Here is a 233,446-nt window from a genome sequence, read left to right as displayed (position 1 = left end):
AACATGAAAATTAAAATCCTGCAATGCGAAAAGCCATCTAGTCACCCAAGCATTCTTCCCCTTCCTTTCCCTCTTCCATCTCAGGGGCGCATGATCTGGCACTAGCCTGAACTTACGGCCTAGCAGGTAGTACCTCAGGCTGTCAATCACCCATTTGATGGCCAAGCACTCTTTCTCCACGATGGCAAAGTTCTTCTCACAGGAGGAGAGTTTCCTACTCAGGTATAGAACTGGGTGTTCAGCGCCATCTATCTCCTTGGACCTCACAGCTCCTAAACTGAGTTTAGAGGCATCCGTTTGGAGCAAAAACTCCTTAGTGAAATCTGGTGAGACCAAGACTGGCTGTCTGCACAGGACGAGCTTCAACCCCTTGAACGCCATCTCAGCTTCAGAGGACCACTTGACCATTGTTTATTTGCGGCTTTATTTCGCCCCTTATGACAGTGTAGCCCAAGTATTTTGCCTCTTCTTAACCGATTGCGCACTTCTTTGTGTTTTTGGTAAACCTTGCCTTCCTCAGTGCATTCAGTACCGCCTGGACCTTCTGCAGGTGACTTCTTCACTCCGGGCGGAAAATCATGATGTCGTCCAAATACGCAGCGGCATACTTCTTGTGAAGGGCTAGGTTCAGGTTCATAACCCTCTGGAAGGTGGCTGGGGCTCCTTGTAGACCGAAAGTCATTCTGGTATAATGGAAGCATCCATCAGGTATAGAAAAAGCCATCTTCTCCTTGGCTCTTGGGGACAGGAGGATCTGCCAGTACCCCTTCGTTAGGTCCGGGAGGTGATGTATCTGGCTGACCCTAGCCTCTTAATGAGCTCCTCCACCTAGGGCATTGGATACACATCAAACTTTGACACCTCATTCAGCTTCCTGTAATCGTTACAAAAGCGCCACTCTCCATTGGGCTTCGGCACGAGGACAATAGGGCTGGACCAACCACTCTTTGACTCCTCGATAACGCCCGAACTCAACATCCTCCTCACCTTGGAGATAACCTCTCGGCAGGCTTCGGGAATCCGCTACGGCTTCTGATTCACCCTCACATGTGGTTCAGTCAGGATTTTGTGATTTTGTGCTCCACAACCTGCATACAATATGGTAGCTCCGTGAACAGGTTCTGCTAAAGCAGCTCACGGCACTGTTGTTTCTGGGCCGGTGACAGTGTCTCTGCTACTGTGACATCCTTGACCTTGGCTTCAGGACTGGCCCCTAGGCATGGGGCTTCTACCTGATCCCTCTCTTGCCATGGTTTCAGCAGGTTGATGTGGTACACTTGGTATGGCTTCCTTCTTCCTGGTAGTTAGTTTTTATCATCACTCTTGAAACAGGATAGTCCTTGGCGTCCCAGTGGATGCACCAGACAACCACGTTTCTCCCTGGGACCACCTGGTGGGGGATCGTGGCCCTTATCAGGGTTACCAAGCTCCCTGAGTCTAACAGCCCTGACACCAGCACTCTCTTTATGGTCAGAGGACATGACTGTGGTCAGGATAAGCATAGTAGGAGCAGCGCCTCCATAGGCTGCAGTCCATCTCTTCGGAGGACAATGGGCAGCTATATGTCCTGGACCGTGACATCTCCAGCAATGTAAGTCTCTCCCCATGGCCTTTAACAACCCCTCAGCGACCCCTTGAGATCTAGGACTCTCCCGGTGGTGGCTCTACTACCGCTCTTTTGGGGCTCATGTTCCCGCTGGGTACCCCAGTATGGGGATGCACCACCCCCTGGTTTCCTTTGGGACCTCTTGACCACCTGAAACCGTTCCACTAGGCCCACTAGTTCATCACCATTTCGGTGATCTCCCTGGGCAACCCAGGTCTGCATCGGCCTAGGAAGTGAGTACACAAATCTGCCCATGACCATCCGCTCAACCATCTGGGCTGGAGTGGAGGATGCTGGCTGCAGCCATTTTTGCACCAGATGCAGAAGGTCAAACATCTGGGACCGAGGCGGTTTATCCCCACAATAATAATAATAATAATAATAATCTTTATTTATATAGCGCCAACATATTCCACAGCGCTTTACAGTTTAACAGTTTCAAACACAACAGTCATGGGTAACAATGTTAACAATACAGTAATAAAGCAAAATAAGACGACCCTGCTCGTGAGAGCTTTCAATCTACAATGAGGTGGGGAGATACAAAGTACAGGTGTGTATTTACAATGATGTATTTACAATGATGGTCCAGCCATCTTCAGGGGGTGGGGGGTAGGTGGGTATAGTGAATGGGCTACACACACACAAACATAAAATGAGTTTGATCAGGGAACGTGATAGGCCGCTCTGAACAAAGGAGTTTTGAGCGAGCGCCTAAAACTACGCAAGTTGTGGATGGTTCTAATATCTTGGGGTAGAGCATTCCAGAGGATTGGCGCAGCACGGGAGAAGTCTTGGAGTCGGGAGTGGGAGGTACGGATTAGTGCAGAGGTTAGTCGAAAGTCGTTTGCAGAGCGCAGTGGTCGGCTAGGCCGATAGACAGAAATGAGGGAGGAGATGTAAGGGGGTGCCGCACTGTGGAGAGCTTTGTGGGTGAGAGCAAGTACTTTGAATTGTATCCTGTAATGAATGGGCAGCCAGTGTAATGACTGGCGAAGAGCGAACACGTCCGAGTAATGATTAGCCAGATGGACAACCCTGGCTGGCGCATTAAGGATAGACTGGAGAGGGGAAAGTCGCGTGAGGGGGAGGCCAATTAATAGAGCGTTACAGTAGTCCAGACGGGAGTGGATTAGGGCGACAGTGAGAGTTTTTGTTGTCTCTATGGTGAGAAAAGGGCGGATTCTAGAGATGTTCTTTAGGTGTAAGCGGCACGAGCGGGCAAGGGATTGTATGTGGGAGGTGAAGGAGAGATCGGAGTCAAACAAAACACCCAGACAGCGCGCCTGCTGCCGGGGTGTTATTATGGTGCCACCCACGGAGAGGGAAATGTCAGATTTAGGGAGGTTAGTAGAAGGTGGGAGCAGAAGAAGTTCAGTTTTGGAGAGGTTGAGTTTCAGATAGAGAGCGGACATGATGTCAGAGATTGCGGATAGACAGTCAGTGGCGTTCTGTAGTACAGCAGGGTTTAGGTCAGGGGATGACGTATATAGTTGTGTGTCATCAGCATAAAGATGGTACTCAAAGCCAAATCTGCTGATGGTCTGTCCAATTGGGGCCATGTAGAGGGAGAAGAGAAGGGGGCCAAGGACTGAGCCCTGAGGTACCGCGACAGTGAGAGGAAGAGGAGATGCAGTGGAGCCAGAGAACAGAACACTGAAGGAGCGTTCAGAAAGATAGGAAGAGAACCAGGAGAGAGCAGTGTCCGTAATGCCTAGTGACTGGAGCCTAGAGAGTAGGAGAGGGTGGTCAACCGTGTCGAAAGCTGCAGAAAGATCGAGGAGAATGAGCAGAGAGTGGTCACCGTTACATTTTGCTGTCAGAAGGTCATTGGTCACCTTGATGAGTGCAGTTTCTGTCGAATGTAGGGGGTGGAACCCGGACTGTGAAGGGTCTAGGAGGGAATGAGTGGAGAGGTAACGGGTAAGGCGGGAGTAGACTAGGCGCTCCAGGAGTTTTGAGATGAAGGGGAGATTGGAGACCGGTCTGTAGTTGTTTGTGCATGATGTGTCAAGGGTGGTTTTTTTAGTAATGGAGTAATGATAGAGTGTTTGAAGGAGGAGGGAAAAATGCCAGAGGAAAGGGAGAGATTAAAAATTGTAGTTAGGTGAGTTGTGATGACTGGAGAGAGAGACTGGAGGAGGTGTTAGGGAATGGGGTCGGTGGTGCATGTAGTCGGACGAGAAGAGGAGAGGAGCTTGGAGACTTCTTCTGTGATGGGATCGAATGTGGAGAGTGAGCCAGGGGAGATGCAGGGAGGAATGGGAGTCATTGCACTTGGTGTCTGGGAGCGGATTTCCTGACGGATATTGTCTATTTTCTCTATAAAGTGGGAGGCCAGGTCGTCAGCACAAATGTCTGTGATAGGGTCTTGTGCTTTTGGCCTGAGGAGAGAGTGAAAGGTGTTAAAAAGTTTCTTGGGGTATGTTGGATAGTGAGGAGATCAGGGTGGTGTAGTAGGACTGTTTGGCGAGGTGAAGGGCAGAGTTATAGGTCCTTAACATAAATTTGAAGTGTACGAAGTCTTCTGGGGTGCGAGTTTTCCTCCATAAGCGTTCAGCACTCCTAGAGCATCGCTGGAGAAATCGGGTTTGCGATGTGAGCTGTTGTGAATTCTGCTTTTGGGCTCCCTCCGGTGGTTGTAGGTGGTAATGCAGTTGCCCCTGAGTTGCAGTCCTGGTCAGGTGTATCTGCTGATTGCGGTTCTGACTGGGGTATTTAGGCGTGCAGGATTCATTAGTCCTTGCCAGTTGTCCATGGTTGTTGGGAGGTTTTGGTCCTGGTTTGGTTCCTTCTGCCTTCTGCCAAATTAGCAAAGATAAGTGTCTGGTTTTGTTTCTTTGGCACACATGCTGTGTGCTTAATAATTCTGTGCTATTCAGTGTTTAATCCAACAAGACTGAGAAAATACTGACACAATCTAAGCTGGACAAAAAACACTGAATAGCACAGAATTATTAAGCACACAGCATGTGTGCCAAAGAAACAAAACCAGACACTTATCTTTGCTGATTTGGCAGAAGACAGAAGGAACCAAACCAGGACCAAAACCTCCCAACAACCATGGACAACTGGCAAGGACTAATGAATCCTGCATGCCTAAATACCCCAGTCAGAACCGCAATCAGCAGATACACCTGACCAGGACTGCAACTCAGGGGCAACTGCATTACCACCTACAACCACCGGAGGGAGCCCAAAAGCAGAATTCACAACAGTGAGCCAGGGCTGTTTCACTCTGTGTTTGGAGGTTCTGAGGGTGAGGGGAGCTACTTGGTCTAGGGTGCTTCTAAGAGTGTCATTGTAGTGACGTACAGCCAGATCAGGACAGGAAAAAGAAGAGATTGGGGACAGTGATGAGTGTAAGGAGTCTGAAAGTGTATGAGGGTTAATGGCTTGTAGATTTCTGAATGTGTGGTAGGTAGGAGAGTGCTGGGGTGGGCGAGGAATTGTGAGGGTGAAGGAGAGAATGTTGTGGTCAGAGAGGGGAAGTGGTGAGTTATCTGGTAAGAGATTGAACAGAGCCGGACAAAGACCAGGTCCAGGGTGTTACCGTCTTTGTGTGTTTCAGAGGTTGAGAGCTGTGAGAGGCCTAGGGAAGTGGTTAGTGATAGAAGCTGGGATGCAGATGTGGAAGTGGGGCTGTTAATGGGGATGTTGAAGTCTCCCAGGATAAGGGTTGGTAGTTCTGAGGACATGAAGTGCAGCAGCCAGGCTGAGAAGTGGTCAAGGAAGTGGGTGGGTGAGCCTGGGGGCCGATATATGACCGCTACTCTGAGGGAGAGGGGACGGAAGAGCCTGATGGTGTGGACCTCAAAAGAAGGGAATGAAAGTGAAGGAACTGGGGGTATAACCTGGAACGTGCATTGGGGGGACAAGAGTATGCCGACTCCACCACCAGGTCTGTTTGTGGGTCTTGGACAATATGCCCAGTGGTGAAACCTTTGCGCTCTCACTGACAAAGTCACTCCCGCGCGTGCCAAAATTTCCATTTTTAACTTGGCATACTCTTGCGTGTCCTGTAAAGTCAGATCATAATAGGCCTTCTGGGGCTCATCAGTCGAATAGGGGGCCAGCATCTCTGCCCACTGTTCTTGTGATTTCTTCTCATGCTCCACCACCCGCTCGAACACAGTCAAAAACGCCTCCACATCATCACCAGGGGTCATTTTATGCATTGCTCGCCTTACTGTCTTCTGGACGTACATGTCGTCACCTGGACTTGGGGTAGGGGCTGCCGGCCTTCCATGAACCGCCTCTGCAAGCATGTCAGTCTACTTCTGGTGCTGCTTGTGCTGCTGCATCTGCTGTATAAGCAGCTTGCTTGTTTCTTGCGGCGCCATCTGCTGCTGCTGTTATTGTTGTTGATGCTGCAATTGCTGTGCTGCTGTGCTTGTAGTAGATGTTTTAGCAGGTCTTCCATCTTGCCTGACATCACACGCTGGTTTGTGGCCATCCCATTTATTCACTGGAACGCAGCCCACATTTCTAACACCACCTGTGGTAGAGTGGCTCAATCGGTTTCACACAGAGGTAGACACGGGTACACTGCAGCTTTAAGAACTTCCTTTGGATTATTATAGGTAACATAAACCAAGGGTGGATAGTAAAGAAAACGCAGCCCACTGGGCAAAACAGGAAACAAAACAAAATGGTGGCAGAACAAACAAAGTCCTTCTGTGAGCGGGGTCCCTCCCGCTCGTGGCTGATAGAACACACATGGTTCAGATTCTGTAGTCCTTGTTCCACTCTCCTGCAGTGCTCCTCTCCAGGCCCACACACTGAACACTGAAAGTTCTTTCCTTCAGCCATTTAAGCTAGGACCATGTGACTCCCCAACAACGTGACTGATCCCATGACTGTGACCTCACCAAGGTCCTATCAGGACACAGTGGTGCTAGCTCCGTAGGAGCAGATATGGGGGGCACTCTCCCACCTGTTCTATGAATGTCCCTCTAAAAACCAGCCCATAACATAACTTAACCCTCGCAACACTTACTGTGCTGGAGGAAGTACAACTCTGGATTTTATAACACTGATGCCATTAGGCGTAGTGAAACATATCGCCTCTCTATTATATTACCAGTGACTCTGTCACAACATATAGATAAGTCTATTACTCTGGGCTTACTGAAAATAGATGTCTGGTTAATTAAGATAAAATGCTGTGTTGTCACAGTGGGAGTCTGCTGTATCCATGGGGATGCCAAAGACTACCCTGTGGCCCGAGTGATCATAGACACACAGTGGCACCAAGTCTCATGAAGTAGGCATAGTCAAGGACCTTTTGCACCCTGTTATATTAGGGCAGGACTTTGCATTGTTTTGGGACTTATGGGGAAAAGGGAGGACCCCTGGTTACCAGGACGACAGGCAGGTCGCTCATAAAGAAACCTTGTCACAGGTCGCAGTCTAGCAATTTTCCTTTTGTGTGGTTGTTGGCGATGAGGATGAGTCAAAATACCCGATACCTGTATTTTGCCGTGAATATGGAGTTACTTTATCGGGTCCCAAAAACTGAGAAGGGAGGCAATAGAGCAGTTACTGGTGCCAAAGACATACAGACGCAAAGTGCTAGATGCTCATGCACATGTTTTAGGTGGTTATCTAGGGGTAAAAAAATCCCAGGAATGTATCTTCTAGATGTTCTATTGGCTCGGGTGTCACAGAGAAATCGTGAATTATTGTAGGTCCTGTCCTACCTTCCCAGTGGCTCATTTCTGTAGCCCCTAAGTACCATTGCCTATCATTAAGGCTAGTTTCACATTAGCGTTTATCCGGGCTGCGGAGGGATGCGGACTTCCTCCGTGAAGCACTGCCCACTGCTGCACCTCTTTATTCAGCTCCGCCTGTGGCTGCATTCGGCATGCGCACCCTATCTTTAACATTGGGTACGCAGGCCATGCCGCTGTATGCGGATGCCGCCGCATGCGTCGTTTTGACGGTGCGGCTTCTGTACGAAAATGCAACATGTTGCGTTCTGCGCAGGTCGTCGCACCGTCAAAACGACACATGCGGCGGCATCCACATACAGCGGCATGGCCTGCGTACCCAATGTTAAAGATAGGGTGCGCACGCCGCATGCAGCCGTGGGCGGAGCTGAACGAAGAGGCGCTGCAGTGGGCGGGGCTTCACGGAGGAAGTGCGCATCCCTCCTCAGCCGGGATAAACGCTAGTGTGAAACTAGCCTTAGCTGCCATTTGACAGCGTAGCCATGGATCTGGTGGGACCCCTGGTCAAGTCCGGCAGAGGACATCAGTATATCCTGGTGGCACTGGACTATGCTATACTTTGTGCTGGAAAAGGCTTTTTTTTGTTTCCTGAGTGGTTTATGCAGTCTTAATAAACCAGCCTGGACATTTTAATGAAACCATTTTCCTGTGCCTATATCACTCGCAGCTGAGTGAGTAAAACCTTACATTATACAGACCAAACACACACATCACTCCAGGTTCTTCTCCTCACATTACTCATATGTCAGGGGTAATGTGATTACATGTGATGCTCTATCACCATTGTGGATGTAATGTAGAGACAGGAGGCCCCATTTGCTCATCAAAATCATTAGGTCTAATGTTGAGGTTCAGCCAGGAGGCTAATCCAAATTGTTTGGCCTAAAACTGTGTTTCAGTGAGGAATCAGGAGGCCCCATTTGCTCTTGAGTGTTCAGACACACTATTTAAGAAAATAAATAATGATTGTTCATTTAGTGACAGCTGTGGGCCTAAGGTTCTGAAACAGCAAGTTAAAACAGGGAAAGCGTACATACAATATGAGTGGGAAAAAGTGAGGTTGTGGTAGAAGGGGGAATAAACTTGGCGTTTGACGTGTATGTGGGTTAGGTGTTAATGAAAGCTCAACTGAACAAACACCGTCTCATCCTATCCAAAGACCACTGACAACATCTATTACTGGACGGGCTACTCGACTCCCTTTATTTGGCAGCCGCAGGATTTCTAGATGAGGGTCATAAAGAGCATGTGCTCCAGTGAATGGCAAGAGCTGCATCAAGTGGCCTCTCCTCCTCTTCCTCTACCTTATCACACACAGTACAATCTTTAGAGGTTGCACCTGGGCCATTCTGCAGAGCTGTTCACACATTCTATCTCATGGGCATCAGAGGTCTGCTCCAAAGATTTAAATAATTCAGAGGGGGAAAGCATCTGCACCAATGGCCACAATTTGTTCATGTTGGATCCGGGGCCTGAAGAAATAAGGTCCAAGCAAAATCCAGACCCCTGTCACCAGATGTTAACCACCGGGGCGGATGTGATCCTGATGAGACTCATTTACCAGAGGCGCATGCAGACTGTACGATGGTGTCAGGGCAGGAAGAGGAGGAGGGTGACTCTCAAGGTGAGGAGCGGGAGAGAACAGAGCATGACGATGATGTAGTAGATCCCACTTGATGTGAACCCAGAGGCATGCAGCTCAACAGAAGAGGTGGAGGAGGAGGAAGATGAGGAGGTTACTTTGCGGATTGGCGCACAGACATGTTGTGATGCAACCATGACAAGCACTGCATCCTCAGCTACAACTGTGGCTACGGCCAGCATCTGTCACAAGTCTGCAGTTCTAAGCGGCGGGAAGTGTTGCCTAGCCTGGGCCTTCTTTGAGACCACAAAGGATGATCCAACTTATGTTATCTACCAAATTTGCAAGAAAAACTCAGTAGAGGCAAAAATTGCAATAATTTGACTACTTCATCCATGAACCTACACATGCACGATCAACATGCCTAAGTCTACGAATCTCACTGCACTAAAATGCAAACTACCGGGCCTGGCCAACCACCAGCCATCCAATCAACCTCATCTGCTGCTTCTTCCTCCTCTGTCACCATGCCAAGTTTTTCCCACAGGTCTCTGGCTCCTAAATGCTGCCTTTCTGCCTGGTGGATACAAACGCTTTCCGAAATTTGATATCCATCACAGTCCCCCAGTACCAGTTGCGTAGTTGCCATTAGTTCTCTAAGAAAGCTTTGCTTGTGCTACACTGGGGTTCCCCCTCTTTACTTCCCTTGTGGTCCATAGGTCATTGATATAGGTATAGGTACTTTTTACTACTTACCAATGCTTTCTTTGATGCTGTTGTCCTATTCATACTGTTCCTATGATTAATTACCATGTGTTATACCTTGTATACAATGCATTTGTCAGATTTACCAACTACTAAGGGCTTATTTTGTTTTGGGGGTAATATATTTATATCATATATTTACTAATGGTCTGGTAATCAAGACAACGGAAGTTATAAATTTTTGATAATTCTGCCAGCGTCCCTACGTCCCACGCTTGTAAATTGTACATATGCACCGTGGTTTTATCCACTGTCCTACCTGTTTTTTGTATCGAATTTCAATAAAGTTTTTCTATAGTCTTATATAACTTTGGGCCTGATGATCATCTTTTTTTCTTGTCTGTTATGCTATTTATGATATTGACTATCGACCCATGATTTTGGTCCATTATTTGGGGCACTATAATGAATAATATAAATGATCAAAAATACTTTTGATTACTGAAAATGATGCCAGTGTAATTGTTGAGCTACCTTTACACCAGCATATCGCAGACAACATCACCTGTTCCCTGAAAAAATCTATGTGTGCCAGCGTGCATTTCACCACTGACACCTGGACGAGTAAACATGGGCAAGGGCGTTACATCTCTCTGACTGGGCACTGGATGACTCTTGTGGCTTTTGGGGGCAGGCAGTCATGGGACTGCTCCACAAGTCTTGGAATCCCCAATGATTACAGGACAAACCTCTGTATCTAACACTTCTTCCACTGCTTCTGCTTCCTCCATGTCCTCTAGGGCCTCCACCTGTGCCCTCAACCACTCCTTTAGGCCAGGTTCACATTTGCATTTGGGGGCTTTGTAGAGGGCTGCGTACGTCCTCCATTAAGCCCTGCCTACTTCCGCATACTTCTGCATGCGTCCTGCGTACCTATCTTTAACATTGGGTACGCAAGACATGCAGATGTATGTGGATGCGTCGTTTTGACGCACCCGTTGTCCGTACAAAACACAACTTGTTGCGTTCCCGTGCTGTCGGCGGGTGCGTCAAAACAATACATCCGCATGTCTTGCATACCCAATGTTAAAGATAGGTACGCAGGATGCATGCAGAAGGCGGAAGTAGGCGGGGCTTAACGAAGGACGTACGTAGCCCTCTGCAAAGCTCCCGATCGCAAATGTGAACTTAGCCTTAATGAGACACGCGTTCCAACGGTGCAGAGAGAATCCCCCCCGCCTTCATACTACGCCGCCCGGCTCACCACTATCAGGCAATGTTTAAATTAATATGCCTTGGAGATCGCAGTCACACAGCTTGAGTTGTGAACAGATATCCAGGCTGAGTTAGAGCAATGACTGTCTCCATCGAACCTAAGGTGGTGGCCCTACATCGGGGAAACTTCACACACGTGCCTTGCGTGGCTCACATCCTCAACCTGGTGGTACAGCAATATTTCCAACACTGTCCCAACCTAGGTGCCGCTGCTGCAGAAAGCATGGTCGCCATGTGCTCACTTCCGACGATCGCACCCCGCTCATCGACTTGCATCGCTGCAGAAGTCTTTCAGCATGTCGATTAACCAAGTGATTAGGGATGCGCCAACATGGTTGAATTCCACTCTGCACATGTTGCAGCGACTGTGGCAGCAGCGACAAGCCCTGCTGCAGTATGTCCTTTTGCATAGCCTGGGCCAACATAGTACAGATGTGGTGCAAATCACATTTGCGGAGTGGGCACAGATGAAGGACCACTGCACCCATCTTCCCAGTTTCGAATTGGCTACTAAGATGGTTAGTGCTGACGATGCCGCCATCAGCATCACTATTCAGGTCATCTACATGGTGGAGCACATTTTGAATAGTCTGTGTGAGGAGGTGGCGATCCCAGAGGAAGAGGTGGAAGCAGAGGAAGATGCGGAAGGGATAACAATATCTCGAAGTTCCGAACTGTCAATGTACAGGCAGGTGCCATGGGAGGGTGGATTACAGCAATCGAGGTGGGCTCATGGTACCAGGCACGAGGAACAAAGTGAGGGGAAGAGGTGATGGACGAGCAACAGTCAGTGGATGAAGAGGATAATGATCCCTTCTCTGCTGTCCATAGTTGATGGAAGGGGATGGAGGAAGCAACCTTGAGTGTTACCTCGCCACCAACAGACCATGGACTTGGACCTAATGGAAGCGTTCGACACATGAGCGTCTTCTTGCTACACTATCGTCAACATGATGCCCGTATTCTTACGGTTATAAATAGTGCTGACTACTGGGTTGCCACTCTGTTAGATCCACTTAACAAGAGATACTAACCCCGGCTATTAAATATACTACATTTCTTTCTCTTTCCTTCACACTTAGGCTACTTTCACACATCAGGTTTTTTCCATCAGGCTGGATCCGGCGTCGGGCCGTAAATTTAAAAAACTGATGAAACGGACCCATTTTTCCACCGGATCCGACTAGCAGAACCGGCAAAAAAAGGATCCATTTCATCAGTTTTTCATCCATTTTGTGCTTTTTTTTAACCGTTTTACGATGGATCCGGTTTTTAAAAACGCCCATGGGAGGCTCCCAAAAGTGATTGGCTACTGAAAACCTATATATGCAGTGTTCCTACAGCCCATCTTTGACAGGTTGTAGAGGAGCAAGTTGCGAAGATGGAAGGCGTGATGGCAAACATTCTGAAGATTTCTGTGGATTTCACTTTTGAGGCAATTGTTCTGGAGAAGGAGAGAGAGAGAGCAGTGCATCATGCCTCTGCACCGACGACGTTTGTGGATCCACCTCATCACAGCACAGAGAATGACGCGTGGGGTGTATTCTACACTATACATGGAGCTACGAGGAAACCCTGAGAAATTTTTCTCATATGTTCGGATGCAAATGGAGAACTTTGATTTACGAATTGGACACCTCATCAGAAGAAGTGACACATATTGCCTCTTCTCAGTTTCACCGGCGGAGCGTCTGATGGTGTCTCTTAGGTACGCCATTTTTATTGTATCTCCTCCTGTTAAAGCACACTTATAACCGTAATGTTATTGGCAGTTTTTAATATTTATTTTTATTGTATCTCCTACTGTTAAAGCACACTTATAACTGTAATGTTGTTGCTGGTATTTTTTAATAATTATTTTTATTTTATCTCCTACTGTTAAAGCTGAAAAGTAACTGTAATGTTATTGCTGGTATTTTGTACTAATTTTTCCCTTTTTTTCACAGATTCCTTGCAACTAGAGAATCCCTTTCGTCACTCCATTTCCAGTTCAGACTTGGGATTTCCACCATATCCGGAATTGTGAAGCACACCTGCCATGCATTGTGGGACTCTTTACATGGCGAGTCTATACCACATCCCACAACGGAGAGTTGGCTGGAAATAGCTGAAAAATTCCAACAAATCTGTCAGTTTCCCAATTGCTTGGGTGCAGTGGATGGGAAACATCCGTATTGTCAAACCTGCTGGATCTGGATCGTAATATTTTAACTATAAAAAATATTTCCCCATTGTGCTTATGGCCATCGCTGACACTGAAACAAAAAATTGACAAATTTATAGCGGTCGATATTAGGGCCTATGGCTGCTCCAATGATTCACAAGTTTTTAAATTGTCTGCAATGGGGCATCATCTCTATGGAAACAATCCGTATGAGAAAAATTAAGAGGACACTCACCAGTCTTCAAAAAGTCAATTCTTTATTGATACCAACTCCAGATAAAATTCATGGCCGGGGGAGCAGGAGCCGAAGCTCGTGTGAGCAGGGGAAGACGATCGTCTTCCCCTGCTCACACAAGCTTCGGCTCCTGCTCCCCCGGCCATGAATTTTATCTGGAGTTGGTATCAATAAAGAATTGACTTTTTGAAGACTGGGGAGTGCCTTCTTAATTTTTCTCATACGGATTGTGCAGATGGATGTTTTTTCCAGAGGAGCACCTAAGGTCCTTTGTAAGCGGTTATTCAGTTCATGAGCTATTGCACCATACCCTGATCATAGTCTTGGAAGAACCTCAGTACGAGGGACAGTGCCGCTCTTGGTCTTTTTTCCCCTTTCTTTTTTTGGCATCTCTATGGAAACACCTTCCAATTTCCACCCCCAAGACCGCTGCCTGAAATCTCTGGGCCACCAATGCCATTTGTATGTGTTGGAGATGAAGCCTTCCAACTTTCGGAACACCTGCTGAAACCATACTCCAGTAAAGGATTGACTACAATTAAAAGAATGTTTAATTACCGCCTCACACCAGCACGAAGAATGGTGGAGTGAGCTTTTGGGATTCTAACAGCCAAATGACGAGTTCTGTTGACCACTATCAACCTGAAGACTGACACAGTGGACGAGGTGGTGAAAGCTTGTGTGGTCCTGCACAATTTTGTTATATGCAAGAAACAGATTTCCATTGATGACCACTCTGAAGAAACCACCTTGCATGATTATCAGAACATTACTTATAGAAGTTCTGTGTCAGTTTCCAGAATGAGGGACAAATTTGCTGAATACTTTATTTCACCTCAAGGAAGAGTAGACTGGCAGGATGAGAGAGTTTGAAAAATTTGTCTTGGACCTTCTTTGCCCAAAGTATTGTACTTTTTTTACCCAAAGTATTGTACCTGTTTAGGTTTTACCCAAAGTATTTGACCTTGCTTTACCCTAAGTATTGTACCTTGTTTTAACCAAAGTAGTGTACCTGGTTTGGTTTTTCCCAAAGTATTTTACCTTCTGTACCCAAAGTATTTTACCTTTTTTACCCAAAGTAGTGTACCTGGTTGGGTTTTACCCAAAGTATTTGACCTTGTTTTACCCTCATTATTGTACCTTGTTTTAACCTAAGTATTTAAGCTTATAATTTAATAAATGAAAGACAACATTTTTAAACCAAAAAACTGTTTTTTTTTATTAACAAATTTTTAACAAACAAAATCTTTTTAAATTTAGATGGTGTGGGGTGGAGATAATACTGATGGAGCTGTCAGATTGGGACAGTTCGACATTGAGAGTGTGGAGAGAGGAATGTGGTGGTGGTGGTGGTAACGGATCAGTAGGTAAAACAGGTGAAGCGGTGGAGAAAGAAAGAGAATGGGTGGACAGAAACCGGGAGTAGTGTTGGGAATTTGGAAGGTGTGAGGGGTGGAGTGGTGGTATTGGGAGGCAGAAGAGGTGGTGGGTGGAGAAGAGGGTTGTGTTTGGGGCATGATGGGTGTTGAAGGAGACTGGTGGTAGTGGGCAGGGAGTAGAGGTTAGGCAGGGAGTGGAGGCGCAGATGATGTGGTTGGGAACTGGTATGGGGCAGGATGCTGGTAATGTATAGGAGGGGGAGGTGCGACAGTGGCTGGAGGGGGCAGTTGCGGGAGGAACTACAGGGGCGGGTGGAGGGGCTTGGGAGCTAACATGCGCTAGAGCAAACTAGCACGCTTGCATTGCATGCATCTGCTGATCAGCTGTTAATAGCCTCTGTGTCTGTACTGTTACATACTTAGGCAGTTAACTGGTTCATGCAGCTTTACATGAACACCCGAGCCTTACACTATGGCTGGTCCAAATAACTAAAGCAATTGTTACCATCCACCTCTTGTGTCTCCCCTTTTCCTCATAGATTGTAAGCTTGCGAGCAGCAGGGCCCTCATTCCTCCTGGTATCTGTTTTGAACTGTGATTTCTGTTATGCTGTAATGTCTGTTGTCTGTATAAGTCCCCTCTATAAGTTGTAAAGCGCTGCGGAATATGTTGGCGCTATATAAATAAAATTATTATTATTATTATTATTATTATCAGGATATAGCTTGTCCATGCACTTGAGTACTGACTGGAAAAAGGTGTGGTTTGGCGATTTACTTGCATCTGAATGCATCCTATCCAGGCGTGTGTGCAACTCAAGAATACTGTTGCTGAGCAAATGAAATACTGCAGTCATTTGCTCAGACAACAGTTAGAGACAGTTCTGGAAGGCTGCATTCAGATGCAAGAACTCGGGCGCATAGCTCTTTTCTTGACCCCTCTGGTGCTGCCGCCCAGAACCCACAGGTGTTCTAGAGGTGGCAGCAGTGTCAGAGGGGTGGGGTAAAGTAAAAGCTATATCCTCACCAGCAGCTTCATGTAACGCAGTCGGCCACGATTCTTCAATGCTGGTGGATGGGACAGGGGTATCAAATGTGAGGGAAGGCTGGGAAGGTGCAGATGGGCCGGGACTGTCGAAGTGTCCATCAGTGGCGGACTCCTGAGGGATCGCCCCAGAAGGGTTCAACTCTGCAGACTCCCGAGTGCTGCAGACGGTGCTGTGGAACAAAGAAAAAAATATAATTAATATATTGATATTGCTTGGCCCTGGCTGAAACCCCAAAAAAGTGTTAGACATGTAAATATTTTTTTTAAATGAGGTGGGTAATGTTTACTTTCTTCTCACCATTGTCGACCGGAGGAACAACAGGGCTCGAGCATATTTGTATTTCCTCCTGCGTCCTCCTGATCCACTCGGGGCCTGCATTTCCTTGTTGAACCCCTGATTGACCGCCACCAGTTGACAACTCTCTCGCCTGAAAAGTGAAAGCACAAATTGGTTAGTATACAACACATTACATTCAGCAACATAACTGAACTGTGAATACTTACGCGTTTGATTCTGGGCCCGAACATCGAGGTCCTCCCAGTTGTCCACAAGTTGTTGACATGCTCCCAGAGTCGACAGGTCACAACAATATTGGCATGGTGGTGGTCCCCCATATTCCACAGCGGCTCCCGCTCTCAGATTAGATCGATGAGGTCGATGTTTAGCCCGGCCTCCTCACCGTCCGAGTCAGAAGCACGCTGTGAAGCCTGATAAAAAATAAAAAAAACAAAGACATTGGACTCAAAACAACAACATAAAGTTAAAAAAAAAAAAAAACAACAGGTACTTACGCCGTGGTGACCGCCATTATGTGCTTGGATGTAGGCTTATGTGTTGTGTATACTGTGATGTCTGTAATGATCTATTTTTATGTGTAGTGTGTACTGTGATGTCTGTGATGATGTGGTTCTGCGATGCACGTAAGAAACTTACCAATTGCGAGCCCGCTCCGAGTATCTCTCCACCCCGTTAGTCTACTTCTGGAAGCACCTCTTCTACTGCAGCTTCCTGTTATACAAAAATGGTATATTAATAATATATACATATATATTACGTGAACATCACCAAAAAGAAAAAAACAAAACAAAAACACTTACCTCACAGCGCTGACGAAGCGGGGGAGGGCTCCCAGAAGAAAACATAGCTACTACTGGCTGCTGGCAAGCTGTGGCTGTCTGGCTGCTGGCACACTGTGGCTGGCTGCTGGAACACTGTGGCTGTCTAGCTGCTGGCCGGTGGCAGGTTCAGCTCTGGTGGCAGGTCTTTTCTTGGTGGCTGGCTGGTAAATGGATGAGTGAAGGCCTCACTGGCAGTGTTTATATCTTTCCTGGGGGCTGACCAATTGTATCGGAGCATGCTCAGTTAAAAAAAAAAATGGAATCCAGATCCGTCATTTTCCAGAAGCGCTGTCCGTTTTTTCACCGCAGACAAAAAGCTTTACTATCTACGTTTTTTCCATACGCCAGAAAAACAATTTTCGCGTGATCCGGAGAAAACCGGATGCAATGTGAGGCCATCCGGCACAATCCGGGCGCTAATACAAGTCTATGAGAAAAAAACTGATCCGGCAGCAGCTTTCGTCGGTTCCTTTTTTTTCAAAATTCACCGTATTGAGCCTGACGGCTAAAACCTGATGTGTGAAAGTAGCCTTACTCTCATCATGCTGACATACACTCTTAACAGTTTTGGCTCCATTACTCCTCACTCTCCTTCGCTATCCCCAAACCCCAACACCCACTAACCAAGTAATAATCTCTCCTTCCCTCTTGCCTCCCCACCTGACCTCCTCCGCTGACTTGCTCCTCAACCTCAGATCTCCTAATAAAACACAAAACAAGCCGCCCACTCTCCTCCCACCTGCTCTGTCTCTCTCTGCTTCTTCTCACTGCTGGCGACATATCTCCCAATCCTGGACCGCCACATCTCATACCTCCCATTATTACCCCCCTCTATCGCTCCCAAACCAATATAAACACCCGAAATCTTTCTCACCTCAAACCCGTGCCTCTGACGCCCACCACCCTGCTCCCTCTCTCTGGATCACTCTAGAATGCCCTCTCTGTCTGCAATAAACTCCACGTGATTCACAACCTCTTTACCTCATAATCTTTCCTTCCTGTGCCTCAACGAAAACATGGCTGACATCCTCTGACACAGCCTCTCCTGCTGCGCTATGTTACAGCGGCCTCCACTTAACCCTCACTCCTTGCCCTGGCAACAGACATGGTGGAGGAGTGGGCCTTCTCCTTTCTCCTAACTGCACCTCTAACCCAATTCCGCCTCTTCCCTCCCTTATCCTCCCCTCTTTTGAAGTCCACTCTGTCCGCATTTACTCTCCCTCTAACCTCTAAATGGCCGTCATATACCAAACTCCGGGCCCAACCACTGCCTTTATTGACCAATTCTCCACCTGGCTTCTCTCTGCTGACATTCCCACCAACATCATGGGTGACTTCAACATCCCCATTGACACCCACCAGTCAGCAGCCTCCAAACTCCTGTCCCTTACTTCATCTTTTGGACTTACTCAGTGGTGCTCCTCAGCCACCCACACAGATGGACACACATGAGACCTGGTCTTCACCCTTTTCTGCTCCCTATCTAACTTCACAACATCCTCTCTCCCTGTATCTGACCAACATCTACTCACTTTCTCATCACTGTCCTTCACACCTGTCACCCATGTCCAGCAACATGTGCACCCCTGTAGAAACCTCACACATCTAGACACTCGCACACTCTGACTCTATTCACACTCTTGCATCAGACATCGACTCGGTCACCCCTGTCTTGCAAAGCAGAGTGCGACGAATCAATAGACAACCCTGGCACAATAACGTCACTAAAAAGCTTTGGCAAGTATCCAGAATTGCAGAACAGCGTTGGAAGAAAACGCATTTGCAAGATGATTTCACTGCACTCAAACAAGCAACACTCGCATACAAATCAGCTCTCACCTCTGCTAAACAGGCCTACTTTACATCCCTTGTATCTTCCTTATTCCACAACCCCAAACAGTTGTTCAACACTTTTAACTCCCTCCTCTGCCCAGCACTGCCCTAATCTCTGCCGAGGACTTTGCCACACACTTCAAAAATAAGATAGACCAAACAAGGCAAGTCTTTGTTGTCCGACCACCACAACCCCTTTGTATGCCAGACCAATGCCCTAACCCCATAACTTCCCTCTCCAAAATCACTGAAGGACAGCTTGTGCATCTTCTCTCCAAATCACACCTCACCACTTGTGCACTTGACCCCATCCCACCTCCTCCCCAACATCACCACTACACTAGTCCCATCCCTAACCCATCTCTTCAATCTATCACTAACTTCTGGTACCTTCCCCTCTGCTTTCAAACATGCCACAATCAAACCTATGCTCAAAAAGCCATCCCTTGACCTGAGCGCTATGTCCAGCTATCGCCCCATATCTTTGCTCCCATTTACTTCCAAACTCCTTGAGCAGCACGTCCGCGCTGAACTTTCCTCTCACCTTGCATCTAACTCGCTCTTCAACAACCTACAATCTGGCTTCCGTCCCCACCATTCAACTGAGACTGCCCTGACCAAACTTACGAATGACTTACAGCCAAAGCTAACAGACAATTCTCTATACTCCCTTCCTTCTAGACCTGTCCTCTGCCTTCGACACAGTTGACCACTGCCTTCTACTACAGATTCTCTCTTCCTTTGGTGTCAAAGACCTTGCCATATCCTGGATCTCCTCATACCTTACCAACCGCACATTTAGCGTTTCCTACTCCCATACTACCTCTTTATTTCGCCCCCCTCTGTTGGTGTCCCTCAAGGCTCTGTCCTAGGACCCCTTCTCTTCTCAATCTATACCCTTGGCCTGGGACAACTCATAAAGTCCAATGGCTTCCAGTACCATCTACAGTGGGGCAAAAAAGTATTTAGTCATTCAGCAATAGTGCAAGTTCCAACACTTAAAAAGATGAGAAGCGTCTGTAATTTACATCATAGGTAGACCTCAACTATGGGAGACAAACTGAGGGAAAAAAATCCAGAAAATCACATTGTCTGTTTTTTTATCATTTTATTTGCATATTATGGTGGAAAATAAGTATTTGGTCAGAAACAAACAATCAAGATTTCTGGCTCTCACAGACCTGTAACTTCTTCTTTAAGAGTCTCCTCTTTCCTCCACTCATTACCTGTAGTAATGGCACCTGTTTACATAGTTACATAGTTATTAAGGTTGAAGGAAGACTTTAAGTCCATCTAGTTCAACCCATAGCCTAACCTAACATGCCCTAACATGTTGATCCAGAGGAAGGCAAAAAAAACCATGTGGCAAAGAGTAACTCCACCATGGGGAAAAAAATTCCTTCCCGACTCCACATACGGCAATCAGACTAGTTCCCTGGATCAACGCCTTATCAAGGAATCTAGTGTATATACCCTGTAACATTATACTTTTCCAGAAAGGTATCCAGTCCCCTCTTAAACTCTTAAATTGAAGCAATGAGTCACTCATTACAACATCATACGGCAGAGAGTTCCATAGTCTCACTGCTCTTACAGTAAAGAATCCGCGTCTGTTATTATGCTTAAACCTTCTTTCCTCCAGACGTAGAGGATGCCCCCTTGTCCCTGTCTCAGGTCTATGATTAAAAAGATCATCAGAAAGGTCTTTGTACTGTCCCCTCATATATTTATACATTAACATAAGATCACCCCTTAGTCTTCGTTTTTCCAAACTAAATAGCCCCAAGTGTAATAACCTATCTTGGTATTGCAGACCCCCCAGTCCTCTAATAACCTTGGTCGCTCTTCTCTGCACCCGCTCCAGTTCAGCTATGTCTTTCTTATACACCGGAGACCAGAACTGTGCACAGTATTCTAAGTGTGGTCGAACTAGTGACTTGTATAGAGGTAAAATTATGTTCTCCTCATGAGCATCTATGCCTCTTTTACTGCATCCCATTATTTTATTTGCCTTTGTAGCAGCTGCCTGACACTGGCCACTGAATATGAGTTTGTCATCCACCCATATACCCAGGTCTTTTTCATTGACGGTTTTGCCCAGAGTTTTAGAATTAAGCACATAGTTATACATCTTATTACTTCTACCCAAGTGCATGACCTTACATTTATCCCCATTAAAGCTCATTTGCCATTTATCAGCCCAAGCTTCTAGTTTACATAAATCATCCTGTAATATAAAATTGTCCTCCCCTGTATTGATTACCCTGCAGAGTTTAGTGTCATCTGCAAATATTGAAATTCTACTCTGTATGCCCCCTACAAGGTCATTAATAAGTATGTTAAAAAGAAGAGGGCCCAATACTGACCCCTGTGGTACCCCACTGCTAACCGCAACCCAGTCCGAGTGTGCTCCATTAATAACCACCCTTTGTTTCCTATCCCTGAGCCAGCTCTCAACCCACTTACACATATTTTCCCCTATCCCCATTACTCTCATTTTATGTAACAACCTTTTGTGTGGCACCGTATCAAAAGCTTTGGAAAAGTCCATATACACTACGTCCACTGGGTTCCCTTGGTCCAGTCCGGAACTTACCTCTTCATAGAAGCTGATCAAATTAGTCTGACATGAACGGTCCCTAGTAAACCCGTGCTGATACTGGGTCATAAGGTTATTCCTCTTCAGATACTCCAGTATAGTATCCCTTAGAATGCCCTCCAGGATTTTACCCACAGTAGAGGTTAAGCTTACTGGCCTATAATTACCTGTTTAAACTTGTTATCAGTATAAAAAGACACCTGTGCACACCCTCAAACAGTCTGACTCCAAACTCCACTATGGTGAAAACCAAAGAGCTGTCAAAGGACACCAGAAACAAAATTGTAGCCCTGCACCAGGCTGGGAAGACTGAATCTGCAATAGCCAACCAGCTTGGAGTGAAGAAATCAACAGTGGGAGCAATAATTAGAAAATGGAAGACATTCAAGACCACTGATAATCTCCCTCGATCTGGGGCTCCACGCAAAATCCCACCCCGTGGGGTCAGAATGATCACAAGAACGGTGAGCAAAAATCCCAGAACCACGCGGGGGGACCTAGTGAATGAACTGCAGAGAGCTGGGACCAATGTAACAAGGCCTACCATAAGTAACACACTACGCCACCATGGACTCAGATCCTGCAGTGCCAGACGTGTCCCACTGCTTAAGCCAGTACATGTCCGGGCCCATCTGAAGTTTGCTAGAGAGCATTTGGATGATCCAGAGGAGTTTTGGGAGAATGTCCTATGGTCTGATGAAACCAAACTGGGACTGTTTGGTAGAAACACAACTTGTCGTGTTTGGAGGAAAAAGAATACTGAGTTGCATCCATCAAACACCATACCTACTGTAAAGCATGGTGGTGGAAACATCATGCTTTGGGGCTGTTTCTCTGCAAAGGGGCCAGGACGACTGATCCGGGTACATGAAAGAATGAATGGGGCCATGTATCGTGAGATTTTGAGTGCAAACCTCCTTCCATCAGCAAGGGCATTGAAGATGAAACGTGGCTGGGTCTTTCAACATGACAATGATCCAAAGCACACCGCCAGGGCAACGAAGGAGTGGCTTCGTAAGAAGCATTTCAAGGTCCTGGAGTGGCCTAGCCAGTCTCCAGATCTCAACCCTATAGAAAACCATTGGAGGGAGTTGAAAGTCCGTGTTGCCAAGCGAAAAGCCAAAAACATCACTGCTCTAGAGGAGATCTGCATGGAGGAATGGGCCAACATACCAACAACAGTGTGTGGCAACCTTGTGAAGACTTACAGAAAACGTTTGACCTCTGTCATTGCCAACAAAGGATATATTACAAAGTATTGAGATGAAATTTTGTTTCTGACCAAATACTTATTTTCCACCATAATATGCAAATAAAATGATAAAAAAACAGACAATGTGATTTTCTGTTTTTTTTCCCCTCAGTTTGTCTCCCATAGTTGAGGTCTACCTATGATGTAAATTACAGACACCTCTCATCTTTTTAAGTGGTGGAACTTGCACTATTGCTGACTGACTAAATACTTTTTTGCCCCACTGTATATGCTGATGACACTCAGATCTACCTCTCTGGCCCAGATGTCACCTCTCTGCTCTCCAAAATCCCAGAGTGTCTACCAGACATATCCTCCTCCTTCTCCTCTCGCTTCCTCAAACTCAGTATGGACAAATCTGACCTAATTATCTTTCCTCCATCTCGCATACCCTCCCTACCTGATCTACTTATCACAATAAATGAATTCACACTTTCCCCTGTCCCAGTAATCCGCTGCCTCGGAGTAAGGGTATGTGCACACGTTCAGGATTTCTTGCAGAAATTTCCTGAAGAAAACCGGAAATTTTCTGCAAGAAATCCGCATTTTTTTTTTTGCGTTTTTTTTCCGTTTTTTTCGCGTTTTTTTAGCATTCTGCAAGCGTAATTAGCTTGCAGAATGCTAAAGTTTTCCAAGCGATCTGTAGCATCGCTTGGAAAACTGACTGACAAGTTGGTCACACTTGTCAAACATACTGTTTGACAAGTGTGACCAACTTTTTACTATAGATGCAGCTTATGCAGCATCTATAGTAAAAGATAGAATGTTTAAAAATAATAAAAAAAATAAAAAAATGCTTATACTCACCCAGACATCTCATAAGCGGCGTCCGTTCGTCTTCCTATAGCTGGTCTGTGCGCACAGGGCCTTCCGTGACGTCACGGTCACGTGAGCGGTCACATGACCGCTCACGACCAATCACAGGACAGTGACGTCATCGGCAAGGTCCTTCGCCGCACACCAGCTACAGGAACCGAACGGCAGCGTGCAGCGGTGAGGCGGGAACACTGCGCGGGACATCGAGGGTGAGTATAGGACTATTTTTTATTTTATTTCTTATTTTTTGACCAGTTATATGGTGCCCAGTGCGTGGAGGAGAGTCTCCTCTCCTCCACCCTGGGTACCAACCGCACATAATCTGCTTACTTCCCGCATGGTGTGCACAGCCCCGTGCGGGAAGTAAGCAGATCAATGGACTCCTAGGTGTGCGGAATCCCTGCAATTCCGCATTTTTAATGAACATGTTGCTTTTTTTTCCGCTATGCGATTTTTTCGCGGAAAAAATCGCAACATTTGCACAAAAAATGCGGAATACCTTGTAAATAATAGGAGGCATATGTTAGCGTTTTTTTCGCGTTTTTATCACGTTTTTATAGCGAAAAAACGCGAAAAAAACGCTAAAAATCCTGAACATGTGCACATGGCCTAACCCTTGACTCTACCCTGTCCTTCAATCCGCACATCCAAGCTCTCGCCACCTCCTGTCACCTCCAGCTCAAAAATATTTCCAGTATCCGTCCTTTCCTCAAACCTCACTCTACCAAAGTGCTTGTGCATGCCCTAATCATCTCCTGCCTCGTCTATTGCAACATTCTCCTCTGTGGCCTACCTTCTAATACTCTCGCACCCCTCCAGTCCGTCCTTAACTCTGCTGCCCGACTAATTAATCTCTCCACTACACTCCTGCTTCCCCTCTTTGCAAATCTCTTCACTGGCTCCCAATTTCCCAGCATATCCAGTTTAAACTACTAACACTCACCTACAAAGCCAGCCATAACCTTTCTCCTCCGTATATTTCCGAACTGATCTCTCAGTATCTTCCCTCACGTAATCTCTGGTCCTCCCAAGACCTCCTTCTCTCCTTCCAGGCTTATTCGTTCCTGACCCAATCGCCTCCAAGACTTCTCCCGAATATCCCCCATCATCTGGAATTCTGTGCCCCAACACGTCCGGTTATCCACCACACTTGGATCCTTCAAGCAGAATCTGAAAACCCATCTCTTCAAAAAAGCTTACAACCTGTAACAACCACACAGCCACCTCAACACCATTGGAGCTACTGCAACCCCTGACCTACTGTCTCCTCCCCATAATCCTGTAAAATGTAAGCTCGCAAAGGCAGGGTCCTCTTCCCTCTGTATCAGTCTGTCATTGTTGGTTTTGTTTACTGTAAGTTATATTTGTATTTTGATGTAACCCCGTATAATGTACCGCACCATGGAATTAATGGTGGTATATAAATATATAATAATAATTTTGCTAGATGCTTTCCCTCCTTGGAAGGGGACACCCGCTTGCTGGAGTATCGAAACACGCTTGTAGACAATCTTGAGAGTGGTTTTCCCCAAGAGAGCAGTGATGCACACATTGAGCATTGCAACAAAATCCCTCCCCGTAACCAGGGCACAAAAAAACTGATAAGCGTTAAATAACCACAAGAAAGAATCCAGTATACTGTGCCAAGTAAAAGATACATTTTTTTTTAAAGTAGGCTAAACAAAGTTTAGACATATATAATACAAAGTAAATAAAAAAATCAATGTCAAAATTCAGGTCACTACTTTAACCAATAATGGGGAAATATTCCAACACCAACCTGACCAAGAAACCCTATGTATGTAGTGCTTGGTATATTCATATCACATGGTCCCATAGACTATACTATATCAGCTGTGAACTACCTGCTCACGAGACCAAATTGACATCTATTAGCCGATAACACTTTAGGGTGGTCCGTTATGTGTGGTTGTCCCCAAGCGCCCCAGCGCGCGTTTCGTCCCTTTGTCAGGAGGCGTTCGCATCTGGTCATTTGCCTGTAGTGTAAGGTGTGTTAGAGGCCTATTATACTGTTTCTACCATGTGGAATTTGATGCCACTTTATTGGTATGTGACAATAATTTGTTGAAATGTGGAGCTTAAAAGTTGGGTCTCCATCTGGTGCGCTACCTGTAGAAGTAGGACTCCCAGACCTGCAGGGCTGCACTTACTTTCACTCAATTACCAGTGTTAGTATCCTTACATTTTTCTACCAATAGTAACATAGTAACATAGTTAGTAAGGCCGAAAAAAGACATTTGTCCATCCAGTTCAGCCTATATTCCATCATAATAAATCCCCAGATCTACGTCCTTCTACAGAACCTAATAATTGTATGATACAATATTGTTCTGCTCCAGGAAGACATCCAGGCCTCTTTTGAACCCCTCGACTGAGTTCGCCATCACCAACTCCTCAGGCAGGAATTCCAGATCCTCACTGCCATAACCGTAAAGAATCCTCTTCTATGTTGGTGGAAAAACCTTCTCTCCTTCAGACGCAAAGAATGCCCCCTTGTGCCCGTCACCTTCCTTGGTATAAACAGATCCTCAGCGAGATATTTGTATTGTCCCCTTATATACTTATACAGGGTTATTAGATCGCCCCTCAGTCGTCTTTTTTCTAGACTAAATAATCCTAATTTTGCTAATCTATCTGGGTATTGTAGTTCTCCCATCCCCTTTATTAATTTTGTTGCCCTCCTTTGTACTCTCTCTAGTTCCATTATATCCTTCCTGAGCACCGGTGCCCAAAACTGGACACAGTACTCCATGTGCGGTCTAACTAGGGATTTGTACAGAGGCAGTATAATGCTCTCATCATGTGTATCCAGACCTCTTTTAATGCACCCCATGATCCTGTTTGCCTTGGCAGCTGCTGCCTGGCACTTGCTGCTCCAGGTAAGTTTATCATTAACTAGGATCCCCAAGTCCTTCTCCCTGTCAGATTTACCCAGTGGTTTCCCGTTCAGTGTGTAATGGTGATATTGATTCCTTCTTCCCATGTGTATAACCTTACATTTATCATTGTTAAACCTCATCTGCCACCTTTCAGCCCAAGTTTCCAACTTATCCAGATCCATCTGTAGCAGAATACTATCTTCTCTTGTACTAACTGCTTTACATAGTTTTGTATCATCTGCAGATATCAATATTTTACTGTGTAAACCTTCTACCAGATCATTAATGAATATGTTGAAGAGAACAGGTCCCAATACCGACCCCTGCGGTACCCCACTGGTCACAGCGACCCAGTTAGAGACTATACCATTTATAACCACCCTCTGCTTTCTATCACTAAGCCAGTTACTAACCCATTTACACACATTTTCCCCCAGACCAAGCATTCTCATTTTGTGTACCAACCTCTTGTGCGGCACAGAATAAAACACTTTGGAAAAATCGAGATATACCACGTCCAATGACTCACCGTGGTCCAGCCTATAGCTTACCTCTTCATAAAAACTGATTAGATTGGTTTGACAGGAGCGATTTCTCATAAACCCATGCTGATATGGAGTTAAACAGTTATTCTCATTGAGATAATCCAGAATAACATCCCTCAGAAACCCTTCAAATATTTTACCAACAATAGAGGTTAGACTTACTGGCCTATAATTTCCAGGTTCACTTTTAGAGCCCTTTTTGAATATTGGCACCACATTTGCTATGCGCCAGTCCTGCGGAACAGACCCCGTCGCTATAGAGTCCCTAAAAATAAGAAATAATGGTTTAACTATTACATTACTTAGTTCTCTTAGTACTCGTGGGTGTATGCCATCCGGACCCGGAGATTTATCTATTTTAATCTTATTTAGCCGGTTTCGCACCTCTTCTTGGGTTAGATTGGTGACTAGTGTTGAGCATTCCGATACCGCAAGTATCGGGTATCGGCCGATATTTGCTGTATCGGAATTCCGATACCGAGATCCGATACTTTTGTGGTATCGGGTATCGGTATCGAAACAACATTAATGTGTAAAATACAACATTAATGTGTAAAATAAAGAATTAAAATAAAAAATATTGCTATACTCACCTCTCCGACGCAGCCTGGACCTCACCGAGAGAACCGGGAGCCTTCTTTGCTTAAAATGCGCGCTTTTCCTTCCTTCCGTGACGTCACGGCTTCTGATTGGTCGCGTGCCGCCCATGTGGCCGCGACGCGACCAATCACAGCAAGCCGTGACGTAATTTTCAGGTCCTTCTAGGCATTCAGTATTTTAAAATTACGTTCCGGCTTTGTGATTGGTCGCGTCGCGGTCACATGGGCGACGCGACCAATCACAAGCCGTGACGTCACGGGAGGCAGGAAACGCGCGCATTTTTAAAATTATGTCGCGGCTTGTGATTGGTTGCGTGCCGCCCATGTGACCGCGACGCGACCAATCACAGCAAGCCGTGACGTAATTTCAGGTCCTGAATGCAGAAATAGGCATCAGGACCTGAAATTACGTCACGGCTTGCTGTGATTGGTCGCGTCGCGGTCACATGGGCGGCACGCAACCAATCACAAGCCGTGACGTAATTTTAAAAATGCGCGCGTCTCCTGCCTCCCGTGACATCACGGCTTGTGATTGGTCGCGTCGCCCATGTGACCGCGACGCGACCAATCACAAAGCCGGAACGTAATTTTAAAATACTGAATGCCTAGAAGGACCTGAAAATTACGTCACGGCTTGCTGTGATTGGTCGCGTCGCGGCCACATGGGCGGCACGCGACCAATCAGAAGCCGTGACGTCACGGAAGGAAGGAAAAGCGCGCATTTTAAGCAAAGAAGGCTCCCGGTTCCCTCGGTGAGGTCCAGGCTGCGTCGGAGAGGTGAGTAAAGCAATATTTTTTATTTGAATTCTTTATTTTACACATTAATATGGTTCCCAGGGCCTGAAGGAGAGTTTCCTCTCCTTCAGACCCTGGGAACCATCAGGAATACCGTCCGATACATGAGTCCCATTGACTTGTATTGGTATCGGGTATCGGTATCGGATTAGATCCGATACTTTGCAGGTATCGGCCGATACTTTCCGATACCGATACTTTCAAGTATCGGACGGTATCGCTCAACACTATTGGTGACCCTTAATATAAGGTTTTCATTGTTTCTTGGGATTTCACCTAGCATTTCATTTTCCACCATGAATACCGTAGTACTCTATGAAAATTACGTTTGTGCCACCTGAGTGTGCCTGGGAAAAATTTTTTTGACATGTTACGTGAGATCTCAAGGCACCCAGCAAAGAAGGGTAAGGCTAGATTCACATTTGCGGTGGAGTCCGCAGCGTCTCGTCCGCAACCGCAAATGCATGGCAAAACGCATGCAAACGCATGATAACGCTGCATTTTTTATCCACATCAACTTACGCAAAGCGGATTAAAACCGCAATGTTTGCACACTTTTGCACGTGTTTGCATTTTTTTTGCGCATGCGTTTGATAGGAAAAATTTTTTCAAGGAGAATTTCCTTGAAGCAAGCCACGCCAAATGGACGTGGCTCATGGGATTTCTCTATATAAACCCTTGTACAGATGAAATCCTTACATTTTGTTCCTGTGTCAAGATGGATCTTCACATGGAGAGTTTCTATCGGAATCTGGATTTGGATGTCAACTTGTTTCTTTTCTTTGCATGTGCTTGTGAACAAGAACGGAAAAGAGAAAAAAAGAGAAGACGGCATCAGCGCTTTTGGCAGCACCAGATTCTTGAACTCCGACAGAGCCGTGGAGCCTACCACTCCTTATTCAGTGAGCTCCGTGAAAACCCAGATAAATATTTTGAGTACACGAGGATGTGTAAAGACAGCTTTATGGAATTGCTGGACCGTGTACAAGGAGCCATCAGCAGGCAGGACACCGAGCTCCGTAGAGCGATTCCAGCTGAGGAACATCTGCTGGTGACACTAAGGTACGTAATATTTAAACATTAACACCTGTCATAATTATTATTGTTCTGCAATGTTCTTAATATTTTTCCCTTTTTTTTGTTTTGCTAAAATACTGTCCTAAATAATATTGTTATAAAAGCCATGTTCTTTCTCTTTTTTTTTTCTTTCTCTGTTTTGCAAAACCCCAGTCATAAATATTATTGTTCTGATTTATTTTTTTCTTTCTCTTTTCGGCAGATTCCTGGCTACCGGAGAGAGCCTATCATCGCTCCATTTCCAGTTCTGATTAGGAATTTCAACATTATCTGGGATTGTCGCAGACACCTGCCGGGCTTTGTGGGATGTTCTCCGTGCAGAATTTATCCCCCTACCCACCACGGAAATCTGGCAGCAAACTGCAGAAAAGTTTTTGGAAGTTTGTAATTTCCCCAACTGTTTGGGAGCAGTGGATGGAAAACATCCGGATTGCCCAACCGGCTGGAACTGGATACGAGTACTTTAATTATAAAAATATTTTTCCATAGTGCTCATGGCGATTGCAGCTGCGGACTGTAGGTTTGTTGCCGTGGACATTGGATCTTTTGGCCGTGGTAATGACCCCCAGACATTTAAAAACTCGGACATGGGCTAACGGTTGTATGGGAATCATTTTAATTTCCCCCTGCCACAACCTCTTCCCAACACTGAAGGCCCATCAATGCCATTTGTTGTAGTTGGAGGTGAGGCCTTTCAGGTGTGTGGAAAACTGAAACCATACTCCAGTCAGGACTTGAACCACACAAAAAGGATTTTTAATTACAGACTCACCAGGGCACGAAGAACTGTTGAGTGTGCCTTTGGTATCCTTGTCTCAAAATGGCGCATTTTAGGAACAGCCATTAATCTGAAAATTGAGACAGTGGATGAGGTGATCAAGGCATGTGTGGTTCTGCACAACTATATAATAGCTAAAGAGTGACCCAACATTGAACTTGATGAACCTGTTTGTAACCCAATTTCCAGATTACCATCATCACCCTCTCAGGACAACAGTTGAAGTTGCCCAAATGAGGGATACATTTGTGTCCTACTTTGTTTCTGAGAGTGGATGTCTGTCCTGGCAAGATTGAAAAAATGAATGACGCGCATTTTGTTGTGATATTAGGTGCAGGCTGAACCTGGACAAAGTCCAGATAACATAACAGGAAAAGAGTAACAGCCGCACTCAAAAAGGTTCTTTGCTTTTGCAAATTAGTGCTCAAATTTATTTACAGTACACCACAGAAAAGGATAACTGACACGAGAATGCATTCTCGTGTCACTTATCCTTTTCTGTGGTGTACTGTAAATAAATTTGAGCACTAATTTGCAAAAGCAAAGAACCTTTTTGAGTGCAGTTGTTACTCTTTTCCTGTCCTGGCAAGATGACATGGTTTAGTGTTCTTGTAATGTTATGTACCTGTAATAATTAAAATGTACTTTAATGTTTGCTGACAATAAAACACCTTTAGGCCTCCTTCACACTTGCATTTTTCAGCTTCCGTCACAATCCGTCGTTTTTTGTGAATGCAGGATCCTGCAAAAAAATTTGCAGGATCCTGCATTTTCCCATAGACTTGTATTAGCGACAGATTGTGACGGATGGCCATCCGTTTCATCCGTCGTTCACTGGATCTGTCGGAAAATAGCGGTCCGTCTTGTGGAGAAAACGTTCCTCTGAACGTTTTTTGTGCACGTCGGAAAATCGGTCAGCGACACACCCTGTGCTGCCCGTCGTCGGGTACAATGAAAGGCTATGGACGCAGGATCCGTCGCTGACCGTCACACACAGGAATCCAGCGACGTATCACGTTTTTCCCCTCTGAGCACACCCGGAAAGATTTTCAAGTCCGGGAAAAAAAAAATCTCTCTCTCTCATACGTCGACATGTCATTTTACTGCACAACGACATACAGCAGGCGACGCAAGTGTCAAGTGTGAAAGAAGCCTTACTTAAACACCTGTTCCAAGTGCCCTCTATATTAGATTTTTTTTTTTTTAAGTTTAATAAGGTGATCACTGGTTCACAACTACAGTTTTTATGTAATTCACTCGCTGTAACATGCAGATTGCTTGAGACAGGGATTGGATTGTAACCAAATTGGGTTATGTAACCCATGCTTTACACTACACCCCTACTCTCTGAGGTCAGTGCTATGGTAGGTGACAGACGCAGTCTGTTAACGCTGCCATTAACCCCTATTATTGGGCGCATCTTCCAAAATGGCGGGCGCATGGGCAGTGCGCCCCCCGAATCTGCCGGCCGGCAGATTCGTTCCATGTACATTTTGATCACTGTGATAAAACCTATCACAGTGATCAAAATAAAAAAATAGTAAATGAATCCCCCCTTTATCACCCCCATAGGTAGGGACAATAATGAAATGAAGAAAATATATTTACTTTTATTTTTCCTCTAGGGTTAGGGTTAGAACTAGGGTTAGGGTTAGAACTAGGACTAGGGTTAGGGCTAGGGTTAGAATTAGGGTTAGGGTAAGGCTATGTGCACACGTATTCTGGTCCTCTGCAGATTTTTCCACAGCGGATTTGATAAATCCGCAGTGCAAAACCGCTGCGGATTTACCGCGGTTTTTCTGCGGATTTCACTGCGGTTTTACAACTGCGGTTTTCTATAGGAGTAGCTGTAAAACCGCTGCGGAATCCGCAGAAAGAAATGACATGCTGTGGAATGTAAACCGCTGCATTTCTGCGCAGTTTTTTCCGCAGCATGTGCACAGAGTTTTTTTGTTTCCCCTAGGTTTACATTGAACTGTAAACTCATGGGAAACTGCTGTGGACCCACAGCTGCGGATCCGCAGCGTTCTCCGCAGCTTGTGAACATACCCTTAGAATTAGGCTATGTGCACACGGTGCGGATTTGGCTGCGGATCCGCAGCAGATTGGCCGCTGCGGATTCGTAGCAGTTTTCCATCAGGTTTACAGTACCATGTAAACCTATGGAAAACCAAATCCGCTGTGCCCATGGTGCGGAAAATACCGCGCGGAAACGCTGCATTGTATTTTCCGCAGCATGTCAATTCTTTGTGCGGATTCCGCAGCGTTTTACACCTGTTCCTCAATAGGAATCCGCAGGTGAAATCCGCAGATTTTTCAAAAATGGTGCGGAAAAACTCACACGAATCCGCAAAGTGGGCACATAGCCTTAGGGTTGGAATTAGAGTTAGGGTTGGAATTAGGGCTAGGGTTGGAAATAGGGTTAAGATTAGGCTTGTGGTTAGGGTTAGGGTTAGGGGTGTGTTGGGCTTAGGGTTGTGGTTAGGGTTGGGTTAGGGTTAGAGTTAGGGTTAGGGGTGTGTTGGGGTTAGGGTTGTGGTTAGGGGTGTGTTGGGGTTAGGGTTGTGATTAGGGTTATGGCTAGAGTTGGGATTAGGGTTAGGAGTGTGTTGGGGTTAGTGCTGGAGTTAGAATTGAGGGGTTTCCACTGTTTAGGCACATCAGGGGTCTCTAAACGCAACATGGCGCCACCATTGATTCCAGCCAATCTTGCGTTCAAAAAGTCAAATGGTGCTCCCTCCCTTCCAAGCCCCGACGTGCGCCCAAACAGTGGTTTACCCCCACATATGGGGTACCAGCGTACTCAGGACAAACTGGGCAACAACTGTTGGGGTCCAATTTCCCCTGTTACCCTTGCAAAAATAAAAAATTACTTGCTAAAACATAATTTTTGAGGAAAGAACAATTATTTTTTATTTTCACGGCTCTGCGTTGTAAACTTCTGTGAAGCACTTGGGGGTTCAAAGTGCTCACCACATATCTAGATAAGTTCCTTGGGGGGTCTACTTTCCAAAATGGGGTCACTTGTGCGGGGTTTCTACTGTTTAGGCACATCAGGGGCTCTGCAAATGCAACGTGACGCCCACAGATCATTCCATCAAAGTCTGCATTTCAAAACGTCACTACTTCCCTTCCGAGCCCGACGTGTGCACAGTGGTTTACCCCCACATATGGGGTTCCAGCATACTCAGAACAAACTGGGCAACAACTATTGAGGTCCAATTTCTCCTGTTACCCTTGCGAAAATAAAAAATTGCTTGCTAAAACATCATTTTTGAGGAAAGAAAATTTATTTTTTATTTTCACGGCTCTGCTTTGTAAACTTCTGTGAAGCACTTGGGGGTTCAAAGTGCTCACCACATATCTAGATAATTTCCTTGGGGGGTCTAATTTCCAAAATGGTGTCACTCGTGGGGGGTTTCAGTGTTTAGGCACATCAGGGGCTCTCCAAATGCAACATGGCGTCTCCGATCTCAATTCCAGTCAATTTTGCATTGAAAAGTCAAATGGCTCTCCTTCGCTTCCGAGCTCTGTCATTCGCCCAAACAGTGGTTTACCCCCACATATGGGGTATCGGTGTACTCAGGACAAATTGTACAACTTTTGGGGTCCATTTTCCCGTTACCCTTGGTAAAATAAAACAAATTGGAGCTGAAGTAAATGTTTTTTGAAAAAAAGTAAAATTTTCATTTTTATTTAAACATTCAAAAAATTCCTGTGAAACACCTGAAGGGTTAATAAACTTCTTGAATGTGGTTTTGAGCACCTTGAGGGGTGCAGTTTTTAGAATGGTGTCACACTTGTGTATTTTCTATCATATAGACCCCTAAAAATGACTTCAAATGAGATGTGGTCCCTAAAAAAAAATGGTATTGTAAAAATGAGAAATTGCTGGTCAACTTTTAACCCCTATAACTCCCTAATATTCCAGAATGCTCTAGATAAGCAAAAAAATTCAAAAGTTTTGCCAAATTTCCGTTTTTTTTTTTCACAAATAAACACAGGTAATATCAAAGAAATGTTACCACTATCATGAAGTACAATATGTCACGAGAAAACATTGTCAGAATCACCGGGATCCGTTGAAGCGTTCCAGAGTTATAACCTCATAAAGGGACAGTGGTCAGAATTGTAAAAATTGGCACGGTCATTAACGTGCAAACCACCCTAGGGGGTAAAGGGGTTAAAATGCAAACCACCCTCGGAGGTTAAGGGGTTAAATAAGTTTATTAACCCTTCAAGTACTTCACAGGAATTAATGGAATATGGATGGAAAAAAATAACATTTAACATTTTTTAACAAAAATGTTATTGTAGAGCCAAAATTGTTTTATTTTCACAAGGGTAACAGGAGAAAATGGACTGCAAAATTTGTTTAGCAATTTCTCCTGAGTACGCTGATACCCAATATGTGGAGCAAAACTATGCATGCATGGCAGAGATTGGAAGGGAAGGAGCTCCATTTGACTTTTAGAATGTAAAATTTGCTGGAATAATTAGCAGATGCCATGTCGGGTTTGGAGAACCTCTGATATGCCTAAACAGTGGAAACCCTCATGTGGCACCATTTTGGAAACTTGACCCCTTAGGGAACTTATCTAGGTGCTTCACAGAAATTTATAATAATGAACCGTGAATACAAGATCACATTTTCCCCATAAAAATGTTATTTTTACCTCAAATATTGCATTTTTACAAAGGTAACATGAGAAAATTTGTTATGCTATTTCTTCTGAATATGCTGATCCCCCAATATGTGGGGGAGAACTACTGTTTTGGCGCACGAAAGGAAGGAGAGACTTTTTTGTACTTAGACTTTAATGGAATGGTCTGCGAGCATTATGTCGCATTTGGAGAACCCCTGATTAGAGATGGGTGAAGACGAACAGTAAAGTTCAGCATCCGTACCAAACACCTACAGTTTGGGCACGGACACTGAACACGAACTTCACCAGGAGTCCATGTTAATGTTCGGGTTCAGCTGCCCGAACACCGGGTGTTTGTCATGCTGTCATGTGCAGGGACAAGATGATGTTTTCAGAGGTACCATGGTTTTTGATATTTGTCTTTTTGATCACGTTTTATTTCAATTTTTGTTCAGCGGTATGATGATTAAGCATTGTTTTATGGTGTTCACTAAATGGGTTAACTAGTGAGACAGTTTTACAGTTCGGGTCATTCTGGAGGTGGCGATACCAAATATGTGTACTTTTGTTAATTTTTATTTTTTTTCCATAAAAATATGTATTTATGGGTACAATATATAAAGTTGTGTCAAAACTTATTTGTCCCCTTCCTGATTTCCTATTCTTTTGCATGTTTGTCACACTTAAATGTTTCAGATTACCAAATAAATTTAAATCTTAGACGAAGATAACACAAATAAACGCAAAATGCAGTTTTTAAATACTGGTCATTAATATTTTGGGAAAAAGAAAACCAAAGCTACAAGGCCTTGTTTGAAATAGTGATTGCCCCTGTGGAGACACAGCATTGTATCTTAATTTACCAGATGACTATCATCAGCAAGCTAAAAAGAATAGACTGTTTTCTATATGTTGACTTTTCAATTTATGTGTTTCTTTCTGGTTAGTTAAGAAAACAGACTTTTGCTTATGTAAGCCTGTAACATTGACTTGTAAGTTGACATTTTATATACCATATTGTGCTCTTATCCATTGATGACTAGTGATGTTTACTGATATGCTAATTATACATTGTCCATGCCAGCCAGTTCATTCCAAACAGAGGAGGAAAATCTATGAAAATAGATTACATAATCAAACAATGAGACTTGGTCATCACCATTCTTCCCCTTATCTGTGATGCTGGATTGAAGGACAATTGTTAACCCCTTCACGACATGCGCCATACTAGTACGGCGCATTTCGTGTCTCCCCCTTTGATGTGGGCTCTGGCGCTGAGCTCACATCAAAGTCGTGACATGTCAGCTGTTTTGTACAGCTGACATGTGCGCGCAATAGCGGCAGGTGGAATAGCGATCCACCTGCTGCTATTAACTAGTTTAATGCCGCTGTCAAACGCTGACAGCGGCATTTAACTACCGCTTTCGGCCGCGCGGCCGGAAATGCTCGCATCGCCGACCCCCGTCACATTTGAGAGATGATCTTGGTGCAATTAACTGGGACAATATCCTGAGACATAAAAATACACAAAGAAAATGGGAGACGTTTATTAGCATCCTGGATAGGACCTGTGCACAGTATATACCGTATGGGAGTAAACATACTAGAAATAGGAGGAAACCAATATGGCTAAATAGAGCTGTAAGGGGCGCAATAAGGGACAAAAAGAAAGCATTTAGAGAATTAAAGGAAGTAGGTAGTGAGGAGGCATTAAATAAATACAGAAAATTACATAAATTCTGTAAAAAGCAAATCAAGGCAGCAAAGATTGAGACAGAGAGACTCATTGCTAGAGAGAGCAAAAATAACCCCAAAATATTCTACATAAATAGTAAGAAACTAAAAAATGAAAGTGTTGGCCCCCTTAAAAATAGTCTGGGGGAAATGGTGGATGAGGATGAGGAAAAAGCCAATATGCTAAATGATTTTCATCAGTATTTACACAAGAAAATCCCATGGCGACAATATGATCAGTGATAACAAAAATTCCCCATTAAGTGTCACCTGCTTAATCCAGCAGGAAGTACGGCGGCGTCTAAAAATCACTAAAATTGACAAATCTCCGGGCCCGGATGGGATCCACCCCCGAGTACTGTAGGAACTAAGTACAGTCATTGATAGACCATTATTTTTAATATTTAAAGAGTCCATAATAACAGGGTCTGTACCACAGGACTGGCGTATAGGAAATGTGGGGCCAATATTCAAAAAGGGGCAAAAACTGAACTCGGTAATTATAGGCCAGTAAGCTTAACCTCTACTGTGGGTAAAATCCTGGAGGGCATTCTAAGGGATGCTATACTGGAGTATCTGAGGAGGAATAACCTTATGACCCAGTATCAGCACGGGTTTACTAGGGACCGTTCATGTCAGACTAACCTGATCAGCTTCTATGAAGAGGTAAGTTCCGGACTGGACCAAGGGAACCCAGTGGATGTAGTGTATATGGACTTTTCAAAAGCTTTTGATACGGTGCCACACAAAAGGTTGTTACATAAAATGAGAATAATGGGGATAGGGGAAAATATGTGTAAGTGGGTTGAGAGCTGGCTCAGGGATAGGAAACAAAGGGTGGTTATTAATGGAGCACACTCGGACTGGGTCGCGGTTAGTAGTGGGGTGCCACAGGGGTCAGTATTTGGCCCTCTTCTTTTTAACATTTATTAATGACCTTGTAGGGGGCATTCAGAGTAGAATTTCAATATTTGCAGATGACACTAAACTCTGCAGGGTAATCAATACAGAGGAGGACAATTTTATATTACAGAATGATTTATGTAAACTAGAAGCTTGGGCTGATAAATGGCAAATGAGCTTTAATGGGGATAAATGTAAGGTCATGCACTTGGGTAGAAGTAATAAGATGTATAACTATGTGCTTAATTCTAAAACTCTGGGCAAAACCGTCAATGAAAAAGACCTGGGTGTATGGGTGGATGACAGACTCATATTCAGTGGCCAGTGTCAGGCAGCTGCTACAAAGGCAAATAAAATAATGGGATGTATTAAAAGAGGCATAGATGCTCATGAGGAGAACATAATTTTACCTCTATACAAGTCACTAGTGCGACCACACTTAGAATACTGTGCACAGTTCTGGTCTCCGGTGTATAAGAAAGACGTAGCTGAACTAGAGCGGGTGCAGAGAAGAGCGACCAAGGTTATTAGAGGACGGGGGGGTCTGCAATACCAAGATAGGTTATTACACTTGGGGCTATTTAGTTTGGAAAAACGAAGACTAAGGGGTGATCTTATTTTAATGTATAAATATATGAGGGGACAGTACAAAGACCTTTCTGATGATCTTTTTATTCATAGACCGGTGACAGGGACAAGGGGGCATCCTCTACGTCTGGAGGAAAGAAGGTTTAAGCATAATAACAGACGCGGATTCTTTACTGTAAGAGCAGTGAGACTATGGAACTCTCTGCCGTATGATGTTGTAATGAGTAGTGTTGAGCGATACCGTCCGATACTTGAAAGTATCGGTAAGTATCGGAAAGTATCGGCCGATACCGGCAAAGTATCGGATCCAATCCGATACCGATACCCGATACCAATACAAGTCAATGGGACTCAAGTATCGGACGGTATTCCTGATGGTTCCCAGGGTCTGAAGGAGAGGAAACTCTCCTTCAGGCCCTGGGATCCATATAAATGTGTAAAAGAAAGAATTAAAATAAAAAATATCGCTATACTCACCTGTCCGACGCAGCCTGGACCTCAGCGAGGGAACCGGCAGCGTTGTTTGTTTAAAATTCGCGCTTTTACTTGGTTACGTGAAGTCCCGGCTTGTGATTGGTCAGGGCGGCCATGTTGCCGGGACGCGGACCAATCACAGCAAGCCGTGACGAAATTACGTCACGGCTTGCTGTGATTGGTCCGCGTCCCGGCAACATGGCCGCCATTAACCAATCACAAGCCGGGACGTCACGGGAGGCTGGACACGCGCCCATTTTAAAAAGCGCGCGTGTCCAGCCTCCAGTGACGTCCCGGCTTATGATTGGTCACGGCGCCATGTTGCCGGGACGCGGACCAATCACAGCAAGCCGTGACGAAATTACGTCACGGCTTGCTGTGATTGGTCCGCGTCCCGGCAACATGGCCGCCATTAACCAATCACAAGCCGTGACGTCACGGGAGGCTGGACACGCGCGCTTTTTAAAATGGGCGCGTGTCCAGCCTCCCGGCTTGTGATTGGTTGATCGCGGCGCAACCAATCACAAGCCGGGACGTCACGGGAGGCTGGACACGCGCCCATTTTAAAATGCGCGCGTGTCCAGCCTCCCGTGACTTCACGGCTTGTGATTGGTTGCGTCTCCCATGTGACTGCGACGCAACCAATCACAAAGCCGGGACGTAATTTTAAAATCCTTAAGGACCTGAAATTACGTCACGGCTTGCTGTGATTGGTTGCGTCCCGGTCACATGGGCGGCACGCAACCAATCACAAGCCGGGACTCACGTAAAGGAAAGAAAAGCGCGAATTTTAAACAAAGAACGCTGCCGCTTCCCTCGGTAAGGTGCAGGCTGCGTCGGAGAGGTGAGTATAGCAATATTTTTTATTTTAATTCTCTCTTTTACACATTTTTACATTAATGTTGTTTCGATACCGATACCCGATATCACAAAAATATCGGATCTCGGTATCGGAATTCCGATACAGCAAGTATCGGCCGATACCCGATACTTGCAGTATCGGAATTCTCAACACTAGTAATGAGTGATTCATTACTTACATTTAAGAGGGGACTGGATGCCTTTCTGGAAAAGTATAATGTTACAGGGTATATATACTAGATTCCTTGATAGGGCGTTGATCCAGGGAACTAGTCTGATTGCCGTATGTGGAGTCGGGAAGGAATTTTTTTCCCCAAGGTGGAGCTTACTCTTTGCCACATGGGTTTTTTTTTGCCTTCCTCTGGATCCACATGTTAGGGCATGTTAGGTTAGGCTATGGGTTGAACTAGATGGACTTAAAGTCTTCCTTCAACCTTAATAACTATGTAACTATGTAACTATGTAACATAATTGGGGGTCAGCGATGCGTCGGCATGACAACCTGAGGTCTCCTTGAGACCTCCATGGTTGTTGATGCCGGCTTGCTTTGGTCGGTGCTCATAGGAAGCCTGTAATTCAGCTACATAGCAGCGATCTGATGATGATCCCATGGAGGCTATTGAAGCATGGCAAAAGTAAAAAAAAAAAAATGTTTTAAAAAAATAAAAATTTTTTAAAAGTTTAAATCACCCCCCTTTTGCCCCATTCAAAATAAAACAATAAAATAATCAAACATACACATATTTGGTATCGCCGTGTTCAGAATCGCCCGATCTCTCAAATAAAAGGATTAACCTGATCGCTAAACGGCGTAGCGAGAAAAAAATTCAAAACGCCAGAATTATGTTTTTTTGGTCGCTGCGACATTGCATTAAAGGGAACCTATCTCCCCCAAAATCGAAGATGAGCTAAGGCCACCGGCATCAGGGGCTTATCTAGAGCATTCTGGAATATTAGGGAGTTATAAGGGTTAAAAGTTGGCCAGCAATTTCTAATTTTTACAACACCATTTTTTTTAGGGACTACATCACATTTGAAGTCACTTTAAGGGGTCTATATGATAGAAAATACCCAAGTGTGACACCATTCTAAAAACTGCACCCTTCAAGGTGCTCAAAACCTCATTCAAGAAGTTTATTAACCCTTCAGGTATTTTACAGGAATTTTTGGAATGTTTAAAAAAAATGAACATTTAACTTTTTTTTCACAAAAAATTGATTTAGCTCCTATTTGTTTTATTTTACCAAGGGTAACAGGAGAAGTTGGACCCCAAAAGTACAATTTGTTCTGAGTATGCCGATACCCCATATGTGGGGGTATAACACTGTTTGGGCACATGGCAGAGCTCAGAAGGGAAGGAGCTCCATTTGACTCTTCAATGCAAAATTGACTGGAATTGAGATAGGACGTCATGTCACGTTTGGAAAGCCCCTGATGTGCCTAAACATTGAAACCTCCCACAAGTGACACCATTTTGGAAAGTAGACCGCCTAAGGAACTTATCTAGATGTGTGGTGAGCACTTTGACCCACCAAGTGCTTCACAGAAGTTTATAATGTAGAGCTGGGTAAAAATAAAAAATCATATTTTTTCACAAAAATGATCTTTTCGGCCCCCATTTTTTATTTTACCAAGGGTATCAGAAGGGTATCAGAAGAAATTGGACACGAAAATTTGTTGTGCAATTTGTCCTGAGTACGCTGATACCCCATATGTGGGGTAAACCACTGTTTGGGTGCATGGCAGAGCTCGGAAGGGAAGGAGCGCCATTTGAATTTTCAATGCAAAATTTACTGGAATTAAGATGGGACGCCATGTCGCATTTGGAGAGCCCCTGATGTGCCTAAACATTATACCCCCCACAAGTGACACCATTTTGGAAAGTAGACCCCCTAAGGAACTTATCTAGATGTGTGGTGAGCTCTTTGACGCACCAAGTGCTTCACTACAGTTTATAATGCAGAGCCATGAAAATAAAATTTATTTATTTTTTCCACAAAAATAATTTTTTAGCCCCCAGTTTTGTATTTTCCCAAAGTTAACAGGAGAAATTGGACCCCATAAGCTGTTGTCCAATTTGTCCTGAGTACGCTGATACCCCATATATGGGAGAAAACTACTGTTTGGGCGCATGGCAGAGCTCGGAAGGGAAGGAGCGCCGTTTGGAATGCAGACTTAGATGGAATGGTCTGCAGGCGTCACATTGCATTTACAGAACCCATGAAGGACCGAAACAGTAGAAACCCCCCACAAGTGACCCCATATTGGAAACTAGACCCCCAAGGAACTTATCTAGATGTGTTGTGAGAACTTTGAATGGTCTGCAGGCGTCACATTACGTTTGCAGAGCCCCTGATGTACCTAACAATAGAAACTAGACCCCCCAAGGAACTTATCTAGATGTGTTGTGAGAACTTTGAATGGTCTGCAGGCGTCACATTACGTTTGCAGAGCCCCTGATGTACCTAAACAGTAGAAACTAGACCCCCCAAGGAACTTATCTAGATGTGTTGTGAGAACTTTGAACCCCCAAGTGTTTCACTGCAGTTTATAACGCAGAGCCATGAAAATAAAAATAATTTTTTTTTCCTCAAAAAATTTTTTTTAGCCCCCAATTTTGTAGTTTCCCAAGGGTAACAGGAGAAATTGGACACCAAAAGTTGTCCAATTTGTTCTGAGTATGCTGATACCCCATATGTTAGTGTAAACCCCTGTTTTGGAGCATGGGAGAGCTCGGAAGGGAAGGAGCACTGTTTTACTTTTTCAAAGCAGAATTGGCTGGAATTGAGATTGGATGCTATGTCGCGTTTGGAGAGCCCCTGATGTGCCTAATCAGTGGAAACCCCCCAATTCTAACTGAAACCCTAACCCGGACATACCCCTAACCCTAATCCCAACCACACCCCTAACCCCAACACACTCCTAACCCTAATCCCAACCATAACCCTGACACACCCCTAACCCTGACACACCCCTAACCCTAATTTCAATCTTAAATGTAACCCTACCCCTAACTTTAGCCCCAACCCTAACCCGAACTTTAGCCCTAATCTTAACTTTAGCACCAACCCTAACCCTTACTTTAGCCCCAACCCTAACCCTAACTTTAGCCCTAACCCTAACTGTAGCCCCAACCCTAACCCTAACTGTAGTCCCAAACCTAACCCTAACTGTAGCCCTAATCCTAACTTTAGCCCCAACCCTAACCATAACTTTAGCCCCAACCCTAACCCTAATGGGAAAATGGAAATAAATACATTTTTTTAATTTTATTATATTTCTCTAACTAAGGGGGTGATGAATGGGGGTTTGATTTACTTTTTAGGGTGTTTTTTTAGCGGATTTTTAGGATTGGTACTTGTCACACACTAAAGACTTTTTATTGCAAAAAATAGTTTTTGCGTCTCCATATTTTGAGAGCTGTAATTTTTCATATTTTGGTACACAGAGTCATGTGAGGTCTTGTTTTTTGTGGGACAAGTTGACGTTTTTATTGGTACTATTTTCGGGCATGTGACATTTTTTGATCGCTTTTTATTCCGATTTTTGTGAGGCAGAATGAACAAAAATAAGCAATTTGTGAATTTCCTTTGGGGGGGGCGTTTATACCGTTCCACGTTTGATAAAATTGATAAAGCAGTTTTATTCTTCGGGTCAGTACGATTACAGCGATACCTCATTTATATCATTTTTTATGTTTTGGCACTTTTATGCGATAAAATCTATTTTATATAAAAAATAATTTTTGCATCGCTTTATTCTGAGGACTATAACTTTTTTATTTTTTTTTCTGATGATGCTGTATGATGGCTCGTTTTTTGCAGGACAAGATGACATTTTGAGCGGTACCATGTTTATTTATATCCTTTTTTTGATCGCGTGTTATTCCACTTTTTGTTCGGCGGTATGATAATAAAGCATTGTTTATTGCCTTGTTGTTGTTTTTTTACGGTGATCACTGAAGGGGTTAACTAGCGGGACAGGTTTATAGGTCGGATCGTTAAGGACACGGCGATACTAAATATATATATATTTTTTTATTATTTAGGAATTTTTTGTGATGTGGAAAGGTGCTGACCTTTTGATTGTCTTGCAGCGTCTCTGCTTTTTGTTTTTGCTCATTTGAGTGGATACACCATATTCATCTATATCAGATTTATTGAATTTCGTCCTCCGTGGTCAATATGGTGATTGATTATTCTTCATTAGACATAGAATACAAAATCTTAGGCACTGACCACATAGTAAAGAGAGTGGTATACGGCTAATTGCCAAAGCCAGTCATTGCAATAGCTATGGATATACTCCCATCAAATGGTAAACATTCTAAAAATTAGAGTGATGCATGCAAATTGAATTTATCAAAAATATTTTTATTATAATACACCAAATACAAAAAATGTGCAATACATATTACTGGAAAATTTGGCCAGTGACAGAATTTGAAAAAAGGGAAAAACAGGTGCAGTAAAAAGTGCAACACCACTAGACAGTGCGATGATAGATCCAATACATATATCAATAAAGTGACAGTGCAAAAAATGGATCAAAAACATCCAGTGTTGTCATGTGAGCAATAAATGTTGTATAGCCTCCAGTGAGTATGTTTTTAATATAAACCATAGCTGAACATCAGACCACAGTCAATAATTACAATAAGTGAATCCTCTTACTCATGACTATAGAGGGTGCCACACGCTCCGCCCCGATGCGCGTTTCGCGTGGGCTTCTTCCGGGGGCCTACTGCTACCATTTATACTTTTTCCTCTTACTCTTGCCTAGTGGTGTTGCACTTTTTGCTGTACCTGTTTTTCCCTTTTTTTCAAATTCTGCCAAGTGGGCAAATTTGCCAGTAATATTTATTGCTAATTTTTTGCATTTGGTGTATTATAATAAAAATATTTGTGATAAATTCAATTTGGATGCATTACTTCATTAGACATGTTGTTGGAAAATGTTGAAAATGAAAACTGATTTTTGATAAATGGAATATAAAAGGAAGTTTTCTATATTCAACGTTGCTTGGCAGTTTGAGGGAATGACATTTGGCATTATTCACACAAGGTGCAGCGGCATGTAAAGCGGGGTTTGCAGGCACCCATAGGTGAGGGTCGCATGTATCAGACACTTGCTACAATAATCCATATGGTATCTCCTTCTCTCGTATGTAAGTGATTGCTTGATTGAGAACAGGTGTGGTAGGAATCAGGCTCGGTGTGGTAGGGAATTTTAACTCCGCTTCCCAAAGATGGTAAACCAAAGTTAATATATGTTCTAAGGAGCTGGGGGTCAATAACTTTTTCACAGAGGTAACTGTAGGTTTGGATTTCCTTTTCCCTTAATAATAAAGACCTTCATTTAAAAACTACATTTTGTGTTTTCTTGTGTTATCTTTGTTTAATTTTTAAATGTATTTGATCTAAAACATTTAAGTGTGACAAACATGCAAAAGAATAGGAAATCAGGAAGGGAGCAAAAACTTTTTCACATAAATGTATAGACATTTTCTTATTATTTTGTGATTTTTTTTTTTTTTATATTTTTAAAATTTTTCTCTTTTTTACTTAGTCTTCCTATGGTACTTACGCTTTTTGTAGGAGCATTGCTATGCTTTACAAATGATGAAGCTGACGACTATGTCACTAATGGCAATGTCCCTCTCTGAATTACAGCATCTGCTTCTTCACATAGGCATCTGGAGGACCGTATCCCTTCAGAGCATCCAGTTTATCACCTGAATGAACAAGCATGAACGAGGACAGAAATGAGATTACCAGAAGAGTATTAGACCTCACCTTGGAGATCCTCTACCTGCTGAGCGGAGAGGTAAACTATGTTTCTATCATCTCTCTGTTGTGTCTATACTTGGTCTTCTATATGTTCATGCAGATACCGTATAGATATATGTATATCACAAGTTTAGATCTACATAGAAGACTGGTAACAAGGAGAACACATGCCCCATCTAATATATCCTTATTAAAGAAATATGGGTATCCCAGGTTTATGGTCTCAAAGTGGATTTTCCCATCACTCATGACATCACCTGAGAGTGGGATCTGCCCTATCATTTGACAGGAAGCCAAGAGCACAAACTAAAAAGGCACCTCTAATTTCCTCCTCCAATGTGGATTCCTGTTCTTCGGATGGAGGAGCCTTGAGCACTCATCCGAAGCAGCTGTGAATCATGGCACTCACTTAGGGCATTCTATAGCAACCTCTAATAAAATTGTAGTGGTTAAATTGGCCCAGTTGGGCCCTGGAATATTATCAGCTTGGAGAAATCTAGATTTCATATCTCTAGTCCCTACTACCTCATCTTTGATCTTGCATGGGGTCTGCCACCTCATATTTGGTCCTCTTTGGCCTGCTTTGTTGCTTGGGACCTGTGGCCTTATGTTTATCGTTTGGCCTGTGGTCTCCTCTCTGATGTTTGGCTTGCATGGGGTTTGTCTTGGGACCCCTTTTTTGGTAATTGGCTTTCCATCTCCGGTCTTTTTTTTCCTACTGCCTCTGCATCGTGGTGTGGCTTGTTGTGACCTGTGGCCTTGTATTATCTTCTGTGGTAAGAATAAACTGTAAAGTTGCTTAGTTAACCAGATGACATGGCTTTGTAAGTTTCTTTTTAACTCTACTGCCTCAAAACATGATTTTTTGTAAGTGTTGCTTTATACTTTAAAACTTCATTGCCCTTTTGTTTGTGGCCCAATGCCGATTAGCCTGGCAAAGGATTAATTCTAGATGTTAACAAGGGTGTGTTGTGCTTCTGTAAAAAGAAGGACTGGACCGGCGGTACCTCTCTTGTGCCAGGTCCGGAAATGTCAGGGCTGTCTCCTCTGTTGTCCGGGGGAAAGCTAATAGACCCGGACCGACCTTGGCACGACAGAGCAGGGGGCGTGATGACTAGGGGGAATCCTGAGCGCGCGTGTAAGCAGACAGACTTGGTGGGAAGAAGCAGCGCGCGGCAGGGACAAGTGAGTGCTCCGACTCCTGAGTACTGGAATAGTGCAGGCCCACGCTCATGCTTCCCTGCAGTAACTCACAAACACTGTGACCTTGCTAACGCCCCCGGGACCTTTCAGCGACTCATGGAGAGGTGTCTAGGCTATTCAAATTTTGAGGCCACTCTCATCTATCTGGACGATATTATTGTGTATGTCCCCACGTTTGAGGAACATCTGCAAAGGCTGGAACAGGTGTTGAGTCGTCTTCGGAAACATGGTCTGAATTGAATCCTCAGAAGTGTCATCTGTTTCGCACTCAGATTGAGTATCTGGGACACGTCGTCTCGGCCAAAGGCGTGAGACCGGCCTGTGAAAAGGTCGCAGTGGTACAGGAATGGCCCTCTCCCAAGACTATGAAAAATATTCGGGCGTTCCTGGGGCTTACCGTGTATTTTTGGCGATTTGTAAAGAACTTCACTCGCATTGTGAACCCATTGCTGGAGCTGCTGAAAGGGGTGCCATCTGGTGCGAAGAACAAGATTATTCAGTGGGGAGATCACCAGGAGGAGGCGTTTTGTACATTGATGATAGCTCTGACTGAAGCACCGGTGCTGGCCTATGCAGAGTTCTCGGTACCATTTAGTTTCACACCGATGGAAGTCTGCATGGGCTCGGAGCTGTGTTATCGCAGATTTAGGGCGGAAAAGAGCGAGTGATTGCCTACATGACCGGTCCCTCTATGACACTAAGCAAAATCCAGACAACTACAGTTCATTCAAGCTGGAGCTACTGGCATTAGTTTGGGCCATGACTGAGAAGTTTGCGGAATACTTGTCCGGGTCTGAAGACCTGGTACGCACCAACAACAACCCTTTGGCTCACTTGGGAAACTCTATGCTAGGGGCCCTGGAGCAGTGCTGGGTGGCTTGGATGACGAAGTATCGATATAGAATTGCCTACAAGAGGGGGGCTCAAATGAGACAGTGGGTAACCCTAAAACAACTACCCAGTCAGAGAGAAAGAGACGCCTTGTCCCAGGGGACTCTGTAGATCCTTCGAAAGTGGGAAAGGCTCCACCTCAAAGATGGACTGCTATACCGGAAGATTCAGCTGCAATGGGAATTGGGTGTTACCTGGCAAGTAGTGTGTAAGGTTCTCAGTATTTTTGCTATATTTGCTGTTGTTTTCTGTTATTGAAACCTAACTTTTCCGTCGCCATTTTGCTCTGTCCTGTTGTAGCTACTTTGCCCTGAGTCAGTATGGAGTTTCTAGCTTCCTTGTTTCCGCCCTGTTCTCTGTCTCTTGCCTTTATAAGCAGCCTCAGCTGTTCAATCAGTGCTTCTGAATCATGTCTGCAGTCAGCCTGTGACCTGCTCCTGGAAGTCCTGGACTTGGTATTTGTGGACACTGGAACTCTGCTGCATGCTAATCTACATTTGCAAGGGAAGTAACACAGAGAGAGACTCTGAACCAGTTTGTTCTTCATGTTGAACTTAACGTTTACTCTGACCTGTCGTATCATCTGCCATGTCTCCTGCCTGTGTACCTGCAATTGTGTAAAGCCTTTCTTCCTGTGGCATACTTGTATGCAGTAATACAAGCAAGTCCTAACTAAACCTGTGTCTCCTGTGTCTTCCTCGCACCCAAGCACAAGACTCTAAACAGACTATGTACAATACATCACAAGATTCAGAAGCCAACTTTAGTGTCTGCTGGGTCTGAGGACGCCGAGTCTGCTGTGGACCGTGTATCCTTTATAATTCTTTGATGACAGTGGATGTGACTTCTCACAACCATTTCAGGTGAGCGCATTCCCTTCTTTCCAGCCAGGTGTGTTACCACGGGTAAACACTATTGTGCGCCCTTGTTTCTCTTCCAGCATTTCTGCCTTAGAGGATCTGGGAAGATATTTAATTTATACCTTCTGTGATGACAGTGGTTGTGACTTCTCACAACCATTTCAGGTGAGCGCATTCCCTTCTTTCCAGCCAGGTGTGTTACCACGGGTAAACACTATTGTGTGCTTTTTTTTTCCTTTTCTAGCACTTCTGCCTTAAAGGATCTGGGAAGATGGAGGCTCGCTTAAAGGACTTGTGTGGAATTACCGATACAATAATTGCGGATATACAGGCTTTAAAGACCAGCTTTGCAAGTCTGCAGGATCTTAACAACCACAATCTGCAAGTTTTCGGACAAAATACTCAGGATTTACGAGCCAGGATTGAGGCGCTGGAGGAACGAGTCCGGGCACCGCCCCTACCTCCGGGTTCTGGGATTCCCAAGTTACCCCCTTTTCATTTTGGTGGTGAACGTGAAAAATTCAGGGGGTTTATTAACCAATGCAAACTTTTTTTTTCTGCACATGCCTCGCAATTTACCTCGGAACGGTCCAAAGTGCTTACTATAATCATGCTGCTCTCCAACAAAGCTCTGATGTGGGCAAACCCCCTGATTGAGACTGATGATGAATGTTTGAATAATCTGGATGCTTTCATTTCAGCCATGGGGCAGGTGTTTGATGACCCTAACCGAGGTGCGACAGCTGAAGCAGCCATGTTAACTTTGCGCCAAGGTAAGCGCTCAGTAGTTGAATATGCCTTGGATTTCAAGAGATGGGCCCTCGATACCACTTGGGACAGTTCTGCCAAAAAATCTATCTTCCGGAAAGGGTTGTCTCCCATGATTAAAGATGAACTTGCTCGTGCTGACCCTCCCACTGCGTTAGGTGACTTTATTAACTACTGCATCCGTATTGATGCCCGTCTTACTGAACACAGACAGGAGAGATGGTCTGAAAGTAATCGCATTAACCATTTCCTACCTTCCTCTCCAGCTAGGGAACCTCTGAGCAAGATCACACGGGAACCAGAACCTGAACCCATGCAGGTAGACTCTTTACAGAGACAGGTTAGTGACGCACGCAAAGAACATCGCTTAAAGGAAAATCTATGTTTCTATTGCGGTAAGTCAGGGCACTTCATTATAAACTGCCCCAGCCATTCCCGTAAGACTACTGCAGCAGTCATTCACTGTGAGTGTTGTGAAAGGAGATCAGTCATGTCTGAACTTCAGGCTCCAGAAAGATCTGCAGCGATAGATGCTGATTTCTCGGACTTAAACTCTGTTATTTCGGATTCTGATGACTGTGTAAATGCGGCAGTTTTTCAAGTTTCCTCAGCAGTGTCTCAGCTGAGCTGTAAGAACAAGTCTCATTGCTTTCTTTCCATCAAGCTCTGGGTTGACTCGGTCTGGGTGTCTAGCTCTGGTATGATTGACTCAGGGGCAAGCTTTAATTTTATGGACATCTCCTTTGCCCAGAAACATGGGATACGTTCAGTGAAGAAGGCTACTCCTTTACAGATGGAGACTGTGGATGGTTCCCTGCTAACCTCTGGACCAGTGGATCAGGAAACAGCCTTTGAAGGTCCTTATGGGTAAGAATCATCAGGAGAGGCTGTCTTTTATGCTCATCTCTTCTCCCCACTTCCCCATTATTCTAGGGCTACCATGGCTGCAGGCTCAGAACCCTACAATTAACTGGGAGACCAAGGAGCTGCATTTTCCAGAGAAACAGATGGGTCCAGAAGTTTCAGCTTGTTCGGTTCCTAAGAGACCCACGTCAGTCTCTGAACTACCAGCCATATACCAGGAGTATGCGGATGTATGTGACAAAAGGAACGCTGACCAGCTTCCCCCTCACCGTCCATACGATTGTCCAATTGAATTATTGCCCGGAGAAGAAATACCCTTTGGTAAGATCTACCCTCTGGCAGGGCCCGAATTAAAGGCGTTGAAGGACTATATTGACGAAAATCTAGCCAAGGGCTTCATACGCCACTCTTCATCTCCTGGAGGTGCACCCATCTTCTTTGTGAAGAAAAAAGATGGATCTCTTAGACCCTGCATAGATTATCCGGAACTCAATAAGGTTACTATTAGAAACCGTTATCCATTGCCATTGATTCCTGAGTTATTGGAGAGAGTATGGCATGCCAAGATTTTTTCTAAACTGGATCTCCGTGGGGCCTATAATTTGGTCCGTATTAGACCTGGGGATGAATGGAAGACTGCATTCAGGTCACGCTACGGACACTTTGAATATCTAGTTATGCCTTTCGGTCTGTGCAACGCCCCAGCCACTTTCCAACACTTGGTGAATGACATTTTCAGGGATCTTATGGATACATTCGTGGTGATTTATCTGGATGATATTCTGATTTTTTCTAACTCCACAGAGGAACATCATGGACACGTAAGAATGGTCTTAGAACGCTTAAGACAAAACCATCTTTACATTAAACTTGAGAAGTGTGAATTCCATCGGACCGAAATTCAATTTCTGGGGTATGTAATGTCTACACAAGGAATCAGTATGGGTGGAAGCAAGACCCAAGCCATCAAGAATTGGCCAGTTCCTAAGAATGTGAAGGAAGTGCAGCGCTTCATCGGGTTTGCCAACTTCTACAGACGTTTTATTAGGAATTTTTCTGAGGTAGTATCACCTGTCACACAACTTACCCGGAAAGCGTCTAGCTTCACTTGGACCCCTCAAGCTCAAGAAGCATTTTCCAGTCTGAAGGATAAATTTACCACAGCTCCTATCCTAGTGCATCCCAACCCTGAACTTGCCTTTATAATAGAAGTGGATGCCTCAGACTGTGCCATCGGAGCTATTCTCTCTCAGAGAACAGGTGAGAAGAATGTCCTGCATCCCTGTGCTTTCTTTTCCCAGCGGTTATCTGCGGCTGAGAGGAACTATGATGTAGGCAATAGAGAATTGCTAGCTATTATTGCCGCATTCAAAGAATGGAGACACCTTCTTCAGGGAGCTGCACAGCAAATAGTCGTCCTAACTGACCACCGCAACCTTGAATTTATAAGGTCGGCTAAGTGCCTGACTCCTCGCCAGGCTCGTTAGAATCTTTTCCTAAACCAATTTAATTTCATAATCTCTTATAGGCCCAGATCGCACAATGGAAAGGCTGATGCACTCTCTAGGATCCATTCAACAGAGACCCGTCCACCTACTCCTCCTACGACTATTCTTCCTGATTCTAGATTCCTGGGAGTGATTCATAATCAAGACCTACTCAAGGACATCAAGGAAGTATACCATTCGGATTCTTTGCTGGCACAACCTCCTAGAGAAGTAAGTCTTGTTTATAAGAGTGGTGTGTGGTTTCAGGGGCAACGCCTGTATATACCTGAAACGGTCAGATTAAGAGTAATGCAACTCATCCACGATTCTAAGACAGCTGGGCATAGAGGAGTTCTAAAGACACAGGAATTTCTTTCACGTTTCTTTTGGTGGCCCACTTTCAGAAAGGACGTTCTAAACTATGTCACTTCATGTGAAGTTTGTGCGAGATGCAAGACACCACGTTCCTCGCCAACGGGTCTATTGCAACCCCTACCCACCCCTTCCCGTCCATGGGGATCCATTTCCATGGATTTCATTGTGGAGTTGCCAACCTCGCAAGGGAAAAACACCATTCTAGTGGTTGTGGATCGGTTAACAAAGGCGGCTCATTTTATTCCCTTCGTCGGCTTACCCACTGCTAAACAAACATCAGATTTAATGATTCAAAATGTGTATGGAGTACCAGATGAGGTCATTTCTGATCGAGGAGTGCAATTCACTTCAAGGTTTTGACATTAAAGTAAACCTTTCTTCTGCTTTTCATCCCCAGACTAATGGACAAACAGAACGGACTAATCAGACCCTGGAGCAGTATCTCCGCTGCTTTATCTGCCATCTACAGGATGATTGGGTGGATTTACTTCCACTGGCCGAGTTCTCCTATAATAACTCTCAGAGCGCTCCCACTAAGCAGTCTCCTTTTTACGCCAATTTAGGTTATCATCCTAACATTCTGCCTCAATTTTCCATAGATACGCCATTGCCAGCTGTGGCTGAAAGAATCACGTCTTTACAACGCAATATTGATCTTCTAAAGGAAAATCTGCAATTGGCTCAGGAAAGGTATAAAAGAGCAGCAGATAAGTTTTGCAAACCTGCACCAGCTTTCAAGGTAGGAGACTTGGTCTGGCTATCAACTAAAAAGCTTAAATTGAGAATCCCATCATCCAAATTGGGACATAAGTACATTGGACCCTATAAGATCAGTAGGATTGTACAGTGGTGTTCAAAAGTCCTGCATAGGCATAGGATTAATTGATTTTTCAAGTTTTAAACGTTTTCTGTCGAATATCTTCGATGCTAATATGACATATTATATATGGTTTTGTTCAGAATACAATTTTGCATTCTCTCCCTGTAATATTTTTAGCTTTTGAAGCAGTTTTGCCTGAAATTATTGCAACAATATAGGAACTGAAAGCACAACTAAATATCCAGATCCAAAATTAGCCAATCACAGATGAGGTTCTTGTGACCAATCATAACCTGGATATGGCAGCCAATCACATTGCATTACATTGCATCACATCTGCTGCTTTGTTTGTTTGTTTTATCTGTTGGTCTATCTAGTGAATCATACTGTAGAGTTTTATGATGGGAGCCTTCAGATTTTTGTCAGCGGAGGATCATGTGCGAGTTGTGGTGCTACATGAAGAGGGTTATACTGGCCCCCAGATCGCAAGGAAGGACGGCTGTAATCAGAGTACAGTCATAAGAATTTTGCAGAAACATAAGCAGCTTGGAATTACCCAGGACAGGCCCAGATCTGGTCGGCCCAGAAAGTCAACTAAAAGGGAGGATGGGGCTGTATGGCAGCCAATGGTGTTGGAAGGCTTCATATTGTGGAGGGTATGGTTAATGCAAAAAAATACATAGACATCCTTAATAAGAAAATGCTGCCTTCTGCTCAACACCTCTTTTCAGGGGATTACATCTTCCAGGATGATAATGCTCCTTGTCACAGAGCTAAGACTGTAACGGAATGGTAAAAAAAGAACAAGGTGGCTACTATTGACTGGTCAGCTCAGTCCCCGGACCTCAATCCAATTGAAAATTTGTGGCACAAGGTATCATTAGAGATATCTAGAAAACAGCCAAGGACCAAGAGTGAGTTGATTGAGGCTCTGATACAGGCCTGGAACCACATCATCACTCGTGAACATCTGCAGAAGCTTGTTCACTCAATGCCACAGAGACGCAAGCTGGTGCTCAAGAGCAAAGGCTGGCCAATAAAGTATTAGAAGCTAAAGATGCACTAAAAAAGCCCTTTTCAGGACTCTGAATTAAATAAAAAATAATAAATCTTAAAAAGTAAAATTTAACTCTGTGTTACCTTGCATTGGAAGTTAATGAACTTGGAAACCTGTTCTCCATTCTACACACTGTACTGGTGTAGGTATGGTTATGCTGTAAAAAAATGTATCAAAAATGCGCATGCCATAACAATTTATACACTTGGTACATTCAAAAATGAGTATGGCATACAATGAGGGATTACAAAAACATATATGTTCCACCAGTTTCACTGTAGAGATGCAGAAGTATGAAACATATAGTTTTCTTCACGCCTATGCAGGACTTTTGAACACCATTGTAAGTGCCGTTGCTTGTCGTCTTCAACTGCCCGGAACTATGAAAATTCTCCCTGTCTTTCACGTTTCCTTACTAAAGGCAGCAGTACCCAATACATTCCCTGGACGTTCTTCTCCCCATCCTGATCCGGTACTGATTGATGGTCAGGAGGAATTTGTGGTTGAGAAGATTCTGGATTCCAGATTATATAGGAATCGGCTACAATATCTGATTAAATAGCAGGGTTACCCAGTTGAGGATAACTCATGGGAACCGGTTAATAACATTAATGCTCCTCGCTTACTCCGCCAGTTCCATCAGAGGTACCCAGACAAGCCTGGTCTGAGGTCATCCAGAGGCTGTCCCTAAGGGGGGAGTAATGTAAGGTTCTCAGTATTTTTGCTATATTTGCTGTTGTTTTCTGTTATTGAAACCTAACTTTTCCGTCGCCATTTTGCTCTGTCCTGTTGTAGCTACTTTGCCCTGAGTCAGTATGGAGTTTCTAGCTTCTATGTTTCCGCCCTGTTCTCTGTCTCTTGCCTTTATAAGCAGCCTCAGCTGTTCAATCAGTGCTTCTGAATCATGTCTGCAGTCAGCCTGTGACCTGCTCCTGGAAGTCCTGGACTTGGTATTTGTGGACACTGGAACTCTGCTGCATGCTAATCTACATTTGCAAGGGAAATAACACAGAGACTCTGAACCAGTTTGTGCTTCATGTTGAACTTAACGTTTATTCTGACCTGCCGTGTCATCTGCCATGTCTCCTGCCTGTGTACATGCAATTGTGTAAAGCCTTTCTTCCTGTGGCATACTTGTATGCAGTAAGTAATACAAGCAAGTCATAACTAAACCTGTGTCTACTGTGTCTTCCTCGCACCCAAGCACAAGACTCTAAACAGACTATGTACAATACATCACATAGTGATTCCTGAGACGCTGCTTCATAAGGTGGCCACGGAGGCACACGAAAGAGGAGCTCATTTTGGTGAAGAGAAGACCTTTCAGTGGCTACAGAAGCTAGTCTACCATGCTCGACTAAAAGCTGTGGTAGAAGAAGCATGTCGGCAATGCAGAAGCTGTAAGTTGGCTAAACCTGAAGATCGAACTCCCACGCAGACCATCGTGACTTCTGCCCCCCTGGAAGTGTTAATGATTAGTGATGCGCGAACGTGCTCACAACTGCTCGTTACTCGCCCAAGTATCACTATGCTCGGTGTATTCGGCGAGCACCGAGCATTTCCATGATTATTCGGCAGTACCTGGTGTCTCCACCCAGCATTTTTAGCGGACTTTAGAGACCCAATCACGATGCAGGGATTGTCTGCCATGCCATGAAATGCCGCAGCCATCTTTGTTGTGGTCATGCAGTGATTGGCTTGGCCGCACAGCATCATCCCGAGTATAAGAGACCTGGCGCCGAACTGCTAGCCGCATTCTGCTCCGGATTCAGCGACAGTAGGGAGAGCTGCTGCCGAGATAGGGTCAGAATCGTGGTTTTTAGAGTTAGTGTAGGTCTGCAACTCTTAAAACCACAACTCCTGAGAAACCAACAGTCCTTTTTAGGGCTAATTCGTGGGTCCCAATATTGCAGCGCTAGGTAGGCAGGGCATGGCATATCCACATCAGTGCAAAGGCCTGCAGGCACTGTATGTGCGTCCATTGCTCCCACTGCATCCCTCCCAAAGCTCCATAACTGTCTGCTGCAGCTTCTTTACTATGTACCTAGTTGCATTTTTTTTCCCAAAAATTCACCACCCCCCCAAAAAAAAAAAAAAAAAAAAAATGCAACTAGGTACAGTATATAGTAAAGAAGCTGCAGCAGCAGACAGTTATGGAGCTTTGGGAGGGGTGCAGTGGGAGCAACAACAAACAAATATACAGTGTGTTCTGTCAGACTGAGGCTTGTTTAAAAATCATAGTTTGTCAGGCATACATAGCATAACTGTGTGTGCTAGCCTTGTGCCACTTTTTTTGTGTGTGTGTTTTAAATTCACCAAAAAAGGCCTCATATATCTGCGTGCTCCAAGTTTTTTCATTTTAGGCCTTTTTGCCACTGTTTTTGCTGTCTGTTACTCTAATTATATACAGCACTATTTGGCATTTCTAAAAACAGGCCACATATTTGCCAGTGTGGTATTTCCGTGACAGCCCTCATATATCTGCGTGCTCCAAGTTTGGTCATTGTAGGCCAGAGGACCACTTTTTTTTGCTGTCTGTTACTCTAATTATATACAGGACTATTTGGCATTTTTTTAAAAAAACAGGCCACATATTTGCCAGTGTGGTATTTCCGTGACAGCCCTCGTATATCTGCGTGCTCCAAGTTTGGGCATTGTAGGCCGGTGGACCACTTTTTTTGCTGTCTGTTACTGAAATTATATACCGCACTATTTAGCATTAAAAAATATAAAAAAGGACACATATTTGGCAGTGTGTTATCCCTGTCAGACGTCTGATGCATTTGTGGCCTACAAAATGTGGAATTCAGGCCTACATTCAGCTTTATTTGCTGTCTGTTACCCTAGTTTGGTACACTATTTTAGTTTAAAAAATTAACAAATACAGGCCACATATCGAACAGTGTGGTATCTCGTTAAAAATACTTCTCTTTCAAGTTGTTATGGCTGCTTCATGACTGTTAAATGTTCCAACTACTACTACCTCCATCATCATCTTCTGCCTAGAGGCAGTCACTGCGCACATAGAAAGTCTGAGGAGCAGAGTGTGAACGCTTGGGCGGTGCTGTACTCTGTCTCTGTATTACGAAGGCTTATGCTCCCGCCAATAAAAGCTATACTGCCAGAAAGCGAGGAGCCATGTTCACAGTGACCGCCAGAGAGCGAGGCACCATGCGCTCCATGACCGTGAGTACAGTGCATGTTCGCAGTAGAGAGAGACAGTTCATGCTGTGTTCAGCTTTGTTATTAATAATTATTAATAATTAAAGGGCACAGAGGAATGACAGAGGACATTGGTATGGTCAGCAAGGTACTCCCTCAGCATTTTCCCTAACAAAGTCCCCCAGTGAGAGTCCCCCACGCCTCAGGGCCAGAGCCATAGGAGGGTCTGAGAAAACTCTCCCCGAACTTTGTCAGTGTTCCACTGCCTCTGCTGGATTGGAGTTGTGTCTCTCTCACCTGTACTCCTTGCTTGGCCAACGAACTGTGACCTCTTCGGCCAGCATTTTTAGATTTGAATTTTTTTAATAATTCAGCAAGAAGGGCCCTATGGTCCTCCAACATTGTAGTACACCTGTCTGCCTCTGGAATAAGAGAAATAAAGTTCTCCTTGTAGCATGGGTTTAGAAATGTCACCAATCAGTATTCCCTGTCACCCAAAATTTTGAGAACGTGAGGGTGATGGGAAAGGCAGCGGAACATAAACTCAGCCATGCGTGCAACACTACTAACAGTCGATACTTCTGTGTCATCACCAAGAGGACAACTGACCATCCTCTCCTCCTCCTTCTTGTCCTCAGGCCTCCACAACTTTCAACAAACCTCAGTAATATCATTGTAAATACATCATTGTAAATACATTCCCCTGTAGTTTTTATCTCCCCCACTTCATTGTAGATTGTAAGTTGTCACGAGCAGGATGATTTTTTGGGGGGTTTAAATATTGTTATCGTTGTTACTTAGTGTAGATTGTAAGCTGTCATGAGCAGGGTTGTTTTATTTCTGTTTAATTATTGTATTATTGTTATCATTGTTACTTAGGACTGTTGTGTTTGAAACTAAATATGTTGACGCTAGATAAATAACTATAAATATTAATATTAGAACACAGAGAAGCAGGATGGAGATGTTAATTATGGCATCATTGCCTCTCACCATCTCGGTGAATTCCTCAAAGTTTTGAAGGATGGTACATATATCTGACATCCATTTCCACTCCTGAGATCTTATGTGTGAAGTCAGAACTGAATACCAACAGCCTTGTTGATGCTGGTAGTCAACAACTGCCCTCTTCTGCTCACAAATCCTTTCCAAAATATGCAGTGTAGAGTTCCAATTCATGGGGAGGAAATCACACACCAGTCGGTGAGCCAGAAGCTGCAAGCGCTGCAGAAGGACGGCAAGGATGGATGAAGCTCTAGCTGACTTTCTAAAATGGGTACGCAGAGCCTCGTGCTTTTCCTAGCAGATCTGGCACCTCCGTGTTGCTTTTCAGAAAACGTTGAACCATGAGGTTAAGCACATGGGCCAGGCATGGAACGTGTGTGAGCTCGCCTCGACACAGAGCTTCTACCAGGTTCCAGCCATTGTCACACATGACCATGCCTGGCTTTAGGTTCAATGGTGTCAGCCACAGATCTGCCTGCTCTGTCAGAGCTGTCCACAACTCTTCATCATTGTGCGGTTTGTCACCTAAGCATATTAGCTTCAGCACAGCCTGTTGCCGCTTGCGTGAGGCAGTGCTGCAGGGCTTCCAGCTTGTGACTGATGTGTTACTTGCGGAGATGGAGGCCGAGGAGGATGCGAAGGAGGAGGAGGAGGAGGTGTAGGAGCTGTAGACTGTGGTGGGAACCCAGATTGACGTAGGGCCCGTAATACTCAGGGTTGGGAGGACGTGCATCATCCCAAGGTTGGACTGGGTCCCGACTTCCACTATGTTAACCCAATGTGCCGTTACTGAGATGTACCGTCCCTGACCACAAGCACTTGTCCACGTGTCTGTGGTTAGGTGGACTTTCCCAATAACAGCATTGTGGAGGACACGGGTAATGTCGTGGGACACATGCCTGTGTAATGCCGGGACGGTACAAATAGTTCCGCATGTTCGGGGCCTCGTGGTGATCCTCTACTCTGCCCTCTCTTTCAAGACACATATCCAAGCCCTTGCCTCCTCCTGTCCACTGCAACTCAAAAACATTTCCAGGATCCGTACATTCCAAGAAACTACAAAAATATTTGCGCACGCCCTCATGATCTCCCGCCTACACTATTGCAACCTTCTACTGTCACGGGAAACCTAGGTGTCACGGGAGACCTAGGTAGGCAAGAGCTAATAACCCGGGCCCCTGCAATTTCCCTCAACTCTGGGAAACCCTGACTGACCCTCTCCCAGAGTTTACACTGATGGTGTGCATGTCTGGGCCTCCATCCTCACCCTGTCTCCTGTTACAACCTCTGGCTGAAACCACCACCCACCACCCAGTGAAGAGACCACTAACCAATACCCACAGTTAGCACAGACAAGGATAACGGAAAATATACACCACGCCGCAGTCACACAGGAATACACAATAAGTGCACAGGGCAAAACAAATACAAATATAGGAAGGAGGAAAATATGACAAAGGGAAATATACACCACCAGATACGATACTCCTTTTCCTAGACCACCACTCCAGACCGAGATAACCAAGCACAAGACAGAAGCTATAATCGGCGACGCCCAATGTTCAGAAGAACAATTTAAAGGCAGTGGGCGTGACCCAGCTTCCAATCCGAGCACCAGCTAAATTAACCCCGGACCAGCTAGATAAAATCTAGCCGACGCCACTGAGCGCATAGTGGACAAAAGCGGAATTACCGCTGTCTGTCGAACACCCTAGTATGAACAGCGTCCGACATGACAGTACCCCGCCTTCTACGAGGGACCTCAGGGCCCTCACGACTTATAGGACCCGGCTTGTCCGGATGACGGCGGTGAAACATACTGACCAGCCGATCCGCATGAATGTCCGAGGCTGGTACCCAAGACCTCTCCTCCGGCCCATAACCACGCCAGTGTACCAAGTACTGTAAGGTGCGGCGCACTACATGAGAGTCAACCACCTTGGAGACTTCAAATTCCAAATTACCATCCACCAAGACTGGAGAAGGCATCGGTGTCGCGTCCACAAGACCCACCATCTTTTTTAGCAACAATCTGTGGAACACGTTGTGTATCTTATACACCGTAGGAAGCTCCAATCGGTAAGCTACTGGGTTAATGACAGTGGTGACCTTAAATGGACCAATAAACCTAGGACCCAATTTAAGGGATGGTATTTTGAGTCTTATGTTTTTTGTGGATAATTACACCCAGTCATCCACACTCAGGTCCGGACCTGGCACACGCCTTCTGTCAACCACACGTTTGTACCTAGCACCCACGCTCAACAAGCGCTGTTTAACTCTCCTCCAGACTGATGACAGTTGTGCTCCTAACTGGTCTTCCTCCGGGACGCCGGAAGAGCCCCCCTGACTCAAAGTACAAAATTGAGGATGTAGCCCGTAAACACAAAAAAACGGAGACTCCCCAGAAGACTCCTGGCGGTGATTATTGATGGCAAACTCAGCCAAAGGAAGGAACGTCGACCACTCCTCCTGGTTATCAGAAACAAAGCAGTGTAAGTACTGCTCCAAATTTTGGTTCATACACTCGGTCTGACCATTCGACTGAGGATGAAACGCCGAAGAACGAGACAACTTGATCCCCAGCCGTGAGCAAAACGCTTTCCAAAATTTTGCCACAAACTGAGTACCTCTATCGGAAACGATGTCAGACGGAACCCCATGAAGTCTGACCACCTCCTGCACAAATACCTGAGCCAGAGTCTTAGCGTTAGGCAACGAAGGCACAGACACAAAGTGCGACATTTTTGAGAACCGATCAACAATTACCAAAATGACCGTGTTCCCAGCTGAGGAGGGCAAGTCAGTGATAAAATCCATGGAGATCTCCGTCCATGGCTTACTAGGTACCTCGAGAGGAAGTAGTGTGCCAACAGGACGGGACCGGGGCGTCTTAGCCCTAGCGCACGTGGTGCAAGCTGACACGTATGAGACCACGTCCTGTCGGATTTTGGGCCACCAAAACCGACGTGACACCAACTCCAAAGTACTCCTGACCCCTGGGTGGCCAGCCAGGACAGCATCATGATGCTCCGCCAAAACCTTTAAACAGAGATGAAGCGGTACAAACGATTTGTTGATGGGAAGCTCAGATGGTATCTCCTCCTGAGCCTCGGCAATCTCAGCCTCAACCTAGGTTGTGAGAGCCGAAACCACAACACCCTTTTGGAGGATGGGTACCGGATCTTCCCGAGGTTCTCCCTCCGGAAAACACCTGGACAGAGCATCCGCCTTAGTGTTTTTAGACCCACGTCTGTAAGTAACAACAAAGTTGAACCGCGTGAAAAACAATGCCCAGCGAGCCTGCCTGGGAGATAGACGCTTGGCAGACTCCAAATAAAGCAAATTCTTATGGTCGGTAATTACAGTAACCTGATGAACCGACTCCTCCAAGAAGTGTCGCCATTCCTCAAAGGCCAACTTGATTGCCAACAACTCCCTGTTGCCGATATCGTAGTTACATTCGGCAGACGATAGTTTCTTGGAGAAATAGGCGCAAGGACGCAAATCGCTCAAGGATGAGCCTTGTGACAACACCGCCCCCACACCAACCTCAGACGCATCGAATTCCACAACAAAAGGTTTCGATACGTCTGGCTGCACAAGAATGGGGGCCGAAACAAAACTGTTCTTAAGAAACGCAAATGCGCGCACAGCGGCCTCAGGCCAAACGGAGAAATTGGTACCCTTTTTAGTCATGTCTGTTAGCGGTTTAGCAATGATAGAAAAATCCTTGATAAACTTCCTATAGTAGTTAGAAAACCCAAGGAACCGCTGAAGTGCTTTTAGGTTATCTGTTGTGAATTCTGCTTTTGGGCTCCCTCCGGTGGTTGTAGGTGGTAATGCAGTTGCCCCTGAGTTGCAGTCCTGGTCAGGTGTATCTGCTGATTGCAGTTCTGACCGGGGTATTTAGGCGTGCAGGATTCATTAGTCCTTGCCAGTTGTCCATGGTTGTTGGGAGGTTTTGGTCCTGGTTTGGTTCCTTCTGCCTTCTGCCAAATCAGCAAAGATAAGTGTCTGGTTTTGTTTCTGTGGCACACATGCTGTGTGCTTAATAATTCTGTGCTATTCAGTGTTTTTTGTCCAGCTTAGATTGTGTCAGATTGTGTCAGTCTTGTTGGATTCTCTGGAGTGGCAGATATACATTCCATGTCTTTAGTTAGATGTGGAACTTTTTGTATTATCTGCTGTGGATATTTTTGGAAGGGTTTTAATACTGACCGCTTAGTAATCTGTCCTATCTTTCCCTATTTAGCTAGAGTGGCCTCTTTTGCTGAATCCTGTTTTCTGCCTGCGTGTGTCTTTCCTCTCCTACTCACAATCAATATTCGTGGGGGGCTGCCTATCCTTTGGGGTTCTGCTCTGAGGCAAGGTAGTATTCCTATTTCTATCTATAGGGGTATTTAGTCCTCCGGCTGTGTCGAGGTGTCTAGGGTTTGTTAGGCACACCCCACGGCTACTTCTAGTTGCGGTGTTAGTTCAGGTTTTGCGGTCAGTACAGTTTCCACCTACTCCAGAGAAAGTTCATGCGGCTCCAAAGTCACCGGATCATAACAGTACAACTGGCCCACTACGAGTTAAATGCATCTCAGAAGAAGGGAAGAAAGGTGTTGAGTAGTGTTGAGCATTCCAATACCGCAAGTATCGGGTATCGGCCGATACTTGCGGGTATCGGAATTCCGATACCGAGATCCGATACTTTTGTGATATCGGGAATCGGTATCGGGATTAATAGCAATGTGTAAAATATAGAATTAAAATAAAAAATATTGCTATACTCACCTCTCCGACGCAGCCTGCACCGCACCGAGGGAACCGGCAGCCTTCTTTGCTTAAAATGCGCGCGTTTACTGCCTTCCGTGACGTCACGGCTTCTGATTGGTCGCGTGCCGCCCATGTGACCGCAACGCGACCAATCACAACAAGCCGTGACGTAATTTCAGGTCCTGAATGCCTAATTCTAGGCATTCAGGATTTGAAAATTACGTCACTTCTTCTGATTGGTCGCGTGCCGCCCATGTGACCGCGACGCGACCAATCACAACAAGCCGTGACGTAATTTCAGGTCCTGAATGCCTAATTCTAGGCATTCAGGATTTGAAAATTACGTCACGGCTTCTGATTGGTCGCGTGCCGCCCATGTGACCGCGACACGACCAATCACAACAAGCCGTGACGTAATTTCAGGTCCTGAATGCCTAATTCTAGGCATTCAGGATTTGAAAATTACGTCACGGCTTGTGATTGGTCGCGTACCGCCCATGTGACCGCGACGCGACCAATCCCAAGCCGTGACGTAATTTTCAAATCCTGAATGCCTAGAATTAGGCATTCAGGACCTGAAAATTACGTCACGGCTTGTTGTGATTGGTCGCGTCGCCGTCACATGGGCGGCACGCGACCAATCAGAAGCCGTGACGTCACGGAAGGCAGTAAACGCGCGCATTTTAAGCAAAGAAGGCTGCCGGTTCCCTCGGTAAGGTGCAGGCTGCGTCGGAGAGGTGAGTATATCAATATTTTTTATTTTAATTCTTTATTTTACACAGTAATATGGATCCCAGGGCCTGAACGAGATTTTCCTGTCCTTCAGACCCTGGGAACCATCAGGGATACCGTCCGATACTTGAGTCCCATTGACTTGTATTGGTATCGGGTATCGGTATCGGATTAGATCTGATACTTTGCCGGTATCGGCCGATACTTTCCGATACTGATACTTTCAAGTATCGGACGGTATCGCTCAACACTAGTGTTGAGTCATTTTTTTTCTGCAGTTTGCTTTGCCTTTTCTTCCCTCTTTTTCTCTGGGTGGCTAAGGAGTCTTGTGTTAGCATGGATGTTCAGGAATTAGCTTCTCGTGTAGACCAGCTTGCTGCTAGAGTACAGGGAATTTCTGATTATATTGTTCAGACTCCTGTTTTAGAGCTGAAGATTCCTACTCCTGATTTGTTTTTTGGTGACAGGTCCAAATTTTTGAGTTTTAAAAACAACTGTAAACTGTTTTTTGCTTTGAGACCTCGATCCTCTGGGGATTCTATTCAGCAGGTTAAAATGGTCATTTCCCTGCTGCGTGGTGATCCACAGGATTGGGCATTTTCCCTGGAATCTGGGAATCCGGCTTTGCTTAATGTAGATTCCTTTTTTCAGGCTTTAGGACTATTATATGATGAACCTAATTCTGCGGATCAAGCGGAGAAGACCTTGTTGGCCCTATCTCAGGGTCAAGAGGAGGCAGAATTGTATTGTCAGAAATTTAGAAAATGGTCTGTGTTGACTAAATGGAATGATGATGCTTTGGCTGCAATTTTCAGAAAGGGTCTTTCTGAATCCGTTAAAGATGTTATGGTGGGGTTTCCCACGCCTGTTGGTCTGAGTGATTCTATGTCTTCTGCCATTCAGATTGATCGGCGCTTGCGGGAGCGCAGAACTGTGCGCGCTGTGGCGTTGTCCTCAGAGCAGAGTCCTGAGCCAATGCAGTGTGATAGGATTCTGTCTAGGACAGAACGACAAGGACTCAGACGTCAGAATAGGTTGTGTTATTATTGTGGCAACGCTTCTCATGTCATTTCAGTCTGCCCTAAACGGACAAAGAGGATCGCTAGTTCATTTACCATCAGTACTGTACAACCTAAATTTCTGTTATCGGTGTCCTTGATCTGCTCATTGTCATCATTTTCTGTCTTGGCGTTTGTGGATTCAGGCGCCGCTTTGAACTTAATGGACCTTGAGTTTGCAAGGCGTTATGGTTTCCCCTTGCAGCCCTTGCAGAACCTTATTCCTTTAAGGGGCATTGATGCTACACCTTTGGCTAAAAATAAGCCCCAGTTTTGGACACAGGTGACCATGCGCATGGCGCCAGCCCATCAGGAAGATTGTCGATTTCTGGTATTGCATAATTTACATGATGCTATCGTGTTGGGTTTTCCGTGGTTGCAGGTACATAATCCTGTGTTGGATTGGAAGTCTATGTCTGTGACTAGTTCAGGATGTATTCGATGAGCCCAAGTCCAGTTCTCTTCCACCGCACAGGGACTGTGATTGTGCTATTGATTTGATTCCAGGCTGTAAGTTTCCTAAGGGCCGACTCTTCAACCTGTCTGTGCCTGAACATACCGCTATGCGGAGTTATGTTAAGGAGCCTTTGGAGAAAGGGCATATTCGGCCATCTTCTTCACCGATGGGAGCGGGATTTTTTTTTTGTTGCTAAGAAGGATGGCTCCTTGAGACCCTGTATTGATTATCGCCTCTTGAATAAGATCACGGTCAAGTTTCAATACCCTTTACCTTTGCTTTCCGATTTGTTTGCTAGGATTAAGGGGGCTAGTTGGTTTACGAAGATTGACCTTCGGGGGGCGTATAATCTTGTTCGTATTAAGCAGCGTGATGAATGGAAAACTGCGTTCAATATGCCCGAAGGCCATTTTGAATACCTTGTGATGCCGTTCGGGATCACTAATGCTCCATCTGTTTTTCAATCTTTCATGCATGATATCTTCCGGACTTACAGTGGGGCAAAAAAGTATTTAGTCAGTCAGCAATAGTGCAAGTTCCACCACTTAAAAAGATGAGAGGCGTCTGTAATTTACATCATAGGTAGACCTCAACTATGGGAGACAAACTGAGAAAAAAAAATACAGAAAATCACATTGTCTGTTTTTTTATCATTTTATTTGCATATTCTGGTGGAAAATAAGTATTTGGTCAGAAACAAACAATCAAGATTTCTGGCTCTCACAGACCTGTAACTTCTTCTTTAAGAGTCTCCTCTCTCCTCCACTCATTACCTGTAGTAATGGCACCTGTTTAAACTTGTTATCAGTATAAAAAGACACCTGTGCACACCCTCAAACAGTCTGACTCCAAACTCCACTATGGTGAAGACCAAAGAGCTGTCAAAGGACACCAGAAACAAAATTGTAGCCCTGCACCAGGCTGGGAAGACTGAATCTGCAACAGCCAACCAGCTTGGAGTGAAGAAATCAACAGTGGGAGCAATAATTAGAAAATGGAAGACATTCAAGACCACTGAAAATCTCCCTCGATCTGGGGCTCCACGCAAAATCCCACCCCGTGGGGTCAGAATGATCACAAGAATGGTGAGCAAAAATCCCAGAACCACGCGGGGGGACCTAGTGAATGAACTGCAGAGAGCTGGGACCAATGTAACAAGGCCTACCATAAGTAACACACTACGCCACCATGGACTCAGATCCTGCAGTGCCAGACGTGTCCCACTGCTTAAGCCAGTACATGTCCGGGCCCGTCTGAAGTTTGCTAGAGAGCATTTGGATGATCCAGAGGAGTTTTGGGAGAATGTCCTATGGTCTGATGAAACCAAACTGGAACTGTTTGGTAGAAACACAACTTGTCGTGTTTGGAGGAAAGAGAATACTGAGTTGCATCCATCAAACACCATACCTACTGTAAAGCATGGTGGTGGAAACATCATGCTTTGGGGCTGTTTCTCTGCAAAGGGGCCAGGACGACTGATCCGGGTACATGAAAGAATGAATGGGGCCATGTATCGTGAGATTTTGAGTGCAAACCTCCTTCCATCAGCAAGGGCATTGAAGATGAAACGTGGCTGGGTCTTTCAACATGACAACGATCCAAAGCACACCACCAGGGCAACAAAGGAGTGGCTTCGTAAGAAGCATTTCAAGGTCCTGGAGTGGCCTAGCCAGTCTCCAGATCTCAACCCTATAGAAAACCTTTGGAGGGAGTTGAAAGTCCGTGTTGCCAAGCGAAAAGCCAAAAACATCACTGCTCTAGAGGAGATCTGCATGGAGGAATGGGCCAACATACCAACAACAGTGTGTGGCAACCTTGTGAAGACTTACAGAAAACGTTTGACCTTTGTCATTGCCAACAAAGGATGTATTACAAAGTATTGAGATGAAATTTTGTTTCTGACCAAATACTTATTTTCCACCAGAATATGCAAATAGAATGATAAAAAAAACAGACAATGTGATTTTCTGTATTTTTTTTTCTCAGTTTTTCTCCCATAGTTGAGGTCTACCTATGATGTAAATTACAGACGCCTCTCATCTTTTTAAGTGGTGGAACTTGCACTATTGCTGACTGACTAAATACTTTTTTGCCCCACTGTATATTGATAAATTCTTGATTGTATATTTGGACGATATTTTGATTTTTTCTGATGATTGGGAGTCTCATGTGGAACAGGTCAGGATGGTATTTCAGATCCTTCGTGACAATGCTTTGTTTGTGAAGGGGTCTAAGTGTCTCTTTGGGGTGCAGAAGGTTTCTTTTTTGGGTTTTATTTTTTCTCCTTCATCTATTGAGATGGATCCGGTTAAGGTTCAGGCCATTCATGATTGGATTCAACCCATGTCCGTAAAGAGCCTTCAGAAATTTTTGGGTTTTGCAAATTTTTATCGCCGTTTCATTGCTAACTTTTCCAGCGTGGTTAAACCCTTGACCGATTTGACGAAAAAAGGCGCTGATGTGGCGAATTGGTCCTCTGCGGCTGTTTCTGCCTTTCAGGAGCTTAAACGTCGATTTACTTCTGCTCCGGTATTGCGACAACAGGATGTTTCCCTTCCGTTTCAGGTTGAGATTGACGCTTCTGAGATTGGCGCAGGGGCCGTTTTGTCCCAGAGGGATGGGCCGTTTTGTCCCAGAGGGATCATGTTGGTTCCTTGACGAAACCGTGTGCATTCTTTTACCATAAATTTTCGCCTGCTGAACGCAATTATGGTGTCGGCAATCGGGAGTTGTTGGCTATGAAGTGGGCATTTGAGGAGTGGCGACTTGAGGGAGCTAAGCACCGTATTGTGGTCTTGACCGATCATAAGAATTTGATTTACCTCGAGTCTGCCAAGCGGCTGAATCCTTGAGAGGCTCGATGGTCCTTGTTTTTTTCCCGTTTTGATTTTGTGGTCTCGTATCTTCCGGGTTCCAAGAATATTAAGGCTGATGCCCTTTCTAGGAGTTTTTTGCCTGATTCTCCTGAGGTCCTTGAAAGAAGGGGTGGTTCTTTCTGCTATTTTCCCTGATTTACGACGGGTTCTTCAGGAATTTCAGGCTGATAGACCTGATCGTTGTCCAGTGGGGAAACTGTTTGTTCCTGACAGATGGACTAGTAGAGTGATTTCTGAGGTTCACTGTTCTGTGTTGGCTGGTCATCCTGGTATTTTTGGTACCAGAGACTTGGTTGGTAGGTCCTTTTGGTGGCCTTCTTTATCACGTGATGTGCGTTCTTTTGTGCAGTCCTGTGGGACTTGTGCGCGGGCCAAGCATTGTTGTTCCCGTGCTAGTGGGTTGCTTTTGCCATTGCCGGTCCCTGAGAGGCCCTGGACGCATATTTCTATGGATTTTATTTCTGATATTCTGGTTTCCCAGAGGATGTCGGTTATCTGGGTTGTTTGTGACTGGTTTTCTAAGATGGTTCATTTGGTGCCTTTGCCTAAATTGCCTTCGTTTGCATGGTATTCTGGAGAATATTGTATCTGACAGAGGTTCCCAGTTTGTTTCTAGGTTTTGGCGGGCCTTTTGTGCTAGGCTGGACATTGATTTATCTTTTTCCTCTGCATTTCATCCTCAGACAAATGGCCAAACCGAGCGAACTAATCAGACCTTGGAGACTTATTTGAGATGCTTTGTGTCTGCTGATCAGGATGATTGGGTGGCCTTTTTGCCATTGGCCGAGTTTGCCCTTAATAATCGGGCTAGTTCGGAAACTTTGGTTTCACTTTTTTTTTTGTAATTTTGGCTTTCATCCTCGTTTTTCTTGTTGGCAGGTTGAGCCTTGTGACTGTCCTGGTGTGGATTCGGTGGTTGACAGGTTGCAGCAGATTTGGGCTCATGTGGTGGACAATTTGGTGTTGTCTCAGGAGGAGGCTCAACGTTTTGCTAACCGTCGTCGGTGTGTTGGTTCCCGGCTTCAGGTTGGGGATCTGGTCTGGTTGTCTTCCCTGTTATTATCCTCAGTGGCTTAGGATCACAAATCTAACCAGCTAAGTAGAAGATAATAGGACGAGCTCTGGGGATGTGGTAACTGGACTGACCGCAAACCTGATCCTAACCGCAAACACTATAGGCAGCCGTGGAACGTTTCCTGAAATCCTAGACGTCTCTTCACGGCCTGAGAAACTGACTACCCCTAAAGAGAAAGTAAAGACCTCACTTGCCTCAGAGAAATAACCCCAGAGATATAGAAGCCCCCCACAAATAATAACGGTGAGTTAAGAGAAAAAGACAAACGCAGAGATGAAACAGGTTGAGCAAATGAGGCCCGCTAACGCTAGATAGCAGAAAATAGCAAGGGATCTGTGCGGTCAGTAAAAAAACCCTATGCAAAAATATCCACGCAGAGAATGCGAGAACCCCCACACCAACTAACGATGTGGGGGGAGCCACTCAGCACCCCAGAGCTCCAGCAAGCAAGGAAATCACATATTAGCAAGCTGGACAAAACTAATCATATACTAGGAAACATCTTGAACACAGATGAGCAAAAATAAGCAAACAAAACTTAGCTTCTCTTGAGAGACTGATAACGGATGTAGACAGGAGCAATCAGAATAGCACTGAATACAACGACAACAGGCAAGGAATGAAGGACCAGGTGGATTAAATAGGAAACCTGACTAGCAGATGACGAGACAGCTGATCCCAGCCAGAAGCCTGCAAAATAACAAAAAGAGCCACCAGGGGGAGCCCAAAGAGAGAACTCACACAGTACCACTCACGACCACAGGAGGGAGCCCGGAAACAGAGTTCACAACAGTACCCCCCCCTTGAGGAAGGGTCACCGAACCCTCACCAGAACCCCCAGGGCAATCAGGGTGAGCCACATGGAAGGCACAAACCAAATCGGCCGCATGAACATCAGAGGCGACAACCCAGGAATTATCCTCCTGACCATAGCCCTTCCACTTAACCAAATACTGAAGCCTCCGTCTTGAAATACGAGAATCCAAGATCTTCTCCACCACGTATTCCAATTCTCCCTCAACCAGCACCGGAGCAGGAGGCTCAACAGAAGGAACCACAGGCACCACATACCTCCGCAACAAAGACCTATGGAACACATTATGGATGGTAAACGATGCCGGGAGGTCCAAACGAAATGACACAGGGTTGAGGATTTCCAAAATTTTATAAGGACCGATAAGACGAGGTTTAAACTTAGGAGAAGAAACCTTCATAGGAACATAACGAGAAGACAACCACACCAAATCCCCAACACAAAGTCGGGGACCCACACAGCGATGACGGTTAGCAAAGCACTGAGCCTTCTCTTGTGACAACGTCAAATTGTCCACCACATGGTTCCAAATCTGCTGCAACCTATCCACCACAGAATCCACCCCAGGACAGTCAGAAGACTCAACCTGACCCGAGGAAAAACGAGGATGAAAACCAGAATTACAAAAAAAAAGGCGAAACCAAAGTAGCCGAACTAGCCCGATTATTAAGGGCAAACTCGGCCAATGGCAAAAAAGTCACCCAATCATCCTGGTCAGCAGAAACAAAACATCTCAAATAAGTTTCCAAGGACTGGGTAGTTCGCTCGGTTTGGCCATTCGTCTGAGGATGGAAGGCCGACGAAAAAGACAAATCAATGCCCATCTTAGCACAAAAGGACCGCCAAAATCTGGACACAAACTGGGATCCTCTGTCAGACACAATGTTTTCAGGGATGCCGTGCAGACGAACCACATTCTGAAAAAATAACGGAACCAAATCGGAGGAAGAAGGCAACTTAGGCAAGGGCACCAAATGGACCATTTTAGAAAAACGATCACAAACCACCCAGATGACAGACATTCTCTGAGAGACCGGAAGATCCGAAATAAAATCCATGGAAATATGCGTCCAAGGCCTCTTAGGAACCGGCAAAGGCAAAAGCAAACCACTGGCACGAGAACAGCAAGGCTTAGCCCGAGCACAAATCCCACAGGACTGCACAAAGGAACGCACATCCCGCGACAAGGAAGGCCACCAGAAGGATCTAGCCACCAAATCTCTGGTACCAAAAATCCCAGGATGACCCACCAACACTGAAGAATGGACCTCGGAAATAACTCTGCTGGTCCATCTATCTGGGACAAACAGTCTCTCTGATGGACAACGGTCAGGTCTATCCGCCTGAAATTCCTGTAACACCCGTCGCAAATCTGGCGAAATGGCAGACAAAATTACCCCCTCTTTGAGGATACCAGCCGGCTCAGAAACTCCAGGGGAGTCAGGCACAAAACTCCTAGAAAGAGCATCAGCCTTCACGTTCTTCGAACCAGGAAGGTACGAGACCACGAAATCGAAACGTGAGAAAAACAACGACCAACGAGCCTGTCTAGGATTCAACCGCTTGGCCGACTCAAGATAAATCAAATTTTTATGATCAGTCAAGACCACCACACGATGCTTAGCTCCCTCTAGCCAGTGTCGCCACTCCTCAAATGCCCACTTCATTGCCAACAACTCCCGATTACCAACATCATAATTTCGCTCAGCCGGCGAAAATTTTCTTGAAAAGAAGGCACATGGCTTCATCACAGAGCAATCAGAGCTTCTCTGTGACAAAACAGCCCCTGCTCCAATTTCAGAAGCATCGACCTCGACCTGGAAGGGAAGAGAGATATCTGGCTGACATAAAACTGGAGCCGAAGAAAACCGGCGCTTCAGCTCCTGAAAGGCCTCAACGGCCGCAGGAGACCAGTTAGTCACATCAGAACCCTTCTTGGTCAAATCCGTCAAAGGTTTAACCACACCAGAAAAATTAGCAATGAAGCGACGGTAAAAATTAGCAAAACCCAAGAACTTCTGAAGACTCTTAACCGATGTAGGTTGAGTCCAATCATGAATAGCCTGGACCTTGACTGGGTCCATCTCAATAGAAGAAGGAGAAAAAATAAAGCCCAAAAAGGAAACTTTCTGGACTCCGAAGAGACATTTGGAACCCTTCACAAATAAGGCATTGGCACGCAGGACCTGAAATACCATCCTGACCTGCTTCACATGGGATTCCCAATCATCTGAAAAGACCAAAATATCATCCAGATACACAATCATAAATTTATCCAGATATTCTCGGAAGATATCGTGCATGGAGGACTGAAACACAGAAGGGGCATTAGAAAGTCCAAAAGGCATCACCAAGTACTCAAAATGGCCTTCGGGCGTATTAAATGCTGTTTTCCATTCATCGCCCTGTTTTATACGCACAAGATTATACGCACCGCGAAGATCTATCTTGGTGAACCAACTAGACCCCCTAATCCGAGCAAACAGATCAGACAACAATGGTAAGGGATACTGGAATTTGACCGTGATTTTATTTAGAAGGCGATAATCTATACAGGGTCTCAACGAACCATCCTTCTTGGCCAAAAAAAAGAATCCCGCACCAAGAGGGGACGAGGAGGGGCGATTATGTCCCTTCTCCAAAGACTCTTTTACATAGCTCCGCATAGCGGCATGTTCTGGTACAGACAAATTAAACAGTCGTCCCTTAGGGAACTTACTACCAGGAATCAAATTTATAGCACAATCACAATCCCTATGAGGAGGTAGGGCACTGGATTTGGGCTCATCAAATACATCCTGGTAGTCCGACAAAAACTCAGGGACTTCAGAAGGAGTAGAGGAAGCAATTGATACCAATGGAGCATCGCCATGAATTCCCTGGCAACCCCAACTCAACACAGACATTGCTTTCCAATCCAGGACTGGATTATGAGCCTGCAACCATGGCAGACCCAACACGATAACGTCATGCAAATTATATAACACAAGAAAGCGAATCACCTCCTGATGTGCAGGAGTCATACACATGGTCACCTGAGTCCAGTATTGAGGTTTATTCTTGGCCAATGGTGTAGCATCAATTCCCTTCAATGGAATAGGGAACTGTAATGGCTCAAGAATAAAACCACAGCGCTTGGCAAATGACAAATCCATCAGATTCAGCGCGGCACCTGAATCTACAAAAGCCATAACTGAGTAGGATGACAGAGAGCAAATCAAAGTAACAGACAAAATGAATTTAGGCTGTACAGTACCAATGGTGACAGATTTAGCGAAGTTTTTTGTACACTTAGAGCATGCTGAGATAACATGAGCTGAATCACCACAGTAAAAGCACAACCCATTCTGACGTCTATGATTTTGCCGTTCAATTCTGGTCAGAGTCCTATCACATTGCATAGACTCAGGTTTCTGTTCAGAAAACACCGCCAGATGGTGCGCAGGTTTGCGCTCCCGCAAACGCCGATCAATCTGAATGGCCAAAGCCATTGACTCATTCAGACTCGCAGGCGTGGGGAACCCCACCATAACATTCTTAATGGCTTCAGAAAGACCTTCTCTGAAATTTGCAGCCAGGGCACACTCATTCCATTGAGTAAGCACTGACCATTTCCGAAATTTTTGACAATACACCTCAGCTTCCTCCTGACCCTGAGAGAGAGCCAGCAAGGCCTTTTCTGCCTGGTTCTCAAGATTAGGTTCCTCATAAAGCAATCCAAGCGCCAGAAAAAACGCATCCACATTCAGCAATGCAGGATCTCCTGGCGCCAGGGAGAAAGCCCAATCTTGAGGGTCGCCACGTAACAGGGAGATAACAATTCTAACTTGCTGAGCGGAATCACCAGAGGAACGAGGTCTCAAAGAAAGAAATAATTTACAATTATTCTTAAAATTCAGAAAACTAGATCTATCTCCAGAAAACAACTCAGGAATAGGTACCTTTGGCTCAGACATAGGACTGTGAACAATAAAATCCTGAATGCTTTGCACCCTTTCAGCAAGCTGATCCACACTAGAAGTCAGACTCTGAATATCCATGTCTGCAGCTGAACTCAAAGCCACCCAGAGATTAAAGGGAACCTGTCACCACGTTTTTGGAAGATGGGATAAAAATAGCGTTAAATAGGGGCAGAGGTGGGCGTTACATTAGTGTGTGTGTTATGCGTTTATTACCCACCTAAGTTGCCGAAATAACTTTGCAAAGTCTCCGTTTTCGCCTGTCAATCAGGCTGGTCAGGTCGCATGGGCGTTGTCTTCCCCCAGATTTGGCGTAGTTTTCCGTTGGTGGCGTAGTGGTGTGCGCATGCCCAAAGTCCGGAATCCTCTTCCAGGGGATTTAAAATAGCGCGGTGTTCGTTATTGCATTGGTGATCGGTGGGCGCGGCCATCTTCCTTTGGCCGCGCGTGCGCAGAAGCGGCGCTCTGCTGGCCGCGGCTTCAGGAAAATGGCCGCCGCGATATCCATCTGCGCACGCGCGGCATCCCGCGGCCATTTTCCTGAAGCCGCGGCCAGCAGAGCGCCGCTTCTGCGCACGCGCGGCCAAAGGAAGATGGCCGCGCCCACCGATCACCAATGCAATAACGAACACCGCGCTATTTTAAATCCCCTGGAAGAGGATTCCGGACTTTGGGCATGCGCACACCACTACGCCACCAACGGAAAACTACGCCAAATCTGGGTGAAGACACCACGCCCATGTGACCTGACCAGCCTGATTGACAGGCGAAAACGGAGACTTTGCAAAGTTATTTCGGCAACTTAGGTGGGTAATAAACGCATAACACACACACTAATGTAACGCCCACCTCTGCCCCTATTTAACGCTATTTTTATCCCATCTTCCAAAAACGTGGTGACAGGTTCCCTTTAAGGGGATGAGAGAAACTGGACAGACTGCAGCAAAGGGAGAGGGGAAAAAAAAAAAAATTGTACTCAGGACTTCTCTTATCCCACTTCTGCGATGCATTAAACACTTTTTGGCCTGTTGTACTGTTATGATCCTCAGTGGCTTAGGATCACAAATCTAACCAGCTAAGTAGAAGATAATAGGACGAGCTCTGGGGATGTGGTAACTGGACTGACCGCAAACCTGATCCTAACCGCAAACACTATAGGCAGCCGTGGAACGTTTCCTGAAATCCTAGACGTCTCTTCACGGCCTGAGAAACTGACTACCCCTAAAGAGAAAGTAAAGACCTCACTTGCCTCAGAGAAATAACCCCAGAGATATAGAAGCCCCCCACAAATAATAACGGTGAGTTAAGAGGAAAAGACAAACGCAGAGATGAAACAGGTTGAGCAAATGAGGCCCGCTAACGCTAGATAGCAGAAAATAGCAAGGGATCTGTGCGGTCAGTAAAAAACCCTACGCAAAAATATCCACGCAGAGAATGCGAGAACCCCCACACCAACTAACGATGTGGGGGGAGCCACTCAGCACCCCAGAGCACCAGCAAGCAAGGAAATCACATATTAGCAAGCTGGACAAAACTAATCATATACTAGGAAACATCTTGAACACAGATGAGCAAAAATAAGCAAACAAAACTTAGCTTCTCTTGAGAGACTGATAACGGATGTAGACAGGAGCAATCAGAATAGCACTGAATACAACGACAACAGGCAAGGAATGAAGGACCAGGTGGATTAAATAGGAAACCTGACTAGCAGATGACGAGACAGCTGATCCCAGCCAGAAACCTGCAAAATAACAAAAAGAGCCACCAGGGGGAGCCCAAAGAGAGAACTCACACAGTACCACTCACGACCACAGGAGGGAGCCCGGAAACAGAGTTCACAACACTTCCCGTCATGTTCCTATGAAGGTTTCTTCTCCTAAGTTTAAGCCTCGGTTTATTGGTCCTTATAGGATTTCTGGGATTATTAATCCGGTGTCTTTTCGATTGGCTCTTCCGGGCTCTTTTGCTATCCATAATGTCTTCCATAGATCTTTATTGCGGAAATATGTGGCACCCGTTGTTCCCTCTGTTGATCCTCCGGCCCCTGTGTTGGTAGAGTTGGGAGTTGGAGTATGTGGTTGAGAAGATTTTGGATTCTCGTTTTTCGAGGCGGAGACTTCAGTATCTTGTCAAATGGAAGGGTTATGGCCAGGAGGATAATTCTTGGGTTTTTGCCTCTGATGTCCATGCTGCTGATTTGGTTTATGCTTTTCATCTGGCTCGTCCTGATCGGCCTGGGGGCTCTGGTGAGGGTTCGGTGACCCCTCCTCAAGGGGGGGGTACTGTTGTGAATTCTGCTTTTGGGCTCCCTCCGGTGGTTGTAGGTGGTAATGCAGTTGCCCCTGAGTTGCAGTCCTGGTCAGGTGTATCTGCTGATTGCAGTTCTGACTGGGGTATTTAGGCGTGCAGGATTCATTAGTCCTTGCCAGTTGTCCATGGTTGTTAGGAGGCTTTGGTCCTGGTTTGGTTCCTTCTGCCTTCTGCCAAATCAGCAAAGATAAGTGTCTGGTTTTGTTTCTGTGGCACACATGCTGTGTGCTTAATAATTCTGTGCAATTCAGTGTTTTTTGTCCAGCTTAGATTGTGTCAGTATTTTCTCAGTCTTGTTGGATTCTCTGGAGTGGCAGATATACATTCCATGTCTTTAGTTAGATTGTGGAACTTTTTGTATTATCTGCTGTGGATATTTTTGGAAGGGTTTTAATACTGACCGCTTAGTATTCTGTCCTATCTTTCCCTATGTAGCTAGAGTGGCCTCTTTTGCTGAATCCTGTTTTCTGACTGCGTGTGTCTTTCCTCTCCTACTCACAGTCAATACTCGTGGGGGGCTGCCTATCCTTTTGGGTTCTGCTCTGAGGCAAGGTAGTATTCCTATTTCTATCTATAGGGGTATTTAGTCCTCCGGCTGTGTCGAGGTGTCTAGTGTTTGTTAGGCACACCCCACGGCTACTTCTAGTTGCGGTGTTAGTTCAGGTTTTGCGGTCAGTACAGTTTCCACCTACTCCAGAGAAAGTTCATGCGGCTCCAAAGTCACCGGATCATAACAGTTATCAGGCCGTTCCCAACGCAACACCGCTTGCACCTTAGTGGCGTCCATTTTAAACCCAGAAGCAGACACACTATAACCCAAGAAAGGCAACTCCTGAACTGAAAATACACATTTCTCAAGTTTTGCATAGAGCTTATTCTCTCTGAGAAGCTGTAACACCTGCCTGACATGATCTAAATGAGTATCACGGTTGCTAGAATATATGAGAATGTCATCCAGGTATACAATAACGAATTTCCCCAAAACATGTGAGAACACATCATTTATGAAATGTTGGAACACTGCTGGTGCGTTTGTCAACCCAAATGGCATCACCAAATTTTCAAAATGACCCTCAGGTGTATTAAAAGCCGTCTTCCACTCATCACCTTGACGGACTCCTATGAGGTTTTACGCCCCCCTGAGGTCAAGCTTGGTAAACCACTTAGCACTTGCCACCTGGTTGAACAAATCTGGTATCAGTGGCATAGGGTATGGATCACGAACCGTAATCTGGTTCAACTCCCTGAAATCCAGACACGGGCGTAGTCCGCCATCTTTCTTCTTAACGAAGAAGAACCCCGCTGCCACAGGCGAGGATGAAGGCCTGATGTGCCCTTTGCTCAAACTGTCAGCAATGTAATCCTTTAACGCTTGTCTCTCCGGACCGGAGATGTTAAACATCTTTCTTTAGGCAATTTGGCCTCTGGTTTAAACCTGATAGTACAGTCATAGGAGCGATGTGGTGGCAACTCTGAACAACCCTTCTCAGAGAACACATCCGCAAAATCCAGAAGTGACTCAGGAACGCTTGAAGTCACAGCAGACACACATGTGGCCAGGCAATTCTCCTGGCAGAATTCGCTCCACTGAATTATGTCCTGAGTTTCCCAATCAATAACCGGGTTGTGCATAGACAACCATGGAAAACCCCAAACCACCTGTGCAGGAAGATTCCTGAGCACCTTACATGTAACCTGCTCGAAATGTAGAACCCCAATGTGGAGTTTCACCTCAGCCACAAACTCAGTAATCTCCCCCTGTGAGAGAGGAGCTGCATTGATGGTGACCACGCAGATGGGATGAGGCAGTTTTTCGATCCTAAAACCTGCTGTGCGTGCAAACTCCTCATCAATGAGATTTGTGGCAGAACCGCTATCCACAAAAACAGTGATTGGCAGCTCTCTGCCAGCGATGATAACTTTGGCAGGGAGCATGCATTGAGAAACCAACATGGAGGATATGCATAAGCTCAGATTGGCCTCCTCCACACCCTCTGAGCTTAGAAGTTTTCCGCCGTTGCGTTTTTCTTAGACAGCAGAGGACAAATGTTAACAAAATGACCAGTTTTACCACAGTAAAAACAGGCTCTCTGCTTCTTGAGCACAGGGGCTCGACGCTTAACATGTGTCACCCCTGCGATTTTCATAGGCTCCGTGGGCTCACCTGCAGCAACCTCACGTGAACCTACACCTTCTCCCATAGGTGGCGTCTCATGCTCCCTCTGACGCAAACGGCGATCAATGCGGACAACAAGACTCATAGCGGAATCTAGAGAAGCAGGAGTGTCGTACATCAGGATGGCTTTTTTAACCCTTCCAGAAACCCCATGAATAAACTGACTCCGCAGCGCGGGATCATTCCGCTGTGTGTCGACCACCCAGCTGCGAAATTCAGAACAGTAATCTCTGCAACACGCTCCCCCTGTCAAATAGCGCGTATCTTAGATTCTGCTAGAGCCATTCTGTCAGGATCATTGTAAATGTGTCCAAGACCAGAAAAAAAAACTCTCCACTGAGTTAAATGCAGCAGAATCAGAAGGCAAAGAAAACGCCCATGCTTGAGGATCCCCATTTAGTAATGACAACACCAGGCCCACACTGAGCCTCATTACCTGAGGAGATCGGGCGCATACGAAAATAAAGTTTGCAAACTTCACGAAAAGTAACAAATTTACTGCGTTCCCCAGCAAACCTTTCAGGCAAAGGAAACTTAGGCTCAGCAACTCTACCTGCCGCTGCAGCTTGCACATTAGATACTGCTAGTCCCTGTTGCTGCACTGCCCCCCTCAACTCAGTGACCTGTAGGGATAGCGCCTCCAACTGACGGGTTACGGAAGTCATGGGATCCATGGAATTCAAATAATGTTGGCCAATTATAATGTCATGGGAAACCTAGGTGTCACGGGAGACCTAGGTAGGCAAGAGCTAATAACCCGGGCCCCTGCAATTTCCCTCAACTCTGGGAAACCCTGACTGACCCTCTCCCAGAGTTTACACTGATGGTGTGCATGTCTGGGCCTCCATCCTCACCCTGTCTCCTGTTACAACCTCTGGCTGAAACCACCACCCACCACCCAGTGAAGAGACCACTAACCAATACCCACAGTTAGCACAGACAAGGATAACGGAAAATATACACCACGCCGCAGTCACACAGGAATACACAATAAGTGCACAGGGCAAAACAAATACAAATATAGGAAGGAGGAAAATATGACAAAGGGAAATATACACCACCAGATACGATACTCCTTTTCCTAGACCACCACTCCAGACCGAGATAACCAAGCACAAGACAGAAGCTATAATCAGCGACGCCCAATGTTCAGAAGAACAATTTAAAGGCTGTGGGCGTGACCCAGCTTCCAATCCGAGCACCAGCTAAATTAACCCCAGACCAGCTAGATAAAATCTAGCCGACGCCACTGAGCGCATAGTGGACAAAAGCGGAATTACCGCTGTCTGTCGAACGCCCTAGTTTGAACAGCGTCCGACATGACATCTACTCTCTGGCCTCTCCTCTAGCACTCTTGTACCACTCCAATCTATCCTAAAGTCTGATGCCCGAGTAATCCAACTGTCCCTCTGTTATTCCCCAGCCTCTCCTCTCTGCCAGGCCCTTCAGTGCCTTCCAATTGCCCAGAGGCTACAGTTCAAAACCCTAACTAGGGCAGACAAAGCCTTCCACAACCTGTCTCCATACATCTGCAACATGGTCTCCCAATGTCCGACTGGGTCATGGCTTCTTCTACGCTAACCCAGTGTGCTGTCAGCGAGATGTACCATCCCTGCCCACATGCACTTGTCCAAGTGTCCATGTTTAGGTGCACTTTCCCTGTAACAGCATTGTAGAGGGCCCGAGTAATGTTGTGGGACAGGTGCTTGCTTGTGTAATGTCGTGACGGCAGACTGGGAAAATTGTGGTAGCTTGGTAACGAGTACCTTGTGATGGTCACCGGCATCAGGTTGCGGAAAGCTTACGTCTCCCACGGGCCTAAAATGCCACTTTTCGAGCGCAAGCAGACGAGAAATGTGTGAATTTAGTACTGTGGCATTGGCTGCTTATTTCCGCTTGCGTTCCAAAGACTGGGGTATGGACAACTGAATGCTGCGCTGGGACAAGGACGTGGACGTGCTTGTTGATGGTGCTTGTTGAGTTTGTGTGCAACTGCAGATACAGGGCAAGAAGCATCTTTGCATGCACCAAGGACAGGTGATTGGCTTGCATGCACAACATCGGAAGAAGCAGTGGTATCACCCGCAGACACTGTTCATGGAGCCTTGTGTTCAGCCAACAAAGTTGGGTGCTTTGCTGCCATGTGCCTGATCGTGCTTGTGGTGGTTAGGATGGGAGTTTTGCTACCCCTGCTGATGCGGGCATGGCCGTTGGTTCTAATGGCCTTTTGGGGGTTATCGGCAGAGTCTTTAAAAAACAACCAGGGCGTTACAGGGACATTCAGTGTCTCCCTCTCCCACACCACCTCCTCACCTCGACCACAGTCTTTCGGTGTTCCCCAAGGCTCAGTTCTAGGACCCCTACTCTTGTCCATCCACACCTTCGACCTGGGACAGCTGATGTAATGGCATGGTTTGCAATATCATCAGTATGCCGATGACACGCAGATCTACCTATCTGTACCTGACATTACCTCCGTACTCCTTATGCTCGCTTTCAAAAAGTGGACATGGACCAAACAGAATACATCATCTTTCAACCATCTCACGCTAAATAGACATGAGAGCTGTGTATGCATCATTCGGTACTACTTTAGTAAGAGGGAAAGTTTGCCCAAGAGAAAATGATTTTCCAGACATGCACTTTTTTTGCAGCTGTGATCTTCATCTTCTTGGTGTTGATGTGGTAAATTTCAAAGTCGTCATCAATACCTTCATCGTCCATATCTTGTAAGGAGGAAATCTGGTGTTTCTCAGGGTCGTGGTTATCTACGTTTAGTGGCATTCCTTTAACAGTGTTCGTTACACTAGAACAAATAATTTTCGACTGTGACATTTGGATATTATTGGTAATATGTATGGGTGAAGATGAAGAAGCTTGTGCCACGTGTGTGTTTATAGTTACGGACGGTGCTTTCCTTTTTAACCCCTTTCTGCCAGCTGACGGAATAGTACGTCAGCTGGCAGATCCCCTGCTTTAAGGTGGGCTCCGGCGGTGAGCTCACCTTAAAGCCGCGACATGTCAGCTGTTTTGTACAGCTGACGTGTGCGCACAATGAGCGCGAGCGGAATCGCGATACGCCCGCACCCATTAACTAGTTAAATGCCGCCGTCAAGCACTGACAGCGGCATTTAACTAGCGCTCCCGGCCGCGCGGTCGGAGGTGCTCTCACTGCTGACCCCCGTCACCTGATCGGGGGTCAGCGGTGCATTGCCATAACAACCAGAGGTCTCCTTGAGACCTCTATGGTTGTTGATGGTCGATTGCTTTGACCGCCACCCTGTGGTCGGTGCTCAAAGTACACCTGCCTTTCTGCTACATAGAGGTGATCTGTATTTCACCTCTATGTAGCAGAGCCGATCGTGTAGTGCATGCTTCTAGCCTCCTATGGAAGCTATTGAAGCATGCCAAAATTAAAAAAAAAAGTGTTTAAAAATATAGAAAAAAAAATATATAAAAGTTCAAATCACCCCCCTTTCGCTCCAATCAAAATAAAACAATTAAAAAAAAATTAAACATACACATATTTGGTATCGCCGCGTTCAGAATCGCCCGATCTATCAATAAAAACAAAGGATTAACCTGACCGCTAAATGGCATAGCGAAAAAAAAAATCAAAATGCCAAAATTACGGTTTTTTGGTCGCCGCGACATTGCATTAAAATGCAATAACGGGCGATCAAAAGAATGTATCTACACCAAAATGGTATCATTAAAAACGCCAGCTTGGCACGCAAAAAATAAGCCCTCAACCGACCCCAGATCATGAAAATTGGGAACGCTACAGGTATCGGAAAATCGCACAATTTTTTTTTAGCAAACTTTGGAATTTTTTTTCACCACTTAGATAAAAAATAACCTAGACATGTTTGGTGTCTATGAACTCGTAATGACCTGGAGAATCATAATGGCAGGTCAGTTATAGCATTTGGTGAACCTAGCAAAAAAGCCAAACAAAAAACAAGTGTGAGATTGCACTTTTTTTTGCAATTTCTTCACACTTGGAATTTTTTTCCCATTTTCTGTTACATGGCATGGTAAAACCAATCATTCAAAAGTACATCTCGTCCCACAAAAAATAAGCCCTCACATGGCCATATTGACGGAAAAATAAAAAAGTTATGGCTCTGGGAAAGAGGGGAGCGAAAAACGAAAAAAGCTCCGGGGGTGAAGGGGTTAAACTTAGTTTTTCACAAATTTCATCCAAAGTATATAGACCAACAATTACATATGGCGTACTACCAAAAAATCACGGATACCCAAAAAGAAGAGGAGTACCAACCAAATATAAAATATAAAATATTTTATTGATAATACTTAAAAACAAAATAATAAAGGGTTTACATAGTACAAGAAAAAATGGGGACAAGGCAGAGTAGCCCCAAAGCAATCCATATAAAGATTAATCAAATGCAGACATAAAAGGAGTCATACCCAGTAGGTGAAAGAGATATATAATATATATTTTTTTAGTTTTTCACAAGCATCCATCAGTTTGTTTGGTTTTCCTCCAACACTGATCTGCTTTCTATAATTCAGCATCTCACGAACATGTTGCACTTTGCCTTTTAGACAGACACGTGCGTCTTTGGTTTGGCAACATATTTTTGCCAGGCATTTTATAGGCCGAGTCAAACACGCGCATTTGTTACACCGATCTTCTGACGGGCATGAAACACATTCTGGTAATTGGTGGTGGCTAAACGACTAATCATTGTCGGCTGTATCCTGGATCTCATACCTCCCATAGCCACCACTGTTATTAATCATGTACGTTCCCATTCCTGTCATCACCATGGCCCTTTTCCTGATCACTTCATCCAACGATTCGTCCGCCATATTTTTACTAAAAACCTGCATCTTCCCAGCAGCAACTGTGTAGGAAAACACTTTACAGTTTTGCAAGGTGTTTATGATGGCCGTATACAAATTTTGTTTAAAAAAATTGCCCCCCCCATGGGGAAATGTTTGTCATCCCATGCACTTAGGGTCGGTTGAGGGCTTATTTTTTACGTTCCAAGCTGACATTTTTATTGATACCACTTTTGTCCAGATACGTTCTTTTGATCGCCCATTATTACATTTTAATGCAATGTCGCGGTGACCAAAAAAACGTAATTCTGGCGTTTCTAATTTTTTCTCTCTACGCTGTTTAGTGATCAGGTTTATGTTTTTTTATTGATAGATCGGGCGATTCTGAACGCGGCGATATCAAATATGTGTAGGTTTGATTTTTTTTAATTGTTTTATTTTGAATGGGGCAAAAGGGGGGTGATTTAAACTTTTATATTTTTTTAATTTTTTCACATTTTTTTAAACTTTTTTTTTACTTTTGCCATGCTTCAATAGCCTCCATGGGAGACTAGAAGCTGGCACAACTCGATCAGCTCTGCTACATAGCAGCGATCGTCAGATTATTATTATTATTATTCATTTTTATAGCGCCATTTATTCCATGGCGCTGTACATGTGAAATACGGGGCAAATATAGACAAATACATTAGACATGAGCAAAAAAAACAAGGCACACGGGTACATAAGGAGGGAGGACCCTGCCCGCGAGGGCTCACAATCTGCAGGGGATGATACACTAGGAGAGGGCAGAGCTGGTTGTGCGGCGGTTCAGTAGGTTCAGGATCATGCTGCTATGTAGCTGAATTGCAGGCTTGCTATGAGTGCCGACCACAGGTTGGCGCTCACAGCAAACCGGCATCCGTAACCATAGAGGGCTACTGTAAAATTTTGTGTGTCTTATACAAATTATTGTATATAAGAACAGGAGGGGCGCACACTATATCTTGCTGGATGGTGCTCAGAGGAAAAAAGTACTCAATATATATATATATAACCTCTGGCACTCAAAAAACAAAACAATTCTTATAACTTTGAATAGATGGATTTATTCACTACCGGTCATATTAAACAGACAATCTCCAACGTTTCGGCTAATTTTAAGCCTTTTTCACGGAAGTCTAAAGGCCCCGTCTCACTAAGCGATTTACCAACGATCACGACCAGCGATACGACCTGGCCGTGATCGTTGGTAAGTCGTTGTGTGGTCGCTGGGGAGCTGTCACACAGACAGCTCTCTCCAGCGACCAACGATCAGGGGAACGACTTCGGCATCGTTGAAACTGTCTTCAACGATGCCGAAGTCCCCCTGCAGCACCCGGGTAACCAGGGTAAACATCGGGTTACTAAGCGCAGGGCCGCGCTTAGTAACCCGATGTTTACCCTGGTTACCAAAAAAAACAAACAGTACATACTCGCCTTTCGGTGTCCAGGTCCCTTGCCGTCTGCTTCCTGCTCTGACTGAGATCCGGCCGTACAGTGAGAGCAGATCACAGCAGTGACGTCACCGCTGTGCTCTCACTGTACGGCGGCTCAGTCAGTGAGAGCAGGAAGCAGACGGCAAGGGACCTGGACACCGAAAGGCGAGTATGTACTGTTTGTTTTTTTTGGTAACCAGGGTAAACATCGGGTTACTAAGCGCGGCCCTGCGCTTAGTAACCCGATGTTTACCCTGGTTACCAGTGAAGACATCGCTGGATCGGTGTCACACACACCGATTCAGCGATGTCAGCGGGGCCTCAACGACCAAAAAAAGGTCCAGGCCATTCCGACACGACCAGCGATCTCGCAGCAGGGGCCTGATCGCTGGTACGTGTCACACATAGCGAGATCGCTATGGAGGTCGCTGTTGCGTCACAAAACTTGTGACTCAGCAGCGATCTCGCTAGCGATCTCGCTATGTGAGACGGGGCCTTAAGATAATCAATAAACAATGAACAATCATTCATTAAACAATATAACATACAGGACAATTTATCTCATTATCTGTATACAAAAAATATCATGTCATGCCATATGATAGTGAAGAATCCTGAGGAGAAAAATCACCAGAAATAAGTGAGTAAATAACAGTAATATCAAAGGAAAGTGAAAAAAATATGAATAAGGCAGGCATATACCATATGCACCTCATGGAGGCTACGGAAACCCCACTGTGAGAAGGAAAACAGAACAAGACAAAACCAAAGAAGCCACGTGCAGTTATTAATAGCTGTATACAATAAAGCAACCAGGTGAATACCATACACTGTGGTCCATAGAATACCTGAATCCTGAGTAAGTGTGCAAACAGCCTAAGGGGAATCAGCCAATCCTATCATAACGGGCAGAAAACACGCTCTAGTAAGAGGTGGACAGGGTGGTGATGAGAAATATGATACCAGAAACATAAATACCTTAATCCATATATGTCCTCAGGAGACCGGTGTGTGTGCAGGCAGGTAGTGAGAGATCGTGCCGTAAAGCAGGTATAAATGCTGTGAGAGCCGATATGTCACATCCGGTCCCAGCAACCGCTGTATGTGAGGCAAACTAGAAAGCGAAAGCTAGCGCATGCGCAGAGCCGGTAACAGGGAACAGACTGCCGTAGGTATTACTAAGTCAGGTGAAATAATACAAATAGCCAACGGCTATGAAAAAGCGCTACATACAAAAGGAGACTACCAATATAATGAAAGGCGGCTCACTGGAGAGCTCTATAAGAGAAAAATGCTGTAAGAACCAATATGTCGCTACCGATCACAGCAAGCGCTATATGTAAGGCAAACTAAAAAGCGAAAGCTAGCGCATGCGCAGAGCCGCTTAAAAAACAATGGTAACTAGGTGTCACTAGAACAAGGCACTATAGAAAATAAGTATAGCTTATAATATTAGGTCACAATAAACCTAAACAGATATGCTATAGGTACCGACCTGGACCAAGGATAAAGGGAAAGAAGGAAAACACCCATGCATCAGTGTGATGGAAAACCCAGGCTAGAGGAAATCAGAGAAAAGAAAAAATATATTAAGAAAAACCAAACAAGGAAAAAGAAAAGGGGAAGGAACAACATCGAAATATTGATGTAATACAACCAGTATTAGTAACAATTACTACAATTATTACATTATAAATGTATCATAATGAAGCCACATATATGAACACCGATATATGATTTAAGGAACGTGTCCTCAAGTAAGAAGACAGATCAGGTAGAGGAATATTCGAATCAAGAAGTCATCTAGAAAAAATCAGAAACATGATTATACTAGAATACAACACAAGACTATAAGTCTAAAAATAAACTTCAATAGGGAAGTACCTCATATTCCCTATTCATACCTAGGGGATAGAGAGTGTGAAGTGTAAAAATCCAAAAGGATTCTCTCTCTTTCAATTATTATATTTTTTAATTATATCAGCGGGACACTCAATATCTCAAATGAGGTTTCAAGTTCTCGAGAGTATTCCTCCACTGAGACGGGGTGGGAACAGAGTCGCAAAATTGAAAGAGAGAGATCGTTGCTGCGTGTCAAACTCAACGAGATCGCTATCCAGGAGGCTGCAACGTCACGGATTGTTGTCGTTCTCGTTGCAAAGTTGCTGAGTCTGACGGTACCTTAAGTCTGTAAAGCCCCCGTCACACTAAGCGAGGTCGCTAGTGAGATCGCTGCTGAGTCACAAGTTTTGTGACGCAACAGCGACCTCAGTAGCGATCTCGCTATGTTTGACACGTACCAGCGACCAGGCCCCTGCTGTGAGATCGCTGGTCGTGTCGGAATGGCCTGGACCTTTTTTTGATCGTTGAGGTCCCGCTGACATCGCTGAATCGGTGTGTGTGACACGGATTCAGTGATGTCTTCACTGGTAACCAGGGTAAACATCGGGTTACTAAGCGCAGGGCCGCGCTTAGTAACCCGATGTTTACCCTGGTTACCATCGTAAATGTGAAAAAAAAAACACTACATACTCACATTCCGGTGTCCGTCAGGTCCCTTGCCGTCTGCTTCCCGCACTGACTGACTGCCGGCCGTAAAGTGAAAGCACAGCACAGCGGTGACGTCACCGCTCTGCTGTTAGGGCCGGCGCTCAGTCAGTGCAGGAAGCGGATGCCGGGGGACGCGAAGGTGAGTATGTACTGTTTGTTTTTTTACATTTTACACTGGTAACCAGGGTAAACATCGGGTTACTAAGCGCGGCCCTGCGCTTAGCAACCCGATGTTTACTCTGGTTACCCGGGGACCTCGGCAATGTTGGTCGCTGGAGAGCTGTCTGTGTGACAGCTCCCCAGCGACCACACAGCAACTAAACAGCGACGCTGCAGCGATCGGCATCGTTGTCTGTATCGCTGCAGCGTCGCTAAGTGTGACGGGGCCTTAATAGTGACTGTACATTGAGTGTGTTAAGCTTTGTTTATTGATGTGTGCTTATACACTCACCGGCCACTTTATTAGGTACACCTGTCCAACTTCTTGTTAACACTTAATTTCTAATCAGCCAATCACATGGCGGCAACTCAGTGCATTTAGGCATGTAGACATGGTCAAGACAATCTCCTGCAGTTCAAACCGAGCATCAGTATGGGGAAGAAAGGTGATTTGAGTGCCTTTGAACGTGGCATGGTTGTTGGTGCCAGAAGGGCTGGTCTGAGTATTTCAGAAACTGCTGATCTACTGGGATTTTCACGCACAACCATCTCTAGGGTTTACAGAGAATGGTCCGAAAAAGAAAAAAAATCCAGTGAGCGGCAGTTCTGTGGGCGGAAATGCCTTGTTGATGCCAGAGGTCAGAGGAGAATGGGCAGACTGGTTCGAGCTGATAGAAAGGCAACAGTGACTCAAATCGCCACCCGTTACAACCAAGGTAGGCCTAAGAGCATCTCTGAACGCACAGTGCGTCGAACTTTGAGGCAGATGGGCTACAGCAGCAGAAGACCACACCGGGTACCACTCCTTTCAGCTAAGAACAGGAAACTGAGGCTACAATTTGTACAAGCTCATCGAAATTGGACAGTAGAAGATTGGAAAAACGTTGCTTGGTCTGATGAGTCTCGATTTCTGCTGCGACATTCGGATGGTAGGGTCAGAATTTGGCGTAAACAACATGAAAGCATGGATCCATCCTGCCTTGTATGGAGCATCTTTGGGATGTGCAGCCGACAAATCTGCGGCAACTGTGTGATGCCATCATGTCAATATGGACCAAAATCTCTGAGGAATGCTTCCAGCACCTTGTTGAATCTATGCCACGAAGAATTGAGGCAGTTCTGAAGGCAAAAGGGGGTCCAACCCATTACTAGCATGGTGTACCTAATAAAGTGGCCGGTGAGTGTATGCTAATAGTGCTACCTAATCCCATCACCATTGTTTACGTTATCTTGATGTTGGACTGAAAGACCCTGGGTAATTCTAAAAATAGCTTACATGCCTTGGGTATAAAAAGACTCAGAGATCACATCCTGGGAGATTGAAGTAATACAGAGCTACCAGCCGGACATTCTGAAAATCACACTACAGACAGGAGAAAGGACTGGAGCCAATTCATCATGGCACCATCATGAGGAACACTGATCTATGATTCTATAGGAAACAACCCAGGGGTTTTCGGCTCTGGTTGGAAGGACACAGATCCGATCCAGTGAACATCTCTGAACCATGGATGTTTGGAGAAAGCCAGGTATGGGACCCGCTGGTCGCCTGGTTCCATGGAGATGGTCAGATAAGCCAGGTGGTGGCTCTCGTGTCAACTGGCTTTGGACCTTGTCTGGACTCTGGACAGTTCTTGGTCATCTCCCTATGCTTGTCGTTACCCCTTCTCTGTGCATTCATCCACAGATGGAGTAGCGACCCTGGGAGCTCTGACATCGTGTCAACTGGCTTTGGACCTTGTATGGACTCTATGGACAGTTCTTGGCCATCTTCCTATGCTTCTCGTTACCCCTTCTCTGTGCATTCATCCACAGATGGAGTAGCGACCCTGGGAGCTCTGACATCTTGTCAACTGGCTTTGGACCTTGTATGGACTCTAGGGACAGTTCTTGGTCATCTCCCTATGCTTGTCGTTACCCCTTCTCTGTGCGTTCATCCACAGATGGAGTAGCGACCCTGGGAGTTTTGACATGATGTCATACTGAAAATACGTGGAGACGCAGTGATCTTTTATATGCGCCCATGTGACCCTGGGAGCTCTGACAGCATGTCATACTGGAAATACGTGGAGACGCAGTGACCTTTTTTATGCGCCCATGTAACCAAACAATTCCAGCCATGGTGGGAGTGCTCTGTTTGCTGTTGTGTGCTGTGGTTAAATAAAGTATTGCCACACTGTTTTACCTTAACCCTGTGTTGTCTGTGTAGTGTATTGCCCACTGGGAGATAGAGCGGGCGTTCAGTGGTATGAACCGTGGTCCATGCAGTCTTGCTAAAGACAGCCGGGCCAGTGGACGAGAGCACCCACTGAACCCGTTTCTCCACAATTGGTGGCAGCAGTGGGACACTACTCAGCCCGGCGAAACCGGGGGAGCTGCAGGGGACTGGTGTTCTCACACACCATCCAGGGCTCCACAACAAGGGAGGTATACAGACAGACCCAGCAGACCATTGATGAGGCATGCACAGCAGGTTTTGGATGCCACAATATCCAACCCCACCAAATCGGCCTTGGGAAGAGGACCAGAGTGGCTATATGACCTCAACAAGAAATGGAAACTACAGGAGATGTTCCAGCTTCAATGGATTGAATAGAATTTAATGCAGGAGCTACGAAATGTGGAGGAAGCCATGCGTGGACCCAGTGGATACCAGTGGTTGCTCTTCAATTGCGTATGGAGTTTGTTTTCGTGGGGAGCATGTGGAATATGCTCTAGGGAAACTGGATGATCGGAAGCCTATCATGTCTGGTTAATTAAGATGGGGGAGGAATGTGAAGAAACCAGATTGTATCTTAATTTCCCAGACAACCATGTTTTTGCAAAAACCAGGGGAGCTGGCTTTTTGTCTGTATATTGGCTTGTGAATTTGGGTGTTTGTGTCTGGTGGGTCAAGAGGACAGACTTGCCAACTGATATACTATCTAACATACTGTGTAAGTCTGTAATAGTGACTGTACATTGAGTGTGTGAAGCTTTGTTTATTGATGTGTGCTTATATGCTAATAGTGCTACTTAATCCCATCACCATTGTTTACCTTATCTTGATGTTGGACTGAAAGACCCTGGGTAATTCTAAAAATAGCTTACATGCCTTGGGTATAAAAAGACTCAGAGATCACATCCTGGGAGACTGAAGTAATACAGAGATACCAGCCGGACATTCTGCAAACCACACTACAGACAGGAGAAAGGACTGGAGCCAATTCATCATGGCACCATCACGAGGGACACTGATCTATGATTCTATAGGAAACAACCCAGGGGTTTTTGGCTCCGGTTGGAAGGACACAGATCTGATCCAGTGACCATCTCTGAACCATGGATATGTTTGGAGAAAGCCAGGTATGGGACCCGCTGGTTGCCTGGTTCCATGGAGATGGTCAGATAAGCCAGGTGGTGGCTCTCCTGTCAACTGGCTTTGCACCTTGTCTGGACTCTATGGACAGTTCTTGGTCATCTCCCTATGCTTGTCGTTACCCCTTCTTTGTGCGTTCATCCACAGATGGAGTAGCAACCCTGGGAGCTCTGACATCGTGTCAACTGGCTTTGGACCTTGTATGGACTCTATGGACAGTTCTTGGTCATCTCCCTATGCTTGTCGTTACCCCTTCTCTGTGCGTTCATCCACAGATGGAGTAGCGACCCTGGGAGCTCTGACATCATGTCATACTGGAAATACGTGGAGACGCAGTGATCTTTTATATGCGCCCATGTGACCCTGGGAGCTCTAACAGCAAGTCATACTGGAAATACGTGGAGACGCAGTGACCTTTTATATGCGCCCATGTAACCAAACAATTCCAGCCATGGTGGGAGTGTTCTGTTTGCTATTGTGTGCTGTGGTTCAATAAAGTATTGCCACACTGTTTTACCTTAGCCCTGTGTTGTATATTGCCCACTGGGAGATAGAGCGGGCATTCAGTGGTATGAGCCGTGGTCCATGCAGTCTTGCTAAAGACAGCCAGGCCAGCGGACGAGAGCACCCACTGACCCCGTTTCTCCACAGTAAGAAAGGATGTTGAGAAGGCCGAAATTTTAAATTCCTATTTTGCATCGGTTTTCTCTCAGAAAGGAAATGTAACATCAACTGATCTGATCTGGCTGTATTCTGGACTACCAACAAGCAAATGAAGCAAAAAAACACATGTGCACTGGATTGCTATTAAAGAAAATAATCAGGATTAAGATTCCAAAAAATTCTTCCTGGCCACTGATACCTGGGGCTATGTATATACGATCAATGCCTGTAACAGGCAGCAGAAACAGACAGAGATGGAATGGACCCTCTTGCTGTATACAATGACGTATGCCACATACACTGCTTGACTGATACCTATATGCACTGCAATTAGTCCTCAGAAGAACTGTTGGTTTAGATGGATTTGTGTATCCAAGATGGTATACCTACACTAACGAATACACCTCCAAACCTTTCCCTAGCTCAGCAGCACCTCTCCATACACTGCCTGATTCTGGAGTAGACTGTGACGAGCATGGCGGTGCCAGGTCTGATATAGACCTGATGACACAACCAACATGGCTGCGACATTACAGTGTGTGGCAGACAATCCCTGCAGGATGATTGGCACTCTAAAGAGCACCAAACATGCAGGGCGGGGATCCGAACTCCCGCCGAGCAACTCTGGAAATGCTTGCCGAGCATCGTGAGCAGCGAGATACTCGGGCAAGCACCGAGCGCGTCCAAGCATGCTCGCTCACCACTAGTTCTGAGTATTATTAGTGCAGCATTAGCTATTTTTACGGGTTGTTGACCATCAGTTTATTGTGAATAACACAGATAACTTTGGGGAGGAATTATTTTACCTAAGTGTCTCTTTTCATACACAGGATTACACAGTAGTGAGAAAGACATCCAGTGACCGAGCGATTCCCATCATCCATCTCCAAGAATCAGAAGGAAGCAGCAGAAGCAGGAGCGGCAACACAGAATCCCTGTACTCCCCGATACCTGAGAAGGAGATCCTAGAACTCACCGACAAGATCGCTGAGCTGCTGACCGGAGAGGTGACTGCTGGGAGATTATAGACTGGAGGATTCTGGGTGATGAAAGGAGACTGCTGGGAGATTATAGACTGGAGGAATCTGGGTGATGAGATGAGAGGAGACTGCTGAGAGATTATACAGTATACACTGGGGGATTCTGGGTGAGGAGAGGAGAGGAGACTGCTGGGAGATTATACAGTATACACTGGAGGATTCTGGGTGATGAGAGGAGAGGAGACTGCTGAGAGATTATACAGTATACACTGGGGGATTCTGGGTGAGGAGAGGAGAGGAGACTGCTGGGAGATTATACAGTATACACTGGGGGATTCTGGGTGATGAGATGAGAGGAGACTGCTGGGAGATTATACAGTGTACACTGGGGGATTCTGGGTGAGGAGAGGAGAGGAGACTGCTGGGAGATTATACAGTATACACTGGGGGATTGTGGGTGATGAGATGAGAGGAGACTGCTGGGAGATTATACAGTATACACTGGAGGATTCTGGGTGATGAGAGGAGACTGCTGGGAGATTATACAGTGTACACTGGGGGATTCTGGGTGAGGAGAGGAGAGGAGACTGCTGGGAGATTATACAGTATATACTGGGGGATTCTGGGTGATGAGAGGAGAGGAGACTGCTCGGAGATTATACAGTATACACTGGAGGATTCTGGGTGATGAGATGAGAGGAGACTGCTGAGAGATTATACAGTATACACTGGGGGATTCTGGGTGAGGAGAGGAGAGGAGACTGCTGGGAGATTATACAGTATACACTGGGGGATTCTGGGTGATGAGATGAGAGGAGACTGCTGAGAGATTATACAGTATATACTGGGGGATTCTGGGTGATGAGAGGAGAGGAGACTGCTGGGAGATTATACAGTGTACACTGGAGTATATCCAAATTCTGCTGTGCATTATCGGTGGTAGAGATCTCAATAACACAACCTTGAGATGTTTGTGTATGTATATATATATATATATATATATATACACACACCAATATGTCCATCTATCACACCACCACCTAAGCATGGATGTATGGATAACTGCAAAACATATTTTGAACACTCTGAAGAACCACCAAGCAGTCATAAAATCAAAAATCAAAATCACTTTATTATACTGAATAGGGTAAAAACCGGACAAACAGTGCTAAGTAGGGCTAAAAGATGACAAGGGATGTCACCAGCATCATGACAAGCCCAAGGTAGGGTACATCCCTGAATCAGGGTAATAGCATACAGGTAGATTATAAAGTGCAGGGTGCGAAATGCAGTAGCGGTGGCATCCGTATAAATATAGGGCAGTGGAAACCGTACATAAAATTAATCGAAAATCCGATTTATATATCCAATAACTGCAGTTTTAATGGATCGTATGCTTACGTCCAAACATGCACATTACCTGATGCAGATGGTGGGTAACACAGGGACACCCGTCCACCCCAACGCGCGTTTTGGTTTGGTACCTTCCTCAAGGGGCGCAAGAAAGCAAAAGGGGCAAGGGGAATAAATAGGGACCCATAGACAACACAGCGCAGCCCCGCATTGCCTCACTTCCGCCTGGTCCCAGCGAGCCGGGCAGCCGACAACCGGAAACACGTGGGGCCCCACGTGATCAGGAAGTCGGGCCGCAGTCAGTGAGAGCCAGGCGGGCCGAAGCAAAGCCCGCGCATGCATGATCAATTCACGAATACAACGCTGCCATGTCTACTAAGGGCAAAACCAGGGCAATGGTACGGGATTACTATGGAGGGGAATAAGATGGCATAATCCTGATAGATATAACTAAATGGATCAAGCGGTATGTAAAAACACATCAATCTACCGAAAAAGTAGATATATTCAAATGACATGCGTATCACTAGAGGAAAGACATTGCGACCCGTCTGTAAGAAACAGAGAGGTGGAGCTATCCGGAAGTGGAGCACCTAAACATATAGTGTATATATAAGGGTGTAAAAATGCATTACCCTAGGCAATGAAATAATCTATCCATATCATATATAAACAGGACATTATATCACTAGTAAATACAATATAATAACATATGAAATAGACGAATAAATAATTTATAAGCCGCAAATATATACATCAGACGTTTAGGCAATACTGCTATAGTTATACATAATTGCAATAAGCTATAACTAGGCCAGATGGTATAATACACAGTCCCAGATAGCACAAAAATCACCCACAAATCCATTTAGAAAAACAACAGAAGATTAGCACATATGTTGTGGTCCTCTTCCACTTCAGGGCCTTCCCAAGCTCCAGGTACAAACGAACACCCAATTCACCATATACCCACAATGAGGCCCTAAGTCAAAGGAAAAAGACAGTTAAAAACATAATAAAAACACAAGATGCGGATACACATCCTGACACAGCAGTATGGTGACTAAAGAAAAGGCGCATAGCTAATATTGTCATTTAACCCCATTGGATGCACAGTGTTGAGGGACCATATCCACCATGCTTCCACCTGACTCAAACGTTTAAATAGGTTACCCCCGCGGATGTTAACATTTAGCATATCAATGCCACGCACTGTAAGGAGAGTGCTATCGCTTTGATGTGAGGACTTGAAGTGCCTCGGAATTGTCTTCAAAGTGGTTACATCCTCTTGAGTGGCAGCCGCCTGGATCCCCAGGACATGCTCCCTAATCCTCATTTTCAGCTGCCTAGTTGTCATCCCGATATAAATCAACCCACAGGGACATGTGGCATAGTAGATAATGTACCTAGAGGTACATGTAATACGTTTCTTAATAGTATAATTCTTTGTACCATTCGAGTTAGTAAATGTATTACACCTATCCACGTTTGGGCACGCAATGCAGCGGCCGCACGGGGCACACCCTCCTGCAATCGGGATGTCATCCAAAAATGTCCTTGGTCCCTGTCCCACGTAATGGCCCTTGTTAGTTGATCTCTTAGATTTTTAGTCTGTCTAAATGTTAGTAGCGGCTTCTTAGGAAGAAACTTGCTAATGATAGGGTCAACCTGTAGGATAGGCCAGGCCTTAGTGAGTGCCGTTCTAACTCTATCTGCCTGTAGATGGAATGTGGTAATGAACCTAAGTTGGTCCCCTCCAGCCCTGATTCTATTCTCCTGAGGTTTATACAGTAGATGATTACGGGTGGAATATTTGGCCCTATGGTAGGCCTTTTTAATAATCCGTCTACTGTATCCCTGTTCCGAAAAGCGTGCTGAAAGTTCATCAGTGTCTGTGGAGCAAATTCTCCGAAGTCAGAGGAACTGTCCCACAGGTATCGATGAAACCATGTTGCGAGGATGGCAAGAGGAAGCATGCAATACTGTATTAGTTGACGTCACTTTACGGAAGATATCCGCATCGATATTCCCCATATCATCTTTACCGACCATTACATCCAAAAAGCTGATCTTTGACCTATCCCACTCACAAGTAAGGGTGATATTAAGATCACCGGGGCTGCGCTGTGTTGTCTATGGGTCCCTATTTATTCCCCTTGCTCCTTTTGCTTTCATGCGCCCCTTGAGGAAGGTACCAATCCGAAACGCGCGTCGGGGTGGACGGGTGTCCTGTGTTACCCACCATCTGCATCAGGTAATGTGCATGTTTGGACGTAAGCATAATCCATTAATACTGCAGTTATTGAATATATAAATTGGATTTTCTATTAATTTTTTGTAGGGTTTCCACTGCCCTATGTTTTGGTGGATGCCACCGCTACTGCATTTCACACCCTGCACTTTATAATCTACCTGTATGCTATTACCCTGATTCAGGGATGTACCCTACCTTGGGCTTGTCATGATGCTGGTGACATCCCTTGTCATCTTTTAGCCCTACTTTGCACTATTTGTCCGGTTTTTACCCTATTCAGTATAACAAAGTGATTTTGATTTTGGATTTCATGACTGCTTGGTGGTTCTTCAGAGAGTTCAAAGTATACACTGGAAGATTCTGGGTGAGGAGAGGAGACTGCTGGGAGATTATACAGCATACACTGGAGGATTCTGGGTGATGAGAGGAGACTGCTGGGAGATTATACAGTATACACTGGAGGATTCTGGGTGATGGGAGGAGACTGCTGGGAGATTATACAGTATACACTGAGTGATTCTGGGTGATGAGAAGAGAGGAGACTGCTGGGAGATTATACAGTATACTGTTGTGAATTCCGCTCTTGAGCTCCCTCCGGTGGTTGTAAGTGGCAATTTTGTGAGTCCTGCTCTTGGGCTCCCTCCGGTGGTTTTAAGTGGTACTGCTGCTCCTTGGATTTAGTAGTCAGCAGCTGCTTCCACTGATTGTCTTTCTGGCTCGGCTATTTAGCCTGGTTCTATCCTTCAGCCTGTGCCAGTTGTCAATGGTTCCTGGTTGGATTCACATCTCTGCTTGAATTTCCCTGATATTCTGACCAGTTCAGCAAAGATGAGTCCTTGCTTTGTTCTTTTGCAGTCCACTTGTTGTGGACTTAATCTTTCTGCACTTTCTATGTTTTTTCTAGTCCAGCTTGTCAGTATGGATTTATTCAGTTAAGCTGGAAGCTCTGGGAAGCAGATTTACCCTCCACACCCTTTAGTCAGGTGTCGAGATTTTTGTAAACTCTGTGGTGGATTTTTCTAGTTTTTAATACTGACCGCACAGTATTCTGTCCTGTTCTATCTATCTAGCTAGACTGGCCTCCTTTGCTACATCCTGGTTTCATTCTGCGTATGTCATTTCCCTCTCCACTCACAGTCAATATTTGTGGGGGGCTGTCCTATCCTTTGGGGATTTTCTCTGAGGCAAGATAGCTTTCCTGTTTCTATCTTTAGGGGAAGTTAGTCCTCCGGCTGTGACGAGGTGTCTAGGGAGTGACAGGAACATCCCACGGCTACTTCTAGTGTTGTGTTAAGCTCAGGAACTGCGGTCAGTACAGGTACCACCTCCTCCAGAGCACGTCCCATGTTGCTCCTAAACCACGAGTTCATAACAGTACAACTGGCCCAAAAATGAATTAAATGCATCTCAAAAGAAGGAAAAGGAAGTTCTGAGCCATTTTTTTTTCTGCAGTCTGTTTTGTCTTTTTTTTCCTCTTAATCTCTGGGTGGTTCAGGATTTTGGCGCTGGCATGGATGTTCAGGGTTTGTTTTCTCGTGTGGATCAACTTGCTGCAAGAGTACAGAGTATCCAAGATTATGTTGTCCAGACTCCGGCTTTAGAGCCTAGAATTCCAACCCCTGATTTGTTTTTTGGGGACATATCCAAGTTTTTGAACTTTAAAAATAACTGCAAATTGTTTTTTGCCTTGAAACCCCGTTCCTCTGGTGATTCCATTCAGCAGGTTAAAATTGTCATCTCTCTGCTGCGTGGTGACCCTCAGGACTGGGCATTCTCCCTTGAATCAGGGGATCCGGCATTGCTTAATGTAGACGCATTTTTTCAAGCGCTCGGATTATTGTATGACGAACCTAATTCTGTGGATCATGCAGAAAAGACCTTGTTGGCCCTGTGTCAGGGTCAGGAAGCGGTAGAAGTATACTGCCAGAAATTTAGAAAATGGTCTGTGCTCACTAAATGGAATGAGGAGGCTCTGGCAGCAATTTTCAGAAAGGGTCTTTCTGAAGCCCTTAAAGATGTTATGGTGGGGTTCCCCACGCCTGCTGGTTTGAGCGAATCTATGTCTCTAGCCATTCAGATTGATCGGCGCCTGCGCGAGCGCAAAGTTGTGCACCATATGGCAGTATCCTCTGAGCAGAGTCCTGAGCCTATGCAATGTGATAGGATTTTGACTAGAGCAGAACGGCAGGGATTCAGACGCCAGAATAGGCTGTGTTTTTACTGTGGTGATTCTGCTCATGTTATTTCTGATTGCCCTAAGAGTACTAAGAGGGTCGCTAGGTCTGTTACCATCAGTACTGTACAGCCTAAATTTCTCTTATCTGTGACCTTGATTTGCTCATTATCGTCCTTTTCTGTCATGGCATTTGTGGATTCAGGCGCTGCCCTGAACTTGATGGACTTGGAATTCGCCAGGCGCTGTGGTTTTTCCTTGCAGCCTTTGCAGAGCCCTATTCCTTTGAGGGGCATTGATGCTACACCGTTGGCCAAGGATAAACCTCAGTATTGGACTCAGCTGACCATGTGCATGGCTCCAGCACATCAGGAAGATTGCCGTTTTCTGGTGTTGCATAATTTGCATGATGTTGTTGTACTGGGCTTTCCATGGTTACAGGGACATAATCCGGTGCTGGATTGGAAATCTATGTCTGTGACTAGTTGGGGTTGTCAAGGGGTACATAGTGACGTTCCTTTGATGTCAATTTCCTCTTCCCCCTCTTCTGAAGTTCCTGAGTTTTTGTCGGATTTCCAGGATGTATTTGATGAGCCCAAGTCCAGTTCCCTTCCTCCACATAGGGACTGTGATTGTGCTATTAACTTGATTCCTGGCTGTAAGTTCCCTAAGGGCCGACTTTTCAATCTGTCTGTACCAGAGCATGCCGCCATGCGGAGTTATGTTAAGGAGTCTTTGGAGAAGGGGCATATTCGGCCGTCTTCGTCACCATTGGGAGCGGGATTCTTTTTTGTTGCCAAGAAGGATGGCTCCTTGAGACCCTGTATTGATTATCGCCTTCTTAATATGATCACGGTCAAATTCCAATACCCTTTACCTTTGCTTTCTGATTTGTTTGCTCGGATCAAGGGGGCTAGTTGGTTTACTAAGATTGACCTTCGAGAGGCATATAATCTTGTTCGTATTAAACAGGGTGACGAATGGAAAACTGCATTTAATACGCCCGAAGGCCATTTTGAATACCTTGTGATGCCTTTCGGGCTCTCTAATGCTCCTTCTGTATTTCAGTCCTTCATGCATGATATTTTCCGCAATTATCTTGATAAATTCATGATTGTGTATTTGGATGATATTTTGATTTTTTCCGATGATTGGGAGTCTCATGTGAAGCAGGTCAGGATGGTATTCCAGATCCTTCGTGATAATGCTTTATTTGTGAAGGGGTCTAAGTGCCTATTTGGAGTTCAGAAGGTCTCTTTTTTGGGTTTTATTTTTTCTCCCTCGTCTATAGAAATGGATCCTGTTAAGGTCCAAGCCATTCAAGACTGGATTCAATCCACATCTGTGAAGAGTCTTCAGAAATTTTTGGGCTTTGCTAATTTTTATCGCCGTTTCATTGCCAACTTTTCCAGTGTGGTTAAGCCCCTGACCGATTTGACAAAGAAAGGCGCTGATGTGACGAATTGGTCCTCTGCGGCTGTTGAGACCTTTCAGGAGCTTAAACGCCGATTTACTTCTGCCCCTGTGTTGCGTCAGCCGGATGTTTCGCTTCATTTTCAGGTTGAGGTTGACGCTTCTGAGATTGGGGCAGGGGCCGTTTTGTCTCAGAGGAGTTCTGATGGTTCTTTGATGAAACCGTGTGCCTTTTTTTCCAGAAAGTTTTCGCCTGCGGAGCGCAATTATGATGTCGGCAATCGGGAGTTGTTGGCCATGAAGTGGGCATTTGAGGAGTGGCGACATTGGCTTGAGGGAGCCAAGCACCGCGTTGTGGTCTTGACCGATCATAAGAATCTGATTTACCTCGAGTCGGCCAAGCGGCTGAACCCTAGACAGGCTCGATGGTCCCTGTTTTTCTCCCGTTTTGATTTTGTGGTCTCGTATCTTCCGGGATCTAAGAATGTTAAGGCTGATGCCCTCTCTAGGAGTTTTTTGCCTGATTCTCCTGGAGTCCTTGAGCCTGTTGGCATTCTTAAGGAAGGGGTGATTCTTTCTGCCATCTCCCCTGATTTACGGCGGGTGCTTCAGGAATTTCAAGCTGATAAACCTGACCGCTGTCCTGTGGGGAAGCTGTTTGTTCCTGATAGATGGACAAGTAAGGTAATTTCTGAGGTTCATTGTTCGGTGTTGGCTGGTCATCCTGGGATTTTTGGTACCAGAGATTTGGTTGCTAGGTCCTTTTGGTGGCCTTCCTTGTCGCGGGATGTGCGTTCTTTTGTGCAGTCCTGTGGGACTTGTGCCCGGGCCAAGCCTTGCTGTTCCCGCGCTAACTATGTAACTATGTAACTATGTAACTTGTTGTGGACTTAATCTTTCTGCACTTTCTATGTTTTTTCTAGTCCAGCTTGTCAGTATGGATTTATTCAGTTAAGCTGGAAGGTCTGGGAAGCAGATTTACCCTCCACACCCTTTAGTCAGGTGTGGAGATTTTTGTAGACTCTGTGGTGGATTTTTCTAGTTTTTAATACTGACCGCACAGTATTCTGTCCTGTTCTATCTATCTAGCTAGACTGGTCTCCTTTGCTACATCCTGATTTCATTCTGCGTATGTCATTTCCCTCTCCACTCACAGTCAATATTTGTGGGGGGCTGCCTATCCTTTGGGGATTTTCTCTGAGGGAAGATAGAAACAGGAAAGCTATCTTTAGGGGAAGTTCGTCCTCCGGCTGTGACGAGGTGTCTAGGGAGTGACAGGAACATCCCACGACTACTTCTAGTGTTGTGTTAAGCTCAGGAACTGCGGTCAGTACAGGTACCACCTCCTCCAGAGCACGTCCCATGTTGCTCCTAAACCACCAGTTCATAACAGTATACACTGGAGGATTCTGGGTGATGAGAGGAGACTGCTGGGAGATTATACAGTATACACTGGAGGATTCTTGGTAATGAGAGGAGACTGCTGGGAAATTATACAGTGTACACTGGATGATTCTGGGAGAGAAGAGAGGAGACTGCTGGGAGATTATACAGTATACACTGGAGGATTCTGAGTGATGAGAGGAGACTGCTGGGAGATTATACAGTATACACTGGAGGATTCTTGGTAATGAGAGGAGACTGCTGGGAGATTATACAGTATACACTGGAGGATTCTGGGTGATGAGAGGAGACTGCTGGGAGATTATACAGTATACACTGGAGGATTCTGGGTGATGAGAGGAGAGGAGACTGCTGGGAGATTATACAGTGTACACTGGAGGATTCTGGGTGATGGGAGGAGACTGCTGGGAGATTATACAGTATACACTGGAGGATTCTGGGTGATGAGAGGAGAGGAGACTGCTGGGAGATTATACAGTATACACTGGAGGATTCTTGGTAATGAGAGGAGACTGCTGGGAGATTATACAGTATACACTGGAGGATTCTGGGTGATGAGAGGAGACTGCTGGGAGATTATACAGTATACACTGGAGGATTCTGGGTGATGGGAGGAGACTGCTGGGAGATTATACAGTATACACTGGAAGATTCTGGGTGATGAGAGGAGACTGCTGGGAGATTATACAGTATACACTGGAGGATTCTGGGTGATGAGAGGAGACTGCTGGGAGATTATACAGTATACACTGGAGGATTCTGGGTGATGGGAGGAGACTGCTGGGAGATTATACAGTATACACTGCAGGATTCTAGGTGATGAGAGGAGAGAAGACTGCTGGGAGATTATACAGTATACACTGGAGGATTCTGGGTGATGAGAGGAGAATAGACCTCTGGGAGATTATACAGTATACACTGGAGGATTCTGGGTGATGAGAGGAGACTGCTGGGAGATTATACAGTATACACTGGAGGATTCTGGGTGATGAGAGGAGACTGCTGGGAGATTTTACAGTATACACTGGAGGATTCTGGATGATGAGAGGAGACTGCTGGGAGATTATACAGTGTACACTGGAGGATTCTGGGTGATGAGAGGTGACTGCTGGGAGATTATACAGTGTACACTGGAGGATTCTGTATGATGAGAGGAGACTGCTGGGAGATTATACAGTGTACACTGGAGGATTCTGGGTGATGAGAGGAGACTGCTGGGAGATTATACACTGGAGGATTCTGGGTGATGAGAGGAGACTGCTGGGAGATTATACAGTGTACACTGGAGGATTCTGGGTGATGAGAGGAGACTGCTGGGAGATTATACACTGGAGGATTCTGGGTGATGAGAGGAGACTGCTGGGAGATTTTACAGTATACACTGGAGGATTCTGGGTGATGAGAGGAGACTGCTGGGAGATTATACAGTGTACACTGGAGGATTCTGGGTGATGAGAGGAGACTGCTGGGAGATTATACACTGGAGGATTCTGGGTGATGAGAGGAGACTGCTGGGAGATTATACAGTATACACTGGAGGATTCTGGGTGATGAGAGGAGACTGCTGGGAGATTATACAGTGTACACTGGAGGATTCTGGGTGATGAGAGGAGACTGCTGGGAGATTATACACTGGAGGATTCTGGGTGATGAGAGGAGACTGCTGGGAGATTATACAGTGTACACTGGAGGATTCTGGGTGATGAGAGGAGACTGCTGGGAGATTATACACTGGAGGATTCTGGGTGATGAGAGGAGACTGCTGGGAGATTATACAGTGTACACTGGAGGATTCTGGGTGATGAGAGGTGACTGCTGGGAGATTATACAGTGTACACTGGAGGATTCTGTATGATGAGAGGAGACTGCTGGGAGATTATACAGTGTACACTGGAGGATTCTGGGTGATGAGAGGAGACTGCTGGGAGATTATACACTGGAGGATTCTGGGTGATGAGAGGAGACTGCTGGGAGATTTTACAGTATACACTGGAGGATTCTGGGTGATGAGAGGAGACTTCTGGGAGATTATACAGTGTACACTGGAGGATTCTGGGTGATGAGAGGAGACTGCTGGGAGATTATACAATGGAGGATTCTGGGTGATGAGAGGAGACTGCTGGGAGATTTTACAGTATACACTGGAGGATTCTGGGTGATGAGAGGAGACTGCTGGGAGATTTTACAGTATACACTGGAGGATTCTGGGTGATGAGAGGAGACTGCTGGGAGCTTATACAGTGTACACTGGAGGATTCTGGGTGATGAGAGGAGACTGCTGGGAGATTATACACTGGAGGATTCTTGGTGATGAGAGGAGACTGCTGGGAGATTATACACTGGAGGATTCTGGGTGATGAGATGAGAGGTGACTGCTGACGATCTGCAGAGGCGGTGTATCGCCTGTCTTGGTGTGGTCAGGGACACTACACCGTCCTTACATGATGGCTCCCGGTAATTCTCGGGTTATTGTACAGTGATTCCGATACACTAGTGCCACCTCAGTATGTTTATACTTGTACCACGGCTAAACATCATGGACCACTGTGCACACATCTTTGCCTGTGTAGCCTGTACTTATCTGTGAATGTGTCTGGGTACACTGGACTGGTAACTATATTGGCCAGGTATTCTATGCCGCCATACACAAGTGCTACTTTAGGCCGGGGTCAGACAAGCGTATAGCGTGTGATGCGAGCGGGAGGCGAGGGTCCTGGGCCTGTGCTCCGAGCCTCTCGCACAGAATGGATCGGAGCTGAGCTGCGGAGGAGGTTGAGGAATGAATTTCTCCATTGCCGGGGTCCGCGTATATCGCACATCACTCGGATGATTTCTGACTGATGTGCCTTGTCTCCCTCGCACCCACAGGCTTGAGACTCGGCCGAGTGTCGGTGACAATTGCATCATGCTGCGATTTCACTCGAACATTGTAAACGGCTGAGATTAAAAACGCTGATGTGAGCTGCCCCATAGATGAATACTGGTCCGATGTGTTGGTCTATTGTTTCCGTGTTCCATTACTGTTCTTATGCTCCATGGGTGACAGGTCATATAGTACCCCCCGTCCTTAATACAATTGTTCTATTTTAATATATCTGATCGTATTGTTCCTTCTACACTGTGTTCCAAATTATTATGCAAATTGGATTTAAGTGTGATAAAGATTTAATTGTTTTGTTTTTCAAATAAACTCATGGATGGTATTGTGTCTCAGGGCTCAATGGATCACTGAAATCAATCTTAAACACATGTGATAATTGGTTTTCCAGGTGATTCTAATTAAAGGAAAACTACTTAAAAATGATGTTCCACATTATTAAGCAGGTCACAGTTTTCAAGTAACATGGGAAAGGAAAAGGATCTTTCTGCTGCCGAAAAGCATCAACTAGTGCAATGCCTTGGTGAAGGGATGAAAACAGTAGAAATTTTCCAAAAACATAAGTGTGACCATCGTACTGTTAAGAGATTTGTGGCTGTATCTGAGCACAAATGTGTTTGTGCTGATAAAGGCATAATGAGGAAGATTTCTGCCAGGCAAGTTCATCGGATTAAGAGAGCAGCTGCTAAAAAGCCATTACAAAGCAGCAAACAGATATTTGAAGCTGCTGGTGCCTCTGGAGTCCCTCGAACCTCAAGGTGTAGGCTCCTTCAAAGGCTTGCTGTGGTGCATAAACCTACTATTCGGCCACCCTTAAACAGTGTTCACAAGCAGAAATGGTTGTATTGGGCCCACACATACATGAAGACTAATTTCCAAACAGTCTTGTTTACTGATAAGTGTTGAGCAACCCTGGATGGTCCAGATGGATGGAGTAGTGGATGGTTGGTGGATGGCCACCATGTCCCAACAAGGCTACAACGTCAGCAAGGAGGTAGAGGAGTCATGTTTGGGGCCAGAATCATGGGAAACAGCTGGTAGGGCCCTTTAAGGTTCCTGAAGGTGTGAAAATGACCTCTGCAAAGTATATAGAGTTTCTGACTGACAACTTTCTTCTATGGTCTAAAAAGCAGAAACGTGCCTTCAGGAGCAAAATCATCTTCATGCATGACAATGCACCGTCTCATGCTGCAAAGAATACCTCTGAGTCATTGGCTGCTATGGGCATAAAAGGAGATAAACTCATGGTGTGGCCACCATCTTCCCCTGACCTCAACCCTATTGAGAACCTTTGGAGTATTATCAAGCAAAAGATCTATGAGGGTGGGAGGCAGTTCACATCCAAACAGCAGCTCTGGGAGGCTATTCTGACTTCATGCGAAGAAATACAAGCAGAAACTCTCCAAAAACTCACAAGTTCAATGGATGCAAGAATTGTGAAGGTGACATTAAAGAAGGGTCCTATGTTAATTTGGCCTGTTGGGATGTTTTGGCGTTAAATAGCTTTTTTGTTCAGTGAATGTGACCTCCTAGTGCTGAAAATTCCACAAATGAGCATTTTCAGTTCTTTAACCCCTTTCTGTCATTAGACGTACTATTCCGTCCATGTGGGGTGGGCCCTACTTCCCAAGGACGGAATAGTACGTCATACGCGATCAGCCGCGCTCACGGGGGGAGCGCGGCCGATCGCGGCCGGGTGTCAGCTGCATATCGCAGCTGACATCCGGCACTAAGTGCCAGGAGCGGTCACGGACCGCCCCCGGCACATTAACCCCCGGCACACCGCGATCAAACATGATCGCGATGTGCCGGCGGTGCAGGGAAGCATCGCGCAGGGAGGGGGCTCCCTGCGGGCTTCCCTGAGCCCCCCGCAGCAACGCGATGTGATCGCGTTGCTGCGAGGGTCTTACCTCCCTCCCTGCCTGCTCCAGACCCGGATCCAAGATGGCCGCGGATCCGGGTCCTGCAGGGAGGGAGGTGGCTTCACAGAAGCCTGCTCAGAGCAGGCACTGTGAAGCAGCCTGCACTTCTCGCAGATCGGTGATCTGTCAGAGTGCTATGCAAACTGACAGATCACCGATCTGTATTGTCCCCCCCTGGGGCAAAGTAAAAAAGTAAAAAAAAATTTTTCCAAATGTGTAAAAAAAAAAAAAAAAAAAAAAAAATATTCCAAAATAATGGAAAAAAAAAAATATTATTCCCATAAATACATTTCTTTATCTAAATAAAATAAAAAAAACAATAAAAGTACACATATTTAGTATTGCCGCGTCCGTAACGACCCGACCTATAAAACTGGCCCACTAGTTAACCCCTTCAGTAAACACCGTAAGAAAAAAAAAAAAAAAACGAGGCAAAAAACAACGCTTTATTATCATACCGCCGAACAAAAAGTGGAATAACACGCGATCAAAAAGACTGATATAAATAACCATGGTACCGCTGAAAACGTCATCTTGTCCCGCAAAAAACGAGCCGCCATACAGCATCATCAGCAAAAAAATAAAAAAGTTATAGTCCTGAGAATAAAGCGATACCAAAATAATTATTTTTTCTATAAAATAGTTTTTATCGTATAAAAGCGCCAAAACATAAAAAAAATGATATAAATGAGATATCGCTGTAATCGTACTGACCCGACGAATAAAACTGCTTTATCAATTTTACCAAACGTGGAACGGTATAAACGCCTCCCCAAAAAGAAATTCATGAATAGCTGGTTTTTGATCACTCTGCCTCACAAAAATCGGAATAAAAAGCGATCAAAAAATGTCACGTGTCCGAAAATGTTACCAATAAAAACGTCAACGCATCCCGCAAAAAACAAGATCTCACATGACTCTGTGGACTCAAATATGGAAAAATTACAGCTCTCAAAATGTGGTAACAAAAAAAATATTTTTTGCAATGAAAAGCGTCTTTCAGTGTGTGACGTCTCTCAATCATAAAAATCCGCTAAAAAACTCGCTATAAAAGTAAATCAAACCCCCCTTCATCACCCCCTTAGTTAGGGAAAAATAAAAAAATTAAAAAATGTATTTATTTCCATTTTCCCATTAGGGTTAGGGCTAGAGTTAGGACTAGAGTTAGGGCTAGGGTTATTGCTAGGGTTAGGGTTGGGGCAAGGGTTGGGGCTACAGTTAGGGTTGGGGCTAAAGATAGGGTTAGGGTTTGGATTACATTTACGGTTGGGAATAGGGTTGGGTGTGTCTGGGTTAGAGGAGTGGTTAGGGTTACTGTTGGGATTAGGGTAAGGGGTGTGTTTGGATTAGGGTTTCAGTTATAATTGGGGGTTTCCACTGTTCGGGCACATCAGGGGCTTTCCAAACGGGATATGGCATCCGATCTGAATTCCAGCCAATTCTGCGTTGAAAAAGGAAAACAGTGCTCCTTCCCTTCCGAGCTCTCCCGTGTGCCCAAACAGGGGTTTACCCCAACATATGGGGTATCAGCGTACTCAGGACAAATTGGACATCATCTTTTGGGGTCCAATTTCTCCTGCTACCCTTGGGAAAATACAAAACTGGGGGCCAAAAAATAAGTTTTGTGGGAAAAAAAAGATTTTTTATTTTCACGGCTCTGCGTTGTAAACTGTAGTGAAACACTTGGGGGTTCAAAGTTCTCACAACACATCTAGATAAGTTCCTTGGGGGGTCTAATTTCCGATATGGGGTCACTTGTGGGGGGTTTGTACTGTTTGCGTACATCAGGGGCTCTGCAAATGCAACGTGACGCCTGCAGACCAATCCATTTAAGTCTGCATTCCAAATGGCGCTTCTTCCCTTCCGAGCTCTGTCATGCGCCCAAACAGTGGTTCCCCCCCACATATGGGGTATCAGCATACTCAGGACAAATTAGACAACAACTTTTTGGGTCCAATTTATCCTGATACCCTTGTGAAAATACAAAACTGGGGGCTAAAAAATCATTTTTGTGAAAAAAAAAAAGAATTTATTTTCACGGCTCTGCGTTATAAACTGTAGTGAAACACTTGGGGGTTCAAAGTTCTCACAACACATCTAGATAAGTTCCTTGGGGGGTCTAGTTTCCAATATGGGGTCACTTGTGGGGGGTTTGTACTGTTTGGGTACATCAGGGGCTCTGCAAATGCAACGTGACGCCTGCAGACCAATCCATTTAAGTCTGCATTCCAAATGACGCTCCTTCCCTTCCGAGCTCTGTCATGCGCCCAAACAGTGGTTCCCCCCCACATATCGGGTATCAGCATACTGAGGAAAAATTGGACAACAAATTTTGGGGTCCAATTTATCCTGTTACCCTTGTGAAAATACAAAACTGGGGGCTAATAAATCATTTTTGTGAAAAAAAAAAAAGAATTTATTTTCACTTCTCTGCGTTATAAACTGTAGTGAAACACTTGGGGGTTCAAAGTTCTCACAACACATCTAGATAAGTTCCTTGGGGGGTCTAGTTTCCAATATGGGGTCACTTGTGGGGGGTTTGTACTGTTTGGGTACATCAGGGGCTCTGCAAATGCAACGTGACGCCTGCAGACCAATCCATTTAAGTCTGCATTCCAAATGGCGCTCCTTCCCTTCCGAGCTCTGTCATGCGCCCAAACAGTGGTTCCCCCCCACATATCGGGTATCAGCATACTCAGGACAAATTGGACAACAAATTTTGGGGTCCAATTTATCCTGTTACCCTTGTGAAAATACAAAACTGGGGGCTAAAAAATCATTTTTGTGAAAAAAAAAAAAGAATTTATTTTCACGGCTCTGCGTTATAAACTGTAGTGAAACACTTGGGGGTTCAAAGCTCTCAAAACACATCTAGATAAGTTCCTTAGGGGGTCTACTTTCCAAAATGGTGTCACTTGTGGGGGGGTTTAATGTTTAGGCACATCAGTGGCTCTCCAAACGCGACATGGCATCCCATCTTAATTCCAGTCAATTTTGCATTGAAAAGTAAAATAGCGCTCCTTCCCTTCCGAGCTCTGCTATGCGCCCAAACAGTGGTTTACCCCCACATATGGGGTATCGTCGTACTCAGGACAAATTGCACAACAACTTTTGTGCTCTAATTTCTTCTCTTACCCTTGGGGAAATAAAAAATGGGGGCGAAAAGATCATTTTTGTGAAAAAATATGATTTTTTATTTTTACGGCTCTGCATTATAAACTTCTGTGAAGCACTTGTTGGGTCAAAGTGCTCACCACACATCTAGATAAGTTCCTTAGGGGGTCTACTTTCCAAAATGGTGTCACTTGTGGGGGGTTTCAATGTTTAGGCACATCAGGAGCTCTCCAAACGCAACATGACGTCCCATCTCAATTCCAGTCAATTTTGCATTGAAAAGTCAAATGGCGCTCCTTCCCTTCCGAGCTCTGCCCTGCGCCCAAACAATGGTTTACACCCACATATGGGGTATCAGCGTACTCAGGACAAATTGCACAACAATTTTTGGGGTCCAATTTTCTTCTCTTACCCTTGGGAAAATAAAAAATTGGGGGCGAAAAGATCATTTTTGTGAAAAAATATGATTTTTTATTTTTACGGCTCTGCATTATAAACTTCTGTGAAGCACTTGTTGGGTCAAAGTGCTCACCACACATCTAGATAAGTTCCTTAGGGGGTCTACTTTCCAAAATGGTGTCACTTGTGGGGGGTTTCAATGTTTAGGCACATCAGGGGCTCTCCAAATGCAACATGGCGTCCCATCTCAATTCCAGTCAATTTTGCATTGAAAAGTCAAATGGCGCTCCTTTCCTTCCGAGCTCTGCCATGCGCCCAAACAGTGGATTACCCCCACATATGGGGTATCAGCATACTCAGGACAAATTGTACAACAAATTTTGGGGTCTATTTTCTCCTGTTACCCTTGGTAAAATAAAACAAATTGGATCTGAAATAAATTTTGTGTGAAAAAAAGTTAAATGTTCATTTTTATTTAAACATTCCAAAAATTCCTGTGAAACACCTGAAGGGTTAATAAACTTCTTGAAAGTGGTTTTGAGTACCTTGAGGGGTGCAGTTTTTAGAATGGTGTCACACTTGGGTATTTTCTATCATATAGACCCCTCAAAATGACTTCAAATGAGATGTGGTCCCTAAAAAAAATGGTGGTGTAAAAATGAGAAATTGTTGGTCAACTTTTAACCCTTATAACTCCGTCACAAAAAAAAATTTTGGTTCCAAAATTGTGCTGATGTAAAGTAGACATGTGGGAAATGTTACTTATTAAGTATTTTGCGTGACATATGTCTGTGATTTAAGGGCATAAAAATTAAAAGTTGGAAAATTGCGAAATTTTCAAAATTTTCGCCAAATATTCGTTTTTTTCACAAATAAACACAACTTATATCGAAGAAATTTTACCACTATCATGAAGTACAATATGTCACGAGAAAACAATGTCAGAATCGCCAAGATCCGTTGAAGCGTTCCAGAGTTATAACCTCATAAAGGGACAGTGGTCAGAATTGTAAAAATTGGCCCGGTCATTAACGTGCAAACCACCCTTGGGGGTGAAGGGGTTAAAACATATCAAATGTTTAGAAATTCTACTGTGCCTAATAATTTGGAACAGTGCATTTTGAGTTTTCATTCATTTTGGAGATTATACTGTTATCATTGGGAGGTTTCTTCAGTAAAATTCGATGTATAATCTAACGGGTGATGACTTTTATTAGACTGACTGTCATTTGCACCGACCATTTAGGAAAATCTGATAAAAATGTAATTTGCATAATAATTTGGAACATAGTGTATATCGCCATTGATTGATAGTATCTAGTATTGAAGGGATCTCTATCCAACTGTATTAGAGGATTTCTATTGGTTGTGTGATGTCTGCCTTGTTGGTTGTCAGGTTCCTCTCAGGTGTCAGGACGTCGCTATCTATTTCTCCCTGGAGGAGTGGGATTATATAGAAGGACACCGGGATCAGTACACGGAGGTCAGGATGGAGGAGGAGCACCGGCATCTTGCTCTACTCGGTAAGGAGATCATAGCTGTCTACACTGGAACATGTTTCCTAATAGGGAGATCATGCTCGAAACCGCAAATACACACTCATAAATGTCTTCTGTAGAAACACCAAAAAATAAAGGAACGGTAAATAAAATCTATCATTTTATTAGATAAACATATTACAAATAGAATGTACAAAATTTGCCAAATATAGCATAGAGGTTTAAACAAATGGAAGACATGCAAGGAAGTGCACAGTTAGCAAGTAAAATGAGAAACAGCACTCAAAACGCCAAGAGAAAGTATGGAGGATCATCAAAAGTGTGGTGCCAACAAAGAGTCCCCTTCCAGAAGATAGCGAGGTCACGTGTAGCTCAGATCGTGCTTACCCATATGTGTATCCAGACAAGCGCCTTCCTGGCAGCCCCTGATGCTCGTTTCACGTATTATGCTTTCTCAATGGGGTGTCTTATTGTCTGTCCCAACATCTATGTTAACGTTGTGGCCAGCTGCTGCGAATGCGCTCCGGTCAGCCCACCTACATAGCGGCTTCCTAGGTGACCGTCAGGGCTCACCACGCGCATATTAGGATGAAATTCCACTCTCTCTCGTCATTAGACATGCGCACGGTGGTCGTCAGATAACCACCTAGTGTATGTCGATTGCAGGTTCACAGTGCATATACACACTCAGCAGCCATGCTGTAGTGGACCATGAGTGCGGCCATTTTGGGACTGATCACAAAACGTGATATATGTTATGTATAGCTATGTTAACTAGTGATAAAGTATACGTGACCGAGAAGAATTACAACTATGACAATAATAGTGTCAATGAGACAAAGTGCAGAGGCCAATTAGGGTTTATTATAAATCCAAAAATGATGTTATTAAAATGTTAAAGGACAACAACAATCCCATTGCATTAATCCCAAAAGGACCAACTATTTTCTGTACATATAAACATGCGTGAATATAATCGTTACTTATGTTGAAACGTCGGATACATTAAGATGGAGTTATAATAAAGGCCGGTCCATATTTTGTTTGCTCACAAATATTCCCCAAGAACTAGCCAGTGGCAGGGAGAGGGTCCAGGTATAGGTCCGGATAATAAGTGGCATTAAGTTGGTCAGATTACAGACATGCGCCCATGTCGCCTGCATTCCAGAGAGGCTGGCCAATAGGAGGGAAGAGATCCAGGCATATATCCTAATGTTAAACAGCATCACACTAGCCGCAATCTATATACAGTATATAATTGTCTAAGGGTCACTTCCGTCTGTCTGTCCTTCTGTCTGTCTGTCTGTCACGGGTATTCATTGGTCGCGGCCTCTGTCTGTCATGGAATCCAAGTCGCTGATTGGTCGTGGCAAAACAGCCTCGACCAATCAGCGACTGGCACAGTCCGGAAGAAAATGGCCGCTCCTTCCTCCCCGCAGTCAGTGCCCACTCCGTACTCCCCTCCGGTCACAGCGCCCGCTCCGTACTCCCCTCCGGTCACAGCGCCCGCTCCGTACTCCCCTCCGGTCACAGCGCCCGCTCCGTACTCCCCTCTGGTCACAGCGCCCGCTCCGTACTCCCCTCCGGTCACAGCGCCCGCTCCGTACTCCCCTCCGGTAAGCGCTCACACAGGGTTAATGGCAGCGTTGACCGCGGTGTAACACACTCGGTTAACGTGCTGCTATTAACCCTGTGTGACCAACTTTATACTATTCATGCTGCCTATGCAGCACGAATAGTAAAAATATCTAATGTTAAAAATAATTAAAAAAATAGTTACATACTCACCCTCCGGTGGCCCCCGGATCGAAGAGGCCTGTTACCGATGCTCCTCGCGACGCCCCGGTGACCGCTGCATGCAGTGCGGTCTCGCGAGATGATGACGTAGCAGTCTCGCGAGATCGCGAGACTCGCGCTTCAGACCGGAGCGCGCGAGAAGCAAGTATGTAACTATTTTTTATTTATTTATTTATGTTTAACAGGGATATGGTGCATACTACGTGGCTGGGCAATATACTACGTGACTGGCCAATATACTACGTGACTGGCCAATATACTACGTCACTGGGCAATATACTACGTGACTGGGCAATATACTATGTGGCTGGGCAATATACTACGTCGCTGGGCAATATACTACGTGACTGGCCAATATACTACGTGACTGGCCAATATACTACGTCACTGGGCAATATACTACGTGACTGGGCAATATACTATGTGGCTGGGCAATATACTACGTGGCTGCGCAATATACTACGTGACTGGGCAATATACTACATGGCTGGGCAATATACTACGTGACTGGGCAATATACTACGTCACTGGGCAATCTACTACGTGACTGGGCAATATACTACATCAATGGGCAATATACTACGTCAGTGGGCCACGTCACTGGGCAATATACTACGTGACTGGGCAATATACTACATCACTGGGCAATATACTACGTGACTGGGCAATATACTATGTGGCTGGACAATATACTACGTGGCTGGGCAATATACTACGTGGCTGCGCAATATACTACGTGGCTGGGCAATATACTACATCACTGGGCAATATACTACGTCACTGGGCAATATACTATGTGGCTGGGCAATATACTACGTGGCTCTGTGCTGTATACCACGTGACACAATATACTATGTGGCTGGGCAATATACTACGTGGCTGGGCAATATACCACGTGGCTGGGCAATATACTATGTGGCTGGGCAATATACTACATGACTGGGCAATATACTACGTGACTGGGCAATATACTACGTCACTGGGCAATATACTACGTGACTGGGCAATATACTACATCAATGGGCAATATACTACGTCAGTGGGCCATGTCACTGGGCAATATACTACGTGACTGGGCAATGTACTACATCACTGGGCAATATACTACGTGACTGGGCAATATACTATGTGGCTGGACAATATACTACGTGGCTGGGCAATATACTACGTGGCTGCGCAATATACTACGTGGCTGGGCAATATACTACATCACTGGGCAATATACTACGTCACTGGGCCACGTCACTGGGCAATATACTACGTGGCTGGGCAATATACTACATCACTGGGCAATATACTACGTGACTGGGCAATATACTACGTGACTGGGCAATATACTATGTGGCTGGGCAATATACTATGTGACTGGGCAATATACTATGTGGGCTGCGCAATATACAACGTGGGCTGCGCAATGTACAACGTGGGCTGCGCAATATACAACGTGGGCTGCGCAATGTACAACGTGGGCTGCGCAATGTACAACGTGGGCTGGGCAATATACAACGTGGGCTGGGAAATATACAACGTGGGCTGGGCAATATACAACGTGGGCTGGGCAATATACAACGTGGGCTGCGCAATATACAACGTGGGCTGCGCAATATACAACGTGGGCTGGGCAATATACAACGTGGGCTGCGCAATATACTACGTGGGCTGCGCAATATACTACGTGGGCTGCGCAATATACTACGTGGGCTGCGCAATATACTACGTGGGCTGCGCAATATACTACGTGGGCTGTGCAATATACAATGTGCGCTGCACAATGTACTATGTGGACTGGGCAATATACTACGTGGGCTGCGCAATATACAACGTGTACTGTGTGGGCTGCGCAATGTACTGCATGGGCTGCGCAATGTACTGCGTGGGCTGTGCTATACACTACGCATACATATTCTAGAATACCCGATGCGTTAGAATCAGGCCACCATCTAGTATAGGAATAAACTCTTTGTTCAGATTGTTTTCTTAGAGAACACAGCTGGAAACTAGAAATTTAAAAGTTCAGCTTCTCAACATCATTTTGACCACTTCACTCTTTTCGTCCTGTAAAAATCCTATAGCATCTTTGATTTTTCTTTTGCTTTTGACATACTCCTTAAATCCTTTTTTATTGCTTTTGGTCTCCCTTGCAAGCCTTACTTCATTACTGACTTTAGCTCTAACTCTTGCCCTGCATTCCCTGCAGATAACATTATATTCTTCTTTAGATATGCCCCCTCCTCTTTCCATTTAATATACATTTCTTTTTTCCTTTTTAACAAGTGATTAAGTTCTGTGTTCATCCATGCTGGTCTCTTTAAATACTTCCAATTCTTCCTTCTTTTCGGAATTGTTACAGATTGTGTGGTGAGAGTTTCATTTAGCAAAATCTCCCATCCCTCTTGGACATTTCTGTCCTTTAGAATATCCAGTCATTGGACCTTTCATACCCTCTTTCTGAGTCGATTAAAATTTGCCTTTCTGAAGTCCAACCTTAAAGTCTGTGTCCTCCCTGGTCTTCCCCCTCTTGTAATCCAAAATTCGAGGATAGCATGATCGCTGCCTCCCAAATACCCAGCCACCTTTACTTCCTCAACCATTTCCTCCCTGTTGGTAAGAATTAGGTCCAAGATTGCAGATCCTCTTGTTCTCTCTTCCACCTTTTGAAATATAAGAATTTTCAGGACCTATTACTTTTGCCTGAGAGAGATTCCCAACAAATATCTGGATTGTCAAAATCTCCCATGATCACTATGTTGTACTTTTTTGAGAACAGAGGCATCTGATGTTAAAATAGTTCATCTATATGTTCAGTCTGTCCAGGTGTCCCATAGTAGACACCTACAATAGTGTTCTTTCTGTTCTTCTCTCCTAGTATTCCTACCCAAACAGTTTCTACAGAGCTACCAGTCTCTGAAGCTTGTATCTCTGTGAAGATAGATATGTTTTCCTAACATACAATGCAACACCTCCTCCCCTCTTGTTAATCTTGTTTCTGATAAATAAGTTGTAGCCTTAAAGGTTTGTTTTCCAAGCATGTGTATCATCCTACCAAGTTTCAGTGATGTCTATGACATCATATCTTCCTGTGTTAGCAGCTGCAATTCTCCTTGTTTGTTTTCCATGCCCTGTGCATTTGTATAGACACATTTTAGTTTGTAGTCGGTTTCACTTGTTCATTATTTCTACTTCTAAGAACAGGGTTCTCAAAAGAATTCATTAGCTGCATATATTTCCCATCCGATATTGCTCTAGTTTAAAGCTCTCCTGATGACTGTAGCAAGGCGTCTACCAAATATGTGTTTTTCTGTAAGATGCAACCCATCTCTAGCAAGTAGTCCATCATACAGGTAATTCACTCCATGATCAAGAAGCCCAAAATGTTGCTCACGGCATCATCGATGTAGCCAGTTGTTCACCTGTAGAATCTTGTTCAATCTGCTTGGTCGAGGTCCATCCACTGGGAGGATGGATGAGAAGACAACCAGTGCTCCCGGTTCTAGGTCTTCAAAGTCTCTGCATATAGTTTCCAGGTCATTTTATGGTGTGTCATTTGTTCCTATGTGTATTGGTAGACTTGGGTAGTCGTCTGTAGCACTGAAGAGTCTTAATACCCCATCCAACACATCTTTGATTTGGGCAAATGGAAGACGGCACACTTCTCGTGAGGTAATGTTCAATTGGCAGATAGCAGTTCCTCTCTGTAGGGAATCACAGAAAAACACACGAATACTTGCCAGAAAACAATCAATTTACTGACCAAAGCACTATCTCAAGATAAAGTAAGTTAATTAAAACTTCACTTTTAATGATATATTAAATAACAACAAAGTAGACCAACAATTATCAGCTGTTTGGCCTACAATTGGAAATGTAGAGTAGCCCTAAAAAACATCTGTTGTTCCCCTACCTTGCAGCAGAGGTTGACACCCTAGGACCTGCGCTGTGGCACCCTCGCTCACTGTCAACTCTCCCTAGTACACCCTATTAGGCCCTGAGGTGAATAATATACACATCAAACAGCAGAACAAAGTAATGTCTAGGCTAAAAATTCAGAAGTTGGGGAGATGTAGAGTTGTCACAGAAGTGCATTCCAATTAGAATATAAATTATTATCGGGGAAGACCCAATAAGGGAAGGAATAATATATACAGGTGAAACATCAATAACACCATATATTGTACCTATACCCAGTTGTAATAAATAGCCTCCTGTCTCATAAATAATGGGTGATTTTCAGAGAGAGTAGTGGCCACCAATATTGATCATTTTTTAATGGATATACTATCCAGGTACCAAGTTATTGCAAAAGCCATGAACCTGTGCCAGCATTCGGTGGTCTCACTATTCCCGGGCCCCGGGGCAATTGAACCCTCCTTATACCACTATTGCACCAACTTATCGCCGCAGATTGAATAAGCATGCACATAAGACAATAGAACAATGAAATATGTGTCCTCAATATCTGCTTATACTGTCATGAATCACAGGGGAGATATTGTTATCATCCCACCGCTGCCACCAATGTGTCATGAATTGGGGGTGTTTGGTTTCCCCCAGTTATTTCTTCAGAGATTTTTTTATATCCCACTTCCCAGTTCCGGTTTGGACTTGCAGCTCTCTGGCGCCCTGTTGTAAATTCTGCTCTTGGGCTCCCTCCGGTGGTTGTTGGTGGTAGTGCAGTTGTCTTGGGGTTGTAATGCGGGCAGGTGTTTCTGCTGATTGCAGCTCTATTAGGTATTTAGGTGTGCAGGATCCATGAGTCCATGCCAGTTGGCCATTGTACTTGGAGGGATTGCATCTCTCTCTGGCTCCTCATGCCCTGCTGCCAATTCAGCTAAGATAAGTGTCTGGTTTTTTGTCTCTGTGCACACATGCAGTGTGCTTTGCAATTCAGTGCAATTCATTGTGTTTTTTTGTCCAGCTTAGACTTTGTTTGGATTTTTCAGTCATGCTGGATTCTCAGGAGATGCAGATATACTTTCTATGTCTTTAGTTAGATGTAGAATATTTGTATTATCTGTTGTGGATATTTTTAGGATTTTAATACTGACCGCTTAGAATTCTGTCCTATCCTTTTCTATTTAGCTAGAAGTGCCTCTTTTGCTAAATCCTGTTTTTCTGCCTGCATGTGTTTTTCCTCTTATACTCACAGTCAATATTTGTGGGGGGCTGCCTATCCTTTAGGGTTCTGCTCTGAGGCAAGATAGAATTCCCATTTCCATCTATAGGGGTATTTAGTCCTCCGGGTTTCGAGGTGTCTAGGACGTGTTAGGTACATCCCACGGCTACTTCTAGTTGCGGTGTTAGTTTAGGGTTTGCGGTCAGTACAGGTACCACCTACTCCTGAGAAAGTCTCTCATGCGGCTCCAAGGTCACTGGATCATAACAGCGCCCCCCTTACCATAAGGTCAGTCAGGGTACTGCACTGTTGTGAATTCTGTTCTCGAACTCCCTCCGGTGGTTATGAATGGTACTTCGGCGAGTTCTGTCCATGGACTCCCTCTGGTGGCTGTGAGTGGAGCAGCTGGTTCTGGGGTTCCTTCCTCAGCTGACCTCGTTTAGTCCTAGGCTGGCTGCTCTATTTAACTCCACTTAGATCGTTACCTGATGCCAGCTGTCAATGTCCTAGTACTGGTTCAGTTCTCTCTTGGATCTTTCAGATGACCTGTCTACTCCAGCAAAAGCTAAGTCCCTGCTAGCTTATTTGTTTACCACTGTTTTCTTGTCCAGCTTGCTATCATGATTTTGCCTTGCTAGCTGGAAGCTCTGGGATGCAGAGTGGCACCTCCACACCGTGAGTCGGTGTGGGGTCTCTTTTGCACACTTTGCGTGGTTTTTTGGTAGTTTTTTATGCTGACCGCAAAGATACCTTTTCTATCCTCAATTCTGTTTAGTTAAGTCTGGCCTCCTTTGCTGAAACCTATTTCATTCCTGTGTTTGTGACTTCCATCTTAACTCACAGTCAATATGTGTGGGGGGCTGCCTTTTTCTTTGGGGAATTTCTCTGAGGCAAGTTAGGCTTTATTTTCTATCTTTAGGGGTAGTTAGCTCTTAGGCTGTGAAGAGGCGTCTAGGCAGAGTCAGGTACGCTCCACGGCTATTTCTAGTTGTTGTAATAGGATTAGGGGTTGCGGTCAGCAGAGCTCCCACTTCCCAGAGCTTGTCCTGTATTACTAGTTTGCTCATCAGGTCATTCCTAGTGCTCCTAACCACCAGGTCATCATAACAGTACAGCTGGCCCGTAAAGTGTTAATGCATCTCAATAGAGGGATAAAAGAAGTTCTGAGACCATTTTTTTTTTCTTCCTCTGCAGCGTGTTTTGTTTTTCTTTTCCCCTAAATCTCTGGGTGGTTCAGGACACAGGTGTAGATATGGACATTCAAGGTCTGTCCTCTTGTGTGGATCAACTCACTGCAAGGGTACAAGGCATTCAAGATTATGTAGTTCTGAACCCGATGTTAGAACCCAGAATTCCAATTCCTGATTTGTTTTCTGGGGATAGATCTAAGTTCCTGAATTTCAAAAATAATTGTAGACTGTTTTTTGCTTTGAAACCCCGCTCCTCTGGTGACCCCATTCAGCAAGTAAAAATCATTATTTCTTTGCTACGTGGCGACCCTCAAGACTGGGCCTTTTCCCTTGCGCCAGGAGATCCTGCATTGCGTAATGTAGATGCGTTTTTTCTGGCGCTTGGGTTGCTTTATGATGAACCAGATTCAGTGGATCAGGCAGAGAAAATCTTGCTGGCTTTGTGTAGGGTCACGCATGTAGAGTAGCAGAACTATAGTTCTGTACGAAGCGCCTATAGTACCCTTCAGTGCCCAGGAAGGACATCACCTGCTTCTTGGTTCTGGGGGTGGGCCAAGATGCGATAGCGTCCACTTTCCCAGGCTCTGGCCTCATGGAGCCCCCGCCTACCCGGTGCCCCAGGTAGTGGACCTCTCTCATGCCCATCTAGCACTTTCCCAGCTTGATGGTCAGGCCTGCTTGGTGAATTCACCTGATCACCTCCTGGAGATGCTGCAGGTGTTCCTCCCAGGAGAGACTGAAGATGGCAGTGTCATCCAGGTACGCCACCGCGTACTTCTCCAGTCCCTGAAGCAGGTGGTTGACCATCCACTGGAAAGTGGCAGGGGCATTCTTCATGTCGAATGGCATCACCGTGGACTTCTACAGTCTGAAGATAAAGGCAGACTTCTCCTGCTCCTCGGGGTTCAGGAAAATCTGCCAATACCCCCACTCAAATCCATTGTGGACAAATATTTTGCGCCAGCTAACCGCTCAAGCAGCTCCTCAATGCGCAGCATTGGGTGCGCGTCCGAGGCTGTGATGGCGTTGAGCCCCCTGTAGTTCACGCAGAACCGTGTGGTCCGATCCTTCTTTGGCAAGAGGACTTCAGATTAGACCCACACGCTTTTGGACTGTTGAATCACCCCCTGCTGTAACATCTCATCTATCTCCTGGCGCTTAACCTGCTGCACCTCGTGGGAGATCCGATAGGATGTTTGCCATAGTGGGGCACGATTCCCTGTGTCCACGTCGTGGACCGCTAACTCAGTCCTTCCAGGTAACACGGCCTGGAAGGGTTCCAGCCTGTTTCGCAGCTGCGACCGCTGGGGTTTGGATAGCAAGGCGCTTACCTCCACGTCCTCGATGGACCCACCGGCCTTGGCTTGGGCCAGCATATCCAGGATGGTCTCTTTCTCCCCGTCTTCGGGCAGGTTGCAGACCGGTAGGACCCAGGCTTCACGTTCATGATGAGCCTTCATCATATTGACGTGAAAGACCTTTCGCCTACCCCGAGCTTGGTGAAGCGTGACCATGTAGGTTACTGGGTTGAGCTGTTGGTGGACAACGTATGGGCCTTCCCAGGCTGCCTGAAGCTTATCCTTTGGTACAGGGACCAGCACCCACAACTTCTGACCCACCTGGTAGGTCCGCTCCCAGGCATTCTGGTCGTACCAGTGCTTCTGATCGGCCTGGGCCTGCACCATGTTGTCATGCACCAACTGCGTCAAGGTCTGCATTTTGTCATGGAAGCACATGACATACTCCTCGATGCGCACTTCAGAAGGGTTCGGCTCTTCTTCCCAGGATTCCCTTACTAACCCAAGGGGTCCCCGGACTCACCTGCGGTACAGGAGCTCGAAGAGGGAGAACCCAGTCGAGTCCTGCGGAACCTCTTGGTAAGCGAATAGCAGGTGTGGGAGGTACCACTCCCAGTCGTGCCCTTGGGTCTCAACATGTGTAGCATCTGTTTAAGTGTACCTTTGAAGCGCTCACACAAACCATTGGTCTGGGGATGATACGCGCTCGATACCAGACGCTTCACCTGCATTCTCTTACAGAGAGCCTCCATTAGGCGAAACATGAATTAGGTCCTTTAGTCGGTAAGCATCTCCTTGGGAAATCCTACCCGTGAAAAGATGGCCAACAGTGCATCTGCCACCTTATCCGCCCTAGTAGAGGACAGAGCCACTGCCTCTGAGTACCGTGTAGTGTAGTATACCACAGTGAGGACGTATTGCTTTCCAGAGCTGCTGGGGATGGCTAGTGGGCCCACAATGTCCACCGCGATCCTCTGGAAAGGCTCCTCTATCACTGGCAAAGGGATCAGGGGAGCCTTAAGAGCAGAACCCGCCTTCCCCGCTCTTTGGCAGGTGATACAGGAGCTGCAGTAGTTTGTCGCATCTGTCCCAATCTTGGGCCACTGGAAGTGTTGAGACAGCCGGGCCTTCGTTTTGCTGATCCCCAGTTCTCAAGCAAGTGGGATCTCATGGGCAATCCGCAACAACTCACCCCTGAATTGGTACGGGACAACCAACTGTCTTTCCCTCAACCACTCTTTTTGGGATTGACCGGGAACTGTCTCCCGGTATAACCTCCCTCATTCCCAGAACACCTTCTCCTTATCAGTCACGGAGCTGCGCATGTCGGCGAGGTGTCTCAAGTTGTCCACGCTCGCATCTGAGTGGAGAGCAGCCTGGAACTCCTGGCTGGAGGCAGCCAGAAGTGACACCAGGGTCCCTTCCCCACGGGAACCCTCTGGGATCTGCTCTGATTCCATCTCTGGTTCAGTCACCCATGTGACTGAGGAGGGTCCAGAAGGCAGAACGTTATCTGCGTTCTGGGCACTCTGACTGCGGGTGACAGCAGCTACGTTGGCTGTCTCTCCGAGGATTTCCACAGACTAAACAGCTAGCACTGCTATGGGTTCTACCTCCCCATCCACCCCCAACATCTCAGGAGCAGTGCTATATATGGGGCAGTTACCTTCCTCTGTGGCACTGGTCAGTTGCACGGCATCACCTTCCTCACGGTTCCCATGCATCTCCCTGTTTCCCTTAGCACCATCGCTTGCTCCTGTTAGGGGTTCCTCAGCCATCCCACCCCGCAGAGTGACGTGGCTGAGCAGAGTGACGTGGCTGAGCACTCCTGCACCTGTAGAGACATCATCATTAGGAGATAAATGGTTAGCAGGTAAAACATGCACATTTTCCTCCTCCTCATCAGTATGAGATAAATCACTCTAAGTTAACGCATGCAATTTCCCATCATTATCATCAGCATTAGCCTCACCCATAGCATCAGATTGGGTAGGGGGATCAGGGACATAATATGCAAGCATTCTCTCCAAATCAGTCCCCAATAAAACATCGGTGGGCAAGTTATTGGACAACCCAACTTCTTTCATCCCACTCCCGGCACCCCAATGCATAAACACCCAGGCCATTGGCAAGGGACAGCGGATGCCCCCAATCCCGGTGACAGTCAGGGTTTTCCCCGGAATAATCTCTTCAGGGGCCACCAGTTTGAGTCGGATGAGGGTTCGTTTAGCCCTGGTGTCCTTGAGGCTTCTAGCGACATGGCCCCCCCACGATGACGTGCTGCACATTGTCATAGACCCTCCCAACCACCCCACCCACCAAAAGAACTGCCGCATTAGGCCCTGGGGCCCTGGCTGGGAGGTTCCTCTGCTTCTCCGGACAGTTGGCGCTGATATGCCCAGTCTTATTGCAGGCAAAACACTTGCGAAGGTCGGTGGTAGGTCTGGTGCTGTTGGCAAAAGTGACAGGGCCTCCAGTGAGTCGGCTTGCAGGGGCACTGGGGTTGGTTGCAGGCTTACCTCCTCTCCAGCTGGCGTTGTCTGGCTTCCGCACTTCCGGTTTACAGTTGGCCCCATAGGCATCAGCAATCTACACTGCTTTATCCGCATATACTTTATGCTTCCATCACGAACTGTCGCACCACAGCATGTTGTGAATGGTGGATTCTGTGTTATCTACAGTACATAGAGTTGTTATCAGTCATTGTACAGGAGGAGGAGGTGAGCTGTGACATCACCTATTGTGAATGGTGGATCCTGTGTTATCTGCTGTATATAGAGTTGTTATCAGTCATTGTACAGGAGGGGGAGGTGAGCTGTGACATCATTTTCTACAATGACTGATATCACCTCTATATACAGTAGGTAACACAAGATCCACCATTCACAACAGGTGATGTCACAGCTCACCTCCTCCTCCTCCTGTACAATGACTGATAACACCTCTATATACAGAGTTTCTCTATTGTGTTTGGTTGGACCTGTGTTTTTCCTGTTTTTGTAAACTTTTATGTGGGGATAATGAGACTGATAAAAATTCTTCCCTAATACAGAAAAATATTTAGAATTGAGAGTCCTCAGTGGTTGATACCTTTTAATGGCTAACTGAAAAGATGGTAACAAATTGCAAGCTTTCGAGACTACTCAGGTCTCTTCATCAGGCAAAGACTAAAACAAATTCTGAAGAATCACATATTTATGCACAACATAGTATAGAAAAAAAAAAAAAAGGGGAAAAAAACCATGGATAAGCCAGGTGACATGAAGCAGAATTACCATGGGTGATAAACAGTTATGTCCATAAATATTGGGCCAATTCTTAGATAAGGATTGTTTTATTGTCCTGTGATTAGGGTCTCTGTTGTGATGACCCCACATGGTCTGATGGGCAAGTTTCTAAAAAGACATAAATCCGTGTGACACATTCATTCCTGCAGTTAGAGTGGCAAAGGTCGTCATCAGTTTATATTCCCAGACTCTCCTGTCTTTCTGCGATTTGAAGTTACCTTTTAGTACAAGTAATTTCATGTCCATAATGTTATGATTTGGGAGACAGAAATGGCTAACACGGTACCAAGATATATTTTTCCCTAATACAGAGGAATTATGAGTAAATGTCTTCTCGTGTGAAAATTGCAAGATTTATGTTCTATAAGATTCTGTGATATACGGGAACATTTTTAAACCACTTGTTGGAAGCAATGGGCCATTACCAGATGATACCTTTTCTTTATAAATTACTTTTCTTCGAACATTGTCCCATCTAATTACATAAAATGTTTTAGCCTCGTCTGACAATGTGCTCCCCGTATAATGGATTAGAGGCGCGTCTGTGGGATGAGCGGCCCCAGGGTTAGGGTATATACTGTGGGAAAGTTCACCTGGACTCACACTCTATGGTCTTCACTGGGTCTCTACGTGTCTCCCACAGATGGATCCAGTAGGAGAAATTCCTCCCAGGGATGTCCAACGCCTTTGTATGCCTGTGATAGTTCGGAGGAAAATGTTCTGGAGGATGATCAGGTAGATGGTGCTTTTGTCTGCCACATATGACCATAAATCACCAATTCGTAGCTCATTTAAAATTTTTCTTGTATTTTTAGGGTGAAGATTTGATTAAGGTTGAAGTCATGGATGAAGAAGAGGGGAGTTATATCATGACAGAGCAGCAGTGTAAGGAGGGGAGACATTAATGCCTGTTAGAGGGTCACCTAGATACTACTCCCATCAACCCATCTAACAATCTCTTCTCTCACTCCTTCCTACAGATGAACTCGGTGTAAGAAATCCCGCAGAGGGATGTCTGGCTCCCCTGTATTCCATGGACTGTCTAGAGAGTCACCAGGTAGCCGCACTCAGATGCTGTATTTGGGGGTTTCTTTTGTTCTTGTGTCTGCAGTATTGTTCTGAGCCATTATATATGTGACATCAGGGTGGATATCTGACGGATATTAAAGTGGAGGATGAAGAAGAGCAGACGGTGGGCTATCAGCTGTGTATGAGTAACTTGAAGAAGGAGAATCCAGGAGCTGAGACTGCAGGTATGTAATAATGACTATACAGTGATACCACATGGGTTTATTAATGAGTAATTATTATTATTATTATTATTATTATTTATTTATATAGCACCATTAATTCCATGGTGCTGTACATGAGAAAGGGGTTACATACAGAGTTATAGATATCATTTACAGTAAACAGGTTTACAGTGACAGACTGGTACAGAGGGGAGAGGACCCTGTCCTTGCGGACTTACAGTGATATCACAGGGGTGTAATAATGACTATGCTCAGTGATATCACAGGGGTGTAATAATGACTATACACAGTGATATCACAGGGGTGTAATAATGACTATACACAGTGATATCACAGGGGTGTAATAATGACTATACACAGTGATATCACAGGGGTGTAATAATGACTATACACAGTGATATCACATGGGTTTATTAATGAGTAATTATTATTATTATTATTATTTATTTATATAGCACCATTAATTCCATGGTGCTGTACATGAGAAAGGGGTTACATACAGAGTTATAGATATCATTTACAGTAAACAGGTTTACAGTAACACACTGGTACAGAGGGGAGGGGACCCTGTCCTTGCGGACTTACAGTGATATCACAGGGGTGTAATAATGACTATGCTCAGTGATAAAACAGGAGTGTAATAATGACTATACAGTGATACCACATGGGTTTATTAATGAGTAATCACAGTGATATCACAGGAGTGTAATAATGACTATACAGTGATACCACATGGGTTTATTAATGAGTAATCACAGTGATATCACAGGGGTGTAATAATGACTATGCTCAGTGATATCACAGGGGTGTAATAATGACTATACAGTGATACCACATGGGTTTATTAATGAGCAATCACAGTGATATCACAAGGGTGTAATAATGACTATACAGTGATACCACATGGGTTTATTAATGAGTAATCACAGTGATATCACAGGGGTGTAATAATGACAATGCTCAGTGATATCACAGGGGTGTAATAATGACAATGCTCAGTGATATCACAGGGGTGTAATAATGACTATACGCAGTGATATCACAGGGGTGTAATAATGACTATACACAGTGATATCACAGGGGTGTAATAATGACTATACAGTGATACCACATGGGTTTATTAATGAGTAATCACAGTGATATCACAGGAGTGTAATAATGACTATGCTCAGTGATATCACAGGGGTGTAATAATGACTATATACAGTGATATCACAGAGGTGTAATAATGACTATACAGAGATACCACATGGGTTTATTAATGAGTAATCACCATGATATCACAGGGGTGTAATAATGACTATACGCAGTGATATCACAGGGGTGTAATAATCACTATACACAGTGATATCACAGGGGTGTAATAATGACTATACAGTGATACCACATGGGTTTATTAATGAGTAATCACAGTGATATCACAGGGGTGTAATAATGACAATGCTCAGTGATATCACAGGGGTGTAATAATGACTATACGCAGTGATATCACAGGGGTGTAATAATGACTATACACAGTGATATCACAGGGGTGTAATAATGACTATACACAGTGATATCACAGGGGTGTAATAATGACTATACAGTGATACCACATGGGTTTATTAATGAGTAATCACAGTGATATCACAGGGGTGTAATAATGACAATGCTCAGTGATATCACAGGGGTGTAATAATGACTATACAGTGATATCACAGGGGTGTAATAATGACTATACAGTGATACCACATGGGTTTATTAATGAGTAATCGCAGTGATATCACAGGAGTGTAATAATGACTATGCTCAGTGATATCACAGGGGTGTAATAATGACTATATACAGTGATATCACAGGGGTGTAATAATGACTATACAGTGATATCACATGGGTTTATTAATGAGTAATCACAGTGATATCACAGGAGTGTAATAATGAATATGCTCAGTGATATCACAGGGGTGTAATAATGACTATGCTCAGTGATATCACAGGGGTGTAATAATGACTATACAGAGATACCACATGGGTTTATAAATGAGTAATCACAGTGATATCACAGGGGTGTAATAATGACTATACAGTGATACCACATGGGTTTATTAATGAGCAATCACAGTGATATCACAGGGGTGTAATAATGACTATACACAGTGATATCACAGGGGTGTAATAATGACTATACAGTGATACCACATGGGTTTATTAATGAGTAATCACAGTGATATCACAGGAGTGTAATAATGACTATGCTCAGTGATATCACAGGGGTGTAATAATGACTATATACAGTGATATCACAGGGGTGTAATAATGACTATACAGTGATACCACATGGGTTTATTAATGAGTAATCACCGTGATATCACAGGAGTGTAATAATGACTATGCTCAGTGATATCACAGGGGTGTAATAATGACTATGCTCAGTGATATCACATGGGTGTAATAATGACTATACACAGTGATATCACAGGGGTGTAATAATGACTATATAGTGATACCACATGGGTTTATTAATGAGTAATCACCGTGATATAACAGGAGTGTAATAATGACTATGCTCAGTGATATCACAGGGGTGTAATAATGACTATACGCAGTGATATCACAGGGGTGTAATAATGACTATACACAGTGATATCACAGGGGTGTAATAATGACTATACAGTGATACCACATGGGTTTATTAATGAGTAATCGCAGTGATATCACAGGAGTGTAATAATGACTATGCTCAGTGATATCACAGGGGTGTAATAATGACTATATACAGTGATATCACAGGGGTGTAATAATGACTATACAGTGATATCACATGGGTTTATTAATGAGTAATCACAGTGATATCACAGGAGTGTAATAATGAATATGCTCAGTGATATCACAGGGGTGTAATAATGACTATGATCAGTGATATCACAGGGGTGTAATAATGACTATACAGAGATACCACATGGGTTTATTAATGAGTAATCACAGTGATATCACAGGGGTGTAATAATGGCTATGCTCAGTGATATCACAGGGGTGTAATAATGACTATACAGTGATACCACATGGGTTTATTAATGAGCAATCACAGTGATATCACAGGGGTGTAATAATGACTATACACAGTGATATCACAGGGGTGTAATAATGACTATACAGTGATACCACATGGGTTTATTAATGAGTAATCACAGTGATATCACAGGGGTGTAATAATGACTATGCTCAGTGATATCACAGAGGTGTAATAATGACTATACACAGTGATATCACAGGGGTGTAATAATGACTATACAGTGATACCACATGGGTTTATTAATGAGTAATCACAGTGATATCTCAGGGGTGTAATAATGACTATACTCAGTGATATCACAGGGGTGTAATAATGACTATACACAGTGATATTACATGGATGTAATAATGATTATATACAGTGATATCACAGTTGTGTCATAATGACTATAGTGATACTACATGGGTTTATTAATGAGTAATCACAGTGATATAATATCACAAGGGTGTAATAATGACTATATACAGTGATAGCACAAGGGTGTATAATATACAGAGATATCACGGGTGTATTAATAACTATACAATGATATCACAGTTGTGTAATAATGATTATACACATAGATATCTGTTATGGACCTAGTGGTTAGGAACACTTGAGATGACCTGATAGGTAAACCAGAAATATAGGACAAGCTCTAGGGACGTGGAAACTCTACTGACCGCAACCCTGATCCTATCACACACACTATAGGCAGCCGTGGAGCGTACCTAACTCTCCCTAGACGCCTCTTCACAGCCTGAGAACTAGCTACCCCTAGAGAGAAACAAAAGCCTCACTTGCCTCAGAGAAATTTCCCCCAAAGTAGAGTCAGCCCCCCACAAATAATGACGGTGAGTTCAGAGGAAAATACAAACATAGGAATGAAAACAGGTTTTAGCATAGGAGGCCCACTAGTACTAAATAGTAAGAAGATAGCAAGGGAAATGTGCGGTCAGTATAAAATACTACAAAATATCCACGCAGAGAATACAAAAGACCCTCACACCGACTCACGATGTGAGGGAGCAACTCTGCTCCCCAGAGCTTCCAGCTAGCAAGAAAATAGCATATAAGCAAGCTGGACTGAACTTAACATATACTGAGAAACATTTTCCAAAAGCAGTGAGCAAAAATGAACTAGCATGAACTTAGCTTCTCCAAGAGGAGACCGGTCACACGAGAAATCCCAGAGAGATCTGAACCAATACTGAATACAACGACAGCTGGCAACAAGTAAAGATCTAGGTGGAGTTAAATAGGCAGCAGCATAGCAGAAAATGAGGCAGCTGGAGCCCAGCTAAAGACCAGCAGTATCACTCAAAGCCACCAGAGGGAGCCCACGAACAGAACTCAACAAAGTACCATTCACGACCACAGGAGGGAGCCCGAGAACGGAATTCACAACAGATATCACAGGGGTGTAATAATGACTATACAGTAATACCACATGGGTTTTTATTTATGAGTAATCACAGTGATATCACAGAGGTGTAATAATGACTATATACTGTGATATCACATTGGTGAAATAATGAATATACATAATGACTTCATATACAGTACATAATACATATACATACATATATACAGTGGTAATATTGATTATACACTGATATCACAGGGGTGTAATAATGATACAGTGATACCACATGGGTTTTTATTAATGAGTGATAACAGTGATATCACAGAGGTGTGATAATGACTATATAATGTGATATCACATCAGTGAAATACTGAATATACATAATGACATCATAGGGGTGTAATCATTTTATATACAGTGGTAATAATGATTATATCACAGGGGTGTAATAATGACTATTTACAGTGATATAGCAGGGGTGTAATAATAAATATACACAGGGATATCACAGGGGTGTAATAATGAGTGTACACAGTGATACCACATGGGTTTATTAATGAGTAGTGATGGGCGAGCACTAAAATGCTTGGATGCTCTTTGCTCGGGTCGAGCATATTGGAATACTCGGGTGCTCTAACCCAAACCCTTTCAAGTGAATGGGGTTTGGGTCCGGGTACTGTTCTGGTACCCGAACCTGAACTTTTTGTAACTGTGCGGACGAACCTGAACATCCAGGTGTCTGCCCATCTCTAATGAGGAGGGCACATTGAAGCCTATGATGGCGAGCAGTGCTGAGATGTTTTGGCTGTACTTGGGAAAGCATGGCAGTAACATTATGAGGGGCATAACCTCTCTATGGTCTCAGGCACTCCATATCTGCAGACGACTTCTGAGATCAGGTTCTTCGCTGTAGCCTTTGTGGCTTTGCACATGGGATACGCATCTGGCCATCCTAAGAAGAGGTCAACAACACACACAAGTACATACTCGTAGTTTTGCATCTTGGGAAGTTGAATGTAGTCCATCTGAAGATGCTGAAACGGGTACAGGGGCCCATGATGTTGAGGGCAAAGGTCAGACAGGCTTGAACGTGTTTGGCTGCAGTGACGCTAAAGCTGGGAGCATACCAATGGTGGTGGATGAGGTCTGTTATGGCAGTCTTTGATTAGTATGTATTGCCATGGGAAGCTTGAGCCATCATTGAAAAAAGAACCCCTAGAAGGCAATCTTTGTCCACCACGTGCCACAGTCCTTCTGGTGACTGCACAGCTCCCTTCTTCAACACCAGCCTGTTTTAGCTTTTTGGAGGAGGTCATAGGTCACAGGTGGGTCTGCACTGGAGGCCAATTGTGCAGCTCCCACCCCGACAGGGTTGCTACTTGGTTAGCAGATTTTGCCACCTGGTCAGCCAGGTAGTTGCCTTTTGCTGTAGTTGAGTTGTCCTTTGCATGGCTTTTGACTTTCACTATGACAACTTTATGGTAAAAGCAGGGCCTCCATCAGGCGTTGGATGGATTTATAATTCTTTGTATGCTTGCCTGCTGCTGTGAGAAAAGATGGAGCTCTCCATATAGGTCCCCAGTCGTGAGCAATTCCAAATGCATAGCAGCTGTCTGTATAAATTGCGGCTGTTTGATCTTTAGCATGTCTGCAGGCTTCTTCTAGGGCACTGAGTTTAGCTTCCTGAGCGGACATGTATGGAGGCTGCTTTTATGGTTTCGTGAAGGAAAGCAATGGCATAGCCAGTGTAGAACCGGTCGTCCACGCCATACTGCGATCCATCCACAGAGAGCTCATGGTCTGGGTTATCTAGTGGGACATCGGTAACATGACTGAAACCCTCCATTTCCTGGGACATTATTTCTTCACAGTCATGTTCCTCTCCTGGCTCAACTAGGAGATCACCTAGGTTACCACTACCACCCCCTCCAGAGGCAACAATATGGCTAGATTCAGAGTAGTGCAACAGTGAATGGTTATGTTATCAGGCATGAGGAGTAGAGATGGGTGAATCCGAACAGTAAAGTTCAGCATCCGTACCGAACACCTAATGTTCAGGCACAGACACCGAACACGGATTTCACCAGGAAGTCCGTGTTACTGTTCGGGTTCGGCTGCCCAAAAACCAGGTGTTTGTCACGCTGTCATGTCATGATAGCTCGGCTAACAACATTTCTGATCGACGGTGAAATCATCCTCACTGGTCAGAGAGCCGCAGTTCCCATGCTGTCAAAAGACAGCGTGAGCACTCGGCTGTGATCGGAGTTATAAAGTTTACCTCCGGTCACTGGTGTCAGCTGATGGGACTACTGCTCCCATCATCCAACACCTGCTGCCACTAATAACAACAGAGAGAGCAGGAGCATCTGATGGGTGTATTCATTAGCTGGCTCCTGCGTTGTGAATAATTTTAAAAAAACCTGCCGTGGGTTTCCCTGTAATTTTGATAACCAGCCAGGCAAAACTCACAGCTGGGGGCTGCATCCCTCAGCTGTCAGCTTCAGAAAGGCTGGTTATCAAGAACAGAGGGGGGTCTATGTGGGAGGAGTAGTAGGTCATTGGTCGCTGTTGATTGCCATGAGCTTGGGTGAGTACACCAGAAGCGTGACCTGACTGTTCATGACAGTACAAACTGAAAGGTTTTCTGTAGTCTGGGAGGCCTAAGGCTGGAGCGGAAGTGATTGTTAGTTTGAGGGTATAGAAGTTTTTAGGGCCTCAAATGTCAGTTGGAAAGAATGAGTGGATAGGCAATCATATAGTAACTACATAAGGGCCAAGTCATTTCTAACACATGGGCGGCAATATGAAACAAGGCCTAGAAAAGTTGTCAGGCCTGCAGGATTGGAAGGAGGGGTGAGTACCTCCATAGCCATCTTTCTGTCTGTAGTGAGGTGCTTTACTCCTGCAGAAATACAGAAAACATGACATGCCCAAAAAACATCACAATTGCACAGCAAAATTGTTGTTTGCTTTCTGAAGCTTTGCAGCCACTGTCTGCAAGGAACTGTAGGAGGGACAGAGTGTTTTCAATGCAGCCTTCTTCACTGGGGCAGCAAACGAGTAGGTCATCGACACACTGGTGATGGACTGCCTGATCTGATGGTTTGTGCCAGTACTCTAGGACTGGAGAAATGGCGTCCATGTACTGGTTGGCCAAATTTTGGGCACCTTGGGAGAATACCACCCAGGCATACTGTTTTCTCTGGTGTGCGAAGGCAAACAAATACTAAGAATCGGGGTGGAGTGGTACTAAGAAGAAAGCATTGGCTAGATCAATGACCGTGAAATGGGTGGCCTTGTGAGATATCTGTGCCAACAGGGTATGCGGGTTGGGCACAGTTGGTGTATTGAGGACAGTGGCCTCATTAACAGCTCGCAGGTCATGGACCATGCGGTACTGGGCGGACTGACCTTTTTGTTCCTTTTTCTTGACTGGGAACAGTGGGGTATTGCATGGTGATGTAATTTCAACAATAACCCCTTTTTCTAAGAACTCCTTCACTGTCTTGGGTACTGCATCTGCCTGCGCCATACTCAATGGGTATTGTGGCTTCCTTAGCAAAGGGGCGCCGGGCTTTAGGTCAACTGTAACTGGGGCTCAGACAGGTGGCCTACATCTGCTGGCACATTGGATCAGAGGTTTTCTGGTATAGCAAACAGAAAATGGACAGTCTCCTGTCCTGCATACTGTGACGAACATAGACCAGAAAATGGACAGTCTCTGAGGCTGTCCTGCATACTGTGACGAACATAGACCAAGTGTTATAATCACAGGCAGCCAGTAGGCAAACCTCCTCATTGTTTAGGGTACTAGAGAGGCGTGCAGTACCATCCTCCCCATACTGTATGTTTGCACGTATCTTCTGCAGCAGGTCAGCAACAAGAAGATTCACAGTGGCGGTGTCACTGACTAGGAGTCAGCTAAGGGTGAACTGATTGTGTTGGAAAGAAACTGTAATGGGGCGTGTCAGTGGGGGGGTGTGGTTTTTCCGTCTACCCCAGCACAAGGAAGAGACTGCTTGGAGAGGCTGCTAGCATCTAAACCTTTCCTGTGCACTACTGATTTGGCTGCGCCAGTGTCTCAATGAGAAAAGGCAAGGAATCATCACCTGCAATGGAAATGGGGATAATGGGTGTGGGACCAATATTACTGAGGGACACTACCAGGGCTGGCTCCAGGTTTTTGAGGGCCCCAGGCAAAAGAGTCTCAGTGGGCCCCCCTTAAACACATACCATGATTCATGATCGCATATAACACAGCCATGTAGTATATAACACAGCCTACGTAGTATATAGCACAGCCACGTAGCATATAACACAGCCATGTAGTATATAACAGCCCACGTAGCATATAACAGCCCATATAGTATATAGCACAACCACATAGTATATAATACGGCCCATGTAGTTTATAGAACAGCCATGTAGTATATAGCACAGCCCACGTAGCATATAACAGCCCATATAGTATATAGCACAGCCACATATTATGTAACACAGCCCACGTAGTATATAGAACAGCCATGTAGTATATAGCACAGCCCACATAGTATATAACACGGCCCACGTAGTATATAACACGGCCCACATAGTATATAGCACAGCCATGTAGTATATAGCACAGCCATGTAGTATATAGCACAGCCATGTAGTATATAGCACAGCCATGTAGTATATAGAACAGCCATGTAGTATATAGCACAGACATGTAGTATACAGCATAGCCCCCCTCCCCCCAAAAATGGCCCCATAGTCCAGTACTCACTGTTATCAGGGCCGGCGTCAGCACCCGGCGTACCCGGGCAAGTGCCAAGGCCCTGGCGAGACAGGGGGGCCCATTCAGGGCCGGCGTTAGGGGCAGGCAGCTGCCAGTGCCTAGGGCCTCCGCTCCCCCAGGGGCCCTCAGCTAGTGGCACATCATGCAGCTGCTATGGGGTCCCTGTGAGGCAGGGGAACCTGCCTGTCGCAAGCGCCAACTCCCCCGCCGCCACTTTGAACTTTACCGGCGTCTTCCGGTAAAGTTCAAAGCAAATGATGTATGTCAGGCAGTGCAGTGGCAGCCTCCGAGACCGGAGCAGGGAGGGAGCAGCGCCGCGCGGGCACGTTGAGAGGTGAGGAGTATTTTATTTTTTTTGTAACTATAACAGTCGGTTATAGTTACAGACGCCGATAAAGTTCAAAGCGGCGGCGGGGGAGTTGGCGCTTGCGACAGGTGGGCCCCCCTGCCTCACAGGGGACTCATAGCAGCTGCATGATGTGCCGCTAGCTAAGGGCCCCAGGTGGAGCGGGGGCCCTAGGCACTGGCAGCTGCCTGCCCCTAACGCCAGTCCTCAATGGGCCCCCTGTCTCGCCAGGGCCCTGGCACTTGCCCCGGTACGCCGGGTGCTGACGCCGGCCCTGGACATTACACACGCAGGTACTGACTCTGGTTTGCCATTTTCCTAGTGAGATGCTGACTCTCCCACTGGAGGAGGGGGATGATGGTGTTTATCTTGCCCTGCTCTGAGTCTAGCAGGGAGCCTGCAGTTTCTCTTATGCGTCCAGTCTATCCACAATTATAACGTGACATTTCTTTGTTCTTACCTGGTCTGGTCCCCTTGTTGGGTCTGGTGAGACATAAGAGGGACTCTGGACCGGAGTTTTGCAGTGTTATTCAGGGCATTTGTTGCTTCCATACCTTTGGCTACTTGAAGTATCACTGCTGGAGACATAGTCTGGTACTCCGGGCGGGACACTATTAGTGGCTCTTTAATTACAGGCCTTTATCCTTCAACAAAGCCACAGGACAGTAATCGGGTGAGAACTTCAGATGTATTCTCGTAGCCTAAGTCCTGCCATCTTTGTCAGAGCCGGGTATATTTTTCTGCTGACTCTTTGTTATCCTGTTGGATATCATGGATGGTCGCTGACTGGGAATCTAACCTGCTCTGCCCCCCCTGGATGACTTTTTTCACATACTGCTTCCCCAACTCCAGTGAAGTATCATCTGCAGGTGAGGCCCCTATTGTCCCAGCCACAATAGGCTAAAAAGTATCCCCTGTCTTTAATGACGCCAGGTCCTCTAAATTCTGCCAACAACAGGAGAAAGCCTTTCTAATTTTCTCTACCTCTCTAACAAATGACATGGGAAACATTTCAGGGTCTTCCATTCTACTCATCCCAGCCAGCATTTCACTAGGATTCCAGAGACGCCACACACCCTCCTGGGGCTCTAAGTATCGGGTCCCCTATACTGGTGCGTGAATTCTGGTGGTAGCCATCTGGGCGAACAGCAGGGGTTGAGGTTAGCCGCTCACCTTGACTGAGTCATTGTCCTAGTGAGTCTTGGATGGCAGCAAAGGACTGACATATAACTGCAGGGCCTGATGGGGCCCTGGTGCCATCCAGTGCTAACGAATGATACAGCTTTGTGTTAGGAGTAGGAGGCTTATCAGTTTCTATGTGCTGACAAGGGGCACCACATACACGACAGGTCTCCACCATCAGTGTATTCTGATTCCTACATACACAGCATGCCCATCCATCAGTGGCAATGTAAGGGGCTGGGAAACAAGCAGGTTTGGATTTCAATAAAACGTAACTTTTACTCCTACTGCTTTAAAAACAACCACATATAATCTAAAGTGCATAACAAACTGTGAGAAATAAAGTGCTCAGTGCAACAAATGAAAAAGTACCAATAAAACCATATAGTGCTAAAGGGGCGAATAGGGAGATCCTTTCACAGCCTGTGTGATCCCCTGTATATTCTCCTTTACCCCCGTATTTCAGATCTTCGGACTCTTTTACACAGATGGATTTGCCTTTTCCACTTTTTGGACTTCCATCCCATCAAGTCCTCTTATTGGTTTCCTTACATTTAAAGGGATACTCTAATAGGGTGTACTTTCCCTTTAAGCCACTGTTATATCAGTACATCTCATAACATTTCAGTACAGTGGACAGCAGCGATACTGGTATATTCAGCGTGTCATTATTTATCATTTGACCCTAGTGTCCTTATGTACGCTGTTGTTTTGTCCGAACAAATGACAGTACGTAAACAATATGCTCATTAAGAAATATTAAAAGGAGCTATTTCTTTCTCCAAATCATTTTATACTCCTTAGTCCCACATTATAACCTGAATACATCTATGCCCTCTTATAGAATTAGATTTTCTGGCATACGTTCTTATTGTTGTAAAGCTGGGTTCATTGTGTTATATATATACAGTATATATCATTATACTCATCTGGGCAACCAGGCGTATCCACTGGAAATTCACCACTGAGTTACAGAAGTACCATCTACGGCGATATTTGTTTCATATAGTGCCGCCATCTGGTCCCTTTATCATTTTGTGTCTTCCGACGCGTTTCATCATACAGAATCTTCAGGGGATAGTGACATCTTAAGCGATATGAGCATAGCTATGGTTCCCTTCCATTTACTCGCCTTATATATGCTTTGCTTCACTCCTTGTGGCCGCGAGTTTCCGGATGCCAAAAGTGGCGCTTCCGGTAATTTAGAGCGCATGCGCCGTAGACTTGGGCCGCTGGTGTCACATCCAGATGCTGGAACGCAAACGGTAAGCCGTGTGTTTAAGGACGCCAGCAATGGCGCTTCTGGTAATTTAGAGCGCATGCGCCGTAGACTTGGGCCGCTGGTGTCACATCCGGATGCTGGAATGCAAACGGTAAGCCGTGTGTTTAAGGATGCCAGCAATGGCGCTTCTGGTAATTTAGAGCGCATGCGCCGTAGACTTGGGCCGCTGGTGTCACATCCGGATGCTGGAATGCAAGCGGTAAGCCGTGTGTTTAAGGACGCCAGCAATGGCGCTTCCGGTATTTTAGAGCGCATGCGCTGTAGACTTGGGCCGCTGGTGTCACATCCGGATGCTGGAACGCAAGCGGTAAGCCGTGTGTTTAAGGACGCCAGCAATGGCGCTTCTGGTAATTTAGAGCGCATGCGCCGTAGACTTGGGCCGCTGGTGTCACATCCGGATGCTGGAACGCAAGCGGTAAGCCGTGTGTTTAAGGACGCCAGCAATGGCGCTTCCGGTATTTTAGAGCGCATGCGCTGTAGACTTGGGCCGCTGGTGTCACATCCGGATGCTGGAACGCAAGCGGTAAGCCGTGTGTTTAAGGACGCCAGCAATGGCGCTTCTGGTAATTTAGAGCGCATGCGCCGTAGACTTGGGCCGCTGGTGTCACATCCGGATGCTGGAACGCAAGCGGTAAGCCGTGTGTTTAAGGACGCCAGCAATGGCGCTTCCGGTATTTTAGAGCGCATGCGCTGTAGACTTGGGCCGCTGGTGTCACATCCGGATGCTGGAACGCAAGTGGTAAGCTTTGAGCCGCTAGCGTCACATCCAATGCGCCAGTGCTGCTGCGTAATGCTGCAGCTCATGGCTATGATGAGCGTGTACCCGTAATCTTACTTTGTGGGCCCATTCTCTATAAAGAGATCTGTCCCGTATTTTGCTTTCTGTTACAGGTTAATTAGTAGCCGGTTTACTGCCCTTATGGACACATGCAGACTTTTTGTTCCTAAATTCCACATTTTTTTATATATTACTCATTGGATGCGGCTCTAACCGAGTTTCTTCTAACATTGTGACCGCGCAGATCAGTAACACCATGCCATCATGTAACAAATGAGAGAGACATACCTACATACCAACATATTGAAAGATTTTTAGTGAAGACGTTTAAACAAAAAACACTATGATGTTCGCCCACTCGTCTTCTTAGTTCTCTGCTAGTTTTCCCTATGTATTCTAGACCACATTCACAGGTGCAATTAATTAATAATCAATTAATAATTGCAAAACCAGAGGAGTGATGTATAAGATGACGAACATCATAGGGATACCATCAATAAGAAAAGAAGAAAAAACCTAGCACTCAACTGATGCTTATGTGCAACATAACAACTTATGTGGACACCGCGTCTGACAGCAGCACATCACGCCTGATCCTCCACAGCATTCTATCCAGTACAGCGTTCTGCCAAGACGCTGCAGGTACAAGTGCAAGGAGACAATATTGTCTCTTATGCCCGAGCTTCAGTTTAGTACGTAACTGATGAAGGTCCGCTTGAGGGACCGAAACGTTTTTGGGTACTACAATATAATTTGCACATAAGCATCAGTTGAGTGCTAGGTTTTTTCTTCATTTGGATTAAGGTGTGGGAGCCTACCTTAGCACCATTTGACCAGTAGTGCACACGCTATTTTCTACTACCATCAATAAGAAAGACACTCCGGTGGCGAACCACATCAATAGCATGCATAATGGGAATCTGAGAATGGTTACCTTCATGGGTATTGACAGGATTTACAAATCACAGAGGGGAGGAGACTGGGACAAGAGCATCCTACAAAGAGAAAGGAGATGGATTTTCCTAAAGGACTCAATGAACAACGTAACTATTCTTCCTTCTAATAGACGGAGGTGCATAATAGGGCCCTATAGAAGAGAGATAGCCGCCGACGAGTGGGGCGCCACAGCGAAGGGTCTAGGGTGCCACCCTCCGCGACAGGCAGGAGGCAGAATAGGCAGGGACCTATAGGGATAGTTTTTTAGCGACACCCTTTTCTATCATTTCTTCTTTAAATATTTCTGAGGGGTCTGTTGTATCATTTTTTTATTAAACGTGATTTTTTTCGTAAAACGTGTTTTTGTTTAAATGTCTTCACTAAAAATCTTTCAATATGTAGGTATGTCTCTCTCATTTGTTACATGATGGCATGGTGTTACTGATCTGTGCGGTCACAATGTTAGAAGAAACTCGGTTAGAGCCGCATCCACTGAGTAATATATAAAAAAATATGTGGAATTTAAGAACAAAAAGTCTGCATGTGTCCATAAGGGCAGTAAACCGGCTACTAATTACCTGTAACAGAAAGCAAAATACGGGACAGATCTCTTTATAGAGAATGGACCCACAAAGTAAGATTACGGGTACACGCTCATCATAGCCATGAGCCGCAGCATTACGCAGCAGCACTGGCTCATCGGATGTGACGCTAGCGGCTCAAAGCTTACCGCTTGTGCTCCAGCATCTGGATGTGACACCAGCGGCCCAAGTCTACGGCGCATGCGCTCTAAAATACCGGAAGCGCCATTGCTGGCGTCCTTAAACACACGGCTTACCGCTTGTGCTCCAGCATCTGGATGTGACACCAGCGGCCCAAGTCTACGGCGCATGCGCTCTAAAATACCGGAAGCGCCATTGCTGGCGTCCTTAAACACACGGGTTACCGCTTGTGCTCCAGCATCTGGATGTGACACTAGCGGCCCAAGTCTACGGCGCATGCGCTCTAAAATACCGGAAGCGCCATTGCTGGCGTCCTTAAACACACGGCTTACCGCTTGTGTTCCAGCATCCGGATGTGACACGAGCAGCCCAGTTCTATGGCGCATGCGCTCTAAAATACCGGAAGCGCCATTGCTGGCGTCCTTAAACACACGGCTCACCGCTTGCGTTCCAGCATCCGGATGTGACACCAGCGGCCCAAGTCTACGGCGCATGCGCTCTAAAATACCGGAAGCGCCATTGCTTGCATCCTTAGGCTACGTTCACATTTGCGTTGTTGGGCGCAGCGTCGTCGACGCATACCGACGCATGCGTCATGCGCCCCTATCTTTAAGGCTACGTTCACATTTGCGTTGCATCGGGCGCAGGTTCGGAGACGCATAGCGGCGCATGCGTCATGCGCCCCTATATTTAACATGGGGGCGCATGGACATGCGTTGTCTTGCGTTTTGTGACGCATGCGTCTTTTTTGGCGCAGGCATCAGGGTGCACAGGACGCTGCATGTTGCATTTTTTTTGCGCCGAAAATCATGCCAAAATTGGATGCATGCGTCACAAAAAGCTGCGTTTTGCATGCGTTTTTGCATGCGTTGTGCGTTGCGTCGCCGACGCTGCACCGCACAACGCAAATGTGAACGTAGCCTAACATGGGGGGCGCATGGACATGCACCGGTATGCGTTGTCATGCATTGTATGACGCATGCGTTTTTTTGGCGCACCAGACAGGGCGCGGACGACGCTACAGGTTGCAGTTTTGATGCGTCACATTTCAGAAGAAAAACGCATGCAACGCACCTGCGTCGTAAATGCGCTAAAAAAACACATTAGTGTCTATGAAAAACGCATAGGGCGCAGTTGCCTGCGTTGAGCCGCGTTTTTTGACGCATGCGCCTTTTGACTAAATGTATTTTTTGGGGGGCGTTTTGGATCTTCAATTGTATAGGACAACGCATGCGTCAAAAAACGCTGCGTTGTGTATGCGTTTGACATGCGTTGTGCGTTGCGTAAATGTGAACGTAGCCTAAAACACACGGCTTACCGCTTGCATTCCAGCATCCGAATGTGACACCAGCGGCCCAAGTCTACGGCGCATGCGCTCTAAAATACCGGAAGCGCCATTGCTGGCGTCCTTAAACACACGGCTTACCTCTTGCATTCCAGCATCCGGATGTGACACAAGCAGCCCAGGTCTACGGCGCATGCGCTCTAAAATACCTGAAGCGCCATTGCTGGCGTCCTTAAACACATGGCTTACCGCTTGCGTTCCAGCATCCAGATGTGACACGAGCGGCCCAGGTCTACGGCGCATGCGCTCTAAAGTACCGGAAGCGCCATTGCTGGCGTCCTTAAACACACGGCTTACCGCTTACGTTCCAGCATCCGGATGTGACACCAGTGGCCCAAGTCTACGGCGCATGCGCTCTAAAATACCGGAAGCGCCATTGCTGGCGTCCTTAAACACACGGCTTACCGCTTACATTCCAGCATCCGGATGTGACACCAGCGGCCCAAGTCTACGGCGCATGCGCTCTAAAATACCGGAAGCGCCATTGCTGGCGTCCTTAAACACACGGCTTACCGCTTACGTTCCAGCATCCGGATGTGACACCAGTGGCCCAAGTCTACGGCGCATGCGCTCTAAAATACCGGAAGCGCCATTGCTGGCGTCCTTAAACACACGGCTTACCGCTTACATTCCAGCATCCGGATGTGACACCAGCGGCCCAAGTCTACGGCGCATGCGCTCTAAAATACCGGAAGCGCCATTGCTGGCGTCCTTAAACACACGGCTTACCGCTTACGTTCCAGCATCCGGATGTGACACCAGCGGCCCAAGTCTACGGCGCATGCGCTCTAAAGTACCGGAAGCGCCACTTTTGGCATCCGGAAACTGGCGGCCACAAGGAGTGAAGCAAAGCATATATAAGGCGAGTAAATGGAAGGGAACCATAACTATGCTCATATCGCTTAAGATGTCACTATCCCCTGAAGATTCTGTATGATGAAACGAGTCGGAAGTAGAGATGAGTCACCTCCCTAGTGTTCGGGTTCGGTTCGGTTCGTCGAACAGGGACGTGTTCGACGAACACCGTCGAACCCCATTGAAAGTAACGACAGGCAAACACAAACACATGCAAACACATGGAAAACACATAGAAAACACCTTAAAAGGTGTCCAAAAGCTGACAAACTGCTCAGAAGTGTAAGATTGCTCTTACTGAGTGTATTGGGGGACACTCGCTTGGCACGGGATTCCAGCACACGGGCACGGTTTTTTTAAACAAAGCAGTCCATACGGTTTATTAAGCCTCATAAACCATATCATGAACGGCCCATTTACACACTGAACCAGGACATCACATCAAGTTTCAGATCCTTGGTCTGTGGCAACTAAACACGCTGGTCCTCTCTGACCAGTTGCCGTGGTACCTTACGGGAGCTCCTGCTCCACCTGCTGACTCCTTGTCAGTCCTCTCTTCCAGGTAAGCTGCCTCACGGGGATCACCAACTTGCCTGGGCGGCATATCTTAGTCATTCCAGACCCACCGGAGGACTGTAGCTTCCCCACACAGTAGCTGTCACTGGCTCTGCAGATCCCGGTCCTCACCTCGTGCTGTTCAGGGATCTGGTCCTACTCCCAGGACCTCCCAACACCCAGGTTACACAGGATCACACAGGTGGCCAGTCTGGGTACTATTCAGGACGTCCATCCCCAGCTGGGACTGTCCAATACCCAGGCCACCAGTAGCAAAGTCCCACCACGTGCTCTTCAGGGCTTAGCACACCCAACACCGAGGTATCTCTCAGGACCTTGCACCTGTACTATACAGGTCTGCACACTCAGATCACACAGGACCCCGTGACCCACACCCTGGTCACATTATATCCCTTTTAACCACTCCCCCGAATGGGACTGTGGGTGTGTGTGGCTAGTTTGTCCCGCCCATCTCACATAACTAGCCCTGCCTAGCCTCCCATTATAAATATGCCAAATACTATAACTGTAGGACTACAGGTCCCAGAACACCACATCGCTTCAGGCTGGCAGCGCAGAGTCTCCTCCTCTGCGACACACATATTGGTCATTCATCACAATGCCGGACTTGTCTTATGACCACAGCCATGCATGCAACTGCCATGCACTCTCATGGCCTCAATACACCTCTGTGTGCATACTGGGGAGACCATGCAGCGCCCCCTACCTGTTACAGGGGTCACTGCATCACAGAAGACACAACAAACACATGGAAAAGTCACAACTACATATAGTCATGCGAAAAGAAAAGAGGTGGAGGAGTAAAAGAAGGAGGAGACACAGATATAGGCATGTCATGCCCTTCTAAAATCAAGAAAGGCTGGAGTAAAAATCTAAACTCACTCTACCAACACCCAGACGTCTTGACAAAAAAAAAGAAAAAAAGAAATATGTTTAGGTAGAATGGCGGTGGGTCCATTCAGAACACTTTCCTTAGAAGACGTAGAGGTACCCCCGTTGAGAGTTGTGCCAAAAAATGAACCCAATACATTCAGACTAATCCACCATTTGTCATATACAAGGGGCAGGTCAGTAAACGACAACATCGACGCGGAACCAAGTACAGTACTATGTACTGTACCTCCTTTGATGAGGCAATCAGGCGGGTCAAGAAGTAGGTAAGGGGCACCCTAATGGCCAAAACAGACATTGAAGGGGCGTTCCGGTTACTACCTGTGCCTCTGAATAGTGTCTTCCCATTGGGCTGCTTCTGTAAAGGAGCATACTACATAGATCGCTGTTTGCCCATGGGGTGCTCCATATCCTGCTCACTATTTGAGGCATTTAGTTGCTTCCTCGAATGTGTCGTCATGGACGTTTGTAAGGCGGCACATATTATCCATTACCTCGATGACTTCTTATGCCTGGGCCCAAAAGATTCGCCACAGTGTGAAAACACGCGGTAGTCCACCTGTGAGAAGGTGAGAGCTGGAGGGAGAGTGGACACCCCAGAGCCTAGGGGTGTAGCTTGCTTCATGGGTGGGGTACTCTGCTGAGTAGCGGAAATTGCTACTAGGCCCAAAAGGATTTCCTGGGCCAGATGCCGTTACAAAATAGTAGTTAGGTAAACAGGCGTTGTAGCTTGCTTCATGGGTGGGGTACGCTGCTGAGTAGCACCAAATTCTACTAGGCCCAAAAGGATTTCCTGGGCCAGATGCCGTTAAAAATAGTACTTAGGTAAACAGGCGGTGTAGCTTGCTTCTTGGGTGGGGTACACTGCTGAGTAGCACTAAATTCTACTAGGCCCAAAAGGATTTCCCGGGCTAGATGCCGTTACAAAATAGTAGTTAGGCAAACAGGCGGTGTAACTTGCTTCATGGGTGGGGTACGCTGCTGAGTAGCACTAAATTCTACTAGGCCCAAAAGGATTTCCCGGGCTAGATGCCATTACAAAATAGTAGTTAGGTAAACAGGCAGTGCAGCTTGCTTCATGGGTGAAGTACGCTGCTGAGTAGCACCAAATTCTGCTAGGCCCAAAAGGATTTCCTGGGCCAGATGCCGTTAAAAAATAGTACTTAGGTAAACAGGCGGTGTAGCTTGCTTCAAGGGTGGGGTACTGTGCTGAGTAGCACAAAATGCTATTAGGTACAAAACGATTTCCTGGGCTAGATGCAGTTAAAAATTAGTAATAAGATCAACAGGCGGTGTAGCTTGCTTCATGGGTGGGGTACGCTGCTGAGTAGCACTAAATTATACTAGGCCCAAAAGGATTTCCTGGGCCAGATGCTGTTAAAAATAGTACTTAGGGTAAACAGGCGGTGGGTGGCTGGGCTGCTCTGCTAACTAGCAGAAACTGAAGCTTTGGAGCAGACCTTTGAATCCCAGGCCATAGTATGAGTAAACAACTCTGCAGATGACCCCACCCACCTGGAATTGACGATGGCAACGTCATGTAAAACTCAGCAAGGGGACTAAATAAGAGTCTCTATTTTTTCAAAAAATTCGGCCACAGACACCACTTAAGTAGCATCAATTTCGCCAGAGTTTTTTAAAACGGTTGGTAAGGTGATTTTCAAAAATCATCAAGCTTTTAGTCTCCCCAGGATGACACAGGGGTAGAAAAGTCTATGCGGATCCAGGATTTGTTCATCTTGATGAACGTTAGTCTGTCTACATTGTCACTGGACAGCCGCGTGCGCTTATCTGTCAGCACACCACCAGCAGCGCTGAACACACGTTCAGAGAACGCTGGCTGCGGGGCACGACAAGATCTCCAAGGCGTGAGTGGCAAGCTCAGGCCATTTTTCAAGACTGGAAGCCCAAAATGAGCAAGGGTCCAGTTCCACAGTCATGGCATCGATGTTAACTTGGAGATACTCTTGTACCATCCTCTCTAGGCGTTGGCTGTGCGTCAGACTTCTTGTCTCCTGTGGCCTTGCAAAGGATGGTCTAAAAAAATCTTGAAACGATTGAAAACAATTGCTGTTACCACCAGATACGATGCTACTGTTACAGTTTGAGTGATGACTCGATAGTCACACGGTTGGCAAGTTAGAACTCAGAGATTCACTACGTGCACCACTGGTGTTTTGTGGAAAAGCAGATGTTAGATTCTGTAACAGTCTCTGCTGATACTCCTGCATGCATGAATCCCTTTCTATGGGAGGAATTATTTCTCCAAATTTGCTTTTGTACCGGGGATCTAAGAGTGTGGCAACCCAGTAGTCGGCATTACTTCGGATTCTGACAATCCGAGGGTCATGTTGCAGGTAGTGCAGCAAGAAGGCACTCATGTGTCTTGCGCATCCAGAAGGACCAAGTCCTTGTTGTCTTGGTGGTGGCGAGGTGAGAATCATGCTTCCTTCGTCTGCCCTCTCCCCCCAACCTCGCACAACAGAAATGTGATCAAGGTCTCCGTCATCTGATGAGTCTTCCATGCCCAGCGCCAGTTCGTCCTCCACTTCTTCCTCGCCTCCTGCACCTTCCTCAACAGTTTGGCTGCTACCATGCGCCCTCGGTAATCCCTCTCCCCCAGCCTCCAATGCCAGCCGCCTTGGTGCTGCCAACCTTCTTGACCGTGGAGATATGATCCCTTCCGCATACGACTCCTTCTGTTCCTCCTCCTCCTCTTGTTCCACCACCTGACTCCGAACACTGTGTAAGGTGTGCGCCAGCATGTAAATCACCGGAATGGTCATGCTGATAATGGCAGCGTCAGCACTAAACATCTTCGTTGCTATTTCAGAACTGTGCAGAAGGGTGCATAGGTCCCTGATCTGAGACCACTCCTGCAGCGTGATTTGCCCCACCTCTTGAGCTCGTTGGCCCAGGCTATACGTCACAACGTATTGCACCAGGGCTCGTCGGACAGTGCAGACACTGCTCCTAGGCCTAAAACTATTAACTGGATTAGATGCAGTAAAAATTGAGATACACAGGCGGTATAGTTAGTTTCACAGGCGGGCTACTCTGCTGACGGGCAGACACTGCTCCTAGGCCCGAAACCCCAAAACGATTTACTGGGTTAGATGCCGTAAAAATTGAGATACACAGGTGGTGTAGCTAGCTTCACAGGCGAGCTACTCAGATGACTATCAGACAATGCTACTAGCCAGGGCCGGACTGGCCATAGGGCACTTCTGGCAAATGCCAGAAGGGCCGGTGCCAGTGGTGGGCCGCTCAATCCGCCGCCCCCGCCGTCGCATTCAACTATACCGGCGTATAGACGCCGGTACAGTTGAATGCAATGATGGAGGAGAGAGCGTCTACAGACGCTCCTCTCCCATCATTCCCCGCTCTGCCTCTGACACTGCGGGTGCGCGATGATGTCATATCATCGCGCACCTGCTGTGTCCCGGGCAGACTGCAGCTGCTGAGACAGGAGCAGGAACCAGGAAGCAACGCTGGGCACGAGGAGAGGTGAGGAGAGTTTTTTTTTTTTTTCTGGACTGTGGGGCCATTCTCGGAGGAGGGGAGGGGAGGAAGAGAAGAGATGTGGGCTGTATATAGTTCTCTGTGGGCTGTGCTCTGTGCTGTATACTGCTGTGGGCTGTATATAGCTCTCTGTGGGCTGTGCTCTGTGCTGTATACTACTGTGGGCTGTATATAGTTCTCTGTGGGCTGTGCTCTGTGCTGTATACTGCTGTGGGCTGTATATAGCTCTCTGTGGGCTGTGCTCTGTGCTGTATACTGCTGTGGGCTGTATATAGTACTCTCTGGGCTGTGCTCTGTGCTGTATACTGCTGTGGGCTGTATATAGTTCCCTGTGGGCTGTGCTCTGTGCTGTATACTGCTGTGGGCTGTATATAGTTCTCTGTGGGCTGTGCTCTGTGCTGTATACTACTGTGGGCTGTATATAGCTCTCTGTGGGCTGTGCTCTGTGCTGTATACTACTGTGGGCTGTATATAGTTCTCTGTGGGCTGTGCTCTGTGCTGTATACTACTGTGTGCTCTGTGCTATATATAGTTCTCTGTGGGCTGTGCTCTGTGCTGTATACTGCTGTGGGCTGTATATAGTTCTCTGTGGGCTGTGCTCTGTGCTGTATACTACCGTGGGCTGTGTGCTATATATAGTACTCTGTGGGCTGTGCTCTGTGCTGTATACTACTGTGGGCTGTATATAGCTCTCTGTGGGCTGTGCTCTGTGCTGTATACTACTGTGTGCTCTGTGCTATATATAGTACTCTGTGGGCTGTGCTCTGTGCTGTATACTACCGTGGGCTGTGTGCTATATATAGTACTCTGTGGGCTGTGCTCTGTGCTGTATACTACTGTGGGCTGTATATAGTTCTCTGTGGGCTGTGCTCTGTGCTGTATACTGCTGTGGGCTGTATATAGTTCTCTGTGGGCTGTGCTCTGCTGTATACTACTGTGTGCTCTGTGCTATATATAGTACTCTGTGGGCTGTGCTCTGTGCTGTATACTACTGTGGGCTGTATATAGTACTCTGTGGGCTGTGCTCTGTGCTGTATACTGCTGTGGGCTGTATATAGTTCTCTGTGGGCTGTGCTCTGTGCTGTATACTGCTGTGGGCTGTATATAGTTCTCTGTGGGCTGTGCTCTGTGCTGTATACTACTGTGGGCTGTATATAGTACTCTGTGGGCTGTGCTCTGTGCTGTATACTGCTGTGGGCTGTATATAGTTCTCTGTGGGCTGTGCTCTGTGCTGTATACTACTGTGGGCTGTATATAGTTCTCTGTGGGCTGTGCTCTGTGCTGTATACTGCTGTGGGCTGTATATAGTTCTCTGTGGGCTGTGCTCTGTGCTGTATACTACTGTGGGCTGTATATAGTTCTCTGTGGGCTGTGCTCTGTGCTGTATACTACTGTGGGCTGTATATAGCTCTCTGTGGGCTGTGCTCTGTGCTGTATACTACTGTGTGCTCTGTGCTATATATAGTACTCTGTGGGCTGTGCTCTGTGCTGTATACTACCGTGGGCTGTGTGCTATATATAGTACTCTGTGGGCTGTGCTCTGTGCTGTATACTACTGTGGGCTGTATATAGTACTCTGTGGGCTGTGCTCTGTGCTGTATACTACTGTGGGCTGTATATAGTACTCTGTGGGCTGTGCTCTGTGCTGTATACTACTGTGGGCTGTATATAGTACTCTGTGGGCTGTGCTCTGTGCTGTATACTACTGTGGGCTGTATATAGTACTCTGTTGGCTGTGCTCTGTGCTGTATACTACTGTGGGCTGTATATAGTACTCTGTGGGCTGTGCTCTGTGCTGTATACTACTGTGGGCTGTATATAGTACTCTGTGGGCTGTGCTCTGCTGTATACTGCTGTGGGCTGTATATAGCTCTCTGTGGGCTGTGCTCTGTGCTGTATACTACTGTGGGCTGTATATAGCTCTCTGTGGGCTGTGCTCTGTGCTGTATACTACTGTGTGCTCTGTGCTATATATAGTACTCTGTGGGCTGTGCTCTGTGCTGTATACTACTGTGTGCTATATATAGTTCTCTGGGCTGTGCTCTGTGCTGTATATTACTGTGGGCTGTATATAGTACTCTGTGGGCTGTGCTCTGTGCTGTATACTACTGTGGGCTGTATATAGTTATCTGTGGGCTGTGCTCTGTGCTGTATGCTACTGTGGGCTGTATATAGTTCTCTGTGGGCTGTGCTCTGTGCTGTATATAGTTCTCTGTGGGCTGTGCTCTGTGCTGTATACTACTGTGGGCTGTATATAGTTCTCTGTGGGCTGTGCTCTGTGCTGTATACTACTGTGTGCTGTATATAGTTCTCTGTGGGCTGTGCTGTATATAGTACTCTGTGGGCTGTGCTGTATATAGTACTCTGTGGGCTGTGCTGTATATAGTACTCTGTGGGCTGTGCTGTGTATAGTACTCTGTGGGCTGTGCTGTGTATAGTACTCTGTGGGCTGTGCTGTATATAGTACTCTGTGGGCTGTGCTGTATATAGTACTCTCTGGGCTGTGCTGTATATAGTACTCTCTGGGCTGTGCTGTATATAGTACTCTCTGGGCTGTGCTTTATATAGTACTCTGGGCTGTGCTGTATATAGTACTCTGGGCTGTGCTTTATATAGTTCTCTGTGGGCTGTGCTGTATATAGTTCTCTGTGGGCTGTGCTGTATATAGTTCTCTGTGGGCTGTGCTGTATACATTACTTTGTGGGCTGTGCTGTATATAGTACTCTCTGGGCTGTGCTGTATATAGTACTCTGTGGGCTGTGCTGTATATAGTACTCTGTGGGCTGTGCTGTGTATAGTACTCTGTGGGCTGTGCTGTATATAGTACTCTGTGGGCTGTGCTGTATATAGTACTCTCTGGGCTGTGCTGTATATAGTACTCTCTGGGCTGTGCTGTATATAGTACTCTCTGGGCTGTGCTTTATATAGTACTCTGGGCTGTGCTGTATATAGTACTCTGGGCTGTGCTTTATATAGTTCTCTGTGGGCTGTGCTGTATATAGTTCTCTGTGGGCTGTGCTGTATATAGTTCTCTGTGGGCTGTGCTGTATATATTACTTTGTGGGCTGTGCTGTATATATTACTCTGTGGGCTGTGCTGTATACTACTGTGTGGACTGTGCTGTATACTTCTACGTGGGCTGTGCTGTATACTACTGTGTGGTCTGTGCTGTATACTACTGTGTGGTCTGTGCTGAATACTGCTGTGTGGGCTGTGTTATCTACTACGCGAGCTGTGCTATAGTATGCAGGCTGTGCTGTATACTATGCGGTTTGTGCTATATAATATGCGGGCTTTGCTATATACTATGGGGAGTATATTATATTCTATGGGGGATGCCATGTTATGTACTATGTGGCTGTGTTATATACTATTGTGGGGGTATATTATATTCTATGGGGGAGGCTGCGTTATATACTATGGGGGGCTGCATTATATTCTATGGGGGGCTACATTATATATTATGGGGAGGTGGGCTGTATTATATTCTATGGGGGTTACATACTCTGGGGTGGCTGCATTATACTCTGTGGGGTGGCTGCATTATACTCTGGGGTGGCTGCATTATACTCTGGGGTGGCTGCATTATACTCTGGGGTGGCTGCATTATACTCTGGGGTGGCTGCATTATACTATATGTGGGCTGCATTATACTGTATCGAGGACTATGGGGAATACGTTATACTATATGAAGAACTATGGGGTGCATTATACTATGGGAAGTGAATTGTACTACATGGATGACTGTGGCGGTGCATTATACTATATGGAGCACTATGAGGATTGTATTATGCTATATGGAGGACTATGAGGATTGTATTATGCTATATGGAGGACTATGAGGAGTGTATTATACTATGTGGAGGACTGAGCAGTGTATTTTAATATATGGAGGACTATAGGGAGTGTATTATACTATATGGAGGACTATGGAGCACATTATAATATATGGAGGACTATGGGGTGTATTTTACTAAACAAGTAAAATGCTGCATATTCGGATTGTTTTTGCTGGAACAAAAAGCCTTGTTGTCAGCAGCACATTGCCAGTGTAAACTGTAGATGTGCTGCTGAAAACATGATACTGTATGGTGATCTATTAGTGATCGTTCTGTCTCATCATTATTCCTCAGCTGGTGGAAAGAGGCCGGGAAACAAGCGTTGAACAACTTCAGTATTGTCGATCAAACTCGTTTAGCGGCCTGAACTCAGCGCACGTAAATACAACAGAAAGGCTTCTGTGTGATGTGCAATATGTTAGCATTTGGGGACCCATTTTAAACTTTGCCTAGGGCCCCACTTTGCCTAAAACCGGCCCTGCCTACAAGTGTACAAAGATATTATACAGTCACCATGTGACAAGTGGGCCTGTGTCACTTCAAATGCCAGGGCTGAATTTTAGTCCCAGTCCGGCCCTGCTACTAGCCCAAAAGGATTGGCTGAGCTGGATTACACCAAATGCTGTGACAAACACTTGCACAGGACTGGCACAGACCTGCCTGGCAAACAGTGCTATGAACTGCTGTAACCTACCCTGAAAAGGGCTGATATTACCACTAGTCCCGACTCCTCCCAACTCCCTAAACCTATCTCTCTGACAATTCGCTCCAAAAAAAACAATCTTAGTCTGTATAGCGCCCACAGCGGCAGCGGTGCCGTCTAACACTAAGCTGCAGCAGTGAGGAAATGGCGGCGACGGGGCAAGTGGCTGGTTCTTATAGGGCAAGGACATACACAGCCAATGACACATGCCATTGCTTGTGGGCATCACATGCACATTTCTGTGTGTGTGCGCACTGCTGATAGGCTGAGAGACTGCACCGCCCCACTGTAAATTCGGGAAAGAAAAAAAAAAACGGAGATCGGCATTATTTCAACACAGATCTATCCCCCGCCCACTATACACTGAAACATTCTATTAACAATGATAAACAGTTTTAATGTGCAAATCACGTTAGGCTTTTGGTGAACGAACAGTTATCGAACAGAAACTCGAACAGCCGAATTTTAAGCAAATTGTTCGGGTTCGTTGAACGACTCGAACACCAACCAAAACAGCTCGAATTTGAAATTGGTGAACAGTTCGACTCGAACACCGCTCATCTCTAGTCGGGAGACACAAAATGATAAAGGGACCAGATGGCGGCACTACATGAAACAAATATCGCCGTAGATGGTACTTCTGTAACTCAGTGGTGAATTTCCAGTGGATACGCCTGGTTGCCCAGATGAGTATAATGAGATATATATATATATATAGATGACACAATGAACCCAGCTTTACAACAATAAGAACGTATGCCAGAAAATCTAATTCTATAAGAGGGCATAGATGTATTCAGGTTATAATGTGGGACTAAGGAGTATAAAATGATTTGGAGAAAGAAATAGCTCCTTTTAATATTTCTTAATGAGCATATTGTTTACGTACTGTCATTTGTTCGGACAAAACAACAGCGTACATAAGGACACTAGGGTCAAAGGATAAATAATGACACGCTGAATATACCAGTATCGCTGCTGTCCACTGTACTGAAATGTTATGAGATGTACTGATATAACAGTGGCTTAAAGGGAAAGTACACCCTATTAGAGTATCCCTTTAAATGTAAGGAAACCAATAAGAGGACTTGATGGGATGGAAGTCCAAAAAGTGGAAAAGGCAAATCCATCTGTGTAAAAGAGTCCGAAGATCTGAAATACGGGGGTAAAGGAGAATATACAGGGGATCACACAGGCTGTGAAAGGATCTCCCTATTCGCCCCTTTAGCACTATATGGTTTTATTGGTACTTTTTCATTTGTTGCACTGAGCACTTTATTTCTCACAGTTTGTTATGCACTTTAGATTATATTTGGTTGTTTTTAAAGCAGTAGGAGTAAAAGTTACGTTTTATTGAAATCCAAACCTGCTTGTTTCCCAGAGATTTTGGGTTTTGGTTGTGTAAAAAGCCTCTGCTATTAAACAGTGTAACGGGCCGGAGTCACACCGGGATCAGCAGGGCAAGCAGCACCATTTCTGTTACCTGCTTTTACATGCAAGAACTTCTCATCACCTTTTTCTTCCTTCGCCTCTAGTTACACATTTAGAAGTTCTCCACCATATTTCTGCTTGATCGAACAAGCCAGCATCATTTAAACAACTGTGCTTTTCTTTCTACACATTTTTCCAGAAATCTTCATCAAGTTTGGCACCCGGTGGACACCCCGACACTGAATAAACCTATGCATTTTCTGCACAAATTTTTTTCTTTTTTTTTCTTTCACAAATTCAGCAGCAGTTCTACCACGCTCAATCGGTTCCTTACTGACCAGATTACCCATCTTTGGTTTCTTTGGAAACAGGCAAACCAGCGAGGATTCCTACCACCCTCACTATGGTTTCCTTGTGTCACTCCATGCCTGACTTATATATAATCAGACGACAACCATCGGCCCTAAGTCTAGGAGCCAGAACAATATGGGTTTCTTTACAATACAACCAATGTCTGCTCCACTGGGTACAATGAACTAATCGTTACAATCCCACCTACAGATGACCAGTGAAATTCCTAGTCCACGCTCCCCATACAACATAGGAACTCCATACAGTACACTAGGCCTCACCAGGGTTCTTTGTCTCACAATAATGGACCCACTTTCTGTGAACAGATTGGTGATCTGTAGACCCAAAACATACTGGTACCAAGACAAATTCAGGTAGTGTAAGAATAAAATGTCTTCCCTTAATGCAGCCTTTCCTGAGTTCTCTCTGTCCAGACGCCAGCAAAACGTTTGGATCAAGCGGTTCTTTAACATAGTAACATAGTAACATAGTTAGTAAGGCCGAAAAAAGACATTTGTCCATCCAGTTCAGCCTATATTCCATCATAATAAATCCCCAGATCTATGTCCTTCTACAGAACCTAATAATTGTATGATACAATATTGTTCTGCTCCAGGAAGACATCCAGGCCTCTCTTGAACCCCTCGACTGAGTTCGCCATCACCACCTCCTCAGGCAAGCAATTCCAGATCCTCACTGCCCTAACAGTAAAGAATCCTCTTCTATGTTGGTGGAAAAACCTTCTCTCCTCCAGACGCAAAGAATGCCCCCTTGTGCCCGTCACCTTCCTTGGTATAAACAGATCCTCAGCGAGATATTTGTATTGTCCCCTTATATACTTATACAGGGTTATTAGATCTCCCCTCAGTCGTCTTTTTTCTAGACTAAATAATCCTAATTTTGCTAATCTATCTGGGTATTGTAGTTCTCCCATCCCCTTTATTAATTTTGTTGCCCTCCTTTGTACTCTCTCTAGCTCCATTATATCCTTCCTGAGCACCGTGTTGTGTATCCGCTTTTTGGGCTCCCCTGGTGGTTGCTGGTGGTACTGGTGACTTGTTTGCACTTTGCTGCTTCTGTTCACCTGCTCCCATCAGTGTTTGGGAGTTTCCTATTTAGCCTTGCTCTCCAGTCATTTCCTTGCCGGTCATCATTGTAACCAGAGCCTTCGGTTGCATGTTCCTGCTACTAGTCTGCTGATCAGCTAAGTGGACTTTGTCCTTTTGTTTTGTATCTTTTGTCCAGTTTGCAGTTTTTGTAATTCTCTGTAGCTGGAAGCTCTTGCGGGCTGAAATTGCCACTCCTGTGTCATGAGTTGACACAGGAGTCTTAAAGTAATTTCAGGATGGTTTTTGAAAGGGTTTTCAGTTGACCGTGAAGTCCTCTTTTGTATCCTTCTGCTATCTAGTAAGTGGACCTCTCTTTGCTAAATCTACTTTCATACTGTGTATGTCTTTTCCTCTTAATTCACCGTTATTACATGTGGGGGGCTGCTATCATCTTTTGGGGTATTTCCCTAGAGGTAAGCCAGGTCTGTTTCTTCCTCTACCAGGCGTAGTTAGTCCTCCGGCTGGCGCGTGGCATTTAGGAAGCCGTAGGTATGCTCCCTGGCTACTGTTAGTTGTGTGGTAGATTTAGCTCACGGTCAACTCGAGTTTCCATCACCCGAGAGCTCGTTCGTTATTTATATGTTTCTTACGTTCCCTTGCCATTGGGAACCATGACAGTATGACCGGCCAGTGTTAAACTTATTGGCAGAAGAAAGGAGAGAAAAAAGAAGTCTGTAAATTTTTTTTTTTTTTTTTCGTTTCCCCTATGCTTGCTCCATAGTTGGATCAGTTGTATTTCAGCTCTAATTACTGCCTTTGCCTTTCTCTCCTTATAATCCTTGAATGGCTCTGAGCTCACCTGTTTAAAGATGGATCCTCAGAGTTTGGCTGCAGGTTTAAATAATCTTGCTACGAAGGTTCAAAATTTACAAGATTTTGTTATGCATACTCCTATGTCTGAACCTAAAATCCCTACACCAGAGGTGTTTTCCGGAGATAGATCTCGGTTTCTGAATTTCAAATATAATTGTAAATTATTCCTTTCTCTCAGACCTCACTCCTCAGGAGATCCTGTCCAGCAGGTTAAGATTGTAATTTCTTTGCTGCGAGGTGACCCTCAAAATTGGGCATTTTCATTGGCACCAGGGGATCCTGCGTTGCTCAATGTGGATGCGTTTTTCCTGGCTTTAGGGTTGCTTTATGAGGAACCTAATTTGGAGATTCAAGCTGAAAAAGCTTTGATAACCCTATCTCAAGGGCAAGATGAAGCTGAGATATACTGCCAAAAATTTCGTAAATGGTCTGTGCTTACTCAGTGGAATGAGTGCGCCTTAGCGGCAAATTTCAGAGAGGGCCTTTCTGATGCCGTTAAAGATGTTATGGTCGGGTTCCCTGCGCCTACAGGTCTGAATGAGTCCATGACAATGGCAATTCAGATTGATCGGCGTTTGTGGGAGCGCAAACCCGTGCACCATTTGGCGGTATCTTCTGAAGAGACGCCAGAGAAAATGCAATGTGACAGAATTATGTCCAGAAGCGAGCGGCAGAATTATAGGCGTAAAAATGGGTTATGCTTCTATTGTGGTGATTCTGCTCATGTTATATCGGCATGCTCTAAACGTACTAGGAAGGTTGACAAGTCTATTTCAATTGGCACTTTACAGTCCAAATTTATTTTGTCTGTAACCTTGATTTGTTCTTTATCAGTTATTACCGTGGATGCCTATGTGGACTCTGGCGCCGCTCTGAGTCTTATGGACTGGTCCTTTGCCAGGCGCTGTGGGTTTGATTTAGAGCCTCTGGAAGTCCCTATACCTCTGAAGGGTATTGATTCTACACCTTTGGCTTGTAATAAACCACAGTTCTGGACGCAAGTGACTATGCGTATGACTCCAGACCATCAGGAGGTGATTCGCTTCCTTGTGTTGTACAATTTACATGATGTTTTGGTGCTTGGATTTCCATGGTTACAGGCTCATAACCCAGTCCTTGACTGGAAAGCTATGTCTGTGGTAAGCTGGGGATGTCGGGGGGCTCATGGGGACACTCCTTTGGTGTCCATTTCGTCATCTATTCCATCTGAGATTCCGGCATTTTTGTCTGATTATCGTGATATTTTTGAAGAGCCTAAAATTGGTTCACTCCCTCCTCACAGGGATTGTGATTGCGCCATAGATCTGATTCCTGGCAGTAAATTTCCAAAGGGTCGTTTGTTTAACCTATCCGTACCTGAACATGCTGCTATGCGCGAGTATATTAAGGAGTCCCTGGAAAAGGGACATATTCGTCCTTCTTCATCACCTTTAGGAGCCGGTTTTTTCTTTGTCTCTAAAAAGGATGGCTCTCTGAGGCCTTGTATTGATTATCGACTCCTGAATAAAATTACAGTCAAATATCAGTATCCGTTGCCTTTGCTGACTGATTTGTTTGCTCGCATAAGGGGGGCTAAGTGGTTCTCTAAGATTGATCTTCGTGGGGCGTATAATTTGGTGCGAATTAAGCAGGGGGATGAGTGGAAAACCACATTTAATACGCCTGAGGGCCATTTTGAGTATTTGGTAATGCCTTTCGGCCTTTCTAATGCACCTTCTGTCTTTCAGTCCTTAATGCATGATATTTTCCGTGAATATTTGGATAAATTTATGATTGTGTACTTGGATGATATTTTGATTTTTTCTGATGACTGGGAGTCTCATGTTCAGCAGGTCAGGAGGGTTTTTCAGGTTTTGCGGGAGAATTCTTTGTGTGTAAAGGGTTCAAAGTGTGTTTTTGGGGTTCAAAAAATTTCCTTTTTGGGGTACATTTTTTCCCCTTCTTCTATTGAGATGGACCCTGTCAAGGTTCGGGCTATTTACGACTGGACGCAGCCTACTTCTCTGAAGAGTCTTCAGAAATTCTTGGGCTTTGCTAATTTTTATCGTCGATTTATAGCTGGTTTTTCTGGCGTTGCTAAACCTCTGACGGATTTGACTAAAAAGGGTGCTGATGTGGCCAATTGCTCCCCTGCTGCTGTGGAGGCCTTTCGGGAGCTTAAGCGCCGCTTTTTGTCTGCCCCTGTGTTGCGCCAGCCTGATGTTTCTCTTCCCTTTCAGGTTGAGGTCGATGCTTCCGAGATCGGAGCGGGGGCGGTTTTGTCGCAGAGAAGTTCCGACTGCTCAGTGATGAGACCTTGTGCGTTCTTTTCGCAAAAATTTTCGGCCGCCGAGCGAAACTATGATGTTGGTAATCGGGAGCTTTTGGCCATGAAGTGGGCATTTGAGGAGTGGCGTCATTGGCTTGAGGGTGCCAGACATCAGGTGGTAGTTTTGACTGATCACAAGAATTTAATTTATTTGGAGTCTGCCAGGCGCCTGAATCCTAGACAGGCACGTTGGTCGTTGTTCTTTTCCCGGTTTAATTTTGTGGTCTCGTACTTACCGGGTTCTAGGAATGTGAAGGCAGATGCTCTTTCTAGGAGTTTTGAGCCTGACTCTCCTGGGAATTCTGAACCTGCTGGTGTCCTTAAGGATGGGGTGGTTTTGTCTGCTGTCTCTCCTGATCTGCGACGTGCTTTGCAAGAATTTCAGGCGGAGAGACCTGATCGTTGTCCGTCTGGTAGACTGTTTGTTCCTGACGATTGGACCACTAGAGTCATCTCGGAAGTTCATTCTTCTACTCTGGCAGGTCATCCGGGAATTTTTGGCACCAGAGATTTGGTGGCTAGATCCTTCTGGTGGCCTTCCCTGTCTCGAGATGTGCGTGTTTTTGTGCAGTCTTGCGATGTGTGTGCTCGGGCCAAGCCTTGTTGTTCTAGGGCTAGTGGGTTGTTGTTGCCCTTGCCTATTCCTAAGAGGCCTTGGACGCACATCTCTATGGACTTTATCTCGGATCTCCCTGTTTCTCAGAAGATGTCTGTCATCTGGGTGGTGTGTGACCGTTTTTCTAAAATGGTTCATTTGGTGCCATTGCCTAAGTTGCCTTCCTCATCTGAGTTGGTCCCTCTGTTTTTTCAAAATGTGGTTCGCTTGCATGGTATTCCGGAAAACATCGTTTCTGACAGGGGTACCCAGTTCGTGTCTAGATTTTGGCGGGCAGTCTGTGCCAGGTTGGGCATTGATTTGTCCTTTTCGTCTGCATTCCATCCTCAGACCAATGGCCAGACGGAGCGAACTAATCAAACTTTGGAGACTTATTTGAGGTGTTTTGTGTCTGAGGATCAGGATGATTGGGTTGCCTTTCTGCCGTTGGCGGAGTTTGCTCTTAATAATCGGGCTAGTTCTGCCACTTTGGTTTCTCCTTTCTTTTGCAATTCAGGGTTTCATCCGCGGTTTTCATCTGGTCAGGTTGAATCTTCGGATTGTCCTGGAGTGGATGCGGTGGTGGATCGGTTGCATCGGATTTGGGGACAAGTGGTGGATAATTTGGAATTGTCCCAGGAGAGGACTCAGCAGTTTGCTAACCGTCGTCGTCGTGTTGGTCCCCACCTTCGCGTTGGGGACTTGGTGTGGTTGTCTTCCCGTTTTGTCCCTATGAGGGTTTCTTCTCCCAAATTTAAGCCTCGGTTCATCGGTCCTTATAGGATTTTGGAGATTCTTAACCCTGTTTCCTTTCGTTTGGACCTCCCGGCATCTTTCGCTATCCATAATGTGTTCCATCGGTCGTTGTTGCGGAGATATGAGGTACCGGTGGTTCCTTCTACTAAACCTCCTGCTCCTGTGCTGGTGGAGGGTGAATTGGAGTACGTCGTAGAGAAGATCTTGGACTCCCGTATTTCCAGACGGAGACTTCAATATCTGGTTAAATGGAAAGGCTATGGTCAGGAAGATAATTCTTGGGTAACTGCCTCTGATGTTCATGCCTCGGATTTGGTTTGTGCCTTTCATAGGGCTCATCCAGATCGCCCTGGCGGTTCTTGTGAGGGTTCGGTGCCCCCTCCTTAAGGGGAGGGTACTGTTGTGTATCCGCTTTTTGGGCTCCCCTGGTGGTTGCTGGTGGTACTGGTGACTTGTTTGCACTTTGCTGCTTCTGTTCACCTGCTTCAGTGTTTGGGAGTTTCCTATTTAGCCTTGCTCTCCAGTCATTTCCTTGCCGGTCATCATTGTAACCAGAGCCTTCGGTTGCATGTTCCTGCTACTAGTCTGCTGATCAGCTAAGTGGACTTTGTCCTTTTGTTTTGTACCTTTTGTCCAGTTTGCAGTTTTTGTAATTCTCTGTAGCTGGAAGCTCTTGCGGGCTGAAATTGCCACTCCTGTGTCATGAGTTGACACAGGAGTCTTAAAGTAATTTCAGGATGGTTTTTGAAAGGGTTTTCAGTTGACCGTGAAGTCCTCTTTTGTATCCTTCTGCTATCTAGTAAGTGGACCTCTCTTTGCTAAATCTACTTTCATACTGTGTATGTCTTTTCCTCTTAATTCACCGTTATTACATGTGGGGGGCTGCTATCATCTTTTGGGGTATTTCCCTAGAGGTAAGCCAGGTCTGTTTCTTCCTCTACCAGGCGTAGTTAGTCCTCCGGCTGGCGCGTGGCATTTAGGAAGCCGTAGGTATGCTCCCTGGCTACTGTTAGTTGTGTGGTAGATTTAGCTCACGGTCAACTCGAGTTTCCATCACCCGAGAACTCGTTCGTTATTTATATGTTTCTTACGTTCCCTTGCCATTGGGAACCATGACAGCACCGGTGCCCAAAACTGGACACAGTACTCCATGTGCGGTCTAACTAGGGATTTGTACAGAGGCAGTATAATGCTCTCATCATGTGTATCCAGACCTCTTTTAATGCACCCCATGATCCTGTTTGCCTTGGCAGCTGCTGCCTGGCACTGGCTGCTCCAGGTAAGTTTATCATTAACTAGGATCCCCAAGTCCTTCTCCCTGTCAGATTTACCCAGTGGTTTCCCGTTCAGTGTGTAATGGTGATATTGATTCCTTCTTCCCATGTGTATAACCTTACATTTATCATTGTTAAACCTCATCTGCCACCTTTCAGCCCAAGTTTCCAACTTATCCAGATCCATCTGTATCCATCTGAACTAGCGGGTCCCTGTTGATTGCGCCAGGTTTTGTCGTCGCCACCACATGTTGTGGGACCTTCTGAGGTGTTGGCTGCTCCAAATTTAATTGTAAAATCTAAGTACATGTACAGAGAGAGAGAACCACACTGACACTTTTAGTATCAGAACAGAACTGTGCACTCAGGAGAAATTGGACAACAAACTGAAAGGTCCATTTTGTCCTATTAGCCATTATAAAAATTAAAAACTTGGGATTAAAACAACATTTTAGCTGTAAAAATGTAATTCCGTTTTTCTCACCGCCCAATGGTATATGTAAATTTCTGTGTGGCACATGTAGTGTCAGTATGCTTACTGCACCCGTAGATGAATTAATTGAGAGGTTTAGTGTGTAAAATGATGTCACTTATGGGGGTTACTGCTGTTCTGACACCTCAGGGGCTTTGCCAATGTGACATGGCACCCTCAAACAATTGAAAACATTCTGCACTGTACTATGACCCTTCTTCCATTCTGAGCTTTGCTTTATGCCTCAAAAGTAGTTTTTGGCCACATATGGTGTATTGGTGTACTCAGTTTCCCCTGTTACCCTTGTAAAAAAAAAAAAAATCGGGGCTTAAAGAAAACTTTTTTTTTTGAAAAATTAGATTTTTTTTATCTTCAAAGCTCAACAGTATAAACTTTGGTGAAGCACCTGGGGGTTCAAGGTGCTCAGCACACATCTAGATACGGTTCACACCTTGAGGGGTCTAGTTTCCAAAATGGGGTCACTTGTGGGTGGTTTCCACTGTTTAGCATATCAGAGGCTCTCCAAACCCAACATGTCGTCCTCTAATGATTCCAACAAATTTTGCATTCAAAAAGTCAAACGGCTCTCCTCACCTTCCGAGCCCTGCCATGTGTCCCAACAGTAGTTTTCCTTCCCCATTTCATTAATTCCTGTGAAGCACCTGAAGGGTTAAAAACTTATTGAATGTGTATTTTCTGTCATTTTGGACCCCCAAAATGAATTCAAATGTGATATGGTCCCTAAATAAATGGTTTTGTAAATTTTGTTGCAAAAATTGGAAATCGCTGGCCAACTTTTAACCCTTTTAGCTTTCTAACAAAAAAAATATATGTTTCAAAACTTGTGCTGATGTAAAGTAGACATGTGGGAATTGTTAGTTATTAACTATTTTGAGTGACATAACTCTGGTTTAAGGGCATAAAAATAAAAAAAAATAAAATTGTGCAATTTTCAAAATTTTCACCAAATTTCCATTTTTTTAGATATAAACGCAAGTCATATCAAACAAATTTTACTACTATCATAAAGTACAATATGTTACAAGAAAACACTCTCAGAATCTGTTAGATCCATTGAAGCTCCAGTGTCATAACACTGAAAGGGTGCTATGTGCAATGGAGGGGTTTTTTCATGGTCTAAAAAGATGAGTTTTCTAGTGGTAAGATGAGGTGTTTTGTTTTAAAAGATTTTTTTTTTATTCCCGTAGCTTTTTTTTTTTTGTAGCATTTCGTTTGGACATAAGTTTGGAGCGGTTTCCATCAGGAAATAATTCAAAGTGAAATGCAGTTTTGTTTCCTCATCAGGCATTTTTCAAAATCTGAAGCGAGAAAAAAAATTCTCAAAAGACTTAACATATAAACAGCAAACTGGGTTTACAATCAAAATAAATAGGAGTCTTTCAAATTGTTTTAATTTATTTTTAGTGGATTTGCTTCAAAAAACATTCTCAAAAACAAATCCCTTGAATTGCTTAGTGCATTATCTGGGACGTGTATGTGATTGTGGTTTTCCTAGTTGGGCTGAGCATTTTAGTATCTTTAGGCAGTTAACATATCTAACAGAGGATGAGGAATTATAGAGAGAATTGTGAATGTTTTCTTCTACATAAAAATTACATCTTCGACTACAACAAAATGGGTGGGTATGTATCCAGAGTGATAAAAATTGCCTAATCTTAACTGCTTTAGTAGAAAAATAAATTCACACAATCATCCATTTTAATCCTAACAGAAAACTCCAGTAAGAACTCGGAGAAAGATGTCATGTTATCCTCAAATAACAAAGTAGAAGATGAAGATTTTATGGAGCGCTCTGCAGCAGAAAAGCTCATTACAGCTAATACGTATCCAGGACTACTTACTACAGATCTGTCAGATAGTCCCTCACATCATGGGGAACTTTCGCTTGGCCGATCCCAGACTGTTACCAAAGGTAAAGGTCAGAAAGTGGGTAAAAGGTTTCAGTGTGGTGACTGTGGAAAATGGTTTACCAAAAGCTCAAGTCTCCTTACACACAGAAGGATTCACACAGGAGAGAACCTCTATCCATGTTCACTTTGTGGGAAATCTTTTACAGGTAAATCGCACCTTGTTATACATGAGAGAATTCACACAGGAGAGAAGCCGTATTCATGTTCATTATGTGGCAAATGCTTTACTAATAAATCACATCTTGTTATACATGAGAGAAGTCACACAGGGGAGAAACCGTACCCATGTTCAGAATGTGGAAAATGTTTTACACAAAAATCGCATCTTGCTAAACATGAGAGAAGTCACACTGGAGAAAAACCATTTACATGTTCAGAATGTGGTAAATGCTTTATAGATAAATCATGTCTTGCTACGCACGAGAGAATTCACACAGGAGAGAAGCCGTATTCATGTTCGCTCTGTGAGAAAAGTTTTACAGATAGATCAAGTCTTTTTAGACATGAGAGAATTCACACAGGAGAGAAGCCGTATTCATGTTCAGAATGTGGAAAATGTTTTACAGATAAGTCAAGTCTTGTAATACACGAGAGAATTCACTCAGGGGAGAAGCCGTATTCATGTTCATTATGTGAGAAATGTTTTACAAACAAGTCAAATCTTATAATACATGAAAGAAGTCACACAGGAGAGAAACCATTTACGTGTTCAGAATGTGGGAAAAGTTTTACTACTAAAACCAAATTTAAGGATCATCATCAGAAAAATCACACAGGGAAGAAACCATTTTTATGTTCAGAGTGTGGGAAATGTTTTAAAAAGAAATCAAATTTTGAAATTCATTGGAGGATTCATATCGAGAAAAAACCATATTCGTGCTTGGAATGTGGGAAAAGCTATAAAAGCAAAAAACGATTTTTAACCCATCAGGTTATCCACAGACCTTAGCTGCTCAATATCACTGAATATATTAGAGGGAATTTCAGCGGGATTTCCAAACACCCTTTTTATATTTATTCTTTTTAACATATGTGGACACATTTTGGGTTAGTATTGTTATTTCATTCATATGTAGAAAAATATATGCGATGAAAGTGAAGGCAAAAATTGAATTTTCAATAATCTGTTAAAGCGAACCTGTCAGCAGGATTTTGCTAAGTAAACTACAGGCATTGTGATGTTGGAATTGTTACACTGATTAAAATGATACCTGGGGTGAAGAAATCAGTCTTGTTGTTCTTGTGTACTCAGTGTTAGACGTTTTCAGTCAATGAGATGCTCATGCTCCGGGGCGGGACTGTGGGCGAAGTATTGTCTTCCTGCTCTAGGCCAGAGAAACCAAGAAGAGACCTGCCCACAGGCTGCCCCGAAGCATAAACATGATTATCATCATGGACACAGAGAGAGAGACATACTGTTTGTGCTTCGGGGGGGCCGGTCTCTTCTACGTTTCTCTGGCCTAGAGCAGGAAGATGAGACTCTGCCTACAGGCTGCCCCATAGCACAATCATCTCATTAACTGAAAGCTTATAACACTGATTACACAAAAACCACAAGACGGATTTCTTCTCCCCAGTGTCATGCTGCTGCAATGCAGGTAGGTGCAGGCTTCACTAGATGGCAGTAGAGAGGAAGCAGGTCTGCACCTAAACATAGCTGAGCTGCAGTGCAGCAGTGAGGCTACCACAGGTGTCAGAAGAATAGTCAAAGAAATCGGGTCAAATCCTAGACTGTAGTGCAGTACCAAAGGAATAAGCAACTCGTGGTCAGAGACAAGTCAGGAGGTCAGTAACAGTCAGGAGAGGATAAGACAAATGACAGAAACAGGACAGTATACGAGCCAAGTCAAAACCAGGATGTCTGCACACTAAAGGGAAACACTGAATCAAGACAGGAACAGAGGAAAACAGAGACACGGGTTCAGACAGCAAATGCAGCAGGATCAATAAGAGCAATCAGAGTCAGCTACAGCAGCACTAGGCAAAAACTATAACTGACATGATCTGCAGGACACAGTGGGCTAAACAGCAAACCTGAGACCAGACTGAGGCTGAGAAAAGTTAACCCCTGACATGATCAGACCAGGAAAAGGGAAGACGGTACTCAAAACCCGGTCTGGATCATGACACCCAGGTATCATTTTAATCAGTTTAACAGTGGCAATATCACAATGCCTGTAGTTTACTTAGCAAAATTCTGATGACAGGTTCACTTTAAAGCAATTTCCAGATATTCTGTGACTTGAAAAGCTGGTGCTGTCCTCTGGAACATTCATATTTGCTCATTTGAGTCAGGAATTGTTCATTATTTAGTTTGGACATTTTTTTCCAGCCATTCTTTGGTGGGTTTCTTGGGCTTTGCCATGTTAGCAGGCTTAGTTTGAACTGAGCTTTGAGCTTTCTAACAAGCTCACATTAACCTTAAGTAGCATATGGATTTTAGATCGTTCTCCTACATCAGAGCCTGAATTCTCTACTTCCACCACAATCTCTCGTCAGGGTTTTCTGCCATCTATATTTTTTGTGAAACCTCTTCCTTGACTCTGTTGCCTCCTCTTTACGTACCAGATTTTTCTAGGAGTCCTGCTGTTTGGTAACTGAAGTTTTTCTCTTATGTTTTTCCTGCACAGTGAAGATTTTCATCTTGTACATTTTTCAATAAAATTGTAACTCCCATGTTAGTCCCCCTGTGAAGCTCAGGAGCAGGTGAACAACAATATCACTATATTTTCCGCAGCACACTGATATAGCAATTTATAGTATCTGTTATCATGTGGTCTTAGGTTCCGGCAACCTTGGGGGACGAAGAATAAAATAAAAGTAAAATAATATAGATACTAAAACACTAGTGGCGCTTCAGACACCGTCGATCTTGCAGCTGATAATGATCCAGTGCCACTCTTCTGTATCACTGGCTATAAGTGTAATAAATAGTATTATATCTGCGCTAGATTCAATCCTTCACTAACTGTTTAGACCAGCAGTAGAAAGCGCCCGCTTTCAAATGAATAAAAGCGACCCAGTTGTAAGGCACATAGATAAAAGAGTAACAAGGCGCTTCATCTTTTAGGTTCGCTGCAGCTATATTAAAAATTGCATTACCGATGGCTAAAAACCTAGAGACGGTAAAACTCACATTTAAGAAATAACTATAGTGAGTTTACCTGATACACCTGCAGAAGAGGTACGCAGTCGTCCGCTTCTCTACTTGTGTCCGATTTAAAGAAGTCGAGCGTATTGTCTATGGGTGCTGCCCCGGCCGGCGGCAAAACACCCTGAAGTCGTTTCCCACGTGGAGTAAATGAGCGCTGCCAACTTGGTTCTCTGTCAATGCAGGACCTTGCGTGACGTCACGGTCACGTGATCACTCACATGACTGGCTAAGGAAAGCGCGCTGGACCAATTCCTACGCGTTTCGGAATCAACATATCCCTTCCTCAGGAATGGTCCATCTTAGGTTCTCTGTACCTATATATCCGGCAGCGATCACATGATCACGTTATGTGTTAAAGACAAATAGCTCTATTTCACTGCTCAAACCTTTCGGGATTAAAGTGTCAAGTTCAAATATCATTTTGCTTTCTTCCTTGGACGTTTGTTGAATGTAATTACCTTTTCTCCAACTTCTATGCACTACTTTCAGGCCTGTAATAATAGTGCCTTTTGTTAAACCGCCATGGTGAATTGAAAAGTGCTTTGATAGCGGAGGACCTTGAAATTTTTTATTAATGTTCCTTAGATGTTCATTTATCCTCACGTGCAAGGGGCGCTTAGTTCTACCTATATATATTTTGTCACAGGGGCATTTGATCGAATAAATTACCCCTTCTGTATTGCATGATATATAGTCCATTATTTGCCACTCCATTAGAGAGTGAAGATTGTTTTTTTGTTTTTAGTAATTTACAGGATTTACATTTCAGACGGGGGTAAAAACCTGAACACTTGTAATGAAAGGGGTATAGTGTTGGAACATGAGGATGCGGAACCGTAGGAGCTATTTTATTTCCTAGATTACTGGCCTTTCTATAGATGAATAGTGGATGCTCAGGAAGTTTGTCGCCAATGATTTTATCCCAATGTCTATTAACTATCTTTCTAAGGAGGTGAGTGTTGGCGTTGTGTTGTGTAATGATGGGGACTATTTCTAATGATGCCCGCTTGTCTCTTTTTTCTTTATTTTGAAGTAGTTGTGTTCTGGGTACCCCTTCAACTAGAATTTTTGTCATAGACAAGGAGCTCTGAGAATAGCCCTTATGGGCAAATTTACTGGTCAATATTTCCGCTTCGCGGTTAAAGTCCTGTGTTTTTGAACAATTTCTATGAGCACGGATTAACTGGCTCTTAGGAACGTTAAGTAGCCAGCTAGGAAGATGTAAAAGTAAAATAAATTAATTGAAAAAATGTAGAATATAAATGTATTTGGCATTGTTGTGTCCAAAAAGTCTGATCTCTCAAAATGTAAAATGATATAAAACATACCGTATTTTTCGGACTATAAGACGCATCAGACCATAAGACGCACCCCAAATTTTCATAATAAAAAAAAGGAAAAAAAAAATGTTTCAAATGGGAGTACGTCTTACAGTCCGAATTCAGCTTCAGTGAAGGGATCAGCACAGGTGGAGGAGTGGTCACAGGGTTCTTTCGGTGGTCCAGGCTGGTGCGTTGGCCTCCAGGAAATCCCATCTCAGGCTGGTGCGGTGCTCTGTGCTCCGGGGTAGTGGCTGTGCTCCGGGGTAGTGGCTGTGCTCCGGGGCAGGGGCTGTGCTCCAGAACAGTGGCTGTGCTCCAGGGCAGGGGCTGTGGTCCAGAATAGTGGCTGTGCTCCAGGACAGGGGCTGTGCTCTTGAACAATGGCTGTGCGCCGGGGCAGTGGCTGGGCTCCGGGGAAGGGGCTGTGCTCTAGGGAAGGGGCTGTGCTCCGGGGCAGTGGCTGGGCTCCGGGGAAGGGGCTGTGCTGCGGGCAGGGGCTGTGCTGCGGGCAGTGGCTGTGCTGCGGGCAGGGGCTGTGCTGCGGGCAGTGGCTGTGCTGCGGGGCTGTGGCAGCGGCTCTCTGGGCTCCGTGGGGGCTCCGACGGAATTTCGTCAAGGCCCGGAGGCCCCCCGCTCATCCGTTAATGGCATGTTGCGGTGGCCTCCGGGAACATGGGTGCCGGGAATATGGCCGCCGGGCTGGCGCATGCTCAGATTCAGATCTTGTTGCCGAGATCTCGCCCCGAGATCTCGGGAGAAGAGATCTCATTGACGAGATTTGAATCTGAGCGTGCGCCGGCCCGGCGGCCATTTTCCCGGCGCCCATGTTCCCGGAGGCCACCGCAACATGCCATTAACGGATGAGCGGGGGGCCTCTGGGCTTTGGCGAAATGCTGTCGGAGCCCAGAGAGCCGCTGCCACAGCCCCACAGCACAGCCACTGCCCGCAGCACAGCCCCTGCCCGCAGCACAGCCACAGCCGCACCAGCATGGGAAGGGAGGCTGCATCGGGACCGCCGCCGCTGCCACTGCCGCATGATTTGTAAGTATATTGCGACTATAAGACTCACCCCCATTTTCCCCTAACATTTTTTGGGAAAAAAGTGCATCTTGTAGTCCGAAAAATACGGTATGTTGAATCCTGAAAAGGAAAGAAAATTGAAACTTAAACATTTTTCAGTTACTGGACTTCCATTAAAAACAAACAAAAAAGAGCAATCAAATGCCTGCTTGCCCGCTCGGGCAGAACACAAAGCATCACCCAGCTCCATCAGCATTTACCAATCTCAGAATACATTTTTGTTTTTCTTTTGCACAGTTTTAGATTTTTTAACCACTAAATTATTTAAAAGGACTCTGTCACCGCAAAATTCACCTATAAGCTAAGCCCACCGGCATCAGGGGCTTATCTCCAGCATTCTGTAATGCATTCTGTAATGCTGTAGATAAGCCCCCAATGTAACCTGAAAGATGAGAAAAAGAGGTTAGATTATACTCACCCAGGGGCGGTCCGGTCAGATGGGCATCACGGTCCGGGTCCGGGGCCTCCCATCTTCTTACGATGACATCCTCTTCTTTGCTTCCTGCTGTGGCTCCGACACAGGCGTACGTTATCTCCCTGTTGAGGGCAGAACAAAGTACTGCAGTGCGCAGGCGCCGGGAAAGGTCAGAGAGGCCCAGTGCCTGCGCACTGCAGTACTTTACACTGTCCTCAACAGGACAAATCAGTACGCCTGTGCCGGAGCCACAGCAGGAAGACAAGAAGAGGACGTCATCGTAAGAAGATGGGAGGCACCGGACCGGACCGCCCCTGGGTGAGTATAATATAACGTGATTTTCTTAGGCGGAGCGCCCCCACACCGCCGCAGGGCCGAGGGGTACCCGGAGCCGGGCCTCTGGGATCTCAGTCCTGGGGTTGTCACGGTGGCTAGACCCGGTCCGTGGCCCTGTCTGTCAGTGGGGGACGTCCGTTGCAAATAGGTGCTGTTAACGGTGGTGTAGCGGTGCAGTTGTGGGGTGCAGGTCGCGGTAAATAACGAGGACACCAGGTTGCAGTCTCTTTACCTCTTTACTGGAGATCTCTCGGTCCTCAGTCCGGAATCCGGTCCACCAGGCTGCGCAAGTCCGGCCGGTCCAATGGCACCTCCAGAGTTCTCCTCACAGGTGGAAATCAGTGCCTTCCTTCTTAGCGCTTTGTGTTGTAGTCCTTCCCTGCTGTGCTTACGGAAAGTACCCCACAACTGTTGTGTCTGTTTCTTAAGTTCCCTCACAACTCGATTAACTGATCTTCTGCTAATCTTCCGTCCCTTCCTGATGTTACAGTAAGAACGGCACCCGTTTGTCAGGTAGGCCTGGAGTTCTTCCGGGACCCTAGAGACGCCCCTCTCCCGCAATTGCCCCCCAAGACTTCATAGGTGATATGTGGTAGACAGCCCGCCTGAGACTGACTGTCCTGCCGCTGTTTGGAGTATGGCTTAAAGCTGTATATTATTCCACTCCATCGGCGTTCCGGCCACCGGTAATGCGCCTCAGCAAGGTGCTGCCTCTTTCAACAAAACCCCTGCTGGTATTCTCCTTCTGCTTGATTTCGTTTCTCACTCAGCACAATCTATCTCGCTTCTAATCCTTTCTTAGGGCACCGCCGCTATTCTGAGCAGGCACGGTCCCGTTACGTTCTTTCAATGCCAAGCCTCTGCCAGGATCCCACCCCTGGCAGAGACCCTACTGTCTCTTCCTCCACAACACCCTCTCTCACTAGGTGTTGCTTCGTTCAATCCAGTCAGCTTTCTCTACTAACTTCCTGCCTGACCCCCAGTTTACCCACTATGGTGGGGAGTGGCCTAATGAATAGCACCCTTAGCTCCCCCCGGAGGCCCAGCTGTGAAACATATTGGTGTCTGTGATACCTGATTGGAGGAACTCCTTCAGTGCCATCGAACGCACCATGGCTCCCCTTAGTGGCGGAGCCACAGTACTGCAACGACCAGGACTCTGGGGCGCTGCACTCCCCCCTGGTTAAACACAGTACTCCGGGACTGGGAAGAAAACAACAATACAGGTTAGCAAAAAGACATACAAATTTGTTGAGTGCAAAACAATAAGCATACTTGAACAGGCTTCCCTTTATGGGAGGTGAGGACACTTTAACGTTACAAAACATAATCAAATATCATAGCAACAGGCTACAATTAACTCTCATTACCCAACCGGGTATTCTACTAAGTGCAAATGCTGGAACAATAAATTAACATTGCCTTTAAGAAACATACACTCTTAGTTTATCAAAGGCCTTCCTATAATCACATTACAGGGCAAGGTAACTTCACATTCTCCTACTTTGAACCTGCAGGACCGCCTGTCCCTATGGCACCAGACCTACTGCCTCTCCTTTCTTTTACAGGACCGCCCCGTTCAGCCAGGGCCTACTGCCTTTCTCTACTATACATAGTATAGACATAACATTCCTTTCAATTTGAGAGCATGGAGCACACTCTGCTTGGCTCCTATAAGGACTCACTCACTAACCCCTACGGGTCTACTTTCTGTCCTTAGTAACGAACTAACTTTCTATGGGGACGCAGGGTTTACCTTCTATCCTCACCTTCGTTATTACTTCTTTACTTTCAGTTAAACGGAACTCTACATCTACCCCTACGGGCTTTCTGCATCTTTCTCTTCGAAGAACATTATCTATGTTTCACATTTTAAACAAATTAAACACACATAACTTTTCCATGAAAAACAGTTACATTTTCTTCAAAGCATTATCTCGACATTACTGTTTTAAAACAGTATCACTTTCAAGTTCAATTCTAACCTCCCCTTTAAGAGGAGATCAAGTCTTTCTGAGGTAGCTCTTCTTCTCAGCCTACCAGTCCATGCAAAGGCTCCGGAATGGTATCTTCGCAAAATGTCTTTAAACAAAACCAGTAGGAAGCACCTTTAAGAAGGTGCAAACTATTTACAAGAAAGTTCAAATCATGCACAGTCCATGATTTCGCAGTTTGTGTAACTTTGTGCAAAACTTCAAGAAAACAACAATAGTGACCCCGGGTCAACAAAGGGGTCACCTTTTTAAAGTTTACCCTGGACGGGTTTAGCAGCAACTTAAAGAACAAACGGTAACTATTTTACAAATAAGAAAGTACAGTAGAATCTTACTGTGGTGAAGCGGAAGGTGGCCTCTTATCCGGTCTCACCAGGCCAACAGATCGCGCTGGTGAGCCAGGACGCCGTTCCGGTCCCAGCAGTGATAAAATCCCTCGCCGGGGGGTCCTCCTTACTGGCAGACGCACACGTCCCTCCGGGGCACGGCAAGGCTGGGCTTCTCGGGGTTCCGCGGGGCCGGGCTCTGCTGCTTTCCCCACTGAATCAGCTCCTTCTGGTGTTCCGGCAGCAGCCTGGAGGGCAATGCATCGCTGCACGCCCCGCGCCATCCAGCCAGCCTCTCCCGTAGCCCTCCTCCAACGAGTGTAGGTGACGGCATCACCTGGCTCCAGATCGCGAGCGATCCTCCCGCTGCAAGGCTCCACCTCCTCCCGGTCTACGCGGACCTGTATCGGCTCCCCGATCTCTTGGATTACTCCCCTTCCGCACTGGGGATTAAAGGCCACCACCACACCCCAGTGTGATGGCGGGATCTCCGGAGCACTAACTAGGTCGACCGGTTCTGTAGGATGGGGCCGGCTCCGCCATGCTGCTATCAGACGCCGTAAGTGCTCAGCATCCGGCATGATTTTCAGGCCCGGTGCGGGTAGCGTACCTTCCGCCGCGGCCGGGTAAGCAGCAACAGGAGACAACTTGATCTCGGTGGGCTGGCCCACCCGGGTGAGGGCACGGGCATCAGCCTTCAGGCGGCGGGCCAGCTGTCGGGCCTCGGCTGCAGCCACACATTCTTCGGACAGTGGCACAGGGGGTCGGCCCAACAGTGGCTCGGTGAGGGTCAGACCCCGCAGCGTTGGCGTTTCGGAGCCTGTCCCAGCTTGTGCGGCCTCGGACTGGGCCGGGTCAGCTCCGCGCTGTGCTCCTGGTGCCGCCATTTCTTGTTCTTTTCCCGCGTCTTCTTCCCGCGGTCTCTTCCGTGGGCGGCCCCGTCCCCATGGTCTCCACCCTCCGGCCAGGATCAGGAGGCGGACCTCGGCTGTTGACGGGCACGTCCTCAACACACAGAAATATTTAGACTGGGCGGCCATTGCTGTTCGCGCTCTCCAACTTGTCTACGCCCACTCCACGCCCCTCTTCTCTTCCTGCGCTCTCCTCAGCGCTGCAATGGCGGCGGATTTTGGCGGCAAATGGCACAACACACAGTCTTTTCAATAAAGTACGGTTCAAGTACAGTAAATCACAGTCTCTAGGCACACATGACCTGATTCTTCAGGCTTAAGTAGATCCTGTTCGTGACACCAAGTTGCGGAGCGCCCCCACACCGCCGCAGGGCCGAGGGGTACCCGGAGCCGGGCCTCTGGGATCTCAGTCCTGGGGTTGTCACGGTGGCTAGACCCGGTCCGTGGCCCTGTCTGTCAGTGGGGGACGTCCGTTGCAAATAGGTGCTGTTAACGGTGGTGTAGCGGTGCAGTTGTGGGGTGCAGGTCGCGGTAAATAACGAGGACACCAGGTTGCAGTCTCTTTACCTCTTTACTGGAGATCTCTCGGTCCTCAGTCCGGAATCCGGTCCACCAGGCTGCGCAAGTCCGGCCGGTCCAATGGCACCTCCAGAGTTCTCCTCACAGGTGGAAATCAGTGCCTTCCTTCTTAGCGCTTTGTGTTGTAGTCCTTCCCTGCTGTGCTTACGGAAAGTACCCCACAACTGTTGTGTCTGTTTCTTAAGTTCCCTCACAACTCGATTAACTGATCTTCTGCTAATCTTCCGTCCCTTCCTGATGTTACAGTAAGAACGGCACCCGTTTGTCAGGTAGGCCTGGAGTTCTTCCGGGACCCTAGAGACGCCCCTCTCCCGCAATTGCCCCCCAAGACTTCATAGGTGATATGTGGTAGACAGCCCGCCTGAGACTGACTGTCCTGCCGCTGTTTGGAGTATGGCTTAAAGCTGTATATTATTCCACTCCCTCGGCGTTCCGGCCACCGGTAATGCGCCTCAGCAAGGTGCTGCCTCTTTCAACAAAACCCCTGCTGGTATTCTCCTTCTGCTTGATTTCGTTTCTCACTCAGCACAATCTATCTCGCTTCTAATCCTTTCTTAGGGCACCGCCGCTATTCTGAGCAGGCACGGTCCCGTTACGTTCTTTCAATGCCAAGCCTCTGCCAGGATCCCACCCCTGGCAGAGACCCTACTGTCTCTTCCTCCACAACACCCTCTCTCACTAGGTGTTGCTTCGTTCAATCCAGTCAGCTTTCTCTACTAACTTCCTGCCTGACCCCCAGTTTACCCACTATGGTGGGGAGTGGCCTAATGAATAGCACCCTTAGCTCCCCCCGGAGGCCCAGCTGTGAAACATATTGGTGTCTGTGATACCTGATTGGAGGAACTCCTTCAGTGCCATCGAACGCACCATGGCTCCCCTTAGTGGCGGAGCCACAGTACTGCAACGACCAGGACTCTGGGGCGCTGCACTTACCTTGCAGGTTACATTGGAGCTTATCTACAGCATTACAGAATGTATTACAGAATGCTGGAGATAAGCCCCTGATGCCGGTGGCCTTAGCTTATAGGCGAATTTTGCGGTGACAGAGTCCCTTTAAAGAAAGAAAACTTCTGAAATTGGTATCAATGTAATTCTACTTACCTGGAGAATTATATCAGCGGGCCATTCTTACCGTACAATGAACACTGTAAAAACTCAATCCCAACCTTTATGGAAGAATTGCATTTTTCACCATTTCATCCGACCTTGGAACTTTCTTTACTTTTTTTCTCTCAATGTTGTCATTAATAATAATAATAATAATAATAATAATCATTTTTATTTATATAGCGCCAACATACAACTTATAGAGGGGACTTGTACAGACAATAGACATTACAGCATAACAGAAATCACAGTTCAAAATAGATACCAGGAGGAATGAGGGCCCTGCTGCTCGCAAGCTTACAATCTATGAGGAAAAGGGGAGACACGAGAGGTGGATGGTAACAATTGCTTTAGTTATTTGGACCAGCCATAGTGTAAGGCTCGGGTGTTCATGTAAAGCTGCATGAACCAGTTATCAGCCTAAATATGTAGCAGTATAGACACAGAGGATATTAACTGCATAAAGTGTATGAGAACATGATGCAAGGAACCTGATTGTGTTTTGTTTTGTTTTTTTTTGTTTTTTTTCTATTTTTAATAGGCCACACAGGGATAGTTAAGTTAATGCGTTGAGGCGGTAGGCCAGTCTGAACAAATGCGTTTTTAGGGCACGCTTAAAACTGTGGGGATTGAGGATTAATCGTATTAACCTAGGTAGTGCATTCCAAAGAATCGGCGCAGCACATGTAAAGTCTTGGAGACGGGAGTGGGAGGTTCTGATTATTGAGGATGCTAACATGAGGTCATTAGCGGAGCGGAGGGCACGGGTAGGGTGGTAGACTGAGACCAGAGAGGAGATGTAGGGTGGTGCTGAGCCATGGAGTGCTTTGTGGATGAGGGTAGTAGTTTTGTACTGGATTCTGGAGTGGATGGGTAGCCAGTGTAATGACTGGCAAAAGGTAGAGGCATCGGTGTAACGGTTGGTGAGGAATATGATCCTGGCAGCAGCATTCAGTACAGATTGGAGCTGGGAGAGTTTGGTAAGAGGGAGGCCGATTAGTAGAGAGTTACAATAGTCCAGACGGGAATGAATAAGAGAAACAGTAAGAGTTTTTGCAGAGTCGAAAGTAAGAAAAGGGCGAATTCTAGAAATGTTTTTGAGATGCAGATAAGAAGAGCGAGCCAGTGATCGGATGTGGGGGGTGAATGAAAGCTCGGAATCAAGGATGACCCCAAGGCAGCGGGCATGTTGCTTTGGAGTAATGATTGAACCACACATGGAGATGGCAATGTCAGGCAAAGGTAGGTTAGTAGAGGGAGAGAACACGAGGAGTTCAGTTTTTGACAGGTTCAGTTTCAGATAGAGGGAGGACATGATGTTAGAGACAGCGGTAAGACAATCACTGGTGTTTTCTAAGAAGGTCGGAGTGAAAGCAGGAGAAGAGGTGTATAATTGGGTGTCATCAGCATAGAGATGGTACTGGAACCCAAATCTACTGATTGCTTGTCCAATAGGGGCAGTATACAAAGAGAAGAGGAGGGGGCCTAGGACTGATCCTTGAGGAACCCCAACAGTAAGGGGAAGGTGAGAGGAGGAGGAACCAGCAAAACATACAGTGAAGGATCGGTCAGAGAGATAGGAGGAGAACCAAGAGAGAACGGTGTCCTTGATGCCGATGGAGCGGAGCATAGTGAGGAGGAGCTGATGATCCACAGTGTCGAATGCTGCGGAAAGATCCAATAGAATTAGCATGGAGTAGTGACCATTAGATTTAGCTGTTAGTAGGTCATTAGAGACTTTAGTGAGGGCAGTTTCAGTAGAGTGTAAAGAGCGGAAGACAGATTGAAGAGGGTCGAGAAGAGAGTTATCTGAGAGATAGCGGGTAAGACGGGAGTGGACCAGGCGTTCCAGGAGTTTAGAGATGAAGGGAAGATTAGAGACAGGTCTATAATTAGCGGCACAGTTTTGGTCGAGGGAGGGTTTTTTAAGTAATGGATGTATGATGGCATGCTTAAATGAGGAGGGAAAAATACCGGAAGTGAGGGAAAGGTTGAATATTTTTGTTATGTGAGAGGTGACAGCCGGGGAAAGGGACTGGATGAGATGTGACGGAATGGGATCACTGGTGCAAGTGGTCGGGCGAGAAGATGCAGGGAGCCTGCCTGTACCACGTGCCACGCCAGAGAGGCAACGGGAGATTAGGGAGGTTAATAAGTGGCTCAAGAATTGGTGTAGGAAGGAGGGGTTTGGGTTCCTGCAGAACTGGGCCGACTTCTCAGTTGGCTACAGGCTCTACGCTAGGGACGGGCTGCACCTCAATGGGGAAGGGGCAGCTGTGCTGGGGGAGAAAATGGTTAGAAGGTTGGAGGAGTGTTTAAACTAGGGATTGGGGGGGAGGGTATTCATTTTATAGGAGGGGAAGATAGTGCAGATAGAGACCTGGGCACAAATAAGGAAGTTGGGGGTGGCAGTGGCATGGGGGGTGGGGTTAGAACAGTTAGTAATTTAAGAAAGAATAGAGGTACAGAGAGGAACATCAAGTGCATGTATACTAATGCCAGAAGCCTCGCCAACAAAATGGATGAATTAGAACTAATGTTGTTGGAGCATAATTATGACATGGTGGGGATATCTGAGACGTGGCTGGATGAGAGCCATGACTGGGCTGTTAACTTGCAGGGCTATAGCCTGTTCAGAAATGACCGTACAGATAAGCGAGGGGGAGGGGTGTGTCTATATGTAAAATCGACCTTAAAACCCATCCTGCGTGATAATATAGGTGAATCTAATGAAAATGTAGAGTCCCTGTGGGTGGAGATAAGGGGAGGGGGAAAAAATAATAAATTACTGATAGGGGTTTGTTATAAATCTCCAAAAATAATGGAAGCAATGGAGAATATCCTTGTAAAGCAAATAGATGAAGCTGCGACTCAAGGAGAAGTCATTATTATGGGGGACTTCAACTACCCTGAAATAGATTGGGGAACAGAAACCTGCAGTTCCAGCAAAGGTGATCGGGGTCTGACAACTATGAGAGACAATTACCTCTGACAACTGGTTCAGGACCCAACAAGGAGGGGGGCACTGCTAGGCCTAATATTAACCAACAGGCCAGACCGCATAGCAAATATAAGGGTTGGGGGTCACTTGGGGAATAGTGATCACAAAATAATAAGTTTTCATGTAACCTTTAATAAGATGGGTAGTAGGGGGGTGACAAGGACACTAAACTTCAGGAGGGCAAATTTCCAACGGATGAGAGAGGATCTTGGTGCAATTAACTGGGACGATATCCTGAGACACAAAAATACACAAAGAAAATGGGAGACGTTTATTAGCATCCTGGATAGGACCTGTGCACAGTATATACCGTATGGGAATAAACATACTAGAAATAGGAGGAAACCAATATGGCTAAATAGAGCTGTAAGGGGCGCAATAAGGGACAAAAAGAAAGCATTTAGAGAATTAAAGGAAGTAGGTAGTGAGGAGGCATTAAATAAATATAGAAAATTAAATAAATTCTGTAAAAAGCAAATCAAGGCAGCAAAGATTGAGACAGAGAGACTCATTGCCAGAGAGAGTAAAAATAATCCCAAAATATTCTTTAACTATATAAATAGTAAGAAACTAAAAAATGACAGTGTTGGCCCCCTTAAAAATAGTCTGGGGGAAATGGTGGATGAGGATGAGGAAAAAGCCAATATGCTAAATGACTTTTTTTCATCAGTATTTACAAAAGAAAATCCCATGGCAGACAAAATGACTAGTGATAAAAATTCCCAATTAAATGTCACCTGCTTAACCCAGCAGGAAGTACAGCGGCGTCTAAAAATAACTAAAATTGACAAATCTCCGGGCCCGGATGGGATCCACCCCCGAGTACTGCAGGAACTAAGTACAGTCATTGATAGACCATTATTTTTAATCTTTAAAGACTCCATAATAACAGGGTCTGTACCACAGGACTGGCGTATAGCAAATGTGGTGCCAATATTCAAAAAAGGGGCAAAAACTGAACTCGGTAATTATAGGCCAGTAAGCTTAACCTCTACTGTGGGTAAAATCCTGGAGGGCATTCTAAGGGATACTATACTGGAGTATCTGAAGAGGAATAACCTCATGACCCAGTATCAGCACGGGATTACTAGGGACCGTTCATGTCAGACTAATTTGATCAGCTTCTATGAAGAGGTAAGTTCCGGACTGGACCAAGGGAACCCAGTGGATGTAGTGTATATGGACTTTTCCAAAGCTTTTGATACGGTGCCACACAAAAGGTTGATACATAAAATGAGAATAATGGGGATAGGGGAAAATATGTGTAAGTGGGTTGAGAGCTGGCTCAGGGATAGGAAACAAAGGGTGGTTATTAATGGAGCACACTCGGACTGGGTTGCGGTTAGCAGTGGGGTACCACAGGGGTCAGTATTGGGCACTCTTCTTTTTAACATATTTATTAATGACCTTGTAGGGGGCATTCAGAGTAGAATTTCAATATTTGCAGATGACACTAAACTGCAGGGTAATCAATACAGGGGAGGACAATTTTATATTACAGGATGATTTATGTAAACTAGAAGCTTGGGCTGATAAATGGCAAATGAGCTTTAATGGGGATAAATGTAAGGTCATGCACTTGGGTAGAAGTAATAAGATGTATAACTATGTGCTTAATTCTAAAACTCTGGGCAAAACCGTCAATGAAAAAGACCTGGGTATATGGGTGGATGACAAACTCATATTCAGTGGCCAGTGTCAGGCAGCTGCTACAAAGGCAAATAAAATAATAGGATGTATTAAAAGAGGCATAGATGCTCATGAGGAGAACATAATTTTACCTCTATACAAGTCACTAGTGCGACCACACTTAGAATACTGTGCACAGTTCTGGTCTCCGGTGTATAAGAAAGACGTAGCTGAACTGGAGCGGGTGCAGAGAAGAGCGACCAAGGTTATTAGAGGACTGGGGGGTCTGCAATACCAAGATAGGTTATTACACTTGGGGCTATTTAGTTTGGAAAAATGAAGGCTAAGGGGTGATCTTATGTTAATGTATAAATATATGAGGGGACAGAACAAAGACCTTTCTGATGATCTTTTTAATCATAGACCTGAGACAGGGACAAGGGGGCATCCTCTACGTCTGGAGGAAAGAAGGTTTAAGCATAATAACAGACGCGGATTCTTTACTGTAAGAGCAGTGAGACTATGGAACTCTCTGCCGTATGATGTTGTAATGAGTGATTCATTAATTAAATTTAAGAGGGGACTGGATGCCTTTCTGGAAAAGTATAATGTTACAGGGTATATACACTAGATTCCTTGATAAGGCGTTGATCCAGGGAACTAGTCTGATTGCCGTATGTGGGGTCGGGAAGGAATTTTTTTCCCCATGGTGGAGCTTACTCTTACCATATGGGTTTTTTTTGCCTTCCCCTGGATCAACATGTTAGGGCATGTTAGGTTAGGCTATGAGGTGAACTAGATGGACTTACAGTCTTCCTTCAACCTTAATAACTATGTAACTATGCTTACTTCTTCTTCAGTAACTGGTTCAAAGTCAGAGAGTGAACTAGATGCAGTGGGGGAGGGAGGACAGTGCTTGGTATGAAGAGATTGGGAGATGATTTCCTGTCGAATGTGGTCATTTTTTTCTTTGAAGTAATTGGCCAGATCGTCAGCTCGGAGATCTGTGGTTGGGGCCTGCTCTCTTGGGTTGAGTAGGGACTGGAAAGTGTCGAAGAGACGTTTAGGGTTATTGGACAGTGAGGTGATGAGGGTGTTGAAATAGGTTTGTTTGGAGAGGTGAAGGGCAGAGTTGTATGTTTTTAGCATGAACTTATAATGGATGAAATCTTCGGGTAGATTAGATTTTCTCCACAGATGTTCGGCGCACCTGGAGCATCGCTGCAGGAAGCATGTTTGCAGCGTGTGCCACGGTTGTCGCCGTCTGTGTCGAGTTGCTCTATGTATAGGAGGAGCAGCTTCATCCAGGGCACTTTGCAGGGTTTCATTGTAATGGTTCAGAGCAGAATCAGGACATGAGATGGAGGAGATAGGGGCCAATGAGGACTGCAAGTTCTTCATAAGTTTCTGGGTGTTAATGGCCTGTATGTTTCTATAAGTGTGGAAAGTGGGGGTGACCTGAGCGGGATGGCAGTTCTTGAAAGAGAATGAAAGAAGGTTGTGGTCAGAGAGCGGGAGAGGGGTGTTTGTGAAATCATCCACTGAGCAAAGTTGGGAGAAGACCAAGTCAAGGGAGTTTCCATCTTCATGCGTTGGAGAGTTAGTATGCTGCGAGAGGCCGAAAGAGGAGGTTAGAGATAAAAGGTGAGAAGCAGACGGGGAAAGGGGAGAAGCAATGGGGATGTTGAAATCACCCATGATAAGGGTGGGGGTGTCACAGGAGAGAAAGTGTGGAAGCCAGGTGGCAAAGTGATCCAGGAACTGATGAGAGGGGCCAGGAGGACGATACACCACCGCCACTCGCATGGAGAAGGGGACGTAGAGTCTGACAGCATGGACCTCAAAGGAAGGGAATACAAGTGAGGGTACTTGGGGGATAACTTGGAAGGTACATTTGGGTGAAAGGAGCAGCCCAACACCTCCACCTGCTCTGTTGTCTGATCTTGGGGTATGAGAAAAGTGTAGTCCATCATAGGAGAGAGCAGCAGCAGCGGTTGTGTCTGACTGCTGGATCCAGGTTTCAGTAAGAGCCAGGAGATTAAGAGCCTTAGAAAGGAAGTAATCATGGGTGAAGGAGAGTTTATTACACACAGAGCGAGAATTCCAAAGAGCACAATTGAAAGAGACAGAAGGCATGCATGGAATATTAATAAGGTTAGAGGGGTTTCTGGGTGTAGCAGTTGGGAGGTTTGACTGGCTATAACATGGGGGGCCGGGGTTTGGAGAGATGTCTCCAGCGACTAGGAGAAGGAGGATAGAAAGAGTGAGCAGATGGTTAAGTGATTTGTGAGAGCGTCTTTTGTGTTGGATGGTGGGACTGAATGGATCTGCGCTGTTAAGCAATGTGAACAGAGCATGAGTGCTATACATAGGAGAGGCAAGGACAGAGGGGCCAATATGGATGGAGTGTAAAGAGTTTATGCAAGGGCGGTGAGTGAATGCAGCAGCCAGGATATAGATTATACAGATACATATGGTGTGTATTTGTTCTGTTTCAAGTGAATAAGGGAGTAGGTTTAGATAGTCTTACCTGTCTCCTGCCCTGTCTACCTGCCATGTTATAACTGCGTCATACTTAGAAAAAAAATATACTTTGAAAAAAAAAGTACACGAATAATAGTGCACGATTGCACCCCTGCATGAATGCATCCCCAAGCTATGTCTACATTTATAGAAGGCTAGCTCTTAGATCTCACTTTTTTTTTTTTTTTTTTTTTTTTTTTTGGAAAAGGGTGTTTCTCCCCCTCTTGTTACCAATCAATCTGTAGTGATTAGATAAACAAATGTCCAGGTCTGCATGGATCATAAACCCCTTTGAAAAAGTTATGTGATCTCTCTACATAGGGACAAGCAAAAGTGAGTTAAATATCTATAAACACAAACAAAATGCATAATAAGATGACTAACATATATAGCATTAAAAACTGCAACTAAAATAAAACAATATTTTTTTGCCAGAAAAATAAAAAATACGGCACCTGGATAAAAGCTAAGGAAAAATCAAGTGTAAAAATGAAAAATGTCCAGGTTACCGGGATGCAAGAGATTTATCTTGTACAATGCACTCGCTTTTACTGTCTTAAGTTGAAGTTTCTTCTGCTTTGTTAATTTGAACAATTTGAAGAAACATTGACAAGCAGCATCAGAGCCAAAGCGCGTCGCTCTCGGATGTTCACTGGTTGTGACGTGGCGGCCATGGTACATGTCTGCTGCCACATCAGACTTGAGCAGCGTCCCAGTTATCTTTATCATGGGGCTTCACGCTGTCCGCCACATTTAGCATCTTACACTAGACTGGTCTAAAATAGAACACCACCTATTAGTTGACTTACTGGATGGCAGAAACCTTTAACAACTTTTTTTTTGTATTTACTATATGTAAAGAATATATATTAGAAATCTTGCCACTCTTACAAAGGCCACTGGGGCTGTTCTTGAATCCCTAATTTTGGGGGGGGGGGGGTTATCAGAAAATGTGCAAATACGTTGACAGCATTAGGGTCAAATTCAGTGTATCTTTTCTATTAAAGCATCTATTGAGTGTGTGGAAAAGTCATTATGAAGGGAGTGGGAGGAGGTGAGCTGTGACATCACATATCGTGATTGGTGAATCCTATTATCTACTGTATATAGGGGTGTTATTAGTCAATGTACAGGAGGAGGTGAGCTGTGGCATTACCTATTGTGATTGGTAGATCCTGTGTTATCTACTGTATATAGAGGTGTTATCAGTCATTGTACAAGAGGAGGTGAGCTGTGATATTACCTATTGTGATTGGTGGATCCTGTTACCGTCTGTATATAGAGGTGGTATCAGTCATTGTACAGGAGGAGGAGGTGAGCTGTGATATCACCTATTGTGATTGGTGGATCCTGTTACCGTCTGTATATAGAGGTGTTATCAGTCATTGTACAGGAGGAGGTGAGCTGTGGCATTACCTATTGTGATTGGTAGATCCTGTGTTATCTACTGTATATAGGGGTGTTATCAGTCATTGTACAGGAGGAGGTGAGCTGTGACATCACCTATTGTGATTGGTAGATCCTGTGTTATCTACTGTATATAGAGGAGTTATCAGTCATTGTACAGGAGGAGGTGAGCTGTGATATTACCTATTGTGATTGGTGGATCCTGTTACCGTCTGTATATAGAGGTGGTATCAGTCATTGTACAGGAGGAGGTGGTGAGCTGTGACATCACATATCGTGATTGGTGAATCCTATTATCTACTGTATATAGGGGTGTTATTAGTCAATGTACAGGAGGAGGTGAGCTGTGGCATTACCTATTGTGATTGGTAGATCCTGTGTTATCTACTGTATATAGAGGTGTTATCAGTCATTGTACTAGAGGAGGTGAGCTGTGATATTACCTATTGTGATTGGTGGATCCTGTTACCGTCTGTATATAGAGGTGGTATCAGTCATTGTACAGGAGGAGGAGGTGAGCTGTGATATCACCTATTGTGATTGGTGGATCCTGTTACCGTCTGTATATAGAGGTGTTATCAGTCATTGTACAGGAGGAGGTGAGCTGTGGCATTACCTATTGTGATTGGTAGATCCTGTGTTATCTACTGTATATAGAGGTGTTATCAGTCATTGTACAAGAGGAGGTGAGCTGTGATATTACCTATTGTGATTGGTGGATCCTGTTACCGTCTGTATATAGAGGTGGTATCAGTCATTGTACAGGAGGAGGAGGTGAGCTGTGACATCACCTATTGTGATTGGTGGATCCTGTTACCGTCTGTATATAGAGGTGTTATCAGTCATTGTACAGGAGGAGGTGAGCTGTGGCATTACCTATTGTGATTGGTAGATCCTGTGTTATCTACTGTATATAGAGGTGTTATCAGTCATTGTACAAGAGGAGGTGAGCTGTGATATTACCTATTGTGATTGGTGGATCCTGTTACCGTCTGTATATAGAGGTGGTATCAGTCATTGTACAGGAGGAGGAGGTGAGCTGTGACATCACCTATTGTGATTGGTGGATCCTGTTACCGTCTGTATATAGAGGTGTTATCAGTCATTGTACAGGAGGAGGTGAGCTGTGGCATTACCTATTGTGATTGGTAGATCCTGTGTTATCTACTGTATATAGAGGTGTTATCGGTCATTGTACAAGAGGAGGTGAGCTGTGATATTACCTATTGTGATTGGTGGATCCTGTTACCGTCTGTATATAGAGGTGGTATCAGTCATTATACAGGAGGAGGTGGTGAGCTGTGACATCACATATCGTGATTGGTGAATCCTATTATCCACTGTATATAGAGGTGTTATTAGTCAATGTACAGGAGGAGGTGAGCTGTGGCATTACCTATTGTGATTGGTAGATCCTGTGTTATCTACTGTATATAGAGGTGTTATCAGTCATTGTACTAGAGGAGGTGAGCTGTGATATTACCTATTGCGATTGGTGGATCCTGTTACCGTCTGTATATAGAGGTGGTATCAGTCATTGTACAGGAGGAGGAGGTGAGCTGTGACATCACATATCGTGATTGGTGGATCCTGTTATCGTCTGTATATAGAGGCGTTATCAGTCATTGTATGGGAGGAGGTGAGATGTGATATCACCTATTGTAATAGGTGGATCATGTGTTCACTCCTCTATATACATAAAATCATAGAATGTTAGAGTTGGAAGGGACCTCAAGGGCCATCTTGTCCAACCCCCTGGTTAATGCATTATTCATTAAATCATCTCAGACAGATGTCTGCCCAGCCTCTGTTTGAGGACTTCCATTGAAGGAGAACTCACCACCTGTCGTGGCACACTTCCACTGTTCCACTAATTGATCACCCTCATTGTCAGAAAGTTTTTCTAATATCTAATCTCTATCTTCTCCCTTTCAGATTCATCCTATTGCTTTTCGTGTTAAATGATGATCCCTCTACACTGTGACATCCCTTCAGATATTTGTAGACAGCTATTATGTCTTCACTTAGCCTTCTTTTATGCAAACTTAACATTCCCAGATCCTTTAACCGTTCCTCGTAGGGCATACTTTGCAGTCCGCTCACCATCCTGGTAGCTATTCTGTGGACTTGCACCAGTTTTACAATGTCTTTTTTAAAATGTGTTGCCCAGAACTGGACACATTAATCCAGATGCGGCCTGATCAAGGAGTATAGGGGGGTAATTACTTCACGTGATCTAGACTCTATGCTTCTCTTAATACATCCTAGAACTGTGTTTGCCTTTTTTGCTGCTGCACACTACTGACTTATGTGCAGTCTGTGATCTGTTAGTATACACAAGTCTTTTTCACACGTGCTGTTGCTTAGTTCTATTCCTCCCATTCTATAGATGTAATTTTCATTTTTCTTGCCCAGGGATAGAATCTTGCATTTCTCCCTGTTAAATACCATTATATTAGTCACTCCCCATTGTTCAAGCTTATCTAAATCCTTCGGAATCCTTTCTTTGTATGCTTTAGGGTACTGTCACACAGTGGCATTTTTATCGCTACGACGGCACGATTCGTGACGTTGTAGCGATATCGTTACGATCTCGCAGTGTCTGACACGCTACTGCGATCAGGCACCCAGCTGAGAATCGTACGTCGTAGCACATCGTTTCAAACTTTCTTTCGTCGCTTGATCACCCGCTGACATCGCTGGATCGTTGTGTGTGACAGCGATCCAGCGATGTGTGACAGCGATCCAGCGATGTGTTCGCTGGTAACCAGGGTAAACATCGGGTAACTAAGCGCAGGGCCGCGCTTAGTAACCCGATGTTTACCGTGGTTACCAGCGTAAAAGTAAAAAAAAAAAAAAACCGTACATACTCACCATCTGATGCCCGTCCGGTCCCTTGCCGTCTGCTTCCTGCTCTGACTGAATCCGGCCGTACAGTGAGAGCAGATCACAGCGGCGACGTCACCGCTGTGATCTGCTCTCACTTTCCGGCCGGCAGACAGTCAGAGAGGAAAGCAGACGGCAAGGGACCGGACGGACATCAGATAGTGAGTATGTACGGTTTTTTTTTTTTTACTTTTACGCTGGTAACCACGGTAAACATCGGGTTACTAAGCGCGGCCCTGCGCTTAGTTACCCGATGTTTACCCTGGTTACCCGGGGACTTCGGCATCGCTCCAGCGCCGTGATTGCACAGTGTGACCGCAGTCTACGACGCTGGAGCGATGATCATACGATCGCTGCGACGTCACGGATCGTGCAGTCGTAGCGATGTAAATGGTACTGTGTGACGGTACCCTTAGTGTTAGCTATCCCTCCTAGATTTGCATCATCTCCAAATTTGATCAGTTTACCTTCAGTTCTGTAATCTAGATCATTTCTAAAAATGTTTAACAACACTGGGGCCAGGACAAAGCTTTGTGGTACCCCAATTGATACACTTTCCAATTGGTTGTGCAGCCATTTTTTATCACTCTTTGAGTACGATTTCTGAGCCAGTTAAGAATCCATCTAAGCGTAGCCTTGGCAATCCCATACTTGGTCATGTTTTCTACAAGGATAGTATGAGATACTTTAGCAAATGCTTTGCTGAAGTTGAGATATACTATACCTACCGCATTTCCCTGATCCACCCAGTCAGTGATTCCATCATAGATGGAAATTAGATGAGTCTGGCATGCCTTGTTTGCTACAAACCCATGCTGCCTCTGGTTAATTACTGTATTCTTATCCAAGTACTTACATACATGCTGTTTAATAACTTGTTCAAATTTCTTTCCTGGTATAGAAGTAAGGCTCGCTGGCCTGTAATTTCCTGGCTCCATCTTCTTTCCTTTTTTGAACATAGGGACAACATTTGCCCATCTCCAATCTTCTGGGATTCAGAATCATAGAATCTTGGAATGTTAGAGTTGGAAGGGACCTCAAGGGTCATCGTGTCCCAAGATTCTGGCTAGTGATTCTGCAATTTCCTCCACTAACTCTTCATAAGATGTAATTCATCTGGACCAGGAAATTTAAATTAATTTTAATTAACTAAGTGTTCCCTCACCATCTCTCTGTTTATGGATAGTGTGGATTCTTTTTTTCCTTCGATGACGCTTAGAGAACACAGATGCAAAATAGGAATTTAATAGTTCAGCCTTCTCAACATCATTTTTGACCACTTTACCATTTTCATTTTGTAAAAACCCTATAGCATCTTTGAATTTTCTTTTGCTTTTGACATACCCCCAACATCCTTTTTTACTGCTTTTGATCTCCCTTACAAACCTTACTGCATTACTGGCTTTAGCTCTTCTAACTCTTGTCCTACATTCCCTGCAGACAGCATTATATTCTTCTTTAGATATGTCCCCTCTTTCCATTTTATATAAATTTCTTTTTTTCCTTTTTATCAAGTAATTACGTTCTGTGTTCATTCATCCTGGCCTCTTTAAATGCTTCCAACTCTTCCTTCTTTTTGGTACTGTTACTGATTGTGCAGTGAGAATTTCATTTAGCAAAATCTCCCATCCTTTTTGGACATTTCTGTCCTTTAGAACATCAAGCCATTGGACCTTTCTTACCCTGTTTCAGAGTCCATTTAAATATAAGACAGTATCCACCATTAATAATGTCACAACGCACCTCCTCCCGCTCCTGTGCAATGACTGATAATGCCTCTAATGACAGCTGATAACACAGGATCCACCAGATGTCCTTCTATTCTTATGTGGCTGTATTCGGATATTGGACACCTCAGGTTCTTTAAGTAAGTACCATATTTTGCGGTTTATAAGACGCACCGGATTAGAAGGTGTACCCAAATTTTGAGGAGAAAAATAGGAAAAAAACTTTTTTAATAAAATGGTGGTGCTTTTTACAATCCATGCTTCTTATTGCTTACCGGGGGTGATGGCTGTGGTGAAGTGGGGTCCCAGGGTCACTTCTGGCGCAGGCAGGAGTTGGGCGATGCTGCGGTCCACAGACTGGGAGAAAGGGGTGTGCGGATGTGCCACGCTGTGGGTGTTCAGTGGTGTGGGGGCTCCGACGACATTTTGTGAAAGCCTAGAGCCCCCGTACTTCCAAAGTTGCGGTGGACTTTGGGAAAATGGCTGCCGGGAGTGGTGCATGCGCAGATGGAGATCTTGGTGCTGATATCTCCATCTGTGCATGCGCCTTTCCCGGAGTCCAACGCAATGTAACCCATGGAAGTACGGGGGTCCCGAGCTTTCACAAAATGTTGGCGAGGCCCCCATACTACCGAACACCCACAGCGTTGCACCTTCAAACACCCCCTCATCCCAGCCTGCGGCCTGTAGCAACGCTCCACTCTTGCTTCCTCCAGCAGCGACTCTGGGACCCTGCTCCACCGTGGCCGGTAAGGTATATTTGAATTATCTTCCCCCCAAATTTTGGGGACAAAAAGTGCATCTTATAATCCGAAAAATACGGTAATTAAAATTGTGGCACACGAATGTAAATTGTTGCTGCTGCTTTACTTTACACATGAAAATATGTTCTCATTGTGTGTCCATCTGAAGAATAAGGGTTTACATGAACAATGTTTTTTTCTATAGTAAAACGCAGCTGTGCAATGATCTGCATCATTCCTGGCTGGCACTCTGTGATGCTGTTGTGATTTTAATAAAGTACTTTTTCCTCAATCTGTGTAAATCTTTATTGTTTTTTCTGCATTTTGTAAATGGAGTTTTATTTTCCTAAAAGGATTGTTTGGGTATTGACAGAACATCCCATCGCTTGGTAGAAATTGCCAGATATAAGTTGGCTAGAGATGAGCGAACCTGAACAGTAAAGTTCGAACCTAGTGTTTGGACATGGACACCGAACATGGACTTCACCAGGAAGTCCGTGTTACTGTTCAGATTTGGCGGCCTGAACACCGTGTGTTTGTCGCGATGCATGACAACCCGGCAAACACCGCTTCTGATCGGCGGTAAAATCATCCCCGCTGGTCAGAGAGCTGCGGTTACCATGCAGGAAAGACAGCGTGAGCGCTCAGATGTGATTGGAGGTATAAAGAATACCTCCGGTCATTTGTGTCACCTGATGGGACTACCGTTCCCATCATCCGACACCTGCAGCCGCTAATATCAGTGAGAGCAGGAGTGGCAGATTGGAGTATTCATCAGCCGCACCTGCGCTGTAAATAAATAATTTTTAAAAATGGCATAGATTCCCCTGTATTTTTGATAGCCAGCCAGGCAAAGCTCACAGCTGGGGGTTGCATCCCTCAGCTGTCAGCTTCAACAAGGCTGGTTATCAAGAATAGAGGGGTCCCATCGCTGTTTTTTTTACATTATTTAAATAATTTATAAAAAAAAACACATGGGGACCCCCCATTTTTGACAAGCAGCCTTACTAAAGCAGACAGTTGGGAGCTGGTATTCTTGGGCTGGTAAGGGTCCATGGACATTGCCCCCACAGCCTATTAGATGTGATATGGAAATTTGGTTTGGGATGAATCTATCCCAGTGTGTGCTGCGGCCGTTCCCAATTATCAGATCAGATATGTTGAGCGCTCAAGAAAGAATGACTCTGACACAAAGTGACAGTTTAACATTCCATCCAGATCTCTGGATCTTTATTCCTTGATACATAGTTTTATAAAAGCGTATAAAAGGGGGGTGGTTAGTAAATTAACATACAATTTAGCTATTATTTCATTGGCTGACTGAGTGCGTAATGTATTTAACTGAGTACATGGCATATTCTGACTATGGTCTACCTAGCAACAAGCTGATTTAGCACTCTTGGAAATAGCTGTCACCCTTATCCTGCTATTCAGCAACATTCTTAGACATTAGTTCAGAACATCTGGCCTAACTTCCCGTTTTTAGGTGTCTGAAACATACTGGAAAGTACCAAGAGCCATCTGGCCTAGCGCATGTGGTTAAGTTGAGCAATTGATTATAAAGTAGCTGAGTAGATAGTTATATATATTTGCTTTTATGTAAGTATATATGATAAAAAGGAGTATACATGCAAGTGAGATCTACATGATATATATATTTCTATCACAAGCCCCCCTTAGATATCACTTGCCCTAATCCTAGCCTCCTGTCCCAAAGCGCTGCAACTCTTTTGTGCTGCCGGTGAACTGACGCAAGCCTAACGCCTACGCCCTACCCCGTACAGACTTTTCGCAAATGGGCGGTCAGGAGATCTGTCCCTAAAGGGGGGTAGAAGCATGCATACAGTTAGGTCCATATATATTTGGACAGAGACAACATTTTTCTAATTTTGGTTATAGACATTACCACAATGAATTTTAAACAAAACAATTCAGATGCAGTTGAAGTTCAGACTTTCAGCTTTCATTTGAGGGTATCCACAATAAAATCGGATGAAGGGTTTAGGAGTTTCAGCTCCTTAACATGTGCGACCCTGTTTTTAAAGGGACCAAAAGTAATTGGACAATTGACTCCAAGGCTATTTCATGAACAGGTGAGGGCAATCCCTTCGTTATGTCATTCTCAATTAAGCAGATAAAGGGCCTGGAGTTGATTTGAGGTGTGGTGTTGGCATTTGGAAGGTTTTGCTGTGAAGTAAACATGCGGTCAAAGGAGCTCTCCATGCAAGTGAAACAAGCCATCCTTAAGCTGCGAAAACAGAAAAAAACAAGCCGAGAAATTGCTACAATATTAGGAGTGGCAAAATCTACAGTTTGGTACATCCTGAGAAAGAAAGAAAGCACTGGTGAACTCATCAATGCAAAAAGACCTGGGCGCCCACGGAAGACAACAGTGGTGGATGATCGCAGAATAATCTCCATGGTGAAGAGAAACCCCTTCACAACAGCCAACCAAGTGACCAACACTCTCCAGGAGGTCGGCGTATCAATATCCAAATCTACCATAAAGAGAAGACTGCATGAAAGTAAATACAGAGGGTTCACTGCACGGTGCAAGCCACTCATAAGAATCAAGAATAAAAAGGCTAGACTGGACTTTGCTATAAAACATCTAAAAAAGCCAGCACAGTTCTGGAAGAACATTCTTTGGACAGATGAAACCAAGATCAACCTCTACCAGAATGATGGAAAGAGAAATGTATGGCGAAGGCGTGGTACAGCTCATGATCCAAAGTATACCACATCATCTGTAAAACACAGCGGAGGCAGTGTGATGGCTTGGGCATGTATGGCTGCCAGTGGCACTGGGTCACTAGTGTTTATTGATGATGTGACACAGGACAGAAGCAGCCGAATGAATTCTGAGGTATTCAGAGCCATACTGTGTGCTCAGATCCAGCCAAATGCAGCAAAACTGATTGGTCGTCGTTTCATCCAACAGATAGACAATGACCCAAAACATGAAGCCAAAGCAACCCAGGAGTTAATTAAATCAAAGAAGTGGAATATTCTTGAATGGCCAAGTCAGTCACCTGATCTCAACCAAATTGAGCAGCATTTCACTTGTTAAAGACTAAACTTCAGACAGAAAGGCCCACAAACAAACAGCAACTGAAAACCACCGCAGTGAAGGCCTGGCCGAGCATCAAAAAGGAGGAAACACAGCGTCTGGTGATGTCCATGAGTTCAAGACTTCAGGCAGTCATTGCCAACAAAGGGTTTTCAACCAAGTACTAAAAATGAACATTTTATTTAAAATTATTGAATCTGTCCAATTACTTTTGGTCCTTTTAAAAACAGGGTGGCACATGTTAAGGAGCTGAAACTCTTAAACCCTTCATCCGATTTTAATGTGGATACCCTCAAATGAAAGCTGAAAGTCTGAACTACAACTGCATCTGAATTGTCTTGTTTAAAATTCATTGTGGTAATGTCTATAACCAAAATTAGAAAAATGTTGTCTCTGTCCAAATATATATGGACCTAACTGTAGTCTCATATTGGCGAACTTGTTCAATCAGTTCCACATATTCATCATCATCAGGGTTGGAGGAGCCATCAGGTGGGTGAATCTGAATAGGTTCGTCCAGGAGGAGATGTGGCATCAGGTTTGTTGTTTCCTTAACTGTCTTTTCATCATCCTGCGGATACAAGGGATTACGCAGCAACCAGAAATTATCACAAGAACAAAAATAACAAGTATGGCTGCCCCAACCTGTGCTAGCATCCTTTGCCACCCACTCATCCACCCAAAGTACTGGTCCCAAGGATCTTTTACTCCTGAGTTCTGTTTCAATTCCTCTGATAGCTCGGTGAGTTTTTGTATCACCACCGTGACTTTACCATTGGGGCCAGTATTGTCTGGGATGTAGGTGCAACAGGTGTCTTTGATCATTTTACAAACACCTCCTTTCTCAGCTAGAATCATGTCTAAGGCCATCCTATTCTGGAATGCCATGATGGAAGTGGGGCCCAACTGGTCTGCCAGACCTTTCAGAGCATCTCGGGTGTAGTTAACAAATCTCTGCTGGTTGTAATACACGTAATTTATCCAATCAACATTTTTGTTCACAGTTATTATCGGCAACAATGACTCAAATCCTGCCTTGACCTGGTCTCTGGCTTTAAATTCATCAGGTACCCCCCTAGGCACACCTACGGTGTCTATATAAACATGTGGATCGAAACCGCCTTTTGGGGCATTTACCCGTTTTGGTCTGTTTACTGCAGTACTGGGTGAGGACTCATGGGTGTAGGGAAAAAGATGGAAGGGCATCAGATTTTTTGCCAGTGCACATTGGCCTACCCAAACACCTTCCAGTCTACTACGTATCTTCATATCACCACAGATCCAGTATATGTCACCTAGGGAAACCACATGATTAATTAGGTTGTCAGTGGTGGTACTGTACTCTGAGCAGAACCCCTTGGTGAAGTTTTTTACATCCCTGCCAGTCCCTGTGCGTGTGTAACAGGTGTAATTACCAGGGTATATTGTTATTCCAGTCCCCGGGGGTGTATCTTTAGTCATGAGTGGGTACTTAGACTTCCAGTCTTCACAGGATGCAGAATGAGATGAGTTAGTGTATATGCTGAGGAAACAGGCCTGCTGAGATTCTGGGATGTCAAGTGGCACTGTGCCCAGATGGGGTCTGGCTCCGGCACATGCATAACAGCCACTCCCATTATGCTGTTGGGCTGTGTATCTTACCCATTCTAGCCAGTAATTGGTTTCAGAAAACCCAGTCTCTACTGCTAAAGTCTCCTCATAGGTTGGGTCTGTCAGTACCATTACGTTACTAGGGGTCTCCTGAGTCACATTGGGCTTGTCAGCTACATTTGCCAGCTTGAATTTTCCTGAGTACTGTACGGGGGGTTTGCGCTCACCACTTGGAGGTGTGCTGCTCATTATATAAGTACCGGCATCACCTGGGGAAGGGTTTTCAATGCTAAGTATGAGTCGGTTGCATTCTTCCCTGGTGCTGCACCCCTTCCTGAAAGCCTGCTTTGTAAGGCGCATACGGTCAATTAATGATTTGCCATCTTTATCTTTCCTGTTTAGGGCTGACGGGGGTTTGTATCCCCAACTGTTACCAGTGTTCCATGCTGCTGCTCCCCAATAATCACATTTGTCTCCCCAATATTTATCTGCAACACAAATATACTGAGTCCCATGCTCCAAGCTGTCCAGCAGTGTGGATGGGCAGTGTACTACATCGCAGTAATCAAACAGGTATGTAATTATGTGGGCTGATGTGTCGAACCAGAAAATGGTGTAGTCCCCATCCTTGGTGATCTCCCCTCCCAGAGGTGGGGCACGTGGAGCTTCTGCCCCCAGAATATGTATCACACAGAGGATATACAGGATCATTCTGGCTTTGGCGTATCTTCTGGTGCGGGAGCCTTCTTGCAGTGCGATGCGTGGATCCAAGTGGGTCTTCCCTCTAGTTTCACAGAGGTTGGTGTCGTCAACAGCACTTGGAAGGGACCGTCAAATCTAGGGTCGAGCGTTCTCCTCACAAACTTCTTCACCAACACCCAGTCTCCTGGTTTCAAGGAGTGCAAACCGAGTACCGATCCTGGATCTGGTAATGAAGAGAAAACTCGAGAATGGACATCAGCTAGTTTTTTGGTCAATTGAATTACGTAAGCAGACAAAGTATCATATTGCATTGCCAACTGCTGGGGGAAGAATACCCCTAACCTGGGGCTGGACCCAAACAGAATCTCATGTGGTGACAGCTTTTCTGGCCCCCGGGGGAGTGTGCCTTACACTAAACAGTGCGATTGGGAGTGTTTCATGCCATGGTTTGCGTGTCTCTTGGGCAGCTTTCAACATCCTGTTTTTAAGTGTCCCATTCAGTCTTTCTACTTTCCCGCTACTCTGAGGGTGATAGGGAGTGTGTAGGCCTAAGTCTGACCCTACGGCTGACCAGATCTCCCTTGTGAGGTTTGCTGTGAATGCGGGCCCCTGATCACTCTCAATCACTTCTGGGACCCCGTATCTGCACACGATCTCTGAGAGTAGCTTCTTTCCAGTAGTCTTTGCTGACTAATTCCTCACTGGGAAAGCTTCTGGCCATCCTGAAAACACGTCCACGACCACAAGGGCATATTCGAAACCTCCACTTGGCGGCATCTGGATGTGGTCTATCTGGATCCTCTGGAAGGGGTACAGCGGTCTGGCAAGATGATGGGTGGGAACTTTCTCCATTCTTCCAGGGTTGCATTTGCCGCAGGTCAGACAGCGGCTAGTGAACTTGGCTGTTAGGGTGGAGATCCCTGGAGCGAACCAGTGAGCACCAATCAGATCATTCATCTGTGTCTTTGATCTGTGCGTGGGCCCATGGGCCCATGTGCCCACTGGACCACCATAGGGTACATGCTTCGGGGTAAACAGGGTTTGTAGTCCATTGTGTATACCCTTCCTTCTTGATGTGTTGCACCCTTCCGCATCCAACTCCTTCTCCTCCTTTGGAGCTTGCTCTTGCAACTTCTTAAACAGATCCCAAGACGTCATCTTATCTGGTGTCTTGTCCTCAGTTGCCACATAGTAGCCGTCCGGCTCTACGACCTCTCCCACTTCTCCATATTGTCTTCCTTTGGCGGCTTCTTTGGCTGCCATATCCGCCATGTTGTTGCCCCGTGCCTCTACTGTGTTCAGTTTTCCATGTGCTTTGACTTTCAGTACTGCCACCATTTTTGGAAGTTGAAGTGTGCTCAGCAGGTCCTTAATGGCTCCATGATGCTTCACGGTTGTTCCGCTTGCTGTGATGGAGTCTCTTGCAGCCTAGATGGGTCCAAAGTCGTGTGCTATGCCATGCGAATACCTTGAATCGGTGTATATGTTCGCAGTTTTGCCTTCTGCATACTGGCAGGCTTTCGTCAGCGCTATCAGTTCTGCTTCCTGAGCTGACAGGCTAGGCGGCAGACTTCTGGACCACAGGATTTCTTGATTGCTGGTCACTGCACATCCCGTGTGGAATCTTCCTTCATCACCTGCAAATCTGGAGCCATCTACGTAGAGGATCAACTCTGGGTTGGCCAGTGGCTCTTCTGCCACATTGGGTAGTCCTGCTGTTTCCTGTTGCATAATGCTGAAGCAATCATGGTCATCCGTCCAGAGCAAATCTAGATCCTTATGGAAGGTATCGTGCAGATTTTGATCTGAAGGGTCCATATCCGTATCCCCCCTTGGGAGTGGGAGTAGAGTGGCTGGATTGAGAACTGTGCATCTGGAGATGGTGACGTTGTCAGGCAGTAGTAGGGAGCACTGCAGGCGAAGATGTCTTGCGGTGGAGAGATGTTTTGGCTGGGTTTGGTTGAGAGTTGCTGAGATGTCATGTGGAGCCAGGATTTCCAGTGGATATCCAAGAATGATGTCAGCAGTCTTGTCCAGGAGGGCGTGTGCTGAAAATACTGCTCTCATGCAGGAGGGGGCTCCCCTTGCAACTGGTTCCAGGCGAGCTGAAAAGTAGCCTAGAGGTCTCTGTCTTCCCCCATGAGTCTGTGTCAGGACTCCAGTAGCATGGCCTTCTTTCTCCATCAGATAGAGACGGAATGGCTTCTTGTAGTCAGGTAGGCCTAGTGCTGGCGCTGAGACTACAGAATCTTTTAGCTTCTTGAACGAACTGAAGGCCACATCTGTTAGTAGGAACGGGGTTGCATTAACGCAATCATACAGAGGTTGCATTAGGACTGACGCATCAGGGATCCAGGCTCTGCAATACGAAACTAGACCAAGGAAAGCTTGTTACATAGGATGCACTACTCGTATGCTTAAAACCCGTATTTCAGAACATATCACTGATATTCTTCTTTCTACCAATAGCATTCGCTCCATGTCATACGTCTCTAAGCATTTTGTTACTTGTCATCAGGGGAAAACGGACTTTCTTCGGATCATTGGCATTGAAAGACTTGCGATGTCAGCCAGAGGAGGAGACTTCAAAAGACGTTTAATGACGCGTGAAGCTTATTGGATGTTCTGTCTGAACACTTGCCATCCTGCGGGTTTAAATGCTCGCAAAGAAATTATGTTTCACTATTTGTTTTTTTTTGTTTTTTTTTCTCTTGGGTTTTTTTTTTTCCCCATGTATTTTTATGGGAGTTTTTGTTTTATGTTATATGCTTTCAGAATTTTGTTATTTGTCATTAGTGGAACATGGACTGTCTTTGGATTACCAGCATTGAGAGATCTGTGATATTGGCTATAGAAGGAGACTTCAAAAAAATGATTTATAATGTATGAAGTTTATCGAATTTTCTGTCTTAATACCTGCTATCCTGCGGGCTTAAATGCTCGCAAAGAAATTACGGTTTACTATTAGGTCATCACTTTTGTATATTTTTATGTCTCTTGTGTATTTGTATCTTGTATTTTGTATATTATGTTTTTCTTATTTTTTTGTGGACTTATATATATGTGTCAAATGTGAGTCCCAATCATTCTGATATGGCTGGTATTTAATCCTGCTGTAATGCATATGGAGCAGCTTTGAAAAATAACACACTGTTCGAAACGCGTAGCCTGCTGCTACTCACTCTCTTGTTCACCACGTTTTTTGGACTTTGCATTTTACTCTCAATAAATTGGATTATTTTTGGAAGCTGGATTTTCTTCTTGTTTTGCTTGACAGCTTGTAGTGCCTTTGGAGTTGTTGGAGGAGCCATCTTCTCCACTGTGGTCTTCCGGTCATCTGTCAGGTGTTTCGTCTGGTGAGCAATGCAGTGCCCAAGGAACGTAACTCGCTTCAGACACCACTGGACTTTGTTCTTTGAGACCTTGCAGCGCTGCTCCGCCAGGTAGAGTAGGAGAGACACGGAATGTGCTTTACACGAGTCAAAGTCAATTGCACAAAGGAGTAGATCGTCCACGTATTGTAGCAGGGTCACTTCTGCACGTTCTGTGATCCAGTTGGCGAGAACTGTGGACATTTCTTTGGTGAATTGTGAGGGGCTGTTCTGGGCCCCCTGGGGCATCACTGCCCATGTGTACTGTGCCCCCTGATGTGTGAAAGCAAACAGGAACTGGTCGTCCGGATGGAGGAAAAAAAAAACTGAAGAAAGCATTAGCCAGGTCGACCACCGTGAACACTGTTGCTGTGGAAGGCACATTTGAGAGCAGGGTGTGGGGATTCGGCACAATTGGAGTTTCAAATACTGTAGCGTCATTCACAGCTCTTAGGTCATGTACCATTCTGAACTTGGCTGGCTCTCCTTTTGCAGTCTTTTTCTTGACAGGGAAAAGCGGGGTATTGCAAGGAGACGTGCAGGGGACAACGACCCCTATTTCCAGGAACACCTTCAGTTGGTCTGAGACGACTTGACTCTGGGCGATGGACAAGGGATACTGGGCCTTACGAGGATATTGAGTGTCTGGCTTGAGCGATACCCGCACCGGGGCAACTTGAAGTTTTCCCACATCTTGGGGTCCCTTAGACCATAGACTTTCTGGTACTACGTCCAGTACCTCCTTGGGTAGGCCTCCATCGGTTGTTTGAGGTTCCTGTCGGGCCGCGAGCATGACTGACTCTTCCTGGGTCAGAGGTGAAGAAAGGGTCACGGTCCCATCTTCCTGGAACACTATGGTTGCTTTCATTTTTTGTAGTAGGTCTGCCCCCAGTAGGTTGAGTGGGCAGGTTCTTGACACCACAAACTGGGACAGGATAGAGTGTCCTGGCTGAGTGCACACGCTCAGAGGCTTTGTAAGCTGAGAATGTCTGACTTGGCCATCAATGCCTACGCAAGACACAGAGGATTCTGTGAGTTCCACATGTCTCATCACACTTCTGGCTGCACCAGTGTCCACAAGAAAAGACCTGACAATGCCATCCACTTTCAGGGTAATTTGGGGGGTTGGTCCTGCTGAAGGGGTTTTGCATGTCAGGAGCGTGGTGTCTTGCGGACCTGGCTTGCCCCTGTCCTATGGATGGGGCGCTTCACTGTTTACCTTGTCTGCTCCTCGGCCTGCTCCTCTGGGCAGGGTCTTGGGTTGTGGTGGAGCTCTGCACCAGCTCTGGTAATGACCCAATTTGCCGCAGTTGAAACATCTGACATTCCTTCTGTCTCGGTATTGCGGTGGCTCTTCAGAGTCTATGGCCGCCATTAGGGGTGTTGTCTTCCGCACTCCTGGTTGGGACTCGATCCCTTTGGCTACTGTGAGCAGGGTGTCCATTGCTATTGACCTGTCCTCGGGCCTAGCCACTATCAGCGGCTTCCTGATTGGCTCTCTGAGTCCATGCACAAAGGCCTGTGCCAACATCTGCCTGTGTATCTGGTCATGAATGGTGAAACCCAGGTCCTGGAAAACCTGCATTACTCTGCCATGAAACTTCTGCACAGACTGTCTTCTCATGACTCATGTCATGTAAGCTGAGGGCCTGTCTGGCCAGCCTGCCTTTGGCCCACTCTCTGAGTTGTTCAATCAGCTTCTGTCCTGACTCCCAGGCATGTACATCTAAGTCTGCTGAAAGCTTGAAGTGTTCCTTCATGATTGGCCAGAAGGCATCACCTGCCTTTATCTCCATCACAGCCTACAGATCATTCCAGGTGGCTGCATATGTGCGCTGGTTCTGCTGCATTCTTCTGTAGAATGGCATGGGGTGCATCTCTGGGTCTGGAAGATTGTTGAGGTTGCTGGTCACCTGACTTGGGGTGAAGTGCACATAGTGTAATGGTGGTGCTTCTATCTGCCCCCGTCTTCTAGGTGCCTGCGGGTTTTTCTTTCTAGTACTGGGCAGCATGTATGAAGTCCCCTCTTCATCCTCATAAGAGGAATAGTTGTGATAGCGTGTACTGGGCTCATGCAGTGGCTGATAGGTGGTTTTAGAAATTGCCTTTTTGTGAGAGGATCTCTCCACCCCGCTGAAGCTGTGGAGGATTATAGTTCCATTGTGGTGTGAATGTTGGCTGCTCTGACCGGGGATACTGATCATCATCAGATGGTGGAGCCTGTGCCCCCTCCCCTGTCCCCGGACCTGAGCTGCCCGCTGCTGGATGTGCCTGGGGGAAGCCTGCTGCGGCTTGGGGGGTGCCTGCTACTGGGGGATCTCCACCTTCCTCCCCCGATACCATGACTGGCAGAGGCTGGACTGTATTTGGAACATAGAATGTGCCTTGTGCTGTGAGCACCGGATACAGAGACACCACACTGCTTGAATCTGGCATCTGCCCAATAGGCAACAAAGCAGGAGAAGGAGAGTGTGAAACAGGAGATACGTGGTGCAGAGGAAAAGAGGGAGGTAGAGATGTAAGGTGCGCAGAAGGCAGAGGTGAAGAGTGAGAGAGAGAAGCCGATTGGGGAAAAGACGGGAGGTTTAGAGAAGGGGGAGAGAGAGAAGGAGGCAAAGGGTGTGGTGAAAGAGAAGGAGGAGGTGTGGAGTGTGAAGAAGGAGGTGGAGACGAAGGAGAAGATGAAGGAGGAGTTGATGACAGGTGTATAGGAGGAGGGGGTGTGGAGTAAAGAGAAGGAGGGGGGAGAGGAGGAGAAAGGAGGAGAAGAAGTCAGTGCAGAGGATGGAGGAGAGGAGAAAGATGGAGAAGGACAAGAAAAGAATTCCTTCTTCTTTGATGCAGCCTGAGACGACATTGCCAGAGTAACAGTGCCACCTCCCTGTACCAAGGTTGGGCGGGGCGCACCACACACTGAGCATGTCTCCCTGTACAATGGATTCTGTTGGGAGCAGACTGTACATACCCAATATTTTCCATCCCCATATGGGGGTGGTGCTGATGGTTTGACACCTTTTTCCACTTTGTACACATAAAAATCACTTCCTGACTCTTTCACATATCGTTCAGTGCTTCCCAATCAATGTAAGTCTGTAGCCACTTTATACCATGCTGTTGCAGCAGACAGCAAATTAGCATCAACTAGCTTTCCTTTCTTCCTTTTCAGAACATCATGCCACTCTGCAGCTCGAAGCCTGCCTCCCTGGTGGATTTCACATACTTTCATGAGCTGCCTGTAATTCTTCACATATTTAACACCTTCGTGTTCTGCCACTATCTGGGGGGCCATTTTCTCATCAGGAAGCAAAAGGCTCTCCTGTTGCTTGGCCACTTTATTTCCCATTGCAAAAAGAAAAAGAAAAAAATATTCTGTCGCTTTGCCTGGCTCTTCTCAATTGCCCTGTAGCTGTGAGAAGTGGTGTTCATATTTGTGGGGTTGATTTCACCTTTGTATTGTCAGGTGACATCAAGCCCATGGATTAGTAATGGAGAGGCATCTATAAAACACCTATCCATTACTAATCCTATAGTTGTATTGTAAATACAAACACAGTTATACTCACCTAACGCCTAATTCCTCCTAAGCCCTCATTCTCCTGTAATGAAAGTAAAATAAAAAAAACAATAATATACCATTTCTGTCCCACGCCATAATCCATGTCTGGTAGATAAACAGTTTTCAACCTGGGTGGTGCCAAGATGCAACCGTCCAGGCTGAGAACCACTGGGGAATGAGCTGCTGCAAGCGCAGCCTCAGTGACCGTGGTGACGGTACACATGTATTGGCCAATTTCTGCGCTAAGCTTTATAAATTTTTCATATTTCTAGTGCGGTAATGCAATCCAATTTTCATATTTCATATTTGCATGCTATGGCGCTACAGAGTGCTGCCTTATTTATTTGATTGTATGAGTTGGTGACTCTAGGAGGCACCTGTTCACACCTAGTCTATGTTTGGATGTGACAGTCAGTTTTTTTAAATTCATTTTCTTTGATTCGCCAACTATTATTGTAAATTTATCAAGGGTTTTTCTCAGATTGCTAAACCTCTTACTGGCCTTAAACATAAGAAGGCGAATCTCAAGGTTTGGATGCCTGAATCTATTAGGGCTTTTAAAAAATAATAAAAGAGTATTTCATGTCTGCTCCTGTTCTAATTCACCCCAATCTCCAAGAGCTTTTCATTGTGGACGTGGATGCTTCAGGGGTCCCAGTAAGGGCTGTTTTATAACAGGGGTCCAAAACTCTCACTAACCTGCATCCATGTACTTTTTTTTCTGAATAATTCTTGTCTACAAAAAGAAATTATGATGTTGGGAATCGGGAGTTGCTTGCTATTAAATTGGCCTTTAAGGAATGGAGCCATTTTTTGGGGAAGGGGCGGTTCAACAAGTTACTGTGATCACTGATCATAAGAATCTAGCTTACCTGGAATCAACTAAATGGCTAACTCCTAGACAGGCCAGACAGTCCTTGTTTTTTTTAGGTTTAATTTCTCCATCACGTTCAGGCCGGGGTCCAAGAATGTGAAAGCTGACGCATTATCTTTCAGAACTTCCGTCCACCATTCTCCCTAAGAGTATTGTGCTTTTATTGGTAACCTCAGAGTTAGAAGAGGAGATCCGTAAAGTCTAGTTGTTAGCTTCATCCGCTACTCCAGGATCCAATTTATTTGTGCTTGTGTATATAAGATTGCGTCTGTTACAGTAGTTCTGAGTGGTCGTCCTGGGGTATCCTATTGACCCAATCTCCATTACCATAGAGACACTACATAAATAAATCAATAATTAAAAACAGATATAAAAGAAGACTTCACGCATCACTTATGGAATTGTAAAAAAGAAGAAACAAGGGTGCTCACTATTCTTTAGTAGGGGTGCTCAGGAGAAAAAAAGTCCAATCTACTATAGATCACTCCGGCACACCAAATATTTCCAACAGTTGATATATTTTTATTATTTGAGTTTCATTTCAGCAAATAGTGGGATGCCATACACTTGCACGCGGCAAACTGTCCTCACCTGGAGCCCTGTTCCGGACGCCGTCAAGACTGCTATCATAAGAGGGAGCCACATTCCTTGCTGGTCACATTACAAATAGACAGATACCTCTTGAGAAAGGCAATTAAGTGCCGAAACGTTGGGGACAACCCTTATATGTCTACAACTGTGACTGCTTCTTTTTGTATGGCATCCCACTATTTGCTGAAATGAGTCACTTATGGAATTGTTATTGATAAAGAGCAAAAAAGAAATATAAAGACAATAGTGATCACCTTACAGTATTTTTATTGGTTGCAAACAAAAAGAGAAAACAGAACCATACAAGATTTTTTTTAAACATTTAAAAAGCGCAAAATTTGCTGTAATACATCAAACCCCCAAATGATCTATATAAAGACCAGGTGTGTCTATCTTGCAGCTCACAAACAACAGTTATTGATGTGTCCCTGATATATCAGTAATTTGGTACCATAACAAAATGTAAAATACACTAGATTTTATGAAGGGTACATGGCACAGTTGTCACTTTGCATGTGTCAAATTTAAATATCAGGACATGTATTATTAGATATAACATCCAATGGAAAAGACTTTTATCCCCCTAATATATCACCAATTGGGCATCAGAGATTATTGGAAGATCCCTGTTGAAAAAGCTTATGCAAAATGTGTATCCGGGTTAAGGTTAGGGTTAACCCTAACTCTAAGCCCTCTGGGAATTGTACTTGTGCACTTGCATATTACCATGGGTAAGTGTTATTGAACTTCATATACAGGTGTTTCTCACAAAATTAGAATATCATCAAAAAGTTAATTTATTTAAGTTCTTCAATACATAAAGTGAAACTCATATTATATAGAGTCATTGATCTATTTCAAATGTTTATTTCTGTTAATGTTGATGATTATGCCTTACGTCCAGTGAAAACCCAAAAGTCATTATCTCAGTAAGTTAAAATACTTTATAGCATCAGATTGAGAAATGATTGTAAAATCCAAAATGTTGGCCTACTGAAATGTATGTTCATTAAATGTACTCAATACTTGGTCGGGGCTCCTTTTGCATCAATTACTGCATTACTGCATCAATGTGACGTGGGATTGAGGCGATCAGCCTGTGGCACTGCTGAGGTGTTATGGAAACCCAGGTTGCTTTGATAGCAGCCTTCAGCTCATCTGCATTGTTGGGTCTGGTGTCTCTCATCTTCCTCTTGACAATACCCAGTGAATAACGGCGACCGCAAAAAAAAAAAGTCCGCTTTCCTATTTATTTTTCTCTCCTCTGATATGATCTAGCATATCAGAGTAAAGAGAAATGGGGTCCCTTGAGCCCCTGTTCCTCTGGTATCCCCTGGTCCCTCTGACTCTGTCCCCCGACCCTTGGCGTCTTCTGGGAAGTAAATGACGGACGCACACATTGTGCGCCCACCGAGATCTGCCGGACGGCACCCAGCAACAATAGATTTTTTCTATTGGTTCATTTTGATCACTGTGATAGACACTATCACAGTGATCAAAATAAAAGAAATAGTAAATCAAACCCCCCTTTATCACCCCCTTATTTAGGTAAAATGTATTTTTTTCTATTAGGGTAGGGGTTAGGGTTAGGGTTGGGGCTAGGGTTGGGGTTTGGCTAGGGTTAGAGCTTGGCTAGCGTTTAGTTTGCGCTAGGGTTGAGATAAAGTTATGGTTGGGGCTAGGTTTAGGGTTGGTCTAGGATTAGAATTGGGCTAGGGTTAGGTTAGGGTTGAGCTAGGATTAGGATTAGGGTTAGGATTGGGGCTAGGGTTAATGTTGGGCTAGGGTTAGGGTTGGGGCTAAGATAGGGGTTAGGGTTGTTTTGGGGTTATGGTATGTATCCTCTTTCCTCAGATTTGATGCTAGTCAAATGTTCTATTAACTGCAATCTGTTAATTGCTCCCTGCTGTGAACTCTCCTCCTGCTCCTTCCTCCTCCCCTCTCTCTCTCTCACCTGGCTTCAATTCATGGACACTTGAATAGTATAAGTTGAATTTAGCAGGTCAGATATGACCTTGGTCAGATGTGACATCATTTGAAGTGTGACATCTTTCAAGTGTAAAATCAGAAATAGTCCAGAAATCGGTCAATCATAGATTGTAAGCTTGCGAGCAGCAGGGCCCTCATTCCTCCTGGTATCTGTTTTGAACTGTGATTTCTGTTATGCTGTAATGTCTGTTGTCTGTATAAGTCCCCTCTATAAGTTGTAAAGCGCTGCGGAATATGTTGGCGCTATATAAATAAAATTATTATTATTATTATTATAAGACTAATCACTGTCTTCTAATTTTACTTACCTTTTCTTCTCCTACCCTTCTCTTTAACCATGCTCACATTTGCCCTCACCATTTTTGCTCCACTAATCCTCACTCTCCTTTGCTATCCCCAAACCCCTGCACCCTCGAACCAAATAACTATCTCCCCCTCTCTATTACCCCCTACTTCGCTTCATCTGCAGACCTGCTCCTTAACCTCAGACCTCTCCTACTAAAATATAATATAAGCCACCCACTCTCCTTCACCCACCTGCTTTCCCTTTCACTGCTTCTGCTCACTGCTGGCGACATATCCCCCATTCCTGGCCCCCCGCCTCATGCATCCCACAAATCCTCACCCCTATACTTCTCACACTAAGAGAAACTACCGCAATCCCTAACACTTAAAATCTGTGTGACTGACCCCCACCCCCCTGCTTACTCTCTCTGGAGCACTTTGGAATGCCCACTCCATCTGCAACAAGCTCCAAATGATCCACAATCTCTTTACTTCCCGCAACCTTTACTTGCTGGCCCTCACTAAGAACTGGCTTACGCCCCCCGACACTGCCTCCCCTGAGTTATGGTGGCCTCCACTTTACCCACACTCCTTGCTCTGGCAACAGACATGGCAGAGGCAGAGGAGTGGGTTTCCTTCTTTCTAAATACTGCTCCTTCATCCCTATCCAACCCCCACCCTCCCTTCTTTCGACGTTCACTCTGTCCGTATCTATTCTCCCTCTAATCTCCAAATGTCTGTCATATACCGACCACCAGGCTCAGACACTGCCTTCATTGACCAATTCTCCTCCTGGCTTCTTCCCTTTCTCTCTGCTGACATCCCCACCATCATCATGGGCGACTTTAATATCCCTACTGACACCCGCCAGCCAGCAGCCTCCAAACTCCTGTCCCTTAGCTCATCCGTTGGACTTACTCAGTGGTCCTCCACAGCCACCCACGCAGACAGACATACACTAGACCTCATCTTCACCCGCCTCTGCTCCCTGTCCAATCTCACAACCTCTGCCTGCCCCCTATATGACCACCATCTACTCACCTTCTCATCCTTGTCCTCCTCACCCGCCCCCCATGTCTAGCCATTAGCACATCCTCGCAGAAACCTCGCACACCTTGACATTCACAGACTTTCAGACTCTCTCCTACCTCTGTCCTCCATATCTTCACTCCACAACACGGACAGCGCCACCGCTTTCTATAACACTACCCTCACATCAGCCATAGACTCAGTCACCTCCAGTTTATTTGACTGTTTCCGGACTCGAAGCTCTGCTCTGCTTCTGAACTCTTTTCTGGTGACTTCCAACCCTGGTATGAACTGTGTCTTATGATCTGCTTTACTCCAGAGAGTGCTACGCCCATAAGACTTTGCCCGCAGTACAGCTGCAAATGAACTACTCCTAAGAAGGGCCTTGTTTGCCATTCACTTGAAGTGTTGTGCACATGCTGCACCCATGTTTGTGCATATAAACACTGACTGCCTGCAGCAGAGCTGCAAAGGAACTTCTGAAATCACCTTGTTTGCTGTGTTTTGAACTTGCTCATGCCTTGCACCTGTGTTTATTTGAATAATGCAGACTTTACTCTGCACTTTGGTTCAGCTGCCTTATTTGTCTCAAGCCAAGAGATTCCTGAGCGTACAACAATAATTTTTATAGGATACACAAGCCTAATAAGGAATCTGCTGAGACAATCGCTACTGACCCTAAGTTGGAACAATTGATCTCTATGATGAGATCTCTGCAAAAGGAGATGGGCACTCTGCAGAGTTAGGTGGGAGGCTTGGAACATAATCAGCAGGTGTGTTTTCAGACTCTGCAGGACCTGATTACTCGCATGGACGCCCAGGAAAAGAAATTTAAGAGCATGGAGTCTTAGTATGGACAGGCCTTTCACCCCCTGGGCAGCCGCAGGCAACCAGTCCTCCTAAGGGTACTGTCACACAGTGCAATTTTGATCGCTACGACGGTATGATTCGTGACGTTCTAGCGATATCGTTACGATATCGCTGTGTCTGACACACAGCAGCGATCAGGGACCCTGCTGAGAATCGTACGTCGTAGCAGATCGTTTGGAACTTTCTTTCGTCACTTGATCACCCGCTGACATCGCTGGATCGTTGTGTGTTACAGCGATCCAGCGATGTGTTCGCTTGTAACCAGGGTAAACATCGGGTAACTAAGCGCAGGGCCGCGCTTAGTAACCCGATGTTTACCCTGGTTACCAGCGTAAACGTAAAAAAAACAAACAGTACATACTTACATTCCGGTGTCTGTCCTCCGGCATCTCAGCTTCTCTGCACTGTGAGCGCCGGCCAGCCAGAAAGCGAGCACAGCTGTGACGCGGTGACGTCACCGCTGTGCTTTCCGGCTATGGCGCTTACACAGTGGAGAGAAGCAGAACGCCGGGGGACAGACACCGGAATGTAAGTATGTACTGTTTATTTTTTTTACGTTTACGCTGGTAACCAGGGTAAACATCGGGTTACTAAGCGCGGCCCTGCGCTTAGTAACCCGATGTTTACCCTGGTTACCCGGGGACTTCGGCATCGCTCCAGCGCCGTGATTGCACCGTGTGACCGCAGTCTACGACGCTGGAGCGATAATCATACGACGCTGCGACGTCACGGATCGTGCCGTCGCAGCGTTTAAAATTGCACTGTGTGACAGTACCCTAAGCTACCACCATTCCGATACAATAGCAATCGCGACAAATTTTGTGTCTTTGTAAACCAATGTAGTATTTTGATGTGCACACCGACCGCTTTCCCACTGATCATTCTAAAGTGTTGTGTATAATTATGTTATTGACATCACGAGCTCTCGCCTGGGCGAATCCTATGATCGAGTCTCGTGACCCACGTCTAAATGTTTTGGAAGCCTTTTTAGCTGCTATGGCCTTGATGTTCTATGATCCTAACCGTCATGCCTCTGCTGAGACTGCCTTACTGTCTTTACGCCAGGGTAAACATTCAGTTATTGAATATGCCACTGATTTTAGAAGGTTAGCTGTGGATACTAATTGGGATTGTTATGCACAATTGCCTATTTTCAGGAGAGGTCTGTCTAGTGTTATAAAGGATGAGCTAGCTCGTTCTGAGTCACCACAAGAACTAGAAACTTTTATTCAACATTGTGTATGCATTAATATTCACCTTACTAGCGTAGACAGGAGAAAATGGTATTTAATCTCATGTCTGTCTATTCCCTTTCTCCCAAAGAACCTGCAGGTAAAGCCACTCGGGAGACTGAGGTGGTGCCTATGCAAATTGACTCAGTGCAGAGGTGTGAGAGTAATGAATGCCAAGAGCACCACCTCTGGGAGAGTCTATGCTTCTATTGCAGACAATCTGACCACTTTCTGATCAACTGTTCACTCCCTATAAAAGTTTTATGCTCTGGACAGTGGATCTCTAGTGCAGCCATGATCGACTCTGGCGCAGGGGGTAATTTCATGGACATTGCTTTTGCCAAGGAACATGGTATAGATATTCTGCATAGCGCTTCCCCAATTGCCATGGAGACAGTGGATGGGTCACCTTTAATCTCTGGGCCTGTTGATCAGGAGACCGTACCTCTTACCATTGTATTGGAGCCAGATCATCAGGAGCAGCTCTCCTTATTAATCTCTTCTCATTTTCCTGTGATTCTAGGCATTCCCTGGCTGCATTCACAGAATCCAACGATCAACTGGGAGACCAGAGAAATTACATTTCCAACAAGGAGTGATTCACATTAATGGAAACTGTACTGAAGTCCCTTGATTCGGAACATCCGGAACCGGTATTCACTTTACCTTCTGTGTATAAGGAATTCTCCAATATCTGTGATAAGAAGGCAGATCAGCTTCTACCACATAGGTCTTATATTAGTCCTATTGAACTGCTTCCAGGTGCAGCCATTCCTTTCAGTAATGTATATCCATTAGCGGCTCCTGAACTCCAAGCTTTGAAGGAGTATAATGATGAGAATTTGGCCAAGGGCTTTATACGTCCTTCTTCCTCACCAGCAGGGGCGCCTATTTTTTTTTTGAGAAGAGGGATGGGACTCTGAGACATTGTATCGGCTATCGGGAACTCAACAAGGTGACCATTCGTGATCGATATCCCTTGTCTTTGATTCCAGAACTATTGGAAAGAATCCGTCATGCCAAGGTATTTTTCAAATTGGATCTTCGCGGGGCATATAATCTGGTATGTTTCCGTCCTGGTGATGAATGGAAGATGGCTTTCAGATGTCGGTATGGACATTTTGAATACTTTGTGATGCCTTTTGAGCTGTGCAATGCCCCTGCAACCTTTCAGCATCTTGCCAATGATATCTTTAGAAATTTACTGGACCAATCTATCTGGACGACATTCTAATTTTTTCTGACTCTACCGGAACATCAAGAACATGTCAAAGTGGTTTTGAGACATTTGCAAGAAAACTATCTTAATATCAAGCCAGAGAAGTGTAACATCCAACGTTCTGAAATACAATTCTTTCGGTATGTCATCTCTCCTCAAGGGATAAACATGGAATCTGGTAAGATTCAAGCAATCCTTGATTTGCCGGCACCTAAAAACGTTAAGGAAGTTCAGCGCTTTATCGGCTTTGCAAGTTTTTATAGATGTTTTATCTGAAATTTTTCATAGATTGTCCATCCCATGACTTCTCTGACTAAGAAGGAGAAATCCTTTAAGTGGTCTTCACAGGCTTATGTCATGTTTCACTTCAGCTCCGCTCTTGATTCATACGGACCCAGCACTTCCTTTCATCGTGGAGGTGGACTCTTCTGATTGGGCTTTGGGGGCCATTCTCTCTCAAAGAACTAGAGAGAAGGCTCTGTTACATCCTTGGGCTTTCTTTTCCCATAGGCTTACCCCTGCAGAGAGGAACTACGACGTGGGAGATAAGGAACTTCTAGCGATTATTGCGGCCTTAAGGAATGGAGGCACCATCTGCTAGGGGCCGCACAACAGATCATAGTGCTGACCGATCATCACAATTTAGAGTTCCTCAGATCTGCTAAATGTGTGTCTCCACGTCAGGCTCGGTGGAATTTATTTTTAAACAAATTTAATTTTGTTATTACGTACCATCCAGGTTCACGTAATGGGAAGGCTGATGCTTTGTCCTAAATCCATTCTGCGGATTCTTTACCTGGATCCCCACCCAAGACCATTTTATCGGATGCCAACTTCATCAGAGCAATCCAAAATCCGGATCTGTGGATGGAGGTCAAGGAGGCCTATGATGGTGATGTATGCCTTGCTAACCCGCCTGTGGATCTCAATCTTGTCCTTAAGGCAGGCTTGTGGTACCGTGACCGGCATATCTACATCCCTGAGGCCGAACGTTTGCAGATTCTCAAGTTGGTACTGACTCCAAGTTGGCTGGTCATAGGGAGGTACAGAAGACACAAGAATTCCTGAGCCCATTCTTCTGGTGGCCAACTTGCCTGAAGGATACTAAGGACTATATTCTCTCTTGCAAGGTATGTGCTCGTTAGAAGACTCCTCGTGTTTCTCCTACTGGTCTGCTTCAAACACTACCAGTTCCATCTCACCCATGGGGCTCAATTTCTATGGACTTCATTGTGGATCTTCCTACTTCTGATAGTATGAATACAATCCTAGTCGTGGTTGATCGTCTGACTAAGGCTGCTCATTTTGTTCCTTGTGCTGGCCTCACCTCGGCGAAAGAGACTGTGAACTTAGTGATTCAGAATATTTTTTGGCTGCATGGGGTCCCAGATGACCTCCTCTGTGACCGTGGAGTACAATTGACCTCAAGATTCTGGAATGGATTTTGTGCTGCGCTTAATATTAATGTTCATCTTTCTTCTGCATATAATCCGCAGACGAATGGTCAGACCAAGCAAACCAATCAGGCTTTGGAGCAATATCTATGATGCTACATCTACCATCTTCAGGATGATTGGTTGGAGCTACTTCCTTTAGCTGAATTCTCCTACAACAATTCTCAGAATGCCTCCACTATGGTAACGCCTTTCTTCGCTAATCTAGGTAATCATCCGAGCATCTTTCCTAGATCTCTGATGGATGTTCCAGTTCCGGCAGTGGAGGAGAGGTTGACAGCTGTAAGGGAGAATCTAGAAGTCCTTAAGGAGTCTTTAACCTCAGCCCAGGAACGTTACAAGAAATCAACTGATAGATTCTGGAAGCCAGCACCCATGTTTAGGGTAGGAGACTCAGTGTGGTTATCCACTAAGAATCTAAGACTGAACGTTCCCTGACAGAAACTGGGACAGAAGTTCATCGGTACTTTCAAGATCAGTGGTGTCCTGAGTTCTGTGGCCTGCCATCTAAAGCTGCCAAGGACTATAAAGGTACATCCAGTATTTCATGTCTCTCTACTGAAACCTGTCCTAATAAATTCCAGGGACGCAGTGTGGTCCCTCCACAACCCGTACTGGTAGATGGGCAGGAACAATTCTTGGTGGAAGAGATCATTGATTCCAGGATCCGCAGGAATCGACTTCAGTATCTAATAAGATGGCAGAGGTATCCACCTGAAGGAGGACTATTGGGAACCCGTGGCTAACATCTGTGCCCCAAAGAAGATTGCACAGTTCCATTAAAGATACCCTGAGAATCCAGGTCCGGGATGGTCCTGAGGCCGCTATTAAGGAGGGAGTAATGTCAGGACTCTGGATTCCCTGTTTCATTTGTGGTACTTTTTGCCCTTTTCCAAGATGGCATCTGCTGCCTCGCTTCTACTCATGTGATCTGCCTTCCCTGTCTTTATAACCCTGGTTCACATCCCACTCCTTGCTTGTGTATTCTGCTAGAATTCCTGGCTTGTGCTGCAAGAGACTTTGCCTCTTCAGATACTTGGTGTTTGTGCTGCAAGCTGTTTTGCCTGTGTTACTGTGCATTCTTCTCCTGCTTGCTAGGAGACGTAAGCTGTGCCTGCTAAAGCTAATCTAGTTTGGTATCCGTTGCCAGTTTATTTGACTGTTTCTGGACTCGAAGCTCTGCTCTGCTTCTGGACTCTTTTCTAGTGGCTGCCAACCCTGGTATGAACTGTGTCTTATGATCTGCTTTACCTCAGAGAGTGCTACGCCATAAAACTTTGCCCATAGCAGAGCTGCAAATAAACCACTCCTAAGAAGGACCTTGTTTGCCATTCACTTAAACTGTTGTGCACATGCTACACCCATGTTTTTGCATATAAACAGTAACTCTGCCTGCAGCAGAGCTGCAAAGGAACTTCTCCTGATATCACCTTGTTTGCTGTGTTTTTGAACTTGCTCATGCCTTGCACCTGTGTTTATTTTAATAATTCAGACTTTACACTGCACTTTGGTTCAGCTGCCTTATTTGTCTCAAGCCAAGAGATTCCTGAGTGTACCACTATAATTGTTACACTGTTACAGATTCTTTCTTCCCTTGGCATCAAAGACCTTGCCCTGTCCTGGATTGCCTCATACCTTGCCGACCACACATTTAGCGTTTCCCACTCCCACACTACCTCCTCATCCCGCCCTTTCTGTGTTGGAGTCCCTCAAGGCTCTGTCCTCGGGCCCCTACTCTTTTCCATCTATACCCTTGGCCTAAGACAACTCATAAAGTCCCATGGCTTCCAGTACCACCTGTATGCAGACGACACTCAGATCTACTTCTCTGCTGTCCAGAATCCTGGAGTGTTTATCAGCCATATCCTCCTTCAACTGTCGCTTCCTAAGACTAAATGTAGACAAAACTGAACTCATCATCTTTCCTCCATTTTGCGCATCTCCCCTACCCGAACTATCTATTATGGTAAACGGCATCACACTCTCCCGCATCTGAAATCCGCTGCCTTGGAGTAACTCTCGACTCTGCCCTGTCCATCAAACCGCACGTCCAAACTCTTGCCACCTCCTGTCGCCTCCAGCTCAAAAATATTTCGCGAATCCGTCCCTTCCTCAGCCCTCAATCTACTAAAACTCTTGTGCATGCCCTCATCATCTCCCACCTTGATTACTGCAACATCCTCCTCTGTGGCCTCCCTACTCTCTTGCACCACTCCAGTCCTCAACTCTGCTGCCTGAGTAATCAACTTCTCTCCTCGCTACTCCCCTGTTTCTCCCCTCTGCAACTCCCTCCACTGGCTCCCAATTTCCCAACGAATCCAGTTCAAACTACTAACACTGACCTACAAAGACATCCACTACCTGTCCCCTCCCTATATCTCTGAACTAATCTCCTAATATCTTCCCTCACGTAATCTTCGATCCTCCCAAGACCTCCTACTATCCTCCACACTTATTCTTTCCTCACACACCCGCCTCCAAGATTTCTCCCAAATATCCCCCATCCTCTGGAATTACACGCCTCAACACATCCGATTATCCACCACCCTCTGATCCTTCAGATGGAACCTGAAAACCCATCTCTTCAGGAAAGCTTACAACCTGCAATAACCATTGTGTCGCCTCACCACCACCCGAGCTGCCGCCTCACCACCACCAGAGCTGCCGCACCCCTGACCTTCTGTCTCTTCCCCATTATCCCGTAGAATGTAAGTCCGCAAGGACAGGGTCCTCTCCCCTCTGTACCAGTCTGTCATCGTAAATTTGTTTACTGTAAATGATATCTATAACTTTGTATGTGACCCCTTCTCATGTACAGCACCATGGAATTAACGGTGCTATATAAATAAATAATAATATCAGGGATAGGATTGGGGTTAGGGCTGTGTTAGGGTTGGAGTTAGAATTGGGAGGTTTCCACTGTTTAGGTACATCAGGGGGTCTCTTGATTTCAGCCAATTTTGCATTCAAAAAGTCAAACGGTACACTCTCCCTTCTGAGCCCTGCCATGCGCCCAAACAGTGGCATTCCCCCACAAACGGGGTACCAGCATACTCAGGAAAAATAGCACAACAAATTTTGTGGTCCATTTCCTCCTGATACCCTTGTGAAAATAAAAAAGTTTGGTTCTAAAGTAAAAATTTTTGTGAAAAAAGTAAAATGTTAATTTTTTCCTTCCACATGGCTTTAGTCCTCGTGAAACACCTGAAGGGTTAATAAACTTATTGAGGCTATGTGCACACGTTCAGGTTTTTTTGCGTTTTTTTTGTGGTTTTTCGCAATAAAAACGCTATAAAAACTCATTAAAAGCGCATACATTATGCATCCTATCATTTAGAATGCATTCTGCATGTTTTGTGCACATGATGCATTTTTTTCCGTGAAAAAAACGCATCGCGGTAAAAGAAGCAGCATGTTCATTAATTTTGTGGATTTTCCTCGTTTTTCCCGCAATTCTATGCATTGGGGAAAAAAAAAACGCACAAAAAACGTGTCAAAGAACGCGAGAAAAAAAAAACGCGAAAAAAACGCATGCGGATTTCTGGTCCAGTATTTGTCAGGAAAATTTCTGCAAGAAATCCTGATGTGTGCACATACCCTGAATGTGGTTTTGTGCACCTTGAGTGGTGCAGTTTTTATAATGATGTCACTTTTGGGTATTTTCAGTTATATTGACCCCCAAAACTCACTTCACAGTAGGCCGGGTCGCTGCTTCAGGTGGCCAGCAGCGCAAGGAGTGGGGAGATGCTTCTGTGCCTGGGAGCTTATTAGATATCATTGCCGGTGAGCAGAGTCCCCTTTCCCATTCACTTTCCTATGGTGGGTTTCTTGAAAAAGACCACTGGAGGCATCGCATGCGCAGATTGACTTCTTGGGAAATGAGATTTCTTCTCCTGGGATCTCAATCTGTGCATGTGCCACCTCTGGCAGCCATTTTCCAGACTCCCACCGCAGGGAACTGAGTGGGAAAGGGGACTTGCCAGCGATGACATCTAATGAGCGCCCCGGCACCGCAGCATTGCTGCCAACACTCTGAAGCAGCGACCCTGCCTCCTGTCACACCTCTACAGATCCCCCATGGTAAGCTCACTTTGGTTTAAAAACCAAACCTCCATTTTACTCCCAAATTTTGAGGGAAAAAAGTGCATCATATAATTTCAAAAATATGGGAAATCATTTTTGCAGCCCACAAATGGAAAAGAGGAAGCTGCATAGTAGAATTTTTTTTAGGAACACTACTCACAAAAACATGGCTGCATGCTAGAGCAACTTTTTAGAAACACTATTCGTATAGACCCAGCAGTAGAATCAAATACATTTTTCGGCCAACAAACGAGAAAGAGACGGTGGCATAGTAGAATTTTTTTTTTAGATACACTACTCACAAAAAGACAGCTACAGAGTAGAAAATGTTTTTAGAAACACTACTCGTATAGACCTAGCAGTAGAATAAAATATTTTTTTCGACCCATAAACGGCAAAGAGACGTCTGCAAAGTGGAACATTTTTTTAAATTAGAAACACTACTCACAAAAGCACAGCTGCAAAGTTAAAAAATGTTTTAGAAACCCTACTCATATACACCCAGGGGCAGAATTAAACAATTTTTCTGGCCCACAATTGGAAAAGAGACTGCTGCTTACTAGAAATTGTTTTAGACAGGCTACTCACAAAGACGGCTGCAGAGTAGAGACATTTTTTGGCACACTTGGCATAGATGTGATGACTCTGGAACTGCCCACAGCCTTAAAACTTGTTGATTGGCTTCATTGCAACCTTTCAACAAACTTTATTAGGCACATGGAGTACTGTGTACAGTTTTGGGTACCAGTGATCAGGAAGGATATAATGGAACTAGAGCGAGAAAAAAGAAGGGCAACAAAATTAATAAAGGGGATGGGGGAACTACAATACCCAGAGAGTTTAGCAAAATTAGGATTATTTAGTGTAGAAAAAGGATGATTGAGGGGTGATCTAATAACCATGTATAAGTATATAAGGGACAATACAAATATCTCTCCAGGAATCTGTTTATACCAAGGAAGGTGACGGGCACAAGGGGGCATTCTCTGCGCCTGGAGGAGAGAAGGTTTTTCCAAAACATAGAGGAGGATTCTTTAGGCCATGTTCACACTTTGCGGTTTTTACCACGGAACCGCGGCGATTTTGATGCTGCGGGTCCGCAGCAGTTTCCATAGCGTTTACATTTACATGTAAACCCTATGGAAACCGCAAACCGCTGTGCACATGCTGCGGGAAAAACCGCGCAGAAACGCAGCGGTTTACATTCCGCAGCATGTCACTTCTTTGTGCAGAATCGCTGCGATTCTGCACACATAGAAATGCATTGAACTGCTAACTTCCCGCATGGGGCTGTGCCCACGTTGCGGGAAGTAAGCGGATAATGTGCGGGTGGTACCCGGGGTGGAGGAGAGGAGACTCTCCTCCAGGCCCTGGGAACCATATTTGGGGTAAAAAAAAGAATTAAAATAAAAAATAATGATATACTCACCTCTCAGCGCTGCACGCGGCCGTCCGGTCAGAGTTGCTGTGCGAACAGGACCTGCGGTGACGTTGCGGTCACATGACCGTGACGTCGCGGTCACATGTCCGTGACGTCACGAAGGTCCTTCTCGCACATCATCTTTGGAACCGGAGCACCGGGTGCAGCGCCGAGGAGATCGAGACGTCAGAGGGTGAGTATATAAACTTTTTTTTTATTTTAACACTACTATTGATGCTGCATATTGCTGCATATGCAGCATCAATAGTATAGGAGTAAACCCGCAGCGGAAACCGCGGAACAAACCGCGATAAATCTGCAGGGATAACCGCAGCGGTTTTGCCCTGCAGATTTATCAAATCCGCTGCGGGAGAACCCGCAGAGGTCACCCGCAAAGTGTGAACATGGCCTTACTGTTAGGGCAGTGAGAATCTGGTATTCCTTGCCTGAGGAGGTGGTGATGGCGAACTCAGTCGAGGGGTTCAAGAGAGGCCTGGATGTCTTCCTGGAGTGTAACAATATTGTATGTTACAGTTATTAGGTTCCTTAGAAGGACGTAGATCTGGGGATTTATTCTGACGAAATATAGGCTGAACTGGATGGACAAATGTCTTTTTTCGGCCTTGCTAACTGTGTTACTATGTTACTATCCGAACCCAAAAAGAAAACCAGACATCCTGTTAAAAGTCCATGTTTGGGGGTTTAGTACCAGACGCTTTACAGTTCGAGTTCACTCATCCCTAATTGCCAACAATTTTTTCCAGCCCATTTTTGGGGTTTAGTGTGAAATTATGTCCACTATGCCATTTTTTCTGATTTTTGTGTTGTTCCAATTCGCACAAATGAAATAAACCTGAGTATGACAAAACGTGTAGTTGCAATAATTTTCTGGGAGAAATACTTCATTTTTTGGAATAATTTCAAGGGTGCCAACACTTTCAGCCATGACTGTAGCTGAAGTAGGGCTAGGGGTCAGACTCCAACAATCTGATATTGATGACAGACCAAAACAAAAACTATTAATATTAACCTCTTATCGCAAATGTATTTAATTGTACATCAAAATTTCAGGTGATTTCATGCAATTGAGCTTAAAGCTTCTTCTGTCCTGCTCGGACACGGGTGTGTCCGGCGGATTATTATTATTAATTATTTATATAGCACCATTAATTCCATGGTGCTGTACATGAGAAGGGGTTACATCAAAATACAAATATCACTTACAGTAAACAAAACTAACAATGACAGACTGATACAGAGGGAAGAGGACCCTGCCCTTGCGGGCTTACATTCTATAGGATTATGGGGGAGGAGACAGTAGGTCAGTGGTTGCAGTAGCTCCAATGGTGTTGAGGTGGCCGTGTGGTCATTACAGGCTGTAAGCTTTTTTTGAAGAGATGGGTTTTCAGGTTTCTTTTGAAGGATCCAAATGTGGTGGATAACCGGATGTGTTGGGGCACAGAATTCCAGAAGATGGGGGATATTCAGGAGAAGTCTTGGAGGCGATTGGGTGAGGAGCGAATAAGCTTGGAGGAGAGAAGGAGGTCTTGGGAGGACCGGAGATTACGTGAGGAAAGATGTGGAGGAACGGGGTCAGTGGATGCTCTCGTCCGCTGGCCCGGCTGTCTTTAGCAAGACTGCATAGACCAGGGCTCATGCCACTGAATGCCCGTGTAATAATTATAGGGGATAACTCAGGAGACTCTTTGCGTGGAACAAGACAAATACAGGACACAGTTTTATCAGTGGTAAAGTCTATATTATCACATGGTGATTCAAACAGGTGCAGAGAGAAACTCAAGTCCACAACACTTGGTGTAAATATTAAATGCAGCTTAGCAGTCTATAGGAAACTTCAGAGGAAAATGCAATCACGCAGAAAGTCTATGAAGCACAATTATTCTTGAGGATACTTGACAGGAATAAGTCCTTGCTTAGTCCAAAACACAGATAGATATGCTTTTAAGGCAGTTCAAATAATATCTTAGCTCAACCAGGGAGGTCTGGGTAATAGTCTCAGGTTCTTGCAGAGCAGCAACAGCTTACATGTCCAGCAAATGCAGATGGAAGTAAACACGTGCAGCAGATGAAGGAGGATTACTGGAACTGGTGTATGCAGCAGGAACTCAGAGCAGAGTAGCAGGATATCCCCACAGGTTCACAGGAGCAGGTATATAGCCAGGGAGTCACCAGAGGTCAGGAGCTGGATGGAAGGCAGAATACTCTAGCACAGACTGAAGGCTGGGGTGGAGTTTTTTAGCAGGAAGACACAGTGCACATGAGACCAAAGACGCCATCTTGGAAAAGGGCAGTAATGCACAAAAAGGTAATAAAAAATGTTCAGAGTCCTGACAGCCCGCTTTATCTCCCGGTGGGCAATGCACTACACAGACAACACAGGGTTAAGGTAAAACAGTGTGGCAGTACTTTATTGAACCACAACACACAATAGCAAACAGAACAATCCCAGCAATTACCCCAAGATGGTGCACATTACAGGGCCTCACCCTTCCGCTGACTCGCAGAGATAATGGTAGATGTTATGTCAGAGCTCCCAGGGTCACTACTCCATCTGTGGTATGCACACAGAGAGGAGGTAATGACAAGCGTAGGGAGATATCCGAGAGCAGTCCTGTGTTCTTCAGCCGGGTCCGACAGACCCTCGGCTAAGATCCTGAAGAGTCTCCTACCAGAAGAAAAGAAGTCTCTTTTATACCCGAGGCCTGTAACCTATTTTTAGAATTACCCAGAGTCCTTCAGACCGACATCAAGATAAGGTAAACAATGGTGATGAGATCCATTCAGTCTATTTGTACAGTCTTTCCCTCTCTGCTTTCGAAGTTACCAAGCTGGTTCCAGAATATAATGCACTATTAGCATATCAGCACACATCAATAAACAAAGCTTAGCACACCCTATGTGCAGTCACTATTACAGACTTACACAGTATGTTCGATAGTATATCAGTTGACAAGTCTGTCCTCTTGACCCACCAGACATAAACACCTAAATTCACAAGCCAATATACAGATAAAAAATCAGTTCTTTTTGGTTTACAAAAACATGGTTGTCTGGGAAATTAAGGTACAATCTGGTTTCTTGACAGAAGATATTGAGAGATTAGTTTGGACATATACAGAGGAGAAAGGTTATTGATGGTTTTATAGGTCAGTGTTAGTAGTTTAAACTGGATACGCTGGGAAATAGGGAGCCAGTGAAGGGATTTGCAAAGAGGGGAAGCAGGAGTGTAGCGAGGAGAGAGATTAGTTGGGCAGCAGAGTTAAGGACTGGAGGGGTGCGAGAGTGTTAGAAAGTAGGCCACAGAGGAGGATGTTGCGGTAATCGAGGCGGGAAATGATTAGGGCATGCACAAGCACTTTGGTAGTGTGAGGGTTGAGGAAAGGATGGATTCTGGAAATAATTTTGAGCTGGAGGCGACAAGAGGTGGCGAGAGCTTGGATGTGCAGTTTGAAAGACAGGGCAGAGTCCAGGGTTACTCCGAGGCAGCGGATTTTGGGGACAGGGGAAAGGGATTTCATTTATTTTGATAGATAGATCAGGTAGGGAAGATATGCGAGATAGAGGAAAGATAATTAGCTCAGATTTGTCCACATTGAGCTTGAGGAAGCGAGAGGAGAAGAAGGAGGATATGGCTGATAGACATTCTGAGATTCTGGAGATCAAATGCATGGGGAAATAGATCCAATGAGAAAACATGCAGGGGAAGGAAAAAACAAAAAAAAACAAAAAACAGTAGTAGCAGCCAGCGGACATACCAGGAAAAGCAGGGTGAGGAAGATCAGGAAAGTTGGGTGATGGTGATGGGATTGGGGGTGCAGCCAGCGGACATACCTGAGGATGAAGAAGATCGATTGTCAGATTGATAGCAATAACGAAGTGTAGTAATAATAATAATAATGAAGCATCTATAGCAGGGGGTTATTTTTCTGGCATATTTCTGCTGTCATATTTGCTGTTATCCTTTTATAGACATCCTTCTAGAGACAGACCACTGTGATGATGATGACAGCATGTAAGTACAATGGCATGGAAAAAAGAGAAGAAGGCCATAACGGTCGGGAGTGGTTGATGGGACATCTCCTGACACCAACCTGTGCCTGTCCCTAAGCTTCCCTAACACCGTATGCAGGTCTCCCTTCCCTCACCAGAGTCACATGCCTAATCCGTGACTGTGCACTGGCCGGTAAGGACGCTAGCCTCACCACTTGCAGATGACATTACACAGGGAAAGAGACAAACGGGACAGTCAGAAAGGATACAACTCAGCAGAGAATCTGCTGCTATCCTCCACAGCAGCAGAGAAAACGGCACCAGGTAAACAGGATTCCAACAGCAGCAGTACCACTGTCACAGGAGGGCTCCACACACCTCGCTGGTCTGCACGGCAGTAATTTTATAACCGATGATCAGCTGATGGGTCATGTGACTATTTAAAGGGAGGTGGGAGTGGTTACCAACCAAGCTGACCAGCTTAAGAGAACTGCCAGCAAGAGACTGAAATTTACTATTGCTGGACCAAAGGAAAAAAAACATTTAATTCCCAACAGACCCAGAGCTGCCACAAATCCCTTAAAAATTCGTGACAACTTCTCATTGATGGCATGGGCACAGGAGTTATGCCCATGTCGCTCACAGTAAGAGATGCAGATGGCTGTATACACAGCCAGGCACCTGCTGCAAGTGCCAAGACCAGGCGTAGTGTTGGTATCACACCTTAATCAGTAGTGACAGTAACGTGAGGAGTTTGACAAAGGGAGATAGCACCTTTGTCAGCTCATCTGCACCCATGCAGTGAGCTCTCAGGGTGCTGATGGGTGCTATGTTAATATGGACATCTGGCATTGGTGTCAGGTATGTACCTCAGTCAGTAGGTTCTACAGTGTATTATCAATGCGATCAAGGGGTCACAAGTCTAAATCACCTTGTGGGACTAGTAACTACTGTAAGGCTATGTGCACACGTCAGGATTTCTGGCAGAAATTTTCCTGACAAAAACCGGACATTTCTGCCAGAAATCCGCATGCGTTTTTACCACGATTTTACCGCGTTTTTGATGCGTTTTTGTGCGTTTTTTCCAAATACATAGAATTGCGGGAAAAACGCAGAAAATCCGCAAAATTAATGAACATGCTGCTTTTTTTTACCGCGATGCGTTTTTTTCGCATAAAAAAACGCACCATGTGCACAAAACATGCAAAATGCATTCTAAATGATAGGATGCATAATGTATGCGTTTTTAATGAGTTTTTATAGCGTTTTTATCACGAAAAAACCTGAACGTGTGCACATACCCTAAAAAGAAAACGTTTGCAAATGTTTAAAAAAATAAAAATCATAAAACCACAGTTTTAATAAAGACAAACTGGTTTAACTATATAAAAAAACACGTACGCAAAAAATGTCACAAAATTAACATTGCCACATTTGTAACAACTCTACTATAAAACAGGTATTCATTTTCATCCCATAAGGTAGTACCCTGAAACACAGTGTCTGCAAATTGAGATTCTGGTTTGGCTTTTATCCTAAGTCATGTGACAAGGCTCGTTAAAGGGTCGACATTGACTGTTAGGATTGCTACTTCCAATAGGTGGCACTAGAGTTCTAGTCCTCTTCCTCTCTGAAAAGACAATTTGCATATTTCCCAGAGGAGCATTGCAGCGCTAAGTATCCTCATCTTGACATGCTTAACATGTTACTCTCCGCAATGAGAAACAATACTTCTTGTATCCCCATCCCATAAGGTGAATGCCATTAAAAAGAAGCCTTAATTACCATTTTTGTTAATCTTGGCTCAGAAAAAAATAAAGAAAAAGTGATCAAAAAGTCACATGAAATCTAAAACGGTTCCAATAACAACTAGAGCTTATTATGCTTCTTCCCTTCATCCTTCAAGCATGCCAAGATCACACCCATCCTCAAAAAGCCCTCCCTCGACCCATCCTCTCTATCGCCCGATATCTCTTCTCCCTTATGCCTCCAAATTACTGGAGCAACACGTCCATCTTGAACTGTCCTCCCACCTCTCCTCCTGCTCCCTCTTTAATCGGTTACAGTCTGGCTTCTGACCCCATCACTCAACTGAAACTGCCCTAACTAAAGTCACCAATGACCTACTAACTGCCAGGAGCAAGCGACACTATTCTGTCCTCCTCCTGGACCTGTCTTCTGCCTTCGACACTGTGGACCACTCCCTTCTGCTACAGATCCTCTCATCTCTTGGAATCACAGACTTGGCCCTATCCTGGATCTCGTCATATCTGACAGACCGAACATTCAGTGTCTCCCTTCCCCACACCACCTCCTCACTTCACCCTTTGTCAGTCGGTGTTCCTCAAGGCTCTGTTCTATGACCCCTACTCTTCTCCATCTACACCTTCGGCCTTGAACAGCTCATAGAATCCCACGGCATGCAGTAGCATCTCTACGCCGATGACACAGATCTACCTATCCGGACCTGACCTCACCTCCTTACTTACCAAAATCCAACACTGACTGTCTGTCTGCTATTTCAGCTTTTCTGTTCACTTTCTAAAACTGAACATGGACAAAGCAGAATTCATCATCTTTCCCCCATCTCACTATACCCGTCCACCAGACCTATCCATCAATGTCAATGGCTGCTCACTTTCCCCAGTCCCACACGCCCAGTGCCTCGGGGTGATGCTCGACTCTTCCCTCTCTTTCAAGCCACATATCCAAGCCCTTGCCTCCTCCAGCCATCTCAAACTCAAAAATATTTCCCGAATCCACACATTCCTTGACCGCGACACCACAAAAACATTAGTGCATGCCCTTATCATCTCCCGCCTTGACTACTGCAACCTCCCACTCTCTGGACTCCCCTCTAGCACTCTGGCACCACTCCAATCTATCCTACTCTCTGCTGCCCGACTAATCTACCTGTCTCCCTGCTATTCCCCAGCCTCTCCCATATGCCAAGCCCTTCACTCGCTTCCTATTGCCCAGAGACTCCAGTTCAAAACCCTTACAATGACATACAAAGCCATCCACAACCTGTCTCCTCCATACATCTGTGACATGGTCTCCCGATACTTACCTATACGCAACCTCCAATCCTCTCAAGACCTCCTTTTCTACTCCCCTCTCAGCTCTTCTTCCCACAACCGCATCCAAGACTTCTCCCGTGCTTCCCCCATACTCTGGAACTCTCTACCCCAACACATCAGACTCTCGCCTACCATAGAAACCTTAAAAAAGAACCTGATGACTCACCTCTTCCGACAAGCCTACAGCCTGCAGTGATCCTCAACCTACTGAACTGCCGCACAACCAGCTCTATCCTCTCCTAGTGTATCCTCACCCATGCCCTGCAGACTGAGCCCTCGAGGGCAGGGTCCTCCCTCCTTATGTACCTGTGTACCTTGTTTTTTGCTCATGTTTAATGTATTTGTCTATATTTGCCCCGTATTCACATGTAAAGCGCCATTGAATAAATTGCGCTATAAAAATGTATAATAATAAAAAATTATGCAAAAAAAGGCCTCATACAGTTCAATAATGAAAAAAAATTGAAAGTTATAGTTTCTCCACATGATTGTAATGACTTGCAGAATAACACTAACATGTCAATTATACTGCATTTAAATATAAGTTAAGATATAATGTTTTTGTCTACTATAAAAAAAAATATTTGTTCCAAATTATAAGTATCAGGATATGGTGATCAAACAAGATGAAGTTATTTCTTGTGCAAAAAGTAGCAAAACATAAAAAAACTTTATAAATGTGGTGTTACCGTGATTGCCCGACAAAATAAAGATATCGTGACAATTGATTGTGATTGGTGTTTAGAAAAATAATCAAAATTTGTTAAATATGAATTATTGGTTATTCATTTATTCTTATTACACTCAATTTTATACTAAGCACATTGCCTTTTGCTGACATTACATTATTATTATTGCTCCTGTATATTTAGCTCAGAGTAAAAGTTAACACCATATACAGAGAACACGTGCTCTGTGGGACGTATATAACACATGACCCACATTACTTCACACACACTCTACACAGACTTCAGACTGAGTGAACAGATGTTATGTGAGTTAGCCACGTGCTTCTTGATGGACTTCTACCATGCTTTTGACAGAGACAGACGCCATTTACCATTCAGGATCACGGGAAAGATGGGGAACAAACTTTGATATGGACAAATGGACAATCTCGTTGTAACTATTTCACTTATTTTATGTTTTGCTGCAATGATGCTTTATGGTAGACAATCCAATAAACCACTACATTTTTTATAAGAAATATCATGACATTTTCTTTAGAGTATCACATCTGGTAAAGAGTCCTGAATAAATTAATATGCAAAATAAGTATTTTTAACATTTTGGAGAGCCAGCCATGCCTGATTTTTTGTGCTATTTTGCATGGATTTCCTTCTACTTGCACACGGGGAAAGAGAGATCATTGCTAACAGTCAGTTGTGCAAGTTGTCAGGATTTCCACTGCAATATTTCAAGTCACAAGGATCGGACAGAACCTACGAGTGAGGACTAAGAGTTGCCAGATGGATTGACAAGTAAAAGAAGTACTACAAGTACCAGATGTGCTGAAGATAGACATGCTGATGACTAGAGCCCAGTGTTGTCCAACTAATGAACTACAAGTTCAGATATTTTAAGGTAAGAAACATGGATGTAATTACTTCTTTTTCTAAGCAGAGTAGACTGAGATTTATGTCTTTAGACAAGTCTAACTTAGAAGCTTTATGGCTCAGCTTATATGCAGAATGTGAGATGGAAAATCTAAAGATAGATAATAAGCTGATGTCCTTCAATAGAGAAAAAGAGAAATTGAAAAATATTTTACAGTTGGTCGATGTATTTCACAAGTTTATGTCAGAGAAATCCAAAAAAGACTGTGTAGAAAGAGTGTCAAAGGAAAGTAGTGATGTTCCAAAGATTGACTGTAATGTGGAGATGGGACAAGATGTGAGACGTGTCTGTAACGGCCACTCAAGGTGACCTTGTGTCTTATGATGTAAAAAAAGATGGCGGAAAAATGGGAGGAGATTAAGCAACTGAGATTGAGATTTAGATGACGTACGAGGGACAGATGTACAAAGGCCACTAAAAATAGAAGACAACTCAGAGGCCCAACTCCAAATTAAAGTTAGGAAAAATTTGTTAAAATTATGCAAAATCATTCCTGCATATGGTAACAAAATCCATATGTGCAGAAATTCAGAGATATTTGAGAGTTTTGCTGATGAAAGAATGTGAATTTACGTTCATGTCCATATTTGACTGGTTGTACAGAACTCTCATTAAAAATATCAAAACACAATCAATGATAAAATGTTTTGTAAACAAATTTGGATTCCTAAATCCTGTATCTCGTGTTATTGCGGCACAAAAAGATTCTTTATTTGAATGCGTGCAATCCCTTGACTTTGCTAGAAAACTTGAGAATCGTGAAAGGAAAATAAATCGCACTAAGTTTGTAAAATCAGAGTAAAATTTTATCAGAAGCCAATATCAAAATCTCCTAAACTGAATTATCCCCGTAATCAAATCTATGAAGTACGAATAAAATTCCATATTTGTTATAAGCCCTATCAAATGATCCAAGAATCCACAGAAAAAGTTGCACAGAAAGAGTTAAAAATTCAAGGTTCGGACCTCTCTGAAAAGAGACAAATGTGGAAATTGACAGAAACAGGTGACTTCTGAGAGCGACACCATGGGGGTAAACTTAGGACTCTATTATCGGTGTTTTTGAAAGAATCTGTAAATTTAAAAATGGCAATGTTAAAGAGAACCTGTCACCCCCAAAATCGAAGGTGAGCTAAGCCCATTGGCATCAGGGGCTTAGCTACGGCATTCTGTAATGCTGTAGATAAGTCCCCGATGTAACCTAAAAGATGAAAAAAAGAGGTTATATTATACTCACCTGGGCGGGCGGTTCCTATCCGATGGGCTTCGCGGTCCGGTCCGAGGCCTCTAATCTTTATAGGATGACGTCCTCTTCTGGTCTTCACGCTGCGGTTCCGGCACAGGCGTACTTTATCTGCCCTGTTGAGGGCAGAGCAAAGTACTGCAGTGCGCAGGCGCCGGGAAAGGTCAGAGAGGCCCGCCGCCTGTGCACTGCAGTACTTTGCTCTGCCCTCAACAGGGTAGACAAAGTACGCCTGCGCCGGAGTTGCAGCATGAAGACCAGAAGAGGATGTCATCTGATGGAGATAGGAGGCGCCGGACCAGACCGAGACGCCCATCGGACCGGGACCAGGACCGCCCCTGGGTGAGTATAATCTAACCTCTTTTTCTCATCTTTTAGGATACATCGGGGCTTATCTACAGAATTCCAGAATGCTGTAGATAACCCCTGATGCTGGTGGGCTTACCTCACCCTCGATTTTGGGGGTGACCGGTTCCCTTTAAATAGAGCTTTTCAAGACAAAATTGACAGAAATAAGATTTGATTTAGGAATTGGTTAAAAATTCTATGTTGTGTAAAAGTGTTATGCAATGTATTATTTAGTTATTAGTAATTACTTTATAAAATATAATTATGTAGTTCCATAGTTTAGTTTAGTGTAGAGATATATATATGTAGATATATATATATATATATATCTCAAAAAAATAAAGGGAACACTTAAACAACAGAATATAACTCCAAGTAAATCAAACTTCTGTGAAATCAAACTGTCCACTTAGGAAGCAACACTTTGACGATCAATTTCACATGCTGTTGTGGAATAGACAACAGATGGAAATTATTGGTAATTATCAGGACACACTCAATAAAGGAGTGGTTCTGCAGGTGGGGACCACAGACCACATCTCAGTACCAATGCTTTCTGGCTGATGTTTTGGTCACTTGAATATTGGTTGTGCTTTCACACTCGTGGTAGCATGAGACGGACTCTACAACCCACACAAGTGGCTCAGGTAATGCAGCTCATCCAGGATGGCACATCAATGCGAGCTGTGGCAAGAAGGTTTGCTGTGTCTGTCAGTGTAGTGTCAAGAAACTGGAGGTGCTACCGGGAGACAGGCAAGTACACCAGGAGACGTGGAGGGGGCCAAAGGAGGGCAACAACCCAGCAGCAGGACCGCTACCTCAGCCTTTGTACAAGGAGGAACAGGAGGAGCACTGCCAGAGCCCTGCAAAATGACCTCCAGCAGGCCACAAATGTTCATGTGTCTGCACAAACGCTTAGAAACCCACTCCATGAGGATGGACTGAGTGCTCGACGTCCACAGATGAGGGTTGTGCTCACAGCCCAACGCTGTGCAGGATGCTTGGCATTTGCCACAGAACACCAAGATTGGCAAATTCGCCACTGGTGCCTTATGCTCTTCACAGATGAAAGCAGGGTCACACCGAGCACATGTGACAGATGTGACAGAGTCAGGAGAGCGATCTGCTGCCTGCAACATCCCTCAGCATGACCGGTTTGGCAGTGGGTCAGTAATGGTGTGGGGTGGTATTACTTTGGAGGACTGCACAGCCCTCCATATGCTCGCCAGAGGTAGCCTTACTGCCATTAGGTACCGAGATGAGATCCTCAGACCCCTTGTGAGACCATATACTTGTGCGGTTGGCCCTGGGTTCCTCCTAATGCAGGACAATGTCAGACCTCATGTGGCTAGAGTGTGTCAGCAGTTCCTGCAAGATGAAGGCATTGAAGCAATGGACTGGCTTGCCCATTCCCCAATCTGATTGAACACATCTGGGACATCATGTCTCGCACCATCCACCAACATCACGTTGCACCATAGACTGTCCAGGAGTTGGCGGATGCTTTAGTCCGGGTCTGGGAGGAGATCCCTCCGGAGACCATCTGTTGCCTCATCAGGAGCATGCCCAGGCATTGTAGGTAGGTCATACAGGCACGTGGAGGCCTCACACACTACTGAGCATCATTTCCTTGTCTTGAGGCATTTCCACTGAAGTTGGATCAGCCTGTAACTTTATTTTCCACTTTGATTTTGAGCATCATTCCATCTCCAGACCTCCGTGGGATATTAGTTGTGATTTACGTTGATAATTTTAAGGTTTTAAAAAAACTACAAATACGAATACACTGGCGCTCAACTCTTATTCCCACTAAGGACTGTGGGACTGCTCTGTAAAAACGCCCAGCTGCTGGTATCTCCAGAATATGTGCCACTTCTGAAAGACCAAAAAGGAAAACTCAAAATAGATACCGCGCTTAGGTGTATAAAATGGACTGCCTATGATAACCAGGATAAACCACAAAAGTGTGAAATGATAAAATCCAATGATGGTGGGCCCGAAGGTACCCACCAAAATACCTGTAGGTGATTATGAGGACGCACTAAACAGCAGGATACCTGTCAGCTGCCCTATACGGATATCAGTGCACAAAAAGATTCCCTCAGAATATAAGTGTTGGTTCAAAGAACCCTTACCGTATAATGTCACTAGTTTCACGCTGAGCTCTTCCTGGTGTATGTCCAAGGGGGCGTGCAGGCTACCGTAGGTGGTTGCGACGGGCGCAAAGTAATCCTGCAGCTGACGGGCGACAGATGGACACACAGGTAGTAGTCCTGCGCGAGCTGCGTGGGGTGTAGCTAGTAAGTGCAGAGCCAGAGAGCGCCCCGGCCGAAGGCGTCCCTGGTTGCACTTAGAAACAAAGATGGCCGGCGCTGCTAAGCAGCGTGTGACGTCACAGGCACTAAGGAGCCCTGCTGGGACCAAAAAGCAAACCAACGCGTTTCAAAGGGTAATCGCCCTTCTTCGTCAGGGTTAGAACCTGCAGGAGGGCTCCTCCTCAATATATGCCTTCGCTACCCCTATGTGCACGCCCTCTGAAGCAAAATACCCGCCCCAGTCAGCTCAACTGTCAGTGAGCTACGATGCCTGCCACTCACACACTAATCAACCCCCTATAATATACAAAATGTCCCTTTTTGGAGGACATACAACAATGTACCTAAATCGGAGAATGACCATATGCTGTGTGTGGAAAAATTATTAAAAAATGTGTATACATTCTAAAACAATAAATTACACTACCTTTTATTAATTAAACACGCTAAAATAATAGTATTTTTAAAAAAAAAATTTAAAATTTTTTATTTTTTATTTTTATTTTTTTTTTATTTTTTATTTTTTTTTTTTATTTAAAATTTTTTTTTAAAATACACACTTGGAAAAAATATGTAAAGATGCACAAAAGCTATGCTCTCTACCCTAAAACGGCGTATATGCGCCTAATCAAACACTCATAGACCAGTGTACTGATGTCTCCACATGAATTACATATAGATACATGGGGACTGTACGATCGAACAGGGCAAAAAACGTAGTTCTACATCACCTGTCAGCCCAATGTACCTGTGCTAAAAAACCAATATAAAACCGTATAGTATTAAATTCATGCCATTAAAATGCGTATAATTCAAAATCGTGGTTCAAACCTTTAGGGGTGAGGCTATCTAACCTGAATATCCATTCTGACTCAGCTTTGGACATTTTTTTCAGGAAATTGCCCCCTCTCAAATTTTGGCGGATTTTCTGAATTCCGCAAAAGTGCACGTCCTCCACCCTCCTATTGTGCACCTCCCTAAAGTGGCGAGATAGGGGGTGGCCTACGAACCCCTTCTGTATGTTTCTCAGGTGTTCTCTTATGCGTATCATTAGCTTTCTCTTGGTCCTGCCAACATACAATTTTCCACAGGGGCATTGAATCAAGTAGATAATGCCTGTTGAGGAACATGTTATCTTGTCACGGATATTGAATATCTCCGTGCCACTGGAATTTCTAAATGTAGTTTGGCAGCTTCTCTTACTGCCTGTATGAATACAGCAATAACAACCCCCACACGACACGAAACCCCCGTTGGGATTGGATCGCCGGTTCCCCAACGAATCCTGCTTGTTATAGGCCAATTTGGCCGTAGGGGCCAACAAATTGTTTAGCGTCTGAGCTTTTTTATAGACAAACCTGGGGTATAACGGTAGGTATTCCCCTATGATCCTGTCCTTATGCAGGGTTGCCCAGTGTTTCCGAATAATCCCCTGGAACTGCTTATATCCCGCGTGGAATTGTGTTATGATAGGCAGTTGTTTAATTTGATCGGAAATAGACACTAATCCTTGGGGGTCGGGTCTAGGTTTGTGTATCAAAGTGCTCCTGGGTATAGCCCTCACTTCTTGTGCTGCCTGTTCCACCAGAGGCAAAGGGTACCCCTTCTCCAGAAATTGTTGCGTGAGATGCCCGGATTCTTGATCAAAATCGTTCAGATCAGTACAATTGCGTCGGATCCTGGTAAATTGTCCCTTCGGGATATTAGTCAGCCACACCGGAAGGTGGCAGCTGCTGGTGTGAATATAACTATTCGAATCCACCTCTTTCCGGTAACATTTTGTGCGTAAGTGGCCTTCCTCCACGAAAATAGTTAAATCAAGAAAGTTGATGGTGCTGTCGCTCACAGTGGGTGTAAACTCCAGGCCGAAGTTGTTAATGTTCAAACCATGAATAAATAGATCCAAGTCAGTTCGGGGGCCCTCCCAAATGAGTATGACGTCGTCTATAAACCGACGCCATAGCACCACTCCCGCACGTAACTGGCCTCTATCATAAATGGCTGACTCCTCCCACTTGGCTACGTATATATTAGCAAACGAGGGAGCAAAACGCGTCCCCATTGCCGTACCCCATTGTTGTAGGAAGAAACGGCCCTCATACATGAAGTAATTATGCTTAGTGATAAACATAATACACTCCTGTATGTACTCAATCTGAATAGTGGAATATGTACCTAATTTGTGGAGGAAATTACCCGACGCCTGGCAACCCATCTCCTGGTTGATAACAGTGTACAAGGATTTAATATCCAAGGTCACTAGGAGGTAATTAGGGTTCCACTTAATCGTTTCCAAAATCTGCAAGGTATGACCCGTATCCTTTAGGTATGCCGGAATCAGGGTCATACATTTTTGCAGGTGGGTATCCACATATTTTGATAGGTTAGCCGTTAGGCTGCCAATGCCCGAGATAATGGGCCTCCCTGGAGGGTTCACCAAGTTTTTGTGTATTTTGGGTATATGGTAGAAGAAGGCCACGCTGGGATTAGAGTTGGTGATGAACATCCACTCTTTTTTATTAAGGATACCCAATCCTTTCCCCTTCTGTCCTAAAAAATTAAGTTTTTTCACATACTGCGGGGTGGGATCACCCAATAGTTTCCTATACGTGATGGTATCCCCAAGGAGTCGTTCCGCTTCCTCCTGATATTTAGTCCTCTCCAAGATGACAATCCCACCGCCCTTATCCGCTGGGCGGACAATGATGTCGTTATTGGTTTGCAGATTTTTCAAGGACACTCTTTCCTGAAAATTTAAATTGCTAGATGCGTGCATCCTTTTGCCTCTCTGTAATTTCCTAATGTCCGCGGTGACCAATGTATCGAATGTGTGGAACGCGTTAGAGTATTCTTGTGTGGGGTTAAAGGAGGACGGGTTGGACAGTGTGGTATGAATAAATTTGGGTGGTTCTTGGATGTTGTTCGTTGTAGCCGTTCGTTCCTTTTTTAAAAAGTATTTCTTTAGGGCCAGGTTACGTAAAAACTTTTTCATCCCGATATACAAATTAAAGGGTTTGGCGGAGGAGGAAGGGGCAAATTTTAAGCCCTTCTGTAAGAGGGAGACATCACTTTCAGTCAGTTGATAAGAGCTTAAGTTGTATATTTTTTGGGAATTGACCTTAGTTCCCACTATTTTCTTTTTGGCGAGTTTCCCTCCCCTCTTGCCTCTTTTGGTTTTAAAGGTCTTACCCGAAAAAAATCCTTACTGAGTGGTGTGCACCCACCTGATCCCTTTAATCCTTTTTGCGTGGGGGCAGGGCCTTTACCCTTTGTACTGGGCTTAAAACCTTTGCTGGTTAATATCTTAGATTTTGTAGTCATGGATTTTCTAGGGGGATTGGTTGTACTCCCTAATCTATGAACGCCCTTTATGCCACTTACTACCTCCGGCTGAGCCGTGCTGGAGCATCCCTCTCCTAATGGGGATGCGACGGCATGGTCCTCTTCCCTATATGATGACAAAGGGAAAAACCGATTAGAGACCGGTACAGGGGCAATAGTCTGAGTGGTGTGGTCCAGTAAGGGACTAATCTCCATCCCCGAAGGTGTATTAGGATATATTGAAAACTCCAAGGTTTTATTTAGATCGGTGTGAACAGGAGGTGACCTAGTAAAGTTATCATCACCACCTGAGGGATTAGGTGTCGGGGCATAGCCCCTACTACGGACCGGTGTATACTGCGTTGAATTAGAATCTGCATATAATGATAGATTAATTACACTATCTATTCTGCTGCATTGTTGATCAGCGATATACTCATCCAGGATCACCAGCTGACTGGAGTTCAGCTGTTGATCATTAATAGATACGCAATCTCTAAAGTCTCGTGTAGGATAAATGTTATATATGTGCTCCGGTATATTATCCCTCTTAAATTTCCTGATTTTTTTATCAATGATCTCATTTTCTTTATTCTTTAGTCTATGTAAGATGTTGGCTGCTAATTCTTCTATCTCATCTGTGGTTATGCATGTCTGCAGTTTTTCAAAAATCTCCATAATCTGGAGACTGGTCCGTTTAAGATTGGCCAGGCGTTTATCTATGATGAATTGTAATGCTGTCAAAGAAAAACTGCTAAACATGTCATCCCATTCCGTTTTGATCTTGGGGTCACCAAAGTCCCCCGCCAACGTTTTATGGATTATCAGACCTTTCGGTATTACTCCAGCTTGTGAATACCTTTCCAGGGACGCTACCTCCCACATGTCCCTCATCTCCATAAATAATAATTTTTCCAAATCCTTAAGGAGTCTGGTTATTGCGCCTGACTCCGACAGAGCGGGAGTTATAGACGAAAAACGTTCCTTCATAGCTGAAAAACGGTATTCCCTATCTTCCCGCAACGCATGAATTGCCATGGTGTGGCCGCCAAGTGGAAAAGGTGAAACTAGTGACATTATACGGTAAGGGTTCTTTGAACCAACACTTATATTCTGAGGGAATCTTTTTGTGCACTGATATCCGTATAGGGCAGCTGACAGGTATCCTGCTGTTTAGTGCGTCCTCATAATCACCTACAGGTATTTTGGTGGGTACCTTCGGGCCCACCATCATTGGATTTTATCATTTCACACTTTTGTGGTTTATCCTGGTTATCATAGGCAGTCCATTTTATACACCTAAGCGCGGTATCTATTTTGAATTTTAAGGTTTTATTGTTCTCAACACATTCCACTATGTAATGAATAAAGATTTATAACTGGAATATTTCATTCTGTGATATCTAGGATGTGGGATTTTAGTGTTCCCTTATTTTTTTGAGCAGTGTATATAATTATACATTATATATTATTATTATTATTATTATTATTTATTGTTATAGCGCCATTTATTCCATGGCGCTTTACAAGTGAGGAGGGGTATACATAATAAAAACAAGTACAATAATCTTGAACAATACAAGTCATAACTAGTACAGTAGGAGAGAGGACCCTGCCCGTGAATATATAGTATACTTGTATATGTAGAGATTGTATAACTGTTATGCCCCAGGATTCTCCCTCTGCACAGGATGGATCCCAAGCTTAATCTCCTGCTGTCTCCCATTCGGTAGTAAATGCTGCTCAGCAAACATGTCGGTCTCAGCATCTTGCTTAGACTCGGGCTGTGTGCATTGTTACCACTTCCTCTGCAGGTTCAACTATGGTAACTAATAATAGACAGCAGCGAGCAGTCATTCCTGAGACTAAGTCCAGGATTCGCTCCACTGAGCATGCTCGTGAGGTGGCGACCTCATTATTGTTCGGTCATCAGCTGCTCAGTTCCTGTGCCAGTTTCAGATTGGCCCCCAAGCAAGATCCTTTCTGATTGGCACAGTCTATAAAAGGATCTTTGGCACGCCTGCTGGTGCGCTAAGATCATTTATGTCATATGTGTGTGGAACACTACAGTAGTGTGGACTTGTTTGTGTGTGCTCAGGGCAGGCGTATAGCCTTTAGAACTCTGGCACCTCCGGAGAGTTCATGTGAGTGCATGCGCTGTAACTGTGTCCACTACCTGTTTCCTTGCCCCTGAGAGGGTAGCGTTCACCTGTGAAGTAACGGGATTTCACATAGTGCCATTTTCACTAGCGTGGCATCTAGCTGAGCAACACTGTCCAGGGACAGCTGTATTTCTGTCTCTACCCCTCTGTGAAGCTAACAGTTTGGGTAATTACTTTCTATTCACACAGGGTGACATTTCACCCCGTGTGTTTTCAAGATCGTTGCTGCATGCTTCTGCTATTGTTTACTAGCTGCGGTTTTACATCTCCACACGGTGGACCCTGGGTTGCGATCGCACTTCATCTTAAGGTTAGAAGATCGCACTAAATATAAGTTAACAGTATCTTAGCACCAGCGTCTGGCTAGCAATGGTGGACGAGCAGCTTTTACAACGGTACATTCAGAAGCTGGAGGGCAGGATGTCCGCTCTTGAGCATGCTACCTCCGCTGTGGATGTTACCAGGTAGCACCTCATGCAGCCTCTGAAGCTGCATCTCGTGTATCCACTGCCATCTCTGTTCCATCCCTCTCGTTTCCCTCTGCCCGATAAGTTCACAGGTGACAGTAAAACCTGTATGGGATTCGTGAACCAGTGTGCAATACATTTGGAGTTACTGGCATAACGTTTCCCATCTGAATGGGCTAAGGTGGGATTTGTGATCTCCCTGTTAATGGACAGCGTTGGAGTGGGCAGCGCCACTGTGGGAGTGCAAGGATCAGGTGGTGCAGAGTGTCTCGTATTTTCTGAGAACCCTGAAGCAGTTCTTTTTAGGGCCTTGTGTCACCCATGATACCGTGCTCAAACTTCTGGTTTTAACCCAGGGCTTCTCCATGGTTAGCCATTACGCTATCCGTTTCTGGACTCTAGCCTCTGAGTTGGAGTGGCCGGATAAAGTTCTTATCCCTGTCTTCTGGAAGGGACTGGCTGATCATGTAAAGGATGCTCTGGCCATTAGGGAGATTCCTGCCACACTGGAGGAGGTAATTTCTGTCTCCACTCACATCGATCTTCGTCATTCTGAGTGAGGGTTGGAGGGAACCCAGTGTTGGCAGAAGTTTCGGCTCCCCATGATTGCCCTATTGACTTCATCCCTGGGTCTGAGCCACTTCATGGGCGTGTTTATCCTTTGTTGCTCCTGGAGACTGAGGCAATGTCGGAGTACATAAGGGAGAATTTGGTGACGAGTTTTATTAGGAAATCGGTGTCTCCTGCGGGAGCTAGGTTCTTCTTTGTCCAAAAGAAGAACGGAGAACTCCATCCCTGCATAGATTATAGGGGTCTGAATGCCATCACCATCAAGAACAAATATCCTCTGCCACTTATCTTCGAGCTGTTTGACAGACTGCAAGGTGTGATGATATTTACCAAGTTAGATCTGCGAGGCGCCTATAATCTAATATGAATTTGTGAGAGTGACGAATGGAAGATGGCGTTTAACACCTGGGATGAGTATTACGAATACCTGGTAATGCCATTTGGTCTCTGTAATGCCCCAGCCATCTTCCAGGACTTTGTCAATGACATCTTTCAGGAAATATTATCCACCTCCATTGCCATCTACTTGGATGACATTCTTATTTTTTCTCCCGATCTGGATGTTCATCGT

General features: G+C 45.2%; 1 protein-coding gene and 1 long non-coding RNA gene across 4 annotated transcripts; one reads left to right on the top strand and one right to left on the bottom strand.

Moving 5' to 3' along the window:
- The first annotated feature begins 44,418 nt into the window (after nt 1-44,418).
- Nucleotides 44,419-163,927, top strand: LOC143793491 (uncharacterized). 2 transcript variants are annotated; one of them, XM_077280506.1, is made up of 8 exons: nt 44,419-45,070; nt 91,579-91,755; nt 110,035-110,161; nt 123,466-123,557; nt 123,638-123,707; nt 123,803-123,879; nt 123,967-124,075; nt 161,068-163,927. In XM_077280506.1, exons 1-8 carry the CDS (start codon nt 44,993-44,995, stop codon nt 162,213-162,215), a joined length of 1,878 nt encoding a protein of 625 aa, XP_077136621.1. In that variant the 5' UTR covers nt 44,419-44,992; the 3' UTR covers nt 162,216-163,927. The 2 variants fall into 2 exon arrangements, with proteins under 2 accessions (XP_077136621.1, XP_077136622.1); XM_077280507.1 differs by lacking the exon at nt 44,419-45,070 and adding an exon at nt 54,480-54,758.
- LOC143793492 (uncharacterized) lies at nt 92,841-122,321 on the bottom strand. 2 transcript variants are annotated; one of them, XR_013220145.1, is made up of 3 exons: nt 122,055-122,321; nt 121,202-121,369; nt 92,841-94,063 (listed from the first exon to the last, which is right to left on the bottom strand). It is a non-coding gene; the product is annotated as an uncharacterized LOC143793492 (long non-coding RNA). The 2 variants fall into 2 exon arrangements; XR_013220147.1 differs by lacking the exon at nt 92,841-94,063 and adding an exon at nt 115,162-115,626.
- Nucleotides 163,928-233,446: the final 69,519 nt, after the last annotated feature.

Source organism: Ranitomeya variabilis, chromosome 1, assembly GCF_051348905.1.
Source record: "Ranitomeya variabilis isolate aRanVar5 chromosome 1, aRanVar5.hap1, whole genome shotgun sequence".
NCBI classification, from domain to species: Eukaryota; Metazoa; Chordata; class Amphibia; order Anura; family Dendrobatidae; genus Ranitomeya; species Ranitomeya variabilis.
This window is presented reverse-complemented; position numbering and strand designations above follow the sequence as displayed.

What these genes read in the sequence shown, in the direction of transcription:
- LOC143793491 (XM_077280506.1), top strand. Translation starts at nt 44,993, where the DNA reads ATGAACGAGGACAGAAATGAGATTACCAGAAGAGTATTAGACCTCACC. An exon ending in CTGAGCTGCTGACCGGAGAG is followed by an intron (nt 91,756 to 110,034) that starts GTGACTGCTGGG and finishes GTTGGTTGTCAG; the next exon opens with GTTCCTCTCAGGTGTCAGGA. An exon ending in ATGTTCTGGAGGATGATCAG is followed by an intron (nt 123,558 to 123,637) that starts GTAGATGGTGCT and finishes TTGTATTTTTAG; the next exon opens with GGTGAAGATTTGATTAAGGT.